The sequence below is a fragment of the Aspergillus alliaceus genome, assembly GCF_009176365.1.
Source record: "Aspergillus alliaceus strain CBS 536.65 unplaced genomic scaffold BDW43scaffold_12, whole genome shotgun sequence".
Taxonomy (NCBI): Eukaryota; Fungi; Ascomycota; class Eurotiomycetes; order Eurotiales; family Aspergillaceae; genus Aspergillus; species Aspergillus alliaceus.
Genome location: NW_022474695.1, coordinates 1 through 257,571, shown reverse-complemented (window position 1 = coordinate 257,571; position 257,571 = coordinate 1). Strand labels below are relative to the sequence as shown.

Sequence of the window (257,571 nt, the reverse complement as noted above, 5' to 3'; positions counted from 1 at the left end):
GTCTACTTTGTGTATGAGATCCTTTTATGCCTGGGGAGAAAGCCTGAACATGGCTGACGATAACCCGATGACCATAGGTACGAGAAGGTGAAGCCTCCGACTCCCACTGCTTCACAATATTCCATCGTCGGATATGCGACAACCTATCGCTGGTGGTTCTATCAGAGTGATACTTCGGAGAAAACCACGTTCAAGAATGATCCATTCCCAGGACCCGAAATCAGGCCTGCACAGCTACCATCACGGTTACGGATTGCCCAATTCCTCATCCTCCCCCCCCACCAGGGCTCGGGTCATGGTACCCATCTATACACAACCATCCATACTGCATGCTTCAACGACCCGACAATTGTCGAATTGACAGTTGAAGACCCTAACGAAGCGTTCGATGCGCTCCGCGATACCGCAGACTTCCACATTTTGCGCCCAGAATTCCTGAAACACAACGTGAATATCGACCCCGATCCCTACGAAGGGCTTTCTAAAAAACAACGACCCCGTCGCGTCCCAACATCCGCACTCATCCCCACAAAGCTTCTCCATGACATCCGCGCCTCTCATAAAATTGCCTCAACGCAGTTTGCTCATGTCTTGGAAATGTTTCTTTTGGGCGAGATCCCAACCAAATATCGTCATGCTGGTGGCGCAAATATGTCCCGCCTATTGATCAAGAAATATAATGCAGAAGACCCCAATGAACGACGGTACTACTGGTGGCGCATGCTAGTCAAGCAGCGTCTCTTCAAGCGCTCTCGGGATATTCTCATCCAGCTAGAGATGAGTGACCGCATTGAAAAGCTGGAGGAGACGGTGACCAACGTAGAGGAAGGCTACGAAGCGCTAATCAAAGTCTTCACTGCCCGAGAAGAGGCTTTGCTGGCCAAACAAAGTGAATCTGGTGAATTATCTGAAACTGCAGTTCTAGAAGACTCAGGCACAAGTTCTAGTGATGCTTCCGCCAGGGATCAGCGCGTTAAGAGGAAGTTCACGGTAGAGGATGATGACGAGGAAGAGGATGAACTGGAAGCTGCCAAGCGCCCAAAGGTCTAATTTATGATTTGTGTTCTCCTTTTAGGCTTCCAGAGTCGGCGAACTTGGTTCAATCTATACACAGGAAGATTCAACAAATGTAATATCAGCGCTCATGAGTCATCAAATCCATGCCGTCATTTGTATATCGTTTCTACGCATGAATCGAATCACTCATGGTAGCTGGGCACGGCAGTATCTGTAATTTCCAACGTATCTATAGTAGCAGACGAAGTAGTATCCAGATTCGTCAGACTTGTAGTTCCTATCGATGTAACTGTCGAGAGACTGGCGTTCGATGAGGCTATCGAATTTGGCGGTTTGCTTCTTACATCGAGATATTCGGCGACATTAGGACCCACATCTTTCCTAGAGGGATACGACTCTTCCAAGGTACCGTTTGGCTGTCGAACAAGTTCATCGACGTACTCAAATGCCCGTCTGAGGTCTTGTATTTCAGCCTGCATGGCCCCAGAGTTGAGAGATGGGTTAGTCACAGCCTCAGTCTGCAGGATCTGCTCCGGTTTTCGAATGGGCGGTAAGTCATGGTCAAGCGGGGCGATCTGTTCGGGTTCCTGGGTTCCTCTTTCCCACCACTCTTGCCATCTAAACCGCCGAGCTGCAGATCTATAGGCGAGCTGAGCTCGTCGTTCTTCGCGCCGTGCGGCTCGATCTACTCGGCGTCGAAGGCAGTACATGGTATTGCGACATATTTTGAGGATCAGTGCAATTATAAGACACACAAGGATAATCACCGAGCAGGTCGTGGCGAATTCCTTGACGCTTAATTGGGGTGATATATCTTGCCCTGAGTAGGAGTAGATTGTTCAACAGTGCTCGAATCAGAAAAGCTTGACGATAATGTATTGCATGAATTTTCATGGAATATATCGCTCAATCCCATGGATGATTCTTCCTGCACTATTTTAATACACTCTTTGGCATTCTGCTACATGCCGAGTACCAGGTGCATGATGCATCTGGGAGTGATGCCGGGAAAGGCCCAAATCTGTATCTTACCCCGCGGATTGCGGCGGGGATATAAGTAAAAGAGGCCTTGAATTTGCACCCAAATGTGCTACAGTCTCCCCATTTTGGGTGAAAATCGGTGCAATCGTGCTGTAGTCTCGCGAATCCTCCGCTCTTCTCGCTTTATTACCTGTTGCAAAAGATGAGCTTTTCACTCCAGATCCTGTAGATGGGCCCAATGCCATTCGAGATATTTTCTGGATTGCCCCCCCCCCGCGCCCGGGATGACTAGCATCCGACTGGATTTCTAGACATTCAGACCCATCTAAGTTCATCCAATGATCTGCTAACGAACCATCAACCGACGAATTCCATGGTTGGGTACACAGACAAAGCATTCCTGGCGGTTCAGTCTGTGTAAACAAAACAGTAAACCCAAATTCGTCCTGGGCGTCGAATTCACTGACAGGGTCCATCAGGACTGTCAGAAGCTGACGAGTTAGCTCATTTAAGCGCTTTGCCATTTGACAGCTAGTATTCCATGGCTATCGCCAAGATATGATGGAATGATCCCGGAGCCATAACCATGGTGGTCATTCCAAGCGTGAGCTAACTCGTTTCCGTTGAGAAACAAGCCTGTCCCATCACAGGCTCTATCCCCTATATGGATGCTCAGCTCAAGCGGCTAAGGCCTCATCAGCCGAAAATAACACAGAGCACCATTCAAGTCAAAACCACTATTTCACGAAGTCAATTGTTCTCTCATAGCCACAATCTGAGCATAGCAATTGAAATCCCACTGCAGTATCTCCCTTATCTATGCAGGCGTTTAAGCAAGTCGGACATTATACGAATGTAAAGGCCAATGGCTTGAACTGACTTTGACGCAGTAGCGTATAGGTGGACATGCTTTTATAGAGAGCCGATGGGCTAGCAAAGATGAAATTAGAGGGTGAGACTAGAAGAAATGGTAACGCTAAGCTCGCTGGCCACCGCATGATAGTGGTGAACTACATGTATGCGACCCGAATTTGCACGATAAAGCTGAATGATTACTGTGGGACCTTATGGAGACACATTCCCCAGCTGGGATCCAACAGATAGATGAGCAAGCTGTCAAAAAGGTGAAAGCCCAGAACAGCCGGAACTCGGGGCTGATTACTGTCCAGGTTTATTCCCAGTAATCTGACTATTTAGTCAATACTAAACGGTTCTCGGACTTACTTTTATCCAGATCTCCAGGTAGCGATCACTGCCGCTGGAAGCTCGGGCGGAGCTCCTTGGTTATCATATTCAACAAATAGAGGGCCCGCTCCTCCCCAAACTCGTTTTTCCTTACGTTCCTCTGCTTCTATTCGGTGTCACTTTGTTAGCGCATACCTGATATCGCTAAGAACAACCCGTTTAAGCCCTCGCTCGCTGCACTTTCGGAGACCAACCAATCTTTTATATCGCTCCCACTGACCAATCATCTTGGAAATGGTATTTATTCACCATATCAAAGATGGCCAACTGCACTTTTAGATCAGTGATTACTGACGGCAAGTTACCCACAGTTGCCCCTCGGACTCCTCACGGCCGCTCAAGGCCATCCAATGCTCGTGGAACTCAAGAATGGCGAAACGTTGAACGGACATCTTGCCAATTGCGATAACTGGATGAACTTAATACTTAAAGAAGTCGTTCAGACTAGTCCAGAAGGCGATCGGTTCTTCCGGCTGCCCGAAGTCTATATCAGAGGAAACAATGTATGTTGCTTAGGCGCACATGGTCTGGCCGAGTACTAATGTGGGTTAGATCAAATACCTACGGATTCCCGAAGAGATCATAGAGATGGTCAAGGAACAGCAGCAAAATCAGCCCTCGAACCGCAATCGGGGTGGGCACTCTCACCGCGGTGACAGAGGTGATCGGGGTGGTCGTGGTGGACGTGGACGTAGTCGCGGTCGCGGTCGCGGCGGCAGCAACTGAAGATATGTCCAGGTCATGATTACAAGAGATGCGAGATAAAGATAGATACCCCCGAGGTGAAGGTGTAGGTAATTTATGAGGTCCGTTGGGCGGATTAGTTGAGCATGATCCTGGCGTATCTGGCTCTGTTTTCTTTTCTTTTTTTTAATCCAATGGGGATTGTGCCATAAGAACCACTGTTTTTATTTCCCTTCTTGAATAGCCTTCTTATTTAGAATCTGGATAATAAAATCTTGTAAAAGTACTGTGCTAATCAGGGCCGCACATCTATGATTACTGCGTCTAGTAAAACTGCCCTGGATAATCACGTGATGATATGGATATTTTGACAAGCGGAATTCAGATGGGACGGCCGGCATCTCTGGTTTCCCAGAAGGTCGACATGCCGAGGCAGGCCCTTATTGTAGATGGACTCTGGTATTGCCTCTGTCCATCATTCAGCCTCAATACCATCAAACGCCCTGGTATCCCCCTCATAAGGGGGAAGCGAGCTCCCAAACCCAGGCAGTTTTCGGCATTAACTCACCCATTGTCAACATCTCGAAAATACTTCAGCAGCACTCGTATTCGGAAAGCCGGTGAACATGGGTCGACTGTCGGTGATGAAGTGCATGAGGTGGGAGGTAGCCAATTCATAATCGATCAGAAAGCTCCCTGGGAACTAGATGAGAGTCAGAACCCCGGGCATGATGTCGACGCATCACCGACAGAGAGCAACCCTGGCGCAGAGTCTACACGCAAGCGCCCGCCCGGAGTTCCCAAGACGCTCGAACATAAGTCAACATCTCATCTGGAGCAAAAGCTTCAAGAGCTAACTACCACCACCCCAAGGATCTTAAATACGAGCCAGATACTGCGCATTCTGGTCAGAGATCGCCATACACGTCCTGAGATACGACACTATAGGGCATTAATACGCGCCAACTCAGATGCTGAGCGTGGGTCGCCAGAAGTCGTTCGGCAATTACTAGCTGAAATGGAGGCGAATAGCTTAACGTTGGATTCTGGCACGTTGCACACCGCATTACAGGTACTGCGACCGCCTTGCTCTAGGCTTCACGGGAAGTTTTAGCTAATGAGTTCTCCCATCGATAGGCTCTTGCGGTTCATCCTGATTATATACTACGTCAGGAGATTGTGCGCACTCTTCGAGACCGATGGCTTCCTTTAAGTCCTGACGGTTGGCATTATGTCGTGGCTGGCCTTGTGAGGGAACATCAGTTTGAATTGGCACTGGATCATATCGCGCACATGGAGAGGAAAGACGTTCCGGTTGAGGGCTGGCTACACAGCATGCTCATTTACTACCTCTGCGAATTTGAAGAGTTCGACGAGGTGGCACGGTTAATGCGTTCGCGGCTTGGCCAGGGGTATGATATGACGACAGACCTATGGCTTTACGTACTCGATGTGGCGAGTGCCGCCGTTCACCACGAAGCCACACGTTTTGTGTGGAATCAGATGGTTGAGCTGAGATACATGTACCCGCCATATGGTGTCTGCGGAAATGTGTTGACGGTAGCGTCCCGCACTGGGGATACAGAGCTTGCTGCGTCTGTCGCCCGCTTTTTAACTGAGACTGATGTACCCCTCGGTTTGGAAGATTACGAAAAGATTACTGAGACCTACGTGATGTCTGGTGATCTTTACGCTGGGTTCGAAGTCCTTTGCGAAATGCACAAAGTGGGGATTGCGTTGGAATCAAGTTCAACAGCCGCCATATTGACTTACATGATTCAATCAAGGACCAACCCGCGGGATGCCTGGTCAATTCTCAAGCAACTAAAGTCTCTGAAATATGAAATTCCCCTTCGTTGTGCACTTGTCGTTATTGAGATGTGTGAGCACGAGGCTATTAACGACCCCTTCGTGGTAGATGAGGGGGTGGCACTCTACAAGGAGCTCTATGCGTTGTGCTCGGAAAAGGCGGATGTCTCAGTTTACAACTCCCTTATTGGTATGTGTCGCCGGGCTAAAAATACCGATGCTGGCATGTTCATCGTAAAAGAGATGGCCACGCTTGGCGTGGTGCCGAATGCCACGACATTCGAACATCTCATCATCATGTGTTTGGATGCTGGGAATTTCGAATCGGCGTACATGTACTTCCAGGATTTGCTTGCACGAGATGCATCCCCCAGCGAGGATGCACGAGCTGAGATTCGGGACCTGTGTACCGGTTCGAGCGACCAGTACGCTGTTCAATTGAAGTACCATCCACAGATCAGGGATGCGCTAGTCCGCAGGCAGGTAGATGACTTGGATCCCACACATGAGCGTGCTGGGCTCATCAAGAAGGTGCCGTCTGACGCACCCCCCGAATACGCCAATCGTTTCAGACCTGGGGGACGGAGATCTTTTACCAAAGAGGAGCGACGGGCCGAAAGCAAGGAGAAGCGAAAGCAGAAGAGAAGACGGTTGGCGATCGCAAGGGCTCGAGAGGAGGACGGATGGGAAGACTACGAGCCAGGTGGACTCATCCCTGAGGATCAAATCAAGGCCGATGCAAAATCGCCATCCTGTTGAACTGGGGTTGCTATATTGTACAGTATATCGTTCCCCATTGTAAATTAGTGCCTAGCGATACCTTTCAAAATCATCCGGAATGATGCCAGATCGGAGAATTGATGTCAATGACCACCTGACGTTTTAGCAGCTGTAGGCTAATTAGGTATTAAATGGATGTACTAACAGTTCGAACAACCCTCAGATGCAGCGGAAATCAAACGCTGCGGAGTAACAGTGCCACATCTCTATACGGGGGTTTTTATTTTAATGTGTTTTTTTTCCCATTTTTTTCCCATTTTTTTTTTCCCTTCTTTTTTCCTCTCGACTCATCCTACCGAAAGAGTTCACACTGAGACCCCGAATGCAACACCAAGGCTATTCTCAAACCACCGGCGGGTTTATTTTACCTCGGAGCCAATGTTAGTGAGTCCCCACTGTCAACAACTATGGTGGGAACAGTTCCATGCATGATAAGTCCCCGTGATTTGCTATCCCTTACAGTACCGATACAATGGAGTTCGTGGTTCGTTCTATAAATAAGCGATGAATACTAGTATAGAGATTGGGATCGTCCGCCGCGAGATAGCCAGTAAGTACTGTCTACTGCACGGACAGCAGAGGATAAGTCCCTGTATAATCCGACTTATTATAGATATAGTATGTACAATATTGACATAAATCTCATTATGATTATCTATCGCTATTATTAGTCGGGCCTGCACTCCCACCCCTAGTTTGGAGCAATGTTACATCCATGACGAAGGGATGATGTTCTTTTCTCTTCGAGATGGAAGGTTGAGAAACAATGCGGTGTTTTCTCCTTCTCTGAATGGAGCAGTCCGGCTAACTCTTCCACAGATTCCTGTGATCGACAGGATGCTGGCAGGTTGATGGTTCTGTAGCCGAAATGCTGCTCCACAGCCAGTCGGGTCGTCGCTTTCCTTTCTCGTCTTTGGATCGCCACAGGAATGGCTGCTTCCCTTCCTCCCACCCCCCTGGACCTCTCCATTCACGGACATTTACTATAAAGCATAGCGACCCTCTGAAGTGGTGAATGGTTTTTGACTCTACACCCCCTACTTCATCTTACAACCTTCAATTGTCGATACTCAATATAAAAACCTCAGTCACTCTCCCCTCTGTCTCCCGCATACCAGGACCCCTGTATACATCAAACCCAAGCATAAAGGCCTCCTACCCTCTTTTTTTCCATCATGCAACTCTCTTCGGCCGTCGCGGTTGTTCTCTCCGCCCTCAGCTTTGCCTCCGCTATTCCTCTCCACCGCCTCAGTACCAGCCCTGCCCTGTCCTGGCAGGTTGCCGACTTCAACGCCGGCTGCTCCCCAGGCGGGTGCGTCTATAACTTCAACATCACGGGTGTCGCCAGCCAGAACACTCCCGGATTCCATACTCATTGTACCGGCACCAGTGTCCAAAAGGACTTCGCCTTCTGCGATGACAAGCACGTCAAGGCCAAGGTGGTTTCTCAACTGTACCCCGTGTGGACGGTCCATGTACAACATGCTTGGTTCCACGGTGAGGCCGAATTCTATGCGGCCGGTCATGCCAACGTCACATCCACTCAGAAGAACTTCACGATTCCCGTCACCGAGGTCTATGGAGTCGCCTGAATCCGGTTTTTATGAAGAGATCAGCAGCACAGGTTGGGCCGCGCGAGTGCTCGAGAAAGGGGGCGACGATCATTATTTCAATCCGCTACGGTCTACGGGCTTCGTAACAAAGAGAATGCCAGAAACGAGTACAGAAGTGCGCCGACAAGGTGAAACGATGCTACAGAAACATGTTTGAAACAAAAAGGAAGGGTCAAAAGGAAAATAGCCTCTTATGAGGCAAGTGATATGGAGCCTCTTTGTATCATATGCATTGACTCGGAGGACATATGAAAGGGTACTATTATACTAATGTTAATGTCTGGTCTACTATGACGGTCACTCGTTTATGAAATGTTTATAATTTATATGTAACGACAAACGTTTATCTGATTAAGATAAAAGATTTAAAAGTCTGTTTTGATTCCCTGCAACTTTGAATTTCTTTTTTTTTTTTTTTTTTTTTTTGGAGAAGGTGCCGCATTTTGTGAAGAGGAAAGATGGGGAGCTGATGCTTTTTGCGGGACTGTGGGATTGTGTTTCTTACGAAGGTGAGATCTTCTTTTTTTTTTTTTTTTTTTTTTTGGTTCGTCCCGTGGCTGTGACATCATAAATCTCCCCGCCCAACAACAAAAAGGAATAAATCTTGTATCTCTTCTACATTCAAGGAGAGCGGAAGCAAGTCATGTTTCCAACTATCCTTTGGCCACCTTAACATTTTCGCAAAGAGCTGGATATTTATTCAAGTGTCCGTGCCCATAGCGTGCAGTCATTCTCCCCACGGAGTCCCTGAGCTTATTTATCGGCGATTATCTGAAATCTTGGCATATTCCTTCACAGCGGGTCTTGTGCAAATGGTCGGGAGCTTGTCGCCCTCCATTTGCATTCATTCTCTCCCAGTCCTGCAATTTAGCGCGAGGAGCTACACTTTACTGCATACCCCTTGCTTTCTCGCCTGTTGACTGGGTACCGATGGTAAGATCACTTTGTCCGGATAGATTCCCTCATTCCAATATCGTCCTGTGCCGAGACTGACACAGGGCGCTTGGCTCTTCGTCCTCTGCAGGCGTCGATCTTACGGCAAATCGTTGCTGGGCCAAGGTTACAGCACCCAGAGGCAGGGCTGGATCTATGCTATGTCACCGATAATCGTGGGTCTTCCAGTGTGCCTCCGCTATCACGGTACTTCCTAACCCCGAATCAGCGCTAACAGCCTTTTTCTTCTTTGTTGTCATGCAGTCATTGCAACGTCCGGGCCGTCCCCTAGCTACCCGAAACGTGCCTACAGGAATCCGCTCGATGACTTAGTAAAATATCTGGACTCCAAACATGGCGAGGACTGGTGTATTTTCGAGTTCCGTGCCGAGGGAACAGGGTACCCGGATGACGCAGTCTACGGGCGGATACATCATTACCCGTTCCCAGATCACCATCCCCCGCCATTTGCGCTTATCCCCGCAATGATGGGGTCTATGCATAACTGGCTACATGGGTTGGATGGCAAGGGCGAAGCGCAAAAGAAACGGAAGAGAGTTGCGGTGGTCCATTGCAAAGCTGGCAAAGGACGAAGTGGAACAGTCGCTTGCAGCTATTTGATGTCGCATGAAGGATGGAAGAAAGAGGACGCTTTGCAACGCTTTACCGAGCGGAGGATGCGGTCTGGGTTTGGCCCCGGGGTGAGTATCCCGAGCCAGCTGCGTTGGGTAGGGTATGTCGACCGGTGGGCGAACCAAATGGCCAAAACGTATACCGAGCGGCCGGTGGAGATCCTCGAGCTGCATGTCTGGGGCCTGAAAGATGGCGTCAAGGTTGCAGTGGAGGGGTTTGTCGACGAAGGCAAGAAGATTCAGAGCTTCCACCTGTTCAACCGCAGTGAGCGCTCCGTTGTGGACGATGGGAAGGTAAAGCCTTCGTCGTCGCTGAAGAAGGATAAGAATGGTAGTGGCCGAAAAAGCGGTATCAAGGAGGCCTTCTCACCCGTAGCAGAATCGTCCAGCTCATCTAGCTCGAGCTCATCCGATGAGGATTCAAGGATCCAAAGCGGCACGTCTGCCGTCCTCTTTCGGCCCAGCAAGCCCCTCATCATCCCTACCTCCGATATCAACATTGATTTTGAACGGAGAAGCAAGGCCTACAAGGATTGGGCAATGGTGACGTCCATCGCGCATATATGGTTCAACGCTTTCTTCGAAGGCGGCGACAAGCAAGATTCAGGTGTCTTCGAAGCGGAATGGGATAACCTGGACGGAATAAAAGGCACCTCCAGGAAAGGGGTCCGGGCCCTCGACCGACTCAAAGTAGTATGGAGATACCCACCTTCCTCGCAAACCGGGACAACCGCGCCAGACAAGTTAGAAACGGCCGCCACGCCGGGCAAAACCATCACCGAGCCCAAACCCGGCGAACCCATCTCCGAAAGCCATCCAGCTGACTGGCGGGGCCAAGATCCAGTAGAGCAGCTCGCTGCACCAGATCAGGAGAACATTCCAATACGGGCTCACAGGAGCCTAGAAGACCAAAAGGAAAGCAAGGAGCCCACGTCTGAATCAGATAGCCCGATCGTCACCGGCCTCACCACCGCCGCCAGCAGTGCAGCAGCGGCTGCTGCATCTTCGGTGCAGATGCTAGGCAAGGAACTAGGGCTCAGGAGGCAAACGGATGAGAGCAAAGATGTCAGTCTTGCTGAAAGCGACGATAATGACTCGGTGCTAGGTCACCGGAAACACGATAATGATGCAGAGCAAAGACAGGCGTTGAACAGAGTAGAAAGTGAAGACTTCGAAGGCGTCCAGTCATACTTTGGGAATGGCGATCAAAAAGATTTGAGCTCTCCGAAGAACACTAAGCTTAATGCTCTATGTAAATAGCATGTGGATGGCGAACACTTTGGGATATATTAATCTTGCAGGCATATATGTCCATGTACATACATACAGCATACCCATACAAAATCCGCGCCATATTAGAAAACATGGAGCCTCACCAAATCCCATAAAAATTAGATATTTACATAAGGAATATTCTAATACTACTTATATTTGTGGTAACGTATTAGTTGGGGGAGCAGGATCGTCGTCTCAAAGAGGCACAAACCCTTCCATCCATCGTCGAGCCTCTTCTTCCTCGCGCCGCAGTCGGTCAGATTTCTTGCGCTCATAAACGGCCCGGACCACGCGTTTCACTTGTTCCTCGCCTTGAGCAAAATTGGCTTTGGCAAGGCCGACGACAGAGTCGATTTGTTCGGGGCTGTACACGAAGTTCCATGTGGAGAGAAAGTCGTCAACATCCGGATTAATGGAGCCAGGATGCGGTGTCAGGGGCTTTGCTGGATCGGAGACCTTGGCAGAAGACTTTGTCTCTGACTGTTGAGCCGGGGGGCAGGGTTTAGATAGCGACGAACTGGAAGGCAATTCTGGGGCAGAGGGGTTTGGAAGCAGAGGGAAATACACGACGGCGATACCTGCGTCAGGGCGCATTAGGTGGAAATCGGACTCCGAATGGTCCTTGTGTCTGGGTTGGAAAAGACGCTTTGATGGAGGTGGTTCTTCACCGGAAACTTTCTCTTGGGTGGTTCCGACCCAGACGTTGCAGTAATCTAGATCTGTGTCTTGGTCGCTGAGACTCTCGTTGCAGTTTGTTGTTGGGTCCTGTCCATTGCTCCTAGTGTTCTTATCGTTGTCTTGGGCTTCCCGTATCTTTGCATTGAGCGCGTCCTCGGTGATGTTTTGGGCCTCGCGGAGCTTTTCCTCTGTTTCCTTCACCTTCGTCCCCACTTTCGGCCAACCAGCTCCAATTGGCCAACCTTTGACACCTCGTTGTCGTGCGTACCCATCGACAACGGAAAGCCAGTTTTCTTGTTTTATGTCGGCTGAAGCGTCAAAAGCAACAACGATGTCCACGTCTCTGCCGGGTCGGAGTAGTGGGTAAATGGGTAGATTATTGCTCATTCCCGCATCCATTAACCGCAGATGTGAACTGTGGAAAATCGACTCCGGACAAGATGGCGGCAAAATATCCTTCATGCCTAGTACATAGTTCGGTATAGTAGCAGGGTCGATCGGGTGGACTCGGACTAAGTCTTTTCTCTTCCCTTCGATCAGAGAGTCTATGCCCCCAAAACCGGCGATGCCTCGTACCAGGGGCCGTACCTCCTTGTAATAATGAGATAGGGTCGCGCAGAAAGCACTCCCCCAAACTCCCATGAGACCCGGGACACGTAGTTCAGGGATTGGATAGTGTCCCTTTGGGATTTGGTTGACTCCTTCATTGAAATGTCTTCCTAGAGCCCATGTGGGTATACCCGCACCGAGCTCCTCGCAGAAAAATTCATATGGCGTGAACTCAAACCACTGGAACCATGCTTCATCCTGAGACTCTTTTATCAGCATCTCTGGCGTCGGTTGCTTCTTTTGGCGGCCTTCTTCGTCGCTCTCAAGGACCGGGATCTCATGTCGGACGGCGGTGTAGATAGGCAGTGGATGAGCCCCATTTGCAAGGTTGAATCTCTGGTTGGACAGCTTGAGATCTCGATCCGAGACTCCAAGCTCTCCTTTTGGTACAAGCAGTCTCGCAGCTAACAACATCCCGTATATGTCTACCAAACCGAAATCCGCACCAGGGTCGCCTTTCAACTTCTCAACCAACCCACTGAGGAGGTATTTGTTGGTAGGGGCGGTTGTCAATGCATTGAGAGCCTTTGGTGGGAAGGCTATATGTACACCTAGCCGGTGTTTTAGATGATCCATCAATTTTTGAAAGTTGCACCCGGTAATGGATGAATGATACAGGGTCTGCAACCAGCAACTGCCACTGACACCGGCGGTGTAAGTCACACAGTCCCACAAGCCGGCCTCCTGAGCGGCCAAGTATGACCCAGTCCCAGCGACAAGCGCCCGCAGACCACCTCCCGAACCGCACATTGCAATGATAGGGACGTCATCGGGATGTATGTCCTCTTCAGGTATGCCCAGATAGGATGCAAGTGCTCTCACCCCGTGCTCCCGTCTTTTCCGCCTGAACTCCAATTCCTCTCTGCATAGGTCATTTCCCACCCGAACTCTTGCATTTTGCAATATTTCTGGGTTGATATCCGGATCATGGGCCTCCTTCCAGATATCATCCGCAAGGGAACCGGGGGCCATTGAGAGCTCACGCTGGAGCTTTTGGACTGTCGCTGGAAGCAACCGAGCCCAGTCTGGCATGATGTAATTTTTCAAGCTGTCAATCTCGATCCAATCAGTCGAACCCACCGTTTGCTTTACTCCGTCGAACTTCTGTAATATGTTCGTCCATATTGAGCCTGGTTCGCTATGGTCTCCGGAGCTTGATGTCCCATTGCTCCCCTGCAAGCTCACAGATGGTGATCTTCCAGATCGTCTCTGTGCATGGTAGTTTGTAGACGTGGAAAACTGAGCTGATTGATCGGATTGTAGTACAGCATGTTTGTAGTACTGGGTCTGGCCACTAGTAGAATAAAGCGCCCCACTGCCCAATGCAATTAAAATAGCCGGAGGGACGGTCCAGCGAAGACGCAATGCCTTCGTAGCAACCATGTTGTGACGGGAACTGCACAGGAGGGAGGGGAAGTACAGGGCCAACATCCGACATTTAAGGCCATGGCGAGTGGGCCAGACCGACGACGATCCCATTTGTAGCTTTTCTTCTCCAACTTTTCCCGACCCTGCAGGAATGACATCACATCACGTGTATTATTCGGGACAATAGACGGACCGGATGCCTACCGCTTTGATGCTAGCGGTTGACTGCGGAGTGGGAAAGGCAACCTATTGAAATGCCGCGGTTGGTCTGGGGTGAACAAAGCTCCAATAAATTAATTATGCGTGCTCCATGAGGCCAGCTGCCTCGTCGGCCAGCTGTTCATTTTCTTGCAACAGCTCTTACTTCGGCTCCGACCAGAAAGACATGACGTATTTGGGATAGAAGCGCGCGAGTGAAATCGTTATCTTTTCAAGTTCTTGATTGTCTCATATCATTGAGAGACCTGCCGACCATGGTTGCTCCAAGGAATACTGCTTACGCGGAGGAGAGCGCGGAAGTGGAGGTGTTGTATGCCAATCTTGAGAAACTTAAGCTTCTCACCAGGGGAATCCAAGGTTCCCTCGTCCGGCTGGAAACCGGGGGGAACGTCGTGAAACACGCCATTGGGCCCATCTACAGTAATACCCAATCACTGCAAATCACCAACAGCAACATTGATAAGGTCAATGATGCCATTGATCGCCTGCGTCAACCCCTCGAAGCAAAGAATCGGGAGGAAGATATCATTCGTTCTGGGTAAGCGAATTTCTTGTTGATGTCGTTGAAGTGGATAACCTAGCTAACACATTTGAAGCCCGCAAAATGTCGAGTTGTCGCAGTATTTGGCGGCCATAAAACGTGTAGAAAAGGCGCTCGTCGATTTAAATTCTACAAACTTAAGATCGAACCAGAAAGCCATTTCTGATTTCAACACTTTAATGAACACCGGAGCCGTTCGCCTTCAAGACTTGTTACGAAGCAAGTTGAGCGACCACGTCAACCCTATCGAGCCATTGCATTATTTGACGAAAGGTGCGGTTGGAACGCTACGTATGGCCTTGCCTTTGAAGTAACGGCACTAATCAATCTATATAGAGCTATCGTTTCCGTCAATCCCGGAAGAAACCGTTGCAGAGTTGGGACCTATATGTGCCGCAATCAATTCCGCAGCAACCCACAGCCCTCAACGTGGCGACGGTGGAAATGCTGCCCTTAATATATATGCTGACATCCGAGGACCATATATCTCTTCCAGCTTGCAAAATCTTGCCACTGCATCTCTGAATACCGTGAAAAGGAGGGCTAATGATGGCCCTTATAAACAAGGCACCAACGGTATTGGCATTTACTCGAATGCTTTGGAAAATTTCATATACATCGAACACGATATCATCTCACGAATCTTTACAGGAGACCAGCAGGGGATGGCTCTACAAGCAACATGCCAGTCGGCTTTAGCTGAATACTCGAAGACCCTGCGTGAGCTCAATCAGTATATCAGAGCCAATCTCATGACAGATTGCTTTTTGGCTTTCGAAATCATTGAGATTGTCACAGCAATGTCTTACCGTGTTGATTCAAAGACAGGGGAGCTCAAGAGCATGTTCATAGAAGCTCTAAGGCCTGTTCGTGAAACCGCAAAGTCCTCCCTCTCGGAATTGCTGGAAGAGACAAAACGGAAAGCTGCATCCATCCAAGTGCTTCCACCGGATGGGGGGTCTGTGCCTCTTGTCAACGAGGTCATGAGCTCTTTGGTCACGTTGACTGGATATTCTGGACCATTGGCATCTATCCTAACCTCCTTAGGAGACGGCAACTGGCGCTCTGCTTCAAATGCGTCGGGTTCTGCTCCTTTGGATGTCAACCCAGATAGTTCCACACTTCTATCGCACTTTATTCTCGATATGATTGAGGCCCTTATGATAGCGCTGGAGTCTCGGGGCCGGGCATTCCATCGCACCAAAGCTGTCCAGGGCGTCTTCCTATCGAATGTCTTTTGCAATGTCGACCGCTCTATCCGGTCGAGCGCCGAGCTAGCACGGTACCTAGGCTCTCCCGACAGCATCGCACGGGTAGACACCTTTCGCAAACGCGCCACCTCGACCTATCTGGACGCTTGGAAGGAAACTTCACAGTATCTACTCGATGTACAGTATACATCTCGGGGTGCTGGGGGGTCGACTCGTCCCGCATCTGGGGGTGTTGTTGATTCTAGCGCCATAGTCAAATCTCTTTCATCGAAAGATAAGGACGCCATCAAAGATAAGTTCAAGGCGTTCAATACAAGCTTCGATGAACTGGTTTCTCGTCACAAGGGTCTGTATATGGAGCGAGAAGTGCGAAATGTCCTGACGCGCGAGGTGCAAGCTGTGCTTGAGCCTTTATATGCACGATTCTGGGACCGCTACCATGAAATTGATAAGGGCAGAGGCAAGTACGTCAAGTATGACAAGGGAAGCCTTTCTGCACAGCTCGCTGCATCGGGATAAGTCTGCATGGGTTCAGTCCCATATTTTACTAGTTAGCATTTTTTGACGGGTGTGATTGTTTCGAATGCACAGCGCTCAATTTCCGGACGCTGTGATTATCATATATGATCTATTACTATTTTATAATGTTATACCTTAATCCTTACCCATATCTATCATGTGATGATAGCCCCTCCGGATTTAACTCATAACGTGACTGATAAGCGGAGCCCCGCTAAGTCTGGGCCACCGCAAGCAAAATTTCCGTTGATCACGCACACACTCCCTCCCCCTCGATATCTTTTTCCCTCTCTTCTTGCCTCTCAATTCCTTGTGGAAGTGCTTCAATTCATTTCTAGCAAGATGTCTTCAAGTAACGATGTTTACCAGACCCCTCTCAACTCGCGTTATGCGAGTAAGTGCCCCGCAATATGCTCCAATGCCCGCGGTTTGTACTAATACTGCGGGGTTTGTAGGCAATGAGATGAAGTATCTCTTCTCCCCGAGAAATCGGTTCTCTACATGGAGGCAACTATGGCTGTGGCTTGCGGAGTCTGAGAAAGGTATATATTGTTTGCATAGCTTAGTCACCAGAGAACGCCTCGTGACTAACGGCCACAGAACTCGGCCTCTCTATCTCCGACGAGGCCATTGAGCAGATGAAGGCCCACCTTACCATCCAAGATGAGGAGTTCATGGTTGCTGCTGAGGAGGAGAAGCGCCGTCGACACGATGTCATGGCCCACGTTCATGCTTTTGGCCAGGTCGCACCCGCCGCCGCCGGTATCATCCACTGGGGTGCCACCTCGTGCTACTGCACGGACAATGCGGATCTTATCTTCCTCCGCGATGGTCTCGATATCCTCATTCCCAAGCTTGCCGTCGTGATTGACAAGCTGTCTCAGTTCGCTCAGCAGTACAAGGACTTGCCTTGTCTCGGTTTCACCCACGGCCAGCCCGCCCAGCTTGTTACTGTCGGAAAGAGAGCTTGCCTCTGGATTCAGGACTTGCTAATGGATCTGAGGAACTTGGAAAGGGCACGCGATGACCTGCGCTTCCGTGGAGTCAAGGGCACCACCGGTACTCAGGCTTCTTTCCTCCAGATCTTCGACGGAGACCACTCTAAGGTCGAGCAACTGGACGAGCTTGTCACCAAGAAGGCCGGTTTCGACTCTGCATTCATCATTTCCAGTCAGACCTACTCGCGAAAGATCGACGTTGATGTCGGCAATGCACTGGGATCCTTCGGATCCACCTGTGAGCGCATTGGCATTGATATCCGCCATTTGGCTATGCTTAAGGAGGTTGAGGAGCCTTTCGAGAAGGACCAGATTGGCAGCAGCGCGATGGTTAGTAATTATACATAGTTACAGAGAGCGCTTCTTTTTATCTGACCGGATCCGGGATCACACAGGCTTACAAGCGTAACCCCATGCGGTCTGAGCGTTTGTGCTCGCTCGGAAGACACCTTCAGAACCTCCCCAAGGATGCGTTGGACACCTACTCCGCGCAGTGGTTTGAGCGTTCTCTGGTAGGGATCGATATTGAACTTTTTTCTTCCGAGATATATTAACAACCACAGGATGACAGTGCCATTCGTCGTATCAGCATTCCTGAGCTCTATCTCTCTGCTGACGCCTGTCTCATTCTCCTGAGTAAGTATACGCCAAAGTCGCCTCTACACAGTTGACTAACTCCCTGGAAGACAACGTTACTTCCGGTTTTGTTGTTTACCCCGAAGTCATCAAGCGCCGTGTAAACGACGAGCTCCCCTTCATGGCCACGTAAGCTCCCCTTCAACTCATCAAAAATAAAATCACCCACTAACTAGATGGCTAGTGAGAACGTAAGCTATTCCCGCGATAACACGATTTTAACGGATAAACATATTAATGAACCCAGATCATCATGGCCTGCGTGAAGAAGGGACTTTCCCGCCAGGACGCCCACGAGGAGATCCGTAAGAAACCCCTCATGAACGAAAACATAATATATACCCCTTCTCATGTCTAACTACTCCATCACAGGCGTTCTCTCCCACCAAGCAGCAGACAACGTCAAGAAGCAGGGCAAAGACAACGACCTTCTCGACCGTATTCGCCGCACCGCATTCTTCAACCCCATCCTGCCCGAACTTGACGCCCTCCTCGACCCCAGCACCTTCGTCGGCCGTGCTCCCCAGCAAGTCGAGAAGTTCACCTCCACTGAGGTTAAGAAGGTCCTCGAACCATATGCATCCTACATCGCCAAGGCCGAGACCTCTGCGCTAAGCGTTTAAAGTTGCATATTATGCAAACGCACATACACATACATACATAGCTTTTCCTCAAAGTGCAGGCCAGACTCGAAAGGGGGGAAGGATAAGTTACCTGTATTCGGTATACATCCCCTTCCTAAGGAATGTGAAAAGGCATGAATGGATAGGAACTCTCTATCTCATGGATCACCCGAAAACATAAAGAGTCAATTTCACGTTGCGCAAAAGTTTTCTTTTTCCCTAAAAAGGAACTCCAATTATGTATATAGTAATTGATGACTGAGACGTTTCTTGTGCTCTTCTCTCTCCTTCTCTCCTTCTGTTATGGCGGACTATCACCTACTCTACCTAGGTTTCTATCTATAGTACTTGTAATATAATATAATACCGTATCTCTTTAACTCTGCTTAGTTCAAAAAATTTGCATTTACACTAAACTCACTACTGTTTGTGTTAGATTAGGGCTATCACCAAACGGTCATCGTCCCTGTACAGAAGTACCTTCGATCCACCAACTAATAGTAAGACCGTAAGACACAGCAGGTTCCACTATTCGTGTTAACTCCAGAGTAAAACATATCACACAGTCCGTTCACACCATGACCCCGCCGTCCCACTCTAATAATGAGGGGTACCTGTGAGGTCAGACAAAAAAATAATAATAAATAAAAACAAAAGATACATGTGGATTGTATTACAAGTACAAATATATTAAGGAATACCATTTCAAACGTGTAAGATACAAATTAGTAATATACACATCAGCGAGAGGGAAAATCAGAAACGGAAATCGCACAATGATTGGTATCTTAAAAATGGACTGGGATGCTTCAAATATGAGAGTGTGGGTCCAGCTCCTGCTCTTCTAGATCGCTCCTTCTTTTTGAACTTTTGAACGTACTATACAGGATGTTGGGAATCAAAAGAGAAAAGTAGCACTGCAATGCAACAAAAGCATGCAGAAATGGAAAAAAAAATTTGTCGTTCAATGCGTCAATCTCGTGTAAGATAAGTCTATGTAGGCTGTGAAGAATAACTCAGCAAATTTTTCATGAGTAAGAGAAGGAGAAAAAAAAGGAAACAAAGAAAGAAAGGAGGAAGAATTTTCGCATTTATTGCAACAATGAAAGAAAAAGCCATTGCATACCTCACCACATCCTACCCAAAACATAGTCAACCCTAACGGTCATGTATCTTAAGCATGCCATCTAGTATGCGGTATTACATCCATGCTGCTATGACCCAGCTTTGAATTGTCCCGCGGCCTAGAGCATTGATAACCAGTTGATAACCTAAGAAGAGCCACTGTGTTAAGACAGGCATTTGATTTTGTAAAAGATAGAGAACTCACCATCATCGCCTGGATCAATGCCACCTTCTCACCATCGTGCATACCATCCCGGCTATCTGCTTGCAAAGTCGCGTTGTACATCCCCAAGGCTTCCATACCTCTAGCTCGCGCGGCTTCAGATGTGTCCAACGCGTACTGCCAACTACTCGCGTGAACGTTGTTTTCAGAGGGTTTCTGGTGGCCTGGAGCTGTTGGGCCTATCCAGAGGAAAGGCGTATCATGCTTGCTAGATTTGGCCAGTGCTAGCCATTCATCCATGCTATTTCCGGCAATCGTCAGTGAGTAGGAGGTCGAAAGGGAGAGACTCTGGATCACCGGAACAGGTTTTCCCCGGCCACTCCCTCGGCTGATGAGACGTCGGAATCTTTCATGGGCACTCTTCAAGGCAGGTGAGCTCGTTGCCGTCACGAAAGCGTGGGAAGTAGCTACATAACAGACCTTATTAGTACTTCGGACCTAAAGAGGTCAGGAGATCATCAAAGGGTAGTATGCTCACAGACTGAACAGGCATTTGGACCTGCGGGTGCTTTTCTGCCGTTCTGCTTCTCTACCTGGTCGCTAGAGGTAACCCTCAACGGCAGGCAAGAGGCGCTGGTAAACTGTGAGCCGCATCTGCATTTTTCAAGTTGCTCATTAGTCAATTCGGACTCTCTCATGGCACCAGTCGCCAGATTCCCTCGAAGAAGGATATTGAACCCTGCGTATACATCGGCGAGAGTTTCGTCGCCAACGAAAACAAGTGCGTCGAACTTTTGCAGGATGTCACAAATTTCAGAGTTGGTATACCAGCGATAGAAGCAACCTTGATGACCAGCGTCAGTCAACACCTTTAAAATAACGAAGAGGGAACAAGGAGCGAGAACTGATGAGACTTGGGGCTTCTCAGGGGCATCAACAGGTCACAGTCAACATCTCACTCACCTTTAGAAGTATACGCCTCGTCAAAACCATGTCGGCCGCCGTTACTCATCGCCGTTAGCAAGGAATCACGGGTTTGACAGTACGAATGGCTTGATACCCCCTGATCACCGATTTTAGGGGGCTCATAGAGAGCAAAGGACGATATACCACACTCCTGGTGTCCAACATACTGCTCCAGGAAACTGCTGGCAAGATGTGTCAGTTTGATTCTACATTCACGTCACGGTCCCCACAACTCCAGGGGCGTCGAACTCACTCCTGAGAGGCACTGGTGGTGATCGCTTCGGGTTGCGTACGGGTGAAGGGAAGATAGAAGATATCCCGGATGAGCCAGACGATGTAGAAGACACCCAGGACCCAAAGTGACGCCATCAGCTTGTAAGTCGAAGAGCGCCAGGTAACTCTGCGAACCAGCCTGCGTCCGTTGGGGCCTTCAATCGGACCGCGGCGCTGTGGCCGATTACTCTGCTGCATTGTGGTAAAGGAATATGCAAAGGCTTCGTTCGCCGACGACGAGGCTATTGGTTCACTATGAGAAGCACGGCGACGAGACATAGCTGGCATGTTTACATGCACCTGAGGTCGGGGGTAAAGGAGTAGTAGGGGGGGGTGGACAGTGCGGAAGTATGAGTGAGAAGGATGGTGTAGTCTTTAGAAGTGATGCATCTGTTCAGGAGTAGGTCTTTCTTAGTGGCAAAAAAGAATTAGGAATACAAGAGAGAAGGAAAAGGGGAACAAGAGGGAGTAGTTTAGCGTCAGAGAGGAGGAGGGGTGTAATTGTTGTAGTGAATAGTTAGTTGTGAAAGGAAGTTGCTGAGAGAGGGGCACTTTCAATAAGGAAGTCGTGCGTTCAGCTTCCTCTGCTATTTCCCAATTGGGAATTTTCGTGGTCTTCAAATTTATCCTTTTTTTTTCTTTGCGCTCCTTCAACACCTCTCCTTTCTCCGGCTTCTCCAAAATTGGTGTATTTGAATAATTTTGGTTCTTGTTCCTCGATTGTTAAGTCCACCTTTTTAAATCATCGCTTTTTTTTTTCTTTTCCAACGATCCTGGAAGATGAAGAAACCGTTGATTATGATTCCCCCAGCCACGCCACGACAATACAAGACGATACCAAAATCCACTACCAGGGAAAGAAAAAAAAAAGAAGGAAAGAGAAGAAAAAAAGAAAGAGGGTAAAAAAAAAAAAGGAAAAGAAAAAAGAGAAGAGACAAAAAAGGCCAGAGGGATAGTGAGAGGGGCGGTTCAGTAAGTGAGGGCCAGTAACGGGTAGAAAAAGGGCATACAACCAGCATGAGGGCGAAAAAGGTAATCTCCATGGAGTTGTTGCGGATCCTCTCTCTTTTTGCCTCATTCCCTCAGTCCAATATGATTATTATTTTTAATTTTATTTTTCATTTTTTTTTGTGTAGTAGTATTATCCTAGGCCATCGGCTGGTCCTCTAATATTTAATTAAAGACTACTGCACTACCTTCGAGAAAAACAACAGCGGAATTAAAATTCGACCTGGAAGAAACAGAAATTTTGAAAAGTGAAATATGAATTCTTTTTGTGTGTCTATTATGTTGGAGAAGCCAAGAATAAGAAGCAAAAAAAAGAATTTCTAGAATTTCACACAACAAAAAGTTTGGGGTTACCAGTAGTTTTGCATCATCATTGATTCATTCATTCAATCATTCGGCCGATTTTTTTTGGAAAACAATTTAATCCACACGACAGGGTACATCTGTACTAATACAAAGAAAGGAAAAAGAAAACATCGACTCGGAAGTATTGGTTCAGCCAACTGTCGTGCGGATCACAGTCTTTTAGTGGGCCATTGACATGACAAGTTGGATGATCTATATCTTTAGTACTTCCGTAACCCTTTTTTTCTGTTTCCGGCATGCTTTAAGCCAAGCCACATGAGAAGGGAAAAACAAAAAAAAAAAGAGAGGACAAACTGCAAGTCTTTTCAACATCCAATTCTAGTGATTGAACAGTGCTGCCCTAAGCGGGTTGCCGGCGGTGATCGTCGTGGAAATACTTCCAGCGACTGTTCTTGACAGGCGCCCGCTAAGACCAACTAGGGCTGGCTTTCCACCTCATTCTCCACACCCTCAAATTACAGTTACAGTGTGCTTAACAGCGTTGCCTTCCTATTGGCTGTCTCTTCTTGTAGGGACTCCATTTCATGAAAGAACAACTTGAACCTCCAGTTCCGACTGACAGGTCGGAATGCAGAATCTGACGCTGTTTTGCGCAAAACTTCCCACCCAATGGGCCGTCACGTGAGCAATCGTTCGTCAGCTCCCCCAGGTCCAGAGTCGCTGCATCGAAGGCAGAATAGAAACCATCTAGATCATGAAAGCGGTGTGAGCCACGATCTGTGAGCCATGATGCTATCGTGGTTAACATCTCACGAAACAGCAGACAAGGCTACGAATAAGATCCCTCCCCCAGCACCCGTCCAATTTTTCGGTGTGATGACATTACTACTGCCAGGACAGGACAATGCCACCAGGTGGCAATCCCCATCGACTCGGCTTTTGGATGAATAGACTCACTATTGCTACCCTCAAACTATATTGGTCGCTTTATCAGTACTAGCTCTCCTCAAATAGAACCGGTCAACGTAATTTGGCGTAATGTAAGCTGGTCCCTGAGAGAGCAATGCCTCCAATATACTATTGACACACTATCCTTTCTTCAATCGTCATTTCCAAATATAGAAGTATCAATTTTCCTTTTTTTTTTTTTTTTTTTAGATTGTTCTCCTACCTCGCAGCGTGAAGTTCCCAATCGAGTGAGTTGTTGTTCAAGGTACGAAACGTTTACTTCATGGGAAGATATTTGTACCAGTCACAGTATAGACAGTATAGACTAGGTTACTGAAGATATAGTCGACAAGAGACACCATGGCGTTGGGCTTCTAGAAGCTAGGCCCCTATAGCATGGTTTCGTCTACCCCGTATTTGTAAAGGCAGTCGATGACGATCGCTCGAATTTATTTTTATTTTTTTTATAGTTATATATGTATCAACTCTCTTCGAACCACCATTAAAGATTAGGTTTTAATCTCACCGTGGTTGTGTCACGGGACATGCAGGTGACAAAGAGTCAGTCAGTGCCATTAGTACGATCGACTTGTCTCACTACGGACTCTCTCCCGAAAGGCAGATCTGTCAATGCCATTCATTGGGTCTTTCGAACCCAAACGGCAATTTCTTGGCTTGTCACACCCTAAGAAATTTGAGTATAAGCTGAAAGCATATTGTGTTCCATGCGGAAAGAATGAGGATCCGTTCGTAACTATTTACCACCCTCTCTAGAATCCTTGAAAGTAAAAGCCCCCTCCCTCCAGAGGACAAGGCATTTGTCTCTAGAACACATATCCAACAAACATGTGACAATCACTCTAGACACAACCACCAATCCGGGAGCTTTGATACAACCTGATCTGGGTTCTTTGCGACCCGCGGATAGGAGAAACCCTAAAAACTCATCCCGCTGACGAAGACTTGTCTCAAGAGGGTCAGGATTCAATTCTATGATTTCCTTTCGTATTTCCGGGGAAAGATCCAGACTGGTCGGAGCACTTGGGAGTAGAAGTCGAATGATTTTCGGGCGAAGGGGAAAAACTCGGGACCAATTTTCACATTCTCATCGGCAATACTAGTTGGGCGATAAGCATCAGACAGTCCGATCTGGGGTTGAGTAACCCAAAAAAAGATTGGGGAAACACTATTATCCCGGTTACTCGGTTTCAAGCCCAGTTTAAGGCGCCCAAAACAAGGGAATTCATTTTTTGTACTGGTGAAAGAAGTAGAAAAGGGCCATTGTATTTTTGGCGGTGCTTTGAGGGTTGATGGCCTGAGGATCGGACGATATTGGTTGTCCCTCGGCCATGCACGGGAGCCCCCCACACGTGACCCCCCCCCCCCGGGAAAGACAGTCTCCGCAACAGCCAAAAGAGTCATTCATCAGCTCCTCCACTTTTTCTTCGTCTACGCTTCATTTACGCCGGGTCCTTGAGAGAATATATATCCGGGGAAATCGAAGCTCATTCCCATATGGATTGCTGAAATTTTGTTCAATCCACTTTCTACATCCTACATCTTTCTCTTTGCCGCTTGTTATCGGTCCCCTCTGCGCCTACTCCACCTGCTCCCGAGTCGTCTGTACTCCGCCATCCGTGAGCGGAGGACTCTACCTCGGTAGTAGTCATCCTGACTTCAAACGCCTCCTATCTTACAGCTTCTAGCGCCCAGCATTGTCAGCTTCACACTATACTATCCACCAAACTTATCTTTGCTACGTAATAAGGAGATTATAGAAGTTACTTTCTCGGGCCGTCTGGCCTGATTAGCTCCAAACACCATGTGGAAGCCGTCGGAGAGGCTGATGGAGACCATCAGACATTATGCCAGCTTCCCCGCCACTGGTGTCTCCCTTCGGCAGATGGTCCAATTTGGAGACAGACCTTCGACTGGTGTGTCCATCCTTCCCCGTTTGGAATCTATTGATCTCATAACAACGACTGGTGGGCATGCGCTGATCTCACGATCGTGATTTAAAGTAGGAACTCTGTTTCGCGCCTCGCAATTCCTTTCCGAGGAGCTCCCTATTCGTCTCGCACACCGTGTCCAAGATCTTGGAGAGCTCCCCGATGGACTTAGTGAAATGCCCTCTATCAAGAAGGTCCAGGACTGGTACGCACAATCGTTCGAGGTATGACTCACCACCAACTTCGTTCCCTAGCCAAGACTGCCCCGATCCTAGACAAGCCCCCTCGTTGTTCTTCATATCTAATATCAAATAAAGGAAATCATCAATCTGCCTCGACCGACTCTCACGCAAGAAGTGAAATCCCGGCTGCTACGTCCAGGGAGGATCAACGGTGGTGCTTCAAAAATTCTCTCTGAAACCACACAGAACCCAAGTATCAGGGAAGGGCAATATAGATCCTCTCCCTCCTCGGCATCAAATCACAATGGTAATGGAAAAGCTGCAGCTGCGGCGGCTCGAAGATATTTTGTCCCTTCCGATGAGCAGGGAAATTGGCCACCGGAGTTGAATGACTACAACGAGCGCTTCGCAAAGACCCTCCAGCAGATCAAACGGCGACATGATAGTGTTGTAACCACAGTGGCTCAAGGCATCCTAGAATGGAAGCGGAAACGTCAAAGGTTACAGATTGACTCGACTGTGCAGTCCTTCCTCGATCGGTTTTACATGTCTCGGATTGGTATACGTATGTTAATTGGCCAGCATATAGCTCTCACGGAGCAAACGCACGTTCGCCATCCAAACTACGTTGGTATTATCTGTACGAAGACAAACGTTCGAGAGGTCGCCCTAGAAGCTATTGATAACGCCCGTTTTGTATGCGAGGATTATTATGGTCTTTTTGAAGCTCCGAAGGTCCAGCTTGTCTGTAAAGATGACCTGAACTTTATGTACGTCCCGGGTCACTTATCTCACATGCTCTTCGAAACCTTGAAAAACTCCCTGCGTGCGGTGGTGGAGACCCATGGAGCAGACAAGGAAGCTTTTCCGGTCACTAAGGTCATAATTGCCGAAGGCAAGGAAGATATTACTATCAAAGTGTCTGATGAGGGCGGTGGCATTCCTCGTTCTGCGATCCCCCTGGTTTGGACATACATGTACACTACGGTGGAGCAAACTCCCAATTTGGATCCTGATTTTGACAAAAGCGACTTCAAAGCCCCTATGGCCGGCTTCGGTTACGGGTTGCCTATCAGTCGTCTGTATGCTCGGTACTTTGGTGGGGACTTGAAGTTAATCAGCATGGAAGGGTAAGTAATTTTCCACTTTTTTCTTTTGCCAGTGTTTGCGCTTTTTTCCCGCAAAGTCTGACTTCCTTAGATATGGCACGGATGTTTACCTTCATCTGAATCGACTATCCTCGAGCTCGGAACCCCTGCAATGACAATTACCAGTCATGAGGGATGGTCGTGTCCGGTTCTCTACTTCCCATAGACTTCATCCTTTCTATTCAGAGCCGGATCCACCACTGTCCCAAGGATTGACGCTGATGAACATTCAAGCCGTACGAGCACGTATGCAAAACAGGGAAGTTTCTGAGCGTAAGCAAGTTGGCGATGTCGAGAGCCGGCTCAACGCTGAAAAGCCTGGGAACTAAGGCGATCGCTTGCTAATAAACATGTTGGGGGTGCAGATGCTCCCACCCGAATGCACACTTGTGGCCAAATGGCCGCTGACGGGGAGCTGTATCGATGAGTCGGGCACGTCGAGTGTTGAAACCACCGACTACTACTCGTTGCTTTGTCACACATGTGTAGACAAAAGCGTGTTCTTTGTTTCAAGTAAATTTGACCAATCCTGCCTGAATTCAGGTACATTTGATGGCCGTTGAAGTCTATTCATGATAAAATAAAGGCAGAGATGGTATGGTCTATGATACCCTTGGGTACGATTCTGGAAGCAAATCGGATAGGTGGCTCTGGTGATCTACACTTGTATAGAGAGTAGAACCTACATTTTTCTTTTTCCCTTTTCTTTTGGTTTTTCTTTTCCCGCTCATTTCCTTGAGTTTAGCTATGTTGTTGTCTGTCTTTTTTGTATAGTAGATTATGGGACGATCAGGATATCTTACGGATGGGACGGCCTTAGGGATATATACATGAGCCCATTGTGAATATTCATTTCTTTCAATCATCCATACAAAATAAATGCATAAATCTAGGAAACAATGTCCATCGATAACTTAGAGAAGAAAGAGAAAGAGAGAACAAAGAGAACAAAGATCAAGACGACGAAACCCCAAACTCATCCTCCCTCTCAGCCCCACTCCATCTTCTTCTCCTCTCCCTCTCTCTCAAATGCTGGCCCCGACCCGCCGAGCCAGATCCAGATCCAGATCCAGCGGCCGCCTTCCCCTTACCTCTCGCCCGATCTGGCGTCGACAACCGCCCCTTATTCTTCGACGAAGAAGCAGGCGATGAGAACGCAGACGCGGATCCTCCAGCGTCGGTGGGCCGCCTCCAACCATCATCATCCGTTTCGTGAACGTCAACAACACTCCGATGAACAACTAAGGCCGAATTACTCGATGGAGATGGAGAGGACTGGTTCTGGACGATAAAAATGTCCGAGCGGATAGAGGCCGCTACCTCGGGGTCTTCGGGCGCAATAAGTTTGGACAAGAAGCGGCGACGGGCTTGGGGAAGAGTCTACTTTTGCCATCAGAATTTATTTGAACAGGGAAGGACATGGGTGTAGGGCGAGAACCCCAGCGCTGATGGCGATGGTTGAACTGAGCGAATGAGGGTACGATGAATGAATGAACGGAATGGAATGGAATGGAATGAGGAGCACTTACCTCCTGCGCGGCCAATGCTTGCACGGTGAGAAGTTCCCGGTCCATCAGGACACAAAGCGCAGCGTGTCTTTCTTCGCGGAGACGGCTGCGCACTTTCTTTTCTTGTTCGATGGTTGTGTGGTAGTTTGAGAGGCCGCGCATGCGGTTCATCTCTGGGTCGTATCCTGTTGGTGTCAGCTGCTTGTGTTCTTCAATACTAGATGTTGATGTGTCGGGACGGGCTTTAGGAGATGGTGACGAGGATGCTGCGTAAGAGGTTAAGTCAGTAGATGAGGGACATACCGAGACCGATCCCGGGTGGATGAGTTTGCCGTCCGGAATAATCGACGTTCATGTCGTCGTCTTCACTTTCGTCGTCGATCACAATCGGATTGCGGCTGTGAGGACCTGGAGCTGGGACGTTGCGGTTGTACATGTTGACGATCAATGTGAAGTAAAGGGGGTTCTCTATTCTGGCACGGTTGAGAGCGAGTAGTGCAACGTCGACGGACGCAATATTGGACAGTAAATCCGAGTGGGGCGTACGCCAATGGAAGAATGCCCCAGATATAATTTTCACAAGGAAATGACCCAGTTGCGATCACTAGGGACAATAAGCAAAATAGGAGCTGTCCGAGACAAGTACTCATGCAATGCGGAGGCTGGCTTCGACTGTACGCCTTGTTTAGTTTGAGCTACAGACGAGTTACGCGCTACTCACGGTATACAATTGGCGAGTTGGAGACTGTGTTCTAGCCGTGAACCTGAAGTGGGGGGAAATTCGATCGTTTATGGGAGAATAAAAAGAAAGAAAGCAAGAGAGCAACCCTGTCCAGCAGGGGAGTCGAGGTAATGTCAGGCTGATCGTCAAAATAGGGAAGAGGAAGTAGTTTGAGCCTTGATAGAGCACAACTGATAAGATGGAGGTGCACATGTGATGCCCAGGTGGCTTAGTCATAACCAATCAACATGGTCTATAAATTGTACAGATCTGAATTCAATATTATGCCTCTATATTCATAACCAATGCGAGATGAGGGCTACCCTCAACATAAATATCGTTCTCAAATGCGAAGCGCCTCCTTGCGCCTCGAACCTTCATACATATCACACCCTCGTTTCGTTGGAAAGAAGACGGTCCATGATTCGTCGGACAGCGTGTTCTATCATAAAATATGATAAGCGCAATGAGTGGAGCGCTTGGAAGAAGTTCTGCGGGAGAAAAGAGCGAACAAAAAAGGGGAAATGAGAAAGGTATACAGGAGAAATATGACAGAGCAACAAATGCGCATGTAAATGCCAGCATAACAAACAGAGTGAAGAAAGACAACATGGAAAAGAAGCCCAGCATACAACCATCGGACAGAGCTGGATGCGTACGCAGATGCGACTAGTCCTAGGTCGGCCAGCTCTTAACAGAATGAAAATCATGATAACCACCGAACGCCAAAGCACAATGCCGCTAAAACGACTCGTGAGGACCCAAAGACGCCGTTTAGCAAAGAGGGATATAAGTGAGCGAAGTAGTATCAATCGCAACCGCAGTGATGATACAGGGATGGTACACAAGGGGCTCGCAGTGTAACCAGAGGTCTCGAAAAGGTATCGGACGGAAGACTCGGAGAGAGATGCAATAGCTGGGAGAGCGAAACTGGTGCGACACTCAACATTCATTCATGAATGTGTTTTTCGGCCAATCATATCCAGCATCAGTCCTTCCAATCGTCAGTTAATATCATCCTTTTTTTTTGGAACACTGGTCGGCTTACCATGTAGTTTTGTTGAAATTATTGTACGCCTTAGGGTGTTTCGCGATGTACTCCGTTGTTTCATACCCTGGTGGGTCACAGGTAAGGCTCCTGTTGTCTGGATCCTGATAAATGCGGAGATAATCAATGCGCATGTATCCGGGCAAGAATTTCTTGATAATGTCATCGACTGGAGCGAAACTGTATGCCATACCCAAATTCATAATGATAGACAATGGCTCCATAGGAATCATCCGCTGGCCAACGTTGCCGTTGGGCCCAAGGGCTCTGCCGTCGAGAGTCCACGTTTTGTCCTGGCCGACAAACCAGGTGATATTGCCCACAGCTCCTGGTGTGTACTCGAAGGCATAAACCTGGTACTCTGTGCCGTTGTACCAGTTATTGTTGAGGTTTGTGAGGCCAGACATTGCCTGCTGATATGGGCCACCTCGATAGGCGTTGACTTCCGTAATTGCCGGGTTGTACACAGCTGCGTAATCTGCCAAACCATTAACAAGGCCAAACTTTGGAAAGTCTATCCATTTTGGGCACGTACCGTAATCAGGCATATACCAGATATCGAATGGGGCCATCTGCAAACTTTGAGAAACCGACCCTACCATCTTTTCCGAATCACCGTTCAGAGCAGCAACACTGGCTTCAATCACATCGATTTCCGGAGCACTTCTAGATTTTCCAGGGCTAGGGTGCTCTGCACCATCGCAGGAACACGCAGGCAAGCGCATTCCGGGTAGCCAGCTCAGACCATCTGTGGAACTTTGGTTTGGCGTGATTCCCGCATCACAACCATCATAGTAGCTATACGGCCACATCCCCTCCGTAGTGGCAGCATATCCCGGTCGTCCTAGATTACCCATTGCCCAGAATCCTGGCCAGAACCCGGAGACTTCCCCATTTCCTGGTAAGGATATACTAGCTTCCAGACGACCACCAGTGAAGCATAATTTATTCCAACTCTGAAGCATGCCGGATCGATACTTCAATTCGTGATTTGGAAATGCATCAAACCGGAGCTCCAATACCCCGTCTTTTGTCGTAACCGCATCAGGGTCATACCACTATAAAGTGGGTCAGCTAGAGACAAACTTTCGAAAGTCATCGATGGTGGACAAACCTCAAGATCCTGAGTCACGCCGTACCAGATATCGACGGCCTGATAAAAAGGGTCGTCACCATCATAGAACGTCCGCCCGGGCTTATTGAACTCGTCAGAAAACTATAATAATCAGCGATCAGGACCCAAGAAGCTCGTCCAAGTATCCAAACTAACCACCAGCTCCCATTCCTTGCCATCGCTCGTCTTCTTCTTCTTTGCGGAGGCCGGCGTATCCGGGTCAATCAACCCGGTCCGTAAATTCGAAAGTATGGGGCGGTCTCCAACATCAAGACACAGCGTGTCCCCAGCTTCACAGACGGAGCCAGACTTTTCCAATCCCCGGACAGCGGTTCTAGCAATAGTTAGTCGTCAGACCCCAAAGATGACCGAAGAAGGGTATACGTCATACAAAACAGGGTAACCGATGAACAACATCAAGAGGCCAAGTATCATTAAGACCAAACCCCCGCCATTGATGATGCCTCGCCGATTCCAGATGTCACAGTCACGTTCTTTGTCCTCTGGACTAGGGTTGTGCAGATAATCGTCCTTTTCTACATCCTCCGGGAATAGGAGCAGGCCTTCCGACGGCATGATGTTGAACTTCTCCGTTACCGTTTGTGTATTCACATCGTTCTCATCAACCTCCCCCTGCGACAGAGATCTCATGTCCTCGTAGCGGGGATAGAAGTATCCTCTACTGTCGCCCCCAGCCTCCGAGCTCCAGCTGGTCCGCCTTGACGATTGCGCTGACATATCCGGTGATTGATATGGCTCATATGGTTCTCGGTGTCTCTGGGGTCGTGGCGGTAATAAGAACTCGGTCGACTCCTGAGGGGTTGGCGAACCAAGCCCGGTCTGCATGGTTTGGAATGTCCCTGTGGACGGTGAATTCGGCACGCCTGGCGTCAAGGCGCGTCCAATGGCTCCCTGGTTAGAGACCGGTGTAAAAGTCTCCTCTGAATCACTGAACGGATCATGTTGGCCAGAATTGAGTCGAATATGAGGCGTTTCTCGAGCCGATTGGCCGATGGGGTCGTCCGACATCTTGCAATGAGGTGCTATAGATTATGTGATGGGTGATCTATAGGCGTTGTTGTTGTCGTTGATCTTGTTGCCCACGCGAGTTATGCCAGGGGGACGGGAAACCAACAAAGATTCCCTTCTCAGAAAGTCGACAGTTTCGCACTGCTTCGTCGCCCTTGGTATCGACAATGTATCGCACTGACGTGATCCTTCAGTCCTCGTTATACAAGCGATTAAACAACTACAGTCAGAAATTCCATCCAGATGAGCAGCAGTGCTTTGATCGTGTTAAACAATAAATCGACACCGATTGTCGGTAATGAGTGACTCTGAGACAAGAGCGTAAATGAGCGACAAGGAACGCGCGCTATGGGTATCAAAAGACAAACAAGACTACGAACGAATGGACGGGACAATAGACCCGGATGCGCAATTGTCTCAGGCGGATCGGTACACGACGAATGAATCAACGGTAAAGATCAGAAAGCATAAGAGAGGGTATGTATGTGTTGTTGGAGTAAAAGACACGGCAAGGGCGACAGGTCGGATTGGCGTTGAGACTGGGAGAAGAGGGGAAAGGGAAGAGGGAGAGGAAGAGGAAGAGGTAAAAGGAAACAAAGAAAAAGCAAAAGCGGGCGAGATGGAATGAAGATCAGGATGCCACAAAGAACGACAGTCAAGGAAAAGGAGTGGATAGTTGTCAATGCCAATCCCTGTTTGGCTTGTTCCTACATAGCATGGCAAAGCTTTTTCGTTTTTTATTTATTTATTTTTTTGGTGAAATTATCCTTTTCTATTTATCCTTCCCTTCCCTCTTTGTCTACTACTATACCAGTTAATTACGCAGGCCACCATAATAATAATAATAATAATAATAATAATAATAGGCACCTGTTAAGGCTGTGCCAGAGAAGAGAATAACAAATAAGAATGAGGAGAGTAATCGGTGAACAGTAATGAAACCATCCAAACAAAGCAGGAATCGGCATGAGAGAAAGATACCACCGACGGTCCTGTTGTTATCAAAGAGCTAAGAATGCTTTTTAAATAGTCTCCCCCCGGGGATCATTGGCCACTAGGACCCCTGCAGGTGGGGATCATCGCCATTTTTTGTGGACGATTCGCAGCCTAGAATAATGATTAAGAAGGTGGCCCGGTGGCGTAACGCTGGAAAAAAAAAGTGAGAAAAAAGAAAAAGAGAAAAAAGAGGATAAAAACTTCGACTCCTGCAGGTACCTGTTCGTAGTATGGTTTTGGGGGCCTAGAACTTACTCCCCTGATTAGTTTTTTCTCTTCGATTTGGGGTTTGTTTTTCGATTTTGATTATTATTGCTTTTCCCTTTTCGCTCTAGAACCCCTGGAGTTCGGAATATTTTCATGGATTCCCCCCCCTCCAAACCGAAACATCCACCAAGCGAGTTTCAGGAATGCTCAAGAAGAATCCCGTTGCTACTTCGGACTGTCCCAGCAAGAAAGTGTTCCATGGAATCTAAGATCGTTGCAAAGTGGACCCGAAACAAACCCTAAGGCTCGGCAACTAAGCGTTATTCGATGATTTAGCGCCTTGTTGAAGCCTTTAGAGCAGGGTTCATCACTCGGGTGGGTTCCGTATTGGTATGGTAATGGTATCGAGAAAAGAAGCAGGCAGGTTCCATGAACAATGAACCTGGGCCTCTTTTAGTTACCTAGTGCTACATACATATCTCATTGATCAAATGAACTCTACAGCTGATAATACTATATTTCATCTTGTCTGGAAGGATAATCGCAAAGATTCCCACGCCCAGAGCTCCCCTGAATTTTCTTTCCCCTCCAGAAGAACCTGCCCCTAGGCTCCAACTCATATCTATCCGCTGATCTTTTGGGAACCATTGAAAATTAAGTAAAGAAAATCCTGGAAAAAAAAATACCACCTCCGATGACTGCCTCACACGGGAAAATAGGCGAAGCTCCTGCCTATACATATCGTTCCCGAACACGCGTCCTTGCCGTTAGCCTTGGGGGCTCTGATAGATCAGATCTACGATAACGACAGAGCACGAAGCTATCGTCATCGCAACAGCAAGGCTGTGTACAAGGCAAAGAGAGAAGGTAGTGAGGCTGAATAGGAGACTCATCTCATATTTTATGGGGTACATAGCCGGTTTGACTTGGTAGAGGAATCTTGAAACCCTGTGTTTACCCTTTCCCCTCATTCCGCCAGACAAAGGCACCCCATACCAACATTCCGCGATCCCAGATGGTCTTCTAACACCCCGCTGGGACCCTCAAAATTAACCGGAACATGAAATTCCCAAATCCTCCTTCCTTGGTACCGTTGATGGACTTGAAGAACCCTCCTACCTGTAAGGTACTGTAGCGATCGCTCATCCTTTCATGATCATCAGCAGATCACCCGAGATGCGTTCGATGTCAGTTACATCATATAGTGTACATCTTTGACAAGAGTCTGTCATATAATCACCTGTGAGCTGCAAATAAGCTATACGCCCGTATCAGCTTCCATGATCATTGATGTCCCGAACTCTTCGTGCAACGGCCGAGATGCGTCCATCCCAAGGAACCCATCCGATCCAATCACCTTCCCCAACCATTCGGGCATCGAAATCCTTTCCAGTAATGATTCGCCTTGATGACGGATCAACAAGGCTTGGCCTTTTGATGTATGTATATATATCTACATACAAAAACATCACCAGTTTCCCCCGCTTCCCCTCTTGTATATATACATGCATACATGGTTATGAGAGGTACCGATGCAATACCTTAGCGCCAACCGTTTACCCTGGTAATGTATTCGGACAACCCTAATTTACTTAGTCCAGCAGGGACGCGTGTTAAACCCATCCATCCCGAGACATGCCCCATTCAATGGGCTTTTTGATAGCCGGACAAAAATAACAGCATTTTCCCGGTGGGGCCATTCATTGTTGAATTCCTTCACCAACTGAGACATGTTGCGTTAGTATCTCGTGGGGGAATAAAAATTGTAATTCACTATGCAATTGTACTACAGTCAAGAAGGAAGGTGAAAATTAATTGGAAACTCAACCCAAAAAAGAAAGAAAAAAAAGAAAAATATGGATCAAATCAGATGATAGAATGATTCCTTTCCCTCTTCAGACCGCCCCTTGCTCATTAGCATCCTCTTATTTTATTTGGTTTATTTTAAAATTTTTTTAAAAAAAAAATTATTTTACTTCTGGGCTTTTTCCTCTTTCCCATCAATTTCGGACTCTTTGTGCGACACAAACACGGACAGAATTTAGATGCCTAGATGTCTTATCTTATGCAATACATACAATCCCTTATTCCTCTCGAAACAAATATATGTATAACTTATAACAAAAATTCCTGCGCAAACCAACACTTAGTACATTATAATTATAATACATACCCTGAACTCCACACTGGGGTACAGACATAGGTATGCGATGTCCGCTGGACTCCCTTTTTCAGGGTTCCTCAACACTCTCCAAACCACAGTTCATCCCATACTCGACCTGTGGTTGCATGCATGTCACCCACCTGCGTCAAACACAAAGCTGCAGGACTTATAGGACCACATTGCGTAGTCAGATGATATCAACCTGCATACAGTAAGTAATTGGTGTATGTACCTTCTAGGGTGTTACAATCTGTATCTACCTCTACTTCTTGTTCTTTTTCTTTACGTTTTGGTGGGGCCTCATGAATCCTCTGCTTTATATTTATTTTTTTTAACGTTCTGAGACATTGGTACTGTTTGGACCACGAGGCTATCTTGACTGTTTAGGTGGCTTTGAACACAGTATCCTTGAGGTATTTATTCTTTGATTAGTGGATATATTTATAATGGAATGATCATACAGAAAGAAAGATATTTTCGTCAGTTTGTGGATCGCTATTTCTCCCATGTCCTCTAGCTCAGTTACGCAAACTGGATAGCTTTATATATATACCAACGAACGAACGTGAGTGTCTACTCATAAGCTAAAACAGAGTAGAGTAGATAGTTACTTGCTCATAGCACCCTATCTACCAAGTATAACATCGCCTCGCTATCCCCGTCTAACTTTGAAGAGGTAGATAGGATATAGGTTCCTCCCGAATGCCTGAAATATTGGGAGTTTGACTTTTGCTACAGCAAGAGCATCCAAATAAGTAACCATACAGTTTGATTCACACCCATAAGTCCAAACCACACCAGTTCCCTTATTACACGCATAAATATCCCATTATCCCAGTGAAAGAGCTTAGCGAAGAAAATAAATATTAAACAAGCCTCAAAGAAAAAGAGAAAAGCATCGCCCTCACCACCAAAATAACACCATTAAGTCTCAACAGCCTTCGCCCTCAACCCCACAAGCAACGAATTCTCAGCATCCACCGCAAGAATCCAATACTCGACCCTCGACGACCCAACCCCAACCCGATACACCTTCACATCCACAGCAGACTCATCACCCCCGGAGGCCTCCGACGCCGCAGCGCGAACAGCCCGCATTGCAGACGGGTACTGGTTCCTCGGGTCAAAGTGCGACGGCGACAAGCTCGTAATCGACTCAGAGAGATCGGCATTCGGCGAGATAAGGCTCGACAGATGTGCTGCGTGGTAGGAGATTGTTAGCATAAGCTCTTTTTTGAAAAGGTAAAGATTGTCCTGGTGTAGGGGGACCAATCACGTACAAGGATCAGGGAAGATTCCCCTAGAAGCACCGTCCCATCGCAGTGCGACCGGTTCGAACGGTTCATCGGTTTCGGAGACGTAGTAGGCGTCGACCGATGTCAGTGGAGCAGGGATGTGAACGCCCATTTCGACGGTTTCGGTGCGGACGGCGGATGAGGAACCCTGCGATTGTTGGGCTCGCGCAGTATCGAGATCCGCGTTGGCTTTGCCCAGGAAGGACATGTAAGCGTCGTCGGACATTGTGCGCGAGATGGTAGTTGGAAGAGGGGTAGTAGATGTTGAGATAGAAATGCCGTCGCGTGTTCGGCTATGACTCACAAAGAGTGTCTTGTGAGGATAATGGATTTGGCGGGAGGACTGGGGATGATTTCGAATGATCGAAGGACGAAAGGGAATGTTGAGGATCTTTGGCGACGAGGTTGAAGTTGAGGCCCAACTCCAGATGCGATCAATGACGCAATGCCCTCGGCAGCTCAGTGACATCGGTTTTGGGAAGGGTTTGCCACCGCAGATGGTATTCGAAGGATGAAGATACAGAGAAGGGGGCCACAATTGGTAGATTTCGAGAGAAAGGAGTGGTGCTAGATTATAGATAAAAAATAAACCTCACCACCGACTTGGTGTGATTGGAGCTTTTTATTTTCTTAAGTGGTTCAAAGCGTTCTTCCCGTCGCACAAACTGCACAAACCGAGAATTTCCCACATTTCAAATAAATTATACACTACAAGATCGGCTTAAGAGACATGGACATTCCTACATGGGCGTTTTGCCGGTTCAATTCATTGTTTCTGGGGTCTTGAATGTCATGAAATTGCCTTGCAGCTACGTAAACCTAACAGAAAGAAAAAGGACTATCTCCAGTCGCACAGTAGACTTGGAAGGTATTCGCTTTTTTATTGAAAAAATAAATAATTTGCACTACACCGTATCATATCCATAAACACCTTAAGCAGAAGTAACGAGGTCCTTCTTGAGGGTACCCAAGAAAGCGCGCTTCTCCTCGGGGGTCTGGAAGGCACCGTGACCGAACTCGGAAGAGGTATCGATCCACTTGAGCTCGACCTTCTCGGTGGCCCTGCGGCTGGTCTGGGGGTAGAGGGTCTTACGCAGGGTCATGACACGCTTCTTGACACCAGGGATGGAGCCCTTGAGCATGACGAAGTCGTTCTTAACCTCACCGTAGCGGACGAAGCCACCCATGCTGCAGGAACAATCAGTTACTGGATCACTAAAGGGGATAGATGCTCTTGTCGCCGGGGTAACTTACGGAGTGATCTGCTTCTTGGAGATATCGAACTCGGTGGAGGCGTTGGCCTCGTCAGTGCCCTTGCCGATACGGAAGACCTTGTGGTTGCAGGAGGTACGGTGGTGGTAACCCATCTGACCAGCACGGGCAACAGTCCACTGGACATGGTTGGGATGCCAGGCACCGATACAAGCGACCTTACGCAGACCCTTGTGAGTCTTACGGGGAAGCTTCTTGGTACCCCAACGGCTGGTGACACCCTGGAAACCATGACCCTTGGTGACAGCAATGACATCGATCATCTCGTCCTTCTCGAAGACGCTGTCGATCTCAATGGGCTTCTCGAAGAGGTTGCGGGCGAAGTCAACCTTGTCGGCAACGGAGCCACCGTTGACCTGGATCTCCATAAGGTGGGCCTTCTTCTGCTTGAGAGGGGTCTTGCGGATCTGGGTGTGGGCGAGCACACGGACGACAGTGCAGTACTTCTTGATGCGCTCCATCTCGCGGGTGATGGAGGCGCCGCTCTCCTCAGCATGCTGCTTGGCGTACTTGGTGAAGGCCTTCTTCTTGCTCTTGTACCAGTTCTTGTAGAAGCGGCGCTTGACCTCGTCGCTCAAGTGCTCAGCCCAGACGGTGGTGAGAGAGCGGAGACCACGGGGAGTCTCAATGTAACCGACGACACCGACAGCGACAAGCTAAAGAATTGTAAGTACATCAAGTACATCAAAAATACCCACATACTCGGGTCAAGAAAAGATATCTTCATGGGTAGATGAAACGTACGGGAGGAGTCTCGACGATGGTAACAGCCTCGACAATCTCCTTCTTGTGCATCTTGGCACCGGGTCTGTCAAGGTCACGGACAACAGTGGTCATACCGGCCTTGTAGCCCATGGAGGCCGTCAGGTGGACGGGCTTCTTGGGGTCATCCTTGGGGAAGCTGCCGTGGTCTTAGTATCCTGTCTTCACATATCCCATTTGAACATGAAAATTTTTATCCTAAACTGACCTCTTGACCTTTCCACGGTGTCTGGCAGCGCGCTTGCGGGGCAGGTAGGCAAGAGAGCCTGTAAAAACCTGTGTCAGTAGGACGCACACAAAACACACCCACGACCTCAAGATTCGAAGCCGTCCGAGCGAAAAACAGAGATTGACGAACCGTGCCGAGGCGCTTCGTACTTCCGGTGACTCCTGTTGTAGAAATAAAATCAGCGATTTGATACATTGTCAGTCATGATAGCCATGCGCCAGCGAGGAGACTCACATCTTGACCCTGTTGTCGTTAGTCGTCGAAGTGGTGAGTGACAATGTCTATCTTTGAAATTGGCCGCAAACTCATATTTTGCACCGCTTAACGAGTGTGGGCTGACCTAAGCGATGTCTCCGCTAAGCCCACTCCGGTTAGAGCTTCTTAGGAGGGTAAGCGACCACCCGTGAGTGTTTCTCGCCTGAGGCATCAACCTATGTCGGGAACTATCCCTTTTCGAGTAACCGCCGTTGGCGCCCCGGACCACAGCGTTTCGTGTCTTTCAGCGAAAGCCCTACCAGTGCTTCAACGGTACTACTTTAGAAGTTGTACATCTGCTTCCGGCTTTGTCAACACGGGCTGACGGTTGCACGGACAGATTCGTATCACACCACAACATATCTTTTGCGGTCTTACTCATGACTATGATAGCCACTGTCTTACCAAAGTGCCTTGCTTAATTGACCAAGTTTGCCATTTTTGTAGTTACTACCTTCAATCATTCATAGTTAAAAAGACTAAGACAGGAGATGAGAACGGATGGGTTGTCGCACGGTACACAAATGTAACAAAACAGGGACCTTAAAAATGAAAAAAAAAAGTGCAATAGATACAAAAGCGCAAGTTAAGAAACCTGCACCGCCTTCCTATTGTGCCGATCGGACTCATACAATACAGACCAAATGGCTAAGACAGCAGACGATTGTGAACACCACCAGGATATGGTGAGCCCAAAAGAGGGAGAACAGAAAAGAAAGAGGAAAAGAAAAGAAGAAGAAGAAGTCGAAGAAGTATATAAAGGGAAAGAAAGCAGAAGTAAACGAAGGCAACAGGGAAGTCTCATGCTTGATAACTTCGTATGAGCTTTTAAATCAGGCTCAATCCATAGGCAACATGGTAGTTTCATCACTGGAAATAGCACGAACACCATTCAATGAAGGAATATATTAGGCAGTAGACTCCAGTTTCGTTTGAGAAGTCTGACTGCCATTGGCATTATTAGGATTGACTGACCCACTGGTAGAAGGGCTGCCCTTTACAGCAGCACTGGTCCTTTTCTCGTCATCGCCGTCGTCATCGTAGTTCTCATCCACGTCCATCTTACGTGCAGCGGGCTCATGTGCAGGCGCTTGCTCGCCGCGCGCAGGTTCCTCTTTAACTTGTACAGGGGCGGAGGGTCCAGGCTGAGGTCCGTTGGCAGCGGGAGCAACACTCTCAGCCATTGGTGGAAGGCCAGAGCCAGAGGCATGCTGGGGCATGTGCTGAATGGATGGCAGTGTTGGAGGGTGATGGGCGGCCTCGGAGGGATGATAGCTTTCATTGATACGACGTTGGTCCTCCCGTCGAGCCTCAGACGAGCTACGGCGCTGCATCTCGCCAGGGGAAGGCATGCGGTTTGGGGGAGTGACACGGCGAGAAATCTGTTCGTCGAGGCGGGCACGACTTTCTTCATTTGCAATCTTCTTCACGGGGGCGGAGTCTGATTCCCACTCGCGACCACGCTTCATTGCGGAGGCGGGACGGTCTTCACGTTCGCGGGCAGCGGCCTCGGCAGCGGTGATGGCAGAGGGAGGTGGGGGTGCACCACCTGCAATTCCAGTGCTGCTAGATCCCTGTACCGGCACGCTAGGCCCATGATGATATTGCTGGTGTGGGTATGTGGACCCAGGGGACGAGGGGCGCTCATCACGGATGGGCCGGATCTCTGCCGGTGGGGTGAATGGTCGATGATAAGGAGGCAGAGGGCCGCCAGGAGTGGGAGCACCATTAGGCGCACCAGCAGCAGGAGGAGGTCCTGTGGGAGCGGGAGGTAACTGTCCTCGAGTACCAGAGGGGAAACCACCAGGACCGCTAGGGGCGCGTTCGTGAGATGGCGCAGGCGGGTTCGCAAGCTGAGGAAGTGCATGCGCAGGGGCGTAGACACCCGGACCGGTGAGTGCAGTCTTGGGAGACCGGGCCGTGGTTGGCTGAGTACGGAGGGCCTCGGGGAAGCCCCTTCCTGGCTCCTGACGTGGGCTGGGTTGCTGCAAGGCTGCAGGCGCTCGAACTGCATCACGGTGGTCGAACCCATTAGCAGCCTGGGCCTGAGCCTGGGACTGGAGTTCGTTGATGCCACGATTCCAATCAGCGATCTGCCTTGGAGGAGCAGGAGGCTGGGGAGGAGGGCCTCCAGTCGGTGCTGGCGCTCCCCATTGAGGAGCCGGGGGGCCACCGACGCCAGCGGGCTGGTAAGCCTGGGGATGAACATCCTGAGGTTGAGGAGCCGGAGCATTGTTCTGAGTGCTGCCCGACAATTGACTCTGAAGAAGCTGCAGACGTGCTTTGATGTGGACATTAGTTGGGTCCAAATCGGCAGCACGACCATACGCATCAAGAGCATCCGCAATTTGGTTGTTGCAAGACTCGTACTGTGTAGAAGGTTAGGTTTGTTCATTGGTGGATTCTCAGATACCGTTGAGCTTACCAAAGTTCCCAAGTCATACCAAACCTCCGAGATGTAAGGATTCAAGCGAATAGCACGCGAGTAGGCATCCAACGCATCACGGTACTGATTGATTTGGTAATAAAGCACACCAATTGAACACCAGAAAGTTGGGTTCCGACCATCCCGATAGACAGCCTGTTGATAAGCTTCATATGCCTTAGGATACTTGGCTTGCGACATGTAGCATCGACCAAGTAGGTACCAACTCTGCGCGTCGCTGTTATCTAATGCAAAGATATACCATTAGACTCAATCATTTCCGCTTCCAACCAAACCAAAAGAACCTACCTGCGCTAACCGATTTCTCGAGGTACTCAATTGCCTTTTCTTGGCTGGCATAGCTGTTGCTCTGTTGGTGATACAGCCACCCAAGCTGCTGTAGGACCTTTGCGTGATTGGGATCACGGTCGAGAACACGTCTATAAGCTTGTTGCGCAGAATCAAACTGTAACAGAGTCAGTACCGAGACGTCTTTTACTCGTAACGGGTTCGAGGAGCTTACGTCTTTCTGTTGCTCGTGGACGTGGCCGATTTGGAACCAAATGTCTTCCTCCGTGAGAGGCCTGGGAGGGTCGGTGACGATATATTTGAAGCACTTAAAATTAAGAATCAGTGAACCGGTGCATTGCCATTTCTCATCGCATCAATTCTCACCTCCAAACTCTGACTGAACTTCTGCTGCTGCTTGTAAATAATTCCCAATCTAAAGTAGATCTCATTGGCCTTCTCGAAATCGGGAGCCATTCTCATAACCTGAGAGAAGGCTTCTTCGGCGTGATCAAGAGAGCCATAACGATCGTAAAGGATACCGATGCCATACCACAACTTAGGTTCCTGAAGACACGCTAGGTTAGGTTTCGAGTCATACTGTGACGAACTAGAAATGCATACCTTAGGGTCACGCAGATGATAGAGCGCTTGTTGGTAAGAGGTATATGCCTCTTGCAAGTTGTCCATCATGAGATGGCAATGTCCTGAGCCTTTAGCAAGTGATCCATGACAAGTATAGTAGTAAGGACATACCCAAGCTTCCCCATGTTTCCCCACTGGCCGGATCCAGCTTCAGAATATTTTGAAGATATTCAATCGCCTTCGGAAATTGTTCCTTGGTACGTAGGATACATGATATCGCGTTCATGGCAGGGATCGACCATTGATTGTGTCGCAAGGCCTGTTCGTATGCATTCATTGCACCTTCAAGGTCACCCATCAACTCGGTCAGGCCACCTAAATGAAAAAGGAAACGCTGTTAGCATACGTCGCGCGATGCACATAAGCCTAGCAAGCTGTATGCGCATTGCCGTCACGTACCAATTTGAAGCCAAACCTGTTCGTTTAGCGCAGCAATTTTTTGGGCAGTGCTCATGGGAGGACCCTTCTGGCCTTGCGACTGCAAAGGGATGTGACCATTGACTTGCGGATGGGCGGCAAGATGACCATGGTGAGGAGTGACGCCTCCCGTGGGTGACGGCTGAGTGTGAGCCATAGCGAAGGCGAACAATTAACGAAATCGCACCGTGGCCGTGATTCGTGACGGTACAAATTCGGATCCCATAAAACTCGCGACACAAATGATGCAGTCCGAGTCCGTGTGACCCACGCAACGCAACCACGATATTAGATTTGGCGCGGACCAAGACCCAAGCAAATCTTACACGCACGACGTTCTTGGTTTCAAGGTGAAACTGCGCTGGCAATACTGTCAAGTGAGAAAAGCCTTGGCGCTTCAATCAGAAGAGTTGAGCAATTTCCGTTCACGCGCTTCTCTAAGAGTGAAGCTGATGTGTGGAGGACGGAAGCGCCAAGGACTGCGCACCGTCAATCGAGCTAAAATAACGCTAGAGGACCAGCACTGTGCAAAAGAAAGCTGTGTGAAAGTGATGCGAAGGTGGTTATGAAAAGGGGGAGGGTCTCGGCAAAGCAATATAGGCACTATGGGTAACAGCCCAATAGCCGAGAAAGGGAGGGTGGGTAACGGAAGAGGAGAAGAAAGAATTGAAGAGCAAATTGAGGTAGCGAAACAACTGGGGAACCAGGGAAAGCCACCGGCAAGGAAAAGCGAAGAAAAAGGAAAAGGAAAGGAAAGAAGCCGAGGAAAGCAAGAGAGGAAGAGGAGGAAGAGGAGAGAGAGAAAGGTCGAGGGGCTGGTGGTAGAGGGTGAAATTTGCCAAGCGGCGCTAGTGGTTGTGCAGCTCTTCGAGCAGTCAGCGAAAGCAAAGGAAAGCACGGAAAAAGGTGAGATGGCGGTCGTCCGGCGCCAAGCCGAAGACAGACAGCTTACGACCAGGAACGGTCTAGTGAGTGGGGACAATCTGGAGTCGTGTCCGCGGGTATTTACAGTTAATATTTTCCGGGCACCGGAATCTCAGGTGAGTGTCAATTGAATGCAGGAGCAAAGTACAACAGGGTACAGGGAAGATCATCTCCCATTATTGATAAGACTAGATCCCGGTCGAGTCCATACACGACCGAATATTTCTCTCTCTCTCTCTCTCTCTCTCTGGTACCCAACAACAATCAGGGGATTTATTTATATTCTCTTTCTTTTCCATTTCTTTTTTTGGATGTCTATCTTGTATAACCTCGATGTCGTCACTACCTGAATGTGGTGGTGGCTTTAGTTTTTTAGAACAACTCTATCTTTGGAATTCTAGCAGAAATGAGCTTTTTTTTAGCATAAAAGAGAGGAGGCTCACGCTGGCGGGCGGGGCGAAAATGTGATAATAGAGGCTAGTACAGAAAATAGTAACAAATTAGGATTATTCAAAATTAGCAGAATTAAGAGAGACTAAAATATTAACTGTAGGAAAACGGAGTAGGTAAGTACCATTCTAAGCGGGTTAAACAGAATTTTCTTTTCTCTCTTTTTTTTTTTCTTTTTAGTTCCAATCCAATGGAGTCGAACCGTCCCGAAACAGGGCAGTGTCTGACGAGGATGCAAGCGCCGGAGCCAGAAAAGCAACTCCAGGGATGCAGGACGTAAGTCTAGTAGCACGAACCCCCGGTTGTGACTCGCCGAAAGGCTGCGGGTGGACCATGGAACATGGACCCACTGACCCTCTCTTCCCCGTGCCATTAGTATTTTTATTTTTCTTAAAGAAAAAATTAAATAAAATCCTGCATTATTTACGAAAGAGCCACCAATAATTTCTGACTACTCAAGTGGGTCTCTAACCGACATAGATGACTGGCGTTTGGTCATAAGCTCAACCACCTAAGCTCCCGGCAGCCTAGTTAGGCATGAGGTATACTCCACTTGGGCCACCTGCAATATGTTGCAGTGGCCCCCAATAATCCCAGAAACTGGCTTGCCTCCTCCCGTACTAACCTTCTACATCTTAGACCGTGCCGGACAATACGCACATATGGAGAAGGACCCTCTGCGGCCCATTCTCCAATCCCCATGCTTCCAAACTTCAAGCGAGTAACAACTGTCGGATCTCTATACCAATATCCGGGTCCAACCCCTCCCCTCCTCCACCCTCCTTCTTCAACGTCTTTCCTTCCCCCTCCCTTCCCCATCTGACATTGGCATACGAACGTCAACCTGGCTTACATATTCCCGCTGACGGGTAGCACTTGAGGTGAACGGCCGATGCTAGCTTGCAGAGGATTGCATATGGTGTTAATATGGCTTTTTGTTTGCCATCTAACTCTCCTTCCCCCCTACCCCCTTTCTAGTTTGGTAAATTCGGGCAGTTTTCCAAAGAAGTCACTAGGTCCAATTGTATGGAATTAATAGTTGTATTCCATGTTTGGCAGCAGGTCCACATATCGACGTAGTGGTTTGAAACCGTAGTAACGACGTGAAGGCGGCTACGAGGAAAAATACCACCTAATCTTGCTCAGCTGTTTCTGGACTTTGTTTGCCTCTTCCGTCATTGATTGCTCAGAAGGCTACTGCGGCAACAACTGCTTACTTAAGGGCTGAGTCACCTGAATGAACAACGCATTTGCAAAAAAAAAAAAGGAAAAAGCAAAAGAAAGAAAGAAAGCCACCAGCCACTCTGGCAGCCACAGATTCCTTGATGTGGGGCTTTCCGATGTTGATCCGTCGGCTTTTCAGTTGATCTTGATAATTTGATACATCACCTGAGTGGGCCGATCGTTTCTTTTTTCTTTTCCTTTCTTAATATTTTTTGTGATTAACACCCCCTTCCGTAACAATGAATAATAGACCGTTCTAAAGATGCCCGCCTACCGCTAGCCCACATATCCATACTATTTCCCCCATTCCTTCGCTTATTGTTGTGTGCCCACCGGAGGGACCCTAACTTTGAACTTTCTAACGCGGGAATCCCAACAAACTTTAGGTGGGCCACCCGACATCCTTAACCCTTTCCCTTGTTAGGGGAAAGTGGTGCCCTAGCATACGTCTGCTCCGTCGTTCACGCTCCCCTATGTAGAATATCTTGGTACTCCATTTCTCGGCTCCGAGTCTCAGCCCTGACGCGCCGAACGATGAGCACCATCCATGGGAGATCAGAACAGCGATTATGATCGACTCCACCAATATGATACATGTTACATAGTGCATACTGCTATATACCTGTATGTATACACTACGTAGCACGACACATCTAAACAGCGTAACATAAGCTAAGGTTAACATTCTACTCCGGACTCGTGGGAATGCCACCATTCCTGGACTGTGTGTACTAAAGTCACGTGATGGAGATCCTTCAATGCGGCAGAGGCGGGTGACAGGTCGCGGCAAGGAGAGAGCGATGCTTACTTAGAATCATACTTGTTTGATGATATATTAATTCTGTATTCAATGTCATATTCTCAATCATGCAAATCAAGCTACCCCGACAGTCACAGCCTAGAGTGGTGTCGATCTCTATTTTAGTCAAGACTAGTGGTCTCTATTCAAAACCATCATAGCGCCGTTTAAGCCAAAAGGTTGTTTATTCTTTAATTTTCGTAGCGAAGGATAGCGCTAGTCTCATATCACTTAGTCAGCTGTAGACGATATCGATTGAGAATGGAAAAGGTTGGACGTATTACTCAAAAGAAATATCCTTGATGTCCCGTTAATGTTAGCATTTAACGGGAGAACTATCCTATCCGCCTTGGGTTGAAATATAGTATGTATAATTAACGGAGGCGCCCCCTCAGACCGAAGTTTCCAAGTACCTACTTTTCTCCCCCTAATGGTGATTTATTGTCTCCATTCAAGCGCGTACCGAGCCAAGGCCAACATAGCCGCCCATCTGAAACAAAGATTCCTAAAAAAGAGCACTCCGTACGGTACCTCCATCACAACAGCCCTTGAGTCAGTTAACTGCTGTTTAAATACATACAAGAATGACGATCAGTGACAAGTACTTTGTAGCCGGTTGCACTCGGAAACTGGTGGATCAACCTGAGCACACACACCCTCTTTCTTCCATTACGAATTGAACTAATCAACAGGGGTGCACAATGAACATCCCCTAGTCTAACCCCAACAATCTTTAAGCTTTGCCAACTGCAGCATGAGAATAACCCCGCCGGCAAGGATGTAGTGGCCATCCCTGCTTTTCTGGACAACCATTTGCTGCAATGCAATGCATGCATGTATGGAAATAGATGGTCCACCTTGTCACTCAGGCAAAGCTGACAGAAATGCTCTGATTGCTGATATATATGCGAGCGCACAGACAAGAGCAAGGCCGGCGTTTATTAATATGACGCTATAGTTAACCCCCAAAAGCAATTTTGTTCTTTATGAAAAAATATATTGAAAAATGAAAATAAGAGAAAGAAAAGGGAAACAAAAACAAAAGCAAAGAGTCCCTAAACCCACCTGTCATCTTCTTCCCCCATTTCCCTATCTTACTACGTTACACCACAGCATGCAGTTCACCCTTTATGGTTCTTTCCTGCTGCCTGGCCTGCGTGGTGCATTGAAAGGTGTTGTTGATAACACCGAGGGTTCCCTGTGGGTACTGTATGTACATACATACATACATACGCCACTAGAATCTCCACCGTTGCACATATTTATTATTTCATCATCTATCTTCGGTTCGTGGCTATTGACAGTTGCTATGGTATGACCGTTTTTTTCTTTTTCTTTTCCCCCTTTTTATTTGTTTGCTTCCCGTGAATACCGGTCGGGTCGGTCCTTGCTTATCCTACACTTTTTCGGGTACTCCACAATCGAAGTTAATCTAGGGTGTGGTATTCAATTAATAGTAAGCCTCCTTGTGAGCTTGGACGTTAGGCAGTTGATTGGTATGTTGTACATGGTACTTTTACTTTATCTTCTTCTTCCTCCCCCCCTTTCCTCGTTGATCAACTCTTATTCAGGGAGATGAATATCTCCCTTCTAACGGTTGACATACAAATATGTCCAGTAAAGGTTAACCCTGTAACGTACGCAACATACAACAAAGCCATTAGTAGAATTGGTTAGAATTATAGAGAACGACCAGTTCCCCCGGTACCGCCACAAGGGAGAGGAATTCCGCAGGATTTACGAACCAGGCCGGAGTGGAATGTTCGATTCCAAGAATCCAGGGTACACTTGCTAGCATTCCAGCCCTACAGTTATTATAGAATAGTCATCGTAGATCTCGAAAAGGGGGCATTTGAGCTTGGGATCGCGGGTCAATACTTTCTACATAATAATTGATAGTTGGTTAACTGGTACAAAGCTAAGCATTGACTATAATCTATCTAGTTTTAGGAAGGGAACACTGTATGGCCGTAAGGTCGGTGGCTCGTGAGGCATCAACGTGCGATACACTAGTGTCAATATATTTGGGACAAGTGATATTTTTGTGTAGTAGCTACAAAAGCGTTGGTACATATCAGAGGTTATCGGGACCGGGCTTGCGTAGGATACGGGTTGACGCCAATCGCGAGAAGTACTTCATTCTGTGCGGATGGGACCAAGGGTCTCTAGTCACTGCTCCTAGCTTCGAGTAGAATCATGTCATCAATATAGGGAAAAAAAACCCCCATGCGGATATTGTCGGAAAGACTGCGTTCCTACAGGTCTTCTAGGGAGTTAACAAGCCAACCATAGGAGCCATGGATTCAATAATCGAAGGAGGTACCCCCGAAAAGGGACATATAGGCAGACTACCTGTGCGTAGAAAAGGGAAACCCCCGAGATGCTCAACGCCAGACCCATAACCGCACCAGGAACTATCGTACCGTAAGTACATGTCCTTTCCCCATCATGACGACAAAATCAGACCCCCGGGAATGCTACATGACTCTACGTCCCACCAATCCATCAGCCTCATACCAGCCCCTGCGTAAGATCATGAATAAAAACCAGCGCAATGAACCTATATCCTATCCAATTGAAAAATCGCCAGTCAAAAGGAGGGCACAATAAAGCTTATCGAATCAATAGTCCCCCGCCAACTACCCCAGAAAAAGAAGCAGTAGTAAAAAAGGGAAGGAAAAAAGAGGGAATGATGACATCTGCGGTATCACATTCTGTCAGAACCAAAGCCCTACTGCTGGCTCGGTGTCTCCTGTTGGAACTTTTTTTTTTTCCTTCTACTCTTTCTTTTCTTGTTTCTCTTGAGCCGATGGGTCCATATTCATTCTCTGATGCAGGGGACCGCATACATATGTGTTATCGGCTCCACTGCCTCCTTGCATGTGGACTGGGCATTCGTGGTATGTATGTGGATAAACATAGTACAGAGTTGCGCAATGACAACATACGTACATGATTCAGGCCAAGATAAGGTGTTTGAAGCTGGGGATAGTGGCGATTGTCCCTTGAAGGAAATTTGAGTGATAATCTTTATTCGACGGCTTGCGTTGTATACGGAAAATTGTGTCTATATGTGCATATCTATATAGTACATAAGGCATATATAGTACATGCATATATACGTGAGTGAGCGAGGATATTTATAGATCATAGATGGGATCTTGCTTCAATGTAGGGGTAAATACGCATGTTTAGCATTTGATGTTGCTACCGGCGGAATAACCTCGGTCCTGATGGTCCCTCCGCAATCTGGCCTCATATGCAGCAGATCTAGAGGACAATTAGACTTGAGTGTTTATCCTGCCTTGTGGGTCGACATCTGCGTCGGGGAGGTGTAACATCGAAATAAATATTATTCATAGAATTGAATATCTAGTGTAATCGCGGGTAAGGTTGATAGGGGAGGGGAGATTGAAGAAATGACAAGAGTCTGCGGAGAGTACTGAATAGGAGAAGTAGGGGAGTAGCAGCAGTAGTAATCCTTAGATAAAGGTTGTTTAAGGCTGAGACAGCGGTCCAACCCTTGGTTTTCGCACGGTGGGGAAGGTTCGATTAGCAGAGCGGTAAGGCCGCTCAATTTCATGTGCTTCTCTCGGCTAACCGGCACCGTGGAACGAAGTCTGACAATCCATTGGGATGATCGCTAATGTCCACCAAAAGTGGTTGAATATAATTAAAGTTAGACAAGTGGACACTCAGCGAGGGTTTTGCACAACACATGACCGACGGGCGGTTATTCTAGGGAATTTAATGTGTCTTCTTCACTTCCTCAGAAGACATAGCGCCCAATAACAGAGATCGGAAATCTGGTTGTCATCGCTCTCATGGCTTCTCCGATACCGCTACAGTTACAATATATATATATACACTGGAGATCATCATGACTGGTTGGGCATTCATTTGACCCAGAGTCTATCGGCGCCAAGGCTGACGGAAACATGTATTGTGCCGACTATAATATAAGGTGGGCTGACGGCGTTGTTTTGGTAGCATATGATGAACTGTGCGCATTAACTGTCACCGAGATATATTGATCTGGTTAGTATAGTTATGCATGGGTGGATTGCATATCTTTTCATCTCGTCTTCCACTCACACATGGTGTGGAACGAAAGCCTTTCATATACCCCTCGTCATACAGGCAATTATTGGAGACCATACTGCCAAGCTAGGAGTACGTATGCTCCGTGGTACACACCCATAGGTAATAACATTATGGATGAATTCAGGGCGGCCACACCCGCTTCCCCAGACCTTACTCCGCTTCAGCCACGGCAGGCAACCGGCGGCGGCTATGACAAATGACATGCTGTCTCTGGCCAAGAGGAAGAGATTGTCTGGGGTTCCTCTCGGCATCACGGCCAAGGCGCCTGGAACTGCCGCGAGATATTAACGAGCCAACGGTAATCGCTGCCCAGAGGGAGAGCCTCGTAACAGTAAAAGGACGAGCCTGTCTCATCATGAGATTAGAATTCTATGCCGCACCACGCCACATGTCATATGTGTTCGAGCCGTGGGGAGATCCAAGGGAGATCTGGTCGGATACTACTGCATAGGATCGACACTTTTTCGGGCAAGCTGACGAGAAGTAGACTCATATAGAAGGACAGCTTGCAGGAGAGCCCCAGTGGAGGCCTCAGGGAGTAGACATGGTATTACTGAACCGTCGTTTGGCCAGTCGATCGACCGCAGTAGTTTTGGCGATCTCGGGGCTGGCCACGTCGAACAATCTGAAACAAAGAAATACTTCTGGCAAAATGTCTGGGTTGCCTAATTTATTCTATCCTCTCGTCTACTGCACCCCTTCGGACACGACGACGCCCACTGCAGAAATCAGCGCGTTGGCATGGTAGGGGGGAAACGATTGCCAATCTCTCGGCGAATCTGGGCAAATTTGCTCGGCGTGTGTTTGGGGGGTTCGTTCATCGGGATTCATGAAACCTGACCCCGTATCTGAGGCTTTCATTGATTCCTGCGAGCTTTGGGGCTTATCTTTGATAGGGGTTGGTTCATTCACTACTACACAATAGCGAGAGAAACTTAGCTAAGAAGCCATGTCTATAGAAGGAGGAGATGACCAACGATTCACAATCGATTTGCAAGTTGCAACAAGGAAATGAAACCAAGTCTGGGATAAAAAAAACCGCCAACCGGACTAGGGTGTGTGTAATGGTGCATACACCGGTACGCCGACTAGACCAGCCCAAGATCTGGTGGTAATACCGCCAAGCCGCTCATCCACCTCCGAACGCGGATCATAGACACATGCAACCAATGAACACTTCCCAAGTCCCCGTAGAAATCCCCGCAGAGGTCTTGGCATCTTGGCGGAGTGGCCAGGAAAGGGAAAGTGCCAATACTGCAATGACCACCTATTCCCGTTATGACTCCGTGTGGGTTACGGTATTGAATTCCTCCTTGAAGAAACACAGCATCTTCTTCCCTTTTGCCAACACAAGTCGTTATGGCGCGGGTCTTCTTTCAGCCCCCTCCGAGGATCCTTCCTCTATGGTTTCCTTCCCCCCGATTGAAGAATAACTAGATGCTGGCGAGAACATCTTTCCCATCTCGCCGATCTTCTTTCTCTTTTTTTCCCCTCCCTTCTTACTACCTCTCGAAAAATACAAAAGCCAAAGTAAAGTGATAATCCATTGACGTCGTCCAGCGCCAAGGGCTCGGCATCTGGGCGTCTTGGCGGCAAAGAAAAGCAGGAGAGTCTTTCCGCTGCATTGAACCCTGCCTTTTTTTTCTTGCCCTTGTCTTGGGCTTCCGCTCTGTCCTACGGCTAGTCGCCCATGGCATTATTATAAGTCTCCCCTTCTTCCGCTCCTCTTTCCGTCTCCTCTCCTATCCCTCTCCGTTCCACCAGCTGAATTCCCTTCTGCTTCTGCCTCGGTCCTCTATCTATATCCCCCACCTTACTGTGGGATCGTCAGTTGCCTGTCCAGAAAGTATGCCCCTTGCGCTGTGAGCCATGCGGTGAGCGTAACTTTGTCGCTCTGTGTACGATTTTGTACCACTCTGTGTCGCATTTCTGAAGGGGGGCGACCAAACGCTATCACGCCCTTGATTTCTCCACCGACTCTCCCATCTCCCCTTCCTATCATCCGCCCACACCATGAGGCAGCAGGAGATGTCCCATTCTCCTGCTTACTACCAGGAACATGACCAGCGCATGACGGCATATCTCCACGACTCGACCCCTACTCCTGCCGCAGCGCATCTTTCCCCGGAACCCTCATTATTACCTAACCGCCTCTGTGAAAACGGGCATGATTCCCGTTCATCGGAACGCAATTCGGCTGGAGGCACGAGTCCTAACGCCCATCCTTCCGATTCTTGGGATCGCTCTTACTCTCGGCACCCTTTTCGACATTCCCACCAGCCCCAGAAGCCTCCACCCCGTCAGACCCAAGTGGAGTCAATCTACTCGAATTCTGAGGGGTCGGTGGTGGCTCCGATGACGTTCGTATCCTCGCCCTACCCGGACAACAGTTCCATGTTGACACAGACTTCGTGTAGTGGTGGAGGGGCTCGCAAAGAAGAGCGTGTCCGGGGGAGTTGGACGGATCATTCGTCATATATGTCGAGCGACAATCACCATCTTGGCGCAGCTCGCCTTCAGAAACGGGCGATCCATACTGAAGAACCCTTGGCAGATGACAGTCAAGATGCCCTCCTGATGCTAGTAAGCATTAGCCTTGCATATCCTCTTCATTTGCGTTTGTCTCTAGCTAACCACCTGGCTCCCGTAGTTTCGATTGTCCCTTCCAGTCCCCGTATTCTCCTTTGGCGCGTCTTTGTATACCGTCTTCGGGTTGCTCCTCGTGCTCCTCGTCTCACCTTTTCGCATATGTCCCTGCATCCCATACTTTCGGTCCACGTCATTCCGTGAACAGCTATGTCATCTGTTGGTGCCTCAACTGCATATCCATGAGCGACTAGTTCGTTTGCGAGGGGCGTCGCGATCGTCCCCGGCCCAGTCGGTATACAATGACGCGGATGATCCATCCGTTCCGGACCTGAACGAGCACTATTCCATTATGGGCTTGATCTTGGTCCTATTGCTCTCGTCTCTTCTTTCCATTGCCTTTCTCCTCCTCGTCTGGACTGCAGCCTTTTTCTGGGTCTTTGCCATGGTTCTTGGCAATCCCGATGGTACTGAGCGCAAAGATGACGGCCGTGCTGCAGTGCTCGGTGTCTGTCGATGGTGGCATATATGGCTGCGCAAGGTCAGAAAACGGTCTCACCAATAGCCTATCCGCAGATGATCCTTACCGCCTTTTCCATCTTTCCTCCGTTCTCTGTTATTAAGCGTGAACCCGTCTTGGCTGTTTGACTCTTTTTCGATGTTGCCATGATACCAATGTGTGGAATGACTTCAGAAGGGCTTTTTCTATCTTTTTTATGTTACCCATTATTGATCTGATTGATATACTTCATGTGTATAGGAGTTTGGTTGGTCGCATTGGCGCCGGGAGCGGTTTTTTCGTCTTCTACATTATTATCCTTGTTGTTCTCTTTATTTTATCTTATTATTTTTGTCTGATATCCAATGTGCGCGGTGAAAGAACGGAAGACGGCTCCTGGTTCACAGCGCCTCAACTAATATGCAGGCCAACAGGGATCATCATCAAATCACGAATCAGGAAATTCCTGTGTACTGTACTACTACTACTACTACTACTACTACTACTTCTTCTTCTTCCTTAGTGCCTTTTCCATGAATTGATACCCGGGCTGGCCTCATACATTTTTGACTGTATCTTTTTCATCTCTCTCCGTACCCGTATTTTCGTTGGAATAGTCTGGAGTATTTGTTTCTGTCTATCTCTCCAACTCATATACATATGGAGAGTACAGTACTATACTCAAGACCCATCTACTCGAATCACCTCTACTGTTGACCCCCACTCCAGCCACCATACTAAATCCCACAGCATACAATGAACATGCAATCAAAAGGATCAAATCATATTGAAGCAGCTTCGAGGGTATAAAGATACCTATGTAAGTAGTCACATGAAACAAAAAAAAGGAGGAAAATATCAATCAATAAGATAAGTTTTCACTACAAAAGATCCACCATGCACACCGATTTTTCAAAGTGCAAAACTGTGCCGCACAGAATATGATCACTTAAATCCAATTTTGTCCTGTCATGCTTCAAAAGAACAAGAGAGAAAATGTAACTATAAGTAAGGGACTTGATCATTTTCCTATTTCATCAACATCAATTCATACAGGTGATTTTTTTCTTTGAATTGGTAGATAGGAAAGAGAAGGATGGATGGGAGTAAGTTAATGAGTAAAAAAGGAGGAGAAGAAGGTAAAGCAAGTTTAGTTTATCTCCTCTTGCCGAAGCGTCCGCCGCGGATGTTCTTTCGCTTTTGAATCCGTCCATCGCTGGGTCCGTGGGTCTTGGGCATTCCGAGACCGCGACGAGTGGGTTGTTGTTTGGGGCCTCCCTTCTTTGAGGAAGCGGGTTCGTCGCCTTCGTCCACGTCCATGTCGTCTTCGCCCTTAGACTTGGACTTCTGGGCCTGCGCCATCTTGAACTTGCCGCGCTGGCCGCGACGGACGGCGTCGGGTCCGCTGACAGCTGCGACGTAGGCGTTGACGGCGCTGTCACCGGCCTGGGCGTTGGCGTCGAGGCCGCCAGACATCTCGACGTCGTTGTTGTCATCGCCCAAGAGGAGACGGCCGTCTTCGTCGACCTTAGCGGAGTGCTTGCGTCGGGATCCGGGGCCAGTGTTGAGGAAGCGGACGCTGGGTTTGGTGGTGGAGATGCTGGCCAGGGCGTCAGGGGCAAGAAGATCAAGTGGGTTGTCCTCAGGGGACATCTCGCGGATGTACTGTTCGCTTTGCTTGTTGTTGTTGGACTTCTTACCCTTACGGCCACCCTTGTTGATAACGTGAGTGTCGCCATGCTCGTCGACATCGAGCTCGCTTGCATCGTCGTCGGAGTCTGACAAGTCGGAATCGTAGACGGCTCTGTCGAAGGCATTGCCACCGTAAGACTGGACCTTCGCGTTCTTATTATCGGCGGCTTCTTCTTCGTCCTCGTCCTCGTCACCCTTCTCACCCTGCTTCTTCTTCTTGCGACGCTCACGCTGCTTCCGGATGTTCACGACGAGCTTCCGGTCGGCTTCGCCAACAAGTTCTTCAATCGGGGCGGCGCCGAAGCGGCGGATCAGGCGATCCAGGATACCTTTGACCTTGCTGCGGAGACGGCCCTTGTGCTCCTTGCTCCATACCATGAGATTTGGTACCATAGAATTGAGGCGTGTGCGGAGAACATCATCGGGAAGCACGACAACAGCAACCTTGACAAAGCCTAGCACAGATCGGACAATCTCGCGGTTGTTGCTGGTGAGGAACAGCTCGACGGTCTGCACCAGGTCAGAGCGTACAGCGGGTTGAACTTGAGCGTGGAAGTCGAAAAACAGGCGAGACAAGGCTGTCACGGAGGCAGCAACCATGTGTGGTGAGCTACCAGCCAGACCGGCAGACACCATAGTGAAGAATTCTTCCATGGTGGCAGGAGCATCTGGAGCATTGTTGGGCATGTGAGGTACCAGCGAATTGCGGATCTTGGTTCCAGCTGGATTAAGCTCCGAGTCGGTAGTTCTCTTCGCAAGGTGGATGAGTAGATCGAATGAAGCAGTTCTAGCCTTCTCATTACTCTCCTTGCAGCCTAGGACAACCTCAGAAAGGATAGAAGGGATGAAGTGCAAGTCGGAGGTCGGTAGGTACGTGACGAGCTCGTCAATAGCGAGCATACGGTCGCGGCGAGCAGAGGCTGGCGTCTTATCCACCGTGGAAAGGATAAGTGCTTGGAGTTCGGAGCTCCGTTCACGAAGCGCAGCTGCACCAGTCTCAGTGGTAGCCAGGCGGGGGATCAACTTGTACGCCTTCTTGATCAGCTGTTGATCACCAGTATGTCCATTCAGGACAGCCGAAGCCATGGCAAACAAGCTCGAAAAACTAGAGCGAGGTAGATAAATTGACATGGCGATGACCAAATCGATCAAGGTATGGGAAGTCGGCGGCATCTTGTCACCCGAGCCACCCTGCTGGTGGCCTTGCTTTTCTGCAGCCTCCTTCTCCGCAGCTACCGACGACTCGAGCATAGAGGTGACACGTGTAAAGGTATCGTTGAGCTCCTACAGGAGAATAATCAGTATGAAGCGCTAGAGCAGTAGGGAAAAGTTGATTGACTGACCTTCTCAGGGGTGATACTCAGGTAAGCATTAATACACTGCAAAATGTAGCCTCTGTAGTGTGGGAGGGTCTGACTGTACACATTGAAGAGCACAGCCAACAAGTTACTGGAAAAGCCAGCAAGATGAGCGATGTTCTTTGCTGCATCCTTCTTGGTGATCCTCCGCTGGAGAACCAAATCATCGCCCTCGGTTTCGAGAGACAGAATGGCCTGGTTAGACTCGACCAGATTCTGTAAGGCCTTGCAAATGTCTACACGCAAATCAGTTTGCTTGTAGAGCACGTTAGAGAGGAGCTCGGCGAAGGTCTGGTCGAAAGACTCGACCAGGTCCAAAGGCAGCTCGCAGTATCCAGGAAGAATAGACCAAGTCTGCTGAACAAGCGTCTCGAAAATTTTGGTTTCCACGGCCTTCTCTGCGGCAGTGAAGTCCATCACCTTCTGGAACAAGGCTTCGCTTAGAGGGACGAGCTCGGAACGGAAATGAGCAAGGTTGGTATTGGTGACATGGTCTCGAAGCACAGGAAGGAACCAAACACGGCCGGGTTGGCCGGCTTTCTGCTCAATGATATTCAGAGGTAGAATCTCAAGGACCGTTGCAGGGCCCATGGCTTCAATCGCGCTACCGAGAACTTGATCGGCCTCCTTCTTGCCGTGAAAAGATTCATTACTCCGGAGCTCTCCCACAGTCTTCACAATGTCATCCAAAAACGGGCTGGACCGCCACTTGAAACTATCGAACATTGCCGAGCAGACGTTGAACACCTCAATCCATGCAGCTTGGTACTTCAAAGAAAGTAGATTTGTCGCGGCCTTAGCCAACTTCTCGAGCGTTTTCTCGTCGTAAACCGATGGTTCAATAATCACACTATTGGGGATACAGTTGGCCATGAACGAAACTAGACACTCCGATGCCGAAATCCGAATATTCTTCGATGGGGACGCCAAGTAGCTGGAGATCATGTCGAACAACGCGGGCAATTTCTCAAAAGTATCCTCGGGACTGATCTGAGCAGACACATCGTAACCGCGGGACAAAACAGCAATCCATGGGGGAAGCAACTGCGAGTCGTTCTGTGCAGGCTTCAACTCGGAAATCGCATCAAGAAGACGGGGAAGCTTTGACGACGAGAACTCATCGGCCATGCTGGAGAAAATGACCTCAAACACCTCAAATGCACCCATCGTGATATACTCGTTGCTTGACCGAGAAGCATTCATTAACAACTCGCATAGAGGCTCAATCTTCTTGCTCGGCCAACCTCCCGACGCGGTCGCGACCGTCTTTACCAGCTGAAGAGAGTGAATGACTAACGGATCCTGATTATGGGAGTGAGGATCGTTACGGCCCCGCTTCTGTTTGGCTGCTGTGGCGATACTGTCACCCAATGTGCGCAGGGCGGATTCCGCACACATATCTGCAGCTGGGTGATCAAGCGACGGACTGGGAGGAGGGTTCTTCAGAACCTTGATCAAAGCGTCCTGGGCCCTCTTGCGTACCTTGGGGCGGTGATCAACGGACAAACTCAGCAATCCCGCGGTGGCCCGTCGCGGGCTGATCTGAGTGTGGGGGAGATTCCATGCTGCGGCATCCTGGGCGATAAGTAGCGATTCAAGGCAGCCGATCGACGGTCTGAGCAATGGAGCTTCGGATTCAGGCAAAGAGAGCGCGGGAGCAAGACTGGTAAGGATCTGGGAGAACTTGGAACGGAGAATTGGAGCGGGGGCATAGGCGGTCGTGATGTCAAGAAGGTAGACCACGGAGGTCGCTAGGTCTTTGTTGACGATGCCTTGTTCGGCCGAAATCGACTGAGATAGTAGAGCAAGTAGTGCTGCGAAGTAAGCTGTAGGGGAAAAGTCTGCGTTTTGATCTCGGAGCGTGTCTTCCACTGCAGAAAGTACCACAGCCGTCTCGTTGAAAGTTAGCAATAGGATTCGCGGCCGAGAAAATGGTGGAGCGGGACTTACATGGTGCTGATTCTGCAATTTGGGAGACTTGATCTTCTCGAGCTTCTCCGCCAGGGTCGCCATGATGGGCGGATCGACCGACAGGCAGTAGAGAAGTCGTTTTCGAAAGGGAACGACTTGTACGGTGAGGTTGAAGAAAAGTGGTTGGTGAAAGCGGAGACTTTTTTTTCTGAGTGGTGAATGATTTTTGCGGTAAAGTAAAAAAAAAAAATTAAGAAAAAAAAGGTACGGGGATTCTTGGCGGGCCCTATCAATAGCTATCGATAACACCAACCACCCTCTATGAAAAACAATATTGAAAAGAGATTACTCTACTCTATTCTTGGAGTTTCTCGATAGTGATCACTCACAAGACTCGTTTTCATGGTATCCTAAGAGTACGGGGTCAGGCACAACACTGCATCATGCCTGGACCACCAGAGTCCTTATAAAACATGGAAGAAAAGGAGAAGAAAAGCGTAATGAGACATCGAAATCGTCAAACATGGCCGCCATCATCTATTCGTTTGGCCAGAATCCAGCCTGTATCTCGTTCTCGCAAACTCCCCCGCCATACCAACCATATTTAGTCTAACGGTTCTAGTGATTGCGTCAACTCCATGACAGATCACTTCCTATGTGTTAGTCAAGACAGTCGCTACATCCACTGCACCCTTTGTCAAGCCGCCATGCGGCCATGAGCCAAGAATAACAATGGCCTGGCTTCTGCGACGATGCTGCAAGGCATTTCTCTTTGAGCCTCGACGTATCAATTAATCAACTTGGAGACACTTGTGCCCTATTCTCCTTCATGGGCAAACAGCGTCTCGTTCCGTATTCGTCCCAGCATTTTGGAGGCATCGTAGACAGGAATCAGCAGACAAAACCCCCGGAGCTAGCCTAGAACAGGATCTCTCCGCTATGTTCAGGCTCGAAACCGAGACCCTGTAGCTTGCCCTGAGATTTCTTATCCCTATTCTTGCGCTGACTGTCTTCTTTCTTTTTCATTTCAAAAACTTCCTCGAATGGAGCCTTTTGCACGTGTGGTGGGATATCGTCTTCCTTATCAAGGTCCTAGAGTGCGGCGCAACAATTATTGTCAGCATAATCTCCAATGCACGGTAAAAAGGTACAAAAGACGGCAATAGGAAGAGAGACAGAGAGGGATAGAGACGGATCTCTGGAGCCCGTACAATTTCACCAAGAAGCAACACATTCTCTCCTCGAACCAAGAAAATACCCCGCGGGATCTCAGCGTAGAGATTTCCAGCGTACAGTCGCTCAATAGTATCTTGGAGGACAAGGTTTGCTGCGGCAATTCCAAGTTAGGGCGTGTTAGATAATTGATCATATCTGAGTCGATATAATTATCCCATACCGAATTGATCCCAAGTTCTCAGTACTCCGATTAATTTCCTTCCATCACGTAGCACTAGAACGAGTTTCTCTAATCTCATGGTTAATCTGATGCCCAGGCCAGATACATTCGCCATCGAATCAACGGCGAAATAAAAAAAGAACGAGCAGACATACTATCTGTCAAATCCAGCAACTGAGCAGCGGTGGTGAACATTTGCGGCGGTAACTGCGGGGGGCCTTGCGACATCGGTCCCAGCATATTATTTTGCGGTGGGAACCCTGGCGGAGCATTTCCTTGCTGGTGACCACCAGAGTGGTCGTTAATCGAGAGGCGTTCCATAACTCCTGTGACACGAGCCTATATGGAGATCCGTGATGAAAGGGTGGGGGAAGTTGGCAATTCCGTCGTCAATTGCGGTGCGACAGGGCTCGGAAACGTGATGTTGATGATATAGTCTCAATGATTATATGTCAGTGATAAAAATCGCATTCTGCGATGGCGACCAACGGAAGGATTCGAGGTGTGAATTATGCTGTAAGCAACCCAGCGCTGAGTTTATTCGATGTGGTGGGATTGAATGATTGAATATGGATGCTGGAACCGGGTGTTTGTCCTGTTTGTCAAGTCCCGCCGGATGGGAGGTTTACTTGTTATGACACAATTAAACGGGGTCCGTGTTTACTCCATAGCCCTAGTCTATATCAAGAGACAATATATTGCTGTTTTGTTTCGGTACTTACATGGTTTGGAACTGTAGTAGTACTGTATAGCTTGATATTACTAAGGACAAGTCCCGGGTCCAGGAGTCTATCTGTCCCCAATCCATAGACATTTGAAATATTAGGACCATGATCTTATGATCTCCAAAACTTCAGATAACTGTTTTAGAATATAGCAGTGGCCTGACTGTCACAGTCCTCATGCTCTGGAAGACTTAAATCTTCACGTTTGATGGTAAGGCAGCACTCACAGTACTTCTCTGGAGCCATTCCCAACAAATTCAATCTATCAACAACTTCAGTCTGAGAAGACCATATCTTCAATAAGCTTTCATCCATTTCGAGCCTGTTATCAGCTGGCTCAATTCCTCTTACCGTGAATGAATGAGACTCGGAATTGTCGAACCTCTTTGTTCGGTGATTAGATCATATTCCATAAATATTGGCAAGGGCTTAAAGTGCAGCCGTATTGACGTAGCGATAGTTACTCGCCTTCAACATACGTGAGACTTTTCTGTTCCTTTTGTTGTCTGTCTTGGGTCTCTAGATTCGTATCCGATGATCAAGAAGTATATCATTTTACTGTAGATCATGACGTTGAAGGACAGGAAGATCAGTCCCCGCTGGTCACAATGCACGAGGTCAAATAGAAAGCACTTGCAGCATACCTCATATGCATTGAGTATGAAGGAAGTTGTACCTAATCCTCGATATTAGAGGTGTACTTTTGTCCTTACCAGCAGTGTACGAGTCATGCGGGGAAATGCAATGTATCGAAAGTAGACTCGCCTAATGTCCCCCATTCTGCAAAAAGAGAGTGTGGGGGGTATGCTTCAGCGTATAGATAGCACTCTTCAAAGAATTCGTTGAGTTCTTACAAATATGACTACCCTAGCCCCGAAGATCCAAGTATCTAAAATCGCCCTAGGAAATCAAGAAAGACAGAAAACAATCGCTTTAATCGGCTTTTCGCTTTTCACTAGATAAGATAATTCATAACACATTGTAGAAGAGATAATACATGATCTGTCGTGGGACATTGGGTCTGCTCGTTAATACCTCGTCTTTTGACCATCAGTATCAGAAGTTGTTTACAGGAACACAGAAAGGTTCAAATGAAAAAGATATCAGCTGACAGATCCCACGGAACATTCTGAGTCGGTTTCATCATAGAGAAAGTGGAAAGGTCCCATAGTGAGACAGACCATCATTTCATGAAATCATGCCACACAGTCATGGCCCGTTAAAATGGACACGACATCATCCAACGCTGACCCCTCGGCGCTGTCCTCGCATTCTTTGTTCTCGCCGTCGACTATACGGAGCACAATATGGCTCATCTGATGAACCTATGTTTGCCCTAACGGGTTCTTGTGATCGATGATACGCAGGGCTGGACGGCGGCGGCGGCAGCTGCATCACTTTGAACTGGTCAACACTGATGATGCGCAAGCGGTAAAGATACTGCATCAGCTCAAAATCCGGTCGGCTTCCGGCTAGAGTCTGGCCCTGCTGATAGTGTGCTACATCGACGTGGTCGAGCATACGATCCCATCCTTTCTGTTCGGGAGTGTCGCTGAACCGCTCGCCTGGACATAGGGGACATCGGGCTGTTTGCGGGGGTTCGTGCGTGCGGAAGTGACTCAGGATATGGGTCTTCCATTGCTCGACATCGTCGAACGTGTTGTGGCAATCTAAGATATAAAACAGACAGATATATGAGTGATGATATTGACGAGCGGGCCGGGGTGACGGGACGACGAGAGCGCCCGTTCCATCGTCTTCCAGGATCTCATGACCGGCGAGACCCTCCGCCCATCTCGTGTCCAGGGAAACGCTTGATGACGAGGATGATGCGGATGCAGCGTCGCTCGATAAAGACGGAACGGCCGTGGAGGACGGCATCGTTTCGGCGACAGTTTCACTTCCACCACTACAAACACCCCTCGTACTTGATACGTCTGCGGCCAGACGTAAGCCGCCTGGCTCGGAAGAGAACAATGAGCTCTGACGATCAACGGCACCAGGCGAACACCTTGATACGACACGATCAGAAAAAGGAACGGAACGATCCTGTTCCCACATGCTTAGTCTTGTGAGCAGCGAGTGAGAAAGCAGCAGCATCGGTCATTAATTTAGTAGTTTTGCAACCGCACTACCAAACCCCATGCATCAAAGCGGGGCAACAGAAATTGAAAGGAAAGGGTTGGTGGGGGAAAGAGGCCATCATATTACCTTTTATTCTAGGCCATGATAGACAAACATACCCTCTGTGCTACCGGTTTATTTGATGTGGTGGAGAAGTTGTGATTTGGTCTAAATCTCATATGAGGGAGAATCTGGTGGGGGTTTGGATAACAGCCAGATGCTTGCTTTTTGTCTATCATGACAAATTTATTAACTTGTCAGTTTTCTACTCTTATCATCTTTCAACACTTGGCTGGAGCCACGTCCACGGTTGAGAGAACGCCCTTGAAACAACAATGGCAATGATTAGGGTGTTCAAAGGGCGCTAGCTAATATTCGCTTTGCCTCTTTTTTACTTTTGCTTTTCCTGTCCGGACCTTCTTAGGCGTGCTCTTTTCCGATGGACTGGTCCATTACTTACATTGCATGTCGCCTGACCATAAAGTATCATTCGTCAATGAATCTATCGCAGTGAATTGGGTTTCAGATCAACAGTCAGTGTAATGACTGTCTTGGACAAAGAATTTAGGTAAAGTGATGGGAGAGGCAATCATCCAACATCAGTCACTTCTATAATGCTATCTTTCAGTGGTGGATTGAAACTTTTATTTATTGTTTGGAGAACCCTCTCGTCCTGCTCGAGGTCTAGATCGAAGCGAAAATGGACATGATCGAAATGAAATGTATATCAGCAATTATCGGAGGACTCAGCCTCGGAGAGGAGAAGACAAAGTAAACAGTAGCTGTAGAGCAAGATCCTCTTGGGATGATGAAGCAAATCAGGTTTATAGGATAAGAAAGGTATTTTTCAAGACTGGGAGCAAAAGGGGAGAATGAAACAAGAAAAGTCACAGGATATCCCACCCGTCTATCAGCAAGGACGCCTCGCAAAATGTACTCAAACAAAGTAGACAAAAAGGAAAAGCCAGTCACCCTACACCAATGATGCCCATGAACCACACATTTTAAATGCACACAAAGTCTATTCGTTTCGTAGCGCGTTTGGCAGTCACAAAAGTTTTGTTGAGCCAAGGAATTTTATACATTGAAATGATTTCGCAGCGATGGTCGGCTAGAAACGTTCTGCCAGATCGCCACCTGCGACGGAATTATTCGTTGACGAAGTGACAGACGTAAATCCGGCGGCAGGGTTAAGCATATCCTGCACAGCGACCTTGGGAACCTGAGGAACAGGCAGTTTGCGTTGGGTTCCATCGGGTCTTGACATGATATCGCTGATAGTGGGACCGACGTGGGACTGGCTAGGACTGTAGTAGTTAGGGCCATCCGGTTGAGGCTCCATTGGAGCAAGAGCAGGTGTATGATGGAGTGATAGATGGCGAATTGAAGGAAGATGAAGTTCACTGGCTCCCAGTGGTCTCAAACGTGGCGAATGAGCGGGAGTTGCTAAGGGAGTGTGATCTGGGGTAGGGGAGAGAGAATCGTGGGAGAAAGTGGGAGAGGACGGAGCAGTCGAGTTCGGCGAGTTCGGCCTCGAGCGTTTGACGCGATGATGGTAGCCATCCTCGTCCTCGTGGGAGTGAGAACGGCTCATGCTGTGTGAAATAGCGTATGCGGAAAGAGAAGGCAAGCCTCGGCCGGAGTGGTGACGCGAGCTAAATAGATGGTTGCGTGGACCAGCGTGGAATCCAAAATGTTCATCACGCTCAACCTGAGATGCAGCCGTAGCAAGTAGGTTGATGTCCATTCCCGATGAGGCCCGCTCGCTGTTACGAGCGTAAGGTCCCAAGTTTGACCGCATATGACCAGCGTAGTTCGAGAAGGAGTGAGGGGGAGAGATATCCGGAGATCCAACTTGAGAGACAGGCGCGGAGCGGGTCATAGGCTTGTTTGGGGGAGGCATCATCGAGCCCGTGGTGTTAACCATTGGATTTTCTTGACCGGCAGCGGCAGCGGCAGCGGCAGCGGCCAGGTGCTGCGCCTTATTACTCCGTCTGGAGTTGGGGTTGTTGTGGATTCTCGAGTGGCGTGTCAGCTCATCAGAGCGACTGAATCGTTTTGTGCAGCCAGGGAACTGGCAGGCGTGCGGTTTTTCACCTGTATGTGTACGAATATGTCTGGTCTGGTGCTCCAGACGATGGAAGGCGCGGTCACAGAGGGGACACTTGTATGGTCGGGGGAGATCCTGGCGCGCTTCTTCCGTTGCAGGACGAGCACCCTTCATAAGGGGCGGCAGGAGGCTAACGGAGGAAGCCATGGTAGATTTGGACGGAGTACTAGACGGGGTAGAGGGACCTTTGGGACTGTCCACTGTCGTGGAAGGTGCAGATCCAATCTCGTTATTCTGAGGGTTAAGTAGATTTGTAAAATCCACTGAGGAAGCCGGCGGTGTCATGTGAAGCTCGTCCTAACCCAGCACCGAGGAGCGCAGCCGAAGGCGTGGACGGAGCCTGGAATTTAAAGAGCTCAGGAGGGCTGAAGAGCCGAGGCGAACTAGGATTCGTCGTAACAGGGGTAGGTAAATCGGAGAGTCGATCACCACCCGACGACACGGAGACTTGGTCTTGGCAAGAACTAATCGATGGAAGACCACAACGAGTATGTATCACAGGCCTTGCGAATCGTAGGTGGGATGATACGCGATGTAACCAATTTCAGGGAAGAAAGACTTTCCTAATGGAAGAACAATGTATGGAATGTGATAGGTAGGTGATAGGATAGGGGCTATCCGGAATTGGTATTGGCAATATAAGCAGGTGACCCGAGATAGATGTAGTCAAGCAATAAACTCTCGAAGGGGAGAGAGGGGAGAAGAAGAGGAATCTGGAGAATCGATCTGGGGATAGGAGAATATAAAGGAAAAACGGAAGAGGAACAGTGAGGAATGGAGGGGAAGAAGAGAGAAATGGAGCTTCGGGGGAGGGGAGAAAAGACAGGGCGAAGGTGGTAGAGGGGGGTTATCGGAATCGGAGACCTTGAAAAAAAAAAAAAAAGTGGGTGAAAAAAATTAAAATAAAAATAAAAATATTAAAATAAAAAAAACTATGTGCTAGTTGTATGTGTGGGGAGAAATATCGGGGGGGCAAAAAAAAAAGAAAAAGAAAAAGAAAAAAGAATAAAGAAAATTTTTTTTTTGGAAAAATTGGAAAAATTGAAAAAAAGAACGTGCTCAGTCCAGATCGGCTGCTTTGCTTGGAGATACACTGGATTACGGTGGGTGGGGAACACCATAATTATTTTATTATTGATTTATTCAATGGCATTTATTTCCCCTTATGCTTTTTAGCTTTCTTATCTCGATTTCCTACTAGTACTATTGTTGCATCACGAAAGACTATATTAGAAGTGCCCATGCATTTGTTGCCTAGAGAAGGCGTTTCGGGGCTTCTTCCGTGTCGTTCTTCGACCACGCACAGTGAGCAAAAGAAATCCCCCGCTACTACCAACAATTAATTATTTAGATTTATAAAAAAAAAGGTCCTGCCCGGGTTCGAACCGGGGTTACTGGAAGATTTCGAATCTGAGTCAACTGAAGAATTTGTTGTTAGTCTAAATCTAATTGGTTGTCGGAACGGAAGAACATACAATCCAGTGTGATGACCTCTACACTACAGAACCGAATCCGTTGCGAATTTGAAACTATTTTAAATTAGTAGCCTACTTTTGTATTGCCTTTCCGGTACTACCTACAGATGAGCAAGGACCTTCAAAAAAGATTGAGAGTTATTTTAATTTAAAAAGGGTTGACTGAAGTCTGAAGAAAAGTGATTGTTTAAAAAATATATATATATAAAAAAGGCAATGTGGGGCGAACTAGGGCCGATACGGATTTAGGGAGTAGACACTGGAACTGAAGAAGTGGCTGTGTGATCTGGAGAAGTGCGTGCGTGCCCCGTATTGCTGAAATGTACGGTAAAGTAGTAAGAAACGAGCAGGCCGTAACGGGACTCCCGGGCCGGCTATCGCGGATGATGGGGGAGAATGCTCCGTTGACCAAGCGCGGTGGAGGGAATTGCGGAATGAAATTGAATAATGAGAAATACGATAGCTTCACTATTCCCCATGTGATGAAGTAAAGTACCTTTTGTCATATGAGTCTACCACACTGATCGGAGGTATTCCCAAAGGGATTGACACTAAACCAATCCAGTAATAAAAATAAATAAAAGGATAAATTAAATTCATTTAAATATGGAAACTTCACAAGAACACAAAACAGAACAATAAAAAAAAGGGAAAAAAGGGGGACAAGACGGGGCACAATGATAACATTTGGAGTGATGATAATGGAATGAGGTGATGACGCCTTTCCGAGGAATGCTGGGTGTGCATTTTTTGGTCTGCCCCAGCATGTCTGGGGCATACCTGGGGAAAGGCTGTTCGATAGAACATCAAAACTGTCGGTCCAGACCAGTTGATCGACCATTCCACATGAATGGTTGGATACTAAGTTAAGTCAATATTTGCAGGGAGGTACAAGATTGTCGAATGAAAGGATTTCCATTGTCGCGGGTGTGATGGATTCAGCCGATCATAGGCGCTGATGATATCAAAAAGCTCTAACAAGATGCGCGGTGTCCCAAGTCATACGATGGGCGAGATCCAATACTTCATCATTCATCATCGGTCCAGACGGCCTGATGAGGCTGTTGGCGCAACCACTGGCTGAACTGGAGTCCACGAAAATTAGCCGGGATGATGCCCCGGGGTGGGTAATGTAATGAACAATTGTGAAAGCAGCATATCGGTGTGTCATGAGTCACGACGGAGAATCTTTGAGGACCGCTGCCCTACTTTCGAGGAAATCACGAACCAAGGTTAGGGCAAAGATCAGTCCTTGCCCAGGCAATTGGCAATTCAAGTCATTTTTTGTCTTGGAAGAGTCGATCCATCATGTTGCGCCCGAAAAAGGTTTTGCCCGGTGTTCCCAATTAGGAAACATGATGTGATCGCTGACAGGAAAAGTAAAGTAAAGTAAGCCTCAGTCAGCCATAAGGCGCCAAATACTTGAGTCTAGGTAGGCGGACTAGACCCTACGTTCCAGTTCCTTTTTTCTCTAATTAGCCGGAGTCGTGACGTCTCTGCAGACAACCCATCGGGTCAAAATAACCGTTACATAACACTGCTGATAATTCTGTCAGCCTTTCCAACTAATATTAGAGTTCCTATCTCCTAAAGAGCTGTCTGTCTTCCACGTTTCATAAGCCAAGCAACAACCCGAAGGAACAAAGAAAAGTCAAGAAGAGAAAGGAGAATTAATTATTCATTATCCGGGAAATGAACTCCGCCATCCCCAGATCCACTGCTCGGAATGATTTCCCCAGATGGTGAGGTTCCTCTATTTTCTTAATGACTAGCATATCCATTGTTGATAAGGGGGTTATGGACTTCATCACTGGCTACAGTATTATTTTTTTTACTCGCCACTAGACTATTGTCTCAATTTGGAGATACTAGAACAACCTCAGCACGGTCATGGTTCTTCTTCCGATGAACCTGGGGAACCTGAGAAGCCAAGACCCCCAAAGCCAAGCCCACTCTGGATAAAGAAAGATACGGTGTCCGGCAACGCAACTCCAACTAGTCTGACTGCAGGTTGAATTGTAGGGCGCCGCCACAAATATCATTATTCTAGGCACCATGATACCATTATTAATGTTTAAAGTATATTAATTACTATAGAGATTACGTATGAGGACTTTTAGCGTGTCTGGGGAAGCATGGCCGGGGATTCTTTGTGTCTGTGTTCATTCTGGCCTTTAGCTTTCAACAATGAACGTCATAATGTAAGGGTTATTCTTCTGTAGCGAGGGTCCAGAAGGTTGACAAAAAAAAGAAACGCAATTTAGCAGTTAATAGGAGTCCGACAAAATGGACAACATGCACGAAGCCGTCTCAAGTCACTTTCTAGTGGTCGATCACTAAGTTTCACCCCGCGCTGGCAAGGGGGCTTTCCCCTTGTAAAGTAAACAAGGCAATTTTATCAAATAGAGACTGCTAAACATTGATGATAATCATTATCATTTATGTATAATATTTTCACATGGTACATGAAAGGAATGTTCTGATTTGGCCGGATTCTCCTCGGGCGTACACAGTACTACACAATGTCGACTACAGCAGATGCGTAATCAACTCCCACTATCCTGGCCCATTATGCGTCCATATCCAAGAGTAGAGCTCTGATGTTATCATGGAAATGTCCCTAAGCGGGGAAAGCAACGGGCGCCTCCACCCGTCCACCGAGAGATATCACGGGATGCTCTTTACATTTCCGATAGGATAAAGTCGGCTGTTGAGTTTCTGCGATCAGCAGATGTTACATTGTGACCCTGATAGGAGTTCGCTCCCTCTATGGCCCAGAGGTTCCTGGGACTAAGGAAGCGTCGTGACGAGATTCTCATAGATTAAAAAGGAGGGGATGGGTAGCTAATAAGATCTCCCAGATAAGGGTGTCAAAAGTACCCTTGACTTGGGAATACGAGTAATTTGAAAGGGTGTAGGAAGGTGTACGCACATACAGCAACAGGTGGACATTCACCTGGTGGCTGCACATGACATACCAACATAAACTTGGCCAATATTCTTGGGGGGGGGGGGAATAATAATTATATTTTTGGTTGGTATTGATCACCCTTATCTTTCTTTCCCTTGTTTTCTGAGTGAACAAGTTCAGTATACTTCTCTGTATCTTGAAGCCACCTGGGAATGATATTCTAGCACCTGATACCGATCCGGGTGCCGAAAATTCCCAGCGCTCTATTTGCACAGGGGCTCTCAATATCACCCCACCATCGGTGACTCGCAAGGTTGGGGAATGGTGGAACAAATGGGGTACACAGTGGAGTTGACACGCAGGTACCAGTACCCAGTACGTAATAGTGCTTTCATCACTTTAATAAGGTCAACACGTAAGTGACTTGGGGTTTCATGTAAACACATGTATTGTCTCGCAAGTCTCACAAGTGTCAGAGGTGTTGGCAGGCTCACATATTTTCTTTTTTTTTTCCCGCGTTTTGCCGAACAATTGCTTTTGCATAGCCACGAGTTGATTTCGGTCACTTTCACTATGGTTAGTTATTATTGATAATTTCATTACCAATGAGTTTAGTAAAATATGGAAAGGTTAGCTAACAAGCCATGACGCGCTGGCTACTAATACTTGGGGTCGCTCGGACGAGGGCTGGGGCAGCAGCTGTCACGAGCTTCAGAGACGGCTACTGACTGGTGGCCAAGTCGGTGTCGGTAGAATCCAAGCCGGTGAGCCGATTCCATCTACTAATCAGACAAAAGTTGATACCTTGGGGGTACGGCGTACAAGCCCCCATCTTCACGATCTTAGACAGTGAGAGACTGGTGGCGGAAGTCTTAGACAAAGAATTGCTTGGGAAAAGAAAGAAAGAAAATCAGATCCACTAGGGGAAGCCTCCTCACGTCGCATATGCACAGTACTCCGGTACCCTAACATGTTATCGAGAAGATCACAGAGCAGATTGGAAAATGTTTATGATCCTTTTTAGATCATTGATTCTCTTTTTCTACACGTTAGAAATGACCTTCTTCTTTCGTCTTCCTTGTAACCGCTAGGAACTGGGCGGGAAGTTCTTCTGACGATGATCTTCCCCGCGATGATCACTGGTGGTGATCTACACACAGATTTATGGTCACCCCCATTTTAAACGATCGCCCGGTCTTAGGGTTATGGAATCGGTATCGTTTTCGCATTCTAGTATTTACTCCCGCTTCACACCGAACCCTATCCCACATTGATTGCCAAGCAGTGATGGCCCCATATCTTGGAAGTGCGGGATGAGAAGATTGTCGCCAATATATCTGCAAGTTGCCTACCGGTGGGAGCTGAACAATTAGATTAAAATCTTTCTCCCTGCATCCATATTGATGATCATTTAGGCGCCAAGTTCTCACTGGAAGCCGACTATCGGTGGGTCATTACTACAACCTCACAGGTTTATTCCCTCGTCTCTCATCAGGCGATTTTTCTACCCCACCCTGAGATAAGAGAATCCTTCCTCGGTACCACCGTTGTTTACGTATGTACAAGCCACTATCAGTCAAAAGGAAGACACTAACCCATATCGGGGACCAATCTGCGGAGCATATGTCGAGCACATCATCCCGGGGAGGAGGGCTTCGATCAGCCTCGATCCATTAAGTTTTTTCTAAATGCGCCCAATAAGAATAATAATAACCTCATATATTAAGAGGCCAACATCGCTGGGGTATTTAAATACTCTTCTTTCAGACCTCCGACCTCGAAGTAGGGCTGTATCGATCTAATGGATGTGCAACACATCCCGCGGTGACTAAAGACGTTGATCCAGTCCAGACCAAATGTCGCAGAAATCACCCCATGTCTATGAACAAGCAACTAGGATATAGCGTATGCACAGCTGAGGGGAACTGGAGATCATTTCATTGACCAACCGCTTCGTCGGTGTGTGGGGGTTGGAAAAAAAAGAACGAAAAAGAAAAAGAAAAAAGATTTTCCGACATTATACGTGTCGGTGTCTCTGTTCTCTTCTCATTCTTTTCTTTCGTTTTCTTTTCTTTTCTGATTGAGTTTTCTTCTTCAACCACCACAATGTTCCAATTACGAGATATAATCTGACGCTGAAATTGGGTAACATAAATTTGCTATGCTCCTTGCACGGGCGCTCAGCTCTCTCGCTTACTTCTAGATAAATCTCCACCTAGAAAGGCAGAGATAGGCGGTCTTAGTGACGATCGTTGAGGTTACTCTAGTTTGGGCAAATCTGAAGAAGCAATTCCATTCAGCTTTGGATGGACATTTTCTTAAAGCAGAATGTGGTAATGCTATGATACCAACATTACCCCGGAAGGATTTAGAACGAATATAATTTTTTGAGTCTGGGGGTGATTAAAAAGAAATTATTTTTCTTTTCTTTTTCTATGTTTTGGCGCCTTAGCCTCTGTTTAACCCCACACTGCGGTCTTGCAGTTGCATTAGGAATTGACTGAGGTTACACAAGAATTCGACAGCAACTTCATGGAGAACCTCCCGCCCTGGTCATGGTGGTTGTGCGATTGAGTGTTACGATAATCTTTTGCCAAGAATAAATCTAAGGAGTATCATGACGTGCTAGATGGAGAACAATTGACAATGCTACCTCATATATCAAAGCCTTGTTTTTGTTTCCTATACGCCAGACCCATCAATAATTGCGTTTGGTTACGGACATGTACATACGCGTGACTGGTGGAAGCACTGCTACTAAGCATATATCAAGCGCTTACTTAACCCTCAAATGGGGAAATCCGTCACGCAACATCCCGTTACAACCTCAATCTAGCATATTGCGACTCCTTGATCGCCGTTTATAAGCGCCAATGACCAGGGTAACATGATGGGTGCTTGGCGAATATGTGCGGGGATGAAATCCGGGGAAGTAGTATATCACATAGACACTTGGGGACCAGATACGACCCTAAAAGCGTGCGACTAGGGATTTGTATGCAGGGAATGCTTATCCATCGAGCATTGTTGGTTCTGCGGCCGTAGAGGCCATTGAACTTTCGAATCCCTCAGATAGGGCGTTGCGAAATATAGTATTACCCACGTATTATTGATGCATGCAACGCTGTAACGGATTGCAGTCATGCAAACACCACGACCGGCCCGGTGGTAATCCCACGCACCAACAGCCCCCCACAGGGCGCCAAGGCTATCGATCTGGGGGCCCACAAGCTTCTGGAAGGAGATTTCAGCCAGTCATCTTCTACAAACCGTATCACGCTGATATCACCAATTCCCAGGCTCACAGCCACCGCCCCCAGGTTATGCGGGGCCGCTCTTCCGAAATCCGGACACTGCTGTTGTTTCGTTACACTTTCGTGAGTTCCCTGGAACAACCAGTCCGGCCATTTGACGTCGTCATTGGTGGAATTCTGCATATCGTGTTCCTTATCAGCGACGGACTTTTCCCTTGATTAGAAGAGCTTCAAGTTCAGGCTAAGTTGGATGATACCTTATCCATTATCTGGGGATGAGAGATACGGAGTACGATGATCCTAAGTGGGTAAGGTAACCCCAAAGGTCCTTGATTTTACCTCCGTACCTTACCTAAGTAGTATAGTCCAAAAAATACCATCCTGAATTGATGGAAAAGGGAGTGAGAGGGAAATCACCGAAGTTTTCCCACTTATTGGTGCCTACAATAGCCGGAGCCTGCTGGCACAGCTTTGATAATTTTCTTTCTCTCCTGACTATTGATTATTAATTTTTTTCATTATTTTTTTCTCCTACCCCTAGATTTTTAACGGTTACTCCGAATTATGGCAATTGTTGCTGATGTCTGGGGGAGGCTTGGCGTCCACCTCCGTTGGCCGATGACACGTCGCCTGAAGAGAAGGAAGGTAAAGCGATCAGGACGGTACTAATCACTAGCACTCCGTATTTGGATAGTACTATCGCCAAATTCTACACCATAGATACCATGTGCCTTATCTCCGCGTTTTCACACTTCACAGGAGAGGGCTTTTGTGTTTTTTTTTTTTTTTTTTTTTTATTGTCACGGGTGACACTGACAAGTGCTAATTAAACACATGTTTTTAGCAAGGTACTAGCGTCACTAGAGTCAAAGCTTGGGGGAAATGGAATGGAGAATGCGAACGAAAGCATGGAGCTTCCCCTGAATCCTGGTCCAATTTTCTCCATGTTCTAACGATTTAAAAAGGGGGGAGGAGGGATGTTAATCTATTGGGTAGGTCTGTATCTCTCCTTTTGATTTGTATGATACCTGAGCTTCTCCAGAGTCCATTCAGGTACACACGTAGCTAGTGTGAGATAGCTCGTGATAGCAATGCCAATCACATGTTGGAATCACAATATCTGGAGTTTTGTTTATCCTTTTTCTTTTGTATTTTTAATCATCCCGGTAGACGACCTAATTGTAGGTCTACATTCCGTATTTATTTTCTAGAGATTATCTTTAAAAATTTTTTTTTTTTTTGGTACGGTGATTGGGGATATGTCGTGGAGTTTAGGTAACTTTTCCTGTTAGACGCCCTGAATTAGGTACCATTCGATATTTGATACCTATCGAACAGTTGTATCGTACACTGTGGCACAGTAAGTAAAGGTGTTATGTTCTGACCGCTATAGCGGGGCAATAAGCCAAGGGGGGTAAACAAGTGAAGAAATAATAATAATCATAATAAAATTCAAATAGAAAGGGACCACAATCACGCCGCCGGAAGATGGCCGGATTGCGTCATGAAAAATGATTTGCAGCTAATTCAGGAGTCGAGACGATGGGCCTGCTTTAGTGGCGCGCACTGCCGTCTTTCTAGATGACAATCTCCCGTCCGGAGAGGTGGTTGGATAAGCTGATTGGATCTCTCCCTCATAGCCTTCGGTACTAGTAGAACTTCAGATCAAGAAACGCAGAGGAGCTATCCAGCAATAGGATAGTGGTATGGGGTTTTACAATTGTCATGCAATGTTTGGATAATTACTAGTTGATTAGATATGCCACGTAGTAAGTAAAAGAATTTCCTAATGAAAAAAAAAGTTGACCATTAGTGAATTGGAAAAAAGAGAGTGATCTGAAACTGGAAGAAGCGAAAAAAAAGAGTTGGCAGTCCAGAACTCTTCTCTCACGAACAAAAGCCGGAGGCAAAAAATACTACCTGCAAGAGTGATACGGTCCATCGGATGATTTCGGGGGAATGCCGGACTATCTTCCCTCTGGGGCGGTCTTGCGAAAGGAGTTTTATCAGCGGATTGCGGAGAAATTCCTTACCTAAGGGCCTTAATGGACCGCCAGAGAGTGTCACTAAGAGTTTTCCCCTCCTCTCCAGACCCCAAATGGTTCCTCGGTGAAGTTTCTTTCCCCTCATCGTCGTCTCTTCCACACTAGTACAGTAGGTGCTCCGTGTCAGAAAAAAATTTTTCTCTACCCGTCCCCATCACTCCATACTGAATGGACTCCGGGCGTAAGGCTTACTATTCACCCACTGAGGCAATTTTTCCTCGGCATCCCCGAACCGAGTCAATTCCTCTTGTTAGCCCTCTGCCGAGTCTATCCCGAATCCCGTGGTGGCCTGAGACCGATTGACTGGAGCCCTTCCTTTTCAAGGCTTGCCCTGAGATTTGCCCAGTGGTTGGGTTTTCTCTTTTGGGTAATGTTGTAACTTTTTTTCCTTTCCTTTTCTATTCTATTACGATATCGATTATCAATCAGTGAGGCTGTCAACATTATGCTATTGTCCCTCGGCATTTCACCATGGATACTATCCGACTTTTGATGGGTACCAAAGTTTTTTATTTTGCGAAGCCTGATTTTTTCTTTGCTTTGCTTCTCTACGGAGTCCCGTTTCAACTTTCTTCTTGAGGACTGGTTAACGTTGGTTATAGCGGTGAGCCTGTGAAGGTGGGATGGGGAGAAAAAATTTTTTGGCTCCCTTGACGCTAGAAAATGTTGATTTATGGTTATCTCCATTTAGCGTTTCTTTTTCTTTTTTTTCCACCCTCTTTCTAGACCCATCGGATCTAATAGTTGGGGTAAATCTATACCAAGACCTGACTGATCCATGTCTATTAGGGCTCAAAGAGGCCTTTTCAATCACATGTCTTGATCGAAGCACGTGAAGGGGAATACCCTTAACAGCTCTGCTTGTAGTAGTCAAGTTTTTGCCTTATGCTACCCCTCGGCATTGACAAGAACTTGTGATAGAAAGAACTCTAGTGTGCCGAGTGTTCAGTATTCATTGCTTTTAGATTCTCATTGGCATAACTACGACTGCTCCGCTTGTTGTTTACGTCCTGACACCTCTCCCCATACATGCTGGCTATGTATTGTCAGTGTCTGGTAAGTAAAGCGGATTTTATACTGTGATTATACAGTTATACAATACTTTTGAAATTATCGATGAGTAGAGGCCACATACCTATCTATCACGGTAGCGTTCCATGTGCCTTTGTATATATATTCTGAAGCAACTCATATGCAATACAACCAGCCATATATCCAACCCGCGTGGATTGAAGTTATGGAACAAGTTGACCTGCATTATGCTAGTATGTGCTCTATTTTAGTTATTCAAATACCACTCATTTTTGTATAGTATCATGGTAGGAAAGACGGTGAGCTATTAGCTTCCCTGATGACTATGTGGTTGGTAATCGCGTGACCCGCTGATCCAGAAAAAGGGTATCATTCCTCCAGATATTATATAGCTGTTGTCGCTCAGACAACTACCAAATGACTAGATACTTCCAAGGTTGTTTATGCCTAACATGGATCCCTCAGTATTTCATACTTAATCGTCCAACTTCGATGTTGTTTGATGCGCACGACTTCCCAGTTAATGCGCAGCATCCTTTGAGTGCCTTGAGGATATGGCCGCACTCATGCGCCGGGCCGATCAACTATAGCAAAGAACCACAGAGTTTAGAGCTGTTTCCCACAAAATCATCCTGACTGCTGTGTACGACTATATACTCGGTAATATTGCCGAATGCAGAAATGATGTCGTCGCGCTTCTACGATTCTGCCGCGTCTGCCCGCTTTCCCGATAGCCTCCAAAGTTTCTTTTTCATGCTTTGCTTATAGCCTACAATGACCGTCTCTCGGATACTGCTTAGCTCTACCGACAATTGTGGCTAGGATTTCCTGATTGAACTTGCCATTCTTTCACGGGCCCTCAATCGGCCCGGCTATCTTTTATCTCCCTTGTCCGCTCTTGTGTCCTCAGCTGTCATCATGGCTCCCCCGCGACAGCGTGCGACTGCCGTTCAAGACGACTCTCGATCCGAAGGCTCTAGTACTGCAAGAGAGCATAAGTCTGGTACTGGAAAGGGTCGCAAAGCGACCAATAGTTCCGCGGTGGTAAATACTGTCGCGAATGTCAAGATTTCTGCCAATGTCGCCAATGTCACTAGTGCCCCCATGGGGAATGGCGACCAGCCGGACAATCAGCCCAAGGTAAGTTGCTTTCAGCTAAAACACTTCGAGTAATTGCTGCCTACATCAGCACTACTTTGTAAACCGACTCTACAATCTTTTCTTGCCAACATTGACTTTTTCTCCCGCAGATCCATTGGTCCGAGATGCCCCTCGAATTCCTCCACTCCTACCGACATGCCTATAAAATATCTTCACCCAGCGCCTTTCCCACCGAATACTCCCAGCTCCTCCTCTCCAAAGGAATTGGCCTCCTATCCCCAACCTCTATCGCTGCCCAACGGGCCCATCTCCGTCAAAACCAGGACACGAACGGATCTCACAGCAACACCAAGAAAGCCCACCGCCCCCACATCACAAGCCCCAATGGCACCACCACCAGAAATGGCCTACCTGGACATAATTCCAAACATGCAGGCACAAGTGACGGAAAGAATGCCCTAAACCACATTATCGGACAAGACCGTGTGAGCAAGAACCAGCTTGCGCTCACCATTCGCAAACATTTCAATAGTGCCGGCCTTGCGGAGCAAGAAGCTATTGCCCGATTTCTGTACAAAGTTCGAGAAGAAGGAAGAGGCAGACAATTCCGCCTAAGATTTCAACCTTAAAAACATCTGCTTGCGGCTTTGCCTTTTATCGGTTGTGACATCGGCGCTTCGGGATTTTTTCTTTGCTTTTTCTTCATACATCCGGGGCCCGACTCTTGGCTCTTTTTATTTCCTTCCCTCGTTTCCTACGTCACTACCTATGTACAATACACCACGGTTTCGGAAGCATTTCTGCCAGAATTGGTCTTCTTTATTTTGTACTAAACCCCTCCTCACATGATACCCACTGGCGCAGACTGCTTGCTTTGTTTTTTACTCTTTATCTTTCTTTCCTTGTCTTTGATACAAAGATACACTGTACTATTGATCCCCAAACCCTGTGGAAAAGGATACGGCCACAAAGCCTGTCTGATAAGTATTATACCTTCGATTGGCAGATTTTCGCTCGGGTCTAATGGTTCGGTCTATGTTTCTTCTTGGATGTTGGGATACTCTCCCTTTCTTGGCTCTAGGTCCCTTATTCACTACGTCATGTATAATACTGGAGTTATGGGATCCACTGTACTTTTGTCTTGGTTGGTCCGACTTGCCTTTCTGGGTCGAGATATAATAGAGGAATTTCTCGCTGCATTTGGGTAATATTGCTTCAAATGAGTGCATAATTGCATTTAATTTATCAGAACTTATGTATATACAAACATACATTGGGCTTCGAGACAACTAGATCTTGCTGGACAAGAATACTGCAAGGATGACTGAACATAACGTGAATAAATAGCATTAGCGCATATAATCAGTGAAGGAGTAGACGTAACGCCTGAATGCAAATGTTCAGTCCATAAGTCTATCATACTTCATAATTCCATCGCCGCATGGCACCCATTATTTCCATGCGTTGAGACCAGCCCAAGGATCAGCTGAGGAGGGTGCGGGCTGGTTTTGCGACTGTGATGATTGCGACTGTGCTTTGTGATGCTGGCTCGAGCCGTGCGGTCGGGTTTGAGCGTACCCACCAGGACCAGACGGAAAGGGTCCCGTGGATGAAGGATACGTAGCTTGCTGGGGACGCGGTGGCGGGGGAGGAGGGACGTATCCCTGGGGCATAAATTGAGAGGGAGCGGTGGGTGGGGTTGGATTAGAGTAGCCGCTGTACGGGGTAGGTGTTGACGAGAAGTATTGCTGAGTGGGAGGGGGAGAGGCGGATGCGGGAAATGGATAAGCCATGGGATTGTAGCTCTCAGTTAACGGCGCTGCTGCGCCCTGTTGGAAGGGCTGCCCCGGTACGTACGATGCGCCTGTCCCTGGGCTCATGTATTGGCTATAAGGTGCTGGAGAATGAGAGAGGGGGACACCATGTGACTGTCCTGCGACGGGAGGATAACGCGGTGACATCTTTGGGGAAGATATCCCAGGACCCGGATAGCCGGGTGTCTGGACGGGAGGTGGAGGAGACTTGACCTTTGAGGGAACCCCCGAAGATGAGGAGGAAGGAGACGGCTTAGGCTCTGTAGAGAGACGCTCCATCAACTGCCTAAGTTTTTCCCGTTCGCGGTCCTCCTGTTCTGACGCATTGGTCGCCTTCTCGCGTTCAATCTGGCCTAGAAGTTGGGCGCCTTCAGACCTCCGATTGTTGATGAAAGTCTCCACATTCTTCTTCAGACTTTCTACCGTCTCACTCATTTCAGTGTAGAAGGTCTGCGCTTGCCTGATGCCTGATAGCAGACCGTTGAACGAGTCGTATACCTTTTTGTATCGTGCCATGACCGCATTTCTTTGACGGTTTATGCTTTCATATTTCGACTGCTCGGCTCGCACTCGCTTGTCCTGCAGCAAGTCGCCATAAATTTTAGTGAGCTCCTTCATTAGCGAGGCTTGTTTATGGTTGGCTTGAAGCAGTCGGTTTTGATGAGGACGGAACTTTTCCAATTCTGCTTCAAAAAGCTGCGCCTCCTGCCCAGCAATGGACTTTTTGTTCAGTATCAGTACGTTTGATATGTCATCATTGTGAACCTGGTAGCATTAAGTCAGCCTGAGCGAAGGTTGAATAGTCTGGGCATATGCATACCTTCTCTTTGAGGTCCTTTAGAACCTGGGACCGTTCTCGTTTGAGCAGATTCAATTTCTTCAGAATCGACTCAACCATGGCAATCTGTTCTGCTACCGTGCGACTCCCCTCGTCGTAAACATCGTCTATCAGGCTTCCTTCCGAAGTTGGTGCGTAGGGGCTACCGTGGCCATTCTTGCCTTTGCCAAACTTAGACCCAGCCTTGATCATGGCCCGCTGAAACAGTACATCGGCCTCATCTGTTTCTCCCGCAGACCGCATCTCGTCAAAGTCTGCCTCGTATTGTCGGAATGTAGAGAGAAGCTGGGAGTCGCTAGCACTGGCTTCATTGATGGTGTCACGGTATGTCCGTACATCACCACGTAGCGTTGTATTGAGTCTTGCGCTAGGCTGCTGACTCCAGTCCGGCCCGTACTTAGAGCGCATCTTTTCACATACACTTTCCTCCAGATCAAGCTGCTTAGAGCACTGCTCTAGCTGAGCTAGCACTTCTGATTTGCGCTCTTGCAAACTGTCAAAGGCTTTAGTGAAAGACTGATGTCCTGCAAGTTCTTGACACCATCGTCGGAACTCATCATCAACCACCATTTCCTGGTCCATACCGCCCTTGAGGACGTTCAAGCTTCCAGGTAATTTCAGGTAATCTAAACTCGCGGCCATTTCACCATTCGCGGTTTCGACTTTCTCTGTTTCCGCCCGAATCAACTTAGCCTTCTCCTCATCATAGAGGCTGGCTGTTTCCGTAACAGACATAGGTACGAGTTTCTGGAAGATATCCGGTCCGATGATACGCTGGATATCCTGGCCCTGATAGAGTTCGCTGACTGGAATAGCTTTTGCTGCAGGCAGCTTTGCAACAGCAGACAGGCCAGCTTCGTTCGGGACCGGTTGGTGGTATATAAAATCGTTGTCTTTGGAAAATGTCAAGAGCTTGGCCTGGACAGTTGCAAGGTGATATTTGATGATATCCAATAGATTGGACCCAGACTCGGCGCTCAGGTTTGAATTGGGAGGTACGGATGATGGGAACGACTTGGCCCACCCCAATGCAGCGGTTGAGTTCTTCTCAGCTAACTGAAGCCTAGCAATGGCCACACCATGCGATCCACTCTCACTGTCAGCCAAGGCTTGATAATAAGACGCCACCGAGGTCATATGTGCCGCTTTGGCTTGAACCACTATCACCCAGACCTTCTCAAAGACACCCTTGGCATACTCTTGCATCCCCTCCACTGCCTGTGAGTATAGATAGGCTGCTTGGCTGGCGAGTTTTGCAAGAAACCCAGCCTTCTTATCGTCAGCCACTTGTTTCTCGAGGAAGACTTCTTGACCCTGACCCAGGGTGACATTGATTAAAGTCTTGACAGTCTCCCTGTTCAGGTCGGTCGACGGCGCGTGTAGAAAGTTCTCATTGATATAGGTGAACATTCCCGCCGCTGCCTGGAAGGAGTGGTAGGCAGTTTTCAAGCCCGCATCCTCTGCGCGGTTCTGATCCGCAGCATGACAGGATAGAACAGCAGATATATTGAAAATTATCGAGGCCTTCTCGAAGGCTAGGGAGTACTGAGAGGTGGGTTTATGTGTGAAAGCGTCGTACCTGTGACGAGACCATAGATGTCAGGAGGCCGAGGTAACAAGAAGAAAGGGGAGATCAGAAAGTCCAAACACATACCAAGTGAAGGATATTTTGATGTGATTCTCATCGACAGGAAACCTGAGATCTAAGAGCTCTAGCTGTCCATAATACCGATACAGCAAGTCGCGCCCTGTCGCGCTGTCTTTCCCCGCGCCCCTCATATCCTGTCGCAAGCGGTTGAGCGTTGCGCATTCTTGGCCGTACCTTTCCGGGTCTTCACCATAGCTTTGGCGGATGTAGTCTTTGAGAGGCCGGATCCAATCAATTTCGTTGGTCTGCTTCAGCGGACATGAGATCATCGGTGACTGAACCATCGTGTAGGTCGGAAGGAGCGGGGAGCTCCCATCCAAACACGGAGAAAAAGCAATAGAGGCGATCCGGAGGAATAAAGGCGAGGAAGGAGCTGGGTGGGCTTGCGCGGTGGAAGACGGAGGGGAGGATTATCGGTAATGGAGAGCTGTGGGGTAAAGCAGGCAAGAAGTCAACAAGGTTAGCGGTACGTACTAGCTGAGGGTCGTTAGCCAAGAGTAGTGGGGACACTGGGGATAAAGGTAGGTGATCCGGACCCAGGTGATAATTAGAAATGTAGCAGATGCAAAGGACTTGAGATAAGTGGTTGTAGCTGACAGAAAGGTTGGAAGGTTTAATTTACAAGTTCATGACGCTGTGGCCCATTCGACTCCTCAGGCGCCAACATGGCTGAATAACCGGCCCCCGTGTGGCATCGTATGTGTCTATGCCTGATTTCGCTGGCACACATTTCAAGTACCTGTATATATAAAAGAAAGTGGAGATGTCTTCGTCCGTCAGGTCTAATTATACATACATACACAGTCCCAGCCTCTCTATTGACACACAACCGCTTTTGAAACGGTTGAAAGGAACGCATACACAAAAACATCCTAACTCTCGTAAATGGCAAACCCCTAATCTCGCCGGCGCTATGATATTTCCCAAAACAAATACGTGGTGAAAACATGATCCTGAAGAAGTGCATTGAAGCTTTAAATATAAATGTGTCACTGGACCTCCTTTCAGTTCGACTTCTTTTCGCCGTCGTTCTTTTTGGTGTCGCCTGATTCCTTCTTGCTCGATTCTTCCGAGTTCTCGCAATTATTCACGAGTCTGTGCCAGGCGGACTTGAGGAAACCTTCATTTTTGGGGTTTCCGGCGGAAGTATCCGTTCCAGATGGTGGGCTGTAATCTCGTCAGTACTAGTAGCAAGCAACACTATTCAACATCACGCAACTTACCCGTCCTTGTCAATATTCATGACACGCTTGGCCGTCTTGTCACCCATCTCATCCGCAAGGACTTCAAGGATAGTCCGCTGATTGCCTGTTAAGTACTTCGGCATGGCAACCTTGAATTCGACCTTCAGGTCGCCGGTAGGGCTGAAGCGACTCGAACGAGCACTGAGCTTTTTCATACCCATTCCGGACAGCGTAACCTTATCGCCGGTACCAGTACCCGTGGCAACCTTGATCTTAACCTCTCCGTCTAGGGTTGGCACGGTGACTTCACCACCCAGGAGGGCAGTCGTGAGGGGGATCTGAGCCGTATAGAGAATATCAGAACCGGAACGGCTGAATCGTTGGTCAGGAGCGACCCGAATGGATACGTAAAGGTCGCCTCGTTGCGTGCGAGATCCAGGAGCGGCAGAGGTTCCGGTGGGTGGTGCATCTCCCTCATTGCTTACTCGCAAGCGCATGCCATCCTCTACACCACCTGGAATGTCAACCTGGACAGTTTTCTTGTCCCTAACCACGCCATTGCCATTGCACGGGCCACACTCCGAGCCCCTCGGCACAGTAAGACCTGCACCCCCACAGGCATCACAAGTGGCTGCCACCTGGAAGCCTCCCTGCATGAAATGCACCCGAGTACCAGAGCCATTGCATTGACGGCACTGAGTACGCTTTGCGCCTTTCTTCAAACCGTCACCGTTACATGTACCACATGGAGTCAGGGGCGTGATGACTATGTCTTTCGTTGTACCCTTTGCGGCTTCCATAAAAGAGATGTTGGTCTGGACCTCAATATCTTCGCCTACTAGAATCTCTTGGAACGGGCCCCGCCGTCCTCGACCGGAACGACGTGCGCCACCTGTGAAAGCGCCGAAGAGATCTTCAAAATTGATATCTGCTGAAAAGCCGCCAGGGAAGCCACCGCCAAAGCCAGCACCAAAGCCGTGGAAGCCACCGGCGCCAGCAAACGGATTACCACCGGCTGCGTTGGGATCGAAACCACCGTTCTGGTCGAACGCTGCCGAACCAAACCGGTCATAATTTTCACGCTTCTTGGGATCGGAAAGTAACTCGTAAGCTGTCTGAGCCTCGGCGAACTTTTCCTTGGCATTCGGTTCCTTGTTCGTGTCCGGGTGGTATTTCTTTGCCATTCCATAGTACGCCTTCTTGATGTCGCCCGCGGACGCATTTTTTTCCACACCTAGGACTTTGTATGGGTCGGCAATAGCGGAAAGGGGGGCACTAGTATGAAATATCTATACATGCCAGAAGCGAGGTCAGCCATAGCTGGGGACGGGCATGTTTTCGAGATAACTCACCCTTGACGAGGGAAACACAGATTGCTTCTTATTGGATCCACCGCATCGCACCCGTTTATCAGTTGAAGAGGTTGGTGAGACATGGTAGGCCCGCGTCTGAGCCGATGGTCGAACGCTGGTTGCTGGGCTCTTTGAGTATTGTCGCGAAGTCCGGAGTAAACGGGCGGGAAGAGCCGCGGCCTTTGGCATTGCGGCAGAAGTAGCGCTCATGTTGTAAAATGAATGTGCACCAACCCAACGAACGGAGTGAAGCAGAATGGAGAAGGGATCTTTTGAAATCAATGGTGTTGATTTCGAAAAATCCGAGCACGTCCAATGACCGTTTTAAGCCGAGTTTTGCCGCCTCCTGATATGGAGAAACTTAGAAGCTTCGAGTCGTTCCGCTCGAAAAAGTTTCCCGACCGGAGAAACGATGTACCGGGTCGATGATGATGAAAGGCTTCTTGCTTCAGTAATCAATCACTCTACCTCCCAATTAGTTGCTGTCCGACGCTTGCTCCTAAAGCCTCTCCTTTCCCTTCCTCTTACTTATCTCCCTGTGAGGGCTCTTACAATTTTTTTTATCTTCTGTACTTATATAATTTTTTTCCTCCCTAATTCTTCCCTCCTACATATTCGCAGCTACATTATAGCATGCTCCGCGGCCAGGCCCTCCCCTGGAGAGCTGCGCTCCACCAGACACCGCGTCCATTAATTGTTCGGCCTTTGCTCGCATCTCCGAGATACAATGCTAGTGCTCGGTCGATTCTAATCTCCTCGCGCCTCTCCCGCTCTCTCCCTCCCTCTCGTACCTTCTCTTCAAGCTCCATTCGGCGAAGAGAGAAACCCCCACCCGGAGACGAAAAGGAAGCTTCGGATCAGAAAGAGCAGAAGGAAAAGAACGAAGAGAAGGATATTGACCGTACTACTGAGCCTCGACGAAGAGTAGTTGATCAGTCAGGGAAGCATGGCTCCTCAACAGAATCCGGAGCTCCGACAGTGGGATCTACAAAACGGAGAGAGAAACAGGCCGCGGACAAAGAACAGCAGGCATTGGAGGATGAAAAGAAGGACAATAACGTAGCTGAAGGCAGAGGTAACTCCAACGAGTCACCGTCTCCTATTCCTGTCAATGGCGGCTCGTCGGATTCCAAGCCTAGTGGCGCAAACAACGGAGGTAATGAAGATGGGGGGAAGAAGGGTAAGAAGGGCTCTGGTGAAAAGGCTTTGCAAAAGCCTTCCGTTCCAGACATATACCCCCAGGTTATGGCCATCCCCATCGCGAAGCGCCCGCTATTCCCGGGATTTTACAAAGCTATCACTATCCGAGACCCGAACGTGGCAATGGCTATTCAGGACATGATGAAGCGAGGACAGCCTTATGTCGGAGCTTTCTTATTCAAGGATGAGAACGCTGATGGCGACGTAATCGAAAATCTTGACGACGTGTACGACGTTGGGGTGTTCGCTCAGATTACCGCTGCCTATCCCCTTCGTGGAGAATCTAGTGGTGTGACAGCTGTGCTTTATCCTCATCGCCGCATCAAGGTCTCCTCCCTGTTGCCACCAAACGACTCGACAAAGTCTCCAGCAGCGGAAGATAAGCCAGTCGAAAAGCGGGGGGATGTTGTAGCCAGCTTTGAAGAGGGGACTCAAGAACTCGCACCCAAGGATCACTACGAACCTACATCATTCTTACGGAAGTATCCAGTCAGCTTGGTCAATGTAGAGAACCTGGCAGAAGAGCCTTATGATAAGAAGAGCGCCCTTATTCGTGCAGTGACAAGTGAGATTGTCAATGTCTGCAAGGAAATTGCTGGTCTGAATCCCCTTTTCCGTGACCAAATTTCTGCATTTTACACCGATCAGTTCCCTGGAAACTTGAGCGATGAGCCAGCTAAATTGGCCGATTTTGCAGCTGCTGTTTCTGCGGGCGAACTGCATGAGATGCAAGAGGTCCTTGAGATAATGAACATTGAGGAGAGACTTCCCAAGGCATTGGTTGTACTGAAGAAGGAGTTAATGAACGCGCAACTTCAGTCGAAGATTTCAAAGGATGTGGAGGCTAAAATCCAGAAGCGACAGCGCGAGTACTGGTTAATGGAGCAGATGAAGGGTATTAAGAGGGAGTTGGGTATTGAATCCGATGGTAAGGATAAGCTTGTTGAAAAATTTAAAGAGAAAGCGGAGAAGCTTGCCATGCCAGAGGCTGTTAAGAAAGTATTCGACGAGGAAATCAATAAATTGGCGCACTTGGAACCAGCTGCTTCCGAATTCAACGTCACTCGCAACTATCTCGACTGGTTGACTCAGATTCCTTGGGGCCAGAAGAGCGTCGAGAACTTCGGTATTCAGCACGCCACAAGTGTTCTGGATGAAGATCACTATGGCTTGAAGGATGTTAAGGACCGTATTCTTGAGTTCATCGCTGTCGGAAAGCTTCGCGGGACAGTGGAAGGAAAGATTCTCTGCCTTGTGGGACCGCCCGGTGTTGGAAAGACCAGTATTGGAAAGTCAATTGCCCGGGCTCTGAACAGGCAATACTACCGCTTTTCTGTTGGAGGCTTGACAGATGTTGCAGAAATCAAGGGTCATCGCAGGACCTATGTTGGTGCCCTCCCCGGACGCATCATCCAAGCTCTCAAGAAGTGTCAGACGGAAAACCCTCTGATTTTGATTGACGAAATAGACAAGATTGGACGTGGCCACCAAGGAGACCCATCTTCTGCACTCCTCGAACTTCTCGACCCAGAACAGAACTCCTCCTTTTTGGACCACTACATGGATGTTCCTGTGGACTTGTCTAAGGTTCTCTTTGTTTGCACGGCTAATGTCACCGATACAATTCCCCGTCCTTTACTGGATCGAATGGAGCTTATTGAGCTTTCGGGATATGTTGCGGATGAGAAGATGGCTATCGCTCAGCGCTACCTTGCTCCTGCTGCTAGGGAATTGACGGGCCTGAAGGAAGTCGACGTAACCCTGAAAGAGGAAGCTATTGAGGAGCTCATCAAGTCTTACTGCCGTGAAAGTGGTGTCCGGAACCTCAAGAAGCAAATTGAGAAAGTTTATCGAAAGGCCGCGTTCAAGATCGTCCGTGATCTTGGAGAGGACGTGCTCGCTGAGGACAAGGCTCTTACCGATGAGGGAAAGGCTGCACAAGAGGAGTCGAAGAAAGAAGGCGAGTCTGGTGACTCTATTCACTCCTCTGCCGAAGCAACAACTGAAACACCTCGTGTTGCTCTGAAAGTTCCTGAGAGTGTGCAGCTTAGCATCGGCAAGGACAGCTTGACCGACTACGTTGGACCTCCGGTTTTCACCTCTGACAGACTGTATGAGACCTTCCCAGCCGGTGTTACAATGGGCCTTGCTTGGACTAGCATGGGAGGCGCTGCTTTGTATGTCGAATCGATCTTGGAGAACGCTCTGACTCCCGAGTCCCGACCGGGTATCGAGATTACCGGCAACCTGCAAAATGTGATGAAAGAATCTTCCCAAATTGCGTACTCCTTTGCCAAGTCGGTGCTGGCTAAGCAGTTCCCCGAGAACAAATTCTTTGAGAAGGCAAGGCTTCACATGCATTGTCCGGAGGGTGCTGTACCGAAGGATGGTAAGTTGTTTCTTTGCGTGGCTTCCCATAGCTGTGGCTAATAGAATTAGGTCCGTCTGCTGGTATTACAATGGCATCATCTTTGCTATCCTTAGCGCTGGACCATTCTCTTGCCCCAACAATTGCCATGACTGGAGAACTGACGGTGACTGGCAAAGTCTTGCGTATCGGTGGTTTGCGTGAGAAGACCGTTGCTGCTCGTCGTGCTGGTGCCACGAATATCATCTTCCCTGCGGACAATATGTCAGATTGGCTGGAGCTACCTGAGGTGAGTAATTGGTCCTTGTGTTTTGATCTTTTATTCGCGATCTAACAATCTTCCCTAGAACATCAAAGAAGGCATCGAAGGCCATCCTGTGGGCTGGTATTCGGAGGTGTTTGACTTACTTTTTACCGGTCTAGACAAGAACGCAGCCAACCACGTCTGGCAGAAGCAGCTCGCGAAGACGTCCGAAGACAAGTCGACTAAAGACCATGAGGACGATGACTGAGTTGGTTCGCCGGCGCTCTTTATCTACTTTGGTATATACTACGCTTGTCATGGCACCTTGCTGTTTTATTTCTGGTCACGTATAGGCGTTGTATCGCGGAATGCATGGTCGGAGTTCTCGTTCCTTTTGCTTTGGTTTTGATTTATTGATGTATCATTGAAAGGTTTGTAGTTGAACTGTGTTGGGTCTTAGCCTTGGATGCGATAGAAGCGATTTCCTCGGGTATAAAATCGGGTGAAACGGCTATGATAAAGTCCGCACAACGACCACTCACTCCACTCTGATTGAGGTGAATTGGATGCCATCATCTCTTGTATGTATTTTTTATGTATACATATTTTTGTATATATATATATCTCATTTATGATGTATGGCAGTCATATTAAACATCTAATGAGATAGAGAAACGATGGTATGGATTTGTTAGTACAGTACACACATAGCAGACGTGACCTCTATATTTGCCGTCTTTTAACACCCTTTGAGTACTCTATAAATGTTTTGAGATCTGACTCTACGAGCTGCAAGCAAATACCTATAATCTTCCGCCCAAAGGGTACAAGATCAGAGGTACGTGGATTCCCACGACAAAGCCGGACATCCGGAATCTATCATAGGGCTGTACTAGAAACAACTGCTAGCGACACGGCCAATTGACGATGCAAATCTACTAGCACCCTTTCTCTAACATAAACTACAGTAAGGATACAGTAGGGTACGCCTTGGAAGTTGGGCCTTGACCCCGACAACGACGTGTCCAAACCTTAGCATACAATGAATCTTCCAGACCATGGAACAGACAACAGCCCTGTCATTTCTTGGAAACGGGTCTGCCGGGTTCCATAAGACGCTCATCCGAGTTGGACAGCCAGGTCAGTAACCGCCATCTATAGGTTACGGGGGTAGAAATCCCATGCGTATCTGGCGCTAACCACTGTTGTGACAGCGGACCAAATCTCAATGTTTCGGAGGCCGTGTACGGATTATCCTGCTACTCGACAGCTAAAGGGGGTTGTTTCTCGACCGGGAAGCCATTGGGTGGCCCCCAAACGGCCAAATTGGTTGCCATCTGGCGCTGGGTTTTGTACCTGATCGAATGATTGCTAACCTTGCAAGGGGGGGAGAATACGGGCGGGGGCTTGTTGGTGATACTGGATGTGTTACGGAGGGCTAGCTACCTTGTTCTAAAATCCAGGGCTAAAGGCTTGGTTCGGTTACTTTTGACATTGGGTATCCGGTATGGTTTGGGTGATGTCGATGGTTGTACGGAATTCAAGAGGTATTCGATGTGGTATAGGATTGTGGTGGTAGGGGTCTTTGGGTTTTGATGGCTGATAAGAGCATATTGAGGTCGCCTCTGGGGGTTTGATGTGAGTTTTGAATGATAGATTCTGATATACATGAAAGTTATCTGCATATCTGTACAGGGTTCCGGGAGAGAAAGGTACGGTTACAGAGCTTTGTCTTACGTTTGCTGTGTATGCTGCTTAGAATGTGAAGACATTTGGACAGATGTGGAGGGTCAGAAGGCACATATTGCTTTTTGCATGTACTACCGAGAACGCATAGTAGATCCCAAGGTGTCTGCATGGCAGTCTAATCTCAGAGGCGGGCATCTAATTCGATGAACTAGAAAGGGGCTTACTTAATTCGCCAGTCATTATAGTCTCTGCTTTGCCACCTCATGTGCTCGGAGAATTTCTAGTGGAGTCGAGACAACAATCTTGCATCTACTGTAGGCTATGTTGGATAGTTTCCAGCTGCACCTCCCGACCTGATAGGTATCCAGACCGCTTGCTGGTGGTACAAAAAGTCCCCAATACGTTGGTATTTGGACCAAGGAACAACACTGATAGCGTATAGGGGTCTCTGTATCACCAGGAATGTTGATGGATATGATGGCACTTTCAAAAGATCTTTTTCATTATGACGCAGACGTAAGGTGGCGGTCCACGCAGGAGATAACATCTGGCATAATGCAGTTGTATGATTGAATGGCTCGATTTGCTTTCACTGCTAGTTAGCTTTTCGATGCCCCAACATTGATTATCGGCATGATGTGAACCGAGCCGCGTATTGTCAAATGAAATGTTGTTATGACATCATTCTAAACTTGTGTGGCGTAATGCTGGTACCTGAGACGAAGCATCGATTGGAAATAAACGTGTTTTGGGTGATCAAGGGATAGACGTTCCCAAGACCATTCCAGGTGCAATAACGTGGGCTTTGAAGATCGTATACAAGACGGTTTGGTTCCGCTACCCACTTCTCTTTGATATGGGACTAAAAGTGGCAAATCCCACTTAGATTTGCTCTTGAAGTTGGCCATGTTCTACCAGACTCCACGCTCTGTGGAATTGAGTCTGAGTTGCGGTTAGTGTCGGGCGTCCATTGCCTTACAGTTCAGATCAGAAGATACCTAGGTACAGTATATAATGCCATGTCAGGTGACAGCCTCCAGTGACTAGAACAGGAAAGGAAGTTGGCTCCATTTGAACTCGACGTTACGGTTGAACAGGATTTAGTAGACAACCGTCTGGAGCTGGGTGACGAATCAACATCTGGGGCTTATCTTTCGAACAACATTCTCGAGGACACGTTCGAAGGTGCCGACAACTGGATGAAGGCTGATGATGCCATGCCAATGCAGGTGTCCCAAAGAAGAACGTGGGCTGGGGGGATCCTCAATTCTCCGCGAGGCATCTTTAACTGTCTGTTCTCCATGATCAGATTTCTGTCCGCGTCAGGACTGTTCATCCTGTCAGATTATTCCCGGATGTCTTCTGAAGAAGTGAGTGTCGACTATGAGAATGCATTGCATTGCAGCTTTGCTACCCATAGGCGTCCATTGCAGTCGTGCAAAGTGTCCCAAGGCTTGTTTGATTAATATCAATTCTCGTAAGCGGGATGCGATAGAACCTGGAAAGAGAGGAAACAGGTATGAAACGTGACATCGTTCATGCAACAGTTGTCCGGTATCTCTCGGGAGGAACGTGACCTCCAATTATAAGGGTCCTCTTCTGGAGACTGGTGGTCGAGTGAGGTAGCAGGAAGGTGATTGGATGCATTGCGGGGGGTTGAGTTGTTCTACGGGAGCATCACTTTGAAAAAAAAACAAATATGCTGAGACAGACTACCACGATTTGCTACGGACTACTTACTCAATACTAGTTCATAGTCTATGTACAGTAATATGCTTTTGGCAGGTTAAATGTTTTAATCGTAGAGTGCTTGATATGTGGGACTCACCAGATGAGATGTAGAGGGAGTAAGTAATATGGGGTGAGAACTTATTCTATCTGACAGCGTGGCCCGGCTAAATATCTCTCCATATTGGCGGTTAGAGCGACACGCCCGGCTAGTGGGATGTATGTATGCATTGTAGTATTCATCGTCCAGAGCAGGCGAGAATAATCAAACACAGATGAAGCCCATCGCATTGACGAAGACCATTGGCGCCACCTCATAAAAGAAAGCTATGGGTGGACCGCACATTTGGTGAGCAGGAACAGGACTTCGAGAAGAGCCTGGGCTGTGCATCTGCAGTAGTGGGATTGCGTTGATTTGATTGATATTATAGTTATGGTTATTCCTATAAATCGACGTGCTAATTTAGTAGGGTTATCGGGGTTTTTTAGTGTTAACTAACGTGACCATATGCATAGGATCTAGTGAATATGCTAAAATGTCCAAGGGTGGAACAGAAACTATACTGAGGTCTTTTGATAGGGCTGACATTACCGAAAGTGGTAGTCGTCGTGTACCCTAACCCCAGAGTTATGGTCGAAATGATGATATGATAGATAGAGTCTTTTGAGCCGCCATGTCAGATCGATGTGAGTCCTTTTAATATCATGACGTATTAGGAATAGGAATGAAATACTCCCTCGTAGTAATCAACACTCTCGTACCCTGAATATAGCGGTCAATATTATGGTCTCATGCTTGCCAACCGATGACTGGGATGGTTCAGGCACTGTCAGGCCGCAGTGCATCTCCACTTTGGTCTTGTCTCTCATTAGAGGCTTCATGGATTCGATCGGAAAGTAAGGGGATTTGATTTGTGCATGAGATTTCTTCCACAGAGTTTCCATTGGGTATTCTAACTGTGATTCCCTCCTCTCTCCCACCCCCCTTTTTTTGGTAGTAGTAGATGGTTTGTTGTTGGCAATTCCTCTTGTTGCGGTGTTGGTGGGCGGTGAAGTAAGTATTGGAATCCGTTAGGTACCGATTCCAATACATGGTATCAAAAAGCAAAAGCATGGCACTTAAACAAATTAAATGCACCGTTTAAAACCTCCAACAACTTCAAAACAACCCAAACCCAACCACCACTCTAAGCCTTGCAGCTGGGCAACACTCAACTCTGTCGATCAATTGATGACTTACTTTGTTCCCATCTCCTCATCTCCCCCTCTTGTCTGTCTGTTCTGTATCTACCTACTATCTATTTATCAATAAATCAATCAATCAATTACTCTCTCATCTATACTCCCCAATGAACATCTTATCATTGTTACTGTCCTGATCAGTGACCCCGACGTGCGACCAGTGGGACTCTGAGACCAAATCCTGGACAACAATAACAACCTAAAGTCACTCACCGACTTCTGGAGAAAGACGCTCTGATTTACATTTCTTTTTCTTATTTTATCTCGTTTTTATTTTTCACTTTTACGGACTACTCTATTTTTATAATCATTTTCCACTCCCCCTTCGTTCCATACTCTCTTTTTTCTTGGTTTTCCAATTAGGCCGTGTCAATTCGAGCCGCCCCTTTAATAAGATTTTTTTCCCTCTTCCCCTTAGTCCAAGCGAAACAATCCCACACTACTGACTCAAGAGTGAATCCGTCTCAACTCTTATGGACATCGCCGTTTTAGCCACCGGGGTGTCTTACTCAGTCCTTGCACGACCTCAAACCAGCCATCGTGCCGTGCCGTATGGCCATCTCTATCGCCGACAGTTCTTGTAGCCCGACTAGGTCCTTGGGTCTTTTACTGGATCCAGAGAAGACTGACCATCCTCGTCCCAAACAGAGCATGTGGCATCGCTTTGGTTTGCGCAGATGGCTGGGCCGTGATGATCGGGACTCTACCTCTCAGTCCACTGCGGGGGGCGCTTCTTTCCCCAGTCATCACAAAAATAACGCCAATGAGTCTAGTAATGCCAACTCCGGCAACTCCAAACCTCATGATAACCTCACTCGCAAACTCTCGAGAAAGGTCGGTGTCGGTCTTCCCAGGTCCACCACGTTTAAGAGGCAGAATTCCGAGCGTCGTGATAATCTAGCACCCCTTGAGCCAGAGCCCCGTCGTGCCGCTTCCGCCGACCGTCCTCGCACACTGAGCGCCCAGCGGACCAGGAGCCGGTCTCCACCGCCCGCCGTCGACCCCAGATTGTCCGCACCCGAGGTTTCCTGGCACGACCCAGATGAGACCACGGTTGAAGAGCCCCCGGAAGCGAATGAGGACAGCGATCTCCGCTCCGAATGGGACCCCTATCCTGGCGTGGCGGAAGCACCCGAGGAGCCGCCCGAAGATATACTCGAGATGGAGCTGGAAAAACGATGGATTTTGAATTTGAGCATGCACTTCCGAGACCGGTCCGAGCGTGAAAAATTTTTCGTCACATATGCAGAAGCCCCCAATCGATGGCGAAGGGTTACCATCTCTTGCGATTACCGGGGCGCCCTTCCCGATTCGCTTGAGCAAGATCTAAAGGAACTGCGCTACCAACGAGACAAATGCGCCCGGATTTATGAATCAATCCGCGAGTCACTTTTCGAAATCCAATTCTATGACACGGTAACGAATCTGAAATTGGAAACCCGGGATGGCCGCTTGCACGTCCATGTAACCGAAGACGTTAACGAAATCATCCCATATCCCCCTGTCTCCTGTATTGGCCACTTGCCAGAGGCTCGACTCATTCGCGAAGATCAATTGCACTTCGAGGCGCACTTGTCGGGATTTGTGTATAACGTACGGTTGGATGGAAAACCTTATATTAAAAAGGAGATCCCCGGGCCCGACACGGTGGATGAGTTTTTATATGAGATCAACGCGCTTCATGCATTGCAAGGCATCCCGAACGTCGTTCAGGTAGAAGGGGTTGTTGTCGATTACGACGAAGCAGTAGTCAAGGGTCTGCTCCTCAGCTTTGCTGAGAAAGGAGCATTAGTCGACATTCTGTACGAGCACCGAGGGACAATCTCATGGGAACGCCGGGAGCGCTGGGCTAGGCAGATTGTCCGAGGTCTGTGTGAAATCCACGAAGCTGGCTATGTGCAGGGTGATTTTACCTTGTCTAATATCGTGGTGGATGCCAATGACGATGCCCAGATTATTGATATCAATCGACGGGGCTGCCCCGTGGGGTGGGAGCCCCCCGAGATTGCCGCGAAGATTGAAAGCAATCAGCGTATTTCCATGTATATCGGAGTCAAGACAGATATTTACCAGCTAGGAATGACGCTATGGGCGCTGGCAATGGAAGAAGATGAGCCCGAACGGCAACCACGCCCGTTACTACTGGGCCCGGACGTGGACATTCCGGATTATTATCGAAGTCTCGTGGCTGTGTGCTTGAGTTCAAGGCCTCGGGACCGGCTATCAGCCAAGGAGCTTCTGAGTTTCTTTCCCCGCGAGTCTGCGCTAACGGAGCAGCCGCCTCCCTTGATGTATCCGCGACATGGGATAGGGCTGTACAATGGCGCTCTGCCATTATATAATCACCGAGTCATTGCGGCTCCAGGAGCATTTTTAAATCACCATGCTGGGCCAGTAGATAGCACAGGGTTGCATCTCAGTGTCCCATTATCGCCGGACGACGGATACGCCCAGCAATGTCTTGATTCCAATCCACCACTTACAGGGTTTGAGGAGGAAGAATTACGAGGCAGGGCAAGGGAAAGACGAGATAGCAAACCCTTAATACCCAGCATTGGATTGGGGTCACACAGCTTGGGAAACCATATAGATTTAATGCCATCTGCCGCTTCAGTATCGTTTCAGAGGAGTTTGGAGGGCCACCAGCTAGCTCAAGAAAGCGAAGAAAGCGAGTTTGATCTAGACGCGGGTCTTGATCCTCACTATCGGGACCTCTCTTTAAATCGAGCAGCAAGCTTATTGCCATTGGAGGCCGACACTTTATCTGGGTCACTTGCAGGCATTGGCAGTCATCCAGCCTGCTTCTTTAGATCAAGCTCCGCAAAACAGTTGTCGCCGGACTCTGCGAATTGCGGAGAATCCCCTCTGTCTGCGGCGACCCAATCTACCGATCCGTATGCAGGAACTGTGCCAGACTTAGGCCATGCAATGATCCGCGATCAAGACTGGTCTAGTCAGATGCCTTCACGCTCGGTGTCCTCCCTCTTACATTCTATACTACCTATCAATCCTGCCCTTGGCTTGTCAGAACCCAAAATGATGGAGGGAAATCCGGAGCGCTTTTCTCCATTAACTGTTCGGTCAGCACTAGGATACCCTCGGCAGGTTCTCCAGAATACGCCTTACCTGAGCGACTCGCACCTACCCATAAACCCAGCATTTACAGACAAAACCCTTAACCCTATATGACGGGGCAATTAACGTCACTTTAGGGTGAATTTTGTGATACACAAAAAGAACGCCCGCTTCTTACGACAGAATCAGGTTGCTATTGTGATTTGTGGTCCCGAGTATGGGGCTGAGCAGTGCGCGATACCCATTTTTCTAGCTGTACAGATACCTATTTGGCGTGGCTTGTTGATTTCATGATTTGAAACTGCAAGACAGCGAGCATTACGGCGAAACTGGAGTTAGCATTTGGTTTTGGGGTTTTTTTATTCTTTTTCAGCTTCGTTCTCTTGTCTTTGCTATAAAATTCTCGGGTCGAACCCACTTCATCTTTCTTGAAAAGCAATATCTTATTTCTCTTTTTCCTCACAAATGATTTGATGACATACACTTGGTTGGATTCCTCGTTATTGAAAGATGTTTATGTATATTGATTGATGCCGATAAATTTTCATGGCCGTGGCTGTATTAATTCAATAAAGATTTGGTATGTTCATTTCTCGGATTAGATATTCTAAAGCTGGCAGCTTTTACTGATGCATTCATTCAACTCGGTAGAGGTAGCTGTACCAAAAAGGAAGTGCTATATGAGACTATTCGACTCTTTCTCATTCACCATGACTTCGTTGATTCAGATCATCATCACCGTAACCTAGAGCCCCAGCACTCTATATCATGCAATTCACTTCGCCATATCCAACCTTGTATTCTATTCTTGCGCATATACTACTCAACTCCTCCCTAAAAACGCCTCGAAGCTCTTCTGCCACGGCTGAGCGTCCGGTCCAATTCCCCGGCCAATAAGAACAATCTTACATTGCTTCGGACCTTCATCAGACGAAGTTGGCTCGGCATCCCGAATTTCGAATACGTCTCGAACAGCCTGAATGATCCTGCTGGATCCGTCCTCGGTGATCAATACGCCTTTTAGGCGGTGAATATCAAAATCAGAGGGATGAGGCTGAGACTGTATTCCAGACTGGACAGGTGGGAGATCAGCATCCCAAAGAACGGAGCGGAGCCATGCGTCTACGCGGGGAATCTTCTCAGACGAGATGGGAGGTGTCGTTATTGCTATTGTAGAGATGGCCTGGTATAGCCGGTTAGTTTCTCGGTAAACGACTAGATCGAGAACGACTTACCGGATCAATATGGCTATGTCCCTTCTCCCCGAAATCCAGACTAGCCAAGTGATCGTAGGCATGTAGATCCAATACAACCCCTTCAATCTGTGGTGTCTGGCTGTGATCCGTTACATGGATCTTGGCGACACTGTTAATGGCCTGCACTCGTTCTTGGACTCTCTTGAGTTCCTCCGATGTGACGAGATCAGCCTTATTCAGGATAATCACATCCGCATGTGATATCTGCATGTGAGCCATGGATAGTACGGGACCTGAATGAGTATGACCATGGTCCTGTTCCTTTTCGTGGTTGGGCACTGTTTCCTCGGGGGTTGGCTCATCTAGGAGATGCAGGATATTCTTTGCATCGACAAGTGTGACGATTCCATCTAGATAGATCGAACTGCCGAGGTTATCATCGACCCAGAATACGGGTGCGATATTGCCTGGGTCTGCGAGACCTGTTGTTTCTAGTAGAATGTAGTCAAAGGTTCCCCGGCGTTCCATGAGAGATTCGATGGCCATTACGCCAGAGTCTCTGTTTAATTTGGTCAGCCATGAAAGGGCACAGATTACGACATGTACTCACTTGACAGAACAGCAGATGCAGCCATTTCCAACTTCCATCCACTCGGTGACTTCTTGACCATCTTGGTTGACCGTCAAAGGCTTTTCGATGTCCGTGGCTTAATCATGAATTAGTTTGGGCACTAGATTTCCTGCGGTTTACAGTGTGTCCATTCTATATGACTTACAGTCTCCAAATTCTACAATAAATACTCTTTAGTGATGGTCACATGACAGATCTCGAGAACGAACCATTCATTATCACGGCGATCTTCTTGCCATGCTTTTCAGTGAGAATGTAATTTAACAAAGTCGTCTTTCCTGCGCCAAGGTACCCTTAACATACTGTCAGCCCGGAGTCCTCAGAGGGACATACAAAATATCATACCGGTTACAAGCGTGATAGGCACCCGACTTTCTGACGGTGCATTCGTGGCTATGGCGTTCGCCGCATCTTGAGTTTCCACGTTCGGAAGCTGAGAGACATCAACCAGCGCTGGAGGAGCTTCGTCGTCGTCTATATCTGCCATAGTGAAGAAAACAAAGCGTACCACGAGAGTATGGAGAGTACAGTAGAGGATATGATGGACGGAATGACGTTACCCAGAGGGGGTTAGCTAGGGCTTAGGGCACTACCAGTCATGAGCTCCGCGGTAACCTCTCCGTCCCATCGCCTCCTTCCAGAAGCTCCGCTTGGCCTAAGCGCCGCCTCCGTCTCCTTTAATGGCTTGCTTTTCTTTCCCTCATTTCTATCTTCTTTTCTTTTTTTTTTTTTTATTCACTCTCTTATTCTAAACTGTGATTTGTCCAGACATGGCCGCTGCGGGAGCTTCTCAGGCTAGCTCCCCGCGCCTACCCAGTCCTCCTCCGTTTACAGAAGTTCAGATCGGTCCCAAATCGCCATCGGTCGGCGAGTCGTTTGGTAAAGATGCAGAACAGCTGCTGGGAGCTTCCCATGGAGCCGATGAAGGGTCAACTCGGAGAATCCGGCCTGGGACCAAGTCTGTAGACATGGCAGTTGGTCCTCCATTGGTCCCTCTCTCCCAGGTATGTAAACAAAGAAGCTCGCGCCGCATCTCGGCTGACTAGGACCTTCCCAACAGCTCGATTCTTCCTTTCAGCTTCAAGAGCACCTCAAGGCGCTTTATAACCACTACACCAGACCTGAAGGGTCTAACACTGTAGTCCCGATCAATCGGGACGTTGCCATTCAGCTTGCAGAGCCCCCGGAGGGCGTTGACCGGTCGCTTTGGCTCTATGAACTTTGCCGCTTCCTGACGATGAAAGTTAACAATCTGATCATTGCATTCTTCGCCGAAAATCCTCCTTGCTCCGCACAGACATGTCCAGAGATGAGAGCATCGGAATGGCAGTATCTCTGTGCCGTTCACGATCCGCCGAAATCGTGCTGCGCGATCGATTATTCCTGCCACACCCTGGACTGGGCCACCAACATACTCACATCACCTAAGTACTTCCCTAGTCGTCTTACACTAGGCTCGGAGGCAGGTGGTGGCCCACAGGCGAGTATGAGACATTTGACCAACATCTTCCGTCGGCTCTATCGTATCTTCGCGCATGCGTGGTTCCAGCATCGGGAAGTGTTTTGGCAAGTTGAAGGTCACGATGGGCTGTATATCTTTTTCAAGGCGGTCTGTGATCTATACAGCCTGATACCCGAAGACAATTACACTGTTCCGGCTGAGGCGGAGGGCGCCGATCCCGTTCAACCGGCACAGGAGCAAATGGACGATCGCCGAATAACAATACTGCGAAAGGATAGCGGGAGCTCCTTGGTCGCGGCAATTGAGGAGCCACCGTCGGCAACCACTCGCCGCCACAAGAATACACCGTCAACGAGTTCTCGAGTTTCAACTGTCCGCGATGTGACGACTATCAGCGAAAGCGCCGAAGACGACGAGCAGCATTCCAAGCAACAAGAAACCGAAAAGCCAGTAGAACCGGCACAGAAGAAACCAGAACCACAACCTACTACAGAAGCTGTCAGTGAGAATCCTGAGGTGTCTACTGAACAGAATCCGGTCGATAGCGCCGAGTCACAAGTCACTGTTGCAGAAGTGCAAGAAGAAGAGGAGATGGGGGGGATGGTTCCCCAGGCAATCGAAGAACATCCTGAGAAAATCGAACCGGAGGAATCCAAGCCAGGCCCCGTGGGAGATATTGCACAAAGAGATGAGCCCGAAATAACCTCGCCCGGAGAGGCACCAAAATCGGTACCAGAGACTAAGCAGACAAACGAGCAGGAAGCCGAACCAGTATCCGAGCCGGCGAAAGAAACGTGAATTTTACATTCAACAGAGCCCCATGTTTTATTCCCTTCTGATGCCACGCCATGTGTCTATACTACGATTGTAATATGTCTTGCATCATATATCATGCCTCGCATTTACGACTTTATTCTTTCTTTCACTGACAAACTGAACGAGGGAGGTCGCTGATGTGTAATATATGATTTCGCGTATCTGAGTGATTAATGATACCCATTGCCTATATACTGGATTCGTAGCTGCTCGTAAGCCAAAAGTGTTCCGTGCTGTGCACTATAAATTTATTTATTGTTCGGATTTAATCTGTGGAGTCAACAATGACGCCGCCTCCAACTCCGACAATTCAAATACCCCAACTTTCTCCATAACCACAATTCGTCTCTCAGAACAAAACCCTTCAGCAAGAAGATCTACCTTTACATGCCCACCGAAAACCCCAGTTCCACCATGGCCCTCGCCCTCAAAGGGCCGATCCATTTCGGTCCATTCGTTGTCACATCCCAGGTAAGTCGTTAACTTCTGCCCTTTTCCTCCGCACCGACACTGCCATACACTCCTCCAAATCTCCCAAACATAATAACCCATAAATAAATTGTCAAAAAAAAAAAATACAGGTCTTCCATATAACCCCCCTCTCCTTCGCCCTCGTCAACCTCAAACCCATCTTGCCAGGCCACGTCCTCATCTCCCCGCGCCGCGTCGTCCCCCGCGTCTCAGACCTTACCCCCTCCGAAACAACCGATCTCTTCCTGGCCGTCCGCCGCGTAGGACGAATGGTCGAGCGCGTCTATGGCGCAAGTAGTTTGAACATTGCGGTGCAGGACGGGGTAGAGGCGGGACAGAGCGTGCCACATGTGCATGCTCATATCATTCCGAGGAAGAAGGCGGATCTGGATGCGAAGGGAGGTACAGATGCGGTTTATGATATGCTAGATGGGGAGGAGGGGGATTTGGGGGCACATTATCGGCTGCGGGATGGTGGGAGGAGGACGAGGTTTCCTGCGGTTGATAATGAGGAGAGGAGGCCGAGGGGTTTGAAGGAGATGGAGGATGAAGCGAGAATGTTGGCTAAGGAGATGGAGATGGAGCCAGTTGATTGACTGATTCCTGTTGTTTATGTATAGGGTTTGTAGAGTGATAGATGGGTTGACTCATTTGTTTATGCCTTGTTTTCGATACCTTTTTCTTTTTTTGCGGATTCTATCCTGGTTAGTGATTGACTCTTTACACTTTCCACTTGCAATGTGTATGTGACAAGACTCATCGATCGCCCGATGGTATCTATCTAGAGTATTCATGGGTCCAAACGCCTCCACCTGTCTAGTGGTATGTATGCAGCATGATAATAAGAGAAGAGAAACGAAACAAGAAAGAAAACAGATAACTCATTAGGCACCAACGCCATTAAACATAACCGGAAAGAATATCACCCTTATCCAATAATCCATGCTCTCATGCCTGTGTAGCCTTCTTCTTCCAGAAAGCCTCCCGCTCCTGCATCACTGTCGCCGCCCATTCCTTGATCTCAGGCAACTGAACGCGGCTAGCGACATGGCAGAACTCAGACAAATCAAGTTCGTGCGTACGCTCATATTCGAGCATCTGCAGAAGAAGCTCCATCTTATCGATATCGTGCACGTACTTGGCTTCTAGTGTCTCGTTGTCCTCGTACTCCTGGAACACCTTCAGAATTTCATCTCCAGTCAACATTCCACCGGGCACGCCTCCCAGCAGGTTCTTGGAGATGTAATTCATCACGTCAGCCTCACGACGGGCCTTCTCCTCCTTGTTCACGTTGTCCACCGGGGTAATGTCGCCTACGAGCGACTCTGCCATGTCGTGAATGAGGGCCATCTTCATGCAATGGGGCAGGTTCAGTCGCAGGGCGAGCGAAGGTGGGGCGAGCATTGTCATCACCGACATACGATACATATGGTCCGAAATAGATTCCCCTGTTGTGATGCCGAAGCGGCGCCAACCTTCCCGCTTGGTCGTTTTAAGCCTCTCGAGTAGGTGAAAGAAAGGGATAGGAGAAGCAGAGTTCTCCTCCGGGGGATTGGGTAGGGTCGCCAATACTGGTTCATCTTATCAGCTTCTGTTTATGGTTCCTGGGCATCATTGCAGAAATCCTCTTACCGGACTTGGTTGTCCAGAGAGGGTTGGACGGCGTTTCAGAGCCCATTTTGGGTTTTTTATTTTCACGGTATTAGAAGATAACAGATATAATCTCAACGCACGACAATAGAGAGGAGAAGGGTCTAATATGCTTAAACGAAAGTCTGACAGCGAGAGTTGGGGGGAAAGGAAAGCTGAGGAGCAAAAAACTGAGGGGAGATTCTGCGGGGACAAAGAGAGAAAGAAGAAGGCGGTCAGTTCGACCTGATAAACAAAGAATGAATTAAATAAAGGGCACATGATTGGCACTACGTCGTCCCCGCAAAACACTTCGATCTTCTACCTTCTCCCCACTGCTATTCCAGATCAGTTCTAGCATCTATGACCCGCCCCTGGTAAAACATCATTGTCTATGGCACGACTGTCAGCGCAGCTTGAGGATCGCTGGTATACCCCCCTGTTTCTGATTGACCATGTTTGGGGGACGGCTGCTGACCACTTCAGTGTCTCGCAACCATGCAGTCATCCAGGCCTCCATCTCGGCCCAAAATGTCGGACTGGACTCCGCAACCTCCCTTAGCTGTCTTCGTTCGCAACCTCCAGCTGTTGCAACTAGACTATCATGATGACTGGCCAGGCATCACAGTCCGCTCCTTATCTCCCTCATCGCAGAACCAGCGTCAACGCGTCAAGGCCGTCGAATGGGCACTATATCGATTAGTGGCACTTTGGGACCCGGAAACCGCTCGAGATGTATGTGCACTATCAACCTCGCGTGTGTGACATCTCGACTGACAGACATCGCTAGAAACTACGGCCTTTCTTTCCTCCGTTAGAACCATTACAGTCGGTCAATCTACGCGCCGCCCTATTTCGTGTGTTATCCGAATTGAAGAAGAATGGAGACCTAGGAAAAGAGACTATCTTGCGCAAGTCAATGCTTGATGATTGTAAAGGGGAGAAATTTGATGAGCTTCTGGCGATATTCTCTACCGCCGTCCTACGTAAAGCTCTGGCCGCATCGACGGACGATGGTCTTGGGACCCCGGCTGTCAAGCTTTCAATGGCCCCAGGATTGACACAGCAAGAGTATCAATGCATGATTCCCCTCATTCTTGCTCATCGAGTCTCCCTGAAGGAGGTAGGGGAGCGTCGCAGTCGAATTCAGGACACGCACGAGAGTTTCTCGCAGTTGTTGGATCACAAAAAGAACCAACTAGAGCTTCGGTCTAAAGAAAATCGTCCTAAGATCAGCGGCGAGGCGGACTTTAATCAATTAAGCCGGGAAATCAAGGCTAACTGGACGGGCAATGCGGAATGGCCCGACACTCTGCTATATGGGGGTGCTCACAGTAGCAGTGATGCCTTTCTAGAATTACCGTTCTCAACGGCGTGGTCCAAGGCAAAGGCGTCGACGGTAGAGGATCTTAAGACAAGCTCAGCTCCAGATCTGTTGATCGACTTGGAGTCCCGCATCTTGAGACAGCGTGCCCGCTTGCAGAGATGGCACCAGTATCGCAGTTCAATGCAAAGACATGAGCGTGCAGAATCGGCGAACTCGATAAAGGGTCCCTCCCTATCATTCCGGGACCATCAGGCACTTACTATCGCCAGCATCTCCAAGGCGGTTCGACAACCAGTAGAACGCGTTGCTCCCAAGGCAGATGATCGCACCCTCCTATTCTCTTTGACTGAAGCACTTGCTCGAATCGAAGGCTCCCACCGCTCAGCTTCACGAGCCACTCCACTACATGCGCCCGTAGTTGGCATGGACCGCCGTAATCTTGAGCCTGAATCAACGTCTTCGAGTGACACGTCATCTCCTCTAGTGACCCAACAAGATACTTGTGTCAAAAGCACTCCTTCGGGCGGTACATCTGAAGCAGGCGATGATATATGTCGATCTAGCTCTCCCTCAGTGCAAATCACTTCTGATCTGGAGTTCAAACCCACTCAGCGGAAGGAACGCAGCACATACGACCTGATTGAACGAACACGGAAATCCATGTCCTTAGTTCCTCCTCCTTCAAGTAACCCGCGGCCTAGAGACAGTCTGCGGCCTCGTCGTCCGCGGCCCTCCTTCCCAGTGAACCAATTCGAACTAGATGAGAGACAAACCCCTGAAATCAGCAGAGCATCCACACCGCGTGATGAGCTGTTCGAAGAAGAGGCTGACTACGCCAGTGTTTTCAAGTCCCGCCCACGAGTCGCACATAGTCCCATCACCTCACCAGCAGTGCATGTAAGCGCTGTTGAAGACTTCGATCTCAGCATGGACATGGATTCTAGATTGGAGATGAGCGGGGATTTGGGCTTGGATTCGCCCTCGATCAAGCGGCGCGATGCTCAAAGAATTCATAGAACATAATAACCATATAGAGAGTATACCCTTATAACCTAGCTAGCTTGTTAAACTAACCCTATAATACACTTACACCGATCCTAATTACGCCAGTAATTAATCATTGACTCTACCAATATCCCGGATGTTATTACCCCTACCTCGAATCCATTTCCGTCCCTGTTCTACCATAACGTCGGTATTACATAGCTACAAGTTTGTTTGCTGAGACAGCATCAAGATACATATATGATGCAATGCATGGAAAATCAAAACCAGAATTATTGACCCTTCCGCGTCACATTCCGAGTACGTCTACGCGTCGTCGGAGGTGCATACTCAGGCTCAGAATCAGAAACCTGCTCGTCAGACGCCGATACCTGCGGCGGAGAAGAAAGTTCCTGAACAGAACTCATATCCGGAATTTCTTCCCCCACAATTTCCTGCTCATCTGGTTCATTAACAGGCCTAGGAACAGACCGAGAAGGCTGATGACTCTCGACAATCAGACCTCCATCGTCTCCGTCGTGTTCGCCAGGGAGGAGGAACCCTCCGCCACGGTCAACAGGGTCTTCATCCTCCGACGGTTCATGGACATACGGTTCAGGAACAGGAGGACAGGCCTGCTGTTGTCCCGATCTACGGCTTGTGAATGGGTTATGCACGTCACGTTCGTGGTCAAGGGATGATTGACCGTATTCCTCACGGACACGCTCAGCGATACGCAAGCCGAAGAGAAATTTCCGCCAGGTTTGGAGAATCCGAGCCTCGGCTTTGCGGCGCTCTTTTTCTCTCTTTTCTGCAGCGTCGGCGCGCCAGGCGTCCTTGACCAAGTCTTCATTTTCGGCTGCTACGACGACGCCTTCGATGACGGGGACGGCCATTTTGGAGCCGAATTCGAACCCGGTGACGGCTTCGGCGTAGTCGATGCCTAGCTTTTTGCAAATACGCACGGTGCCGGGGTAGGGGATGTGCGCGGCACCTCGGGGGACCATGCTCGGGACAAAGCAATCGATGTTGCCGTAGTCGTTTTTGGGTATGACGCCGTTGTGGATGGGTGGCGGGATGATGTATTCGGTTTGGTATTTGGCGTAGAGGCCCTGTTTGGGCTTCTCGCCCGTTTCTCGCTCCAGCTCGTCGACTTCGCGTTTGCGGAGGAGGGTTACTGCGCGGATGGGTACACGTTTCAGTGGTGCTTCGCCCTTCTTGATCTGTCGGCCTTCCTTGTGCCAGCTTTCGGCGGACAGGCATTTAAGGACATCTGATCGCCGGTAGACCTTCTCTTCTTTGGCTTTGTTTCCTTTTCCTGTTACGAAAGTGCGGACATGCTGCGATCCTGGTTTTAGGGCTTCTTCTCGGCGGAGGAACCGTTCCAGAACAAACTCGGTTGAAGCCCGGAGGCTTTGTAGTGTGTCACGTTCCTTGACAGCCTTTTTCTCCGGTTGATTCGGTACTAAGTCATTCTCCTCGTAGTCATCGACCGCCGTCCGGTCTTTTGCTGGACGCTCATAGATTCGCAGGATAACACGGAACCAGTTGTACTCGTAAAACTTTCCCCTGCGACCCGGCACGGGGATCTTCTCGACTGGCATTCGATAGCCCTTCGTCTTGCCAGGCCAGGTGCGCCGACGGAGATACCTTGTGGTGACATCTTTTGCGGTTTTGTCGGACGAGAAAGCTACCACATAGCATATCACTTGTTTGGCTCTTTCAGCCTTGGCCCCTCGGGGCTCAAATGCAACCTGGAGTTCTGGTGTTGTCGCCACAGCATTCGGGAGCACCAACGGGTCGACGGGGATGATCTGGTGGGTAATAGGAGACACAACTTCTGTCCAATAGATCGGAAACGGGAGATCCTTGTCATATTTCTTAAGATTGTTTGGACGCTTGAGAGTGTCTTGGTCCGAGTCACTGTCTTCTGAATCTACGTCCATAGCATCCTCCGCTTCCCCGGTCTCGGTTTGGACTTCTGCCTCAACTTTGGCTTTCTGCGTGGATGTCTCCGCCTTGGTCCAACCGAACCCTAAAGGCTGAAGACTGGCAACGAGTCGAGCTTCAATTGCGAGAGCGCGGAGCAGCGCCGTGAACAGCTGGGCACCCAAGTCGCGAGACCCTTCCATACGCTCTGCAGCCTGTCGAAACTCGTCCACGCCACACACTCTCTCCCCAAATCTTTCAGGATCATGCTCCTCCTTGTTAAAAGCTGAGATCTGGGCCTCTAGGTGGGACATGGGCCGATATCCATGCTTTCGTAGCCCGGGTGCAGTGATCTTAAACTGCTTCTTCCAAAACGCGGCCAAAACCTTGAGCAACGTGATAATCGGATCTCCTCGACTCATATCCGGCTGACCAGGTTCCATCCGCGACGAACCCTCGCCCCAGTCCCTTTCTGGTTTGCGACGTTGTTTACCCTTCTTCTTCTTCTCCTTGGTAGTGTCTTCCGGAGCCTTTTCGGGAAGCTCAAGACCAGAAGAGACCTTCCATTTTTTAACCTCTTTATGAAGGGCATCCGGTAGCTTGCGGCGTAATGTCTCATGGACCTGGGAATCGTTCGCCCAGGCATTCCGAAGAGCGTTGTGGTAGAGTAAAAACTGGACATGGAGGCAGTGGCTATGAATCCGAATTTGGCGTTCGATTTTAGACGGAGCTTTCTTTCCATCAATAATATCAGACAGGTGTACCTCATTTTGGTCGAGAGTCAACTCAAGATCTTGGACGTGGGCGGGTGTCATCGAAGGAGTGATCGCTGTGGCGCTGGTAGCCTTCGATTCCATTGCATCCTCCCAATCCACCTCATCATCATCTGATCCTGATTCGTCGCCGGCCTCATCCTTGGTTTCCTGAGCCTGAGGTGTGCTTTCGCTAGGAACATCACTTAATGGGGAATCAGATTCGTCATCGAGGGCAGCGATGTCGACACTGGGAATAGCTGTCGCATTGTGACGTTTAGCACTAGGCGGTTCCGCAGAGGAGAGACGCTTGCGAGGGACGAATGGGGGCATGCGAAGGAGTCCAAAGGAGATTAATTAAAGAGAGTAAAAGAGAGAATCTGTAATGAAGGAGCGAGCGAGGAGAAAAGGTGCAAGATTAGATTGACGGAGGTTGTCAATTCAATTATAACGATCAGTAATGTAATAAATGTCAGCCGAGGTTTTAAATAAATCTAGAATGGCTGGATATATTTCCCCGCCTTCTTTTATTCACACACTCGCTCTTTCCCTTTCTTTCCTTTTGATAACTCGTCTATAGTCTTCAAAGTTATTTTCACTTCTTTGTCTTTTCAATCAGGATTCCATTAATTTCCATCCCTTTCGTACAGTTGTAGCCAATATGGAAGCCGTCAAGCGTTTCTTCTCGTCCCCGCGCTTCGCTGTCGCCGGCGCAAGCAATGACACTAACAAGTTCGGTTACAAAAGTAGGGATATTGACCCCCCTCTGCTCCCCCCAAAAGATTTCAATCGATCACTAAGTAACGATACTCTGATTAATTCAGTCCTCGCGTGGTACCACCAACACTCCCTACCAGTCACCCCCCTCAATCCTCGCACCCCGCAGATCCAACTGCCCTCTCGTGTCTACGATACGGTCGCATCGCCCGGTGCCTTAACTACTCCTGCGCAGACATCCTTATCGGTTGTGACCCCACCTGCGGTGACCCTGCCGTTGCTGCAGGAGGCCCATTCAGTGGGGATTCCAGCCGTATGGTTGCAACCCGGAACGTTTGATGATGCGGTCCTGAACTTCGCTCACAAACACTTTTCGGCGGTGATAGCTGGCGATGGCGGAGCAGGAGGTGAAGGTTGGTGTGTCTTGGTGGACGGCGAAGAAGGACTGGAGGCTGCAGGAGTGCAATGGACAAGTCAGAAGCTGTGAAGTCTTCGGAGAAATAAATGCCCAAGGGGTCGGTGGTTTGCGTATGACAGCAGAGTACCGAAAACCAGTTACCCTTAACGATATGTATATAGACTAGGGGTGAGTCAATACACTGGAGTGGGATAATATAGAGAGTAAGCTCTCAAGCATAAAGTCTTAGTATAGATTAGTGGTGGAGAGAGACCTCAGTATTGAGATTGGAGACCATTAAATACATCAGACAATGTATCTGAATCATAGCCACAAAATGCTGGCTTACCTTGCAGCTATAATGATTTTCCTGTACGTTAACATGATGAACTACATTTAGTTGCCTTTTTAGTAGAAGTGCCTATACTCATCAATAGACCAATAAGGATTGGGAAAGGTCACATAGTGGACAATGCTCATTGGGCGTAATGTATGAATAAAGCCATGTCAGAATCAATCAATCAATCAATCAATCAATCAATAATTAATGATTTCATGATTAAATAAAAATAAGGCAAGGTTGTTTGCTTGTGGTGACGAAAGAATTTAACAGGTTTATTATATTTTGGAAAAGGGAAAAGGAAAGCGAACTAATTAATCCCCGCCTCCCGTATTTTTGGTCTTTTTTATTGATTCCATTCATTTAATTTACTAAATAATAATAATAAACCTTTCACTCACCTGAGCTTACTTCTTTCTCTTCCTCCCTCCTCGACCATTCCTTCTCTACATTCAAACATCATTGAAAAGAAAAAAAATTTTACACAATTTTTCCTTGAAAAGAAGGGGAAAAGAGATGCCCACCAGTTCCTTCATCCTCGACTCACCTATCCCTCCCCAACTTGACCTTGCTGGTGCTCCCTCACAGCTCTTCCTGCCCCCGAATCCCTCCGCCTCGTCGGCCCTTTTTCGCTCCATCGCTATCCCCAGTCGCAAGAGAGCGCGGGGAGTGGAGTCGGACCATCGATCATGGCTCGATTCTCCAACCAGTCCCACCTCCTTCGTTTCACCCGATGATCGCCTCGTCGGGGTAGACGACGTCTCCGCCGAGCATGACTACCGACCCAGTCGTTATCGAGACCTACCGCTGAAGCTCCCCCTCGATTCCAGCATAGAATCATTCAGTGATGCATCCGGGGCTCGTCGCAAACGCAGTCGTCGAGATCCATCATCAGTTGTGGCACCATCCCCGTCGGGACCGGAGGATGAAAAACTCGCCCAGAACAACGGCAATGATCTGCAGCCTGCGCCCGTGCGCTGGAGTCGCGCGGTGATGGATGCAGTCGGCAAGGTCTGGGACTTTTGCTGGTCGGGCGCATTCCGGGGGTTCTATGCCGGTGGTGGTCGCGGGTATTCGATGACCGCTGGCGATCCGTCGGTGTCGCTGGGTCCTGACGATCACTTGTGGCAGCAGCCCACGACAGAAAAACACGATCTCACTTCGGCGCCTTCCGGTGCTCATGATTGGAATGAGTCGGCTCCCCTATCGAGCGAGCACCCTGATGACGACCTGCATCACAACTGGGTTGTGGTGGGCCGCGATGAATATGGATTTGAGGCTAGTCCGTCGACCCGGAAGAGAATCCATCGTAGGACGTCTTCGTATGGTCATTTGCGTCGGCGGCAGCCGGTGAAGAGGTCCTTTGTGTCGCATCCCTCGTCGATGTCGGCTAAGTCGCACTTCTCTACGCCGGCTAAGCCACGAGAGAGTCCCGTGTCGGTGGAGACACAACGTTACATGGCCCAGATGCGGCGGATGGAGCAGGAGGAAGATGCTAGTCTGGCTCGGTTGAATCGGCAGTTGCAGGCGATGATCAAGGAGGGGAAGCAGGCATTGGGAACCAGAGTGGAGGTGGACGACTTTATGGAGGATTAGGATCTGTGTTTTTACGTTAATTTTTTCTCGCCCAGGGATACCCCACACAATCGTTTAATGTTTGTTATTTTGGGGACCGATCCGCCGTCTCTCGTTACCGATGGCACGGTGATGGTCTCTATTCGACGAGGACTCGACCTGTTACGATACGATGCAATGTTGTTATTATAGTGATGCTAGCCATATCCATGAATTACGAGAGCATGAAGAATGACAGACATTATCTTGACCACGCCTGGATGTTATATTATGGTATCTCCTGTACCAGTATATGAAAGTTGGAGAGAGGGCGAAAGGGACAAAAACTACTAATTACAATAAGCATCAATATTTCTAGTTACCCTGCTTCGCATCCTTCACGCCTTGAGCATCCTTAGCCCCCTTAGTATCCTTAGCCCCCTTCTTCAAGTCTTCGGGCTTGAGTGGAAGATTGATCCCGTCGGCCACACTCTTCAACATCCCCGAGGCGCCCCCGGATTTCATAATACCATCGAGAAGGGTAGCACCTTCAAAACGTCGCACTATTTCGTTCGGCTGAGCCTATGTTCTGTCAACTACCCAACTTTCAAAGTCCACGGATGATAAGGGCTCTTCGGATAAGGAAGAGAGACAAGGGGGAAGAGAGAAAACATACTGGAGTAGGCATAGCCATCGAAGCTGCGAGGAACAGAGGAAGAGCCGTGACTGAGAGCTTCATTCTGGACAAATATGTTCAAATAGACTAGAATACCAATTAGTGAAATTTTTGTCAGAGTGCTGAATATGAGGGATTACACACGTGCGGTAACTAGGGAAATTGATCAATTAGGGATACAAGAGATACAGGGAATTGAGAGGGCAGGCGGCGGCCGACTTGGTATTTGCTGTTCATATAACTGCTTGTAGCTAGGGACATTTCATCCCTTCATTCCTTGTTTACGTCTCACATTATTTTGGTTTATCTTTATTTCAGGGCGTGAGGCACGCTATCACGGTGCATTATCTATTATTAACAATTTACTGGACTTGTCCCTCCTCACTCTCCCTTCTGGGACTTTATTCTACATTGTAGATTTAAGTTTTGGAATAAGGCGCTTAGGGTGGTGTAAAATCGATTGAAGAGTAGGGCTTCTACAATGGTGCGACGCCATGAGTGGTGATTGATCACGGCGGGGCCAAGTTATAAACCCGGATGTGGTATTGAATTAAATTGCATTTTCCATGGTCCATGGATCGAATAGGAGATATTGATCTAGATAGATGGCTCAAGAAGAGACAAAAAATTTAGAAGATATCTTTTATTCTTCGAAGGTCCTGCCCGGGTTCGAACCGGGGTTACTGGAAGACTTGAATCGAATCAAAATCCAGTGTGATAACCTCTACACTACAGAACCGATTTGTGTGGAGTTAATGAGTTAAAGTGCATTTATATATCATAAAAGCCATCTAGTATGTGGACTATAATTCTAGAATTATTCTGTAGAGAAGGGACCAAAAATCAGACCTTAGGCTATAATTTTTTGTTTCTTCAATGAAATAGCTAATTAAGATGAAAATTCTAGATAGTAAGAGTATCTTGTAACGCAATCGGTAAGCGAGCGGCCCACGCAACCGAGCGGCTCAACACGATCGTTTTCTACGCCCCTAGTTTTTTGAAGCTATTCAACCACCAGCCATATCAATAAAAATGGCTCAATCATCAAAATCACAGGTAGAACGGGAAGGCAGAGTCTTGTTAGCAATATCAACTATTAAGAATGATTAAGTTGATAATATTCGTGAAGCAGCTCGTCTTTTTAACATACCTCGTACTACACTTCGAAGGCGACTAGCAGGGAATACCTTCGATCAGATTTAAGCGCAAATGGTAATGGGCCAGCATATGTACAAGAAATGGCCAATGTCCTGCTTTCAGACCGAGATACTACCTCTCCCCCTACTATTGTAGGAGAGAAATGGGTATATAACTTTACAAGCGTACACTTGAGTTATAGACATGCTTTGCATGTCGCTATAAATATCAACGTGGCTAAATTAGAGGATCCTAAGGTTTATGTGCCTGGTTTGAGCAGGTACATGGGGTTATTCAAAAGAATGGTATAGCCTCGTCTGATATCTATAACTTCGGGTAAACGGGGTCAATGGGCTTAATAGCTCCTGCTAAGGTAGTTACTAGGTCTGATACGCCAGGCAAGCCATTTTTATTGCAGCCAGGGCATCGGGAATGGGTTACCTCCCTGCATTATTTATAAAGGCAAGGCGCATATAGTGGCCTGGTACAAGAATCTGAAGCTGCCACCTGATTGGAGGATTGGACTGAGTCCTAATGGCTAGACAAGCAATGATATCGGCCTACGCTGGCTGCAGAATCATTTTATACCTGCTACCACGGGCCGATCTGTAGGAAAATATCGTTTGCTTGTTCTAGATAGCCACCAAAGTCATCTAACACCTCAATTTGATCAGATCTGCTCATAGAATGATATTATGCTAATCTGTATGCTAGATCACGCTTCTCTTAAGCTCCAACCGCTTGATTTTGCTTGCTTTAGACCTCTAAAACAAGCATATGGAAGCCTAGTTGAATCAAAAATGCGCTGTGGATTTGATCATATCGATAATAATAATTTTTTGGACGTCTACCCTGAGGTCCGTACGCAGGCCTTTACCAGTACCAATATCTATAGTGCTTTTAGAGTAACCGGCCTAGTTCCTCTGAATCCTGAGCGCGTTCTTTCTCACCTGGCGATACAACTGCATACATCTACACTCCCAGGCAGTAGGCCAAACAGCCAAGGCAGTTCAGCACCTAAAATACCTTATACAGTTAAGCAATTGAAGAAGTCGGAATCTATACAGAAAAAGCTACTCGAAAATCGATCTCAGAGTCCTGATTCGCGTACCAAAAGCAGACTAGGTCAATTAGTCAAAGGTGCTGGACGAGCTCCGAATGATTTGATAATTTTAAAGCATCAAATTGAGCAATATCAGGTTACACATGAAAAGCAGCTCAGAAAGCAGAAGCGCTCTACTAAGCACATTGCTTTCGAAGCAGGCATATCAGTATCCGAGGCCCGAATCCTTATAGAGCGCAGAAAACAGGAAGATGAGGCTAAACAGGCAGATAGGGCTTTACCTACTGAATCACGCCCTAAGCGCGCTCCTCGGTATTGGGCCGCTCGTTTGCGTGGTCACTTACTGATTACGTTGTACTGTTACGATAACTGGGTTCGCCATTATTGGCTAGGAAGCAGGTTAAAGCTGATTGGCTAATCTCAACGGAACCAGCATCGCCAGCAAAAAAAAGCTTGGCATCAAGATCCACAGCACTAGAGAATTCTTTGCAGTGGATAACCAACCGAATTCTCAATATCGACAACAAACGGATGATGATCGCAAGCAAAAATCAAAAGAGATGACCGACGCAGGATTCGAACCTGCAATCTCTTGATCCGTAGTCAAGCGCCTTACCATTGGGCCAGCCGGCCAATTGTTGAAGTGCAGTTTTGTTCATAGCAATATGATCATAAGCTCCAATGTCGAGGTTACAGAGTTGGAAGTAGCTATCTCCCTCACTCACAAAATAACCTAATCGTCTAGGAGATAGTACTAGAAGGGCTCTTAGATATTAGTAATCCTCGTAGAAAATGTAGCTCTTCTGTGTTATAGGTTGAGGTAATAAAGACCAAAACTTTAGCATAATGACAAGATACGGGATGCTACCTGTTGATATATATAGTGGGAGGATAGCGATTGGCAGTCCATGCTGAGCAACCACGAGGTAAAACAAATGTAATAGGTGATGGTAATGTATGTTAAATTATGTTGAAACCCATAAGCCACTTCACCACCGCTACCAACTCATCGTTAGCCTAGTGAAAGGGGGCCTGTAGGACCTCGAGGACCATCATATTTTCTCTAAACCTTTCTAAAATGTATAGTGTGGAAGCTACCACATCATTGCTACAGCTCGTACCAGTACTGTTCAACAAAACATCCTCAAAATAACAACCTCCTGGACAACACCCAGAATCCATTTGACATCCACCAGTGCTCCCACGTCAAGATTTGTGTAGCCAGTGAGCAGCAGAAGCTGGTCAACAATATAAACCCAGAACAGAACAGCAGGTAGGTAGAGTGATTCCGAGGAGACACCAGTAATGTGACAAAGATATCTACTATTCAGGGCAGAAGACCTGTCAACTAGGTTAGGATACACAGGCTAAATGAGATAGAGGGATCAAAGGCAGACAGTAGATACTATAGGGACAGGAGACTGATTCTTGACCTCCCAATCCTACTAACAGTCCATCATCTTATAGCTGAAGGCTCCACGCCCAAAGGATCCAGAATCCCCATAGGAAACCTGACCATTGTATGGCCTGATATTCCTCATCAATGGCTCATCAGGGGCCAATTTGTCCGTGCACCTAGGTCAAGGCATACTTTACGGTCATCGGGCCGAATCGCTATCCAATCCGTGATCCAATGGACATTGCTCGTACGATAAGAGTAGACATTAGATCTGGTGACCCAAACAACACCCATGGAAAAGCCATGTACGGCTAGCAATGGCCATAATTCAATTCTTTATTCCTCAGTGTTTACCATACAGACTCGAATAGACCCTAGACACTTTCTGTAGCCCGGCGGTGCAATTCCCGACGCAACTCCCTAGCTAGAGAAACGATGCATCCGAACAGGCTAGAATAGGCACCTGATAGCACACTGCAACTCTCGTCTACTCAGACTCTAAAAGCTAACACTGCCTTATGACTATGCTAACATGCGTTCTGATACGTACATAAGCGCCCAGGACTGCAGCGGCTCACGAGATCGACAGAAAAGCGTCCTCTTCTTCTCCCCCAGCATAGCCTCAGCCAGTACACGTCCTTCCTCGAAGACACCACTTCTGTCGACCCAGGACAGCTTGAACTACCAGACACAAATAGGCTCATGCGAACATGAGAGTTTCCCGCCTCCTATATCCATCCTCCTCCACGGCCGAGGGAGCGACGGCCCTGAATTTTGCCGAGGAGCTTTTTTCTTCCGTGACCTCCAAGAGTAAAAATCTTCCCAATGCTCTTCCGACCTGGCGCTGAGTATTCCCCTCCTTGCGCGGCCGCTTGTCAACACGCTTCCAGGAAGAAATGTTTTCCTGGTTCGATGCATGCATGTTTTCTGATATTCAAGAACGTCAGGAACTGCAAGTTGAAGGGCTAAGGGAGTCTGTTCTAATATCCTCGATACCCTTGAAGAGGAGATAGAATTACTCGACGAAAAAGCTAGCCACGTCTATCTTGGAGGAAATCAGCCAGGGCATGGAGACTGCCCTGTGGACTCTCCTATGCGCAAGGGGAAGAATCAATCAGCGTCTCGGCGGTGTTTTGGATTCTGTGGCTGGCTACCCTTCGCTCATGAGATGGACGAGTTGATTCAGCAATCGGGTGGTACATCTAGTGGATCGGACAAAATCTAAATACAGCGGCTGATATGCGACTTCTGTATCGAGTCGATTGGAATCCCCCGAGCATCTGAGTCAACGGACAGTCAGGGTGGATCTTTACCTCTTTCAGCCACACCTGTCTTGTTGAGGCACGGGACGGACGATGACTTGGGAGCCTGTGGAGTTGAGGAGGCAAAAACGTTGCCAGTTATCAAGGGGCTTACAGGGAATGTTGAGTGAAAAGAGCATGCTAGGGCAGAGGGGGATGGACATTAGGTTAAGGAGCCGGAGGGATTCGATGCCATTTCGGAGATTTTAGAAGGAGGGTCTCAGGCCGCCTAAATTAACGCCCGTGGCTTTATAGAATTTTAAGCCGTACGCTGGTAAAGGAGGGTTAGCAGTATCACAATCTGCGAGTAAAGGCACCAGAATATATCAACTGCTTCGTGTTTAAGGAGCAAACAGGCCCGCCTCTTATAGGTGAATTTAATAACCAGCACATCACCAGTCGAGACAACGAGATATAGCGCACGGTGACGTCCCAATCAACCCTACGTAAACCATAGAAGATTAGGTTTCGTGCCGTATCCTTTCTGATTCAAGGGCTCGTCAATACGAGCTCTTGTGGCCCCTTAATAAACCGCGAGCCATCACGCGTCTGGACATTCTACATTCTTCGCCTCTTTCTGACAACCGTCGGCATTGCAAGTATGAGACAGGCTGAGCTCACACCTGAAATTATTACCGATATCCTCGTACCATTTACCAATATTGGATTATTATAACCTCAAACTCGCCGGGTGTTAATACATCAGACCTCGCTCGACAAACGTCCCGCCGTCTATCTCGCGGCGCGTATCTAAGCGCCCTGTCTGCAGAGGATGCCCAACACAGAGGCTCTACTAAACCCCGCGATGAGGGGGAGATTATGATTCAACAAAGATAGTATACTCTGCGATAAAGGCCAGTGTATTACCATAGAGAACAATATAAGGGAGGCGCCATAGCGATATGGCAGGCTGAGATAGTATGTTGAGCGCTGTTGGCCCTTAGGCCAGGAGATCCGGAAATGTTTGCGCTGGGTGGCGTAGTCATCGTACTCAGCAGCGATCAACATGCAGACTATAAGGCTGTTACAGAGAAAATAGAGCATAGAAAGTACTATCTGGGCAGTATTGCCGAGCAATACAAGGGAGATTATGGTGTCTGAAATATTGGGAGCCAAGATCATAGTCTGTCCGCTGGCCTTGCCGAACCCAAAACACCATGCTCCTGGGATACATGATCATCGCGTTTGTAGTCCAAGCGACCTTTCCCAAGTCAGCCTCACGTACTAGTAGTAATCAAACAACCAAGGGAAAAGCCAATAGGGTGAAAAGTGCAGCAGTCAGGACTCAGAGCGTGCAAAGCGATGCACCAAACCCAAACAAAACAGAGAAGCACGGGATCAAGAAACCGATGTAAAATCGAAAGGCGGCGAGCAAATCAGAGCAAAATTGACAACAGACACCTATGGCCGAAGCCGCTACTCACGTCGTTTCCTCATTCGTTTCAGGGCATTATGCCAACTAAAGCCCTGTAAACCTTAACGAGCATGCGCTAGACTCACTCCTCGCTTACATATGTGGTCTGCCATTGGTAGGGGCCTACGAGTTCTTACCTTTACCCCATGCTTCCTCCTGTGCACTCTGGTATTGTGTCTGCCCTGGTAGGTATCACGTATACACTATTTTCCGTATTGAAAAGGCTCGATTAAAAACACGGGATTGAAGATATATATCTCCATTCCACAATCTGTACAGGATCATGTACCCCAGACAGACCATAGGCGTGATCGCCCCAGCAGAATCACCTAAATAACCGGGCTGATCCTGCGTTCGCTCTAGTCTCGCGGTGCCGAAGGCATTTTCGGATTGTGATCCCTACGCAATTGACTGACTGGCCGGTAGAAAAACAAAAGTCTTTAGAGAACAAAATCACGTAGCTAAAAAGATGTTATACCAGATGGCCCAAGATCCCCGACACGGACGTTTTCTAAGTCCAGCAATGGATGGCCGAGATGATATTCGCCACATCCGAGGCAGTAGGGATCGTGGCTGGGCTTTTTTCTTCGTCATTATCCGAGTAGCTGATCTAGACGAACGGACTATTGGGCATGTTAGTGTCAAAGTCTTGGATCAAGGCCCCCTCCGTCGCGTTCGTAATCCACCCCGAGGTTTGGGGGCAGGGCTATGTAGCAGAGGCAAGTACGGCAGCAGCGGAGGCATGGTGGGAGATTCGGAGGCCACCATGCAGACGCTGTTCGCAGCGTACTACACGGCTAATGGGGGAGTTTCCAGGTATTGACAAAAGATGGTCTCCAAGTGTATACTGGGGTTTCGATGGAGGGTGACGTAGTAGCATTTCTTGAACTCGAGGTGCCTGTAGAATTTTGGTCTGTACAAACTCAATGACATTGATCGCAACTAATGTAATGCATGGTCCTTATATAGAGTTAACCGTCCTAGCCGTGATCCCAGAACATTAGTAAGGGGGCGCTACGCTTTGCTGTATCATTAGGCAGTTTTATAACATTATAACAAATTGAGCAGTTAGGAGTTAGGTAGCATCCCTGCAATATACAATACATGTGTGGTATGTAAAGTATGACTGAGACCACCCTTACGTCATATAATATAGTCAAAGACAAGAGCATGATAGGATTGATTGCTAATGTTAAGCAGCACTATATACATCATTATAAATACATATACATATGTATTAGACTGTTATGGGACTGACTTACAGGCAGCCCTAAATCATGGGATTCTCTGCCTAAGGCATTAATGCCAAGCCTTTACCACACAAATATTTCGCACGACGCGTTATTCTTGGCAACTAGCTATTTCTTCTTGTTCAATAAATAGGCGCGCTTAGGTTGGAACAGCTTATTCGTCCCGTAATATACATAGGCCAATGTCAGGAAGTTTATCTACCAGTTTCCCAGAACTAGCCCTATTACTCCGTGGAACCTACTTCTATATGGTAAATAGAAGAAGAAAAAGACAAAAAGACAAAAAGAAAATGAACGGAATATTAGGGTAATGCATCATGGGATGGATTGTTTGTAATACTTGCAAAAAACTGACAAGAGTGGGATTCGAACCCACGCGTCTTGCGACACGCGAAAACACCCTAGTTGGTCTAGGACAAGCTATAATACTTGAGTCGCGCACCTTAACCACTCGGTCATCTTGCCGTTCTCTTATCAAAAGGGAGCTATTGTTGAAATAATATAAGAGTTGGAGTTTGGCCAAGTTTTAAAACAACACTGGGTAACACTTTCTTTTTGGCTATAAGTGTTGTAAACAGCTAGTGTACATTTGAACTGCTGTTCCTTTCTGCCTTTGAGCATCAATATGATGGGTTAACGTTTCTCCCGCGTTGTAGCTTATGTGATTTTTGGGACAGACACAAGAAGCGGGAGGAAGATTCCATTATCTGACAGACAAGTCTAGCCTGTTCCGCTGTTTTTGCCGATAACTACTGGCAGTCTGTCTATCTTAAAAGTATCTAGCCGAGCATAGGAACATTCAAAACTTAATCATCATAGTAAGCAATATTATGCTTACTATCTCCCAATGGCCGTAGAGAAATAAACCACATGAGACCGCAGAAGTTGCGAGATGCTTCTGACTTTCGAGTGTGAGAGCATATCCGATGAGCTTTGATACTTAATTTGCCCCCTAAATACCTGTAAGATAGTGCCGAATTAGTTTTCAGTTACGAGCTATCTATCTGTCAAGGGTATCTACTATTCAGGGTAGAGAACCTGTCAACTAGGTAAGGGTACGTAGGCTAAAAGAAAGAAAGAGGTCAAAGGCAGGCAGTAGATACTATTCAGACAGGAGACTGATCCTTGATCTCCTACTACTGCTAACTGTAAAGGATTACACCTGGGATTAGCAATTCGATACGTAGGATCTTTCCACTAGGTAAAATGATCCACTATGATCAACTCCGATCGGAGTTGATTTCCCAGGCGCGGTATATATAGTATCGTAACTTGCTTTCAAGGCCTTAAGCCTAAGGCTTACCCGTGACACTAACGATCCGCTAATTTATAGCTGAAGGCTCCATGCCTAAAGGATTCAGAATCCCCCTTGAACCCAATCTGTCGTGTGGCCTGATATTCCTCATCGGTGGCCGATTGTCTATGCACCTGGGTCAGGGTATCCTGTACGGTCATCAGGCCGAATCGCTATTCGATCTGTGACACTATTCTCTAACGCTGTTCTCTTGCACATAAAGAGTATTAGAGGCTTTTTCTTCCATGATTACAAGGACTTATAATATCCTCTGATGAGATCTTATAAATAGACCTGCATTGATACTGATGTAGATGTAAGTGACTCTGGCTGAACCAAAGAGTTAATTAGGTAGCCTATCACGAAGAGACTAAGCTAAAGAGAGGAAAAGAAAAGAAAACATGAAGCTATTGTGTTGTGTTACCCTTATAGACAAAGGGTCACATGACTACCACTCACTTCACTATCCATGACAGTAGACAGCTTTCTAGTACCTAGCCCTTGATAGCACCCACAACTAGCAGTTTTTCTAATGGCCTATTATTGCTTTCTTACCTTTTCCTCTGTCTCTTCCCTTAGCAAAAACCTTAACTCAGCGAGCTCAGACGCTTCGCTACTGAAGAGCACTTCAAATCCATAGTATACTGCTGACTAAATCTCTTTACGTCAAGAGCAGTAACATCTTTTATATTTGATAATTATTTCTAATGCGAGTGACTAGTGTCTTGAATAGAGGTTTAGGCAATCAGTGAAGTGAGCAGTAGTCATGTGACCCTTTGTCTATAAGGGCAACACAACACAATAAGCTTCATGTTTTCTTTTCTTTTCCTCTCCTTAGCTTAGTCTCTTCGTGATAGGCTACCTAATCAACTATTGATTCAGCCAGAGTCCCTTACAACTAGTACCACTGTGTAAGGATAGTATAGTTGTTCCCTTTATTTCGTTTGTTTCTCTCTATTGAATATGTCTGAAATTACCTAGTATCGCAGGCAGCTGACATATGCCTAGTGAATAGGAGCTTTGTAGATTCAAAGAACTTTTACACATACTTAAAGTAGTTAGTAGATTTAACCTTTTGGTATTGTTATGGGGCTGACTTACAGGCAGCCCTATAACATGGGAATCTCTGCCTAAGGCATCGCGGCCAAGCCTTTACCACACAAATATTTCGTACAATGTGTCATTTCTGTCAATGAGCTATTTCTTCTTGTTCAATAGGCACGCTTAGGTCAGAACAATCCATTCGTCCCGTAACAAGTATTAATCTAAATAACTAGAAGAACAAAGAGACTATCTTGATTAGGATCTATAGATAATATTACAGATTTAGTCCAGGAGAAGTTTAAAGTGCCAGGCAGCAGCTGGCTGGGAACCGGGAAGGCCAAGCGCGGGTCAATTGCCACGCACGCTCCTGGGACGGGAGCACGCGGGAACATCAGAATGCAGCCAATGAGAGTGCCCGGATACCGAGTCTACGTAGACTCAACCCAGTACTAGGGTATAGGGCTAACACAATTGTGGCTTCATCAGACTTACTATATCACGCTCTCCTCAGCCAATATCACCACATACGACCATAGGGTGTGGAAAACAGGGCTTCCCGTCCGCTCAGCCGTACTTAAGCCACACGCCGGCCGGTTAGTAGTTGGGTGGGTGACCACCAGCGAATCCCGGCTGTTGTATGTTTTTACATCTCTAATATCTTGGACCGTGGAATAAAATTATATGGCAACTGTGGTGGGTAATGACTTCCTGGCCTATATAGTAAGCCTTCTTCCGTTACAAGGCAATGATCTCTTTGGGATGCGGATTCAACCGCAATGCCTTTTGCACAATCACTATGCCGGTCACTGTGATCACCCGGGACAACACGGGGAGATGTGTTTCGGGTACCTGCCACCCGCTGGGTCTAGGTTAGGGCTGGGTTACAACAACCAGGTAAACTGGTAGGTTGTGCCACTCTAATAGTTACCTAGACATTATATAATGGTATCTATCTAGCACAATAGTATTTATATCTCTAGACCAGTATCATTAACCTCTTCATCATCCATCATTATTTCTTCTGCCCATACAATAGCCTTAGCATTGTTGGCATGGTCTTAGTAGATAGCTTGAATACAGATTTTACCAGTAGTCTCATATATCTTATCCCATTTCCGCGCAAGGTGTTTGGGGCCCAGTTCCTCCCGGAGATACTCGCGAGCTGCCTGGTTGGCCTCTTTGATACTGGTCTTGGTTTTAACCAGAGAGGGATAGCACTCCGCCACAAGGGATCTAATGGTATAATTTGCATGGATCTCCGCCTTTACCTGATACTAATTTACTTGAATAACATGATCAGGTTCTCCGTGGCGGAGTTTAATTACAGTAGACATAGGACCCATAGTTTGGACAATCAACCACTTGATCAGAATGGAGTGAATATACCAGATACATGGTCTCTATTCAGGTGAATTGGCTTCCTGAAACTTCTTGAAAATGTCAAGTGGAGGGCGTTCCTCATCACGATCAAGTCAGTCAAGAGACACGTAATCCAAAGCCTCTATAACCTGCCCTTTTTTAGCCTAGCTCGCTCCGTGGGTGATGTGTCATCCAGTCATTGCAAAAAGGCATATTCCAGCACCAAAACACGGGCGTAATGGTCAACAGCCTCATGTTTCTGTGGAAAATCCAACATATCTTGTAGTTGGGCTACCTGCCAGCGTGGCTGATCGTCCAGCACTTCGGTCTGAATCAGCACGGCTAACCACCAGACCAGGGGATTAGTCTGAGGGTTGCCTGGATATCGGTGATCACCCGAATCAGGAATCCTTTGATAGCATGTCAAAGTGCGGTCTGGGAACGTCCAGACTCCGCGTAGTCATGGATGGTATCGATGCCGTCCTTAAGCGGCCATGGTAACCGAAGCCTTTTCGTAATCGGGCCACATATAGAAGCGCTCCTATTCCCACCTAGAGAGGCCTCCTTGATAGTTCTCTAGGATTAACGAATCTATCGTTTTCTGATCATAATACCCATTTTGATTATGATGTAATCTACACCCTCGTCGACTTTATATATTTAGTATCTCTGTATGATGAGAGCCCACGGAGATATACCGGTACATGGACTCTCTATACAACCCCATCCACGCAAACCACGCATGCTCTGGATTCTACAGTCCTATCCAGGGAAGACACTTGAACGCTGAACCGCTTGTAGACAAAATCCATTCGTAGGGTTCACGAGTCTCCTTCACAAAGGAAGCCATCCAAAAGCCCTTTCAGTATTTGGGACTAGGGGATTCCTTATTACCTCGGTTCTGCACAACGATTATATGATCATCTTTACTCGCTGACGGAGCAGTTGATCAATGGTGTGAGGCTATAAGCTCAAAAGGCAAATTCTTCAGATGCAGTGACGACCTTCGCTACTGGCGAAATAGATAGAAAGGTGGTATTCACCCCCACGTTGAAATTATACTTCGATAGAGGGTGTCGTTTAGGAGCTAATAGTACGGATGGCGAGGCCGATGACATTAACGAAATTATGGATACCACCGATACTACTGATGCGGATGATACTACAGGATATTGCTACGATAGACCAATAAAATAATGGCGCCTGAACCAGCAGACTTTCGCACAACATGCCGTACTTACCACTTAGTCAACGGCGAGATATCATACTCGATCCATACTGTTACGGTAACATCATATATAGATGGTGGTCAGTCGTATTGAACAAAAAGCCCGGTATTTTGGTCTTTTTAGCTTAGTGGTTCAGCCTAATCTCGCTATGTCTATAATATATACATACTCATTGCCTTAGCAATTATACTCGGGGTATTGTATATTCGTTGACCATCATCCAGTGTGTTCAATTATTGAGCGCTGCAGGTGCTGAGCACCCACTGTCAAGATGGGAGTTGAAGTCTTACGGATGAAGTGATGGCTGATATCGAAGCCCTTTTAGGTGGTTATTGAGGGATATCTCAGAATATTTGGGTCATCGACTTTGAGTATGTTACTCTTGAGTAAAGGGATGTCCGCAATACCGCTTCAATTCGCTATCGGGAAACTAGATGGCAAATTACTGCTTGCACAAAACGTTAGCTATGACTTATCTCTTGAGGAGTTCCTCGTCAAGTTGGCTACTTGGGAACATGTGGATAGGCATGTACAAGTTCTATGACCCAAGAAGGATTTATATCATCTCGTGGTATAGCCCGCAAGACATGCAATGCTTCCAGAAGCTGCTCTCAGAGGGCTGTGATTTAATCGTCTCTAAGGAAAGCTATCATTTATGCCCAGATTTTTAAAATATTGACGTGGGGAGACTACTTAAGAATCTGGTTCCTAAAACTTGGCCCTCGATATCCCTGTTTGCTGTTTAGGGAAGTCTTCTTGTAAGTTGCGGAAGGGTCAGTAATGTCTATACTTATCACACTTGTCGCTTTTGATTTAGAAGATGTTACGGATATCATAAGGGACATTTGTATAATATCTAAGAAGGATACCAAATATCTCCGAGTCACCGCGGAAAATAGACCTAAAAAGAGTATGCTGTCTTCTTTATTGCCGTATTGTCAATACCTGTGTATATATAACTAGGGGTTTGTTGGATCTTAGCATTGCTATCCTTGACAAGCTCTTCGACAAGGAATAAACCTAGATTAGGTGGAAAGTGAAAGACATAGAAATAAATATTTCCCTCTTCCTTCCAAAAAAAAAATAAAAGTTTATTCCCAAACATAATAAGCGGAGAGAGCACGAAAGGGAAAGGGAAAGGCAAAAAAAGTATGACAAGAGTGGGATTCGAACCCACGCGTCTTGCGACACGCGAAGACACCCTAGTTGGTCTAGGACAAGTTAGAACACTTGAGTCGCGCACCTTAACCACTCGGTCATCTTGCCGTTTTTGTATAGTGATATTTGTAATAATAAAATATAAAAGAGTTGGACTTCACAAGTCCTAACACCACACCAGCGGATAACATGGATATGGGCTCTTGACTTGGTTAGCGCTAGTTTGAACTGCTGTTAGTTTGTGACAGACACAAGACGCAGACCGTTTTTCTGCGGACCTACTTCAACCTCTCCCAAGAGTACATCGGTGAGGACCATTAGACAGCTAAAATTCCTTGCGCAAGAAACATTTCTAGAAAACATATTATTACTTCCTAACTCTAGGGTCGTCACTATGAAATCCCTCGCAAATATGATCTTGTGTTCTGAGAATCAACCACCTAGTATTGATACCTGAAGACCCTGTCGTATGTCGTTGTACCTGTACTGGCGTATTCCACCATCGGACATATAGTTCTAGGTACGGCTGTTTTCGCTAGATAATTAATTGCTGGCAGATTCTTAAACTATCTATCTGAGCATAGTTCTGGAACATTTGAATATGCGTACTATATTTTAATGGCCGTGAAAATAAGCCTCATGAGACCGTAGAAGTTGCGATACGCTTCTAACTCTCCCCAGCTCTTGGACTATAATTTTTGAGAGAGCATATAATTTCTTTGCCCCGTAAATATATACCTATAAGATAGTGCCGTATTGGTTACTAATTACAAGCCACCTATCCTCCAGTATTGTCCTCTTCCACAAATAGAGTGCTCTGTGGTTGAGTTTTGAGGGTCCTCATCTTCCATGGTCAGAAACGCTTACTTTATCTCCCGATCAAATAACTAGTATATTATGGACAAGCTTATTAAACTACTGATAAAATTGTTCTTGACAGCACGGACGATTTTGTGTGGCACTAACGGAGTATAGAAGAAGCTTGTGCGTAAGAGGTTTGTTGGAGCTCGTGAGCCTCGACAAGTTCTTTGACAAGCTTTGATTCAGCCTGAACACATTCATTCCCTAAGAGGATCAGGGAGAGGAAGAGCAAAAATAGATGACAAGAGTGGGATTTGAACCCACGCCTCTCTCGAGAACCGAAGTGACACCTCGTATGAGGCAAGATATTAATATCTTGACTCGGTCGCCTTAGACCGCTCGGCCATCTTGCCATATTATGTAATATGTTTTGGAATAATTGATCACACAACCCAAGCAGTTAAAGTCTTGTCCTAGCCAATCAGGCCTAACATCATATAGATGGAATACTAGTACAAAGTTTTGTGATATGTCAGGGACATATGGTTAGGCACAAAGTAGCTATGACCTGATGATAAGTTGATTCTTGGTTCATGGTACAGGGGAAGTAGCTGCGGATGAAGGACTCTTCTACGTAATGATCCTCTAAACCCAGGCAGGCCCTTTGACCTTATAAACTCTCATTTCAGCAGCACCCTACCTTGGTCTGGTTCCAATTTCTAGTTTATTAGAACAAGGAGGGGCTTGGACACCTAATACCGAACTCACACACGCTGAAAAGATACGGAATTAGTTGGGAACTAATTTTGCGTGAGTCATGATGTCCGTCTTCCTAAATACATAGCGGGACAGAGTACAGGCGGTGCCTAATCTGGATAGAAAGGCTTTGCATATACAATACTTCTCTCCGTATGTGTGTCTATCATATAGAGAGCTCTCGTAAAATGCACCCAAATGTGATAATCTAAATTAAGTATATGGAAATCAAACGAACCAGCTGTCAAATGGCTACCGATACCCGGACTCCTTTCCGATCTGTTGCAGAATATCAAGGAGAGCGAGCCTCGTCAATGAGTAACCTCGTGAGGATGAACTCTACTCCCTTGTTAAAGGGAGAAGGCCGGATATTATGTGATTGCATGAGGCTCTTTCGCTCAGTGATGGCCCTATCTTTATCTTTTGCTTCTAGTATTTATTCCTATCTTTCAATAAGTTACCCGACAATTGCCTTTGTAACCATGATAGCTCATATCTCTAGTGTTTGGCCTAGACACTGTCTCAGAGAACCGATACTTAAATAACAATAGCTTCCTACCAAGGTATTTAGCATAAATCTAGCCGTAGTGGCTGGGAGAAATCCATTACTTCTAGCATAGCCTCGACCGACGAGGTGACGCGGACAGGATAAAATCCCCGAGCCATTACGCACTATAGTAGCAGGATAATCTTGGTAGTGGAGACCGACTGGCAGGACACATTGCATCGGATCTTCCTGCATGTCTCTAAGGCGATAAGTTGTACATACCGGGTGGAACGCATGAAATACCTGCCGCGCATACAAGGAAGGAGAGAGGGATGAAACCGGTTCCCTGTTTGAAAGACCGATATGATATTCATTAGTTCTGTACGCTGGCCCACAATAAATCAAATTGATATGTAGCTCCTTATATCCCTTCCCAGCCATTGCGGAGTATGGGAAAACCCATAGTCCAGCCACCCACGTAATTCTACGCAGATGGTATGTCATATCCATATTTGCCAAGAAGATGTCATCAGAGTTTAAAATGTCGGGCGAAGTATAAGCTTACTCTGGACTGTAAGAGGCTGATGAGAGCTTGTATGGACGACCTGATGGTAGATGGCGGTATACCGTAGTTTGTAATCGAGTCAGCGGCTTAACGCGTGTGCGGGGTTCGGAATAGGAAGGCTGTCCACATTCCAGCAGGACAACTGAGGCTATTGGGATCTGCATTGTTATTGGATCCACTATGCATTGGACACTGAAGACTTTTGTACCTGTTCTCTATTGTAGTACTACTCACTAGTAATACTATGCCATACAGTCGGGTCCAAGATAGTGATATAATATAAAAGTTGCGCTTTGAAATAGGATATGGTGAGCAACAATTATTTATCCATAGATTAACGCCAGAAAAAAAAAACCCCAATTCGCTCAGTCGCTCATGATCCGTCATCAACGTATGGGAGTCCAGCCAAAGTCAATAGAAAGCATAAAATGATCCAGCATATCGCTAATCACAGAATGGGTCTATGTCATGTCACATCAATATGAACGCAAATTATATGCAAAAAATCGTATGGTAGGAGTCGAAATACCCGGAGCCAAGCTGAAAAAGAAAGAATAGGTCAGGTCATCTTCGGCATGAAATTCGGGTTAGTCCGGATGCTCTCCCCGTATCTCAGTAAGTAGAATGATGTCGGTGCAAAAGTAAGTGCAATGAAACCGAGGAGGCTGTTTCCCCAGCCTAGACCGAGGGTGTCGTACAACGGTGTACCCGCTAATGGGACAATAGCACCAAAAATGCACCGCAAAGCTAGCTCGGCGGAGACGGCACTGGCAGCGTAGAGCGTATATGAATCAACAAGATATACCTGGGTAACGAGGTGCACGTAGTAGATCCCTACTCCAATGAAGAAGGTTCCACAAATAGGAACAATCCAATGAAGCTCATATTCTGCGGACCAGCCGTACCAAAACAAGCCGATTGGCACTAGGAAGCACCCAAGAACAAGGGGTGGAAGACGATGCTCTGGCTTCATCTTGCCATGGACCTTCTCCTGTTTTTTGACATGCCGATCAGAGTAATAGCCAACAGTGATTTGTCCAACGCAAAAACCCATACCAAGGCCTAGATAGCTTAGGCCGGCTTGGCCTGGGGTAAAACCGTAGACATTTTCGAAGACGTCCGTAAAGGTAGTGAAGAGAATGTACATGTAGCTGTAAGTGACAGCGCTGTAGAGAGAAACAATCATGACAATAGGTGACAGAAAGAGGAATTTGATCGGTCGTGTCAGCGAAGCAACAAGCATTTGACCGGCTGTTTGTTCCGAGTCAAACTTGGTGCGGTAATAGTGTCCAGTAGTCTTTTGGAGACTTATAGCTTTGCGTCGTAGTATCGTTGGCGCATAGGTCTCGCGAAGTAACACCAGCGATGCGATCACAATGATCCCTCCCTATCGAGCGTTAGAGTTTGAGCATAGAAGGATAGGAATAATAACTAACCAGTATTGCTTCAAGCCAGACAGTCCACCGCCAGCCAATGTTTTGTACCATGTAACCTCCAAAAATAGGACCTTGACTCTGTTAGTGTATGTGATTGATATGAGGAGATAAACTTTCGAGGAGCTCACCAATTACAAAGCCCTGTTAAAATCATGATTAGCAACGTCGGAAAGAGGCTGAGTAGGTAATCAGATATACATACAAGCAAGGGGCCTACAGTCCATATTGTCATTGCAGTTCCACGCCTCTCCATGGGCATCATGTCAGCGACAAAGCCTCCTCCGACCGTTACTGGTACCGAGCTAGCAATTCCCATTACTAGCCGAGAAACAATGAGCATGGAGATATTGATGCTAGATGCGCAGACTATTGCCGCAATCATGAAGAGGATATTCGCTGCGTGGGTGACCGGTAACCTTCCGCTCATTTCAGTGATTGGCGTAAGCATAAGAGGCCCCAATGCGGAGCCCATCACGTAGACAGATATCATGAGAGATGCAATGGAAGAGTTGTCCGTGTGGAACTCCTTGAGGACTTCCGGGACGCCGGGAGCAAAAATGGTAGATACCATAGAGCTAAAAGCTATTAGCATATCAATCACTGGAGTGTAAAATTCATTAGAATTAATCATACACATTGAGACTGCTGAATGATATCAGGCCAATAGTGAGCCATTTGCGAGCATCAGCCCAGTTCATGGGGTTCTGAGGATCATCGGGGCCATCCCAGTGGACGACATTGTCATCCTCATCATGGGATTGCTCACCAGCCTCAACGTCGCAACTCACAACTCTCACACGGGAATTTTCTTTTTCGACAAAGGTACCCAGACACTCTAGGCTAGATTCAGGGCTAGGTTCGACAGAGCTGTTAAGGTCTCTGGAAAGTTGCATCGCCATGACAATTGTGAAGGAGATGAGGATTGTAAGACCTAGAACGACGGAATTGATGAATCGATCTTGACATGCGGGCCATCGTGGTCTTCTAAATAGCTAGGGTGGATATCATCAGATGCAATACTGGAGGCACTACATCGGACATTATCACGATGACGGTAGAGAACGCGCGTCCATACAGTCGGACAATTGTTGGTATGCTGGACCCTTGCTATCCAGCAGCCGGACTTCAATGCTCTCTACTGTAACGTATGGGTCGAAACACCTGGCCCAAGACCCATAGTGGGTACAATTAAAAATATCAGGCGCACCCACGGGTAGGAACCTAGCAAAAGGGGTGGCGTTCCCACTGGAGACCCTTACATGGATCAGCTCTATCCCAGGTCTGCTTCAGACAATGCCAATTAGCTTTGCTTATCAACCAGTGATCTACATAGGTTATCCTTGGGACACATAATGCTCCCCACTTGATGTATTACAGCGCCCGGGAAACTAAGTACCCCTTTCGAGATATCTTGTTGTTTCTTAGCTGCCAAGGCATGTGGACTGTTACAAACAAGTTGTGGTTTTATGGTGTCAGCCCCTTGGATTTGCTCGCAACAAATGTTGACTTGGTTTAAGTGGAGGATAAAGCATGAAGCCAACTTGGGGTTTCTAGATATCACAAGGGAAACATGAACCCTCTTTGGAATTTGAATCCATGTCAGAGGAATCTGCTTGATGGATCAGTTTGTTGATCAGCATTTTTTAGGGTCCCCCTCCTTTGAGGTGTTCATAGTAGGAGTCACCGCTATAGAGTTGGGGATGACCCATCATGTGGAGATAGACTGGGGCTGGAATGGTCTGTCTGCAATGTGTTCTGTGCAAGAACCGCCTCAAGAGTTCGATTCTTAATTAAATTCCTGCAGAAAATTTTGAAATTCCCAAGACCAGGATCGATGGCGTGCTGGTTGCTGCGATGTGATATTGAGACGAAGAGATATGTAGATCTATGCTCGACTAAAGCGGTAAGGATCCGAAAACGGGAGATCCTCAGGCTCCCCCTCTGATGCCCTACCCGAGGTCAATCCCGGTCGCAGCTTTCCCGATTTCTTTTGTTTTCCTTTTCATCCTTTTCATTGACGGAATCACCGGTTTTTCCTCCGAACAGCATGGCGTTGTAAAAAAAAATTGACACATATCAAATTGCCTATAGCGCCTGCTGCGGATTCTAGATTTGACACATGAAGATGATCTTCTAAATAATTACTAACAGATTAGCCAATAAATGAGTTGGATCTGCAGGAGAATCTACCTCAAATCATGGCCATCTGGGAAGCTTAACCAACCATTAAGCTCTGGTGGATAACCGAATCTTCGAGGCCGCTTGGCTGTTCCATGGGACTTCGTGCGGGCTCTCAAAAGTGCTCATAAAAAAGTCTGGTTCCCGGAGATGTACCCACCTACAATGGAATCTCACCACGGTTGATCTACTATCGGTCTTAGAGAGCTTCTCCTACCCCGGGCTACTATTAGAAACAGAGACCTCCACATGATGAGACTGACCGCCGAAATATGGCCAACAGGGGTTCGGAATCGCCCACATGTTTCGGTTAAACTGATCGGATGTTCAAAACAACCTCGAAAGCTCAACGGGATTTTTTTACCTAAAAGAGAAGGCGATCTACAGTATAGATTATCGCTCTATATGCTTGACTCTTCCCAAAACTCCACCCACCTACTTGAGAGAACACATAGGTATGAGAACTGAAGAATTTCCCAACTCCTTGTCTTTTTTCTTCCAATTGCCGATGTCGGCTGCAAATATCGTCTTCCCGTTCTTCTGAACACATGGAAGACGAAGAATCCGAGCGCGTCTCTAACCTGCGGCATGACCAGCATATACTGCTCGCAGTCATTAGAACCTTTCGACCGAGTTTGCCTGTTGGTTTTGGTTTCCAAACTTGGCTTTTAGGAAAGCGGACACAAATGAGTCCTTGATGTCATGATCAGCGCAGCATTGCAGAAATCCTTTGGGGTATTGCGTCTCAGTAAACGAAAAGGTTGTTTTTGGTGAAATAGCTCCCTACGATCTCTTGTTGGCATCGAGGCATTTCAGTACATTAATTTGATCCTCATAAAAGGCGAGACCTATGACTACAACACTCCCTGGGCAGTTAGTCTGGAGAGCATAGTAATCCCAATTATAAGCTAAGTTACTATTAGTAATTGGGTTTGGCTTTCATCCAAAAGGTCGACTTAAATTTATTTCTCCCAACATTATTATTCCGATAGAAGTGGCGGAGTATTTAGTAATGATACTCACATAAATACTTCCGCGAGTCCACCAACTCTCTTCTTGTACCTTACCATACAAACTTGTACTCTTAATCAGCATCTCCCACTCCTTTCCTCCTGCATAATATGCTCTGATCTGCTCACAAACCCCCCAGATCCTTCTGCGGTTTACAAGTTCAAGAATATAATCAGTTGTTCCTTCCTTATACTGCGCCTTCTGAAAGAATTCCGGCATTATATGTAAGGTTCGAGATACTGATTCTTCGGAGTGACATAGGGCATCATCCTGGAGCTCCCAGAGCCAGAGCATATTGTTTTTAACACTTGCTTCATGAGGTTGCTGGGAAGCACGGTGGCATTCATCGATGGAGACGCAGCCTCGAGGGTAAGTATAGAGGTCGTGGGAATGCGTTTAAGAATTTCCAATCGAATTTTGGGAGGGAGTTCGCTGAATATATCCCGTCCGATATCCGTACAACCGTCCGAAGAACTAGAGATTCCTTTGTCCGAATCCCCCCGAATAAAGTCGAGGTATGCATCTAATTCGGGTATTCTAATAGGGTTCATTACTAAAACCTAAACCGTTGTATGTTCAATGTAAGCAAGAAATTTCCCAACAGGATGCAAAATTTTGGCAAGATGGTAACATACTTTGTCGCCTCTTCTGCATTTCCATGGTTTTGCCTGAGGTTGGACTGGGCTTGCCATAGTCCAGTCTTAACCTGACATCTGAGTTAGATTTACAATACAAGTCCAAGTCCTCAAGGATACTGCACAACCACTCCCGATCGAGAGTTGTGTGTCCGTCTTGATTGATGCACCTCATGAGTATGTCCTGGTAGCAGGCCCAATGGATAGGCCAAGAAACCGGCTTATGAAAAAATCCCTGATCGTGGTATCTACGACCAATTAGCCCAGTGGCCGAAAAGAGGAGAATCACACACACACACACACACACAAAAAGATTAGTTCCTGTAGGACCAGATGTTCTGGGAAGAGGATTTATATCATCTATACAAGAACAGCGACACAGGTCCAACAAAAGATGTAACCAGGAAGACTAACTATCCTCCCCAGGAGAAACATATATGCAATCCTGGGATATAACCACTAGTTTTATGAGCGCGTCGATAGTATGAGTGAGATGTCTTACATGGCGAAGCACATGGCCCACGCCCGAAAAGTAATATCTAAAACCCCCAGATATACTTGGAACCTAATTGATGGCCAATAAGGAACAACGAGGAGGCTATAGACCTTTCTGGATACACGTACCAATCGATACCCACGACATGGAGCTGGGTCAGCCATCGCCGTCTTTAAGGACCTCCATGCTGTAGCTTCTGTATCCTTTCCCTCCGGATCCACGTTTATAGAGGTAGTGGAGAACACCGAGCATCAGAGGGCACAGTACACATCGTTCTTCCCGTTATTGGACATTTGGTTGGAGGCAAAGTACTTATTAAATTTCTCGGCATCAATTCTAGGGGTAGAAATTTCCACGCTTAACTAGAACCCGACCTTGCGGGTGTGGGGCTATTAGGTTTCTTTCTTTCAATCACTCAGAGCAATAAATGTCCGCTAAGCTGACTACACTTTGCGCAAGAAGTCAACTATAAAATACATAGACTTCTTGGAGAGTATCTCCGTCTCAGCGCTGGCCCCTAGCTTGGCCAGTAAGGCCCAACGGGCTTTCCAGCTCAATGGGAATCCAAATACTCTAGATTTTATGTTTTATTTGGAATTTTTTCTAGTTCCCTATGATACATATATACTCAACGATGAATCAATATAATAAAAATTCTAGATATGCCATATTACTATTTGACTGAAAACAATAGTTCTATTTTATTATTGTTTTTTAATAAACCCAAAAATTTCTAAATAGGACTATTCTTGTGCGTATGTATGGATCTTGAGGGAAAGCCATGGCATTTTGATATCGCTAAGCTATAATTACACTAAGTATGATGGTGTAAGTACGTAGTTCCTGCATTAGTTAACAGTCCTTAAGGAGAACTACTGTAATATTGCGTCTCTTTTAACTATCACAACTTATAATAGATTTTAACAGGAGTTTTGCGATAGCTATGCTGCGTAGCTATTGATCGTAGGACTCATTTCGACACTGGGAAAGTGGTGGCATGCGGCTTTTTTCTACCCTCGCACGACAGCAAAGTTATGAACTTTTTACAAGCGCCGCAGTTAAAGGGATTCGGGATTGGAAGGAGGGCTTAACTAAACGTTAGACCAAAAATTTATCTCATGGTCTTGAGGGTGGCCTTATGAAAACGGCTCAACAGGGCCTATCAAAATGTACGGTAGACTAAATCGAGTACTTATAACACAATATTAGCCTAATAGTTTTCCTGTAACTTTTTGGCTATAGTTTTTGAAATATATTGCCAAAAGATAGCCTTTCCTAAAGCAGTAGAGTGTCTATTCAACTAACCTTATGATTTGAAAAAAAGTGTCCAAGAGTACGAGGACACTAGTTTTGACACAAACTATGCCCCTGATCCACTTTCCAGAAGTATTTAAGACCTACAATAGCATAGCCAGAGTCCTATTTGATCGTTCAGTCTCTCCCTACCCTTCTTCATTGTTACTACAGCTTTAATCTTCAAAGTTACCCCAAACCTTCTTCTAGTACACCTTCCAGTACACATATTGACATATACGGCGCTTCAGGATGCTGTTATTCAATTGGCTCTTCAAGTCATCCAAAGAGACTTCTGCTCCTAAAGCCCATAAGCCGATCTGGGATCCGCAAACCCTGACCATGCAGCAACCAGCTTCTCCCCAAGTCCCTACTGACCGCGCTGGGATGGAACAATCGGTATGGATAAGCGTCCCTCGTTCAACGCGCAATGGAAATTATCCCACAAAGCTAACATCTGCATCAGAACGTACACGAAAATACGGAAGTTAGTTTACGAGGCGGCGGTGGCGGTAGTGTCTGCTGTGGAGTGTATGATCTCCCCTGAGGCCGTATCACTAGGGCTTCATGAACTGACCTTTTTAGTTGTGCTGGTCTGCTATGCTTCGAATGTTGTTGCTCCTCCGAGTAGTCTCCCCTATTCAAAAATGTGCTTCGGCGTGTATGTGTGTCATACGAGTTTTAAATTAATGGGGTCTCTCTTCGTGGATGTCGATAACCTTTAAAGGATATCGAAAAATCCTACATAGTTTACTACAAACATATCTATAGATTAAGTATTCCTATAGAAAGGGATTCCGCTGCACAGTTTGGACCTTAGCTTCCCACTGGTATCTCATGCGAATCTCTTGCAATGCAAAGATGTATCCTTTTCTGTCGGTGAATTACCGTATCGTACTATTCAAGTTGTTGAGAATATTGACATTTTTATGAATGAACCGTCGAATAGAATGCTATTATGTTTGAGTCACGAAGTGCTAGTGACTCCCGAAGACGCCCACAGGAATGATTTTGTCCACTGCCGGCATTCTAGAAGTTCGGTCTGACCGTGGTAGTTGTTGCAGATCATTAATTAGGTGGGTCAGCAATTAGGGCTATTATACCCATACCGGTGATAAATGGATTCATGATACGAACGCGAACTTCCCTTTATGACTAGTTACCCTAATTGGTGTCGTCTAATAATATCGGTTTGGATAGCTATAGGTGGGGATATGGACAGAAAAGAAATCCAACCCAATCCCGGATTTCTCCCTTGACTACCATTTTTTGCAACTGATTGATCCGTACTTCGTACCGTATTCATTCTTACCAGGGCTGAAGGCCTATAGTGATCATACATATACCGTAAGGCGCTGGAACAAGAACCCATGGCATTCAATACTAGGTTAAACCGGGATTCGTGAATCAATTAACTATACAAGCACATGCACTCTAATTCTCATAGTCTAACCCAGACTCCTTGCGAATCGCCCCATATACACCTGCAATATCCCCCTTCACACCCTTCTCCTTCTTCACCTCCTGCAAATATGCATCAGTAACCTCCACACTCCTCAACCGCACCCCCGCCCCCTGAGCAATGCTACTAGCATGTCCCAGATCTTTCCTAGCCAGATCAACTGCAAATAACGGCTCATCACGCTTATAGTAGTCGCCCTCAACCATCCGATCCGTGTATTTCGCAAACGGTCCAGGAAGCCACGTATGGATCCACTTTTGGTAATTGTCGGCGCCGAGACCGCATTTCTCCGCGAGTACGAGACCCTCCGCGAGGGTCTCAACGGTGTTAAGGATGAAGATGTTACCCAAGATCTTGAGCTGGGAGGCACGGCCGACATCGTCGCCGGGCAAGGGGAGAATAGCTTTTGCCGTGACGCCCTCAAAGAAGGGTTTGAGGCGGTCAATCGCCTCTTGCTGTCCGGCGGGGACGACGATCATTTGGCCTGCGTCGGCCATGTTGGGGGCGCCAAAGACGGGGCATGCGACGAAGGTTGCGCCGCGTTCGAGGAGGGTGGCGTGGGCGCGGCGGGAGGTGTCTGGGTGGACGGTGGAGCAGTCGACGACGATCTTGGAGGTTAGGTCAAGAGATGGATTGGCGGTGATGGTGTTGATGATTTGGTCGAGGGCTTGGTCATCACCGACGCAGATGAAGGCGATCGTGGCTTGATGCACGGCTTCAGGGATGGTGGTTGCAACGGTGGCCTTGTTGGAGCCAATTGAATCTGCGAATGCGGTGGCTTTGGATGTTGTGCGGTTGTAGAGGGTTATAGGGGAGGATTGGGGGCCTTTCAGGGCGATGTTGCGGCTCATACCCTAGGTCGGAAGATGTTAGTGTTTGGGGAGAGATATGGATATATAGATTCGGGTTTGCTTACCCGGCCGATGTTACCCAGGCCAAGCCATGCTACTCTTTCTGAAGACATTGTGTTGAGATGGGATTCCTACCGTGTTCTCAAGGAGGAAGTAAGGGTTGTAGAAATGTCAATTGGGATGTTTAGGGAGATAATTATTTATAGAGTGATAGGTATAACAATAGAAATGCGTCATGCGGGGCATTTCGGAGCCCAACCCGGAGCTGGACTCGGGGCGGGTACGGGTCGGGATCGGGTCGGGTTTGCAGGGACCCGATCAACTCTATTCGGGGCTCGATATGATATTACATTCCCTTCCTAAAAACTTAATCGGAGTGGGACTCGGAGTTAATCTTCGATATTTGTCCAAATAAGTTGAGAATGCTGACTCAGGATGGAGTTATTTTCAAAGAAATGCGATATGTCCGCTCTTGAAGCGAGCTCTGTACTGAGTAACATATCACCAATCATCAAAGCTTCCACCGAACGCGACAATTCCGTTGTCCAATTGACCCCAAGCTTTCGCCGATAAAGACAACAAAATGAGTCGACCGACCCTATCATGATTCATGATGCTTACGCTCAATTATTCACCGGTGCATTTTTCTGTTACAACGGCTCCGCGAGCAAAGAAACGATCTTCTCGTATGCAATGACCCGTCCTTCTTTTGGTCCCAATTGAGATGCAATATTCTTGGCCCTATCCTTCATCGCCGCGCTATGGGCACTGACCAGCACTCGAATCAATGCCCGTCCCAGTTCAGGTCCATTGACGGCTGGCGCAGTTTTGCGACTTCCCCAAACCCCAATTCCTAGCCATTCTGCGCGCCAGGCGAAATCGTAGGTGTCAAACCAGAGGGGAAGTATGACTTGCGGCACGCCAGCCCTAAAACAAATTAAGCCGTTAGAAGACCATTCAACTTTCAAGAGTTGAAAGCTGTATAAACTGACTGTATGGCTTCGTGAAAAGAATTGGATCCCCCATGATGGACCATACATTGTACATGGCCACTCAGGAGAATGCAGATAGGTTCCGCCTCCAACCACGGCTCGACGCGCACTCGGCCCTCTGCGATGGCGGTACGAAGATTGTCGGGTAAAATAGTCTCCTCAGCGACTGTTCCGCCGCTTCGCTTGATCTTCCATAAAATTTGTATGTCCGGCCTCTTATCTAGGAGTATGCGGAACCCGTCCATGAGCTCTCTCAAATCATCGACCATATACATTACATGCGACCCCAGGTTTACCAAGACTGTTGGCCGTCGTTCGAGCCAGGACGCTAGTTCTGGATCTTCTTTAGCAATCGGGGCACAGGGGCGCAGAATTGGTCCGCACAGGGTGAAGTTATCGGGAAAATAGCAAGGAAATTCGATCTCCCGTCTGGCTGGAAGGAGGGCTATAGTCTTATCTGTCTCATTGAACTGGTGAAGAGCCTGTGAGGGTGTTGGACCCGGCAGCCCATGAACATTGCGGTATGCCTGAAGTTCTCTGGCCCGTGGATTATTCGATGTGACCGAGAACATCTGGAGAGCAAGATAAGCATTCGGAAGGATCAGATACCACGGTAAAGGATAAGGATAGCCGGAACATATGCTAAATCGTTAGGCAAGGCCTATAGAGTGAGTATATGGGGAAGATAGAATGGATCTCTCACACTGGATACTTCCACAGACCCGCCAACCGTGGCTGAACCAACAGTTCCTTGAATGTGTTTGGACTCAATGCAACATAACGCTGCCCCAGCATGCGACACGCTTCCACTGCCTGCAAAAAGATCGGATCAAGCACGACAATGGCCGGTTGGACTGCCTGGATGAGGGTAACACAGTCTTGGTAAATTTCCAAATACTGAGGGCCATCCCACGGAGCTGTTAAGCTGGGGAAGATGTTCTTGAAGGCTCTCAGGGCTCCTTGGAATCCGATGTCATGTGTGCGGAATGATTCTGTGGCCATATTGAGCGCTGAAAGGGTCTGTACCATGGGTGTTCCGGTGATCGGATGGAAAGTCGCAGTGTTTGTCGCTGGTGCCAGGGTCGCAGCACGAGCATTGAGATGGGAGACCGCGGGCTCCAACTGAGCGAAGGAACCGATGTGGACGTCGTAAGAAGAGCGAATAATAAACTCATGGGCAACAGCTAAGGGGAGAGTTGCCTGGCCCAGCTCGCTAAAGGTGAGGAAGAGAATAGTTGATCGAGTCATCGCATTCCGCTATAGTCTGTACTATGGGCAAGAAATAAAAAGATTCGTGATGCAGACAGTTGAAGAAATGTTACATACAATAAAATACGTGAGAAATAAAATCGGTACGAGGACAAGAAAGACGCAAGAGGGATGGATATCAGTGTTGTAAATTGAGAGGGAGATAAGTAAAACATAAAGAGATTTCTCAATATAAGAACGGCCTGTTAACCTGTTGTGTAAGTAAGCCAGTCAATGGTTTCTAAGACTAGATATAAACGTCTTGCTGGCCCTATAGTAAGTCATTTCACTACTGTATTCACGATTATTGCCAAGGGCAAGGGGTGAAGATCCCTCTATATTGAGTGAAATTATTAACGTTATATCTAGTTTTATCTATTAACTCCATCAACGTTCGTACTTGCGGTGTCTTCTGCTACTAGAGGAGAATGTCTTGTGTGGTCCCCCCTATGTAGGGCAGGTTAGGAGTAGTACTACCTGTTCCACCTCCCCGCCCGTATCCTGTCACCAATCATAGGTTTAACCTGACGTGCATGACCATATCTCAGCGCCACGAAAGGTGTCGGGTAGTATTTCGCAGGATTATTCGGCGAATATACCGTGAGATATTGTTGGTCTGGTGCCTGGAAGAATCAAGCGATACACTGGTTCAATTAAGGGGCATCTGAAACCTCCAAAAGGCGATCCTTGCTGTTTCACCTAGTCCTTTCGTCCTCGGCCACTAATAGCAGAATTACGGGTATTGATACGATCAATATCGTAAGGATTTTCTTCATATTGTGTCGCTGTGCGACCGAGAGACCGTCCGGACTTTCTGGATACCCGAGACCTTTGTCGATCCAGTGCGACTTGGGACGGCACTGTGCAACTTCTATCGGAATCGTCACTGTCACTACTCATAGAGATAGACTCGGCTTTCTCAGCTGAAGTCACTTTCTCTTGAGCTGGTTCTTCATGCGGAGGTTCATTCTGCTTGGCTGCGAGACGTTGCATGAATGCTTCGGCCTCAGCAGCGAACACGCAACGCTTACGGATCTGGGCTCCATACAGATAAAATAGGATGGGGAATGGCACACAGGCAACCGACAAGAAAGCCGGAATTGAAGATGCCCAATGAATCCCCAGGTTGCGATACATATAAGTGGTGAACAGAGGGAATGCGAAACCGAAGAGAGACCGAAGAGCTGAATTAGCTGCCAGCACCGATGCCGAATAGATCGTATAGGCGTCGATCAGATAGTTGAAGACACTGAGGAAAACTAAGACCAGTCCAAATCCAAACGGCACGCCTGCAGCGACCGGCACCATCCAGTGGATGGTTGGAGAATTGGTCCATGCGAACCAGAAAAGGCCAATTGGCAAGGCGATGCCTCCAACAATGCTTGGAGGTAAGCGAACCTCAGGTGCAAGGCGACCCGTGGTTTGCTCACACAATTTAGCATACCGGAAATTATCAGGAAAGGTGCAAGCGACTGCAATGATCATCCCTACTAGAATGCCCATGAACGCTAAGCCTCCAATACCCTCACTCCAGCCGCGGACTTGCTGGAAGACAATCGGATAGGCTGCAAACAACATGTACAGCGTTCCGTATATGATAGCCATATAGATACAGAACAAAAGCACAATGGGTTCTTTGAAAAGCAGAAGCCAGGGGCGTGAGAGAGCTGTAGTCAATGTCTTTGTCAATGTTGCCTTGCCTCGTTCGATATCCAATTTGCTGCGGTAGATATGGCCACTCAATTCAGAAAGTTTTTCGGCTCGACGCCGCAGAAGGACTGGAGCATACGTTTCTGGTAGTAATACACACATGGACAGCCAGATAACACCTGCCAGTGCCGCGAGGAAACCTTCCACCCAGCGCCAGCCCGCAGCAGAACCAAGGAAACCTCCTATTACTGGACCAAAGGTAGGGCCGCAGAGTGGTGCAGCAGCAAAGAGACTTATCGCAATACCGCGCTTAGCAGCCGGAAACATATCCGCAATAGTACCTCCTGCATTTCCAAAAGGCGATGACCCGAAGAAACCAGCCAGAAAACGGAGAATCACGAGGGTTTGGATATTCTGAGAGCCAGCAGCCCCCGCATTGAAAGCAGTCAGGAGGAAGAATGTGCCAGTAAAGATATGCCGACGGCCGAATGTCTCACTCATTGGGGCCCATATCAATGGCCCAAAGGCGAAACCCAAGACAAAGAGGGAGATACCGAGAATAGCAATTTCCTCTTCGCAGTTAAAGTCTTTTACAATTTGGCCCATTCCTCCGGAATATGCAGAGGAAACCAATGCAACTGTGAGAGTGACAAAAGATACCAAGACTGTATAGGACCATTTTCTAACCTCGCTAAAGTTCATCGGGTTGCGCGGGTCATTAGGAATCCAAGTGACAGCATAAGGGTCATCTTCGGTCCCTGACCCTATGTAGGGATAATTGACCACCTCGGGCGTAACAACCTTTTGATCAAGGACTAAACGCCAGTAAGGTATCTTGGAGGGTTGAGGCGCCTCGCTGCCCCCGGCCAAACCGGTCATGCCCGTTGTTCTGATACTAGATATGGCTGTCAGACTGCTCTATAAGACATACATGTGTTATGGGATCGACATCTTTATCATGGACCCACCTGATGTTTATTCTGTAGGAAACTTTACGAGACAGTAGTATCACTGTCAACTGCGTTGTGCTTCGCAGATTCCTAAAAATTTGGTTGAGAGGCGTAGATCATGAGATCTCGACGTCATGGGCGATGCAAATATCTAAGAAAGAGAAAAAAAAATATGGTAACAATGCACAATAGCTAATCCCAAACCATTAAGGCATAAAAAGGTGTTTAGAAATAGAAAAGAAAAATCCTTCCTAGTAAACCGAGAAATGCCTCGGTTAGATACTAGGATACAAAATATATAGACTTACATATCAACAACGAATCATATTCCTAATATTCGTGAAATAGTGGGTTTCATTACTAACAGGGACATTGATCCATTTCGCCCTTTAATGTTCAAATATGCAAATATCTAAACATTCGAGAAGACTAGCATAAATCACCCGTTAGCTTTTCATACTTGAGCCATTAGCCAAGAGAATGTTTCTCTTTCAATTCTCGAAGTGCAAAAAAAGGCAACGAATGATTAGCGACCGCCACAGACTTCAGCCCGACGCACTATTGGCGACAAGCTTGCTTGGCCAAGTGGAGTCTAGTAACGAGCTTTATCAGACATTTATAAACTGAATACTCTTGTAACCCGAATATCTTGAACTTTTGAACATATGCATGGAAGACACATAGGATCAGTATTTGCATACGTTTCCTTGTTCTTTCAGGGATAATTCTTTACCTTTGGTCAACTCCATACTCCATACTCCATACTGCCTTTGATAGCAGTGTGTGGATTACAAATGGGTCGGTTTTCCGTGCCGACAAAGCGGATCCGAGCGGTGGATTTCCAAATTTATAGAATAGGCGAGAAGAAAATAAAATCGCCCCCGGAAGAAGATGCCGAATGGCTTGTCAGGCAATAATCATAATCTTCAAGGTAGTATCCGATGTGGACCCGGATTATTGCATGTCGTTGCCTTGGTATCGTTATCTGGGCTATCGTGAGCCAGATATGCCCTTGTAAATAGTCAAATTATTTGAATCCGGGGTTTGCTTACATAGTGGCCATGTCATAGCTTTATCATTTCAAACGGTGATAAGAGATCCCAAGAAGTGCGGAGTCTATTGCAAAGGGAACACAGCTCGGATTTGCTTGGTATTTGCACCTTGTTTAAAAGGATCGTAGTATATAAGTGTTGTCTAGATGTATGTTCATACATGACTTAGGTCGGCTGCCAGAAACTCACTCATGATGAGGTCCCAATTGCCTCCTTGGCAGTGAATGCAAATGGTGAGGCCTAGGGCCCTCGGGTGAAAGTCCCTATACATTAAACTGACACTTGCTATTAAATTTAGAAAACCAAGTGCTATGTATATATATTACATAGGATCTAAAGCAATATACACTCATGACAAAAAGCCCTGAGACTGGTTACAATCTATCCAAGACTCCGAGTAAAGATCACAGCCCTAGGGTAATTCTGTTGTTCCAACGATTTCTCCATTGTGATAAGAAGCCGAGTAGTTCTTATGTATAACTCTAGAACAAGAATGTTTAGATCTGAGGCAGTTTTGGCGAATGCAGATAGACGTACCTTCGATCGCCAATTCATAGCTAGTAGTTTGTTCCTCATCGCGATGGATAAGGACAGGAAGATGCCTGTTGAGAAATCCTCTTGCTTTGACTCGTACTTTCAGCCCAACATTCTTGCTCTGACCCATCCAAAGCATATGATAGGGGGCCTCGCCGCCCGAAGACGAGTCGACATCAGCGGATCCCCCCATTGTTGGAGAGGAATTTAACGATTGAACCGAATATTTCGCTTGCTTCCTCAACCAGTCTCTGAACAACCTAATTACACCGTCTTCGACCGTCACTGCACTCAGAAGAAGATTGCTCCCCGGCATCACTTTTACGATATTCACAACCACGCATAGCTGAGAGAAATCCTCAAACTCCTCTAAGTAGATAGGACGTTTCACAACTAAATCATCGGGTTGCTCCCCATCATCTTTGAAAACAATCAACATTGTTCTGCACGGTTCATTTTCTGTGGGATATCTAAATGACCTACCTGATGACGGGACAAGCCTGGCCCCACTCGACCTCTCCTCTACTGTCACTTCAGGGCGGAATTTAGAATAAAGAGAGCCGAGCTTTCCCAGCTGCTGTGCCGTATCAACATTCTCGTACAATGAGCCCTTTCCTTCATGCCGGTTACTCAGGCCATCGGTACCGAGGTATTTACAAAATACGTGAGGCTCGATCAACTTTGAGCTTGGATGGAAACATTCGAGAATAAGCTTATATTCGTTCAGAGATGCAGAGACTAGAAGTCGGTAGTGTAGGATCCGCAATATCAAAGCGTGAAAGCGATGTGACACGGTGGTCAAGGGAAGAAGGGAGTTGGTTGGAAAGGGAGATAGAATCTGTACGAACACCTAAATGCCATTGCGGCAAGACTTAGCCTTAAAAGCTGGAAAGGAAGACGATGTCAGCCCCTTTCATACCTCATTTGGGAGGGAATAGAGGTGGAGCCTCGAGACATTCATCTTTTGCCACCAATTCGTGGAGATCAGGAAGGACTACACAGCTAGTGTGTCCTGTATGTAGGTCCTGCGATATGTCGCAAGAAGAGGTAAGGGTGATTTACTAAGAGGCTTCAACACAAACTGTCAATATAATTCTTAGAATGCAGGTGACGTGAGTTAGGAGGAAATTCCTCATGATATTGCTGATAAGGTACGTAGATAAGAGTCCACCAGTTGCCAGTTGCCCCTCAAATCTAACCGGGACCGTAGCAAAGTCATTACTAATAGGTGATCCCGCGCAAAGTGCTTTATTACTATACTGCTGATCCGCCTGGATTAACAAGATAACGAAAAAATCTATTAATATTAACATGTGAGATATAGGCTAAAAAGAAGAGGTCGTGCCCGGATTCGAACCGGGGTTGTCGGAAGATAAACACTTTTATATATTCAGTTATTAGTTAACTGATTAACAAATATGACTTCAAAATCCGAAGGGATAACCACTACCCCACACAACCGTGAGAATGAGAAAATTTATTCCTTATTCTGTCTCTGACCCAACTGTTCCAAGTCATCGGTATATTCCCCACTCCTCCAATAACACAACATAATTGGGGGAGACATGATCAAGTTATCCATCAAATGTCATATATCTAATGGAAATCCTGGGGTTTAAAAAGCAGTCATGTATATTCTGTCCAATTAAAAAGGCGGATTAGATATATCTAGGATTATCCCAATCCAAAAGGTTGATAACCTGAATAAAAGAAGCCCCATCCTTCTTGAGGCAGCCATATATCTGATTTGTGGAAGATAGTTAATAATCAAAATAATGCCCTTATCAAGTAGGTATACCGCACAGGTGGGTACGGCTGGGTACCTAGAAGTCAACGAAGTGTATCGAAAGTCGCTGGATGGCATCATGGTAGCTCACTTCCTTTTGAATCTCTTGAATGTATCAGAGATTCTATAGGAATGAGGGAGGGGGGGGGGTTATTCGATTAGGTGGACAGTGCGCATTAGTGGCCGGGATTTATGTTTCTACATAAGGTGTCGGGTATATTATATGTACACCGGGCCGATTCTCTATCGGATCCTTCACGTTGACTCAGGCCTCTCGGGCAGCCGGTGAGAAGCCCGGGTTAGCCAAGACAAAACGGTTAATAGTTATTTCATTTGCGACAGACTACGTCACTATGGACGGGAAGAAAATATTGGAGATTTATAGTACTCCGTACAGCGTCCCCACTGCGCATAGATAAGTAACCAATCTCATTCCCTGCGGATAATAGATATGTGTAAGTCACCACTGCAAATACCCGTAGCTGCCATCGTTCCTGCATGGAGAGATGGCAGCGAGGCGATATAGACGGTCTGAACCTCTAGGATAAGAGAAGATGTAGTACATAATCCACAATCAATCCCAGAGGATGGCACTGCGATTAAGGATGAGCGAGTTCTCAGGAACGGTGCTGTTATTTACCCGACTGCAATTGTGTTCTCCCCGGTAGTGCGTTCGGTACCGAAAGGGTTCCTTTTTTAATTTTCCGGAGACCCCGCGAAGCATGCCATGTGCCCCGCCACGCCGTCGCTTCAGCGTCACTTACTTTTCTCACCTGCCTCTTTCTTCCCCTCTTTCTCCGCTTCTCTTCACGAAATTAATCCTCCATCCGAATCGCATAGAAGACGCGCCTTAGGATTTATCGACAACCATGACCGAAAATGTGCTCAATGATATCTCCCACCGGAGGTATAATCCACTCCGGGGTTCTTCCATCTTAGTCTCCCCCCATAGAACTAAGCGTCCTTGGCAGTAAGTTTTGAACAATGTTTTCCTCAAAATAAGGAGATATGGATCAATGCTCCAGAAAGCTGAATCTTTACTGTAAACAGAGGACAACAAGAGAGCCCTTCTAAGACAACTTTGCCCACCTATGACCCTGCTTGCTATCTGTGCCCAGGCAACAAACGTGCGCAGGGAGATGCAAACCCTAAGTACGAAAAGACTTTCGTTTTCGTCAACGATTACAGCGCCGTCAAGGAGGAGCAAGCACCATATAGTCCGGACAATGCAGATAGTGTGTTCCTACATAACCCGCTCCAGGTGTCGTAATTTAAATGTCAATGCGCTAACGTATATGCGTTCCGTCTTTCAGGTCTAGAATCTTTCTTCCTTAAGGCAGAGCCTGTTACTGGCAAATGCTACGTGCTCACCTTTTCCGCAGCCCATAACCTCACACTGGCAGATCTGTCTCCGGCTGAAATTACTCCCGTCATCGACGCCTGGACCAAGCTGTACAGCTCGCATCTGTCGCCGAAGTCACCATTGGCTGCTCTCGCCCCTGCGACCACCCTCCCTCCGAACTCCTCAACCGCTGATCTGGCCAAGCCCAAAGAACAATATCGGTATATGCAGATCTTTGAGAACAAGGGCGCAGCCATGGGATGCTCGAACCCTCATCCCCATGGGCAGGTCTGGACCACCAGTTCGCTACCCGAGGAACCAGCGATGGAGTTGGAACAGCTCAAGAAATACCGCAAAGAGCACGGGGGCAAGCATATGTTGGAGGATTACGCGGCTCTTGAAAGCCAAAAGAAGGAACGTGTGGTGTTCGAGAACGGAGCATTCCTAGTTGTCTGCCCCTGGTGGGGTGTCTGGCCGTTCGAGACGATGATTGTCAGCAAGCAACATAAGCGCGCGCTTGTTGACCTGAACGCTAACGAGAAGACACAATTGGCTGAGGCCATCGCAGAGGTCACCAGGCGGTATGACAACTTGTTCGAGACACATTTCCCATACAGTATGGGTATCCATCAAGCTCCACTCGACGGGACTGAAGAGGAGATTGAGTCTTCGTATCTGCACTTGCACTTTTACCCTCCTTTGCTGCGTAGTGCAACTGTGCGGAAGTTTTTGGTTGGGTAAGTCATGGCTCCTACGTATGGCCTGTCCGTAAATGCTGATTAGTTTCTAGTTATGAAATGATGGGCGAGCCCCAACGAGACATCACCCCGGAGCAAGCGGCGGCAAGATTAAGAAATTGCGGAGGAGAGCTGTATAGGAAGAAGCTCGATAGCTAAGAGATGTCACGGATTGGGTAGGGTAGAACGATTTCGTATCTTGAATGAGTAACAATGCACAGCAACACCTTTTGTCAGCCGTGGGTATCCATGATTTTTCGCCTCCATAACACCAGGGCTGTCGGTAAGCTTCATGTGACCGACTAAGAGCTCAAGAAGGGGTAAGAAGAGAAAAGAAGTACATCGAGAGATTAGATAATGTGTCGCGTTTAGAAGAACAAGAAAGCTAGGCGGCAAGATAGTTTTCCCTCTGTGTCAACATCCAAGCCAGGGTCGAGGAGGCGACAATCAGAGGGCTCACGAACCGCCCCTTGAGTTGGGCACTACCAAAACCCAGCCACTCGCCAACAAAGTGCACCAAGGCAATGCCGAAAGTCCATATAGCAAGGTCATATGCCACAGGAGTTGTGATGTTGTAAGCTGCGTACATTCGGATCACTGCGGAGAGGAAAGTCCAGGTGCCAAAGGTTCGAGAGGATAAAGGGTTGGTTAACGGGCGACCATCAGCGGACCGTCCATTGTAGAGCTCCGCAGCGTAGGAATCTGACCGATACGCTTGAATACTGTTTGCTGAAGAGACGACAGAGACCTAGGAGGCGTACAAACTCAGCATGATGTCCGGGGTGGATGTAGGAATCATATGTTGAGGACGTACCAGGAAGAGCCACTTGGGTAGGAAACCCTCAAAGGGAGGCAAGTAAGACAGAATAGCGGCCATCGTCTACGTTAAGCAGTGCGAAGACGAAGAACTGAATCGATTGACCTTTGGTGGGTTGGATGATGTTAGAAACCTTTGGGGGAAAAGGAGCACAAGTAATGGTTGGGGACCGAGGTTCTTTTCTTGGCACAACAACACTTTACTCCGATCTCCGTGAATTTCTTAAAACCAACCCTTCCTCCCATTGTTGGATCCCAATTCATCCGAACTGAAGGGGAAAAGAAAAAGGTGTCAAACATGGACTTCCTGTCGAAACATATGTCCTGTCTGTCTAATCTAGAGCTTAATCTGGCTCCGGGATGGCAGACTGTTGGCGCGTATTTCCTTCTCGCAGCTGGAAGTTTGTTCGTGGCTTCTAGGGCTTTGACTTTTGTTAGAGTCATCCTTAGTCTGTTTGTTCTTCCTGGAAAATCGGTAAGTCGATCTCATAGCCTTGGATGGATGGTCGTAGAATATTGACTTACAATGTGCCAGCTTCGCTCTTTCGGTCCCAAAGGCAGCTGGGCCGTGGTTACAGGTGCTTCTGATGGATTGGGCAAGGAGTTCTCTTTCCAGCTTGCTCGTGCTGGGTTTAACATCGTCCTCGTCTCTCGGACTGCCCCCAAGCTGACTACACTGTCCAACGAAATCACGTCTAAGTACTCCGTTCAGACCAAGACCCTAGCTATGGACTTTGCACGCAACGAAGATAGCGACTACGAGAAGCTGAAATCCCTAGTGGATGGGTTGGACGTGGCTATTTTGGTGAACAATGTTGGAAAGAGCCACGACATTCCCACTCCGTTCGCATTGACTTCCCAGGATGAGATGACGGACATCATAACTATCAACTGCATGGGCACCCTGCGTGCTACTCAGTTGATCATTCCAGGAATGATGCAGCGCAAGCGGGGTTTGATCCTAACCATGGGATCCTTCGGTGGTCTTCTTCCATCCCCTCTTCTTGCGACCTACTCTGGTAGCAAGGCCTTCCTGCAGCAGTGGTCGACGGCCCTTGGTTCGGAGCTTGAGCAGCACGGTATCACCGTTGAACTCGTGCAGGCATACCTCATTACTTCTGCTATGTCGAAGATTCGCCGGGCCAGCGCTACAATCCCGGATCCCCGCTCGTTCGTCAAATCAGTGCTGTCCAAGATTGGCCGTAATGGGGGATCTCCGTTCTATGCTTACAGCTCATCACCCTACTGGAGCCATGGATTGATGGCCTACTTCTTAACCTGTGTTACTGGAACCATGGGCAAGTTCGTTGCTAACCAGAATCGTGGTATGCATGAGTCAATTCGCAAGCGTGCTTTGCGCAAGGCTGAGCGCGAGAAGGCGAAGAAGAGCTCTTAATCGAGGGCGTTGCGTTGTGCTTGCATGTCGGTATCGCAAAAGGTTGCATGATAATTTGTGATTAATTTTGCAGGGGGTCGCATGATGATATGATGGATCTGGATGTCTACTGGGATAGTCCGTTGTTGAACGAGATTGGACGCTATAATGATTGTTGGCGGGAGGGCGTTGTTAAAAAATTTTTTTAAGTATGGGAGTAGAAGGGCAATATGCGCTAGAAATACAACCCCTTTCTATGGGGCGATTAATGATCTTAGTGTGCAATTTTAGGTGTCGATACGCTAGATCTCGCCGTCAGTCAATCCCTCACACTGCAGAAGATAATGTCGCATACCTTCAGTATCTTAGTAAATGGACACTTTTCTATCCATGCCTCCTTTCGAGACAGCCAGATGAGGAGTGGATAAAGGGATAGCCACTGATATACTTTGCAAGCTTAGAAAGTATCCCAAGATGAGATATGCTTGGGTCTCCCTGTTGTAGCTAGCTTGATCTATGTATCCTTTTGTCCTGGTAGCGATCTTCCATGTTAACCTAAACAAATTTTACTAATCTATCCAACCTCCACAGAATCCGTCAAGTACATGCAGTCTACCACCATAGCCCATGAGAGAGGCATGCGAGGATACAGGTGAGGGTGTCCTTGCCAAACTTCACCTTCTCTAAAGATCAGCCCTCAACCTAAGCATCTACAAGCATATCTAGATAGTATTATACTGATCTAACCTATTAAGGTAGGAACACTGGTTTCCAGGCTCGGAATAATGGTCCCTGAGCATGGGAGATATGTCTGAGTCGTGGGTATTTGACGTGAAAAAGTTCTCAACTTCACATTCCAAGCTTATCGCCTATAATGAGCTTTGACAAAGTCATCGACTGCGCTACAGCCTCAATATCAAATTCGAGAATATTCTAAATAACGCAGTCGCCATTATGGAAAGATTCGGACTTGATGTCCGAGGCTATCTGGAATAATGGCCAGATGCTTAATAGCGGTGGCTTGAGAAGTGAGTACTTTTCGCGAATCTCAAATACATTATGTTCGGGCATCATCGGTGGAGAGAAAGATCATAGACTCGACGTTCCATTCAATCCGGAGAAGTGGATACAATCACCATGTCAAAAGCTTCAGATCTAGGCTTTGGCAGGTCAAAACTAGGGGAAAATGTCGTACGATATTCTTAACCAACATTTATCGGCTTGTCTTGAAGGTCGGTATATCAGAGCAAGTTAAGCTAAGTACCCCGATAAAGATATCGACAGGTAAACCCACTATCTCGCCAATCAGACGCCAGCGATAAGTCTCCAGGTGTAGCTGGTGTGGAGCTAGTCACCGATTACTGTATAGGGCTATAGTCTCACTCTCGGTGAATGTGTTCGTACTTCGCCGCCATGTCTTTCTCCAGGGACAGATTCTGGAGTACCACGTGTGGCAGGGACTAGAGTTCTGGAGATTTGACGCCAGATACTGGAGATCTGGAGTCTGGAGAAGCGCGGGATATCTTAAATGACATGGAGTAGCGATGCTGGGGAAGTCTGCAACCCTAAGAGTTGGCGTATAGCTTAATTTGCTATATTCTTTATACTTCAAATTTACAGGCAATCACCTACTGCTCCTTCGTCTGTAACGCAAAAGCATTATTAATAGCCGAGGAATAAAGCTGTTTGTTCTTTGAACAGCTCTGTTTTGCCTATAATGGTGCTATAGTACTGTCTGATATCGTCTGACATCACGGACCGCATATTCAGGGTACACCACAATTACAATCTGTCTAGAAAAATGTTTTTCATCCTCTACCACGGGAAGTAGCATGCAATACGTCTTATGACGCAGGCCGAGTTATCTACGAAACATATTTGCCATCCCGAGAGACCGGTCAACAGTAGAATTTGCCGTGCCATGACTCGCTCAGGAACATCGGTCGGTTTCCATGGGTATCGCCGCCGAGCAAGAAAGCACGTCCCGGTTTTCGATCTACTGATGATAGGGGTCATCATTATAGACAAGGAAAGCGAAAAGAAGCAAAAGACAAGCAAATAAGTTAGAGAGACAAGAAGCCATGCTAACACATGATGTAGGTTGCATGATGGTTTCCGTAGTTGTCACACCACCGTGAGTCGATGCCTAGAGGCCTGATTTTACTAAACACCCTACACAGCAACCACATCTGTTGATCTGCATGCAGATTTTTCCCGGCTAGACCCAATCCATCAAGGCTTCCTTCCATACGGCATGCCGAAGGGTGCAATGTAGGCCCCTAATTCCGTGGTTTCACCGGAGTCCGAAATGGTCAAGTCTGGTCGAATTTGCTCGGCAAGGCTCCGAGCGGGGCCTCAAAGAGAATAGGAAACCTCAGCCGTGGATTTTTGAGACTTTAGCTGAACCATTATACTGAAGCATGCACCTTTCAACGATGGTTGGATGGGAATCTGACGGTGGGCCCGACGCTAAGGTACATTAATGCGACAATCCACCGCTCGAGCGAAATTTTCTCCCAAGTTAGCGCGAGACTATTCCGTATGTGACGTCGAGCTGACCGAATCGGCACACCGAGTCACCAGACGATGCCGAGACTCTCGGGGGACCGATAGGTTCGGAATGTTTCTAATGACACAGAACGGAAGACATGCAATGGACATTGTTGTTGGCTATCATAATCAGACAATGTCATTGTTTCTTTTACTTTAGATCAAAATCGTAACCTTTCTAAATAGTATTTTCCAACCAAGCCTGGTTAGTAGTACAGAGGTTGGATGTTGCATGTGTTCATCGTTATCGGGATCCTCTGCTTCAGTCTCTCTACCCGGCTCGGGATCGCCAGCAGAATTTTTTCTTCACTAGAGGTGGATCCGGTTAGATCTTGGTACTGACTCGGAACCAGAAAAGTTTACTCATAGGTACGTACTCGGTGCATTCAGGGAGCTAAAATTAAAATTTCAGGAAATGAAAAACAAAATTTTTCTTTTTTCCCTTAAAACAACTCTGTTGAGAAAGGAGTCAAGGGATGTAGTGGATCGCTCGATGAAAATGTCCGTAAAATCTCCTGTACAGCAAACTAAGAGAGTAATTGGGAGCGTGCATATAAAAATATGTAGCAAATGGATTAAGCATTTGTAAACATAGCCATTGTCTCGTGTTCGCCTGTCAGTTAGCAAGAGTATGTAGTGAATCCTGATAGCAACAGTAGGAGAATAATCAATTGTCTTCCAATAATAGGAATTAAGTAATAAAAATGCAGAAAAGAGCGAAAACCCCGACCATCATGAGACGCACATGACATCCCCGTGACTGGGTTTGGAGGGATCCAGACTCCAAGACTCTCACGATGGGTAACGAACCTCAACCCATCCTTGCCAATACTCTCTTTTCGTCGTCTCCAGGCACATCTCCACTGTCTCCCCACCGCAAGACTCTCTGTCGAAGCATCCAAGAACACACTCCGCCCCCTAGCATCCGACTATCCTTCCTAGTTCGGTCCTTGGGATCTGGGCCCCCGTTTTTCCTTGCCATGGTCCCTACCCCGAGGATGGGGTGCCGCCAATCCCTAGGATGGAGGCGACGTTTTGTCTTGCCGACGGATGGGCCATTCGAGTAAAACCTTTCATTTCACTCAATCTATTTTTTTATTTTTATTATTACGCGCACTAATAATGTCACGATGCCGTTCTTTAACTTCCGAGCCTGTGTTATATATCTCCGCGTCTCCCACGTTTCCTCCCCGGGTTTCTTCCTCTTCTCATACCATACCTTAACACATCACGTCAATCACTTCTGAGGATTCAATCCCTCGTGAATCCATCCCTCACCATGGGTGTCTCCAATCTGATGGCCCGGTTCAAACCCCAGGCCGAACAACCTGAACACCAGGAGCATTCCGATACTCCTACTCCCGTCAGAGCCGACTCGAATCTGGAGAAGGACAATGTTATGCTCGACGACAGCCCCGTCCAGTATCTGACATGGCGATCCTTCGTCCTTGGTATCGTTGCCTCTATGGGTGGTTTCATCTTCGGTTACTCAACTGGTTTGTCAAATTTCATGTCGATGATGTATTACGCTCCTTTGCTGACTTTTCCCTCAGGTCAAATTGCTGGCTTTACCACTATGCATGACTTTAAGATTCGTTTCGCGGAACGTCACGCTGATGGAACATACGCGTTCAGCAATGTTCGCAATGGTTTGATCGTCGGCCTGGTAAGTTAACGACACCGGTACACATGACCAGCCATGTAAGGAGAAAACTAACATTTCTATAGTTGTCCATCGGTACTATGATTGGCGCCTTGGTCGCTGCTCCTATCGCCGACCGCATGGGCCGCAAGTTTTCTCTCTCTTTCTGGTCGGTGGTCCATATCGTTGGTATCATCGTTCAGATTTCGACCACCGACAAGTGGTACCAGGTTGCAATGGGCCGTTGGGTAGCCGGTTTGGGTGTTGGCGCTCTGTCCAGCGTTGTCCCTATGTACCAGAGTGAATCTGCCCCCCGTCAAGTCCGTGGTGCCATGGTCAGTGCCTTCCAGTTGTTCGTGGCCTTTGGCATTTTCATCTCTTATCTTGTCAACTTTGGTACCGAATCCATCAACGGTACCGGTTCCTGGCGTATCACCATGGGTATCGGTTTTGCCTGGCCCTTGATTCTGGGTGTTGGTACCTTGTTCCTCCCTGAGTCTCCCCGTTATGCCTACCGCAAGGGTCGTGTCGAGGAAGCCCGTGATGTTATGTGCAAGCTTTACGGCGTTGGGCCCAACCACCGGTGTATCGCACAGGAGATGAAGGATATGAAGGACAAGCTCGACGAAGAGAAGGCTGCCGGACAGGCTGGCCTCTTCGAGGTCTTCACTGGCCCCCGTATGTTTTATCGTGTCATGCTTGGAATTGTTCTGCAGTCCCTGCAGCAGCTCACTGGAGCCAACTTCCTCTTCTACTACGGTAACACGGTCTTCAACTCTACTGGTCTGGACAATAGCTACGTAACCCAAATTATTCTGGGTGCTGTCAACTTCGGCATGACTCTTCCTGGTCTTTATGTTGTGGAGCACTATGGTCGTCGTAACAGTCTGATGGTCGGTGCCGGCTGGATGTTCATCTGCTTCATGATCTGGGCCTCTATCGGTCACTTCGCCCTGGATTTGGAGAACCCTCCCAACACTCCCAAGTCCGGTACTGCCATGATTGTCTTCACCTGCTTCTTCATCGTCGGTTTCGCCACCACCTGGGGTCCTATTGTGTGGGCTATCTGTGGTGAGATGTATCCTGCCCGCTACCGTGCCGTCTGCATTGGTCTTGCCACCGCCGCCAACTGGACCTGGAACTTCTTGATCTCCTTCTTCACCCCATTCATCTCCAGCGCCATCGACTTTGCCTACGGCTACGTCTTCGCAGGCTGCTGTTTGGCCGCCGTCTTTATCGTCTTCTTCTTCGTCAACGAGACCCAGGGTCGTACCTTGGAAGAAGTCGACACCATGTACGTCCTCCATGTCAAGCCCTGGAAGAGTTCCAGCTGGGTGCCCCCGGAGGGCATCGTCCGCGATCTCCACGGACCTCCCGCTTCTCCCAAGCAGGAGGGCCAGGCCGAGCACAGCGAGCCTGCTACTGAGATCCGCGAGTAAACGGTATCACGTCTGAATCAGATACGGCTGTCTACGCATTGATACAACGCTATTGTGTCCCCCCGTCCCCTGTACCCTTTTAATGTTTGTTGTTTTGGGCGCAACTATTCTCCTTTTGATATACCGATGTGAATGCATGCATGCATGAGTACATATGTTGAGGGGCCATGACTATGGCATGATTTGGATCTAAGGAACCTTTTACCGGCGTTTTGGGTGGGTAAATCAGCAAAGCAAAACACTACGAGCTTATGCAGTTAAAGAGAAATAAAAATAATATATACTATGAATAGAATATCCTGGCCTTCTTCCTGTAAAGGATAAGATCAAGTGAAAAAGACCACATGGTGTAAGAGACCAACGTCCTTGACAAACGATGCTTAAGTGTATGGTGGTTTAGTATGTATATCGTGAGGTCAGTTGGCCAGTTGGTACCTTGATGTACCAAGAAGATGCCCATATTTAAAAGCACTAAATATAGCAGACTGCTAAGGAGTGCTCAAGATGGCAAGTAAATCAAAACAAGAATAATCAAATTTTCTTTCTATCTTCGTCCTCATGTTCATCAGAATATTCAAATCAATCAAGCCGATAAATGGTGATTCGGTTGGGCCTGAACAACCTCAGGTATTTACGCAGCAGTATAATTCATCCAGAGACCATCGACTGCAACAAACAATCAAACATATGAAATAACCCCCGACGCCCTGTTTTTTGACACCCAGTTCATGACATATAGAAGATGAGATATATTAAAGGGTGGCGAAACTGTCTCACCGTGCACTCCACACTCGAAGACAAAGCCTTTACCGACGTTGAGTCTTGCCGATGGTACGTTTGCCAGTGTACTAGGGGACGAAAAGTTAGCATACGTAAAAACAGGTGGAAAGGGTGGTAAGATGACATACCAAGTGCTTGGGCAGAGATGCAGTAGTGTGGCGATCAGCTTCTCCCTGTCTTGCCATCCGGTTCATCTTCTTCTGACCCAGCTTGGATAGACGCTCGGCCTTGCTGCGTGCCGTATCACTGGTAACACCGTCTAGTAGACGGTTGGTTGCTGCTTGGCTGCGAGCACGGCCCTTGGCCTTGGCAATAGCCTGGCGAGGATCGGACATGTCGACATCCATGGCATCATCGCCATCAGCGTCGCGAGTACTGGCACGCCCGCGGGCTTGGCTCTTGGAGCGGGCACGAGACGAGGCAGCATCGACATCGTAGCCGGCCTCTTCGAGAGCGTTCTCCATCTGCGACAGTGTCTTGGCCTTGGCGCTGCGAGGGATAGCAGCGCGGTTCTTCAGAGACTTGCGCATCTTAGCCTCGTTGCGCATCAAAGCCCGCTTTTCGCGAATGAGGTCTGCCTTCATGCGGGTGTCTGCATCTTCAGCATCTTCAACGCTCTCATCAGAATCATAATAACCGTCGGCTTCCAGTTTCTCTTCCTCCTCCTCCAAAGTAGCCAATTTCGCCTCAATATCGGGATCTACGAAATCGTAAACGTTCTTGCCGTTCCACACTTCAGGAATCTTATCGTGCTTCCATTCATCGTCGGCCAAGTCGTAGGTCTTCTTGAGATCAATGTTGTAGACACCAGCACCACCATTCTCCTCCTCGATGTCCCTCTCCAACCTTTTCCGGTTGGGATCGTCCTTGTCATACTTCTGGAGTGACTTGACGGCCTCAGGAATGAAGGTTTCACGCTGGACACCACCCATGGGCTTTGCAACATGGATACGGGCCAGGACGTCACCTAGTCGTCCACCAGGGGTACCGGAGCTGTTTGTTCCAGACTTAAGTTTCTGCGCCACTCTCTCGGCCAGGAGCTTATCGCAAGCGGCGTTCTTCACGTTAGTCACGCCTTCAGTAGTAGTGCAAGACAACTGCAGCATTTCCACATCTCCAGACTTGAGAATTGTTTGGAGCTCCTGCTGGTACTCGGGCTCCAAATCCTCGGGGCGCCTGACATCAATCTTGTTGACTACAAGGAAGACAATCTTGTTGGCGAACAGCGGGCGGATGCTGTGGAACAGCTTGATTTGGTCGGCGACGGAGTAGCCGCACTGCTCGGAGAGATCCATAAAGTACATGACCGCGGACCGGAGATGGGCGATGGCGGTAATGGATTGCATCTCGATCGTGTTCATCTCCTCCAGGGGATGGTCTAGGATTCCGGGGGTATCAATGGCCTGGAATCGCAAGTACTTGTAGTCAAAATGACCGACGAACAAACTCTTAGTCGTGAAAGCATATGGTTGAACGTCGACATCAGCACGTGTGATGCTGCGCAAAAAGCTGGACTTTCCGACGTTGGGGTACCCGCAAATTAGAAGAGTCCGGGTGTTGGGGTCGATAGACGGCAAACGGCCCAAATGCTGACGGACCTGCTCCAGGTAGACCAGGGGGTCTTTGAGGCGTCGGCAAATGGTGGCCATCCGACCGAGGGCCGCGCGCTTAAGCTGCTTGCACTGGAACAGAGACTGGGCGTATTTGATGAGACGGACATAATCGCGGGAGACGGTTTCGATCAGATGTTTAGCGGTAGAAACCTGACCCAGAGCGATTCTGAAGTGGTCGGCATCGTAAAGTGTGTTCATCAAATCCTTGTCTAGTGTCTGTTAGAACGTCGCACCAAGAAATAGCTGATATTCAGGTGAATGAACATACGGAAAGGATGAATATCCTGCAATCTGGGGAATCCGTCCAAGATAGCTTGGAACTTCTCGCAGAATGTCTCTTGAGTATATTTGACCTTTCGGGTATAGAAGCCTAACCAGCGGGGGCAAAAATTCGTATCAGTAAAAATCCGAAATTTTTCGTTTCGCTATTTCGGATCACATAACGGATGTTCCGACGTTGGCCTCCGGGGAAATTTCTATAATACCTCTGATACGACTGATATTGAAACCGGCACGAATCTGAGTCGGCAATTGTCTCTGCGTACGGCTGAGGACAATATCCAAAAACTCCTGGTGCGTGGGCACAGGGGCGATCTGGTTCAGCGGTGAAAAAAAGAATCTCATTAGTTTGAACTGTTCTAGAGGCCGGTGGCAGCATTTCAAGCGCAACAAAAAAGACTTACATCCTTCCAAGTGGTCTTCATGATGGGCAATCTGAGAAGTACTGAAGAAGACTCTCAAGAATATCCCCAAAGGTGATGTGATAAGATTTTGAGTGAACGAAAAAGGAAAAAAAAAATATTCCGGGCGGTCGGCGCAAAGTTTTGGCGGGCGGTGAAGAATCGTAATGTGGGGAACAGTTTTCCCTCCTTTGGCGAGACTTATTTACTACTATTATTATTCTTATACCATCACTACTGCTGCGCCTATTACTCATTCTAGATTATCTTACTTGACTCCTCATTTGATCTGATCTGCTCTCTATCATGATCATGTACATTGAACTACCGCGGGACTATGATACACAAATATTCCTGCCCTGACCTGAAACTAACCGCCTATTCATGGTCATCATCAGCATGGGGTATCTGTCCCAGAACCATCGTAGCCCAGACAAACTCCGTTGCTTTTCTCTTGAACCCACCATGTAAAGACCAAACCCAGTGTTTCAACATAACATGCGTCAAATGTCGCGTGGGAATTGTGAGGAAATGACAAAAGGGGAAAATAAGAAAGAATAATGAAAAGGAAAGAAAAGAAGTCATAGAAAGGAAGATACGCGAGGTAAGAGGAAAAGGCGCAGATTTCTTCGCAGCCGTTAAGAACATTCTATAGAATTTCACTCTGCGATGAAATCCAACACCTAGAATCGGTCAGCTACAAGCTGCAGGGACGGAAGTGACTTCACTCACCAGATTTGTCCAACCGCCGCTGCCAAACTTACACTTGCTGGGACCACGGTTTTCGAATCCAAACGATTCATAAAATGGCACCAGATGATCGTGGGCGATGAGAGAAAGGCGTTCGGCAATCTGGGCTTCCCTAATCCTTTGGATGTACGACTTCATCAACGTGCTGGCTACCTGCTTGCCCTGGTGTTCCGGCGAGACAGCCAGAGAGTGGATAGCAATCGTGCCGCCGTATTCATCATGGCCAACAGTCTCTCCGTTTTCCACAGTCATGCGCTCGGTTTCCCAGTTCGCGGGGAGCTGCATAGATTTATCGGTCACAAACGGAGTCGAGGTACGAGTTGCGACGATGTGTCCAACCAACGTCGGGCGAGGCTTTGGCTGGTCCTCTCCTAGAATAGGGAGCGTGAAGAGGCCTAAACAAAGTTCGGGGCATCGGTTCAGGCGATATACAAACTTTGATACAAAGTCAGCCAAGCGACGTTCTCCGCTCATTTTGAGTTTTTTTCTCTTTTCTTTCTTTCTTTCTTCTTTTTTTTTCATAGGGGAAACCATGTCCATACCTTCTCTCGGGTACAACGCTCCTGTTCGGGAAACGCGTTCTCCACATTGACACAGTCGTCCACGTTCGACACGGTCAAAACCTGTACAAAAGGGTGCAACTCGTCCAGCTTCGTGCGTTGATGCACAGGTGGGCGGCGGAACCAATAAGGATATTCGTTGATATCGTCATGGTCAACGGCAACGTAGTCATCTTCGACCTCTTCTTCGTCATCATCATCCATATCCTCCATGGAAATCCCGTTGGCCATTGAAAATTCTCCACGAGCGCTCAGACGTGAGAGGTCATCCCCTGTCGCAGGCAAGGAGAAACCTTCCACATTTGATAACGGCTTGAACCCATTTATGGGCTGGTCCGTAGCAGACTTATCAGCGGTATAGTCGGACATGATCTGTCGATTTTCACGAGGTCGCAAAGCCGGTAGGGGTATCCTTAGAAGTCCGAAGGGTAAATCGGAAGAAAATTAGCAAATGCGAAAGTAGGAAAAAATGTATTGAGAGAGTGTGCGTAAAAAGTCAAAAAGTTCCAGGCAGACAGGGATTACTGAAAGCGCAGGATTGTGGAAGGGATTAGCTGGAGGGGACCCTAGGAAGGATGAAAAAGAGTCGAATCGAGGGGCGTGAATCCTCGGAAAATGGTGGGGATCGAAAATTAGCTCTGATGCGGACGGGCGATAAGACTCGGGTTGCAGTTCCAGAAGCTTAGGGCCGGATCGCAAGACGCAAGCCACTAGTTGGGACCTGAATGAAGGAGGTTGTGTTAAATTAGGAACCGGAAGGTGTTGCCAGCCAGGACTTCTAGAATGCACGCAAGGGAATGTGAGTGGATTGTCGTGTGCCAAAGGATGGAGACTTACTTTTTGTCTAAGAGGCGTTTGGTTGCCACTCACACTGAGGCAAATGAAGGACCACAAGTGGAAGTGTTCCCCAGGGACTGTGTGATTGGTTATTTCTCTTCACTGGGTTTTGATAACTGGGACAAATTTTTTCCTCTTCTTTTTCTTTTTCTTTTATTATATTATATTATTTTTTTTGGACCTTTCTCTTGGAGCGAAAGAGAACCAAAAAATGGGGGGATGGGATAGTCAAAAGATAAAGGAAGACCAAAATGAACGCTGAAAGGAATATGGATGCTCCTGAAGGATCTGATACACATACTGTACACTTACAGACCTTGAAGATTTAAAGATCGACCTCCCCCCTGCAGGTCGTCCGTGATTCCAGTACTAAAATTGAGATTATTTGATCTTATCCCCAGGAACTTAATTTATTCCTCTCCTCCGGTGAAGTAAGATTGCCGAATCCAAGCGCGCGGGGTATTCATTTAGTTCTTTAATCGTGCCACCGATAATGCAAGTCATTCTGTAATCGATGTATTTTAACTAGGCGTAACATTGACGGGTGGGTAAGTCGGGGCATGATATGGAGAATTTGATCGTTTCTGCCCCGTACCTGGATTAAACGGGTCCGGGAGGTTCTTACTAGTCCGTAATATAAATGTGATACGATATGGTCTTTTTGTCACACTATGCTTCAAACAAGGACATGTAACACGTGCTGTAACATTGGAGGCGAGCAAGGATCATGTGAGGGGCCGCCCATCACGATATTTACTTTGATGTACAAGACAACTGAACCTACCTCCAATGCCTCAAGACTCTAGTAACTAAGTTACACAAGATGCTCAAATGTCTACTCTACTACCTCACAACTGATAGGTGATAATCTGCGTTCTCGGAGATATGTCCGTGTCTCATATCATGACACCATACTGGCTGCTTGTTGATTGGTCTCTCCACACCTAAATACATGCAGTGGTGGCCAGCTGAACATGTGAGGGGTTCTTTGGAACACACATCATCCTGTTTAGTCCGTATTTACTCCTTTACAAACTAGACAAGCATAAACCAGCTACTCGCAACTATGACTGACGCGTTTCCTGTCAACAATGGTATGACTTCATTCTGGCGCACCGAGCCCCATTACCTCGATAGCCATCGCTCAACAGAGACATTGCCCGATACAAGTGACGTTGTTGTCATTGGAGCTGGATATGCAGGCGTATCGACTGCCTACCACTGTATGCGTCTCAGTCAATCCTCTCCAACTGAGAAACCTTCGATTGTAATCTTGGAAGCCCGCCAGGCCTGCTCTGGGGCTACGGGTCGCAATGGTAAGAAGCAACAGCCAAGACTTTACATGTACATAATTTCCAAGGGGCTGACTATGACTCCTCATCTCCCTAGGTGGGCATCTGAAACCTGATGTATACTACCAGATTAGTAGCTTGGCAGGTGAATATGGGGTGGAGGCAGCAGAAGAAGTGGCTGCTTTTGAGTTGGCTCATTTCTCAGCGGTCCGGTCTTGTGTAGAAGAGGAAAAGATCGATTGTGACCTAGACTTCAACAACGTCATTGATGTGCAATTTGATGATCGCCATTGTGCCAAAATCAAGGCGGGATACGAGTCTCTTCTTTCCCAAGGCGCTGTTACACCAAAACAGGCTGATTTTTATCCGAAAGAGGCGGCAGAAGCTGTGAGTACTGCTCTAGCCCTTGCAGATTGCTCTCCATTCTCACCGCTTACATAGGTGTCTGGCGTGAAAAATGCCTGCGGTTGCTTCTGCTCTCGCACAGGGCGATTTTGGCCGTATAAGTTCATTACACAGCTATTAGAGCGAGCTATCGCGGCTGGCGTCAATCTCCAGACACACACACCCGTACTTGGGATATCTGAAACTCCTGATGCCAATGGGCGATGGAATGTTGATACTAGTCGTGGTTCTATTGGAGCAAAATATGTTATTTTTTGCAGTAATGCATATACGTCTGCCATCGCGCCCGAATACAAAGGCAAGATTGTTCCCGTACGAGGAGTCTGTAGTCGAATTGTGGTACCCTACCCACCGAAAGACCCACTGGATTGCTCTTACACGTTCAGCTTCAATGCTTGGGATTATGACTACCTAATCCCCCGACCGGATGGCAGCATTGTCGTTGGTGGAGGAAAGTCTACGTTCTTTCATGACTCCAATGAGTGGTACAATAACACGGATGACAGCAAGTTGATACAGTCAGCTGCCCGCTACTTTGACAATTACATGCAACGACACTTCCACGGCTGGGAGGACACAGGGGCATATACGGACCGAGTTTGGACGGGAAGTGCGTCTCCGAACATATTCGTTCTGTGATTTTGTAGAATGGCTAATACTGACTCTTCGTACCTAGTAATGGGTTACAGCACCGACTCCCTGCCGCATGTCGGACAGATCCCCAACAAGCCTCGCCAGTTGATAATTGCTGGCTTCAACGGTCATGGTATGCCACAGGTCTTCCTTTCAGCACGCGCAATTGCACAAATGGTTATCAGTGGAGCTACGTACGAGCAGACGAATTTACCACGGCTGTTCAGGACAACACAAGAACGGCTAGAGAGCCAAGAGAACCACATCTTGGAACACATGAAATCTGTCTGAAGAAGAAGAAGAAGAAGAAGCAATCGATTACGTACATGAATGGGGCTTTAATTGAATCTACATGCTGCAAGGTTCCAAGTCTGCTATCCAATGTTGAGGTTTCCATATGGCTATACACTCATCTTCGGTCAGCGTTACTCTCTGCCGACCAACCTGAGTGACTATAATCAATGAACCAGGATTCAGACATTCCTCCAGAGTACAATGAATGTATACTTCCAGTGAGAAGAAACCCACTGCTATGAGTTGTTCACTGTGGAGCTGTTTTTTATCAATCTCCGAACAGCGGGCGTTATCGGCTCCAATCAGAAGCCGAGAACGGAATGCGTCATTATCCGCATCGTCTCATTTTTGTTTTCTTCTTCGAAGGACTCCCCCTCACTCCCCTTTGCTTTCCTCCTGCTGAGCGATCTCTTTTCTTAAGTCTCCTCCTTCACTACCTCCTATGTATTCATTCTCGAAATCGGGGTTTTTCACACTTGACGGAAATGAAACATGAGTTCTAGGGCACTGACTTGGCCGCGGACTGCGAAGTCCTCCCTACTGAGAGTGAGCATCGAACTCCCCCTCTCCTTCTCTCTTTGCCATTAATCTCTGATTGACCTCTTCGACCCGTAGCAGCAACAAGCTTCTCCCTTCGGTGGTCAGCCAACCCTAGGAGCTTCCCCTCACCGGTCCTTTTCCTCCTCCGCCTATCGGCCGATCAACCAAAGTGCCGAGTTTTCATCGAGTAGCAAAAGCTATGACCGACTAGGTCGTCGGGCCAAGGAAAAGTTATTGGATCGTGTATGATGGTCGCCCAATACCAATACATACAGGATATGCTCACTGACCACTTCAATGGTATATACGACTATAGGAATTTTTCCTCAGCCTGCTGAACTCCGCATCTACTAAACGAGAGGCCAAATCGTATCTGGCTCGCCTAAAAGCACAACACTCCCCGAAAGCGGAGGAGAAGCCGACTCCTCATAATTCGAAAGATATAGTTACACAATCCTTACCATCGGGTGTCAATCTGGGAACTTTCTATGGAGCCTCGAGGTCTGTCTATGATAGCCCGGTCTTCAGGCATGACTCAACGCCTCCCCCGCCACCCTTGAACCTCCCAGAGGAACGACTTCATTTATCCCTGATTAAACTCAGGACACCGCAGCTACTTGATGACTCTATAATTGATGGAGTGGCTAAAACCTTGTCCCAGCTTAATCGCCTAGGGATGGCTTGCTGTGTTGTGGTTGACCCAGGAACTGTGGACAATGCGAATGCCTTACGTAGGGTCGCTGCAGAACAAGCCGAACGTATCTCAATGGCAGTAGATGCACAGCCAGACTCAAAGTGTGCTCATTTGGACTCAGTCCTGTCCTTGTCTCCGGCGCATCCAGAATCTCCCGCTGTCCTGTCCAGAAAGGCTCTCCTCAACCCGCTACGCGACGGCCAGATTGTGATACTTGCGCCCATCGCCTACACAGAAGATGTTCCGAAGGCTGTCACTATATCTGCAAATGACGCCATTCTAGCTCTTACGAAAGAGCTTGCAGGCCTAGCGATACGTCCTGACCCCGATGAAGACCCTTGGCTCACAGCCCAGAAAGTCGCGAAGCTGCAGAAAGAGGTCTCGCTGGATCGAGTGATTCTACTGGACCCTATTGGAGGAATTCCTTCCTTCCGAGGACCGCAGACATCCCACGTTTTCATCAACATGGAGCAAGAATTTGATGATATCAAGAATGAGTTGCTTCACGTGCAGTCTGGAGAAGCTTATAGGGCAACCGCACCCAAACCGGACGATAATTCCCTTAATGGTCATTTTGAGGGCCATGTGGACAATCTACAGCTGTCCCAGAAGGCGCTTGCCATGCTCCCATCGACGTCCTCCGGGATTATTACCTCTCCATTAGAAGTCTCCAATTCAGCTAGGACACCCCAGGCTAACCCCTCAGATGTATCTGCAGTGGGGACTCGACGACAGCGAAACCCACTCATTCATAACCTACTCACGGACAAGCCATTGCTTTCTTCGTCGCTTCCTGTGAGCAGACGGGAGGCGATGAACCGCAGACGAGGCTCTATCAATGCGCCCAGCTCTCACACGACTTTTGTCAAGCGGGGCATGCCTCTCACAATGATTCCTAATCCACGAGTTGAGGTGTGGACGGCGCAGAATAGGCCACGGCTAAAGCTGGATGATCCAAGCATCGACCTGCCGCGACTAGTCCATCTGATCGAAGACTCATTCAACCGCAAACTGGATGTGCAAGACTATCTCGATCGAGTTAACGATCGCTTGGCGGGACTCATCATTGCGGGAGAGTACGAAGGTGGCGCTATTCTGACCTGGGAGCTGCCCCCGGGCGTTGAAGACGATAGCAGCGCGGCCAGTGAAGCTCGGATGGTTCCGTACCTAGACAAGTTTGCCGTCTTGAAACGCAGTCAGGGTGCCGGTGGCGTGGCCGATATTGTGTTCAATGCTATGGTCCGCTCCTGCTTCCCCAATGGAGTGTGCTGGCGCAGTCGCAAGGACAATCCGGTGAACAAATGGTACTTTGAGCGATCTACGGGGACGTGGAAGCTATCTGACACCAACTGGACAATGTTCTGGACAACTCCAGGATTGGCGGAGAATTCACAAAAGTTCAATGATTATGAGCAAGTGTGTCGAAGCATCCAGCCCAGCTGGGCGGATGACACAGGAGTTGTGGATTGAGGAACGTATGAGCCTTTCAGGCTTTTTTTGTGATTTATTTGGGAAATGGTAGTAGTACATAATGTCATGAATGTATATAGATCGCGCTAGTGATTTGGAAGTATAAATCCCATAGACAGTTACATACATCCACTCTCACCGCCTTCGGTCTATCCTCCAAACTGCCGTTGCGATTCTCCCTTCTTATCTCTGCCGAGGAACTATGCATTTCCAGGATGACTAGGAGTCAATGACATGATGCCCATCTGCATCGAGTGCTCGTACCCTGTGTCGCATTTGTACAGCACTTACAGTCGTGCCGATGATCGGTCGTTAGGCAAAGGTGTGCGTCTGACACAATGTCCACGCTGCCAGCGATTCGCGGATAAGTATGTGGAATATGATTTCGTCGTGATCTTCATTGATCTCGTCTTGATCAAGCCGCAGGTATGCACATTGGGGCGACACTTTGGCTGCGGACACTATGCTGATCATGAAAGGTCTATCGCCATCTCCTTTTTAACAGACTGGGGGGGGGCAACAACCAATTTGATGTACGATATCTCTTTCTCACTCTCACTTTCCTTTAAAATGCCCGCTTTACCGTATTGACTGATTTCGTGTTCTCTAGCGTTCCATCATTCGTTTAGGAGTCCTTCTCCTTTTGTTTGACGTCTATCTAACCTGGACACGCATTGAGAAGTCCCCGTCATTGGCCACCACCTTCCTCTCTCGCGCGCCTATTGTTGTACAATACTTCTTTTTCCTGGGTCTAAATGCGCTTGCGACTCTTGCTCATCATGTCACTATCCGCCTCCTAGCTTCCATTCTTGCCCCAACGCCTCGCGGCTTGAAGCAAAGTGGCAGCAACTCGACTACTAGCACAACAGACAGCCTCCTCTCTACCCCCTCCACTCCTGTACATCCCTCTCCTCCATCGCGAGGCACATATGCACAGTCGCAACTATCTCCCACAATAGCCACCATGTTGAGCCCGCCCAGGCTCAGTCGGCAAGGCTCTTATGAAATATCATCCTCGAGTGGGAACTTCTCGACCGCAAACAATTGTGGAAGTGATAACTCTATCATTCCTCCTGCTCCCCATAGCTCAATTCCACCGCCGCCTTTGCGCCGTGCCTCTACAGCCCCAATCCAAAGCATCCAGCCTCTACCTCCTCCGTCCCCCGCCAGCCCTACCGCCATCAGCACGGCTCTCCTCGTCAGCAGCTGTGCCAAACTCTTCCCGATACTCCTCGTCATCTGGGGCCCAGACGGCAGCGGCGGCGTATCTGAGACGCCGGCCAGCAGCAGCGCAGGAATAAGCCGAGTAACACCGGCCAACCTCTCACAGCACGCATTGAACTGTATAACCCCCGCGGCGACCACTACAGCAAGCTCAACAGGCATGGCGGGACTCCCATCAGCGAGTTCGTCCACTCTTCTAGAAAGCTTGATCCAGATGATGCCGCAGTCGGCACCTACCAATTACCTGGCGAATCTTATTGAGCTGACAGGTTCGCTTTTCTCGTTGGGAGCAGCGGATACACATCTAGTTCTTCTGAGCAACATCGAATCCCTGTATATCCTCTTGGGATGCGGGTACCTCCGCGCCGTGACACTGGCAGTTGCCGGGCTGATGGCTCGGTGGACAATTCAAAGGGTCATCCTAGGAGCAATAGGAGTCGACTAATATACGACGGATACGTACTAGAGATAGGAAAAAAGAGAAAGAAAATGAAATGAACCTTCATACTTCCCATGAGAATTTATGAATCACCGCTGAGAAAACGTCAATGCAGAAACCAATAAAGTAGTATCAAGCATACACATAATACCTATACAGATACCCTCAACCCATGTGTCCCTTTCCACCTTTTTCTATCCTAATCCAATCTAACACCCTCCCCAAAACCACAAGAGAATCACTGCGGTACCCGATCAGGTCTAATATCCGATCTCTTCGGCGAAATAAGCGGATGCCACTGCGCCAAAAACGTAATCGCTGCACCACAGAGCTAATTAGCACGACCATTCACTCTTCACCCCGGGAGGAGAATGAACAAGAAAAGAACATACCCCACATCAGATAACAAGACGCAAACGACAAAATAAGCGTACTCCGCCAGAGCCTAGCACGAAACCGTTAATGTCCCGATCCCACATAATGCACAAGGGCCGGGGGGGGGGGGGGGGGGGGGGGTAAGGAAATGTACGTTTGATTATCGCCCTTGGGGCTGAAGATCCACGCTACCACGGATGCAATAACGATGATGATTAAACCGATGATCAGACTCCAGCTTTAGTTTATTGTTAGTCTTCTTTTGTTGAATGGTGTGAGGAGGGTATAAAGGGTGAGTATAGATGGACGTACCCGGACGCCATTTTGGTTCCTAGGTTTATATGAGTCGAAATGGATACGTCGCTAGGTAGGATGTCAATGCACTCGGACACAGGGACCAGCCGGTGTGTCTTTGGTTTTTGCTTGGTTCTTGGTTCGGATTGAGAATGTGATGGGTGTGTTTTGGATCCGCTCGCGACGTAAAGGTATCGCTAGTATCTCCACGGCGTTTGCGGGAGGACGGGGTCGTTTGGCTTTCAGGTAAGTCGGGCTTGGCGCGGATTGAGAAGCGTGATTGTCGTTGAGTTGGGGAGAATGTAGCGGGTAGTGGGAGGATTGTTGTCTGTTGGACTCCGCGGGATAAAGGTATGGGATGTTGGAGCTCTAGGCTGGGGAGCTTATGGGCGGTGTTTCGGGGGGCCTGAGGCAGTGTGCGTGGGTGGGTGGTAGGCGGTGATAGGTTGCAGAATGCACCCAAGGGTGTCTTGCGCAATATTATATATGACCTGGAAGCAGGTTTACTGGCATTTTCGACCGAGAGTTGGTGTAGCCGTTGAATTTCCTTTCTATTCACAGTTTCACTGAAGACCATTTATGCCTTCATTGAAAGGCAAAGGTCAAGTGAAAGGCGTGAATTACGGTCTACTAACCAACTTTACGCATCAATGGAGTCATCACTAACCCTACATCTCCATAAATTGGGGAAGACAAAACATCTTTACAGTGCATTAGGGGTAGTTCACAACGCATTCCGACGGTTAAAGAAAACTGGTCAGCAACAGAACGTAACGAAATAAAAGAGGATCGATTCAGGAGATTGTTCTAAGCCCCCTCACGGCTCTTGCGGTAGCTAGCCTGCAATCCAAGTTAATCAAACGCACCACTAAAAAGATGTGGCAGATCATACCTCTTGTTCGACCTGCAAACCGTCAACCACAGGAGCCAGCTCGCTGAGGATTTCATATGCCCGCTTGTGGAACTCAAGCTGGGCGGCAATCAAGTCCGCCAAGTTTCTGAGGGGCTCAGGAGTGTCCAGGACCTTGGTAGATGGTTAGCCAACATTACCTCGCACCATAAGCGGATCCGGCAACTTACATTCTTCATAACGCTTACAGCCTCCTCGGTCTGTCCGACGAATTCATCCTCGGCCTGCTCGATCTCGGCACGGGCTTCCTCGCTCAGGTTATCCAGATCACCCCTAGCGGCCGCCTTCTTGCTGGCCTTGACTGAGTCCAGCATAAGACGGGCGTTCTCGACGTTTCTGCGCGCCTTGGCCGCAAACATTAAGTTTGTGTTGAGGGTCGTGTTCCAACCAGCGAGAAAGCGCGACTGGATCTGCGCATCCTGCGACAAACGGGCCTCGCCTACTTTCTCCGAGGCCAGCGCATACTTCTCCAAAGCAGTAGCCAGAGGATCCTCATTGTTAGAGTTCTGCGCCAGAGTCTGGGATCCGGACAGAGAGGCGCGAGCAATAGCATGGTTGAACGTCTTCGGCTGGGGCTTGGCTGAAGGAGGGGCAGTCAGGGCGGCCTGTGCCTCCGCGGGGGAGGAGGCTTGGGACAAGAGCTGGACCTTTTCACTGATAGTCCGGCTCATGTCGTTGAATGACTCGCGGATGTTGGGTGGGTAGTCGTAGGCCTCGTTAGAGTACTGGGAACTGTATGAAACCGATGAGCGATCATGTGGGAACAAGCATGTCTGCTCGTGGACTGTAGAGCCTATCACGTACGTCACCTGAAGGAGCTTCTGATGGACCAACTTGAGAGCGTCCACGCGCTTCTCAAGCTCAAGGTATTCATCTGGAAGTTGAGTCTTGTCATCTGCTTGACCTAGCTGTTCCTTGATCATCTGCTGCGTGCGCGCAGCAAAGGGCGAAAAGCTCGCACTACCCGCAAAAGTAATATAAGATTAGAAACATGTCAGCAAAGAGAACCTTGGACGGTTAGGGCTATTACTAGAAAAAAGGATAACAGAGGGATTGGTTGGGTGTAGAAGAATAGCAGCCTCGGAAGTCATTTCATCTCACCTCAGGTTCTTTCCGAACGCCTGAAACTTGTCCATACTGCAGATTAAGACAATCCGACGGGAAAAGATGATATTGGGGAAGAAAGACGCAGGAGGAATAGATTAGACCTTAGGCAGAAAGCGAGGTTTTTGTTTGGTTTTACGAATGGTGGCAGATCGCGCGGAGTCGAGGCCACATGTAAGCTCACCGCCTTAGATTAATTCTAGCGCACTGCCACGTTTTAGAATAGATTACATTGGCAACTAAGTGTATGTGGACTAACGATGTTATATGTATGCCATTCTGGTAACGCAGCACGTCCCCGAAACTGACCTGCACCCGGAAAAAAATGACAACAACAAAAAAAAAAATAAAAATAAAATAAAAATAAAAAGGAAAGGTAAAAAACGGAAGAGACATGAAAAGAAAAGGCACACACATATAGGTCATTATTATCATCAAGTACCATACCCAAAAGCCAAGGAATATCCTGAGAACCCCTGAACACCCCTAAATCATAACCAAATTGGCATTGTATCATACAGAGGAATCATTGTTGAACGTCTAAATCAATGAATCGTAACGCATGATAATTATCGATAAGTCATCATGAAAAAGTGTAGCGGATCGATTAGGTCAGGGTTGCCATCATCGCACGGAGGATCCGAGGATTGGGACCTAGAGCCGGACCACTCAGAATTCAACTCTATGCTTTCTTGAGACAAGACACAAACGTACCTTTGCGATCTCTTTTCGTCTCAATAACCTCTTCGTAATCGCCATCGGTTAGGAGCTCCGTTCTCCGAGCGACCTCACCGCTTCTTCGTCCCAGGGGCGAATATTGGCGGATTTCCTCATCACTGTCTCGAGGGCGGACCACAATGAGTTGGCCCGCGTGAGCGCTGCTGGACTCACCGTAGGGCTCGACCATGCGCACCGGTGAGGATAGACCACGGCGGCGACCGTGGACCGAAATCGACCGCGTACGGGAGACAGCTCTCGTCACTTTCCGCTCCGAGAGGTCGTATTGGCGCGTTCGTGACCGGTGCCGTGAGGGCGATGGCTCAACAATCAGGGTGTTGTAACTTGTCCTGGGTGAATAGGCCTCCATGGCGACTCGCTCCACTGTTCTGTCTTTTGTCTTTTCCCGTACAGGGGACGGCGAAGTGTGTATGATCCGAGCTAGGAGACGGTTAGTTTATATGATTTCTAGATCATGGGCACGTGGTCACTTGCTTTCGGTCCGGCGCTTGATCGTGCGACTTCGACTGATCACTTCGTCGATTTGGTCCTTGGAAAGTGCAAGCTGAATAATGACCATGTCACCCTGTCGCGAGTCAGTCAACGTCGAAGTGGATGCTCCACATCTGCTCCACCCTGGGACACGTACTTCTTCCTCATAAGGGTATCCAAGCTCATGAATTGCATGGGTATGAATTAACTTTCGGGGCACCCTGGTCTTGCCTTTACGAGGGTACGGTTTTTCGATTTCCACCTTCTCTTCAACTACCCGCTCGCGAAAACGACTGCCTGAGCGACGCGGATGCGCTGAAGCGCGGCCCCGCTCCCGGAAACCGCGATATTCCTCGTCACCGTAATAGTCAGGTTCCGCGATGCGGATCTCCTCGTAGTAGTCTGGTTCGCGGGAACGACGAAAGGACCGCCTTCGCGCAGGAGGTGGGCTGGGTGCCGCCTTGGGTGCGGCGGGGCGATAATAATATTCATCGAGTTTGCGCGAGGGGATCCGGTCGAAGGTATCTAAGGAAGACTGCCGTCGAAGTAGACGAGGACGGGGAGGAGGGCTGTCGGCGCGACGGTCATAGGCCACCAGCGGTCCCGACGGGTGGATGAGATGATCATCCTCGTACTGCCTACCCGGCCGGCGTGCAGGAGGACCATATCGGTCATGTTCCTGTAGGCGATGCTCGAAACGGTCTTCCTCTACCCGCCGGGGTCGGTCAAGAACTGGCGGGCGAGAATGATGGCGTCCCCGTCGCTCACGAGCAAAACGGTCGGGATCCCAGCGGTCAGGCTCTGTCTCCAGCACTCCAGTAGAGCGGCGAAATTCGTCGTAACGAGACATGTGCCAGGAATTATTAGGGGGTCCTATGATCAGGGGTGTATAGAAGAAGCGGTGTTGACAGTACGTAAGGTGACCTTTTGAGTGAATGCGAACCGTGGGTGACGACAGCGGCTGACACTGCGGGCCGCCGATGGCTGATGGCAGATGGCGGGGGGACTAATCAATGGAATGTAAGAGGAACCGTGGATAAGGATTAACGAAATAAGTCGGGAAAAGTAAGACTTGTGGAGACGACGATTCTTGAAAGGTGCACTGGAACTTGAAGAACGAGGGGGATTAGAGGGTTGCGAAGGAGGGTATAAATGATGGTTGCGAAAAGATATTACACAGGTTTTTTTAAATTTTTTTTTTTTAATAAAAAACCGCTGCCTGAGCAAATAATGTATGTAGTATTTTGGATAAATGACGTCCGAGGCGTCCAGTCTGTGGAGATACAGACACCGTACACTTCTAATACCGTATTCTTCCCCTCGTCCTATGGTGAAAGTCATGATTTCCAGTATGCACCCGGTCCCCGGTTATTCTTAGCCATTCGCCACGATGCTTCGCCTTCTTTACTCGTTGAGATGCTCCTGCCCAACCGTTGATGGCCAATGGCGACATGCCGTCCATCTTTGAAACCCCTTCAAACGCCAAGATAGCAGCAAAATCCAAAAGAATAAACCAGGGGGCCAGAACCTAATCCTAACTAACTAATCTAGGGTAGCGACCTGTAAGAAGTCGATGTGGCTACCCAATCCAGTGCATGTTCTAGCCTGCCAGTTTCAGCTTGACACTTGCCTGCACGGCTTGGGCATTACATTATCCACCGATGCGCTGTAGGCGAAAAAGCATTAGTCTACACAATCCGCTTGTCCCGACTGGGCGCCTTTGTCTGCTAGAAAAAAAGTGATACTGCTGATGCATATCAGTATGTGGATTCAATTCAGTGGTCCCAAATAGCCATGTCTAGAACGCAAAGTCCTCCATACGGTCGATAAATCCACACTGTAACGGAGAGGCTCCGGTTCCAAGACCTATCCTCCGCTATCCTGCAAGGGGATTGCCGATCCGCTGTCTTAGGTGTCCCTGCGGGTATGTCTATATATATGGTACCATCCCTACAGTTGACAGCTGTCAGGTCTTCCAGACTGGGATAGCAGCAGACAAAAGGCAAAGTTACAAGTGCAAAGCAGCGAATCATGAACAGTTTCATCGTATACGGAGTACTCATCCTAGACCTTCTGCAGGACAATGGCAGTCACGGTGGAGTCTCACGGAACCGTCTAGGGACACCTGCTTCTTCCACAGTAGATGTCTCTCTCAAGAGTCTCGTCAAAGAAACCTGAACTCATGAGAAGCTTACCGTCGTGCCCTGATGATTCCCTCCGAGAAACATACTGAACAACGGACGATATCTCACAAGTGCCATGCCATTTTGGTCACCGCGATGTGGATCAGGAAGGCATCAAACTTTCCGCTAATAGACCACATGCAGGATATTGCGCTACACCCGGTCGTCTATACCCAAGTTCACCATATCGTCCTCCAAGCTCAAAATCCCCATTGCATAGCGCGTATACGGAGGTCTGACTCTAACAAGCCGCCTTTCGATGTTGCCATTAGTCTGACCTTCCGCGGCCGACATCCAAGCTGGCTCCTGATGCCGAGCAGCTTCATTTGGTGGATGATACGGAGGACCACGCCCTTGCTTCGCGGCAACTCTCCATGCGCTCTCACATCCGCTAACTATGGCATCCGACGCTTTCCAACCCGTCAAACGGGATACACTGCGCAGTGTGGTGACAATCCATTCACGCTGTGCGGGGACCGTATATTGTACGGCAGAGAAGAAGATAGGCACGGTGATTTCGATCAGACAAGAGCCTAGGGTGGGGCTCAAACTTCCTGCTTCTAAATTAAACAGTTGTGGGTAGTAAATACCGGCCGCAATCTTTCCAACGGCTTGAGAAAAGTCCGTTGTGGTAGGTGCAGCTACGCCCGCAGCAACCATCATCGCAGGTGGCATAGACGGATGCAATCTGTGCAAAAGCATGCGTCCTGTGTAGTAATAACCCCATATTACTGCAATCGTATGCGTACGGTACTGAAGGGCGGGTCCAAATACAGTCGATATGGGAGGAGCACTATCAGGAGGTAGGGGCCTGAAGTAGGGCCCAAAAGCCTGAGCAAATGTCTCAAAGGCCGCTAGAATTCTCTCCCACTCCTGTTCAGCTTCATTGTATGATAAAGTTTCAAAGGCCTCATCATCTTGTCCGACAGAGCCAGCTTGAGTCGCGGCATGGACAAACGCTAAAGGCACTCGCTTGGATCCACTCGTTGGAACCATACCATACATGGGAGAAGCTTCTGGTTGTGATTCAGGACTACTCTGTGACTGGCGTGGCTCTGGTGATGTTCCCGATACCGACTTTTTCGACCCACCTCCAGACCGCGGACTAGGCCCAGCGCTTTTGGCACCGTGCGCCTGTGCTCCAGCAGGGACACCAGAAAAGGCAGGAGATGTGTTGGACGACGGGTTCGAAGGGGGCCTGGCCCGTGCATCCGGAGGGCCCTTAGCGAAACGGGCCATGAATTTGGAGAGCTCAGGGCCCGGCCTCCAATTTGACCCCGTTGCTGTTGTGGCCATCAATTTTCTTTTCCTATCCCGACGTCCAAAATCGGTCAGTCGGGCAAGTAGGAGCCACAAATGGTCTGCTGAGCCATATATGGCGTCCAATCTACCTAAGCCTGCTCGTGGAGGGCACTGACCCCATTGTGAACAGGGCATACTATTTTATCATGAGCTCACAAAATGTCAATCAAAGGTATGGGGCTCTACTAACAAAATCCCATTACCAGTAAGCATGCTCTGGAAAATGTCTTGCTTGAAATACCACCAATATAGGTCGCACTGAACCCGGAAATTTTCGATATCCTTTCGAGTGAAGTGCCTTTGATACGATCGCCTATCAAAGCCATCGTCAACTTTTCCAAAATCATCGTAGTTGACCCCACGGCCGACAATGGTACCTATGATCTCTTCATCGATACTATTTTCCTTTTCAGCAAAAGGGTCGTCCTCTGAAAATGCGTTACCATAGGAATGACCTCCAGCAAGCGGAAAGCCAAAGCTGCCTATTTCCTGTCGTTGAGCCCATACCCTGCGTCGATGGGAACGAAGATCCCGCGTTATGCTGGCGTAGTCAATCTCACGCACTAGATGAGCTGCTCCTGCAATATGATTGTTCCATTTTGATGGATCGGCCGCCATCACTTCGTAGTATCCTAATATCAGGGCCGCAGCTAAAGTACCGACTTGTTTACGTCTCATGGGGAGGCCTACTGCTACCCCAATTCTTTTCAGGGCGTAGTGATAATGCTTCATGGAAACTGTCGGCATCACTTGCTGCAAGAACGAAATGTGTAAGCTACTAAGCGCAAGGATAGCTTGAAGCAACGCCGGGTGCTCTAACGCCTTGAATGGCAATGTGTACGTCCATAGGCCTTGCTGTGCTGCTGAGACTGGGGCGCCGAACATAGTTGAAGGATCAATGGGGTGGCGCTCAAAGATCGACAGAGAAGGTCCTGTTGAATGAATAAAATGAAGGAATATCCGAGCGGTTTTGGGATTGTTCAAAGGAGAGGAACCAAGAGTGGGACGGTATGAGGCTAATATGTTAGGCTCGTTCAAGTAGGTTGTAAACGAGCGGAGTTGCCGTTCATCTCTATTAGCAGAAGTCATGATGAGACTTAACTGGTTGAAGTTCTGGGCAGAGGTCTGGTCTTCTGGTTCCTCGTCGGACTCAACATCATAGTAGTCATCGTCATCTTCATCCATATATGTCACCTGGGATGGAGATATCGAGGGATGAAACGGTACATATTGATGCAATAGCTGTTCTTCCCGAGAAGCGTTTGTAGTTCGTATCCCAGGGGGGGTTAGTACCTATTGAAGTGTTAACGCAGTGAAGGACAACCACGCAACGCATGCTTTGCTCCTTACCTGGGGTAAACTAGAGGCACTGCTGGAATCCATCGTAGTGTTTGTTAGCAATTGGGCCATGACAGGCAAGTGCGAGGGAGAGTTGCTTTCTTGGTTGTCAGGGATATGGTTTGGAATGGAGGAACAATGCATGTCATGGTGTATGTAGCCTTCTGTTATTTCTGGTTCCATGGTCTGCGATTGTGACGGCACCCATGAGGGGCGCCCAGAAGCTACAGAATATCCTGTAACCGAAGGCACCACAGTCTGCCTCGCGCCCAGGGTATAAGGCATTGGCACAGCATCAGATCGTTGGCTTTCCTGTGGCAGCGGAACACCGGTGGTCGGCGCAGGAACATGTCCCGTACTTGGAACTGGAACCGGTCTAGGGGCCAGAACTGGTTGGTGAGGACCCCCTGATTTCTCATGCGAGGATAAAGGAGCGTCACATCCGCTGGGAAATGCTACTGTCGTTGCACTGAATGCCTGCTGGAGATTCGAAAATCCGGGAATACCCAGAGGGTTCTTGAAGACTAAGCGCTGGGCATATCCTTTGCACTCGCGTTTCGATTTGATGCAATTCTTGCATATGGGCTTCTCTTCCCCGCATTTAATGCGGCGTTGCCGACAGGCTTTAACAATTAGTCATTGGAGTGTATCTTCGAGCAAATCCCGATGAGGAAGCAATCGTACTTAGACATCCTGTTTTGGTACGTCTCTTGGGAGCTTTCTGAGCAGACGCATCATCCGACGCAGCCTTCGCAACGTCTTGTTGAGCGACACCTAAAGTATTAGGATCTGGCGCTGGAGTTGTGGTACTGGCTAACGCTTCCTGCTGGAGTGGCTTGATAGAGTTCGCATTCACCATGGTCGTAGACAGAGCTCAGATGGAGGCTTGATTCCATACTCAAGAAGGAGTCGGGTCTTCAAACAGCCAGGGACAGAAGCACGGCGATCGGGAAAATCCAGCTAGCTTCGGGCCGGGTGCCAATGGAGGAGTGATGGAGAAGTCAGCGTTGAAGTAACTCATGGATCAGAGAATAAAGCCCCCGACTAGTCTAGTTCCAGGAGGGAAAAGGGCCTGAGGCAACGCTCATTGGCCTGAGGTACCGCATAAAGTTTCCCCGATCGACTTCCCAAGGTCGCCTTGACAAGTTGACACAGACTGGAGTTGGGGGTGGTGGCTCTTTTCTTTATTTACCTTTACACCATCTTTGCTACCTTAAACGCCTATGCTTTATAAATACTAGATTTATTACCCTAGTAGCACAAAAATATATGCCGTTCCCGTCTTCAAGGAAGTGTTCAATGCCGTTGCGCTTAAGACAAAGAATTTAAATGCCTCTCACTTGAGCAAATGCTGTCAGCTAGACTTTAGGTTTTAAGCTATAATAAAGATGTCTGTGGGTTCTTAAACAAACATGGGAGAGAATACGATCTACACCGGTAAGATCCACCGTACCTCTACTCCGAACCCTCGGGCAGGGGTGGGCAACGGTAAACCATTAAGGGAAGGATTTTTCTTTAGGTAGTAAGTAGTACTCCATACTGTGTGGCATAACTTTCTATAACTCAGATTAAGGGACAGAGAGGGTATATTGTAAAGGAGGAACAAAAGTAAAAAAAAAATTAATTAAATAAAATAAAAAGCACCTCGTATTTCACTCTGGACGAAGTATGATCAGCCACCTAATCATAGTAAGAAAAAAGCAAAACAAAGGGAGGTGAAGGAAAGACCTTTGTTCTTGTCCTTGTTCAACCTTCAAAAACTCAGATCAGCATGGTCGCCTTGACCGCCTTTCCTGGGGATGGCAGAAAGCAACAACCTGTCAGGAATTTTGATTTTTTGTCTCCGTCCCGCCTTTTACTGCCAGAAATTTTTGGAGCGGTTACTCCACATTGTGTCCAGTGAGCTCTGCAGCAGGATAATTGCAGAGGGAAATCCGATTCAATTGAAGCTATTTGGGTTAACGTAGTACCACTGAGAGCTCGATATCTTTTTGTTTCTTCCCACCCCAGCCATGTTCACCGTCCCAGGTTGGTCGGTTTCGGGCTCTGCTCTTAAAGCGCAGACCGAACAATCTCAGACTCAGCCTCAGCGGGCCAATGGAACCCCCAAACCCAAGGATAAGAACAACAAGCGCAAGCGCGATGATCATGTCACCAAGGCAAATGTCGGTGAGATGTATCGCCGGCATATCGAGGGCCAGACAGACAAGCCTAAACCTTGGAATAAGGGACTGAACAATTCTATAAAGCCCGAGAAAAAACAGAAGAAGGAACAGAATGTGCAAGGCAATGCTGAAAAACGCCCGTCAGTATCACAAGGAGAGGATGAATCCAAGCTGGATAAGCAGATGAAGCCCGATATTGGTGAAGGCAAGAAGGCGGATAAGAAACAGAAGAAGAACAAAAACAAGCAACAACAGCAGGAAACGCAGAATGGTACCACCGAGAAGACTACGAAGGAGGCTTCGGCAACCACTGAGTCCTTACTTCATGCTCCGCCTAAGACGGAGGCAATCCTTACCCCTCTTCAGCAAGCCATGCGCCAGAAGCTGATCTCCTCTCGTTTCCGCCACCTGAACGAAACCCTCTACACTACGCCGTCCAGCAAGGCTCTTGAGTTGTTTACTGCCAGTCCAGAACTGTTCGACGAATACCATGCTGGTTTTTCGCGTCAAGTGAAAGAATCCTGGCCTTTGAATCCCGTTGATGGTTATATCCAGACTATCCGTTCCAGAGCAAAGGTACCGGCTGCTCCTAGAAGGGGAGACAAAAACGACAGCAAGAGTCGCATCCCACTACCTCGGCGACCCAATGGAAACTGTACCATAGCCGATCTTGGCTGTGGTGACGCTCAACTTGCTCGTACACTCATCCCTTCGGCAAAGAAGCTCAAGTTGAACCTCCTCAGCTATGATTTGCATGCTCCTGAAGGCTCCCCTATCACCAAGGCAGACGTTTCAAACCTGCCAGTTGACGATGGAACCGTTGATGTGGCCATCTTCTGTCTCAGTCTCATGGGCACTAACTGGGTATCATTCGTGGAAGAAGCATGGCGGGTACTGCGTGGTGATGGCAAGGGTGAATGCTGGGTAAGCGAGGTTAAAAGCCGCTTTGGCAAAGTGGTACGCAAGAAGGCGCAGATTGGAGCTAGGAAACCAATGAGCAAGTCAGAGAAGAAGAAGCTGAAGAAGAAGCGCGGAGGGGATGACGCTGACTCTGATCTCGACGACGCGGAGGTCTACGCTGAAGATGCTCGTCCTACCGATGATGACGAAACAGATATTTCGGCCTTTATTGAAGTGTTTCGCACGAGAGGCTTCTTTCTCAAGCCGGAATCGGTGGACAAGTCGAACAAAATGTTTGTGAAGATGGTATTTGTAAAACAGGGTGCGCCGACCAAGGGCAAGCATGTCTCTGCTGTGGGTACCAAACCTGGGCCAGGCAAGAAGAGGTTCATCGAGAAACCAATCGATGCCGGCAACAGTATGTCCCCTGAGGAAGAAGCTGCTGTTTTGAAACCCTGTGTCTATAAGATTAGGTAGAAGGACAGGAAGTATGTATGGCAATTTGTATATTAAAACCATCCTTGAAGTCAACAGTGTCAGTGAGATCCGATCCGTTCGGAACAAAAATTACAAATCATTAGACAAATCTTTTTCTATTCGACTTTCAGAACTAATACCAGCCCACGTATGACAAGTATTCTCAATATAACGTATAGGCTCGTCACAATCATTGTGCATTATTTCCTCGCTCATTGATTCCCACCCAATGTTGCAACAGCCCGTCCCATCTCCTCATCGTTGTAGATACAGAAGCCCTTCTCCTTAGTCACACTGGCAAGCTGAACGTTTTTTGCGTCCAATTTCTCTTCCATGACCTGCTTCAGTGTCTTGAGCACCAGTGTCTCCGCTTCTTTTAGAGTGAGGGAGCGATGATATTCGTTCTGCAGTTCTGCTTGGGCACCCTCGCTTCCGGACCCAATAGCCTTCGCGTCGTATCGGTAGAATGTACCAGACGGCTCGGCATGGTATCTATCCAATTAGCTCATGGCTCTGGAGCCGGCCGATTCGAATTTAAAAGGTAGACGTACAGTTGAGGGCCGTCCTCATCGTAACCCGCAATCAACAGAGCGACGCCGAAGGGCCTGCTCATGACACTTTCTTCATCATCTCCGGTCTCTCCGAATCTCAAGGCTAAATCACAAATAGCCTGGGTGCAGCTCTCAACTCGCAGCGGCTCGGCATAGTGGAAGGCATGGTTTTGGCATTCGACGCGAGCATGCTCGACGAGGTTCCGGGCATCTGCCTGCAGGCCGGACATAGCGCAACCGATGTGCTGATCGATCTCGACAATTTTTTCGACGGAAGAGGCTTCAAGAAGGGTGGATGTGACACGCTTCTCGACGCCCAGGATGACACCTTCGTTGGTTGCTACCTGATATGGTGTCAGAACGGTGTGTTCGGTTGAATGGGTATAATATATAATCGCCAGATATGTAACCAATACACTGGCTGATTTAGATCATTTGGGAAGGTTGGAAACATACGCCGATCGCTGTCGAACCTAGTTTGATGGCTTCAAGAGAGTATTCGACCTGGAACAAGCGTCCTTCGGGGGAGAAGGTGCTGTAATGATTCCACCGTTAGAATCTAAAGAGCCCTATCCTTGAGAGGAGCTATGGAGGATGATCTCATACTTGATACCACGGTCTGTAGTCACAATTGTTAGATGGCCTGCATTGGAGGGGAGAGGTCTGACGGAGCTTACCATATTCCGATCGCGCGATGAACATCTTGGACTATTTCTGCAGTATGTCGTAAGATACAGTAAATATTGATGCACTGAGGGGGTATCCAAGGGGGTGAGAATGAGGAAGTAACTAGGTAAGAAAGGGAGAAAGGTGGTGTTGGGAGCTGTTCTTGGAAGCTCGGGCGAAGCTCCAGGTCTACGCAAGTCCGCTGAATGCCTGGCGGAGAGTCCGTGCTCGCCTCAGGCCAGTATCAGGCATCGCTACACTAGTCTCCCTTTGCTTACTGTAAACCGCGGGAACGTGACAGAGCAACAATATACTTCTGCATTTGATTCCTTGTTTGCTATTACTCCGGTTAATTGGTTTATCCCTTGCATTTCGTCCCAGTCTATGCATGGTCGACCATACCCTGTTTACCTCGCGGGACAATGTCCGTCAATGACCGTCGCGCCAGTTACATGAGCGCACCACGACCCCGCGTTTCCTCGAATCGCGTCGGTGATGCTGAACGAGCCGGTTTGCGCAGCGGTGCGTCCCCATTGCAATCGGAATATATAGACCACCGTGGAAGCACGTCGAGCCAGAAGAACAAAGTTCCTCGAGAACAACGAGACATGATGAGCGAAAAACGTACCGAACGAATGGCACCCCATTCTAAAGATAAAGTTCAAGTCCGCGCGAGGAACCCAGTCAAAGAGTCTTCCAACGCAGGAAATAGAGGAGATTGGGAAAGGTCACGATCAAGGAGGGTTACGCAGACTGAGGGTTCTAGTCCCAATATGCGAAAGAAAGATAAGGAACCGGTGGAATGTTTGTTACATTATTCCTGCACTAGGCTTCATTTGCTTAAGATGCTAACTGTGGTATCCTTTCAGCGCTATGGAATCCGCATGCCTCATTAATACCCCATTCGACAGCGCCATTGGCCACTCGCGTGTCGGTTCCTCCTCTTGCTTCAACCTTGCCCCAATCGCTTCATCCGACACCCCTTCGTGAACTTTCTGTCGATGCACAAGAGAGGGCCCTGCTGGAAGACCTGCTATTCGTGTTTATGGGGTTTGAAGGGCAGTACATCCATTATCACGGTGGATTCGATCCGTCCGTGGAGAAGGACCGCTTGACTGGTCCCGTATTTCAATTACCATCAGGCGTGGATCCAACTTTAAGGGACCTCACTCTGTCCATGTTGAAAATGGCGACTCATTACAGTGCTTTGGAGGCGTTTGTGGAAGTACAGAGCCGTGCCGAATATGGGGCAGTCAGCCATGCCTTATGCGCGGCAATCCGGAAGCTCTTGAAGGACTATCTCATCCTCGTTGCTCAGCTTGAGGGCCAAGTTGTGAACAATCCAAGCTTTACGCTACATCTTCTTCACTTACATACCATGCCGACAAGCCAGTGCTTAACCCAGCTATACTCATTGGGCCAGGAATTACTTCGGCGGAACGGACTTCTAGATCAAGATCTCGACGAATCTATCGATGATTTCGGTGATGTGGATAATATTCTCGAACAGCTCAAAGAGGGTGGTGATCTTGTCCCTGGGGCCATGTCTAGCAAGAAGCTCTGTAAAGGAGGCAACGTTATTCGGCTGCTAACTGAACGATTAGCAACCTTTTCTGGAGACCCGACCACGAAGATTCTCCTAGAAAAGTTGCTTCGTGAAGCTAGTCGACCTTATATGATCATGCTCAACGAGTGGCTCCATCATGGAGGCATCAAGGACCCTCACGCGGAGTTCCTCGTGAAAGAGCAGAAATGGATCAAACGTGAAAAGCTCGAGGAAGACTACACAGATGAATATTGGGAGAAACGCTATACGGTTCGCGAGAACGAAATTCCCCCACAGCTAGACAGCGTGCGAGACAAAGTTCTACTGGCCGGAAAGTACTTAAATGTGGTGCGTGAATGCGGTGGTGTTGATGTCAGCAAAGCAGTTAAGGATGTGCCAAAGACTCTTGATGATCCCCGCTTCCTAGAGAACGTCAATGCAGCCTACACCTATGCCAATGCCTCTTTATTGAACTTACTTTTAACGAAAAACTCTCTTACTACTCGCTTCCGCTCCCTCAAACATTACTTTTTCTTGGACCGGTCCGATTTTTTTTCCTATTTCCTTGAACTTGGTGCCTCGGAGCTTCGCAAGCCGGCCAAAAGTGTCAATGAGAATAAGCTGCAGTCATTACTTGATCTTGTTCTGCGTCAGCCGGGCAGCATAGCCGCACAAGATCCTTTTAAGGAAGACGTCAAAGTTCGAATGAACAAAATTGGTCTTACGAAATGGCTGATGCAGGTCGTAAGTGTCTCTGGGATTGATCAGGACAACCCTGAGGCAGCGATCGAGAAATATCAGGCGCCCCAAACGCAAGGTGGAGATGATGACAAGGATATAGTTGGATTCGACGCTCTCGAACTGGATTACTCTGTCCCTTTCCCCCTATCTTTAGTCATCAGTCGCAAGACAGTTCTGCGATATCAGCTCATCTTCCGTCATCTCCTAACACTCCGTCATCTGGAACATCTCCTAGTCACAGCCTGGCTAGACCAAAACAAGGTTCTTGGCTGGCGCCACAAATCCACAGACCGGAGGCTAGAGATGTGGAAACGACGAGCATGGAATTTACGCTCGAAGATGCTTGTGTTCGTTCAGCAGCTTCTCTATTTCTGTACGGCCGAAGTCATCGAGCCAAACTGGCAGAATCTCATGGATCGAGTTAACGGGACTGATGCGGATGGGTCTGAGGTGACCGTGAATGGCACAAAGCAAGTCAACCGGACTGTGGATGAATTGATGCAGGATCATGTGGATTTCTTGGATACATGTCTCAAGGAATGTATGCTGACACAGGCTAAATTGCTCAAGGTTTGTCAGGTTGTTTCAATACTACACCCATTGGTACTAATTACAGTCCAGATTCATTCTAAATTGATGACTTGCTGTACCATGTTCGCATCCTGGACTGCATCGCCTCTTGCTCGAGCGTTGGCAACGGCTGACCCAGACCTCACGGGGAACAAAGCCCTAAACCCGGATGGAAGGGGGTTTGACCCTACGCGGATTGGCAAGCTTGAGGACACACTAAAAAGATACGAAGATCATTTTAGTCGACATCTGCGTATCTTGATGGACAGGTTAGTCTTCGAAAAATCTCACGCCATGTTTTAAATGCTAACTCTGCGCTCTGCAGCCTGAATTATTTTGCTGCTACTGAAAGTGTTGTGCTCCTGAAACTTGCGCATGCCCTAAGCTCGATTAGCAGGGATGACTGAGACAGTTCCACACGCTTAGTTATCGAAGCCGATCTAATGATACGACTGGATTCCTGGGAAATGGTCGGGTACCAACCCAGTGACGACCGGGTTTACTGTGGTGGTCTTTGGAAATAGGCCCAACTTTAATGGAACACCTTGGTTCATCGCTACTTGGCCATCAAGGGTCTTCCTGAAAGGTGGAACAGACCTTACTGGGATGACACCACTAGCTGATAACCTCGAAATCAACCTGGCATTACAAGGAGGGGGCGTATTGGCTCTTTGGGACTAAATGGTTCATATTTTTTTAGCATGGAGGGAGAATTTGAGGCGATACCTTGTTATGGATTTTTAAATACCCCGGTGAGGATTATTGATCTGATTATATATGTTACGGGACAGTATTAAATGGATATACGGGAATCATGAATCAGTAAATAGAACCGGGGTTCGGAGTTGTCGGTATTCGACACCCTACCTGATAGGAGAGACGTATAGAGCCCCATTCATCAGCATTGAATGCATTCCGAACCCCGGTCAATCTAGTTTATAACTACTTTGCCCCTCTTCACATAGCAGCTTTTTCTTCTTTCTCTTTCCACCCATGCACAATCTGATATATCTTGTCAGTGTTTTAGTATCTTCGCGTAATGGGCCCAGAGGACAATTCTTGCGCACCAACCCCCAGTACATCATGCTCAATGCGAAAGAAAAAAGGAGAGACAAGATGCCGCGCACGAAGAAGAGAGCATAGAGTATCCCACCGGCTTCAAATTCGTTGTTGTACTCTTTGCCATGTGTGTGTCGTGTGTCGTTGATCCTCACAGGTTTGGTTCGTCTCTGTCTGTGAAGATTGCAATCGATCGTTCTTTGCTAAGAGAAATGACTAGGACTTCAGCACGATCGCAACAGCATTGCCGGCCATCACTACGCATTTCGGAACCATCGAGGATGTTGGTTGGTATTACTCGGCGTAGTTAGTATGCCTCGTTTTCTATGCAATCGATCTGTCGCTCTAACAGCCACAGTCGCTAGACCTCGTGCTCGTTCCAATTCATGTTCGGCAAGTTGTACCACCTTTTCTCGATTAAATACGTGTTCCTTGCCTCGGTGGCTACCTTCGAGATAGGGTCGTTGATCGCCGGCGCAGCACCTACATCTGCTGCGCTGGTTCTGGGACGAGCCGTGTCTGGGGTAGGCGGCGCGGGGATCATTTCAGGGCTCTTCACGTTCGTCTGCACTGAATTCTTGATTTGCTCAAGCTAACGTGTGCGGCTATAGTATGGTAGTGCAGAGCTTTCCGCTTCATCGGCGTCCTTTCTTTACTGGCATCGCGGTTGGGGTTGAAGGTGCGTCGGGAACTATCGCCCCGTTACTTGGAGGAGCTTTGACCGATTCTATCTCACGGAGATGGTGTTTCTATATCAATTTGCCCCTCGGGGGCTGGCCTTTCTCTTAATCTTGTTTTACTTCCAAGACCCTCAGAAGAATACTCGTGTGGATCTTCCATGGAGAGCAAAGCTTCGAGGGCTTGATCTCCTGGGAACGAGCGTATTTGTGCCCGCTATTACATCCCTATTATTGGCCCTTCAGTGGGGAGGCTCTAAATATGGATGGCGCAACGCACGGATTATTGTTCTCATCGCACTGACGGTCGTTCCTTTGGGAGCATTCATATGGAAGGAAAAGAAGAAGGGCGATAATGCACTGCTTCCCGGACGAATCATGCGGCGTTGCAGCTTACTCGCAGGTATGTGGTTCTCCTTCTGCAACAACTCCACGCTCTCTGTCTTCAAGTACTATGTAAGCTCATGACCCGCATCCCTGTCCCCCGCTCTGTTGGCTGAGAATCTCCCACTCTTAGATGCCAACTTATTTTCAGGTCGTTCGCGGCACATCCGCGACGGCATCAGGTGCGCTGAGCCTCCCCATCGCGATCGGCGTGCCTCTAGCCGTCTTCTGTGGAAGCTCGGCCACCAGTCTCCTGGGATACTATACCCCCTTCATGATCGTTACCGGGATACTGACGCTCATTGCGGCGGGCTTACTGACAACGTTGTCGGTGAAGCAGTCTCTAACCTCTTTCCTCTGCTACAAAGCTCTCCTAGGCATAAGAGCGGGTGTAGGTTTTCGAGGCCCCCAGGTCGCCGTGCAGACCGTTCTATCAGTCAAGGACTCCCCGATAGGCATTGCCATAATCATTTTCGCCCAGAACTTCGGCCCGGCCCTCTTCGTCTCTATCGCACAGACCGTTTTTACTGGACAACCGCTTGCTCGTGTGGGGTCAATCTTACCCAACCTAGACGCCTACCCGTTGTCGGCCATGGGAATGATTGATTTGGAGAAGTATGGTCCTCCCGCCGATATGGACCGGGTGATTGAGGGGTATGATAAGGCGTTGACGACGGCTTTCTTTCTCCCTGTTGGGTTGGCTTGTGTTAGCATGATTGGGGCCTGGGGATGGGGTGGAGGAGTGTAAAGCGAAAAGACGCTTGAAGCCATTCCTGGAGGCATTTGTTTGAAGGCAAGGCATTGTGTTAATGTAGATGTAAACTGTGTTGTGTCTAGGTAGAGAAAGACCTTGTCGTTTCATCCGGTCCGGTTACTCATGATATACTTGCATTAGACCCTCCCCTTCGAAAACCTCACAAACAGAACGGACCCCAGATAGCAGCATCGTGGATGCAGCAGGTATGCACGAACCAATAAAGAAGTCTCTGCTCTCCAAGAAAGCACAGTCAGAAACGGGTCGTGGGGGCCAAAGTGAAAGAAATCGACAAACATCCGCAAGTCACAGAACATCCTTCTAGACAAAACAAGCAAACCTTGCGACTTCGAGTCACAGTTCTTAAGCACGTCAATTATTAGTAGAACTCCATAGCTTCCCACAACTACAGCTGACAAGCACGTCACTCAGGCATTCCCCTTAGGCCCAGAACATACCCCGAAAACAACAGTCCCCAAGTAGAGCATCGTCATTGGATGGCTCGTACTCTCACATATCGGTGGTGCCACCAATCATCACCCCGGGATCGGAATCCCCCGGTAGATCTTGTTTTACCTACCACAATCCTACCTCCATGAATAGATAAATAAAGCCCCGTGGACACTGTCCAGGACCCATGAAATATTCTCTCAACTCACCCACCCTCAACTTCTATATGATAAATGATGGCATCCATACTCGAGATAGTGTCAACCTTTCTCTCCTCCCATGTCTCGCACTTGCGCGCGCAGCACTTGTCCAACCATGCCCGGGTTGCGATTTCTGCTCTATCAGCTACTATTTTAGCCGTTTCCCTTCCCCGAGTCTATCGCAACTATCGTACGTTCATGTCCTATGGGCCCGGAGGGGTACCGTATAATATCATCGGCTGGTTCGTGGCCAGTGTGATTCTTCCTCCGTTGGCTAGAGAGATGTTCTCGACGGAGGTTTATAATAAAAAGATTGCTGCAGGGGAGACGACGAGTTATCTTAGCGATGAGTCGGTCAGGGCACGGAAGAGGGATGGTCGACCGGAGCTTGGACCGCATGTTTCGCCGCAGAGACAGCTCACGGAATTTCCCTCAGAGGAGATTAAAGAGGTGAGTCTTTTGTTTACATTGATGATTCATACGTATACATGATTCGGCTTGGTGTGGTTTAGGTTGGGCTGGGTTCCTTCCGCGATAGACTCGATAAGAACACAGCGGGTCAACTTATACTGATCTGAGTCAAAGAAATTAAACCAAGAATTCTACGCCTTCGCAAACCGCAACGGACACCTCACCAGATTCTCCGTGTCAAATCTTGAACTCCACGCCGATGCTCTCTTCCTCGCTGATGGCCTTGTGCCGTCGCCCGTGGCACAGAAGATGAAAGGCGAGATTGCGCATATCCACCGGTTGAAGGATTTTTCGCTGCATCTGACCTTGGCGCCTGCGGATTGTATGATCACTCTCCCCGTTGCTGTGCTTTTCAAATTGATAAGAAGACACTATATGCTTTATATGAAGATGAGGATGAAGACGAAGCTAACCAGTGGTAACCATTGATAGGTAAGAAAGTGATTGAGGCTGGTTGGGGACAGCGGCATAAATTATCTGGGGTTCAGGCACCGAGGGCGCTTTTTGGGGGCAGAATTATCTCGCTCCCGCCAGAGTATGTCTTTATTTATGCCCCGCGCACCGAACAAGAGGTTGCGTTTGTCATGGAGATTCTGGTTGCTAGTGTGAAGTATATGACCGGCTCGGTGGAGGTCAGATGAAATATGGATGAAAGTGGACACTTTAGTGTACTAGTTGTGTACATTATAATTATAACGTGTTACGAAATCAACGAAATCCTCTCTCTTTTTAAATTACCTGGTATCATCAAATTATTTACTCCGTATAGTTCTTTGTGATTGCGCCGTGGACCGGGGCGCACAGACCGATCCAGAAATGGCCGGGGTTGGATCGGACCAAGTAAAAAAAACATCAAAGAAAAAAAGAACGAAGGCGGAAAAGAGCAAAAAGGATAATCGATTAAAAATGACGACAGATGTGCAACGTAATGATAAACAAACTCCATCGAGTGTAGTACTACTTACGATGTGGGTGGATATTATTATTTAGTACACCCACACTAGCGGGCCTAACCGCTGTAGTCTCCGGCGCTGCGCACTGCTTTCCCGAAGCTGAACCGTGGTTCTGGGATCGCGGTCATTATGCCTGTCCAGTATCGACCCTGTGCTTAATCCTGTTATCGAGAGACCCGACAGCTTGGGTGCTCGTCTGACTTTGGTCCTGCATGGATTCCCGGACTGCATGCCTAGCGATCAAATCAGAGGCGCTCGTTCTGCCCAACGCAACGTTCTCGTCAAAATCTACTAAATGGTCGAAGGAAGAGCAACGCTCGACCGAGGCGAAGCTGATTTGCCCATTAAATTTCCATTCTCCCTGTCTCTCCGTTAGTGGCCCTTCGCTGAACGTAACCATTGAACCTAATCACAAGAGTGAGAATGTGAATCGTAGATCTTCTGCGAAGCCAGAGTCCCCTCTCTAGTCCTCGTATTCTTGTCTTTCTGGTCAAAAATGGCATGTTTTCGTACTCCACAGTTTTTCAGGCCTCCGACGCCCCGACTCATCAATTGCATATCCTATCTCCTAAGAGAGGACTCCCTGCGACCTAGAGATCACTGGCCCACCCGCCAAGCGCCGTCGCTTGTCAGATATAAGCTGCTATTCTCAATTGGGGCTGTGACCCATCTCGTGGGCGTTTTAGTGTCATTTGTTTCAAGCTCTTAGCACGATTGGCGACACAAAAAAAAATACAAAAAGCAAAAAAGGAGCGGTGAAAAAGTGGCGCGAATTGTCACGGAACGGAAAAAAGATAAAAAAAATTAAGAACCAGGAATATAGTTCGGAGGATTGGGTAGATTGTCAGTTAGAGATGGTAGATATAATTCTCCATTTGCCTTGTTCGCTAAGCTGCGCTCACAAGCCATTTTTGAGGATTTCCCCCACTTTATTCGAATATCCATCCCGTCATTTGTAATACTAGTAAACCTTTAGGTTGTTCTGAAATTGGAATAGTCACGATTATAACGGGTGGCTTTTCGGGCACAATTGTCACCGAGTGGAAAGTCAACGGCTATGTCATCGAGTGTCCTTTCCCTAGAGACGAGCGTCTAACGCGGTATGAAGGCACGAATCAGCGTACCTGACCTTCAGCCAATTCCTTGGTACATCCGCGACCCTAGGCTGCTTGTATCTGCAGGGTAACCGCCGGGGAATTATTCTTGTGCTGTAACTTCTTGCCGCAAGAGCCCCAATTGCGATTGATTCTGCTGGTGTGGCCAGCCCAGTGGTATTACATCATGACTTTCCCACCCCCACTATGAATGCCTACACTGCGATTCCTAATTTTTTCGCAGGCCCGGTGTTGTGTGGCCATGCAGAGATTAGGGCTGTGATGATCTGAATAGCCGCAAGAGGGTTTTCAAAAATAAAACAGTGGTAGGAGACGACACGTGAGCCCTGTCCTAACAGGCAAAGCCTCCCCCTCCCTCACAATTCTTGGTCCCCACCGACAACACGGGGATCCTTAGTGTCCAACATGATGAGGGAGCGGAAGAGAAACCGGAAGATTGTGCGACGCAATGGCTTGCTCCCAAAGATATTAAGTGAAGCCCAAGACGTGGTTCTCAAGGGGTAGTAGTAACTTTAGCCCTCCTAGGCTACTCTGCGTCGGCATGGGTGGCCCCTCCGGAAGAACGACCAACCCCTCCCTTCCCTGCAAATTGGTGGATGTAATCCATGAAAATTACCCCAAGGTAGACGTATTTCTTTCTATAATCGTTGTCAAAAGAGGAAGCGTAGTAGTTCGAAAGGGTGGTCTGCCATTGACCCAATTTTGCCTCTTTGAAGGGGTGTTTGAGAACGCCTCTACCAATGATTTGCTGAGTTCTTCCCAAAAGCAAGACAGACGCCTAGGACTGGCTTGGACGGATTTTCCTTTACCGGCCGTACATTTTAGTACGAAGACTGAGTCCCGCATAGCTCGGACTGCTTCGCCAATAGCCCATGGAGTGCAATATAGTAATTTTCTTTTCGTGCCCAGCGGTACATTTCTCGTCGAATATTCTTCGTGCCCCGTCGATCGCTTCAACAAATAGACTTCCCCCTTCCCACAACATAGCCTATCACCCACTCCCACGATAGAGGTGTCCCGAGAGATGAGAATTCTTAGCTACCCCTGACTCGATTCGTTAACCCACCAAAAGCCAGTCCCTGGGTGAAGGGACAGGACCACAATGACGTACTGAAGCCCCGTCGCTAAACCGTGGATAGACCATGAGCACTGACATCCTGGCTTGTTAAGGAGCCCTGACTCGCAAACGGAAGCGTTGGACGACGAGTACCTCGACACTGTAACCATCCAAGGTCGCGAATTTCAGAAGTTCTCGATCGACCATCAGATATTCTTCGAGCCGGTAGATGAAGTAAGATCAGAAAAGTCTGGAAGTCGGACTAAGCTGACCGCTGTCCACCGCCAGGAAGAGGCAGAACGACTCGAGCTCCAGCACCAGGTTTTCAGCAAAGTTTTTGACAACCGACTAATTTTCCCGCCTATCCCGCGGCCTCGAAAAGTCCTCGATTGTGGCTATGGGACTGCTTCGTGGGCTATCGAGGCTGCGGAGCGCCACCCGGAATGCGAGGTACGTAGTGCAGAAGGTTTGGCCGTCCCAGGCACAGACCAGCTGATCACATCGATTGAAGGTAATCGGTCTGGATATATTCCCATATATGAACCCAGATGAGATACCGGAGAATCTATGGCTACAGGTGAGTTGATCATCTCGCAACTTTGGCAGCTTCACTATGCATAACTGTGCCCCTATTCAACACGCTCGCTGCTCACGATCCCGCTCCACTGCGACCTCCTTGCGCCGATTCTAACAGAGATCATTTCTGAATGGGAGCCCAAGAATTCCGAGAAACGTTTCGCTAACGTATCTATATCGCCATATAGGTCGATGATCTGAACCGCCCGTTCACTTTCCCTCCGAACCACTTCGACCTCGTCCACTCAAGGCTGCTCGCAACAGGTATCAACCGAGACCGCTGGCCATCCTATATTCGAGACATTAAAAGGTCTGGTCCCTGAACACAAGCTCTATGATCCAATACGATGTCCCGTCGAAAGCGTTAGACTAATCTTCCGCTCCCACAGAGTCTTAAAGCCAGGAGGTTGGGTGCAGTTAGTCGAAATATACTTCAATGTCCAGTCAGACAACGGTTCGATTACCGAGCAGCATGCATTGAGGCGATGGAGCACGCAATTGATGGGCTCCTTGGAGGGAGTGAAGGATCTTCGAGTGGGGACGAGATTGAGGAATCTTTTGACAGCCGCGGGGCTGACGGAGGTCGACGCTCGAATGATTCCACTTCCCCTGTCTGCATGGTCAACAGGTAAAGTGTATACGTGTCATAGGGATGGAAAGGTTTCTTAACACTAGATAGACCCAAGGATGCGAGACATAGGCGCCATGAATATCGAAAACGTTAAAAAGCTGCTTCCCGCGCTGGGACTTTATCCATTTACGCAGCACCTGCGGATGCCCCCACAGCAGTTTGCGGAGCTGATAGCGCAAGCACAGGAGGAAGCCGACACCCCTAGTCTTAAGGCCTATTTCCCTTTGTAAGTCCGCTCCTCAAGCGCTCCGTGCCATTGTTCTAATGACCCAGGTATGTTTGCATTGGAAGGAAACCCCAGTGAATGCAGTTGAAGGGATGGGTGTGGTATTCAATACGCAATCTTCTTCCCACGGTAGGCAGAGAGGTGCAGTGTCTGAATCGACAAAGACTGCTGTCCTAACTGACCCAGTGCAACCATACTGTTCGACCTTCAGATTAGATACCTTGCTATTTGGACAAATAGAGTTCGAAAGCAACTAAACATTGGTTAGTTCCACGGAATTTGTTTAAATTTCTTCCTTCGCTCCTAGAAGCTGTTGCTCAGATGATGTTACATACGGCAACCACTTCGCTTGACTGAACCGTCCACAAGCAACATTGTAGTTCTCAAAACTCGCACATGACTCCATGTGGAAATGTCCGATGAAAAGGGTTTCTCGCACATAACGAAAATCTACGGGAAAGATGGGGGACAGCAGTGAGTTCGGGTTCGGAGGTGGCACACTAGGGGATGTTTATGGAACCAGATCATTCGAGCTGCCTCGCTAATATGCACTATGAGTCCTGCAGCCTGCAGCCTAGATAGGCCGGACAAAAGGGCACCTGACATATCCGGATGGATTTCCACTGAAGCAGAGAAGATCGTGTTGACAAACGGACACTTGTTTCCTTTGCCAATAGGCTTTGCGTGAACGGCTATCTGCGTTTCTAGGAGGTGACGGAACCGTCGTCGGTTTGATCTCTTATCGACCAAGGAGGGGCCACTGTGGGTTTGCAACTGTCTAGTGCGGAACGTGAGTGTTGAAACAGGGACTGTTGTCCAGAAACACCCTCGAGGTTACACACCAGTGAAACGAGGAAATCGAGGAAAACCGGTGCGCCTGGGCATCATCTTGAGGTGTCTGATGATCTTATCGCCCATACGAGGGGTAGGGGGAGAAACCACGCTAGGTTCAGTGGAAGCTCCAACGGAGTGGGTTCCGCAGCGTGAAGCTGAAGTGATTACCTCTGGAGAAGGGAGAAGGGGAGAAAAGGAAGGGGAAGACGGTGTAAAGACTTGGATTCCTGAAAGGCCCCGGTCTCGGGTAGGGTACCGAACTGACGGGTCGTCTCTGAACCTTAAGCAGGAACAAGAAAATTACTTGCCAGAACCCTTTCAATCCTCCTCGATGGAACTAACCGTCCCCTGTCTCACCAAGCAGAATCATGTCTATATAGTCTTTTCCCATTGCTTTGATTTAATAAGATAGGTTTTTAGTGATACTTGGTCTGGATCATTGCAAAATACTGCAAGCATTCTGCTCGGTAGGGTTCACCTTTCCAGTCTCAGTCCCCAAGATTTAAAGGTTGCTATCAGCAGTGGCCACCCCATGAAACTCTAAGGATCATGACATGTAGAGGCGATTTGTTGGACCAATACAAAGAGAGACAATTTCAAGATATGCTACGATCATGTCCCTATGATACGAAGAGTCATTTGTTGAACTTTTGGTTGGTTTACCATCATTCTGATGGAAAGTCTCCTACAATAGACCGTGTGGGGCATATGGAGCTGCGGGCCTCTTCTGTAATTTCCCAGGTAACCTTCTCTGTCTTTCTCTTTGGACAGTGGGAAAAAAAAATTGATGAATTCGTAAAGGGTTATTACTGTTGAAGCTAGTGCCCACAAACAAACGGTCAAGTCGGCTCGGGTTTAAAAAAAATTCACTGGGTTATCTCGACCGCCCCGGCCGACGTGGCCTGGAATAACTTGTCCCGTGTACCAAATTGCCAGAAGAAAGACCCGACGCCACGGACGTGGAATGCTCAAAAGGGGCTCAGGCCTTTTCTGACATACGCAAGCTGCATCTGATCGATCAATTTACTCCCAGCTGGGAAGGACACTTCTGAAGGCAACACTGTACCGATATGGCAATTCGAGTAGCTCTGCGGTATTTAAAACTATCGCGAATTGTGGAATGGGACCCGCTGATAGACCGAGGATTGGCCAACCAGACGCCCAACTGCTGAAGCAGCACCTTGAGGCTCATCCGCGTAGACGCCATAACCATTGAACCTGGCGCTTGTGCGTCTGAGGCGCATATTTGGCGGCCTCAGTCGCCAGGCGCGCTAAAGTCCCGAAGCGGTAAGCCTCCGCGCGGATCAGAAAAAAGTTGGCCGCCAAGTTAGAAAGAATAATCCATACCACTTTAAACAAAAAAGTTGTGCAAATCAGTCTCCCAAAATGCCATCCACATATAAGAAGGATAAGCCGTGGGATACGGATGATATTGATAAGTGGAAGGTTTGTCTTTGTCGCACCCCCCAGCGACATGCACACTTCATGCACACTTCGTCTTCTAACCCACCATCTTCGACCAGGTCGAGCCCTTCAAAGCCGATGATAATGTCGCCGGTAGTTTTGCCGAGGAATCCTCCTTCGCCACGCTTTTCCCCAAGTATCGCGAAGTTTACCTGAAGGAGGCATGGCCCGTTGTGACAAGGGCTCTGGAAAAGCAGGGAATCGCTTGTACCCTGGATTTGGTTGAGGGTAGCATGACTGTGAAAACCACCCGGAAGACTTTTGACCCGGCAGCAATTCTCAAAGCTCGTGATCTTATCAAGTTGCTTTCCAGAAGTGTGCCTGTACAACAGGTGGGTTGATTGTCTGCCTTACCAACTTCATCCCTTTTCTCATTCGCTTACCGTATCTTGACGACAGGCATTGAAGATCCTCGAGGATGACGTCGCTTGCGATATTATCAAAATTCGGAATCAAGTTCGGAATAAAGAACGCTTTGTGAAACGTCGCCAACGTATTCTGGGGCCGCAAGGTTCGACACTCAAGGCCCTCGAACTCTTGACCGGTACATATATCCTCGTGCAAGGAAACACCGTCTCCGCCATGGGCCCTTATAAAGGTCTTAAAGAAGTGCGCAAGGTTGTGAATGACTGCATGGCCAATATCCACCCCATCTACCACATCAAGGAGCTCATGATCAAGCGTGAACTGGCCAAGGACCCTTCTCTCGCCAATGAATCCTGGGATCGATTCCTGCCAAACTTCAAGAAGCGCACACTGTCGAAGCGTCACACACCGTTCAAGGTCACCGACAAGTCCAAGAAGGTGTACACTCCCTTCCCACCCGCCCCGGAGAAGAGCAAGATGGACTTGCAGATCGAGTCCGGCGAGTACTTCCTGTCCAAGGAAGCCAAGGACCGTGCACAGAAGGAAGAAATTATGGAGAAGCAGCGTGTGAAGCGCGAAGAAAAGATGAAGGAGCGTGCCAAGGCCTTCGTACCTCCCGAAGAGCTAGAGAGTACCAAGAAGGAAAAGAAGGACAAAAAGGAGAAAAAGAAGCGGAAGCGCGACTCGGAGGCGGAGGCGGACGTCGATGGCTCCGAAAAGAAAGAGAAGAAAAAGAAGAAGAAGAGCAAATCAAAGGAGAACACCTCCTCAGATGGAGAGTCGTAGATTGCTTGTTGATAGTTATGTGCTTCTTATGTTGCTTTCATTACTTTCATGCTCTCCGTCAGGTATTGATCCTTTATGTTCACTTTCCCAAGATACGGCGCTTAGGCATAGCATGGGCTGGAGTTTATTTTCACTCTTCTATATCCAAGAGCTTTGTCTATATCTAAAAGCTTTGGAAGAAAAAAAGTCATATATCCCTGTCTTCTCTTCTACTGCAGTTTGCTTTCCTACATCTATAGCTTAGCGTGACTCTAGAATAGGGTCTCACGACGTAAACCAGCAATCTAACATCTTGGTCGCCTTACTGTCAACCTTATTACTTGAATATCAGTTTTCCATAATAACTGTACATTTCATTTCAATTAGGGCTATCCAGTGCATCCACGTAGGTTCTGAACATCACCAAGAGGATAAAACAACATATTAAAACACCTTGCCACTGTGGTTATTTACCACCTTTACTAGATATACGATATACTCACTTTTTCCACCCACCCTTCCCAAATCAGCCCCATCCTTCCTAACTTGCCAACAAGAAAATGGACATGAAATTCAAGTATACTACTCATATCTCCAAGCCCTCCAACCAATTTAACCTATAATCCCACAATATCAACATTCGATAACACCTCAAGCCGACTCCTCCCCCCTGGCAACCAACAAGACCCCCAAAACCACCAAAACATCTAACCCCTCAACAACTCCTTCAAAGCCTCTACCTCCGCCTCTTTCCTCGCCAACCGAAGCCTGAGTTCATTCCGCTCGCGCTCCATGTCCCTCAAAGCACACTCAAGCTCAGCAATGCGGTCGCGTCCTTTTTGACGATACCTCCGCGAGGCCATAGTATTACGCCGTCGCTTGCTGACGGTCATTTCGTCCTCGTTGTTTGAGACCGGTTCGCTAGTCTCAACTTTTCCCTCTGAATTGCCGGCGCAGGATACACTGGAGGGTAATATCTGTGGGGTCTCGGCTGAGGAGTCTTGATGGTGTATTGGTTCCGTCGTGTTGGTATTCGGAGATATAGTTGCATTATAGATTGGGTTGTCGATTTGTCGCTGGGATACATTACGGGGCAGGAAGTCTAGGGGAAGTTTGTTATCGTTGTGGATGGCGTGGTATCCTGGTGACGGTGAGTGACTAGTATGGGTTTGATTGTAGGAATGGATAGTGATTTTTATACCATTGAATACAGCCTCCTGCAATGATATATCTAGAGGATTGAGTGGTCTCGATGGGAAGATGTCCTCTTCTCGAGATAAACCAGCTGCGAAGGGAGAGGGAATAGGTTGGTTTGGCGGTTGTGATAGCGGATTAGCAGACAGCAGGAGATCAGGTTGGACTTGGGCGTCAACAGAACACTGCTCAGGCTGGTGTCCTATCGTGCTATCATTCCAGGCAAATGCTGGTGTTAAAAGCGTTTCCCCCGACTCCCAGAGAGATTCACCAGGGGGGAACAGGCTCCTTCTGCTGTTGTGGTCGGAAGCAAGCCATGATGGCTGCAATGGACTCGGGTGGTCGTTCTCCGACCCTAGGCTCAAGGTTCAAAGCCTCTCCTACGCGGTGGAGAGGCGGGTTTCAGCTGCGTCGACGGTGTGGATGTGTGTACACGGCTTGCCTCAATAGCTCACTTAGCGAGGAGCTTTATGAAAAGCGAGTAAAAACTGTGGTAGGAGGACTTTTGCTCTTTTATATATGTTAGTGGGTTTTGTGGACCACACACTTCCCGGATATCTAAGTTTTAGCTTGTATTGTTTTAGGTGAATACAGCTAATAGAGAGCCAGGCGGGTTTGCTGTCTGATCATTGTTGTATTTTGGATGTGCAATCTGGCTTAGGATTGGAGGGGTGTGTGGTCTTTTGGTTGTATCTACGCTTGCCAGGCTTAGCTACTTCAATGGCTTCTTTTTAACTAGTAAGGAGGAAGAATGAGGACACACTGGCGAGCCAATTATCTAAGGGGTTGAACGCGAAGTGTATACAACTACAGTGGAGTCTGGTTTGAAAATTTAGCCCTATAAAATTTATTAACGGGAGTGAACCGCACATAAAGAAAACCAAGAAACTTCCCCTCTGAAGCCTGAACAGACAATATGTCTCAGAGATATATCTATGTGGATTCATTCTATGTCAGTACAAATCATGGGGGCCAGCCCTTGGGGAAATATCACAATGAGTCATTCTGATTCATATTACTTCATAGGACAAGGTACCCGCATGAACTAGTGGAGAAACGAGATAAACTACCTGTTAGAACGGTTATTTGGCATTAGTGACCATGAACCTCGGTCGATCATCCCACTCAAGGTATACCGTAAACAATTCTTATGGTGGATCATCTAAGCTGATAGCCCAACATTCTGAGAATTATTCCCAGTTTGCCTTATAAATATATATAAAACACCCCTCCCACAACTATATCCATAAACTTCTCGACATACACAATTCACAAATTATCCGACCCTACCCTATCTTTATCCTGCAGAAACAACTCCTGCTCTCGTCGACTCTTCTTCAGATCCAACCAAATTGCCAAAACGGCAAAGCTGGCTGCACTCAGCCCAGAAAGAAAGTAGAAAGGCGTCGAGGCGTTTCCGGATGGCGACGCATCGATAATAGCACTTGAAACAAGGGGCCCAATGAAAGACGATGTCTTTCCAACAATGCTGAACAAACTGAAGAAAAGAAAATCATGGCCTCGGGGTGCAACCTCTGAGATCATGATCTGCGAGTAACTATACCAGGGACAGACGAATAGACCGTAGTATACTTGGTAAAGCTATTGCACGTACGATTAGTATTTGACCGAGTTTCCACACAGTTGTGCGTAACATACCCAGAATTCCCAACCATTGTGGAACCCAAATTTCTGCGTCCAGATGCCTATCATGCCCCAACCGTCGAGCAAGATTATCGCGACGGCAATCGCGTTGAACATGGTTTTGGTATCGAGTTTAAAGCGTTGCTGGATGGACCAGAAGCCGTAGATGCCAACAGCCTGTTGTTCCAAGGAGGTTAGAGATATGTGCAGGATGTAGAGTTCGTTGGTGTACCGACCTGAGCTGCGATACCGGCAATAAGGAGATACGTTATTTGGAGGGTGTTGTAAGATACCACACTGTTCTGCAGCGTTGCTATCACAGTCACAGTTGTGTTCAACGAGTCGCCCAGGAGGAAATACCCTGGAATTCCAGTGGTCAACCTTGACACATCCAAAAAACCATGAATCGACTGGGTGATGCCAATTGTCTAACTTACCAATAAGGTAAAGCAAGCTCTGCTTCAACCTCCATATCTGCCTGGCAGCATAATAAAGCTGCCACAAACCCGCCAAGAAGATATTCCTTCCCTTAGGGTCCTGCCCCGGCCGACGCTTTTCGAGAAAGAACCAAGGCAACGAGACAAGCAGCCACACACCACTCGCAAACGCGATAAGAACACTCAAGCCCCAATTATTATTTTCGTCACTGGCATTGACACGCAATCTAAACATAATACCAACAATAATAGCAAGGATGATAATCTCCGCAACGGACTGGATATAGAAAGCAATGTTCGCCAGTTTACTCCGTTCCATCGTATCAGCATAATCGTATTCTTCCCGGGATATGATTCCCGCAGTGTACGCATCAGCTTTGGCTTTCATTTCGGGCGTATTGCGCGCCAGACCTGGGAATGCGGCGAGCCAGAAGGTCAGAGTAGTCTGATAGGCGATTAATCCGACGATGTACAACCCCACGCCGATATGCCATTTGTCTGCCGTATGGACGCCCAGCCAGCCGAAGCCAATTGCGTATGCGATTATCGAAAGGGTAATCAAGATGCTGGGGCGCCATGTGCCGAAGTCGGCGAAACTGCCGATGACTAGGAAGATTACCACTTGGATGGCGAAGGAAATTCCGTTGCTGAGGAGTACGATGCTTTCAACAGAGCGCTGGTGCCCTATGAAATAGAGCGTTCCGTAATCGCCAGCGGCTTGGGAGAGGAGGTTTTGGAAGGCAGTAGGGCCGAAGTCTGAGGGTTGCCCGTCAATTAGTAAGTTTGCCCTGACTTGAGAATTGAATGGAGCCCTACTGAATAAAGATAATCCATTGTTTCCAATATAATAACTAGTTGGATTGTCTCGCTTAGTAAATTCTCAGTTCACGTAATGTTGTGACTGACGCACGCATAGTAAGCCCATGTCTCCCATTTGGTGGTACAGTATCTCTCATCAAACTGATCGGGTGCAGTTGGTTGCTCTAGATCCTTGTCAGGGTCTGATTCCTGAGCGATTTGCTCTACAGGCTTTCCATCATCTGCGTTGGTATTAGAATCCTGTGGAGGGGCTGCCATAGTGCAGCTGTAGCTGAGATTGAAATCTTCCTTGGCAAGCCTGCTTCGAGAGATTAGGACACGCAACCTTCTTATACGAGATGCGAGAGAGATAAACCCCGCGCCTTACGATTCGGTAGACTGATATGATACCAAGATATACGACGAATAGAAGGGAGAGAATCGAAGGCCGTGTTCATACATTGGTCAATTAACCACTTAGCTTCATGCCGATCTCTGGGCCCTAATTCGAATCTGTTCTTGCGAGCCTTCCGAATGCAGCCATTGAGAAAGCATTGATTGCATTTGGAAGATAATGAATTAAATTCAAATAAATACGAAAAAAAAAATAAAAAAATAAACTAGAGTAAAATAAATAACAAACATGAATTAATTGAAAGTGGCTGGTAGATTTAATCAACTGCCGGAAGTTTACTGGGTAAAAGAAACCTTGGAAATTATCTTGATTCATTATAAGCCGATAAATTGAAGGGTCTAGCGTCTTGGCAAGTTTGTATACTTTCTATACATAATATTATCTTAATATCTCTCCATCACAATTTAGCCTGTCCACCCTCTATCGAAGTCCAGCTCCGCTCGTCGAGTTTCTCGTATTTCTTACCGTTCAGCCAATACAACTTATCGCCTTTCCAGTCCGCTCGTGGATCCCACCCCTTCTTCGTCAAGTCGCCTTTGGCTTGCTTGAAAGTGACACCAGTCGCAACTCTATTCAGATTAAAAAAAAAGGTAAGTCAGCGCATGAATTCTCATAGGTAGGGCATGCCATGGGTATTTGTCTCACTTCTCAGTGATGCGGACAAGGCGGGGTAAAGCGTATGACGGCACACCCTTTTTCTTAAGCTCGCGGTACAAGTTGGACATGAATTCGGCCTCCACTGCTGCAGAAGATTCTTCAAGTGTGATACCTGCAGCACCGGCTTGTCCATCGTATCTGATAGAACAGCATGTCAGTATATAGAATAATATCACAAGCAACACGTATCGAGAACACACCCTTGTAGCTTTACGCCGTAAACGACGGCATCATGGACGGAAGGAATTCGGCAGATATGGTCTCTGACTTCTCCTGCACTAACGTTCTCGCCTTTCCAGCGGAAAGTATCGCCAACCCGGTCCTGAAACTTGACCCAGCCATCTCCATCCTGGACCACAAGGTCACCGCTACGCTGGAAAATATCACCTTTCTGGAACACATCCCGGAGCAACTTCTTTTCGGTGGCTTCCTCGTTGTGGAGATATTCAGTGAGCAACCCGCGGGTCCGGACTCGTCCAATCGCCTCTCCCTCCTCGCCTAGCTTGGCTTTCACGCAGAAGCCTGTCTTTGCATCCCGGTACGGCATCTCAGTTTCGGTATCGTACTTCACAATGAATATGTCATCTTCAAGATATCGCCTGATGGGGCCCGAAAAGCCACATTTTCCTGCACCCCAAGCCCCGACCCCGAAGTTGTCGAATTTCGCCACACCCTCGGTGGACCGGTAGAACTCACGGATTTCAGGGACCCCAAACCTTTGGCGGAAACGCTCCCAGATCTCCCCACGTAGTCCGTTGCCACTAGCCACGATGCAGGGGTGGTCTTGGTCAAAGGGCGAAGGAGGTGTAGACAGGAGATACCTGCACAGCTCACCGATGTACAAGATACGGGTGGCTCTCGAATCATGGACATCCTTCCAGAACTGCGAAGCCGAGAACTTGCGGCGCAGACATAAGGTGCTTGCGGTTCCAACGGAGTAGCACAAGCCCGTGAAGAAAGCGGTGCCATGGAAAAGAGGAAGGGAGGAATATGTGCGCAGTGGGAAGTACTTCGAAGGATTATTCACGTCAACCGTCAGTGGATTAGATGTTACGAGGGTCATCATATTTCGGATTGCACATGCTTTAGGTTTCCCCGTGGTTCCAGATGTGTAAATCAGAGCGACCAGATCGCTGGGCGACCTTTTAGCAGGAGGCAAGCCAAGAGGAGAGTACTTTTGCAACTGTACTGCTGTGATAACTTCTGTGGACCCCGAAGACACGCCGTCGAAGGACGATAGGCTCAGCGCAACATGGGGCAAATCAGAACAAACAAATTCTGATAAGTCAGGAGATGAGATGATAAGCTTGGCACCAGAAACATTCAGACAGTGGATGAATGTGTCGTCTATGTACGCCTGTATTAGTATATGTTCGAGTTGCATAGAAATAGCCCCTGAGTATTACCTCGGAGATTCGTATTTAGAAGCGCAGCAACAGCACCCAACTTAGAGATTGCATATATTGTCACCACCATCTCTAAGGAATTAGTAGTAAAGACACCCACAAAATCGCCCGGATAAATATTTCTTTCATGGAGTACTGCAGCAAATCGATCCACAACTATACAAATGTAAGTTAACGCAACGAGCTGCGCTGTGACGAAGAATCATTTGTGAGACAACAGTGATACGTACGGTCCTTCAGTTCACTATATGTCCATGTCTCGTTCTCAAACCAGAGTGCTTCTGCCGGGCCATGACCATCAGCTTCAATGACTCTTTCAAGCATCTTATAGATTGTTGTTGTATCCCCTAGCTGCGCAATTCTTTGGCCAAGGCGTTTCGTCCAAGACCGATCATTGTATATTGTCGACAGATCAGTAGAAATTGAAAGTTTGGCATTGAGATAAGCCGCCGCAGTTACTGCGAGGGCTGAAGCCATCGCCATGGTCGGCATGCTAATATCTGAGAAGAGATCCATTTGGATGTGAGGATTTTAGAGGAGGGTAGGGAATAATATACGTCTGGGGTGTCTTGTTGCTTTTGTATGCTGCAATTGCGGCGATCAATTCAGAGCAGTCACACAAGGGTTAAACAAAGACAGTGAGCTCGCCTTGACCCCAGGTATATAAGGTCGCCAAGGCTAGCCGCAGCACGATTAGAGAGAAGTATGAATATAGGAACTAATAGCTGTGTAGCTAGGGCCGAGTCGGAATTTAGAGACGGGAGCTGAGAATGCCGGCCATGGTGCAGATCGACTATCCGGGGTTCAGGGGTCTGTTCTGCATGACAGCCAAGCGGCAATCAGAGGAGTACTGCCATCCGATAGATCGTTATATCCAGATTGAGGGGGGTACCAGACGTCAGGACCGCCAATTGTAATGCAGTTCTGTCGATTCCAGCCAATAGGGTAGTATACTAGTACTGCCAAATAGGAAGAAGACGAAATCGGGAGAAATTGACTGGTACTGTGATGGTTCCTCAGGCACCAATACAATGGCTCATGCATGTATTGCCCGTAGCAGGATTCACATCACGATAAATCAACTTTGAACGAAGCCTAATAGTAGTGACAAAGATTCGCAGTTCCAATGAACTTTTCCCCATATTGTACGACTGATCCACAATAGACTTTCTTATCAATATCTGCACAGATTACAGAGCTAAATTGGAAGCCAATCATGGCGATTTCACTGAAGTTGGATCTGACCGACAGCCGAGGCCACCCAGTCTTACCGTATCTTACACTCACAATACAGCTCAACGGCAAGTCCACTCGGCTCTGGACAGCTTCTGGCTCTCAATTAACTGCTTCCCAACTTTCGGCTCGGTATCGTAATCCGTTCTCCCCGGACTCAGGAACCGCGGCTGATCAATACTTTTGGGTTTGCTCCAGGTTGTTATAATATTTGCAAAGTGCGCATCATTGCAGGGGAGTTAGTGACTTTCTATTCTTTCCAAAACGAAGTGTATAGGGGAGACGCCTGTAAAATAAATACACAGATCAAGCTTCAAAAACATGTCTTCACCTCAGCAACGATTATCCTCTATTGCAAACCAGCTCTCAGGTTCTGGCTCCGCATCCGCAAGGCAAAAGCTTTTGGCGAAAAACCCAGACGATGTGGTATGTCTCGCATGCTCGAGCATTATTATATACGTGGGATGCAATGGGAGATTGACCATGTGCAATAATAGGTCATTACACTCGCCGTACGGACCCCTCTAACGAAAGCTAGAAAGGGTGGTTTGAAAGATACAACCTTGGACGAACTTCTTATCTCGCTGTTGACGGTAAGACGCTATCCTGGTTAGGTTAGGTGCTTTCATAACTGACAAGTCAATCAGAGTGTCCGGGAGCGTTCCAACCTCGATCCCAATCTTGTCGAAGATGTTTGTGTCGGCAATGTACTTGCCCCCGGCCAGGCTTACATCGCCCGTTCTGCTGTTCTGGCAGCAGGATTCCCCGTCACCGCTGCTGCATCAGTTGCCAACCGGTTCTGCTCTTCTGGATTGCTGGCGATCCAGAACATTGCCAACCAGATCATTGCCGGTTCGATCGACGTCGGCATTGCTGTGGGAGCGGAGAGCATGAGCACTAACCCCGACAACGGCGCACCGGAATTGTCCGATAAAATTACGACACATCCAATTGCCTCACAAAATAAGCAGCCCATGGGCCAGACTTCCGAGAATGTAGCAACTCAATTTGGCATTAGTCGCGAAAGGCATGACCAGTTTGCAGCCAAGAGCTACCAGAAAGCGGAGCGTGCCCAGAAGGCTGGCTGGTTTGCTGATGAAATAGTTCCCGTCCAAACTACGGTCAAGGATCCAAAGACTGGCGAGGTGAAGAACGTTGTGGTTGATCAAGACGATGGTATTCGGTACGGCACCACTGCCGATTCACTTGGCAAGATCCGTTCAGCTTTCCCTCAGTGGAAGCCCAGTGCCACAACGGGTGGTAATGCTAGTCAAATCACCGACGGCGCCGCAGCACTTGTCCTCATGAAGCGTTCTCGCGCTCAAGAAATAGGCCAGCCCATTCTGGGGAAGTTCTGCGGGGCCACTGTCGCTGGCTTAGAACCTCGAATCATGGGGATTGGCCCCTCCATCGCCATTCCTAAGATCCTCTCAAAGTTCAGCTTAACTAAGGATGATATTGATATCTTCGAGATCAATGAAGCCTTTGCATCCATGGTAGGTCGAGCTCGGTTCTCTTCTGCTCTACCCTACCCCGGGCATTCTGAAAAAGACAAGGCATTAACGTATGCCTAGGGCACTTACTGTGTTCAAAAACTTGACCTCGATGAATCCAAGGTGAACCCTCGGGGTGGTGCAATGTAAGCAAAGCAGCTAGATGGAAAGCTGTTTGAGTTTCACTCACTGACCGTTATAGTGCATTCGGCCATCCGCTGGGATGTACAGGAGCACGGCAAGTTGTTACTGCTCTCTCTGAGTTACGGAGACAGAACAAGAGAGTAGCAGTCACCTCTATGTGCGTCGGAACTGTGAGTTCGCCCCTTGAATTTAAACACTTTCGGAGTGCCCCAACTCTATCTCAAGCTAACTGATTTGCTTTCTTAGGGCATGGGCATGGCTGGGATTTTCGTTTCCGAGGCTTGAAGTTAGACTCTCTAGCTCCATACTGAGAGGGCTGGTTAGGAAATTTGAAATATTCCGCAAATATGCTGTACCTCAACCATCCTGACTATAATACCGAGTATACAGCTTGCATAATAGACTCGATCAAGTCGATGATTGATACCGAGCCGTACAAGTTCCGGAACTACCAGTGGAACAAATATAGTGGAGAAACTGGAAGGTAACATCATACAAACTCCTTAAATAGTGGAAGACATAGCATTGGATGATCTTAATCCAGTCAAGAGTTCTGTGATAAAGGAAAAAAAGTATACTGGATTAGTACTAACTTGAGCAGAAACTGTTCTGTACAATGCCGCAGCTGAAGACGATCAGCCCCCATATACATACAAGATTTAGAGGTCTTACTAATACATCCTCATCCTGACAGCCCCAAGGGTGTTTATCGAGGTTGTATATAGGAGTAAATCAACGTAGGGGTAGAAAAGTTCCAGCCCTTTGCCATACACGAAATACACGCTTCTCTACCTGTCTAAAAGAAAAAACAAAACGGTAGTCCTGTAATAGGCAATATATAATACAACGAAACCGTTGTATTATAGGAATTAAGCGGCCCCAATGGGCTTGTTTCGAATAAACAATGCGTATGAACATTGGAATTCTACTTGGATTGATGATACATATGCAAGTAAGCGATAGCAGAAAGACATGAAGACACCCGGACTTAACACATAGAACAGCTGTATCCAGCGGATAGCCCGAAACGCCGTACGAAATATGGCGGATTGAATTGGAAGAATCATGAATAATGCGCTTGGAAAGAAAGAACGAGACAACAAGTCATTTATGTACCACATGACGAGACTCGTAATCAAGGGTATGGAGGGTTCAACTTGGACTGAGCAAGTGGACATCCAGGTGGGGGTTGTACGTAATGCCAACCTCTTAGAATGGGCCCTTGAATTCAATGTTGCGGGCATCAAGGCAAGTAATACGCCTGTCATCATTGGTGTAGACATCTGCGTGTACAGTGTACTTGCCCTATGCGAAAATGATTGTATTAGTAGATATCTTGGCTAATGCCTGGGGTACTCAATGGCAAGTCACACGCGAGCTGAAACTGGGGCAAAACTCACGGGAGGGATCTGCTTCGGCAAGTCGACCTGCTTGGTCAAGGTCATTTCACCTTTCTCCAGAGGACACTTAAGATCAACATTAACGATCTGTTCGCAAAGATCGGCAGTTTGCCTGATAAGAGTGATCAAGCCATATTTGACTTCTAGAAGGACATATGCGCCCTGCTCGATCCTCTCATGGAAGGTACCCTTAGCCTCGATGACGAGCGTTTTGCCACTATATCCCAATCAGCTGTTATATTCTAGGGTTACTAAGGTGTGCGGGACGCCTGTATATGCTTTCCCACATGTGCTGTTCATTCAGACGTACGGAAGAGGAGGGTTGGGTGATAGATTCACCGACTGAATATCTAGAATGTTGTCGGATGGATCCGTACAATACTCTAGAGGATTATCTCCTCCAACAGATTGGGCTTGAACCTGGATAGGGGACTGAGACGACCGAAAGATGTCGAGGCTTCGAGCTGTAGTTGAAATGGGGGCAAGGAAGACGAGAAGCGTAGCGGCAGCTGATAAGAGCTTCATGATTGCGAGGGCTTAGCAAACTGCGGAGAATCGAACCGCGTAAAGAAAATATGGCAAATTCAGAGAGTCAAAGCAGACTGTATGGAAGCTGTCGTACTAAGTATACTTGTAAGTACTATATTTGGGAAGTGGAAGGGGTAGCTGGAGAGGAGAAGCGGTGTCATGGGAACACTGGAGATTGGAAAGCAATGACGAATGGACGAATGGTAGAGCGCACGTGACACCCGCAGGAGTTCACCTCTCTGATTGGCGCATCGTCATCTAAGTTTCTACCAAATGACGGTAAAATCTCCCGAAATCCATTTTACAGAAGGTTTTTTCAAGATGTGATGACTTCGGAGTTTTACGCAGTTACTCATCTTTTACGAGTATCTAAGTCTCATGGATCCAAAACATGATTTCGTCCGCACTTAAGGTTATGGAGCCCGAACCGACGCCTATCGTGGAGATTGACCCACCTTCACAGGTTTCTCTACAAATGTTGGGTGATTGAATGCCCATGATATCAGCCTTCCTCTATAAAAGCAAAAACATTTCCATATCACTCACTAAAACTGTGTACCGCCGCCCTCTACCAAGATGGCTAGACGTAGTCCGGGGATGTCAAACTCCCCGGCCGCCTTTTCAAGTACCGGCTCCCGACATATGTTCATTGACTCTTTCTTACGTGTACGAAGGCGATACGGCTCAGCTTATGGAGCTTATCAGACAAAGCATTTACCGATACACACATGATATTCTACGTATGCGTCCCTGTCCTTGGCCATCGTGGATCTCATAAGCCCATCCATGCACTCCGCGCTATATCGATAGCTGGCGCTTTGCCGGATCAAATTCGCAGGCTCCTCAATCTTCAAAGAGGGGATGAGATGAGAATCTCTCTTTTTTACTGGCTGGAAAAACACCAACTATGCCACTGGGATTATGGTTTCAAATACTGTTATTGTTCCTGTCAACTTGTCCCTTACCAACCATAACCTGTCATTCACAAATTATTTACGAGATACCACAAAATAAAACTTCTTCTGCGAGAAAGTCACTCCGACTGGGTTATCAGATTGAAGCCCATTCTGTACCATATAAAGAACGGTAAGCATCTAAGAGTTCTACATGCGTAACTCTTGAATAAACTGGGTATCATCCCTTTGCACACATCCATTATGCCACAACCACTTAGAACTTGACCACACGATGAGATCAGAGAAAACGGAAAATGAGGCACCCCGTATCTATTCTCCAAACAACCGTCGCACCCGCTTGAGAACGCTATCCTTCTCGGGGTCGTATGGGTGGTCCTTGCTTGGGATTTCTAGAACGGCAGGGAATGCGTCGGCGAAGGAATCAACACTGTGTCGGATGCGCTCTGCAATCTATTCCCATCGGTTAGCATGACTATGAATGACGATGAACAAAAACAGAGCATCTTAATCTAAAACATTTGGAGCCTTAGAATAACATACGTGTTGATTGATGAGGACAATAGCAATGTCTTTTCTTTCTTGAGTAAAGTTTTGGAACGCTTTTTCGATCGTAGACGTTTCGGTCTTGGAATCTACCACGAGAAAATTCCGTTGGGAGTCGGGGGGATCTGTGACATGCTGAATTTAAAGGGCCGATTAGCTCAGGGTCACCGACTGTAGCTGTCGAGGTACCTACACCGACACCTGCGAGAAGAAGTCCCGTTACCGAGCTAAAGAGAGGGATTAGCAAAATCCTTCCCCTGAAATAAGTCCATGGGCTGCGAATTACTCTTCATCTCCGATAACGGCAAGAAACTGCCGGTCCTGTTTTGGGTCAGCTGTCTGTCTGGTGCCAGTAAGAGGGGAGATGGTTGGTGTACCTTATATGCCACGGCCGAGGCCGCCATTGCGAGGGATATGAAGGGCCCGAGAAGGAAACGCCTTGGAGGTAAATGTGATCTACAAAGCAAATAACAGTAGGACAAGGGTGACAGTGTCCCCGGAGAGTCTCGACTTCCCGTAACTCGATCGGACAGTCGTCATAAGTGGCCCCGACGCTGCTTACCTAAGCGCGCTTTTTATCCTTGTGTTTTGTATGTTTACACAAGTGGGACCGAAAACTTGCCTCAACTTGGCGTTTTGTCTTGCCAAAGGTATGTCCATGTTGTTCACTACCATCTGCCTTTTGGCATTAGTTCCTAGGCTAATACCTGCCCGCTTTGTAGTTTTTCGCGCTACCTTCATAGCTTTACCGGCGTCACAATGCCCCGGCTCATACGCCGTCGACCATTGGTAGAGCGTATCAAATCATATCTGAACCCGTTAGACTTCCTCCTATGGTTGTCGGAAGAGATTGATGCAAATGACTGGGATCAGTTCGAAAAGGATTGGGCGCTGCCTTTGGGTGTGGCTCTGAACGTGGTCTTCTTGATCGCAAGAGCCAACTCTCGTCCCAGTGGTAGTAGAGCCATCGATGATGTCTTCGGCGATGATGGAGGAGCTCCTTGGCTTAGCTGGCTTGTAGGTGGCTCTCCTTTTCTCATCTAACACCGTCTTTTTCTACTATGACATGGGCGTGGTCCGACGCTAACAAGCACCATCGTTACAGACTTCCTTCATCGTTCATCTACTCGTCGGTTTTACCGGGTTTAATGCGTTTTATACATTTTACCGCAAACGACACTATCGCATGTTTGAAGCATCGATCGATCGGGCACCTGCCACACCATCAGCTCACCGTGTACGAGTTGACTCAACACCGGCCTCGCCATTGCGATACTTGACCAATGTGGTTTCAGGGTCGGCACGATCAAGAGCGCACCCCGATGCGCAGCGCGATGTGTGGGAGCTTGCAGTCTGGGATCCGTTACCGATATGTCTTCGGTTGTTTTGCCTTTTCAGCCCTGGACATGTACTGGTCTACTGGCTCTTCCTGCCTACACAATTATCAGATCCGCGACCAAGTGTTACCATAGTGACAACGATCTTCCTGACGACCCTGCTATCAGTGCAGATGACCTTTTTATCCTCATCCTTTACGCAGCAGGCAAAGGATTCCGCTCTTGTCCATAAGGAGGTGTTGAAGGAGTACGACACGAAATATGTGCATCCTCGAACTCAACCTCTAATGAGAGATGTTGGAACTCAGTTCCACAACGCAGACGCTACTCAGTCCGGCTCTGAATCAAAATCTAATAAAGTTGATACTTATACTCCTACCTTCGTCATTCAGCGGGGATTTAAGACCAGTCCGAACCCGAACTACCTTAAACACGTTGATCCGGATGGCATGTCTTCCGGACGTCAATCCCTAGCCGGAACCCCTTCTGGCCCTTCTCAGTACCGAGGCCCACTGCAAACACCAAGTCATTTACGGGATGCTTCTCCTATCGTTCGAGGGCCCATCTCGTCAATTCGCCAGCCACAGTTTCGTCAAACCCCTACTGCCACGGGGGACGGCGGGAGTCTTGGTATTTACTCGCATGCTAATTCTCCGTTGAGGAAATCAGCCTCAACAAACTTTGAGCGTCGCCTTCAAAATACTGGGGATTTCTTCTATAGAGAGCGAGGTGCAAGTCCGATGAAGAAGCCATCTAGTCCGCTCAAAAGGAGCAATGTTCCTGGCGACGCAAATCCCATGGCGTCAAGCCCGGGACGGAGTCACCTCGAGTCACGCCGGCAAACAGGGAGGTTCTAGACAATGTCATGTGCTGTTTCCAGTGAAAAGGGGAACAGTATGATTGGCAATCCGATGCACCACGCATTCCTCGGATTTCTTATACCGTTCACACACATATAGTCTTGTGGACAAGTCTTATCTAAGCATATGGGAGGGGAGTCTGGGAGTTCTAGGTCTTTTTATCGCCTTAGAGGTTTTTTTCCTATTGTGATTAGGGGGTATAACGTCCACTCATATCAGCTCGGGAATGCAGGTCGATAATGGACGCGGGCCAGCCACTGTAATATATGTTCCGTGCCGCATTGTTGCGACCTGTGGGAGATTTAAATGACCCACAACATCAAATTAAGAAGCCAAAATATGTTCCAGTCTTTTCACTCCTGCTAAGATTACCTGTTTGCTCCTGCTTGGGACGTGCCCAGATGGGCATGGGCATCGTTACTTCCCATTCATGATCCACAAACGTGAACCAAATTGAAAGGCACTTGCCAACTAGCGTGCAACTACCATGCCAAATAGCGTCACAGGCTAGACCACACATTCCATGTTGGGCCATTCTCGTTTGTTGTTGCATTCCTTAGAGTGGTGAGAGCTGGGTTCCTCAGCATTCCAATCGTATCATTACGCACGTCATCCCTTTGCAACTTGGAATCAGCCTGCAGAGCAAATGTTCTCTCGAAATCTTCTTTCATATGTTCTGTCGTGTTTCGATGAGTCTTCAGTTCCATCGCCGCACGGCAAACGCCCTCGAAGGCGTAGTGATCATACAATCCTCTCTCGAAAACGAGCAACAACTCGATTCTCTTCTGGGAAGGAATGGTTCAGACGAAGGGCTGAACCTGGCCTAAGTGTCGAAGCCTCCAGCCTTCCCCATCGGACGAAAATGGAGGAATACATGCATTTGCCAAATGGACACTTGCTCAACCTTGAACCCCGAGCTCGAAATGGCGGACGTCCCACTCTCATTAACGAAGGCGCGGAAAACGACCAAAATGAAGCATATACTACGGGCTTGGACCAAAAGCCGGCTGGATTGAAGGGAGGCTCCCCCAAAACACCGCCTCAGAGTCTCTTGCGAAGAGGTAGGCCCACCAAGCTTCCCAAGCCAAGAGTGTTTGCGGATAGGGCTAGGGACCAAAAGAAGGAAGAGTCTGTCACGCCCAGGATAAAGGAGCAGAAGGTCAACACGCACGTCCAGAATAGACAGTCCCCGGGTGCCGCAAACCGTGAATCACCAAAGGCGACGGACAAAGACCGTGAGCAATATTGGCGAAAGGTCCGAGAGAAGTTCGACAAGGACTCGCCTACCTCAACGCGGAGTAAAGACAAGCAGAAGGACTATTATCAGGAAGCTTACCGAAAAATTCGGTCTTTGGCTAGCACGCCCAAACACGAAATTGCCAAACATAAGCTAAAAGTCGCGAGCCCAACTACTCGTGATGCAAGACTATCTGGGCAAGGTGCCAAGGCCAGCACCAAAACTGCGGGCCCTAGCGTCGATAGTCAAGGCAGCCCTGCGTCTAAATCCCGGAGCCATTCCGCAAGTCAGATTGCTTCTCGCTCGACCAAGGATAGACAGGCAGCCCAAGAGACCCGTGAAATAGCGCTTCAGGGGTCTCCAGAGAAGATATATAGTACGACTGACTCGTCCATTCATTCACACCCGTCTATATCGCCGGTGTCAGGCCCCAGTAGCTCGATGACTGAGTGGGAGGATAGATTTGTCGTTAATATGCCCTCAGCGAGAGATCCAAATCCGCCAACGATGAGCGTGGAGCAGATTATGGAGTTCCAGAAGAGTATTGAGAAAGTGCATAAAGAAGGCGAGACGATGCTTGATCCAGATACCCTACCAAGTCCGCGTACTACGACGCCTGAAGATAAGCCGAATCCTCCAGAACACGAACGAAAACAGCTGGGCACCCTTGATGGCCAAGATTCACGCTCGACAGAGGTAGATGATCAAGCGCCGACATATGGTCATAATCGCTATTACTCGCCTGACGAGATCGGAAAGCAGCGCTTCAGCACTATATGGGAGGAATCTCCATCAAAACCAAAACAGAAGGCGCCCGAGCCGAATCCGGACGGCTCTTTTTTAGGGTGCAGGGAAATCAATGGCCCAAACGACAAAAACCCCGACGAGATCCTATTTTTCTCGACGGCCAACGAGCGCCCAAGAGTAGTAGATGTCTCGGTACCAATGGCCAAAGCGAAGGAGTGGAAGAAACTCGCAACGCCGAGTCACCCGGCGACACCAGCATTGGAGGAAAAGACTGTCGTTCAAGAAGAATGGAAACCAATTTCTCAGAATTTGAAGCATGCCCAATGCTCCAAGCAGTCGCCGAAGACGATGTGTCGCGAGACCACATGCACGCACCAGGAAAAACCAGAGATGTCTGCGCGTATTTCAGGCAAAGAGAACACACGCCACGCTGCCAGCACAACGAGAATCCCGGACCAGAGAAAGAACCAGGGGGACGATGTATTCATTATCACACCCACTATCACACGCACTATGGTGACTATGGCGGATACGAGAAGCGCTACATCGACGCAAACACGAATACAGCAGCCCACGTCTCGAGTGGCAGGCGAGACAGTCAAGGATGCGAGGGTGAAGCCACAGATGAGCTCTTCACCATCAGGGTTACGACGAGCGACCCAAAATTCGTGGGAGAGATCACACGTAACTTATACAGTACCTTCAAGAGGCACTCCCATCACAAGCACCCCCGTGGTACAGCAAACTCGAGCAGAGCTGGAACACTTGGGCGTAGAGAGGCGCCGAGCTATACGTGGGTACATCCGTATGCCAGGCATGGTAAAATCGCGCACAGAAAATCTCGGTCAACGCACACATAATTCTGCTTCATCACACGTGTGTGTTGCACCGCCGAGCAACGAGAACCAACCCCCTGCCAGGAGTGTTTCGGACTCGTCTCAATTCTTTCCATCCTCGGCCCAGGATATTTCTCCCGCCAGTTCGCTCACCAGGGATCAACGAAATCAAAAAGCACCACCGCAGACCGCTAGAATTGTTGAAGTGGCCGAATTGGATGGCCTTCAAGTTGATGATCCTAAAGAAGAGAGTAGGACAGATCACAAGGAAGACCACAGGTCGAGCGACAAGTGCACACCAAGAGAGCATGCTCGTCTGAAAGTCACCGACCTACATGCTGGTCTGCAAGCTAGTGTCGTACAGCCGGATTACCGGGGTGTATTGAATTCGGTGACTATGAGTTTATTGATGGACATCTTCGTTCTGTCGGCTGCACAGGCACAAGGACTTTTTGCTCAAATAATGGACAACAGGCATTCGAGGACAGACTTGTTCAGGGTTGCCTTGAACTGTGTCCTGAACATGGCTGAGCATTGCTTACATGTTTTCAGGAACCTGCTCCATGCTTGCTCCGTTTACACTACAACAGGGGCCTGGCCTAGGCCAAGCGAGAAGGATTTTGCTCGCTTGCTGACCGATCTTTATCAAGCCACGATTTACCTTGCTGCTCTTGGTTTCATCATGATGCTTGTAGGTCGGGCGCTTGGGTATGTGGTTTTGATTGGAAGCTGGATTGTGTGGTTCATAAGGCCTATCGGGTGGCTTTTAGGCGCTCTGGGAAGAGTTCTACTGGGCATGACGAGCTGACATCATTGATACTTTCCTTGTTCTTGTTCTTTTCATTACTTGAGTGGCAGGATCCTCGTCTCATGTATTATTCTTATGTTTAACATCCTTCTGGGGACGCCAGTTATTGTTACGACCCGCTATGCAATACAAGGCATTCTTCCGTATCGTCGCGTGCCATTATCCCTCCCATTCTTGACTGGTAGGAAGAGCGTATAACCTTGAGAAGAATGGAAGACAAGAGACGTCCATCATTAAATTGAGATTGAAATTTTTTAATTTTCTTTTGTCTATACGATGTCTTGGAGCTTCTATTCAAGACTCGAGTAAATAGATTCCGTTGAATTATATCAAACACTTCATGAAGAAACTCCGTATCCCGTGTTGAAAAGGATCGCCTTTTTTGTTTCTCATGAACCCAACTCCGGTGTCATCCATAGTGTTGAATTATCGTAAGGTCTCCCGTTTTATGTAGCCCTGCTCTTAGTTGAAGAAAAATGAAAAGAAAGGAGAAAGAAAAGCGAGATACAGAGCTGAGATAGGGATGTGTAAAGTAAAAGAGAAGAGAGCTTTGGACTCTATCGGAGACTGGTGATTATCATGTTGAATATTGAGATTCTCGCGCTCGATGAGAAATGAAAATAATCGGGTGGGGTATAAGGTTGAATGTTAAAAGCCATGTTGAAATTAAGTAACGCTCAAGAAGAAATCGTTGAGAGGTCTTCAATTCATATCGCCGTAAAAAACAGTTGGGCCTTGGGGAGTGTTGTTGTGTACCCCAGGCTGGTATCGTTGAGATGTAGATGTTGAATTAAGAAGTTGTAGTAAATCGTTGAAGAAATGCTAGGAAAGTTACCGTACAGGCAAGGGCCTGCTGGAATTTTGTTTATGACGTGGGAGTTAATTCTTTACGGCGATCTCGGTCGCGTCGGCCGTTCCGTTTTCTTGGGATTTCGAGTCGATATTTGCGGTGACTTCGACGTCGAAATCTCTTACATGCAGATCCTTGAACAGTTCAAAGAGAACGCTGGTATTGTGGAAGTCGTTGTTGACTGGACATCAAAGGTTAGTAAGGTAGAAATGCGTTAGCTAGTGGCGCCACTCACCAATATTTACAAGGTACCAATTGTCCACGAGACCTTGAATCAACTTCCTGCTGGGGCTTGTAGCATCATGACACTTAGCCCAATCTTCACCTAAACGGTATGCCTCGTCCTTCCAGGCTAAGAAACTGATCGTTTCTACGATAGTGGGTTGGACAACCTCTCTTCCTGCGAAGATACCCCAGGTCAAAGCGTTGGGGCTATCACGAGTGTTGGTCCGCAGTTCACCAGACTTTGAGATAGCATGGTAGGTGAGGTCTTCATTACTTTCGATGCGCGCAATCAGTTCATCAAGTAAGTACGGAGGAACCAAGAGTTCAAGGTATGCCTTCTGGTAGACGAAGCCGTTCTTCGGACCCCATCCGTACACAGGGTGGGACGACCTGGCTCCATTGACAGCCGGCTGTGAGTTGATAGTGAGGAGACCTCGGTTATTGAGCTCGATCAAGTTGGCCTTAATAGAGTTCGCTTCGGAGCTGATGGGCGTGTCGCTCCAGGGCAACCGATTCAGCTGGCCCTCCAAGTAACGGACGAAGATATGCGAAAGGTCCCGAATGGACTTCGGCTCACCCCACAGCTGAATATTCTGTTCATTTGTGCCCTTGAGGCCTATGCCATAAGAGTCAAGCTCACCAAAGGCGGGAGATCTGGAATCGGTCCAGCGACCGTTCGGGAACTCGTCCCATGTCTGCGTGCGTGCGATGTAAGAAGAGTTCCGGTTCCTCCAGAAGATCGGGCGAACATCCTCCGCCCTGCGGTTAAGGCCAAGCGAGGGCCGCCAGGGCAAGGGTCGCTGGATGGGTGTCTCCTCAGAGGGCATAAGTTTCAACTCTTCGAGAACCAGCTGTGTTGCTTGGGCGAGGTTCATTGTGTAACTAATAATGGTTATAAGCTTTTATTTTGCAGTAGGGGAAGAGGATTCCAACTTACAAATGCAGATGGTTGAGGCCAGCTGCCAGAAGCCTCCTGCACATATCTGCGATCAGAACCTTTCCAATCTCCTTGACAGCTGCATCGTCATTCTTCACGGGCTCCAGAGCCTCGAGCCAATCTTCTGGGATATGGATCTTCGTCCAGTTTGCTCGTCTGATAAAGGCGGAATAAGTTTGAATAGGCATGATACCAGGAATGATAGGCACGTTGATTCCCTTGGCACGACACTTCTTTACCCAGGCGATGAATATATCCGTATCGTAGAACATCTGTGTGACAATAAATGTACTTCCTGCATCGACCTTTTCCTTCAAATGATCGATCAAGAGATCCACATCTGGGTTGTCGTCCGCACCTTCTGGGTATCCACCCACACCAATGTCAAAATGGTTTCCATACTTGTCCCGAATGTACTTGACCAAATCCTTTGCATAGCGAAATCCTCCATCAGCAGCTTCCCATTTCTCTTTCTCACGAGGCGGGTCACCACGAAGGGCCAAGATATTGGTGCAGCCCGACTTGTAGGCGGCCTGTAGGGCGGCATCTACCTTTTCCGTCGGCATGTCTGTACAGGTCAAATGCATGCAGGTCTCCAGCCCGTACACCGATTGGGCCACATTAACCATTTCACAAGTCAAGTCTGACAACCGCCCTCCGGCGCCCCATGTGATATCAATGAAGGACGGACCTAGTGCGTGCATTCGGTCCATTCTGTCATACAGGTTTTGCACACCTTGCGCGGTTTTCGGAGGGAAGAACTCAAATGAGATACCGACTCTTTCAGCGGCCTCATTTTGGGCCAGCTTATCTTTGATATGCATAGTGTGTTGTTAGACTAAATAACATATGGAAGTTAGCGGATACATTCCGAGTAAATGTAGTACAACACCGACTTGGCTGTACGGTTTAAGGATCTGGACTTACAGCGATGAGAGTGCGCTTGTACGAAAAATGAAAACCAAACTATCCAGGCTTAAAAGTTGTCTTAACCACTGTTTAATTCGTTCCTGGTCTTGAGGTCACCGGCCCTGCCAGGAAATGCAATGTTAATAACTCCAACGAAAAAAATTCGTTCGACAAGCAGATGAAAAAGAATTGAAAGAAGAAAGCCTTCGCAAGATCAGGTTTCAGAGAAGAAAAGAGAACAACGTTAAAAAAGAAGAAAAATCCGGCTTTACGTGAAAGCAAGGGGAGGGTTAGATAACCTATCGTTGACTACGTAAAAGAAGGCCGGACTTCGGAGGTTGACGAGCGGCACGTGTCCCACCCCCAATGAGTCAGTTTGACGAACCCCAACAGTGTTTAAGGTATCTCAGTGCCCCGTTTATGGGAAGCGATGATATATAGGGACACTAGTTTGCCCAGAAACGCCTGAATAAGGTAGATTGGGCGGTAAGTAGAGTGGGAGGAAGTTGGGGAAGGAGTAAGAGAAGGTAAAAGAGTCCAGAGCTAAGACGATACGTCGGTCCGATCCACGGGCTCCCCCAACACCCCTCATTCCTGCGCGATTGGCCTAAGGCCTCCGCCCACCTTGCCCCTCCTTTAAAAATTGCCTAAAAGAAAAAGATAAAAAAAAAAAAAAAGAAAGAGAGGACCCCATCAGCCGTTCTTCCCCCAGACCAGACACATCTCACCTCAAGAATTACTACTACTATTACTGCAACACCTACTCTTTTTTATTGGTCAACCAATTGAGGCATTCAAATTACTAGCCTTGTTCCATTACAACTCGAGATCTATCATTAAATAAAGTAAAAAGAAAGGAACAATGTCCGCCGCTACCATTCCTCCTCCCGCCGCCGAGCAAGACTACAAGGAGACTTTGCTTCCCTTGTTGATGAAGAACAATGTTCTCTCATTTGGTTCCTTTGTCCTTAAGTCTGGTCGGGAATCTCCATACTTCTTCACCTCTTCCCTCCTCCATACCGCGCCCCTACTCCGTGCCACCTCCGCGGCCTATGCCAGCGTCTTGTCTACCCCGCCATTTGTGACCGCTAAAGCCGACGGTACTACGACTCCTAACTTCGATATCATCTTCGGCCCTGCGTATAAGGGCATCCCGGTCTGCGCCTCCGTCTTGAACGAATTGGCCGTGCGGGACTCTCTCTCCGCCTCTGCTCAGGGAACTTGGGACAACGTCAGCTACTCGTTCAACCGCAAAGAAGCCAAGGACCACGGCGAAGGTGGAAACATTGTCGGTGCTCCGCTCAAGGGCAAGCGTGTGGTTATTGTCGACGACGTCATCACCGCTGGAACCGCCCTCCGCGAGGCAGTGAGCATCATTCAGAAGGAAGGCGGAATTGTTACAGGCGTCGTTGTCCTGCTAGATCGTGAGGAAAGGGTCAGCGACGCCGAGCCGAAGAGCGCTATCGGTGTTGCACAGAGGTCTCTTGGTGGAGACATTCCCATTCGTGCCGTGATCGGTCTTCACGATTTGATCGAGAAGCTGGGTGATAAGATCGGAGAGTCCGAGATTCAGCGTTTAAAGGACTACCGTGCTCGCTACGGAGCGGAGTAAATCCGGTGCTCTAGCAGTATAAGATAAAAATAGACGACGAAATGATTATAAATGTCTCGTAAATACACCGCTTTGGGGCTCATCCTTTGCCGGTTCTCTAATGTATTCTAAAGCCTGGTCAAGAGAGATGTCCATTGCGTTCTTGTCTTCTTTGGGTTTTCCTTCTAGCTGATGCAATAATGTTGGTTTATAATTTGACCTGGTTTATGTACTATGTTCATGTATGTACGATTATTTATGATGGATGTGTCAAAATGGAACTTGTCATGTGTATTTTTGTTTATATATATCTTGGGAAACGTCTCGGCTTTCCAAGCGAGATTTTGTCAATATAGAGCAGATCATAGTCTTGGAGCTGAGATTGGACACTTCTGTTTAGACCTAGAAGAGACCAGATTTATTGGTAGACAATGCGTAGTAAAGAAATAGATATAATGATTTCGGTGGAAACGTCTACATATAACTTGAATATTCTTCTACGTTTGCAAAAGAATATATAGTTGGTTTAATGTAATCAAACTAATATAAAGGAGTATATATACAATAGAGCAAAGAGACTTTTTGCAATAAAAGATACATGATACTCCAATGAAAGAAGATGTTATCATGTTATCACTTATATGATAGAAGATAGTTGTGTTACCCTCATCAACCTCTCACCGAAATTAGGCACGCCCTTCTTCCCTTTACTGTCAACAACGAGGGCGAAGACAACACCTAAAGGGATCGATTCCCAATTCAAATGTCAGTTTTGTGGCTCGTAAGTATCTATGCGACTACTGGCTATGCACCATTGTTGTTACTACCCTCTTTTAAATAACTCTAACTGGACTCTCCTCCCTATACAATTGCGGGTTCCTAATATTTAACCTATTCAAGAATTTAGATATACTATACCTCTTTAGTCTTACTGGATAATCTAGAGCTTATCATTATGGCATAGGGTGAAGACCATTGGAGGTTTTCTCCGCTGACTTCTGTCTCGAGTGGAACGGACTCTTTCCAGAAGACTGTCTTTGCACCTATCTCCAAGGATACACGACTACTCGGACACCGAAGGAGTCCGAAAATCTCCGTGCAAATGATGGCAGGAGTAATCTTCCCGTAATTCATGTTAAAGGGAGAGATAGGTATCAAAGGCTTCACCGAGACTTACTATTTTGTTTGTGTGCGGAGTCTCGATCCCACGGAGCCACGGATGAGATACGGACAAAACAGTCTTGCTGGGTGACTTGCATTCCCCGTACCGATTGCATAGCTTGACACTACAGGAACTGGGCTTGCGATTTCAAGGAACCACTCTCGCAGATACCAGCCATTTAAGCTCTAGCATGGGCAGACGAGCTCTGCTGTAACATTACAGTGCGCGAGTTGATTGCATGCAGACACGGATAAACTTCTTTGTAGCAGGCAACAGTGGCATATAAACAGATCAACATCCTTGATCCATACAAGTAAGGAATCAGAGCAACCAAGGTGTTTGCTACCGTCATAGCATATGTGGTGCCATTCTGAAAATCCGCCTCAGAAAGACATGTCTGTGGCGAGGTGAAGTCAGCTAAGGATTACATTCCCGTCTTGTACAGACCCCGAGAAAGGCAGGCCATCAAGGGCAGACGGTAGAGTCGGTGAACGATGAGAGGGAGGTCCTGCCACTCATTTTGGTGTTAATGAATGCCGAAAGTGGATACAATGTTGGACGTTTACTTGATTTCCAACAGTTGTCGGACTCGGCCAGCGCGCTTATAACTGCTATCACAAAGTTTCACCGGTAACAGAGCGTGTCAGGAAGGTAAGTATTCTCAGAAGGGTTACTAAAGTTGACATGTATTGCTCACTGCTGCGCCGAGTAGAACGAGTCAAATTCGCCAAGGCCTGCAATATCGATGTATATGATATGTATGGTGACTCCAACGCGGTCTTCCATGTGCCTATAGGACTTACTGGCACCTGCACGATGGATAAGCTAGTCATTTTTGGAAGATTAAAAAGCGGAGGTGAAGCATGCGGTTGAGATGTAATATTTGCAATGGTCTAAAAAGGTTCGGTTTACGACGCACCGATTATGCACAGGGAGGCTCGGTGAATGTTGCCTCCCTGTTTGTTACACGGATATGTCAGCTCAAGGCAGACGTTTTTCCCTTTCAGGCCAGACGTAAATCTGAGATGGCCACACCGCTTTGGTCCCTTGTTTATCATTAGTAGTACTTCTGATATCATACCGAGACTCGCTTGCGACGAATTTAGTAGACTGTTGTAAGGACGTGGGACAAATCCGATGTTGGGTATTACCGCTCCTTTCATTCTATTCAATCCTATCGCAACAGTTGTGCTGTCCGGTAGTCATTGTGTACTGTACCTCCATACGAGGCGAAATTATCTCAGAACTCGAACTGCGCCAGGTAAGCCGAGAAAGGGCAATGCCGTACAGAGTGGAGCCATGAAACGAATAGGCTTCATCATACATAGGAGCTCTTTGCCATTGTTGGACAATGCATGGTCGGGTATAATGTTCCGGGAGAGAGGAGGGAACAAGGTTTTGAGCTACTTCAAATCGATGTAACACATCAGATAGCCCAGTCTGGTTACTTATATAGATATACGCTCTAGATTCGCGTCGGCTTTTCCGGAGTGGTTGATCGCCTCAGATAATGATGCTAAGGCCGATATTGGAAGTTGTCGCTGATTAGCAATCATTAGAGCAACGCCGTATAGATTAGGGTTGTGCTTCGGCTGACGGAGAAACTCTTCAAGAATTATTTTTTTCTCTTTTACCATATGCGTCTTATATACATATCTAGATGTAGGAGCTTGGAGGCCGAGCACGGACTATATAGGTGGACCAAGCCGATGTGTTGTTAATCATGTTTATGCTCCTTGGGGACAGTTTACCGAGATCCTGGCAGCGATCATCCAAGGGTTCCCCCTCGTTAAGGCGGTCTGTAGTGGGCCCCTTCTCCCCCTACCCACAACGAGATCCGGGGGCCACACGAATCGGGCGCTACCGGTCTGCCCAGGTCTTCCCCCACTCAGCTTTGAACTCCCTACGCATCCATGTCTATGTTTTGTTACTAGTTAGTCATTAGTCTAATAGTATATAACAGAGTAGGTAGCTAGTCGGTCTCCGATAAGGAATAGTCAATAGTCACCATCAAGGCCCACGGCGTTCTGCTCCGCAAGCTTATCCGGAGGTACAGCTAGTTTATGCATTCTATATGTCATTCGATGTGACAGTTGTTCCAACGCTTTGGTATATTCTAATGTGTATGTACCTATGATAAATACTAACAGACTACTGGGATAGTTCTTCCACCCGTGCCTCCTCCAGCAAGGGATCAACCCTCAGGATAATAGTTTCAAATCACTCTGCCGTTTCGATACATGGTATCATTCGGGAATATCGCCAGGATGAGTTGTTGTGTTTCTTGCGACAAGTCGGAGCTCTGGAGAACGGACCTATTAGGAAAGCCGAGCCTATTAAATTCAACTGTTATGACTAGTAATTAGCTTCGGTCAACATATGTTCCGTATTATTATTTTTTATTTACTCAGTAATATCCGGTTGAACTCAAATTTTGAGATCAATTTGCAGGGAAATTTCCAACGAAGAATAAAATTAATCCACGTCACCATCGACTCCTTCTATCTAGTTCTATTAACCTCTCCCAAGCCATGAGCCTTTGCGTCAAAAAGACTAATCCACCAATCCGTAAGATGTTCCTGGGGTATGACCGACCAATTGCCTGGTAAGTTAGGTAGCTTTGTCCCCTTGCATCTGATAGAATCTCAAACAAGCCTAGAAAGGGTAAAGCGTCGACAGGTATCAAGAGGTTTATGAGAAACTGGTAGACCAGCCAGCCATCGATTGCAACTTATTAACTTTACGATACTAATCGCAGATATAAAAGTATCTTCGCTTCTATTATCTCAAAACCACTAAAGCAAGGAGACGCATAATAGAATAATATTAATAAAAGAGTTTCAATCTGGATCCGTCCCAAACGCCTTACAAACGCCCACTTCTGTAATATGAATATGTATAATTATTTACGCTATCTCTGTACGCTGTCACGTTTTGCTTTTCTTTTCTTTCTTATTTTAGGTTATAGAAAAAAGAACTTATCAAGCGTTCGGCAGCCGACTAGAAATGCGCGGACAACCTCACTGCAGATTATGGTCAACCTCAGCAAATCGAGCCTAAGCATAATCATCCCCCAACAATTCGAACATAGATCAGCTGGAGCGATAAGCAAAATGGAATTCCAGCACTGAGCTCCTTGCCCTAAATGATACTGGGAATAAAGAGATAAATGAACAATTTATGGGTGAAATGCACGTTGACTAAGCAGAAGAAACGATATGAGGTGTCATAATGCCACTGCCATAATTGGTATTGTAAAGATAAGTGCTCTCTTATTATCCCGATCATCCCGGTGAAAAATAACAAATATTGTGACATCATGTCCGTGTCCTCGGTTCCACATGGCATATCAATACTACGACTACTGATAGTAATATGGAGTAATATTAGTTTGATATCTATCGTCTATTATCAGACTAGACTGTTGTAGAACTATGAAAGCTCCAATAGCAGATGCCGATACCTGACTTATTCACTTATCAGTGCCAAAGGCCGGTTAAATATGCTGCAGGTCCAGTATCTTCAGCGTAATGGATAGAACCTGTCCACTAGAATAAAGTAAACAAGGGTATCAGCAGGAAGCCGTTACGTCGATAAGTTTTGAATGGGCAGAGTCCCATGTAATAGGAGCGTTATGGCGGTTTATTATTTTGACTCTTTACTTTTTCTTTTTCTCGGGGCACCTCGTGGAATATCCTTCTGTCAGGTGGCCATGTAGAACTTGGACAAGAATTCAATGTTTACAACCAAAAACTCCCAACGTATGAGTTGTGTAAAGATAACCTGACTCAAGAGTAGGGGTCTAAAGAAGCTATTCAAGCTCGCCATGGTATAGCCTAATGATAACGTTTGTAAGCCAACAGGTAGGTTATGCATACAACCTCACATTGAGTGTGAGTACCACGTATCTATCAAGTACATACTTTACCGGAAATTGAGCGGCATATGCTATCCATCACACTATTTAATTATGCATAAAATCTCGCATATGCTTTTCTAATTTGGAAAAGGCAAAGTATCGGTAAGTATCATATCTGAGGCTGTTTGGGGCATCTCAGAATGAGGAAATTGGCTGATAACATTCAACGTGAGCCTTTTGATATATCAGATAAGTGGGGATGGAATAGGTGAGGACCACCACTAGGGGTACCCGATCAAAATGACACCAAATAACCCGGACCCACTCGTACTGTAAATAGTATTGCGTTAGAAGCATGCAAGAGGAAGAGTATAGCTGCATGCTATGCTATCCTCCTTCGGTACAATCGTTCGCCCCTCCCAAACTTCCTTTGAGCGCAATAGCCTTACTGAGTCTACCATCTCGGTCAGCGAATGATTGAGTCCCGAGCGATCATGGATAGGGGTGGCTGATCTTGAAAGGGAGGGCCTTAAGCTCCACTGTACACGCGCAAGTGTCTCCATATACCTGTTTGTCTATTCATCTCGCAGGCCGGCAAACTAGATGTCTTGTCCTCGTTCTTTTTTTACGTTTTTCTTTACTTTTCTATATTTTCAATTTTTTTTGGAGAAAAAAAACAATGAAAGAAAGAACGAAACTCTGTTTGAGCTGTAGTATCATGAACTGGCAGTGTAAGATCGTCGGTTACTTTTCTTGTTCATGCTGATATCGATTCCTTGTTGACCCTTCTACCTGTCTGTATAACAGAGTTAATGCTGCCCATTTCTAATCAGCAACTCTGGTTCCATTATCTGCAAGATCTCGGACAAAATTCCTCGCACATATACTTTTATTATATTCCCCCCCCTTTTATTTCCTCTTTCTCCTACTGCTCCATTTCTCACTGCCACTTCACTGCCGCCACCGATCTTCTTCCGGCCCCCTCCTCTCCCTCCCCGGTAGCCTGTTACCTATCAGACTCCCTCGACGGACTTTCCTCTCAGGTGTCAAGACACATAAAGAGGGAAGAGAGAGGCTACATCTAGTTTGGGAGAAACTCGCCCTCAAAACCTCTTATCCACCCACCCTTTTATACATCCTTCTACCTTTCCAGCCTTCATTAGTCTTCTTTGAGCACATGTCGGCTGTGTAAAGAAGACGTTGCTAAGCGGCTTATTTGAGTGACCGTCGGCAATGAAGTGGGGATTCACTGGTTCGCTGCTTGCGTTGCTCGCAGCAACAGCAACAGGCTGGCCCTATGATGAATCCCTGGTCGACTATAACTTGAATGCGAACAAAGATACTACCAATCCGGCGGAGTATACTCATGCAGAATGGAAAGACCATAAGTATCATCCTTCTCCGAAAACTTGGCGTTTCCCTTTCTATACCCTGTTTATTGACCGATTTGTTAATGGTGACCCCACCAACGATAACATCAACGGGTCTCTCTTTGAGCATGACCTCAACTCGAATCAAATGCGTCACGGTGGTGATGCGGTTGGTTTGGTCGATACACTGGACTATCTACAGGGGATGGGTATTAAGGTTTGCTCTTAGCTTGCTCTTGGTGCACGGCTTGTTGCTTACTGAGCTATTCAGGGAATCTATTTGGCAGGTACTGTGTTAATGAACCAACCATGGGGCTCAGACGGTTACTCAATTTTGGATACCACTTTGCTTGATCAACATTTTGGCACTATTCAAATATGGAGAGATGCGATTACCGAAATACACAAACGAGGGATGTATGTCCTATTTGACAACACTATTGCAACGTAAGACGCCCTTTTCGCCCGAGTTGCACATTTTCATGCTAACGCAAAACCAGCATGGGCGACTTGATCGGGTTTGAAGGATATTTAAATACTACTACACCATTTTCAGTCAAAGAACATAAGGCGCTGTGGAAAAGCAATCGTGAATATGTCGACTTCCGTTTTCACAACGATTACAATTCCACATGCGAGTACCCCCGGTTCTGGAATGAGACTGGTTGGCCCGTCGACCAAGATGTCAAAGACCAGCTGGTTGGATGTTACAATAGCGATTTCGACCAGTACGGTGATAGAGAAGCTTTCGGTGTCTATCCAGACTGGCAGCGTCAGTTGGCAAAATTCGCTTCAGTTCAGGATCGTCTACGTGAATGGCATCCTAGTGTCAAAGAGAGAATTATTCGGCACTCCTGCATGATTATAAAGGCCCTTGATATTGATGGATTTCGATATGATAAAGCAACGCAAGCTACAGTGGATGCTCTCGGCGACATGTCCCAAGCTTACAGAGAATGTGCTCGCAGCGTTGGCAAGAATAACTTCTTTATCCCTGGAGAAATCACCGGTGGAAATAACTTCGGTTCTATCTACCTTGGGCGCGGAAGACAGCCAAATCAATACCCTGATTCGTCCCTGGCTTCGATGAACATGACAAACAGTTCAGACCATCAATATTTCTTGCGTGAGGACGGTCTACAAGCGTTGGATTCGGCTGCTTTCCACTACTCGGTGTATCGTACCCTCACCCGATTCCTCGGGATGGATGGTAATCTGGCTGCGGGCTATGACACACCGTTGGACTGGACCGACACCTGGAATATTATGGTAATGACCAACGACATGATCAATGCCAATACCGGCAAGTTTGACCCCCGCCATATGTATGGTGCTACAAACCAGGATGTCTTCCGTTGGCCTGCTATCGAGCTCGGAATTGAAAGACAGCTCATGGGTCACTTCATCACAACGCTGCATCTACCCGGTATTCCAATTTTACTATGGGGTGAGGAGCAAGCCTTCTATATACTAGACTCCACTGCAGATAACTATATCTATGGCCGTCAAGCAATGTCTCCCTCCACTGCATGGAAAACGCATGGTTGTTACGCCCTTGGTTCGTCACAGTATTACAACTGGCCTATCAGCACAGGTAGGGAAGGGTGCCATGATGAGGCTGTTACTTATGATCACCGGGATCCCTCTCATCCTGTCCGCAACATCATCAAGCATATGTTCCAGATGCGACAGGACTTCCCTGTTCTAAATGACGGATACTCAGTTGTAAAGTTGTCAAAACAGACCCATGAAATTCAATATCCTGGTTCAAATGGTACAGCAACAGAAATCGGCATATGGTCAGTTCTGCGTGATCGAGTCGCAAACGTCCAAGACCTAGGCGATAACGGTGACAACGAACCTGTGTGGCTGGTATATCAAAACGATAATAAGACTGTGGAATACAAATTCGATTGTGGAAGCAATGACTCCGCCTTGATTTCTCCGTTCATCACAGGTACTACCGTTGTTAACCTCTTCTATCCTCATGATGAACACGAACTGAAGGATGGCCCAAAATCGCTTCATCTCAACGGCACCAACACCACGAATGGTTGTTTGGATAGTTTACAGCTGAAGCCCTTTGAGTTCAGGGCTTACGTTCCAAAAGCGAACTTTGTCAAGCCTCGTCCTATGATCACTCAATTCGAGCCTGGCCATGATGTGCCTCAACTTTCCAAAGTCGGCCCTAACGATTCAGAAGACATCGACGTCAGCATTTACTTTTCTACGAAGATGGATTGTGACAAGCTGACGAAGTCCATTTCATTTCAGTCCAGTACTGAAGCTGGCAAGACACCTTCCATCAGCAACAGCAGTGTCAGCTGCAAGGATGTCAAGGGAGATGACCCGAAGTGGACTGGCCAAATCCCAAACGCTTGGGTCTGGACGGCAAAGTTGACTGGCGTATATAACGGCATCCATCGGTTGACTGTTAAGAATGCTACTAGTTCCGATGGGCATAGTTCTACCCAGGCAGTGGACCATTTTTTGATCCGAGTGGGCCAAAGCGATAATCCAATGGTGTTCACCTCTGCCAACTACTCTACCTCCTTGCTTAACCAACATGGCAATGGGACCCTTTACATCCAGCACCGTGCAGCAGGGGCAAATAAATACCGCTACTCAACAAACTGGGGCTCCTCGTTTTCAGACTGGAAAGACTACCATGGAGGAAGCGATACCATTGAAGAACTGCCTTGGAGTGGGACGGACAAACAAAAGTGGCAAGGAAAGCACGTACGAGTCGAATATTGGAACAAATTGTCTGGCAGCAGTGACTATGCCCAAGAAGGCGATTTTGGATACGACCGGCCACGACGTTTTCCCCATCTCTTCTTCAATGGGCCCTTCAATCAGTATGGTTATGATGCCGGCCTGGACAACGTTGTGAAGCTGGATAGTGATGGCATTTGGAAGTTCAGACTCATGGCGGAATTTCCCGTACAAGGACAGTTTAATGTTTGGGGAATGAACCCAGACGGTCGACCTGATCAGAGCTACGTGCTTGGTGATATAGACAATGATGGTGTCTTGGACCGTATGCCTCCTTCCTCGCTTAGTTCCACGGTAGTGAACATCACAGATATCCCCCCATCTCCATATGTTGCGTGGAATCTTGGTGTTGATGATGGAACTTTGCGGGTTCATCTTCTGCCGACGGGCTCCAGGGCAATCCAGATAGCTGTTTACTTCCTCCTCTGGTTTGTTCCAATTGTCACAGCTATCGCTTGTGTGTATGCCTTTGTGAAATCTTTCTACCAAGTCAAGTTCAACCAAGTCGGAGTCAGTGAAAAGAAAACAATTCTTCCACTGGTACTTAGAAGAAAACTTAACCCAAACGGAACCGGGGCATCAATCAATCCCTTCATGCGACTTGCGAATAAATCTGGATTCTTACAGAGCACGTCTGCTTTTGGAACAGCAGCTTCGCGAAGACGAACGACCTTGATTGCTACCATGGAATATGATATTGAGGACTGGGCCATCAAGATTAAAATTGGCGGTCTAGGTGTTATGGCTCAGTTGATGGGTAAACATCTAGGGCAGCAGGATTTGGTCTGGGTTGTTCCATGCGTAGGCGGAGTTGACTACCCTGTAGATCAGCCGGCCGAACCTATGTTTGTGATAGTGCTTGGGAACTCCTACGAGGTCAAGGTACAATACCACAGGCTAAAGAACATTACATATGTTCTTCTTGACGCCCCTGTTTTTCGCCAACAGACAAAGGGCGAGCCTTACCCTGCTCGTATGGATGATCTGGACAGTGCAATCTATTACTCTGCTTGGAATCAATGCATTGCAGAGACGATCAGGCGATTCTCCATTGATCTTTATCACATTAACGACTACCATGGATCTATTGCTCCTCTTTATCTTTTGCCTCAAACTGTTCCCGTGTGCCTATCGCTTCACAATGCCGAGTTTCAAGGACTGTGGCCCATGCGCACCCAGAAGGAGAGGGATGAAGTCTGTTCTGTTTTCAACCTTGATCTCGATACCGCAAGGCGCTACGTCCAATTCGGTGAAGTCTTCAATATGCTTCATGCCGGGGCAAGCTACCTCCGTGTGCATCAGCAAGGATTCGGTGCAGTGGGTGTTTCTAGGAAATATGGCAAACGTTCCTATGCCCGCTACCCTATCTTTTGGGGTCTGAAAAAGGTCGGCAACCTACCAAACCCAGACCCTTCGGATACTGGTGAATGGAATAAAGAACTGCCAAAGGATAGTGAAATTCAGGTTGACCCGAGCTACGAGGCAAGCAGAGGAGAGCTCAAACGTCAAGCGCAGGAATGGGCGGGCTTGGAGCAGAACCCTGATGCCGATTTACTGGTATTCGTTGGAAGATGGTCTATGCAAAAGGGCATTGACCTTATTGCTGATGTGATGCCTGCTGTTTTGGAGGGTCGTCCCAATGTCCAGCTTATATGTGTTGGTCCAGTAATTGACCTTTATGGTAAGTTTGCTGCACTGAAGCTTGATCGTATGATGAGGCTATATCCCGGGCGTGTCTTTTCAAAGCCCGAGTTTACTGCACTTCCACCATTCATTTTTTCTGGTGCTGAGTTCGCCCTTATCCCATCTCGTGATGAACCTTTTGGTCTTGTTGCCGTTGAATTTGGCCGTAAAGGTGCCCTTGGAATTGGCGCTCGTGTTGGTGGCCTCGGTCAGATGCCAGGTTGGTGGTACAACATTGAATCCACGACAACATCCCACCTCTTGCATCAGTTCAAGCTTGCTATTGAAAGCGCCTTGAATTCCAAGACTCAAGTTCGTGCAAAGATGCGTGCGCGGTCTGCAAAGCAACGTTTTCCCGTTGCCCAATGGGTCGAAGATCTAGAAATCCTGCAGTCCACTGCGATGCGGATCCACAGCAAGGGACAGACAAAGTCAAACAGTCAGCCTCTCACGCCTTCTGGCTATACCACCCCAAGTGGGATGATAACTCCCAATGGGATGATGACGCCTCCTATTGCATCACCTGGGACCATGACTCCAACAGGGATGCAGACACCTCCAATTGCCCACTCACGAGAAGGAAGCTATATAAATATCAGCGCCAATCGTGATAGCGCTTATGGACCCCAACAGCGCAATACCATCATTTACAGTGATTTAAGTCCTAATGGCAATGAGCAACCCAGGTCAGGACTTAGTAGACAACTATCACTTGGTGTCCGGGCTGGACCAGGTCATCTTGTGCGCCGTGGCCGCCGTCGACTTAGAAGAAGCAGCCATATGAGCAATGAGGAGAGTGGTACAGCTTCTATGACAGAAGAAAGCAGTGATGATGATTTGTTTCCCAGCTACTATGGAGAAGAAGAATACACTCTCACACCAGAGCAAGTAGAAGAGGGGCAGCGAGTAGAGACTGCTCAACAGCGAAATGCTCAGAGGCCGCTTGCATCCCCCACCAACTCAGACATTGAAGATGGGATCACACCGTCTGCAAGACCACCTTGGGCTCAGCCTGGAAATCGACTTAGTAGCGCATCTGTTCTCTCCGTCGATTCTATTGTTGGTGAGAAGAAAGATTACAAGTTGCAGAAGGTTGATCCATTTTTTACCGACAGCACTGGCGAATACTACCGGGCGTTTGACCAGAAGCTCGAGAAGCTTAATGGATCTAACTCTGAATCCCAGCTTTGTATAGAGGAGTATCTTATCAAGAGTGAAAAGAGATGGTTTGATAAGTTTAGAGATGCAAGGTTGGGACGCAATCAATCTCCTGCTTCTTCTATCTTCCAGACCAAGGTCGAAAACAACACGCCTATGAGCTCAATCTCTCACGAGGACATGGGTTCGCATGAGAGTGGTAGCGACCCACGCACGGAAAAGGACGAATTCCGTCTGGGACATGATTATATTCCCCCATCAGGCTTAAAGAAATGGATGCAAGTTCGAGTCCGCGGCTGGCCTGTATATTCGCTTTTCTTGGGCCTAGGTCAGATCATTGCAGCCAACTCATACCAGATTACGCTGCTTGCTGGTGAAAATGGCCAGACAGCGGAGAAGCTTTATGGTATCGCGACAGTCTATTGTGTTACCTCTATTATCTGGTGGTTTTTCTTCCGCTTCTTCAAATCGGTGTTCGTTCTTTCTCTTCCTTGGTTCTTATACGGCCTATCATTTGTCATTATTGGAGTAGCGCACTTTGAAACCAACAGTTTTGCTCGAGGATGGATCCAGAATGTTGGAAGTGGTGTCTATGCCGCTGCTTCATCTAGTGGATCACTATTCTTCGCTCTCAATTTCGGTGATGAAAATGGTGTTCAGGTTAAAGACTGGGTTTACCGCGCATGTCTGATTCAAGGTTCTCAGCAAGCATACATCATTGGGCTTTGGTATTGGGGAACAACGATTTCTAGGGCTGTTGCCGATGGTGTTACCGATGTCAACGGCGGCATTATTAACTCCTGGAAAATGACGTATGCTGTCCCTTTCATACTATGAGGCAATTGCTAACAGCCTATTCTAGTGCAATCTGCATGCCGATCGCTGCATTCCTTTGGGCCATAGGCCTGATAGTCTTCTTCGGTCTACCGAATTACTACCGTCAGTCACCAGGGAAAGTTCCGTCATTCTATCAATCTGTCTTCCGACGTAAGATCGTTCTTTGGAACTTTGTAGTGGTCATCCTGCAAAACTTCTTCCTCAGTGCACCTTATGGACGGAATTGGGCCTGTAAGTGCACCATACTCATTTCCCCCAAGCAACTGCTCACATCTTGTGTCCCACGCAGTCCTTTGGAGTTCAAATCACGCCAAAGCCTGGCAAGTCGGTATCCTTGTGGTTGTCTTCTTCGGTGCTGTCTGGGTAGCAATATTGTGCCTCTTTGGGTACCTTTCCAAGCGCCATAGCTGGATCCTACCTGTATTCGCATGTGGTCTGGGAGCTCCACGCTGGGCTCAGATATGGTGGGGTGTCTCAGGGATGGGCCTGTTCCTTCCCTGGGCAGGCAGTTCTGTTAGCGGAGCACTCGCGTCACGAAGTCTATGGCTCTGGCTCGGTATCCTAGACGCCTTACAAGGCCTCGGCTTCGGTATGATCTTGCTCCAGACCCTGACTCGAGTACACATCTGCTTCACTCTGCTTGCATCTCAAGTGTTGGGTTCGATCGCAACGATCGTCGCCAGAGCATGTGCTCCCAACAAGATTGGCCCTGGACCGATCTCGCCGGATGTTACTGCCGGCGGCAGTTCTGTCGCAAACGCTTGGTTTTGGATTGCCCTGTTCTTCCAGCTGTTGATCTGGTAAGTAACCCGTCTCTGCCGATTATTGCGTCTATACCAGCGAGTCGCTAACAAATCCCTCAGTGCCGGATTCTTACTATTCTTCCGGAAAGAGCAACTCACGAAGCCCTAATGCGTAGCTGCGAAGTCAATATTCAGCTACCTCCAGCTCCCGTCCACCCTCCAGCTCTTCATACACGCATACGCGGCAATCAAGTATGCATTCATCTCTGTGCAGGAGGCCATGATACGGGTTCAAAAATCTGGATTACTCAATCCACGCAAATAGACTACCTGCAACCAAGAAAAAACAGAAAGAGACAAAAAAAGGGACACAACAGCGACACAAAGCGGGAATAAATAGAAGCAAGAGGAGGAACGCACACGAACTGAAAGGGATTCTTCTTGTACATTAATTTTATGTCTGACGTCCGATATGGAGGATTTGCTTCTTTTTATTTTTTTTGCTTTCATAATTCTTCCAACATCCGCCCAGAGATAACAGGCGGAGGGAGAGGAGGAACGATCTCACTGCATATTTACGAGATACGGTGCTTTAATGGGTTTTTTATTGATGACGAATCGGATGTCGTTACGCTCCTTTTTTATCAAAACATGGATGGTTGAAGATTTGACAGTGATGTTGGTTTTGAGATGTCTTATGTTTCTCATTTTCTTTTCGCTCTTTATGAATTTGATGTTGGGTTGGCTGGGTAATTTTGGTTTTTTGTTTGGTTTTATCCCCTTGGGTATGATTTCGCAGTGTTTTGGTGGTAGAGGATTTATGATAATAATACTGGACAATGGATTGAGATGAACCTATTAAATAGTATATATAGTATTTGTTGTAAAGCTAGGATACTTTAGCTATCTGGCTTTTCAGGTATAAATAATCATTCTAGTCCGAAACCCGAAATTCCTAATATTTGCTCGCCAATTACCAAAAATCGATATTGTATAGTTGCATAAACGTCATGTCGTACCAGAAATGAAAGAGAACGGAAACGCTAGTGACACTGAGACTTTATTTTACCACTCCAAAGGCTCGGTCTTGACGTCTCCCCGGTTAGTCTTGGGGACAGGGGCGGCCTGGACCATGGTAGCGCCACGGTTTCCACGTTTCAGATAACCGCTTCCATCGAGCCAGGGGGTGTCGAGAGTGCGCTTAGTCTCGAAGGTGCGGATCTTATCCTCCATCTGGAGGGTAAGACCAATGTCATCCAGACCGTTGATCAGGCAGTGCTTGCGGAAAGCGTCCACATCGAAGCCGGCGAGCTTGTTGCCCTCAGCATCCTTGATTTCCTGGTTGATTAGGTCAACTTCGACTTCGCGGCCCGCGCTGGCCTCTACGGCGATCTTTTGGAGAGTGGCTTCATCGGAGACCACGACGGGAAGCATGCCGTTCTTGAAGGTGTTGTTGTAGAAGATGTCCGCAAATGAGGGGGCAATGATACACTTGATGCCGAAGTCGAGGAGTGCCCAGGGTGCGTGCTCACGAGAGCTACCGCAGCCGAAGTTGGGGCCGGTGACGACCAGGATCTTGGAGTTGCGGTAGATGCCCTGGTTCAGGACGAACTCAGGGTCCTCCTGGCCGTCCTTGTAGCGCAGCTCGTAGAAAAGAGCGCTACCAAGACCAGTACGCTTGATGGTCTTCAGGAATTGCTTAGGAATGATGGCGTCGGTGTCGACGTTAGAGCGATTCATTGGGGCGGCAACGCCCTTGAGGGTGGTAAACTTGGGGAGGCCAGCGCTCGATCCGCTAGAGGTGTTAGTATGAGGTTCGTTGTCGGCAGGCTGATCCAAAATCCGGTCGAACTCTTCCTCTGTATCGACGTCTTCCGTCTCAGGCTGGACATCAACCCTGGGTTGCACCTTGCCCAAGACGGGGCTGGCAACAACATGTTCGCGGACATCCGCAAGCTTTCCAACGATACCAGCAGCCGCAGCCATGGCAGGGGACATCAGGTGTGTACGTCCCTGAGCACCCTGGCGACCTTCGAAGTTACGGTTCGAAGTACTAGCACAGCGCTCCTTCGGCGAGAGAATATCGGGGTTCATACCCAGACACATAGAGCAACCAGCTTCCCTCCACTCGAAGCCAGCATCAGTGAAGATCTTGTCGAGGCCCTCTGCCTCGGCCTGCTGCTTCACAAGACCCGACCCAGGAACAACCATGGCGCGCTTAACATTGGAGGCGATCTTCTTACCCCTGACGACCTTCGCAGCAGCCCGCAGATCCTCAATACGGGCGTTCGTACAAGATCCGATAAAGACCTTGTCGATCTGGACATCCTTCATGGGAGTACCAGCCTGAAGGCCCATGTACTCCAGTGCGCGCTTGCAAGCAAGTTTGCGGCCCTCGTCCTCAAAGTCATCAGGTCCTGGAACAACCCCAGTGATAGGGACGACATCCTGTGGAGAAGTACCCCAGGAAATAGTCGGGATGATGTCTTTGCCATCGAGTAAGACCGTCTTATCGTAAAAAGCGCCTTCATCGGACGCCAGACTAGACCAGTAGCTGACGGCCTTTTTCCATTCGGCACTGTCGTACTTGGGGGCGAGCGGACGACCCTTGAGATAGTCGAACGTGGTCTGGTCGGGGGCAATCATGCCAGCACGAGCACCAGCCTCGATAGACATATTACACATCGACATACGAGCCTCCATACTCAAGCCGCGAATAACAGAACCGCAGAATTCGATAACAGCACCGGTACCGCCAGCAGTTCCAATAACACCAATGATGTGAAGGACGACATCCTTGCTAGTAACACCGGGGGGGAGCTCTCCATCGACTTGAATACGCATGTTCTTGCTTCTGCGAGTGATGAGGGTCTGGGTGGCGAGGACGTGCTCGACTTCACTTGTACCGATACCGAAAGCGAGGGCACCAAAGGCACCGTGTGTCGAAGTATGGCTGTCACCGCAAACAACGGTTGTTCCGGGAAGTGTAAAACCCTGCTCTGGGCCAATGATATGGACGATGCCCTGGCGTTTATCTCCCATGCCGAAATATGTGAGACCGAAATCTTTTACGTTCTCTTCCAATGTGGTACATTGCAGTCGCGAGTCGTTCTCTTCGATGAATTCGTCCACATTCTTGAAGTTTTTCCGAGAGGATGTTGGGATGTTCTATGGCCACATTAGTTACCCTGTTATAGAGACAAAGACAACTTTCGGGAAATCAACGACATACGTGATCGACAGTGACAAGAGTGCAGTCCGGCCGGCGGACCTTCCGACCAGCATTTTTGAGACCCTCGAAGGCTTGCTATACAGTTGTTAAATCGCTGCGAGCACGTCATACGAAAATAACTATGGATTGTTTGATCCGATTCAGGTGGCACGGCGCTACTTACTGGTGAAGTAACTTCGTGGACAAGGTGCCTGTCTGCAGAACAATGTCAGAATATAAGGCCAGAGAATAAATGAAACAGAATTAATGATAGAACATACCGATATACAGCAAGATAGTTCCATCTTCTTGCTCATTGACAATATGCGCATTAACTACCTTGTCATACAAGGTTCTCGGTTTCTTATCGGCAGAAGGCATGAGGGGCAAATGGTGAGGGATATGAGAGGGAAAAAAATAGGAATAAGCAATCTGGACACAGACCCGAAATTGTCGTGTGTCTTCACTAAGAAGAAGGGGTTTGAATGGAACCAATCTGGGGAAACTGAATAAGTACAGCGATGTCCTGGAGCATTTTAACCTCGATGTGGCCGCGATGTCGCTGCGAGACCCTCGAGGGGCTGCCCCGATCTCGGCTGGTCAGCGGCCAATATCCGGGTGGCAATTGGCTGATTTTGCTGCCCCACTAGAGCTGGAGCTCCGACGCCGGCGCCAGCGCGCTTAGCTGCGGCCAAGATCACAGGTCCTGACAAACATTTGGGAAGTGATTGCTTGAATTTTGAGACAACCGTTACACTGAGTCACTTAAACTCGCATGATATAGCATGGATATTGACGGTCGCCTGATCCGAGGCCCATTATTCTTTGTTTAAAAAAAAAGAAAACCACTTGAGCTCAGAGATGCAACATACTATGTTGTGATAATTACTCTCTTAGTCAACTATATGCTCTGAACTGGGACGATATATACACGTTCAATCAATCAAAACACATCGATCGTAATTATCTCCATCATTGTGGAATGATGGGCTTTGAGGCCGGTACAAAGGCCAGCGGTGCGTTTGCGCCCAGCAATCCACTGGCTCGGCCCGCCACCTTGGGGTCGGGTCCAATGAAGTTGTTCGGGAACCCGACATCCAAAGGTCGAACGCTCTCGAGATATTCAATTTGTTCCGGTGTCAACTTGATCTTCAAGGCTTGGATATTGTCATGCAGATGCTCCACCTTTCTACCACCAACCAATGGGAACACGTTGGGCGTCTTCTGCATGACATAGGCCACAGCAATGGCCGTTACTGACTCAATGCCATGTTCCGAAGCAACCTTAGCCAATGCTTCACTCATCTTCATTTCATCCTCGGTCTGCTGGCCTGTACCAATCATGCTTCGCAGTCCTTCACCTTTTTGCTTCCGCTCCTCGAGTGCCTTCTTGGTCTGGAACTTGCCACCGCCGAGAACATCCCAAGGTGCCAAAGCCATTCCGAAATGCCGTGCCATGGGTATAATCTCCCGTTCGAAGTCGCGGAGCAACACATTCCACCGACCCTGGTAGACACTGAAGGGAGTCTTACCATGAGCTCGAGCGTAGGTATTGGCGGCGCTGACGACCCATGCAGGAGAATCCGAAATTCCTAGGTAGAGCACTTTGCCCTGCTCCACCAGGATGTGAAGGCTGTCCATGATTTCCTCAATTGAGGTCGTGTGATCCCACCAGTGAAGGTACAAGATGTCAATCCAGTCGGTCTGGAGCTTCTGTAACGAGTCGCGCACGCTCAGGTGTAGACTGCGGCGGTGGTTTCCACAGTGGTTTGGTGCTTTCCCCTTTCCAAGTGCATGCGCCTTGTAATCTGTAGTGAACTTGGTCGCAATGACAAGTTGGTCGCGATTCTTGCGGGAAGCCATCCATTCACCCAACCAGGTTTCTGATTGCTCGTTTTGGTAGTTGTTGGCAGTGTCAATGAAGTTGCCGCCGGCTTCAACAAAGGCATCCAGCAGTTTGAATGAAGACTCTTTATCCATGGACCCCATGAACTTGGACCATGAATCTCCAATTGACATAGCGCCCAGCTGGAGCGGCGATACGCGGATCCCCGCGGTCGAAGAGAGGATGCGGTACCGACCCAGCTCAGTGGGTGGTTCTGGTGCAGGTGCAAAGATCTCCGACATGGTGAGCTCGATTATGTATGATACGACGTCCGAAGAATATCAGTTGAACAATGAGTAGTAAGGCACAAGAGTGATACCCCCAGACTTTAGTACTGGCTATGACCCAATTTATATGCTGAAGCTACCTAAGGGTGTTCACTATTTCCGAAGTGGCCAAGACAGCTACTCGCAACCGTGATCTCATCATGGAAACTGATATACCAGTCACTGCTTGAGGATAATTGAAGTTGATCCCCACCATGGTTGAATATGCACCCTGATGACAATGGAGATCGGAATTAACATAATGTCAGCACCGATCGATCGACCCAGAAGAATTCCGAATTGACTCAACGGGTCTTCCTGGAGTTAAGCCGGAGTTAACTTAAATAATCCGCTAGCATAAGCATCCCCGTGAAGATTATCCTCATTCTCTAAGATCCACTTGAGACACAGGTCATGTTCCGCTAATCAAAGAACGTAGCCTGAATTAATCATATCAGTAGAAACATTTCAGATAGGCATTCTGCACTAGTCCCTTCGACCGAGGTTCCACTGCACTACGGAGTCGTTCTGTCGGAACGCAGCTTACAATTGCTGAATATATAATTACTGCTTTCTTATATGGGCGAAAGTATAGATAGTGTAAACTGATAAATTATGAGTTTTATATATAAAAGAATTGAGCTTTGAGTGTCCCTATTGTCTGCCTCTCCGTTCGCCCTTTTCATATAATAATCAGCATATTTTAAAATTCGCAGTAGTTTCTCTTAATATCCTAAGGATATCACTCTTCAATGCCTCTCCTAACCTCCATCTTAGTAGAGAAGAGGACTAAGGTAGTGAATTCAAAGTTAAGTAGCGTTTACGTGAGTTATATAAGACCTAGGACACCAGTTCTTTCAACTGTCTCGTAATGTCTACCTTTGGGTATGATGTCATAGCCAAGGTCACAGAACTACAAAATTATTGTCCATAGAAGTACAAATACAGTTTCTTTTCATTTCTCTCTTCGTCCAAAGAATGATGTATACAAGCAATCAAACAGCAGCTGTAAAGCCGGATGAACAACACTTCTTTGACGGTACAAGGATAACTTGAAGAAAAACCGAGAGCTATCAATCGAAAATAAAGTCCACAAAACTACCAGTATTAAAGGTCTATGAATCGAAAAGTAAGAACTTGAACAAGGTCACCACTATCCATCATAAGGGTCTCGCATCTGACCATCTCATACTGATCGGTCTCATAGCACCGGAGTTGCTCTTCATCCTCAGAGCTGACCTCGTATGCCCATCCACTGACAACAGCCGAGGATGGTCCATCGATTAGAGCTTTATATTTTCCCACTACATTGTGACTTTACCGTCTTTGACGGTGGCCTTATGTAGACCTGGTAGTTCCTGGCGAGAGAGTTCTGTGCGAGAAACTCAGGGTCGGATAGTGTTCCATAGAAGAAGTACAAAACTGGGTACTAGTTTTGAGCAAGAGAGAATAGATGATCGGTATTATGAACTCCATGGCGGGGGAGCGTATGATCAACATCAGAATCAAGGCATGGCGCTATGCTATAATTCGAAAGTTGTTTGTTTGCCATATTGAGTCGGATAAAGGCTGGTGTGAAGTTGGAAAGTGTTGAGAGTATCGCTAGTCTTGTAGTACCTTGATAAGGTAGAAGTGGGCTTCACCAAGTTTCCCTACCCCCATTTTAAGAAGGGCCGGTTCCGGAAGCCCTGCAAGTTCTTGGATTCCGAGGGACTGCATAGTAACCCATCAAGCTTGACTAGATACGTTGTTGTGTTGTCACGTTTCTGTGCCTTAAGTTGGGTAGACGGTTTGTGGTAGATGATCTGCCCATCCTCAACAGCGGCACTGTCCTCCTCCTCAGCCTCGATAGCCAAACTCCCTGGTTCAGCAAGAAGTTCCATTTCACAAATAAGAGGAAGGAACACGATACTCTTTGTTATGCGTCTCTGTTATGCAATTAAGAGACCAGCAGGATAGTGCTAGAAGATGTTAATATTGGCAAAGTGTCGTAATAACTACGTGGGTGATACACGAGTCATCGCATGTAGTTCCGTTATAGTGATAACTTTCTGATATAATTTCATGCCATGGTAATAGAGCATAAAATGGCACGTAATGTTCACTATATGCTGAATATCTTGGTAATTTACAAGACGTCTTAGCGTTTTCAAATCTTGTTAGTGAAAGGGAACTTATACAACCCTTGAAAACCTTTGTATGGGCTTGTCTATATAAAGGGCCTCACCTATTCCCTTAGATAGTCCTAGTTGATTACTAAGCCAGTTAAAATTTAATTGTTTCCAGGTGGCGGGCCAATAGAAAATAATATGTAAGATCAACTGGAAGCTTGTTCTGCGCGTCGGCGTTTCGGTCATGTTAATAGATAAATGACGGTACGTAGTTAGCTAACAGTGGCCCATGATTATATGACCGATTGGTAGAGACCCAAATTAAGCTAAAGAAGAAAAGTAAAAAGGAAACAGTAAGAAAGAAATTCTATTACTATCTCTATATAGTCTAATAAAGTTTCTCAGCTATGGTTGTAGCCCAAAAGTCCGGTTATCTTCTCGAAATACTAACAATGCTAGGCGATGCCGCACGACTAAACCAAGGGTTCCACAAACGATTTGAACAGCGACCATGTTCCATGCCAGCTGGTTCTCTTTCATTGGCCCCATCCATACCAGCCATAGATTAAGAATAGTCAAGTTACTTGACTCCACGATCTGGCCCTGCTCATTCTTGGTAACACGCACCAGTCGCAGCCGATGCAAAACCTCCAAGCAAGTGGCAACCAGAGGAGAAGGCGGCACAGACCACTCCGTTACAGAGGCGTCAAGGAGTCCGGTCACGGCATTGAACTTGGGCAATCTGTGTCGAGGACAAGGGATCAATTTAAAAAGTTGTGGGGTCGAGTACAGAAAATTGAAAATCTGCGGAATAAAAAGCAGCAGCAACGTTTTACTGAAATGACCCAGAATACCAACGACGGCGAATACCATCCCAGCAAAGTAGCAGTAGGTGTCCCCAACGAATACCTTCGAGGGGTACCAGTTGTGCAGCAACAGTGCCAATGATACCCCAACAAATGGAAGAAGGAAGTAAAGGGAGAAGAGATGCGAGTCGGTGGCGGGATGGGGGTATGGCGTGATGGGCGCGAGGTACAACACATCATTTGCTATGAGTAAAGTTGCGATCACGAGAGACTGGGCAACCTCAACGCCGTTGATCCCTGCCAACATGTTGATGGAATTGGGACAGAAAATAGCCACCGCAGCCATATATACGTAATAAAGCCATCCGAGGTCGACGAATGAGCCCAAGTATGGCTGCAAGGGCACCGGAACGACAACCTGTGTGACACCAAAGTCCACAAAGTAAACTATAAGCATTGGGATAGCGCCAAAAGCCGGTATGAGAACTTTGTGTCTCCATCGGATATCAAGAAGATCATCACCTAGTCCAAGGATGACAATACATTGTAGGGAAAGGAGCCCAGAGAGATAGGACGCAAGCTGCAGTTCTCGTCAATAAAGTGATTGCAAGTGAATATGACACGAGATTCACAGACCCTTCCGTGAGGAAATCGGTGGAGCATCCGACCAGTTTCAACGTGATGGACTTCAAGAACGACATCTCGATTGCCTCCGCCCGAAGTAGCTGCCACAATATCCTTGTAAAAGGCAAAAGGAATAAAGAAGATAAGCGCCAGCAGATACACCACAGCGCAAACGGCTCCCATTGTCTCTGGTCTATCACCGGAGGCCGTCAGTTTCGAAGAATCTCATAATTGCGCTTCGTAGTTATTCTACAGCAAACTTCATTTAAGATTGTACGTACATTTCAGGTCTCTTTGGTTTCGCCATATCCCTTCCTTTCAACCCTGCTTTCATGAAGACAGGCCCCAGCCATCTGATCAGACTGTATGCAACTGCAAATACTATGCCACTGAAGGCAATCGATGCCACCAAAGGCGCGCCTCCATCTTGGAAGGTGTTGAGTAGGATGCCAGCACAGGTGCCCACTAGCATCAAGAGACGCCATGTCTCATGACGAGAAAGAGAGCTAGAATTCATTATGAATGACGGAGTTTGAGCATTGCTCCCTGATCTCCTTAGGCCTTCCTCACTATTGAGAGATATCCTGAAAGGCAACAGGAAAGAATTACTTCCAGATCTTGTATAGAGGAGATCCATGAAAGCAACCTGGCTTCAAGGCTATAGAGGATACCATTCTGCCTGACAGATCTGACCGCCTATACGAGGCGGTAGGTCAGAAAGCTGTCAAGATCGTCAACGAAAGTTTCCCCGAAAAGGATAGGATGTCGCGTAGCTTACGTAATGCTCCTATGATCGACCCGCTGCTGCTTCACATGCACAGCTTTTGTCTGGTCCCATACATGGATGGAAGCGTCGTCATTCTTCTGGCACGTACGCAACTAGTCGGCCCTTAATTAAGTGCGTGTATTGCCTCCGTGTGGTGGCTGATGCTAGATTTCTGATTGGTGATACTGAGCCGGGCCGAGATGTCGTCTGGATTTGCCGATTTTGACGCCGGTCATCGTGACTTGATAACTGTCACTAAATTCAATTTCTATGGTAATCGCATTGTGACAGCTTCTTCCGACCATCGTATGAAGGTATGGGATCAGAAAGACGGAGAATGGCAATTAACAGACACCTGGCGTGCTCATGATGCTGAAATCCGTGACGTAAGCAAAACAATCTTCCATCATCCATTTGACCCTGTAGGCTGTACTATCTATAACTGTATACTGACAGTCTTCCCCAGGCAACTTGGAACGGTCCGTTCACCGGTCAGCACATAGGCAGTGTTGGTGAGGACATGAAATGCAAGATATGGCAAGAAGATGTCACTCAACCCCCCAACTCTGGCCGACGCTTCCGGTCCATCTTTCGCATGACCGCACCACACCGACATCCGTTCGTCTCAATTGACTTCCGTAACATTGACCTTGAGACATGGCTCGCTGTCATCACACGAGATGGGTTCCTGTTAGTTATGGAGCCCGTAAGTCCAGATACACTCGCGGATTGGCAAACTCTTGACCAGTTTCGCGTTTGCACTGCACCCCAGAGAGGAGAGGAAACAAGCTTCAAGGTGCAATTCCACCACGACCCTACCGACATCACTCACTCAGTTTTGCCATCTTCGGATCGCAAAAGCCTTTCACTAGTTGTGGCTGCTATGGATAGTGTGAAAGTGTATCGCACTGATGCCAATCGACGCTTCTATCACGCAATCGAGCTGTCGGGCCATGTAGGCCTCGTCAGAGATATCTCATGGGCCAATGGCTCTGTTCGAGGTTATGATTTGATTGCTAGTGGTTGTAAGGATGGCATCATCCGAATTTTCGAGGTTTACACTTCTGCCGCGGATAGTGAGGCCACTAATTCGAACGGTGAGCATTCGCGACCTTCCTCACATTCATCTTCAATCCGTGCAACAACACAATCCGGAATAGGATCTGCCCTTGCTAGTCGCACTCCGGTGTCTATCAACAGCCGCTTAGCAACAGGGAATACTCAATTCAAGCATACTTATAAGGAAGTAGCGTGTATCGACAGCAAGCATCTAGACGTTTGGCAAGTGGGCTTTTCGTACGCTGGTTAGTATTACCTATGTTGAGTTTTCGATACCTATCCAAGTTCTCACTGAACCTGCATAGGGGATTGTCTTATTTCCTCTGGCGACGACGGCACTGTGCGATTCTGGAAGAAATCCCTATCAGGCGAATGGCTGGAATATGCCGAAGCTGATATGGCATGTTGATAATGACATGACTACGTCACGACCTTATATTGACCACTTATGCATGAGGTTCGATTGTCAGAATTACCTCTCTTGCGACTTTCTTCTCCATTCTCTAGATATGCCACGTTTATGAAGCCCACAAGACACTTATCTTGCTTGCTTGCTATGGCATTCCTACAGTTTGGTTGAAGACGCATGGTAGACCCTCTATTTGTTCCTATTTATTGTCCTATTTCCTATTGTTGTGTTTACTAGACAGCGATACCCATACATGTCTGGCTTATAATACTGTGTAGGCGGTTTTGCTCTTCTCCTTTTTCTGTCTCCTTTTTTTGGCCTCTATTAAGTATTAGTTGAATCGACTTTTTTTCACTCTTTTCTTTTCACGTTCTTAATTGCCGCTGCCAGTGACAGCCTTCATTCCTTCCCTGTTAGTCAAATCGACGAGAGAACCACGCGCACGGCCATCTAGGGTACCATCAAGGAAGTGGCAACCTTCAATCCGAATGCAACACATACTCATTACCATAGCTATGTGTATCCTCAAAAAGGGTGTGATCATTTTGCGGTGTGTCAATACTTTCAGGCTCGGCGCATTGTTCACTTACCCAGCCCGTTAAATACCATTTCTATCTTTGCACAATGTCCATAGGACCTACTCTTGGGACTGGGCTGTTTATCGGTTCTGGCCAGGCGCTAGCTACTGGTGGTCCAGCCTCATTGCTTGGATCCTATATATTCATATCCATATTGATATACTGCATATCAACGGCCGTCGCAGAGATCGCGGCCCACTTCCCCTCCAAACATGGCACCATACTCAGTCACACTTATAATTATGCCTCGTCCCACTTAGGCTTCTCCCTTGGGTACCTACGCTGGTATTCTATAGCCACGTTGGTCCCTTTTGAGATCACCAATGCGATGGTCAACCTTGGCCTGTGGGATCCCGGAGCGAGAGTTGCAATACGAATCAGCATTGTCACTGCTGTGATATTCGGCTTCAACATGTTACCAGAAAAGGCGTTCAAAAGGTCGGAGACCGCATTTACGGCTGTGAAACTCATTACAACTGTCGGGCTGATAATCGTTTCGATTTATCTTGCTATTCGGGGCGCCTCTGAGTCTTCTGAACGGGGCTTTCAATACTGGAACGAACCCGGCGCTATGAATGAGTATCTTGTGGACGGCCATTTGGGCCGGCTTTTGGGGTTGCTGCAGTGCATTCTTTACAGCACTATTTCCTTCATCTTCGGTCCTGAACTGATTGTTCAACGAGCAGAACAATTAGATCCTGAGTCGGCCCCAAGTATTTTGAGCGTGACGCGAATTGATTGCATTCATCTTTTCACACTTTATATTCTAAGTTCACTAGCCATTACTGTGGCTAGTCCCTCGGACGAGCCCTTGTTGACAAATCATGGCATCGGTGCTGGATTGTCTCCATACATCGTGGGCATTAGAAGGTCCGGAATTCCTATTCTGCCCACCATTGCAACCGCGCTCATATTTTTGTCATCTGTGGCATCTGGACGCTCGTTTCTTTATATCTCGTCTCGTACCTTGTGCGCCCTAGCTGAGACTGGACATGGTCCTGAGTTGTTCAAGGTACGCAACAGTTACGGTGTGCCATATATCTCTGTGATCATATCGGCGCTGTTCTCGGGGATTGCATATCTATCCTTGGCACTGTCTGCATCAGTCGTCTTTAATCTGCTAATGTATTTTATCACCACATCCGGCTACATTTCATGGCTGTTCTCGTGTGTTATCTACTTTCAGTTCCGCCGGACAACTGCAGCACAAGGGTTTACACCAGCGAACCAGGCTCGTATCCAACCATACGGGTCATATTTTGCTGTTGCAGTCTGTACACTTCTTTCCCTGGCCAACACCTTAACCATAGCAGCGCCGTCGTGGGTAGTTGCAAGGAACTCTATTCCTGCATATATTTCCCTGTCTATGTTTATTATCCATTACTTTGGACACTTGATAGCGTCTACAATTACACGGCGACACCTACAACTCGAGAACAGAGACCAGGAACATGGTGGTATACTTGAAAAGCGCTCTATAGGGCTTCAGAGTTGACAGAGTAAGGGGCGGTGGTAGAAGGACCTTGAATGTATCGTGTTGCCGCGGTCATCTGGAAAGTTTTCACTCTTAGTCCTGGAAAAGTTCCCTATGATTCAACTTAGGTCTAACTTAACGCTCTACCTAATGATGTATCATCATTGCTATTGTTATTGTTGTCCGATTTCCGTAGGCTAGTCGGGATCCGACCCATGGTATACTATTTTGCTCTGTGTGGAGCGTCGGATAAAGAGCGATGGTATGATGGAAATAATATTTATAATAGTGAGAAATCAGAGCGATATTAATTAAAACAAAAATCAAGGATGTATAGTGGGAGGCAATGTATGCCTGAGGTTATGATGGATGGAAAATGTCTCCCCAGGCACCCAGGCACCTCACGGGCCTCTGCTTTGCCACCGACGAAGTTGGCAGCCCTCCTAACATAATTAATTCAGGGCGCTAAAAGGCCACTCTTACTCCCGTCCACTAGACGGAAAACATTTATTTTTTTTTTTCTTTTTTCTTTTCCAGCATGGTTCGGGTTACGATCAATGTTTCCCCTTTGCTCTTTTCATCCTCATCCGCTTCGGGTTGAACCATTTTTTTCTTGACAAAATCCCGTAGTTAGTTCTACCTAATAACTAGGCCTCCGTCCTCCCCTCTGCCTCTCTCTCTCTTTTTCTCTATCCCAGGGTTTCGATGTGCTTTTGGTCTAATGTCCTGATCAGATCATGTTATCCTTTACGCGATCCTGACACATGGTCCAGATGACTTTAACTACCTTTCCTTCGCTCCAGTTCCCCCCCTCTTTCTCACAACGTCCCATACGGCTACTAACCTCCTGATGGTCCGCCATTCATCCAGACAAGAATGACCACCACCCTTTTCCTCTTGTCTTCCTTATCGCAACCACCAAACACCCTTCCTCTGTCTTTCTTCCAACTGCTCTTCCTATTAAATTATTTTCTGAAGAGTTAATACTTAGGCTATTCTCGTATTTCATTATACGAGGACCCTAGCATCATCTCATTACCCAGTTCCGCTCTCCCTCTTCATAGCGGTGACAAGCATCAGATTCTGGACAAATACTACCCTTGGTCTTGCCCTTTTTCATATGATATTATTTTTTCTCTGCTCTTCTTTCGCTCCCCCCCCCCTTTTTTTTTTCTCTATCTTTTTTCTACCGCTCTAACTCGCAGGACTATAGTCGCCGCGCCCCCTGTGTGCCTGTGGCTTTGCTATAAGATTGGGACTACCCACTAAATTTGCCGCAAGTGTTGATCTGGCCTTCTACAGCCTTGAACGGGCGAGCTCCTCTCATGTCTTGCTCATACTTGACTTTTGCTCTTGAGCTAACTGTGTCCTTGCAACTAACCTTTCGTTGTCCACTTTCTCCGAGAGCTCTGGTTCTTTCTATCTTGACGTTACCCTTCCTGGCAAGCAAAACTTACAATGTTCTTTTTTAACCCACAGGCGGGCAAAGATTTTGCCTAATGTCTTCGTGTAAAGGCGAAGCAATGACTTTGTCTTTTCCTCCTTGTGTCTGCTTTACTCTACCTATTACCGAACTTGAAGAACCCTGGGGCTATCGTCGCTACGGACCCAACATATCGACCTTGCTGTGTTGATGATCTTCATACTTGTCACTCTGCGTTCCCCCAACTATGCCCGAAATGGGTCTTGGCAGTTACCTTTCCCTTTTGGGACTAACAGCAACTCCCTGCCGAAAACAGATAGGTGGGGATTGCACCCTTCAATCCCCAGGCAGCACTGTTGGTCAACCTAGCCTGACTTCTCAGGCCGTCCAAGGTCTGGGTTCTCTGCCCTCGACCCAAAGATTGGCGTGGCTTCGTTTCCGGCCGACCTCGAAAGCCACCTTTCCTTTTGTTCTCCTGGACCTTTCCATCGCTCTCCCCCCTCCCTTACGATCTGGCTCGCAATTCGTTCCCCGAACGGACAGATTCTCTCGCGCTCATCCGATCGTTTTCCCAACTTCCCACTAAACCCCCCTCTCTTTTTTTTTTTTTTTTTTTTTTTTATGCTCTTCTTCTATCTATGGATCCCTCCCAAAGCAAGAATATAAAGAAAAATTTAATTCCCTAAGATCAACAGTTGCTTTCCTGCCGAGCGAGAGTGGGTGGGAAAAAAAATTCCACGCTTTTCCTCTTTTACTCTGGGTCTTGGGACGCGCCGCTTGAATGGCCCATCCGTGGCTTTAGCCTCTCTCACGACTCCCTCCCTCTCTTCTTCCCTCCTCTCGTCCTCCCTCTTGTTCTCAACCTCTGCTCTCCTTCATTGGTCTTTCCCTTGTCTATCCTACACTTTCATCTTCCTTACTTCTTCTACTGTTTCTACGTTCTCATCTCTCGCTTACTTCTTTTCCCTTCTCGTCTCCCTTGACTTTATCCTTCTTAGGGTGGAATCTCCTCGTTTCAACCTTACAGCTTTTTCGTCTCACCTCGCCTCACCGTCGCCATCGGTCTTTCTCCATGCGATTCGTGGCCCGTCCGCCTCTTTACGTCCATCGGTTTCCGATTCTCGATACCTTTCTTCTTGCTCACGGTCGCACGCGCCACCGAGGCAGACGATTTTGCTAAGACTTCGATCATCGTTCACCCCTTTTACTTCTCTTGATTCGATTTTTCTTCAACGAACGACGTGTTTTGTCAGCCACCAACCGACTGTGCCAGTCTAGATACCCACTTCTGTACCTGGACTCGCCTGAATTATCTCCCATCAACTTGTACTGCAACGTTCCTTAGTCTTGTTCTTTTAGAGTGGCCATTTCGTGCGTGGATCTTTAGTGTCTCGGACGTATCACCGCCTAATATAACGAGCTGTATAAGGAGGCGATCGTCGATTGGAAACAAGTGACATGCGTGCTTTCCTTTGACGGATTATCCGCAAACCTTCCTTCCAACTGAAACCAACTGCGCGCTCATCGTTCACCCTGAGAGGAGGTATCCTGTCAGATTATGACAGATACCTCCCCTGTCGTCATCACGCATCCAGCCACGGAGCCTTACCCGGTCACCGTCCCTTTGAACTCGCCTGCCGTCAACGGCGCCGTTTCCGACTCCGCCGTCCCCGAAGAGGAGCCGTATACCATCAAATGCATCTGTGCATTCGAAGATGACGATGGGAACACGGTCTTCTGCGAAGGGTGTGAGACGTGGCAACATATTGAGTGCTACTATCATGGTCGGGACGTACCAGAGGTCCACAATTGCGTCGATTGTGAACCCCGACCTTTGGATGGTAGACGTGCCACCGAGCGGCAGAGACGTCTCAGGGAACAGAGCGATGGCGGTGACCGGAAAGCAAAACGTTCAGGCACAAAGGGTCAGAAGAAGAAGACTCGAGATGGTGAACAAGTAAACGGAATTCACAATCGATCAGAGTCAAACGCTCGTGACCAGCCCCCAGCAAAGAAGGCCAAAACAAACCATCGAGCTTCTGGGTCCATCAGCTCCTTGTCAGGTATGCCGTCTCTTCCTCCAGATTCGCGTAAACGCACTGCAACATCGTTGAGCCCCACAAAGCCATCGGGCCCTTTTATACCTCTGTATTCGAACGAATTTCTGCATCTATATGACCACGACAGCCATCATGTCAATACCGATAGTAACCTTTTTGTCAATCTTCAACTTGCCGGGCATTTGGCAACGTGGGTCAACGAACCAGGCGCACTTGCCCGCGCCTCAAACGGACGTTCTGCGCAGGATGTTTTCACCTGGTCGGGCGCAGCACTTGATCGGGGCCACTGGCCCTCTCTTACAACTGAGACCATCACAGATACTAGCATCGATGTTGATGGAATTCACCCATCCTGGAAGATTCTTAAGACACGGGATCCAGTCGGAAAGGACGCAATCGTAGGAGAGATCACTGGCAAAATTGGGCCCCTTCGAGAATACTCCAATGATATCAGTAATCGGTGGCAGGAACTTCGACATCCAGAGCCTTTCGTTTTCTTCCACCCTCAACTGCCGCTCTACATCGATAGTCGCCATGAGGGGAACATACTCCGCTATGTACGACGGTCCTGCCGTCCTAACGTCACCATCAGAACTTTCATCACGAATGAAGTGGAGTATCATTTCTGCTTTGTTGCTAAAGAAGACATAGCGGCGGATTCAGAGATCACCGCTATGTGGTACCTAGACCCTCAACTATTCGACTCGACCAATGGTATCGTCAAGCAGGAGTTTGGTGACAACGCACAGGATGTAGCGGCCATGTGCATCAGCAATGTACTATCCCACTTTGGCGGCTGTGCTTGCGTCCCGCCACCGAACTGTCTGCTGGCTAATGTGGATCGCCGTAGACATCCAAAAGCATCTGATGCCAGTTCCAAGCAAGTGAGTTTGAAGCGGAAGAAAACCAAGAGCAAATCGAACATCTCCCCACCAGCATCCAACAGCCGTGCTGGCAGTGAGGCCACCAAAAACCTGGAAGAGGACGATCAAGCGGACACCCGTTCTACATCGGGTTCTACCCGAGGTCAGACCCGTAGCCGCGATCTGACACCTACATTACAAACCCCTACTGAAGGACCCGTATATGGAGAATCCGAGCTCTCGGCCCGAGATAAACGGAAGATTGCCGCAGTAGAAAAGAAATTCCAGCAATTGGAACATGATCAGCAAGCTTCCCACCGAAGAAAGAAGCGAGCCAGCGGACAGTCCACACAAACGACACCAGTGATCGGAAGTAGTTCAGCGCAAGCCGGCTATTTCACACACCTAAGCGGCCGTGATCGCCAGTCACACTCGCCTTCATCGGCTACCTCCCCGGCATCTTTACCTGGGGTACGTCATGGTTCTCCACGGAAAGTATCAGATTCTGGGAGTCCCTCGCTGCGGTCTCAACTCGGGCGTCAGCGGTATGTGGATTCAGCGACTCAGACGGAACCTGATATTAGTGATAGCCCCTCGTCTAATCCACCATCTCGTCGACCCAATTTTGTCCCATTCACCCAGCGGCTGCTGAAGCGATGTTATGCGGACCGTATTCGACTAGAACAAATCAGTCAGCAGCTTCCTGTGTCGCCTTGTTCGCAGTCGAACTTTGTCGCACACCTAATTTCTCCCGCGTCAAGTCCGCGCGCAGGACCACCCACAGTAACAACACCGAGCGTCTCGTGTGACCGGGATGACGTGGAAATGAAAGAGTCGGTTTCTCCAATGGGTACATCACCTGGTTGGCAACAAGAGTCCTCGCCGCTGTCAGGGCGAGGCTCTATCAAACCATCACTACCGCCACCGTGGCCATCCACGGCTGCTCATAACACTCGAATACCGGGCAGCAAAGTAAACAATTATCGTGTCGACCTTCGTGTTCCACTGCCTCCTTCCAACAGTCCGGGATCGGCCGCTCCGGCTGTAAATTCATCCCCATCTACCTCCGACGCGACCGTCCCAGGGTCTAGCTTGACTGCACCTAGTCCGGTGAAGAAGAAGCTTAGCTTAGGAGATTATCTCATACGGAGAGGAACCCTCACTACTCCCACATCCGAAAAACCTCCGGCTCAGACTACTTCGATGCCCCCGCCGAAGTCTCCCACAGAACAACCCCATGTGAGTCGCGAGTTGCCTGCGGCTGGTGACCACCATGCTGCACAAGACAAGATCGAGGGAGAAGGCGGGAGTATCAAGACCTCAGATGGTCCAATGAAAGATGTCCCTGGGTCAACTCAGGCTTCCCAACTATCATCGCTTACTTGAACTGTCCGCTTACCCCCTCATCCAAACTGCCACATAAGGGTGGTGGCGTTATGCACTGTGGGCAGCGTGTTATTCTTATATGTTACTTGAGTTTGTAAAAGATGGGATTTGGCGTTTAGCCGTGGATGTGTTTCCTTTTGGAGTTATCTTTTTTCTTTCGTGAATTGTGAAGGCGTATCAGGCGTGTGGATGGAAAGGTTGGAGTACATGGGAAATACTCTGGGATATGAATAGGCAAAGGGTATGTATGGTTTCAAGGTCGACGACCACTGGTCACTTATGTGCAGCATCTGCTTCACGATTGTCTGTATTAGCTGTGTTCACTGTGTTCACTGTGTTTTTATACCTATTTTCTCTCGTATTATTTATTATAGCACGCCCTGTTTTGTTGTCAGGGATGCGCGGTCTTAATGGAACCGAGCCGATCAAATGACGAGCCAGAAAAAAAATTAAACAATACCACGTTTTGATCTTCACTTCTCCTGTATGGATTGCCTGTAGAAAGCCATATCAGGAGTTGATACTCGAAGGAGTGGGGAAAGGATCCTTTGCGGGGTAAGTCCAAGTCGCATTCTGTATAAATACTCGGTCATTGAAATCCTACTACTGCTTCCTTTATCAACAACAGTCACTTGAACCAAATGGAGTCGCGACCAACTCCTCGAGTACGTCCTCCACGGGAAGGCAGTCATCATGTCTCCAGCTTTGAACTTGAACGGCCATCCTTACCCCCAACAGATGGAGGAAGAGACGCTTGGTTGATACTAGCCTCATGCTGTCTAATACAGTTGCCAGTCTGGGGTACAGCCACTTCCCCCGCTGAGAAGATTCTGACTCGCAGGTTGACACCCACCCACTAGGTTTTTCCCTTGTCTATGGGATCTTTCAGGAGTACTATACCTCCCACAATGTCCTTCAAGGAAGTAAAGGGGATTTAGCAGTAGTGGGAACAACTTCTACTGTAACATCTCCCGATTCAAATATGGGTTTAGCGTGGTGAGAATGTACACTGACAATGAATTCCGCTGTCCAGGGAATCCTCTATCTTCTCTCCCCGGTGACTTTTACGCTTCTCACTCGTTATCCCTACTTACAGAAGTATTGTGCTTCTGTTGGTCTCATACTCAGTGTCTCTGGGTCTCTGCTTTCCTCTTTTTCGGTAAAAGTCTGGCACTTGATTGTCACTCAGGGTGTTCTATGTGCCGTTGGAAATGGTCTGGTCTTCAGCCCGACAACCCTCTACCTTGATCAATGGTTTGTTCGTCGTAAAGGTCTTGCGTATGGGATTATGTGGGCTGCCAAAAGCATCTGCGGTGTGGTGCTTCCCTTTGTGGCCAGCGCCTGTCTTGAACGGTTCGGAGCCAGTACTACCTTGAGAGCTTGGACGATCACTACGGTCAGTGCTCTCTCACAAGACTTGTCAACACCCACCTCGAGTGAAATTTAAATATACTCGTCCTACTAGATAGCATTATCTGCACCGGTATAGCTGACTGTTCCCAGCTCCTCTCCACTCTGGCAGCTTTGCCATTTGTAAAGCCTCGGACCCCGCCCTCGCCCTCGACTTCCGCTCAACGTTTAGATTTAACATTCTTAAAGCTAGTCACTTTCTGGATGCTACAACTAGGGAATGTTATCCAGAGCTTTGGCTACTTTTTGCCTACGACCTATTTGCCATCCTACTCGACCACCGTGGCGGGTTTATCCAACACTACAGGCACGCTTTTAGTGGCTCTCTTCAATGCGACTTCCGTGGTGGGTGGAATTGTTTTGGGCGCACTTTGTGATCGCTTTGCCGTTACCAACATCATACTTCTCTCATCCGTAGGTTCGGCGCTCTCAGTCTTACTGTTCTGGGGGCTTTCAACGTCGGCCTCGTTATCTTATCCAGAAGCTGCGATTGGCCTTCTCACCACTTTCTCCATAACATACGGTTTCTTTGCTGGTGGGTTCAGTTCCACTTGGTCGGGTGTATTGACACAGATCAAGCAGGAGATGCCAACCTTAGAGACTGGGTTGGTGTTTGGATTATTGGCAGGGGGCAGAGGCGTGGGGAATGTAATTAGTGGACCGTTGAGTACTGCTTTAATGGAGAAAGGATCACTTGGCGGGAGTGGCACTGGGTATAGCACGGAATATGGGGCGTTGATCTTGTTCACTGGCATTACTGCCATTCTTGGGGCGTGGAGTTGGATATGGCGTTACCTGAGTGTCTGTTAGATGAGTGAAACATACAAGTGAGTCACGTGCACTCTCCATTTCTTGCGGACTGGTGGTCCATCACCACTCCCGAACTTCGGCAAGCTCAACAAACACCTTTTTCCTCATTCAGGCTCGACTCCCTCTCATAAAAGGATCGCTTGGAGTGGTGGTAGTAGTCGTGTGCCTGTTAAATCAGCCATCATCATGGCAAGCGATCCAACCCTCCAAGATCCCCTTCTTGCTCTTCGCCGCGCCATTGCCGCGGGTAGTCTTCCCACGCCGACGACCTCCTCCGACCCCTCAGACCAGAATGCCACCGACGACTTAGCTAGAGCCACATACCTTTTCTTTCAGAATCCCTCGCCACAGACTATCCCGCTGAATACATCGACACGTTTCTTCTCGACCGCTTCCGACTCCGCTGTCGACCTGCGGAGTATCTTCTTCGCTTGGCAGAAGAAAGATGTCGCGATTCCTGACTACATCGCCTCCGCGCAGGAATTGAATGAATCGCTAAAGCAGAAGGAGCGTAAGGAAGGAGAAGAGGAAGAGAAAGTGCAAAACCTGGTTTTCGTCGAGCGCTTAGACCTCATCACCTGGCTCGAAGGCGCCTCGGATGAAAGCGAATATATTAAACCCTTAGAGGGTGCTGCTGCTGCTGCCGCCTCCGCGGCAGATCAAGCTCAAGCCTCAGCCAACATTGCTTCTGGTGCTGCTGGAGGTGTTTCCGCAATTCCAAGCGGTGCACCTGGTGCCGCCGTGCCCGCTGGCGGGGCTCAGCAAGGAAAGGCTACGAAGGTCGTTGATCCCAGGTTACAGGAAATCTACAACGGCGAGCGCAAGACGGGTGATCGGAATAGCGTTTTACGGGGAATCAAACCAACGGTAAGTTGAGCCTGGGCATGCAGGGGTGCCTCCGTAACTCTAGTCACCCAACCAGTCACTAATGGCATTTTCGTACAGGACTTCTCTCATGTTCGCAAAACAGCGGAAGCGTTCCTTGGTCGTAACCGCTCACGAACAGGCCAATACCCCCCGGGCGCAAAGCCTGGAAGCAAGCCGCAGTCTATAGTACCGGCGCCATCTGCCGGTCTTCCCCAGCCCCGTAAAGGCAGCTCCAAAACGCAGGATCCGATCATTCTACTTTCACCATCAGCATCGTCTCTCATCCGCATGTCAAATGTACGGTCGTTCCTTCAAGACGGTGTCTTTGTGCCTCCCGACCACCCCACCCTCTCCATGCCCAGTTCCAACATTTTGTACATCAACCGCCCGTTGCGCATACTTTCTGATTCATCCAATCCAACATCCCGAGCTATCGGCTCTCAGGGTACAACCAGAAAACCAACCCGGTTCATCCTTGTCGACAGCACAGCCAATTTCAGACCAGACTACTGGAACAGACTCGTTGCTGTCTTCACCACCGGCCAAACCTGGCAGTTCAAGTCCTACAAGTGGTCCTCTCCTCCAGAACTATTTAAGCATGCTTCCGGCATCCACGTCGGCTGGCGTGGCGAAGAGGTTCCGCGCGAAGTCCGCGGATGGGGCCGTGGAGTCCAAAGCTTTTCCGTCGAGCGATGGGATGAAAAAGGCGGCGTCCATGGCGCAGGCCGGTGGCGAGATCGGGAGGTAGTTGAGGGCATTTGGACTGCGATCGAAGAGGGTATGAAGCTAAGAGGCTGGGGATCCAAATAATCTCCTTTTCTCAACCCAATGTTCACTTCATGAACAAATTCCCGCCGCGTTCACACGTCTTTGCGTTTCCATCGCCTTCATCCCAATTTCATCTCCGATGGCTCGCTCAAGGCTGGATTGACCCAATTACATGCCGTAAACTCTCGATATTATCGGTCGCCACTATTAGGATACGGAGTACTTCACAAGGGCACCAGAAACGGTATCACGGTCATGCCTTCCTCTCAACCCTTTGATGGGTCGAAGCACCCTTTCTTTCTACGTCAAATCTTTCAGTTGGTCCGTCCTGTTTCCATAGAATCCTATTTTGTTACTGGGCCTGTCTCCTTTTTGGTAAAACGATCGATGAGCTAGTTGTGTGGTCACTCCCAAACTTTTCTTTTTTATATTACGTTCGAACTTGTGGATGAATGGAGGCGTGCCAGGAGTTTCTACTAAAGCTTTGTTATTTACCATCATGATACTAAATACCATGCGCGGATGATCTTGTCCCGCTAATAAATCTTAACTTGATACCACTTGTATTCTTATTTGGTTGGCGCTTTTCTACATTCATAGGTGGCTTTGTTTAGCACGTGGTCGCCATGTGGTTTTTAGGGCCACCATGTGTACAAAAACTACACTTCACGTGATATAAGTGAAATCATTAGAGTATTGGCATGTATTGTTTATCTGTTTATTAGTTTTTTTATTTGATTCTTTTTTTCCTTTCTCTGCATAACTTGAGTGATGAGCCATATAACTCTGACATAAAGTGTAGGAATGACAAATGAGAAGCCATATTCGCTGAATCCTTGAAAATGCAATCAATACGCAGAACAATGCTGAATGCCGAAGGTATGACAGCATATACATCAACTCTTGAACAAGCATTATGCACGTCGAGGGAGGAAAGAAAGAGAGATACTAGACAATATAGTAGGAGTGTAAGAAAAAGAAGAGAAAAAGGTAACAGATCTCTAAGGCCACGCGTGTATGCCAAAAACCAAACAAACAGGGTAGAAGAAAAACATAAAGAAACGCCTCTCTAATGCTGGTAAACTTTCGTGTTTCAGCCTCCACCGATATCTCCACACATGGAATCACGAGTCAAAAGAAAAGAACATGGAAAATCGAGTAGATATAAATATGGGGAAGACCATCAACGCGGGTCATCTCTATCACATGATCCATCGAGATCGTAACATCTTTCATGGGTCGTGATAACTTTGATTACAAAAGAAAATCATGCCAACGTAGAACGGCTCGAAGTTGTGTATCGGGTTCTGGTGAATAGAGGATAAAGGCAGTAACCAGATAAGTGTTTGTGTCGGCGTAATGGACGAGCGAAGAAACTGCCGCGGCGACGTTCTGAGTTTTGATGTTGTCGGAGTGTCGTGAACCGGAGTCATACGTACGATCGAACTCTTCGGCTGTGGAACGCCAGGTTCGGCCCTTCCCCTGCGTTCTGTACCACCACAGGGAAAAGTATTTTCGGCTCAAAATCATGATTGTAAATCAACCGCAGGTACACGGTTTAAGTCTGATGTCATGACCGAGCCGAGCGACTCATCGAGCGTTCCGGAACTTGAGCTGGGGTAGGCGAATAAGACCTCGTAACCCCGATCAAGTCTACGTCGTGCTCCTGGAGAACATGAGCGTACTTAGGGTCGCGCAAAAACTTCGGGACAGAATCCTATGATAGGTTAGAGATCAAAACGCAGAACTTTCCAGGTGTCGGGAGGTAACTCACACTTGACATCAGTTTGAAAACAGAAGTCTGCGCCATCTCGAATAAGTGCACGACTTCCTGAAGACTCTTGAACATTGATTCGTCATCGCCTACAGCCTTGGTCATGCGACTGGCCAAACTGTTGCGCAATGCGTGGTCAATGTTAAGCTCACAAGGAGATCCGGGGGCCAAGAAGGCATTATAAAGACCTTGGGAAACGTCAGTAATGGTTGCACTGAAAATGAGATGAAAAACGAAAGCTTACCATATGCTGCAGCCAGAGTCTCACGAACAGAATCAGGCTTCTTGAACGTGCCCACCTTCTCCGCCTTGTGATAAGTTGCAGTAAACTCTGACACATCCAGGTAGAAGGACAAGTTCTCTTCACACAGAGAATAGCGGAGGAATTCACGGAAGAGAAGTCGCAGAGCAGGATCATGGAGAATGTGATTCAATCGGGCATTGTTCGAATCCTTTGGAATACCGCGGCTATCGTAGGCCGTAGTGTCACGAGACTTGTCCCGTGCTATCCATCCACAAACCCGTTGGCCTCGTTCCGTGATTCCATAGATTGCGTTCTTGGATGGCTGGAATCCAACTATCGAGTTGTCCGGCAGAGGTATCATCTTATCTTCCTGTAACATTGTGATCAATCCATATTTGACAAACAGTTCGGCAATGAGAACAGTTTCCCGGCGTTCAATAGTAGTCGAACAATCCATCAACCAATCCACCGCGACCTTTCCAGTAAATGTGTTGGCAACAATCTTTTCGTTGATTTTACGCTCCTTGGCCATCTTAACCCCAACTAGACCATTCGAATAATCGCTCAGCGAATCCGAGTCCGAGGTGGAAATACTGCTTTTGACATTCGGCCCATCCTGGCCAGCAAACCGGCGAAATATAACTTCGATAGTGGCTCGGTCATGCGATAACTTATCGGTTTCAGAATCGCGCTCCAGATTGACAAGCTGCATTGTATTGCGAGGAGATTCCAACACATCGATCACATGGCGTGCAGTAATCCCATTTCTCTGACAAAACCTTTGCAAAATATTGATTCCTTTGGGAGTAAGTTGATATAAAGCACCCTTCAGCGGGAAAAATTGGGAAGCTTTGCCGTCAACAGATTCGATGAACCGAGCGTCAACAAACCGTTGACATACTGAGCGAGCCATTTCCTTAGCCATGGAGAAAGTAGTTGTCGTTGTGGTCGTAACGATCCGAGACGGATCCTTAGGGTCTGGCATGCGGTTCGACTGGGAAAACTTAAGGGACCCAAGATTGTTGATTGCTTCTTCAGATGTGAACGAGTGGTCATATCTCGTAAATCGTACGCGATGCGAATCTAGCTTTAGGCTGACCATCAGGGTGGAGAACAAATCCATAAAATCCTGCAAAGTCAGTACCGTTGATAATACTCCATATTCAGGCGCTTTGGCCTATTCGGCAAAAAAAAAACAACGCCGTATTTTGAGGGACCCTACCTTTGTAAAAGGACGATCATCTTCGGTCATACGCAATAGCCTCGACGATGTTTGATGCATTTTTGACGGGATTATAGCTTGCGTCTGTTGTCCTACCAAAGATGGAACGTGTTGAAGGGTCTGGCGGCGCCTTTCGACTTGTTCGGCCACAGCCGGGGAAAACGGGTTGGCGGAGGACTCAATAGGCGCGTTGCTCAATTGCTCGCTGCTAGTACTGCTGTCGGATAATGGCGGAGTCAACGGCGAAACTCCTGAAGCTTCACTGACGCTGACTTGGGAAGGCTTGCGCGAATGCTTCGACAAGCTTCCGGACGAGGCTGAAGAGCGTAGGGTAGCGTTTGCAGTACCTCCAATGGCCGAAAGGTTGGCAAGAGCGTTCGAAGTCTTCTCACGAGCTAGAGCAGCGAAAGAACGGCGATTGCGTCGCGAGATCGAACCAATTACGGAGCCAGTGAAACTGGTAGTGCTCGTGAAGGTAGCAGTTCTGGTCGTGGGGGGTGCGACAGCCGCGGGGGTAGCGGAGTTGAGAGGACAAGAGGGAGTAGAAGAAGAGAAGTCGTCCGGGGAGGTAGAGACCGGCACAGGTACAGTAGAGAGAGAAGATTGGGTAGGAAGACGGTGGTGAGAATGACGAAGATGTGAAGAGGGAGGAGATCCTTGGTCGAGGGGAATGGAAGATATGGTTGGCATTGAATAGTGCGAACCAGATAAGTGGGAGCAAGAGGGGGGAGGGTTTGTATGTAAGTATGTATGTATGTAAAGAAAAAAA

At 47.9% G+C, this 257,571-nt stretch overlaps 83 protein-coding genes and 7 non-coding genes across 90 annotated transcripts in view; 40 read left to right on the top strand and 50 right to left on the bottom strand.

Moving 5' to 3' along the window:
- Positions 1 to 1,125, top strand: part of hat1 (histone acetyltransferase catalytic subunit HAT1) — a 1,880-nt gene extending 755 nt beyond the window's left edge. Inside the window, exons 3-4 of the mRNA XM_032049206.1 lie at positions 1 to 11; positions 78 to 1,125. The exon at positions 1 to 11 is cut by the window's left edge and continues 254 nt beyond it. Of these exons, the coding sequence (XP_031902229.1) occupies positions 1 to 11; positions 78 to 1,050 (984 nt within the window). The 3' untranslated portion in view covers positions 1,051 to 1,125. The remainder of the gene's footprint in view (positions 12 to 77) is intronic.
- BDW43DRAFT_32115 (uncharacterized protein) lies at positions 1,125 to 1,886 on the bottom strand. Its single transcript, XM_032049274.1, has one exon. The coding sequence runs from the start codon at positions 1,725 to 1,727 to the stop codon at positions 1,200 to 1,202; it is 528 nt and encodes a 175-aa protein (XP_031902228.1). The 5' UTR covers positions 1,728 to 1,886; the 3' UTR covers positions 1,125 to 1,199.
- Positions 1,887 to 2,730, bottom strand: BDW43DRAFT_32093 (uncharacterized protein). Its single transcript, XM_032049208.1, has one exon. It carries the CDS (start codon positions 2,520 to 2,522, stop codon positions 2,046 to 2,048), a length of 477 nt encoding a protein of 158 aa, XP_031902227.1. The 5' UTR covers positions 2,523 to 2,730; the 3' UTR covers positions 1,887 to 2,045.
- A 567-nt stretch (positions 2,731 to 3,297) lies between these two features.
- BDW43DRAFT_270026 (U6 snRNA-associated Sm-like protein LSm4) lies at positions 3,298 to 4,241 on the top strand. The gene is made up of 3 exons (XM_032041299.1): positions 3,298 to 3,480; positions 3,555 to 3,746; positions 3,796 to 4,241. Exons 1-3 carry the CDS (start codon positions 3,478 to 3,480, stop codon positions 3,967 to 3,969), a joined length of 369 nt encoding a protein of 122 aa, XP_031902226.1. The 5' UTR covers positions 3,298 to 3,477; the 3' UTR covers positions 3,970 to 4,241.
- A 99-nt stretch (positions 4,242 to 4,340) lies between these two features.
- On the top strand, positions 4,341 to 6,591 carry BDW43DRAFT_270025 (pentatricopeptide repeat protein). Its single transcript, XM_032041298.1, has 2 exons — positions 4,341 to 4,999; positions 5,065 to 6,591. The coding sequence occupies exons 1-2, from the start codon at positions 4,352 to 4,354 to the stop codon at positions 6,493 to 6,495; spliced, it is 2,079 nt and encodes a 692-aa protein (XP_031902225.1). The 5' UTR covers positions 4,341 to 4,351; the 3' UTR covers positions 6,496 to 6,591.
- A 1,100-nt stretch (positions 6,592 to 7,691) lies between these two features.
- Positions 7,692 to 8,108, top strand: BDW43DRAFT_298916 (uncharacterized protein; the record flags this gene model as incomplete). The annotated part of the gene is made up of 1 exon (XM_032044639.1): positions 7,692 to 8,108. The coding sequence occupies one exon, from the start codon at positions 7,692 to 7,694 to the stop codon at positions 8,106 to 8,108; it is 417 nt and encodes a 138-aa protein (XP_031902224.1).
- A 656-nt stretch (positions 8,109 to 8,764) lies between these two features.
- Positions 8,765 to 11,059, top strand: BDW43DRAFT_32067 (putative phosphatidylinositol-3,4,5-trisphosphate 3-phosphatase). Its single transcript, XM_032049129.1, has 3 exons — positions 8,765 to 9,062; positions 9,154 to 9,238; positions 9,327 to 11,059. Exons 1-3 carry the CDS (start codon positions 9,060 to 9,062, stop codon positions 10,952 to 10,954), a joined length of 1,716 nt encoding a protein of 571 aa, XP_031902223.1. The 5' UTR covers positions 8,765 to 9,059; the 3' UTR covers positions 10,955 to 11,059.
- A 105-nt stretch (positions 11,060 to 11,164) lies between these two features.
- On the bottom strand, positions 11,165 to 13,639 carry BDW43DRAFT_309254 (putative phospholipase A2 (PlaA); the record flags this gene model as incomplete). The annotated part of the gene is made up of 1 exon (XM_032046672.1): positions 11,165 to 13,639. One exon carries the CDS (start codon positions 13,637 to 13,639, stop codon positions 11,165 to 11,167), a length of 2,475 nt encoding a protein of 824 aa, XP_031902222.1.
- A 458-nt stretch (positions 13,640 to 14,097) lies between these two features.
- BDW43DRAFT_298913 (Cullin repeat-like-containing domain protein) lies at positions 14,098 to 18,371 on the top strand (the record flags this gene model as incomplete). The annotated part of the gene is made up of 11 exons (XM_032044638.1): positions 14,098 to 14,381; positions 14,440 to 14,657; positions 14,721 to 16,063; positions 16,319 to 16,458; positions 16,601 to 16,656; positions 16,715 to 17,442; positions 17,508 to 17,624; positions 17,676 to 17,748; positions 17,799 to 17,848; positions 17,996 to 18,053; positions 18,121 to 18,371. The coding sequence occupies 11 exons, from the start codon at positions 14,098 to 14,100 to the stop codon at positions 18,369 to 18,371; spliced, it is 3,318 nt and encodes a 1,105-aa protein (XP_031902221.1).
- Positions 18,372 to 19,615: 1,244 nt separating this feature from the next.
- Positions 19,616 to 21,186, bottom strand: BDW43DRAFT_298912 (uncharacterized protein; the record flags this gene model as incomplete). The annotated part of the gene is made up of 5 exons (XM_032044637.1): positions 19,616 to 19,642; positions 19,702 to 20,126; positions 20,198 to 20,503; positions 20,623 to 20,804; positions 20,879 to 21,186. The coding sequence occupies 5 exons, from the start codon at positions 21,184 to 21,186 to the stop codon at positions 19,616 to 19,618; spliced, it is 1,248 nt and encodes a 415-aa protein (XP_031902220.1).
- Positions 21,187 to 24,546: 3,360 nt separating this feature from the next.
- BDW43DRAFT_270000 (PDK/BCKDK family protein kinase) lies at positions 24,547 to 26,485 on the top strand. Its single transcript, XM_032041297.1, has 3 exons — positions 24,547 to 25,094; positions 25,182 to 25,333; positions 25,427 to 26,485. The coding sequence occupies exons 1-3, from the start codon at positions 24,983 to 24,985 to the stop codon at positions 26,423 to 26,425; spliced, it is 1,263 nt and encodes a 420-aa protein (XP_031902219.1). The 5' UTR covers positions 24,547 to 24,982; the 3' UTR covers positions 26,426 to 26,485.
- A 705-nt stretch (positions 26,486 to 27,190) lies between these two features.
- On the bottom strand, positions 27,191 to 28,821 carry BDW43DRAFT_31909 (uncharacterized protein). The gene is made up of 4 exons (XM_032048835.1): positions 28,669 to 28,821; positions 28,251 to 28,619; positions 27,969 to 28,120; positions 27,191 to 27,819 (listed from the first exon to the last, which is right to left on the bottom strand). The coding sequence occupies exons 2-4, from the start codon at positions 28,381 to 28,383 to the stop codon at positions 27,394 to 27,396; spliced, it is 711 nt and encodes a 236-aa protein (XP_031902218.1). The 5' UTR covers positions 28,384 to 28,619; positions 28,669 to 28,821; the 3' UTR covers positions 27,191 to 27,393.
- Position 28,822: 1 nt separating this feature from the next.
- BDW43DRAFT_31786 (uncharacterized protein) lies at positions 28,823 to 29,505 on the bottom strand. The gene has a single exon (XM_032048599.1). It carries the CDS (start codon positions 29,296 to 29,298, stop codon positions 28,951 to 28,953), a length of 348 nt encoding a protein of 115 aa, XP_031902217.1. The 5' UTR covers positions 29,299 to 29,505; the 3' UTR covers positions 28,823 to 28,950.
- BDW43DRAFT_31771 (SKN1/KRE6 family beta-glucan synthesis-associated protein) lies at positions 29,455 to 32,135 on the bottom strand. The gene is made up of 6 exons (XM_032048569.1): positions 31,222 to 32,135; positions 30,987 to 31,164; positions 30,831 to 30,932; positions 30,252 to 30,774; positions 29,717 to 30,194; positions 29,455 to 29,662 (listed from the first exon to the last, which is right to left on the bottom strand). Exons 1-6 carry the CDS (start codon positions 31,857 to 31,859, stop codon positions 29,611 to 29,613), a joined length of 1,971 nt encoding a protein of 656 aa, XP_031902216.1. The 5' UTR covers positions 31,860 to 32,135; the 3' UTR covers positions 29,455 to 29,610.
- Positions 32,136 to 34,823: 2,688 nt separating this feature from the next.
- BDW43DRAFT_269966 (uncharacterized protein) lies at positions 34,824 to 35,750 on the top strand. Its single transcript, XM_032041296.1, has one exon. The coding sequence runs from the start codon at positions 35,268 to 35,270 to the stop codon at positions 35,439 to 35,441; it is 174 nt and encodes a 57-aa protein (XP_031902215.1). The 5' UTR covers positions 34,824 to 35,267; the 3' UTR covers positions 35,442 to 35,750.
- A 400-nt stretch (positions 35,751 to 36,150) lies between these two features.
- On the bottom strand, positions 36,151 to 36,747 carry BDW43DRAFT_298908 (uncharacterized protein; the record flags this gene model as incomplete). The annotated part of the gene is made up of 2 exons (XM_032044636.1): positions 36,151 to 36,425; positions 36,507 to 36,747. The coding sequence occupies 2 exons, from the start codon at positions 36,745 to 36,747 to the stop codon at positions 36,151 to 36,153; spliced, it is 516 nt and encodes a 171-aa protein (XP_031902214.1).
- A 546-nt stretch (positions 36,748 to 37,293) lies between these two features.
- On the bottom strand, positions 37,294 to 39,116 carry rpL3 (60S ribosomal protein uL3). The gene is made up of 6 exons (XM_032041295.1): positions 39,019 to 39,116; positions 38,914 to 38,945; positions 38,764 to 38,821; positions 38,538 to 38,694; positions 37,776 to 38,449; positions 37,294 to 37,709 (listed from the first exon to the last, which is right to left on the bottom strand). Coding segments are annotated over exons 1-6 (1,179 nt in total). The 5' UTR covers positions 39,021 to 39,116; the 3' UTR covers positions 37,294 to 37,453.
- An 831-nt stretch (positions 39,117 to 39,947) lies between these two features.
- On the bottom strand, positions 39,948 to 42,971 carry cyc8 (putative transcriptional corepressor Cyc8; the record flags this gene model as incomplete). Its single annotated transcript, XM_032044635.1, has 8 exons — positions 39,948 to 41,408; positions 41,465 to 41,709; positions 41,774 to 41,930; positions 41,988 to 42,080; positions 42,140 to 42,319; positions 42,377 to 42,459; positions 42,509 to 42,712; positions 42,797 to 42,971. 8 exons carry the CDS (start codon positions 42,969 to 42,971, stop codon positions 39,948 to 39,950), a joined length of 2,598 nt encoding a protein of 865 aa, XP_031902212.1.
- Positions 42,972 to 43,159: 188 nt separating this feature from the next.
- On the top strand, positions 43,160 to 43,995 carry BDW43DRAFT_31687 (uncharacterized protein). The gene has a single exon (XM_032048404.1). It carries the CDS (start codon positions 43,420 to 43,422, stop codon positions 43,867 to 43,869), a length of 450 nt encoding a protein of 149 aa, XP_031902211.1. The 5' UTR covers positions 43,160 to 43,419; the 3' UTR covers positions 43,870 to 43,995.
- Positions 43,996 to 45,680: 1,685 nt separating this feature from the next.
- BDW43DRAFT_269949 (uncharacterized protein) lies at positions 45,681 to 46,227 on the bottom strand. Its single transcript, XM_032041294.1, has one exon. It carries the CDS (start codon positions 46,125 to 46,127, stop codon positions 45,795 to 45,797), a length of 333 nt encoding a protein of 110 aa, XP_031902210.1. The 5' UTR covers positions 46,128 to 46,227; the 3' UTR covers positions 45,681 to 45,794.
- A 640-nt stretch (positions 46,228 to 46,867) lies between these two features.
- BDW43DRAFT_269948 (uncharacterized protein) lies at positions 46,868 to 48,013 on the top strand. The gene has a single exon (XM_032041293.1). The coding sequence runs from the start codon at positions 47,218 to 47,220 to the stop codon at positions 47,527 to 47,529; it is 312 nt and encodes a 103-aa protein (XP_031902209.1). The 5' UTR covers positions 46,868 to 47,217; the 3' UTR covers positions 47,530 to 48,013.
- Positions 48,014 to 51,931: 3,918 nt separating this feature from the next.
- BDW43DRAFT_318303 (uncharacterized protein) lies at positions 51,932 to 53,466 on the top strand (the record flags this gene model as incomplete). Its single annotated transcript, XM_032048683.1, has 2 exons — positions 51,932 to 52,898; positions 52,966 to 53,466. Exons 1-2 carry the CDS (start codon positions 52,329 to 52,331, stop codon positions 53,464 to 53,466), a joined length of 1,071 nt encoding a protein of 356 aa, XP_031902208.1. The 5' UTR covers positions 51,932 to 52,328.
- A 454-nt stretch (positions 53,467 to 53,920) lies between these two features.
- BDW43DRAFT_269940 (mRNA-binding protein RRP12) lies at positions 53,921 to 58,609 on the bottom strand. The gene is made up of 3 exons (XM_032041292.1): positions 58,401 to 58,609; positions 56,436 to 58,343; positions 53,921 to 56,376 (listed from the first exon to the last, which is right to left on the bottom strand). Exons 1-3 carry the CDS (start codon positions 58,461 to 58,463, stop codon positions 54,556 to 54,558), a joined length of 3,792 nt encoding a protein of 1,263 aa, XP_031902207.1. The 5' UTR covers positions 58,464 to 58,609; the 3' UTR covers positions 53,921 to 54,555.
- Positions 58,610 to 58,728: 119 nt separating this feature from the next.
- BDW43DRAFT_269938 (U6 snRNA-associated Sm-like protein LSm1) lies at positions 58,729 to 60,348 on the bottom strand. The gene is made up of 4 exons (XM_032041291.1): positions 59,913 to 60,348; positions 59,758 to 59,826; positions 59,573 to 59,688; positions 58,729 to 59,453 (listed from the first exon to the last, which is right to left on the bottom strand). Exons 1-4 carry the CDS (start codon positions 60,076 to 60,078, stop codon positions 59,280 to 59,282), a joined length of 525 nt encoding a protein of 174 aa, XP_031902206.1. The 5' UTR covers positions 60,079 to 60,348; the 3' UTR covers positions 58,729 to 59,279.
- Positions 60,349 to 61,718: 1,370 nt separating this feature from the next.
- BDW43DRAFT_298902 (uncharacterized protein) lies at positions 61,719 to 62,543 on the bottom strand (the record flags this gene model as incomplete). The annotated part of the gene is made up of 1 exon (XM_032044634.1): positions 61,719 to 62,543. The coding sequence occupies one exon, from the start codon at positions 62,541 to 62,543 to the stop codon at positions 61,719 to 61,721; it is 825 nt and encodes a 274-aa protein (XP_031902205.1).
- Positions 62,544 to 63,599: 1,056 nt separating this feature from the next.
- Positions 63,600 to 65,165, bottom strand: BDW43DRAFT_31322 (uncharacterized protein). Its single transcript, XM_032047545.1, has one exon. It carries the CDS (start codon positions 64,999 to 65,001, stop codon positions 63,718 to 63,720), a length of 1,284 nt encoding a protein of 427 aa, XP_031902204.1. The 5' UTR covers positions 65,002 to 65,165; the 3' UTR covers positions 63,600 to 63,717.
- Positions 65,166 to 66,081: 916 nt separating this feature from the next.
- On the bottom strand, positions 66,082 to 66,224 carry BDW43DRAFT_t79. Its single transcript has one exon. It is a non-coding gene; the product is annotated as a tRNA-Tyr (tRNA).
- A 5,863-nt stretch (positions 66,225 to 72,087) lies between these two features.
- BDW43DRAFT_309239 (uncharacterized protein) lies at positions 72,088 to 72,539 on the bottom strand (the record flags this gene model as incomplete). The annotated part of the gene is made up of 2 exons (XM_032046671.1): positions 72,088 to 72,336; positions 72,408 to 72,539. The coding sequence occupies 2 exons, from the start codon at positions 72,537 to 72,539 to the stop codon at positions 72,088 to 72,090; spliced, it is 381 nt and encodes a 126-aa protein (XP_031902203.1).
- A 3,812-nt stretch (positions 72,540 to 76,351) lies between these two features.
- On the top strand, positions 76,352 to 77,163 carry BDW43DRAFT_298900 (uncharacterized protein; the record flags this gene model as incomplete). The annotated part of the gene is made up of 2 exons (XM_032044633.1): positions 76,352 to 76,573; positions 76,684 to 77,163. 2 exons carry the CDS (start codon positions 76,352 to 76,354, stop codon positions 77,161 to 77,163), a joined length of 702 nt encoding a protein of 233 aa, XP_031902202.1.
- An 822-nt stretch (positions 77,164 to 77,985) lies between these two features.
- bro1 (putative signal transduction protein BroA) lies at positions 77,986 to 81,118 on the bottom strand (the record flags this gene model as incomplete). The annotated part of the gene is made up of 3 exons (XM_032046670.1): positions 77,986 to 79,113; positions 79,169 to 80,765; positions 80,841 to 81,118. 3 exons carry the CDS (start codon positions 81,116 to 81,118, stop codon positions 77,986 to 77,988), a joined length of 3,003 nt encoding a protein of 1,000 aa, XP_031902201.1.
- Positions 81,119 to 81,807: 689 nt separating this feature from the next.
- Positions 81,808 to 83,766, bottom strand: BDW43DRAFT_31131 (putative mitochondrial DnaJ chaperone (Mdj1)). Its single transcript, XM_032047163.1, has 3 exons — positions 83,371 to 83,766; positions 82,058 to 83,307; positions 81,808 to 82,001 (listed from the first exon to the last, which is right to left on the bottom strand). Exons 1-3 carry the CDS (start codon positions 83,578 to 83,580, stop codon positions 81,839 to 81,841), a joined length of 1,623 nt encoding a protein of 540 aa, XP_031902200.1. The 5' UTR covers positions 83,581 to 83,766; the 3' UTR covers positions 81,808 to 81,838.
- A 237-nt stretch (positions 83,767 to 84,003) lies between these two features.
- Positions 84,004 to 87,450, top strand: BDW43DRAFT_298898 (endopeptidase La; the record flags this gene model as incomplete). The annotated part of the gene is made up of 4 exons (XM_032044632.1): positions 84,004 to 84,157; positions 84,191 to 86,959; positions 87,010 to 87,227; positions 87,286 to 87,450. The coding sequence occupies 4 exons, from the start codon at positions 84,004 to 84,006 to the stop codon at positions 87,448 to 87,450; spliced, it is 3,306 nt and encodes a 1,101-aa protein (XP_031902199.1).
- Positions 87,451 to 92,492: 5,042 nt separating this feature from the next.
- On the top strand, positions 92,493 to 95,030 carry BDW43DRAFT_298897 (uncharacterized protein; the record flags this gene model as incomplete). Its single annotated transcript, XM_032044631.1, has 1 exon — positions 92,493 to 95,030. The coding sequence occupies one exon, from the start codon at positions 92,493 to 92,495 to the stop codon at positions 95,028 to 95,030; it is 2,538 nt and encodes an 845-aa protein (XP_031902198.1).
- Positions 95,031 to 95,515: 485 nt separating this feature from the next.
- BDW43DRAFT_31043 (CobW family GTP-binding protein) lies at positions 95,516 to 97,299 on the bottom strand. Its single transcript, XM_032046936.1, has 6 exons — positions 97,089 to 97,299; positions 96,953 to 97,036; positions 96,889 to 96,900; positions 96,723 to 96,819; positions 96,152 to 96,671; positions 95,516 to 96,099 (listed from the first exon to the last, which is right to left on the bottom strand). The coding sequence occupies exons 1-6, from the start codon at positions 97,228 to 97,230 to the stop codon at positions 95,740 to 95,742; spliced, it is 1,215 nt and encodes a 404-aa protein (XP_031902197.1). The 5' UTR covers positions 97,231 to 97,299; the 3' UTR covers positions 95,516 to 95,739.
- Positions 97,300 to 97,471: 172 nt separating this feature from the next.
- Positions 97,472 to 99,218, top strand: BDW43DRAFT_269896 (Mob1 family protein). Its single transcript, XM_032041290.1, has 2 exons — positions 97,472 to 97,747; positions 97,804 to 99,218. Exons 1-2 carry the CDS (start codon positions 97,514 to 97,516, stop codon positions 99,001 to 99,003), a joined length of 1,434 nt encoding a protein of 477 aa, XP_031902196.1. The 5' UTR covers positions 97,472 to 97,513; the 3' UTR covers positions 99,004 to 99,218.
- A 40-nt stretch (positions 99,219 to 99,258) lies between these two features.
- On the top strand, positions 99,259 to 100,264 carry BDW43DRAFT_31029 (HIT family protein). The gene is made up of 2 exons (XM_032046894.1): positions 99,259 to 99,492; positions 99,603 to 100,264. The coding sequence occupies exons 1-2, from the start codon at positions 99,409 to 99,411 to the stop codon at positions 100,086 to 100,088; spliced, it is 570 nt and encodes a 189-aa protein (XP_031902195.1). The 5' UTR covers positions 99,259 to 99,408; the 3' UTR covers positions 100,089 to 100,264.
- On the bottom strand, positions 100,265 to 101,323 carry BDW43DRAFT_31025 (HD domain-containing protein). Its single transcript, XM_032046882.1, has 2 exons — positions 101,125 to 101,323; positions 100,265 to 101,063 (listed from the first exon to the last, which is right to left on the bottom strand). Exons 1-2 carry the CDS (start codon positions 101,168 to 101,170, stop codon positions 100,441 to 100,443), a joined length of 669 nt encoding a protein of 222 aa, XP_031902194.1. The 5' UTR covers positions 101,171 to 101,323; the 3' UTR covers positions 100,265 to 100,440.
- Positions 101,324 to 101,444: 121 nt separating this feature from the next.
- BDW43DRAFT_31018 (uncharacterized protein) lies at positions 101,445 to 103,598 on the top strand. Its single transcript, XM_032046866.1, has 3 exons — positions 101,445 to 101,550; positions 101,608 to 101,856; positions 101,912 to 103,598. Exons 2-3 carry the CDS (start codon positions 101,620 to 101,622, stop codon positions 103,469 to 103,471), a joined length of 1,797 nt encoding a protein of 598 aa, XP_031902193.1. The 5' UTR covers positions 101,445 to 101,550; positions 101,608 to 101,619; the 3' UTR covers positions 103,472 to 103,598.
- Positions 103,599 to 106,537, bottom strand: BDW43DRAFT_31019 (Rad4 family protein). Its single transcript, XM_032046870.1, has one exon. The coding sequence runs from the start codon at positions 106,444 to 106,446 to the stop codon at positions 103,726 to 103,728; it is 2,721 nt and encodes a 906-aa protein (XP_031902192.1). The 5' UTR covers positions 106,447 to 106,537; the 3' UTR covers positions 103,599 to 103,725.
- A 237-nt stretch (positions 106,538 to 106,774) lies between these two features.
- BDW43DRAFT_298890 (CoA-binding protein) lies at positions 106,775 to 109,163 on the top strand (the record flags this gene model as incomplete). Its single annotated transcript, XM_032044630.1, has 3 exons — positions 106,775 to 106,859; positions 106,938 to 107,313; positions 108,071 to 109,163. The coding sequence occupies 3 exons, from the start codon at positions 106,775 to 106,777 to the stop codon at positions 109,161 to 109,163; spliced, it is 1,554 nt and encodes a 517-aa protein (XP_031902191.1).
- Positions 109,164 to 109,329: 166 nt separating this feature from the next.
- On the bottom strand, positions 109,330 to 110,006 carry BDW43DRAFT_31002 (uncharacterized protein). The gene is made up of 3 exons (XM_032046818.1): positions 109,942 to 110,006; positions 109,798 to 109,884; positions 109,330 to 109,703 (listed from the first exon to the last, which is right to left on the bottom strand). The coding sequence occupies exons 2-3, from the start codon at positions 109,858 to 109,860 to the stop codon at positions 109,497 to 109,499; spliced, it is 270 nt and encodes an 89-aa protein (XP_031902190.1). The 5' UTR covers positions 109,861 to 109,884; positions 109,942 to 110,006; the 3' UTR covers positions 109,330 to 109,496.
- A 445-nt stretch (positions 110,007 to 110,451) lies between these two features.
- On the bottom strand, positions 110,452 to 110,536 carry BDW43DRAFT_t78. The gene has a single exon. It is a non-coding gene; the product is annotated as a tRNA-Gln (tRNA).
- A 2,022-nt stretch (positions 110,537 to 112,558) lies between these two features.
- Positions 112,559 to 112,630, bottom strand: BDW43DRAFT_t77. Its single transcript has one exon. It is a non-coding gene; the product is annotated as a tRNA-Arg (tRNA).
- Positions 112,631 to 117,712: 5,082 nt separating this feature from the next.
- Positions 117,713 to 117,826, bottom strand: BDW43DRAFT_t76. Its single transcript has one exon. It is a non-coding gene; the product is annotated as a tRNA-Leu (tRNA).
- A 5,613-nt stretch (positions 117,827 to 123,439) lies between these two features.
- Positions 123,440 to 123,553, bottom strand: BDW43DRAFT_t75. The gene has a single exon. It is a non-coding gene; the product is annotated as a tRNA-Leu (tRNA).
- Positions 123,554 to 124,545: 992 nt separating this feature from the next.
- BDW43DRAFT_t74 lies at positions 124,546 to 124,659 on the bottom strand. Its single transcript has one exon. It is a non-coding gene; the product is annotated as a tRNA-Leu (tRNA).
- Positions 124,660 to 126,613: 1,954 nt separating this feature from the next.
- BDW43DRAFT_309223 (MFS transporter) lies at positions 126,614 to 128,389 on the bottom strand (the record flags this gene model as incomplete). The annotated part of the gene is made up of 5 exons (XM_032046669.1): positions 126,614 to 127,441; positions 127,491 to 127,561; positions 127,619 to 127,631; positions 127,693 to 128,065; positions 128,124 to 128,389. 5 exons carry the CDS (start codon positions 128,387 to 128,389, stop codon positions 126,614 to 126,616), a joined length of 1,551 nt encoding a protein of 516 aa, XP_031902189.1.
- A 4,966-nt stretch (positions 128,390 to 133,355) lies between these two features.
- Positions 133,356 to 133,650, top strand: BDW43DRAFT_309222 (uncharacterized protein; the record flags this gene model as incomplete). Its single annotated transcript, XM_032046668.1, has 2 exons — positions 133,356 to 133,502; positions 133,570 to 133,650. The coding sequence occupies 2 exons, from the start codon at positions 133,356 to 133,358 to the stop codon at positions 133,648 to 133,650; spliced, it is 228 nt and encodes a 75-aa protein (XP_031902188.1).
- Positions 133,651 to 134,056: 406 nt separating this feature from the next.
- On the bottom strand, positions 134,057 to 135,586 carry BDW43DRAFT_269882 (NAD(P)-dependent oxidoreductase). The gene is made up of 2 exons (XM_032041289.1): positions 135,482 to 135,586; positions 134,057 to 135,419 (listed from the first exon to the last, which is right to left on the bottom strand). The coding sequence occupies exons 1-2, from the start codon at positions 135,527 to 135,529 to the stop codon at positions 134,538 to 134,540; spliced, it is 930 nt and encodes a 309-aa protein (XP_031902187.1). The 5' UTR covers positions 135,530 to 135,586; the 3' UTR covers positions 134,057 to 134,537.
- An 883-nt stretch (positions 135,587 to 136,469) lies between these two features.
- On the bottom strand, positions 136,470 to 140,499 carry BDW43DRAFT_318281 (MFS transporter; the record flags this gene model as incomplete). Its single annotated transcript, XM_032048682.1, has 2 exons — positions 138,406 to 140,499; positions 136,470 to 136,621 (listed from the first exon to the last, which is right to left on the bottom strand). Exons 1-2 carry the CDS (start codon positions 140,183 to 140,185, stop codon positions 136,470 to 136,472), a joined length of 1,932 nt encoding a protein of 643 aa, XP_031902186.1. The 5' UTR covers positions 140,186 to 140,499.
- Positions 140,500 to 141,581: 1,082 nt separating this feature from the next.
- BDW43DRAFT_30930 (F-box protein) lies at positions 141,582 to 142,971 on the bottom strand. Its single transcript, XM_032046677.1, has 4 exons — positions 142,762 to 142,971; positions 142,326 to 142,692; positions 141,846 to 142,262; positions 141,582 to 141,790 (listed from the first exon to the last, which is right to left on the bottom strand). Exons 1-4 carry the CDS (start codon positions 142,801 to 142,803, stop codon positions 141,690 to 141,692), a joined length of 927 nt encoding a protein of 308 aa, XP_031902185.1. The 5' UTR covers positions 142,804 to 142,971; the 3' UTR covers positions 141,582 to 141,689.
- Positions 142,972 to 143,178: 207 nt separating this feature from the next.
- Positions 143,179 to 143,303, bottom strand: BDW43DRAFT_t73. The gene has a single exon. It is a non-coding gene; the product is annotated as a tRNA-Gln (tRNA).
- Positions 143,304 to 144,497: 1,194 nt separating this feature from the next.
- On the top strand, positions 144,498 to 145,979 carry BDW43DRAFT_318277 (UDP-glucose:hexose-1-phosphate uridylyltransferase; the record flags this gene model as incomplete). The annotated part of the gene is made up of 4 exons (XM_032048681.1): positions 144,498 to 144,598; positions 144,679 to 144,863; positions 144,942 to 145,707; positions 145,761 to 145,979. The coding sequence occupies 4 exons, from the start codon at positions 144,498 to 144,500 to the stop codon at positions 145,864 to 145,866; spliced, it is 1,158 nt and encodes a 385-aa protein (XP_031902184.1). The 3' UTR covers positions 145,867 to 145,979.
- On the bottom strand, positions 145,831 to 146,650 carry BDW43DRAFT_30901 (Erg28 family protein). The gene is made up of 3 exons (XM_032046619.1): positions 146,522 to 146,650; positions 146,049 to 146,455; positions 145,831 to 145,905 (listed from the first exon to the last, which is right to left on the bottom strand). Exons 1-2 carry the CDS (start codon positions 146,582 to 146,584, stop codon positions 146,093 to 146,095), a joined length of 426 nt encoding a protein of 141 aa, XP_031902183.1. The 5' UTR covers positions 146,585 to 146,650; the 3' UTR covers positions 145,831 to 145,905; positions 146,049 to 146,092.
- A 12-nt stretch (positions 146,651 to 146,662) lies between these two features.
- Positions 146,663 to 148,299, top strand: BDW43DRAFT_269867 (ketoreductase). The gene is made up of 2 exons (XM_032041288.1): positions 146,663 to 146,998; positions 147,059 to 148,299. The coding sequence occupies exons 1-2, from the start codon at positions 146,822 to 146,824 to the stop codon at positions 147,917 to 147,919; spliced, it is 1,038 nt and encodes a 345-aa protein (XP_031902182.1). The 5' UTR covers positions 146,663 to 146,821; the 3' UTR covers positions 147,920 to 148,299.
- Positions 148,300 to 151,284: 2,985 nt separating this feature from the next.
- Positions 151,285 to 153,794, top strand: BDW43DRAFT_269864 (sugar porter family MFS transporter). Its single transcript, XM_032041287.1, has 3 exons — positions 151,285 to 151,944; positions 152,002 to 152,114; positions 152,177 to 153,794. Exons 1-3 carry the CDS (start codon positions 151,728 to 151,730, stop codon positions 153,527 to 153,529), a joined length of 1,683 nt encoding a protein of 560 aa, XP_031902181.1. The 5' UTR covers positions 151,285 to 151,727; the 3' UTR covers positions 153,530 to 153,794.
- A 48-nt stretch (positions 153,795 to 153,842) lies between these two features.
- Positions 153,843 to 156,710, bottom strand: BDW43DRAFT_269860 (putative GTPase NOG1). The gene is made up of 5 exons (XM_032041286.1): positions 156,606 to 156,710; positions 156,408 to 156,516; positions 156,191 to 156,292; positions 154,438 to 156,131; positions 153,843 to 154,377 (listed from the first exon to the last, which is right to left on the bottom strand). Exons 1-5 carry the CDS (start codon positions 156,624 to 156,626, stop codon positions 154,336 to 154,338), a joined length of 1,968 nt encoding a protein of 655 aa, XP_031902180.1. The 5' UTR covers positions 156,627 to 156,710; the 3' UTR covers positions 153,843 to 154,335.
- Positions 156,711 to 156,846: 136 nt separating this feature from the next.
- On the bottom strand, positions 156,847 to 158,726 carry BDW43DRAFT_269859 (polyamine acetyltransferase). Its single transcript, XM_032041285.1, has 3 exons — positions 157,895 to 158,726; positions 157,335 to 157,787; positions 156,847 to 157,285 (listed from the first exon to the last, which is right to left on the bottom strand). Exons 1-3 carry the CDS (start codon positions 158,279 to 158,281, stop codon positions 157,262 to 157,264), a joined length of 864 nt encoding a protein of 287 aa, XP_031902179.1. The 5' UTR covers positions 158,282 to 158,726; the 3' UTR covers positions 156,847 to 157,261.
- A 1,089-nt stretch (positions 158,727 to 159,815) lies between these two features.
- On the top strand, positions 159,816 to 161,370 carry BDW43DRAFT_309211 (NAD(P)/FAD-dependent oxidoreductase; the record flags this gene model as incomplete). The annotated part of the gene is made up of 4 exons (XM_032046667.1): positions 159,816 to 160,065; positions 160,139 to 160,428; positions 160,483 to 161,056; positions 161,123 to 161,370. 4 exons carry the CDS (start codon positions 159,816 to 159,818, stop codon positions 161,368 to 161,370), a joined length of 1,362 nt encoding a protein of 453 aa, XP_031902178.1.
- A 495-nt stretch (positions 161,371 to 161,865) lies between these two features.
- BDW43DRAFT_298879 (uncharacterized protein) lies at positions 161,866 to 166,004 on the top strand (the record flags this gene model as incomplete). The annotated part of the gene is made up of 6 exons (XM_032044629.1): positions 161,866 to 161,919; positions 161,992 to 162,156; positions 162,230 to 164,023; positions 164,557 to 164,610; positions 164,688 to 165,275; positions 165,975 to 166,004. 6 exons carry the CDS (start codon positions 161,866 to 161,868, stop codon positions 166,002 to 166,004), a joined length of 2,685 nt encoding a protein of 894 aa, XP_031902177.1.
- Positions 166,005 to 166,237: 233 nt separating this feature from the next.
- On the bottom strand, positions 166,238 to 167,271 carry BDW43DRAFT_30728 (uncharacterized protein). Its single transcript, XM_032046216.1, has one exon. It carries the CDS (start codon positions 166,984 to 166,986, stop codon positions 166,453 to 166,455), a length of 534 nt encoding a protein of 177 aa, XP_031902176.1. The 5' UTR covers positions 166,987 to 167,271; the 3' UTR covers positions 166,238 to 166,452.
- Positions 167,217 to 170,482, bottom strand: BDW43DRAFT_298878 (BAR domain-containing protein; the record flags this gene model as incomplete). The annotated part of the gene is made up of 8 exons (XM_032044628.1): positions 167,217 to 167,249; positions 167,302 to 167,433; positions 167,490 to 168,051; positions 168,124 to 168,279; positions 168,421 to 168,456; positions 169,134 to 169,581; positions 169,636 to 169,726; positions 169,790 to 170,482. The coding sequence occupies 8 exons, from the start codon at positions 170,480 to 170,482 to the stop codon at positions 167,217 to 167,219; spliced, it is 2,151 nt and encodes a 716-aa protein (XP_031902175.1).
- A 1,486-nt stretch (positions 170,483 to 171,968) lies between these two features.
- Positions 171,969 to 175,314, bottom strand: BDW43DRAFT_309205 (putative C6 finger domain protein; the record flags this gene model as incomplete). The annotated part of the gene is made up of 4 exons (XM_032046666.1): positions 171,969 to 173,253; positions 173,308 to 174,410; positions 174,468 to 175,078; positions 175,140 to 175,314. 4 exons carry the CDS (start codon positions 175,312 to 175,314, stop codon positions 171,969 to 171,971), a joined length of 3,174 nt encoding a protein of 1,057 aa, XP_031902174.1.
- Positions 175,315 to 176,333: 1,019 nt separating this feature from the next.
- Positions 176,334 to 178,250, top strand: BDW43DRAFT_30606 (25S rRNA (adenine645-N1)-methyltransferase). The gene has a single exon (XM_032045939.1). It carries the CDS (start codon positions 176,468 to 176,470, stop codon positions 177,995 to 177,997), a length of 1,530 nt encoding a protein of 509 aa, XP_031902173.1. The 5' UTR covers positions 176,334 to 176,467; the 3' UTR covers positions 177,998 to 178,250.
- pup2 (proteasome core particle subunit alpha 5) lies at positions 178,060 to 179,408 on the bottom strand. The gene is made up of 5 exons (XM_032041284.1): positions 179,226 to 179,408; positions 179,155 to 179,167; positions 179,005 to 179,083; positions 178,549 to 178,892; positions 178,060 to 178,489 (listed from the first exon to the last, which is right to left on the bottom strand). Exons 1-5 carry the CDS (start codon positions 179,248 to 179,250, stop codon positions 178,210 to 178,212), a joined length of 741 nt encoding a protein of 246 aa, XP_031902172.1. The 5' UTR covers positions 179,251 to 179,408; the 3' UTR covers positions 178,060 to 178,209.
- Positions 179,409 to 179,556: 148 nt separating this feature from the next.
- BDW43DRAFT_30573 (gamma-tubulin-complex subunit SPC97) lies at positions 179,557 to 182,881 on the top strand. The gene is made up of 3 exons (XM_032045859.1): positions 179,557 to 180,018; positions 180,084 to 182,340; positions 182,397 to 182,881. The coding sequence occupies exons 1-3, from the start codon at positions 179,637 to 179,639 to the stop codon at positions 182,476 to 182,478; spliced, it is 2,721 nt and encodes a 906-aa protein (XP_031902171.1). The 5' UTR covers positions 179,557 to 179,636; the 3' UTR covers positions 182,479 to 182,881.
- A 635-nt stretch (positions 182,882 to 183,516) lies between these two features.
- On the top strand, positions 183,517 to 184,939 carry BDW43DRAFT_309201 (major facilitator superfamily domain-containing protein; the record flags this gene model as incomplete). Its single annotated transcript, XM_032046665.1, has 4 exons — positions 183,517 to 183,689; positions 183,742 to 183,809; positions 183,938 to 184,263; positions 184,325 to 184,939. The coding sequence occupies 4 exons, from the start codon at positions 183,517 to 183,519 to the stop codon at positions 184,937 to 184,939; spliced, it is 1,182 nt and encodes a 393-aa protein (XP_031902170.1).
- A 623-nt stretch (positions 184,940 to 185,562) lies between these two features.
- BDW43DRAFT_269826 (uncharacterized protein) lies at positions 185,563 to 186,800 on the top strand. Its single transcript, XM_032041283.1, has 3 exons — positions 185,563 to 186,045; positions 186,181 to 186,388; positions 186,499 to 186,800. The coding sequence occupies exons 1-3, from the start codon at positions 185,629 to 185,631 to the stop codon at positions 186,705 to 186,707; spliced, it is 834 nt and encodes a 277-aa protein (XP_031902169.1). The 5' UTR covers positions 185,563 to 185,628; the 3' UTR covers positions 186,708 to 186,800.
- Positions 186,801 to 189,236: 2,436 nt separating this feature from the next.
- Positions 189,237 to 190,628, top strand: BDW43DRAFT_309199 (class I SAM-dependent methyltransferase; the record flags this gene model as incomplete). The annotated part of the gene is made up of 7 exons (XM_032046664.1): positions 189,237 to 189,241; positions 189,305 to 189,425; positions 189,480 to 189,641; positions 189,703 to 189,768; positions 189,956 to 190,077; positions 190,157 to 190,395; positions 190,447 to 190,628. 7 exons carry the CDS (start codon positions 189,237 to 189,239, stop codon positions 190,626 to 190,628), a joined length of 897 nt encoding a protein of 298 aa, XP_031902168.1.
- A 2,180-nt stretch (positions 190,629 to 192,808) lies between these two features.
- BDW43DRAFT_269822 (KRR1 small subunit processome component) lies at positions 192,809 to 194,411 on the top strand. The gene is made up of 3 exons (XM_032041282.1): positions 192,809 to 192,904; positions 192,982 to 193,254; positions 193,322 to 194,411. The coding sequence occupies exons 1-3, from the start codon at positions 192,845 to 192,847 to the stop codon at positions 194,072 to 194,074; spliced, it is 1,086 nt and encodes a 361-aa protein (XP_031902167.1). The 5' UTR covers positions 192,809 to 192,844; the 3' UTR covers positions 194,075 to 194,411.
- A 259-nt stretch (positions 194,412 to 194,670) lies between these two features.
- Positions 194,671 to 195,586, bottom strand: BDW43DRAFT_269818 (uncharacterized protein). The gene has a single exon (XM_032041281.1). It carries the CDS (start codon positions 194,944 to 194,946, stop codon positions 194,761 to 194,763), a length of 186 nt encoding a protein of 61 aa, XP_031902166.1. The 5' UTR covers positions 194,947 to 195,586; the 3' UTR covers positions 194,671 to 194,760.
- Positions 195,587 to 196,415: 829 nt separating this feature from the next.
- BDW43DRAFT_269817 (MFS transporter) lies at positions 196,416 to 198,734 on the bottom strand. Its single transcript, XM_032041280.1, has 6 exons — positions 198,239 to 198,734; positions 198,145 to 198,179; positions 197,329 to 198,084; positions 197,128 to 197,252; positions 196,907 to 197,068; positions 196,416 to 196,849 (listed from the first exon to the last, which is right to left on the bottom strand). Exons 1-6 carry the CDS (start codon positions 198,403 to 198,405, stop codon positions 196,517 to 196,519), a joined length of 1,578 nt encoding a protein of 525 aa, XP_031902165.1. The 5' UTR covers positions 198,406 to 198,734; the 3' UTR covers positions 196,416 to 196,516.
- A 187-nt stretch (positions 198,735 to 198,921) lies between these two features.
- On the bottom strand, positions 198,922 to 201,766 carry BDW43DRAFT_269811 (putative bifunctional fatty acid transporter/acyl-CoA synthetase (FAT1)). Its single transcript, XM_032041279.1, has 5 exons — positions 200,835 to 201,766; positions 200,605 to 200,760; positions 199,399 to 200,545; positions 199,187 to 199,336; positions 198,922 to 199,110 (listed from the first exon to the last, which is right to left on the bottom strand). The coding sequence occupies exons 1-5, from the start codon at positions 201,118 to 201,120 to the stop codon at positions 198,939 to 198,941; spliced, it is 1,911 nt and encodes a 636-aa protein (XP_031902164.1). The 5' UTR covers positions 201,121 to 201,766; the 3' UTR covers positions 198,922 to 198,938.
- BDW43DRAFT_30295 (putative peroxisomal 3-ketoacyl-coA thiolase (Kat1)) lies at positions 201,640 to 204,051 on the top strand. The gene is made up of 6 exons (XM_032045334.1): positions 201,640 to 202,263; positions 202,335 to 202,430; positions 202,485 to 203,333; positions 203,412 to 203,476; positions 203,533 to 203,644; positions 203,721 to 204,051. The coding sequence occupies exons 1-6, from the start codon at positions 202,159 to 202,161 to the stop codon at positions 203,757 to 203,759; spliced, it is 1,266 nt and encodes a 421-aa protein (XP_031902163.1). The 5' UTR covers positions 201,640 to 202,158; the 3' UTR covers positions 203,760 to 204,051.
- A 632-nt stretch (positions 204,052 to 204,683) lies between these two features.
- BDW43DRAFT_309193 (ML domain-containing protein) lies at positions 204,684 to 205,399 on the bottom strand (the record flags this gene model as incomplete). Its single annotated transcript, XM_032046663.1, has 3 exons — positions 204,684 to 204,779; positions 204,875 to 205,091; positions 205,185 to 205,399. The coding sequence occupies 3 exons, from the start codon at positions 205,397 to 205,399 to the stop codon at positions 204,684 to 204,686; spliced, it is 528 nt and encodes a 175-aa protein (XP_031902162.1).
- A 1,005-nt stretch (positions 205,400 to 206,404) lies between these two features.
- BDW43DRAFT_30237 (H(+)-transporting V1 sector ATPase subunit F) lies at positions 206,405 to 207,386 on the bottom strand. The gene is made up of 5 exons (XM_032045227.1): positions 207,240 to 207,386; positions 207,149 to 207,183; positions 207,056 to 207,089; positions 206,860 to 206,997; positions 206,405 to 206,769 (listed from the first exon to the last, which is right to left on the bottom strand). Exons 1-5 carry the CDS (start codon positions 207,264 to 207,266, stop codon positions 206,629 to 206,631), a joined length of 375 nt encoding a protein of 124 aa, XP_031902161.1. The 5' UTR covers positions 207,267 to 207,386; the 3' UTR covers positions 206,405 to 206,628.
- Positions 207,387 to 207,483: 97 nt separating this feature from the next.
- Positions 207,484 to 209,191, top strand: BDW43DRAFT_30258 (Nur1/Mug154 family protein). The gene is made up of 3 exons (XM_032045268.1): positions 207,484 to 207,512; positions 207,585 to 207,879; positions 207,968 to 209,191. The coding sequence occupies exons 2-3, from the start codon at positions 207,622 to 207,624 to the stop codon at positions 209,054 to 209,056; spliced, it is 1,347 nt and encodes a 448-aa protein (XP_031902160.1). The 5' UTR covers positions 207,484 to 207,512; positions 207,585 to 207,621; the 3' UTR covers positions 209,057 to 209,191.
- Positions 209,192 to 211,037: 1,846 nt separating this feature from the next.
- Positions 211,038 to 212,714, top strand: BDW43DRAFT_269796 (putative NTP binding protein). The gene has a single exon (XM_032041278.1). The coding sequence runs from the start codon at positions 211,242 to 211,244 to the stop codon at positions 212,685 to 212,687; it is 1,446 nt and encodes a 481-aa protein (XP_031902159.1). The 5' UTR covers positions 211,038 to 211,241; the 3' UTR covers positions 212,688 to 212,714.
- A 569-nt stretch (positions 212,715 to 213,283) lies between these two features.
- On the bottom strand, positions 213,284 to 215,808 carry BDW43DRAFT_30191 (methylenetetrahydrofolate reductase (NAD(P)H) MET13). The gene is made up of 4 exons (XM_032045142.1): positions 215,627 to 215,808; positions 214,700 to 215,537; positions 213,773 to 214,644; positions 213,284 to 213,718 (listed from the first exon to the last, which is right to left on the bottom strand). The coding sequence occupies exons 2-4, from the start codon at positions 215,521 to 215,523 to the stop codon at positions 213,567 to 213,569; spliced, it is 1,848 nt and encodes a 615-aa protein (XP_031902158.1). The 5' UTR covers positions 215,524 to 215,537; positions 215,627 to 215,808; the 3' UTR covers positions 213,284 to 213,566.
- Positions 215,809 to 216,293: 485 nt separating this feature from the next.
- Positions 216,294 to 217,420, top strand: BDW43DRAFT_269791 (orotate phosphoribosyltransferase). Its single transcript, XM_032041277.1, has one exon. The coding sequence runs from the start codon at positions 216,471 to 216,473 to the stop codon at positions 217,218 to 217,220; it is 750 nt and encodes a 249-aa protein (XP_031902157.1). The 5' UTR covers positions 216,294 to 216,470; the 3' UTR covers positions 217,221 to 217,420.
- A 5,949-nt stretch (positions 217,421 to 223,369) lies between these two features.
- ags2 (alpha-1,3-glucan synthase Ags2) lies at positions 223,370 to 231,212 on the top strand. Its single transcript, XM_032048680.1, has 12 exons — positions 223,370 to 223,807; positions 223,862 to 224,037; positions 224,091 to 224,187; positions 224,230 to 224,289; positions 224,320 to 224,323; positions 224,354 to 224,395; positions 224,426 to 224,663; positions 224,694 to 225,148; positions 225,185 to 230,018; positions 230,069 to 230,274; positions 230,333 to 230,843; positions 230,907 to 231,212. Exons 1-12 carry the CDS (start codon positions 223,454 to 223,456, stop codon positions 230,953 to 230,955), a joined length of 7,026 nt encoding a protein of 2,341 aa, XP_031902156.1. The 5' UTR covers positions 223,370 to 223,453; the 3' UTR covers positions 230,956 to 231,212.
- Positions 231,213 to 231,636: 424 nt separating this feature from the next.
- luA (3-isopropylmalate dehydratase LEU1) lies at positions 231,637 to 234,726 on the bottom strand. The gene is made up of 4 exons (XM_032041276.1): positions 234,279 to 234,726; positions 234,182 to 234,213; positions 234,019 to 234,093; positions 231,637 to 233,954 (listed from the first exon to the last, which is right to left on the bottom strand). The coding sequence occupies exons 1-4, from the start codon at positions 234,376 to 234,378 to the stop codon at positions 231,852 to 231,854; spliced, it is 2,310 nt and encodes a 769-aa protein (XP_031902155.1). The 5' UTR covers positions 234,379 to 234,726; the 3' UTR covers positions 231,637 to 231,851.
- Positions 234,727 to 234,853: 127 nt separating this feature from the next.
- Positions 234,854 to 236,635, bottom strand: BDW43DRAFT_269782 (aldo/keto reductase). Its single transcript, XM_032041275.1, has one exon. The coding sequence runs from the start codon at positions 236,122 to 236,124 to the stop codon at positions 234,970 to 234,972; it is 1,155 nt and encodes a 384-aa protein (XP_031902154.1). The 5' UTR covers positions 236,125 to 236,635; the 3' UTR covers positions 234,854 to 234,969.
- Positions 236,636 to 238,664: 2,029 nt separating this feature from the next.
- Positions 238,665 to 240,206, bottom strand: BDW43DRAFT_298856 (UDP-N-acetylglucosamine--dolichyl-phosphate N-acetylglucosaminephosphotransferase; the record flags this gene model as incomplete). Its single annotated transcript, XM_032044627.1, has 3 exons — positions 238,665 to 239,645; positions 239,702 to 239,882; positions 239,971 to 240,206. 3 exons carry the CDS (start codon positions 240,204 to 240,206, stop codon positions 238,665 to 238,667), a joined length of 1,398 nt encoding a protein of 465 aa, XP_031902153.1.
- A 277-nt stretch (positions 240,207 to 240,483) lies between these two features.
- BDW43DRAFT_269779 (putative nuclear pore protein (SEH1)) lies at positions 240,484 to 242,306 on the top strand. The gene is made up of 3 exons (XM_032041274.1): positions 240,484 to 240,841; positions 240,922 to 241,759; positions 241,820 to 242,306. Exons 1-3 carry the CDS (start codon positions 240,656 to 240,658, stop codon positions 241,921 to 241,923), a joined length of 1,128 nt encoding a protein of 375 aa, XP_031902152.1. The 5' UTR covers positions 240,484 to 240,655; the 3' UTR covers positions 241,924 to 242,306.
- A 241-nt stretch (positions 242,307 to 242,547) lies between these two features.
- Positions 242,548 to 243,996, top strand: BDW43DRAFT_309182 (putative proline permease; the record flags this gene model as incomplete). Its single annotated transcript, XM_032046662.1, has 1 exon — positions 242,548 to 243,996. One exon carries the CDS (start codon positions 242,548 to 242,550, stop codon positions 243,994 to 243,996), a length of 1,449 nt encoding a protein of 482 aa, XP_031902151.1.
- A 2,777-nt stretch (positions 243,997 to 246,773) lies between these two features.
- On the top strand, positions 246,774 to 249,829 carry BDW43DRAFT_29985 (putative PHD finger and SET domain protein). Its single transcript, XM_032044792.1, has one exon. The coding sequence runs from the start codon at positions 246,957 to 246,959 to the stop codon at positions 249,705 to 249,707; it is 2,751 nt and encodes a 916-aa protein (XP_031902150.1). The 5' UTR covers positions 246,774 to 246,956; the 3' UTR covers positions 249,708 to 249,829.
- A 404-nt stretch (positions 249,830 to 250,233) lies between these two features.
- On the top strand, positions 250,234 to 252,020 carry BDW43DRAFT_29998 (putative MFS monocarboxylate transporter). The gene is made up of 4 exons (XM_032044825.1): positions 250,234 to 250,508; positions 250,568 to 250,668; positions 250,741 to 251,103; positions 251,211 to 252,020. Exons 1-4 carry the CDS (start codon positions 250,349 to 250,351, stop codon positions 251,925 to 251,927), a joined length of 1,341 nt encoding a protein of 446 aa, XP_031902149.1. The 5' UTR covers positions 250,234 to 250,348; the 3' UTR covers positions 251,928 to 252,020.
- Positions 252,021 to 253,733, top strand: BDW43DRAFT_29988 (CDC73 C-terminal domain-containing protein). Its single transcript, XM_032044800.1, has 2 exons — positions 252,021 to 252,794; positions 252,873 to 253,733. Exons 1-2 carry the CDS (start codon positions 252,114 to 252,116, stop codon positions 253,602 to 253,604), a joined length of 1,413 nt encoding a protein of 470 aa, XP_031902148.1. The 5' UTR covers positions 252,021 to 252,113; the 3' UTR covers positions 253,605 to 253,733.
- Positions 253,734 to 255,132: 1,399 nt separating this feature from the next.
- flbA (developmental regulator FlbA) lies at positions 255,133 to 257,492 on the bottom strand (the record flags this gene model as incomplete). Its single annotated transcript, XM_032046661.1, has 4 exons — positions 255,133 to 255,279; positions 255,337 to 255,524; positions 255,581 to 256,709; positions 256,803 to 257,492. 4 exons carry the CDS (start codon positions 257,490 to 257,492, stop codon positions 255,133 to 255,135), a joined length of 2,154 nt encoding a protein of 717 aa, XP_031902147.1.
- Between the last annotated feature and the right edge of the window lie 79 nt (positions 257,493 to 257,571).

Bases quoted from the DNA above. Each gene is read 5' to 3' on its own strand.
- BDW43DRAFT_31131 (XM_032047163.1), bottom strand. From the start codon at position 83,580: ATGAGCGCTACTTCTGCCGCAATGCCAAAGGCCGCGGCTCTTCCCGCC. The intron at 83,308-83,370 runs GTGAGTTATCTC...TGGCATGTATAG, and splicing joins CTGTGTTTCCCTCGTCAAGG to ATATTTCATACTAGTGCCCC. The intron at 82,002-82,057 runs GTAAGTTGCGTG...ACGAGATTACAG, and splicing joins ATGAATATTGACAAGGACGG to CCCACCATCTGGAACGGATA.
- BDW43DRAFT_269811 (XM_032041279.1), bottom strand. From the start codon at position 201,120: ATGGATCTCTTCTCAGATATTAGCATGCCGACCATGGCGATGGCTTCA. The intron at 200,761-200,834 runs GTACGTATCACT...ACATTTGTATAG, and splicing joins ATATAGTGAACTGAAGGACC to TTGTGGATCGATTTGCTGCA. The intron at 200,546-200,604 runs GTAATACTCAGG...AGGCGTACATAG, and splicing joins TCTAAATACGAATCTCCGAG to ACGACACATTCATCCACTGT.
- BDW43DRAFT_269882 (XM_032041289.1), bottom strand. From the start codon at position 135,529: ATGTCTTCAGAAAGAGTAGCATGGCTTGGCCTGGGTAACATCGGCCGG. The intron at 135,420-135,481 runs GTAAGCAAACCC...CTTCCGACCTAG, and splicing joins GCCTGGGTAACATCGGCCGG to GGTATGAGCCGCAACATCGC.
- BDW43DRAFT_29985 (XM_032044792.1), top strand. From the start codon at position 246,957: ATGACAGATACCTCCCCTGTCGTCATCACGCATCCAGCCACGGAGCCT.
- BDW43DRAFT_269864 (XM_032041287.1), top strand. From the start codon at position 151,728: ATGGGTGTCTCCAATCTGATGGCCCGGTTCAAACCCCAGGCCGAACAA. The intron at 151,945-152,001 runs GTTTGTCAAATT...CTTTTCCCTCAG, and splicing joins CATCTTCGGTTACTCAACTG to GTCAAATTGCTGGCTTTACC. The intron at 152,115-152,176 runs GTAAGTTAACGA...ACATTTCTATAG, and splicing joins ATGGTTTGATCGTCGGCCTG to TTGTCCATCGGTACTATGAT.
- BDW43DRAFT_269938 (XM_032041291.1), bottom strand. From the start codon at position 60,078: ATGGAACGCCTCTCGATTAACGACCACTCTGGTGGTCACCAGCAAGGA. The intron at 59,827-59,912 runs GTATGTCTGCTC...CCATGAGATTAG, and splicing joins GTTGCTGGATTTGACAGATA to AGAAACTCGTTCTAGTGCTA. The intron at 59,689-59,757 runs GTATGGGATAAT...GAATTGCCGCAG, and splicing joins GAGAACTTGGGATCAATTCG to CAAACCTTGTCCTCCAAGAT.
- BDW43DRAFT_269817 (XM_032041280.1), bottom strand. From the start codon at position 198,405: ATGGCAGCCCCTCCACAGGATTCTAATACCAACGCAGATGATGGAAAG. The intron at 197,069-197,127 runs GTCGGTACACCA...TTGGAACAACAG, and splicing joins TTGCCGGTATCGCAGCTCAG to GCTGTTGGCATCTACGGCTT. The intron at 196,850-196,906 runs GTATGTTACGCA...TACGTGCAATAG, and splicing joins ACAATGGTTGGGAATTCTGG to CTTTACCAAGTATACTACGG.
- pup2 (XM_032041284.1), bottom strand. From the start codon at position 179,250: ATGTTCATCGCGCGATCGGAATATG. The intron at 178,893-179,004 runs GTATGTTTCCAA...ACACCATATCAG, and splicing joins TAGGTTCGACAGCGATCGGC to GTAGCAACCAACGAAGGTGT. The intron at 178,490-178,548 runs GTACGTCTACCT...CTAATTGGATAG, and splicing joins GATGAGGACGGCCCTCAACT to ATACCATGCCGAGCCGTCTG.
- BDW43DRAFT_31018 (XM_032046866.1), top strand. From the start codon at position 101,620: ATGCAGTCATCCAGGCCTCCATCTCGGCCCAAAATGTCGGACTGGACT. The intron at 101,857-101,911 runs GTATGTGCACTA...AGACATCGCTAG, and splicing joins ACCCGGAAACCGCTCGAGAT to AAACTACGGCCTTTCTTTCC.
- BDW43DRAFT_31025 (XM_032046882.1), bottom strand. From the start codon at position 101,170: ATGGGCTCTGAAACGCCGTCCAACCCTCTCTGGACAACCAAGTCCG. The intron at 101,064-101,124 runs GTAAGAGGATTT...AAGATGAACCAG, and splicing joins TCTCTGGACAACCAAGTCCG to TATTGGCGACCCTACCCAAT.
- BDW43DRAFT_269860 (XM_032041286.1), bottom strand. From the start codon at position 156,626: ATGAAGACCACTTGGAAGGAT. The intron at 156,517-156,605 runs GTAAGTCTTTTT...CCGCTGAACCAG, and splicing joins TGAAGACCACTTGGAAGGAT to ATCGCCCCTGTGCCCACGCA. The intron at 154,378-154,437 runs GTATGTCATCTT...TTCGTCCCCTAG, and splicing joins CATCTCTGCCCAAGCACTTG to TACACTGGCAAACGTACCAT.
- BDW43DRAFT_30237 (XM_032045227.1), bottom strand. From the start codon at position 207,266: ATGGCGGCCTCGGCCGTGGCATATAAG. The intron at 207,184-207,239 runs GTACACCAACCA...GACCCAAAACAG, and splicing joins CCTCGGCCGTGGCATATAAG to GACCGGCAGTTTCTTGCCGT. The intron at 206,998-207,055 runs GTAGGTACCTCG...CTTTAAATTCAG, and splicing joins TTCTTCTCGCAGGTGTCGGT to CATGTCACAGATCCCCCCGA.
- BDW43DRAFT_269859 (XM_032041285.1), bottom strand. From the start codon at position 158,281: ATGTCCGACTATACCGCTGATAAGTCTGCTACGGACCAGCCCATAAAT. The intron at 157,788-157,894 runs GTATGGACATGG...TTTGTATCAAAG, and splicing joins AGCGTTGTACCCGAGAGAAG to TTTGTATATCGCCTGAACCG. The intron at 157,286-157,334 runs GTGAGTGAAGTC...GACCGATTCTAG, and splicing joins GCGGCGGTTGGACAAATCTG to GTGTTGGATTTCATCGCAGA.
- BDW43DRAFT_269867 (XM_032041288.1), top strand. From the start codon at position 146,822: ATGGACTTCCTGTCGAAACATATGTCCTGTCTGTCTAATCTAGAGCTT. The intron at 146,999-147,058 runs GTAAGTCGATCT...ACAATGTGCCAG, and splicing joins TTGTTCTTCCTGGAAAATCG to CTTCGCTCTTTCGGTCCCAA.
- BDW43DRAFT_30191 (XM_032045142.1), bottom strand. From the start codon at position 215,523: ATGCATATCAAAGATAAGCTGGCCCAAAATGAGGCCGCTGAAAGAGTC. The intron at 214,645-214,699 runs GTAAGTTGGAAT...AACCATTATTAG, and splicing joins GGCCTCAACCATCTGCATTT to TTACACAATGAACCTCGCCC. The intron at 213,719-213,772 runs GTGAGTGGCGCC...TTTGATGTCCAG, and splicing joins TTGGTACCTTGTAAATATTG to TCAACAACGACTTCCACAAT.
- BDW43DRAFT_270026 (XM_032041299.1), top strand. The intron at 3,747-3,795 runs GTATGTTGCTTA...AATGTGGGTTAG, and splicing joins TCTATATCAGAGGAAACAAT to ATCAAATACCTACGGATTCC.
- BDW43DRAFT_31019 (XM_032046870.1), bottom strand. From the start codon at position 106,446: ATGCCCCCATTCGTCCCTCGCAAGCGTCTCTCCTCTGCGGAACCGCCT.
- BDW43DRAFT_30930 (XM_032046677.1), bottom strand. From the start codon at position 142,803: ATGAATGTCTCGAGGCTCCACCTCTATTCCCTCCCAAATGAG. The intron at 142,693-142,761 runs GTATGAAAGGGG...AATGGCATTTAG, and splicing joins TCTATTCCCTCCCAAATGAG to GTGTTCGTACAGATTCTATC. The intron at 141,791-141,845 runs GTACGTCTATCT...TTCTTGTTCTAG, and splicing joins CTATGAATTGGCGATCGAAG to AGTTATACATAAGAACTACT.
- BDW43DRAFT_31029 (XM_032046894.1), top strand. From the start codon at position 99,409: ATGCCCACCGAAAACCCCAGTTCCACCATGGCCCTCGCCCTCAAAGGG. The intron at 99,493-99,602 runs GTAAGTCGTTAA...AAAAAAATACAG, and splicing joins CATTCGTTGTCACATCCCAG to GTCTTCCATATAACCCCCCT.
- BDW43DRAFT_30573 (XM_032045859.1), top strand. From the start codon at position 179,637: ATGTCCGTCAATGACCGTCGCGCCAGTTACATGAGCGCACCACGACCC. The intron at 180,019-180,083 runs GTTTGTTACATT...GTATCCTTTCAG, and splicing joins AGATAAGGAACCGGTGGAAT to CGCTATGGAATCCGCATGCC. The intron at 182,341-182,396 runs GTTAGTCTTCGA...TGCGCTCTGCAG, and splicing joins CTGCGTATCTTGATGGACAG to CCTGAATTATTTTGCTGCTA.
- BDW43DRAFT_30901 (XM_032046619.1), bottom strand. From the start codon at position 146,584: ATGGCCGCTATTCTGTCTTACTTGCCTCCCTTTGAGGGTTTCCTACCC. The intron at 146,456-146,521 runs GTACGTCCTCAA...TACGCCTCCTAG, and splicing joins TACCCAAGTGGCTCTTCCTG to GTCTCTGTCGTCTCTTCAGC.
- BDW43DRAFT_30295 (XM_032045334.1), top strand. From the start codon at position 202,159: ATGTCTTCACCTCAGCAACGATTATCCTCTATTGCAAACCAGCTCTCA. The intron at 202,431-202,484 runs GTAAGACGCTAT...CAAGTCAATCAG, and splicing joins TTCTTATCTCGCTGTTGACG to AGTGTCCGGGAGCGTTCCAA. The intron at 203,334-203,411 runs GTAGGTCGAGCT...ACGTATGCCTAG, and splicing joins ATGAAGCCTTTGCATCCATG to GGCACTTACTGTGTTCAAAA.
- BDW43DRAFT_269948 (XM_032041293.1), top strand. From the start codon at position 47,218: ATGAAAATAAGAGAAAGAAAAGGGAAACAAAAACAAAAGCAAAGAGTC.
- BDW43DRAFT_31043 (XM_032046936.1), bottom strand. From the start codon at position 97,230: ATGGCAGATATAGACGACGACGAAGCTCCTCCAGCGCTGGTTGATGTC. The intron at 97,037-97,088 runs GTATGATATTTT...CAGTATGTTAAG, and splicing joins GCCTATCACGCTTGTAACCG to GGTACCTTGGCGCAGGAAAG. The intron at 96,672-96,722 runs GTGAGTACATGT...CAAATTAAACAG, and splicing joins TGCATCTGCTGTTCTGTCAA to AGACTCTGGCGTAATGGCCA.
- luA (XM_032041276.1), bottom strand. From the start codon at position 234,378: ATGCCTTCTGCCGATAAGAAACCGAGAACCTTGTATGACAAGGTAGTT. The intron at 234,094-234,181 runs GTAAGTAGCGCC...ACAACTGTATAG, and splicing joins TCCACGAAGTTACTTCACCA to CAAGCCTTCGAGGGTCTCAA. The intron at 233,955-234,018 runs GTATGTCGTTGA...ATGTGGCCATAG, and splicing joins CTCTTGTCACTGTCGATCAC to AACATCCCAACATCCTCTCG.
- BDW43DRAFT_269791 (XM_032041277.1), top strand. From the start codon at position 216,471: ATGTCCGCCGCTACCATTCCTCCTCCCGCCGCCGAGCAAGACTACAAG.
- BDW43DRAFT_30258 (XM_032045268.1), top strand. From the start codon at position 207,622: ATGCCCCGGCTCATACGCCGTCGACCATTGGTAGAGCGTATCAAATCA. The intron at 207,880-207,967 runs GTAGGTGGCTCT...CCATCGTTACAG, and splicing joins CTCCTTGGCTTAGCTGGCTT to ACTTCCTTCATCGTTCATCT.
- BDW43DRAFT_32093 (XM_032049208.1), bottom strand. From the start codon at position 2,522: ATGGCAAAGCGCTTAAATGAGCTAACTCGTCAGCTTCTGACAGTCCTG.
- BDW43DRAFT_270025 (XM_032041298.1), top strand. From the start codon at position 4,352: ATGCCGAGGCAGGCCCTTATTGTAGATGGACTCTGGTATTGCCTCTGT. The intron at 5,000-5,064 runs GTACTGCGACCG...TCCCATCGATAG, and splicing joins CGTTGCACACCGCATTACAG to GCTCTTGCGGTTCATCCTGA.
- ags2 (XM_032048680.1), top strand. From the start codon at position 223,454: ATGAAGTGGGGATTCACTGGTTCGCTGCTTGCGTTGCTCGCAGCAACA. The intron at 224,038-224,090 runs GTAAGACGCCCT...ACGCAAAACCAG, and splicing joins TTTGACAACACTATTGCAAC to CATGGGCGACTTGATCGGGT. The intron at 230,019-230,068 runs GTATGCTGTCCC...AGCCTATTCTAG, and splicing joins ATTAACTCCTGGAAAATGAC to TGCAATCTGCATGCCGATCG.
- BDW43DRAFT_32115 (XM_032049274.1), bottom strand. From the start codon at position 1,727: ATGTACTGCCTTCGACGCCGAGTAGATCGAGCCGCACGGCGCGAAGAA.
- BDW43DRAFT_269940 (XM_032041292.1), bottom strand. From the start codon at position 58,463: ATGGCGACCCTGGCGGAGAAGCTCGAGAAGATCAAGTCTCCCAAATTG. The intron at 58,344-58,400 runs GTAAGTCCCGCT...ACTTTCAACGAG, and splicing joins AATTGCAGAATCAGCACCAT to ACGGCTGTGGTACTTTCTGC. The intron at 56,377-56,435 runs GTCAGTCAATCA...ATTCTCCTGTAG, and splicing joins TGAGTATCACCCCTGAGAAG to GAGCTCAACGATACCTTTAC.
- rpL3 (XM_032041295.1), bottom strand. The intron at 38,450-38,537 runs GTACGTTTCATC...ACAATTCTTTAG, and splicing joins CCATCGTCGAGACTCCTCCC to CTTGTCGCTGTCGGTGTCGT. The intron at 37,710-37,775 runs GTAAGTTACCCC...TTGTTCCTGCAG, and splicing joins TCCAAGAAGCAGATCACTCC to CATGGGTGGCTTCGTCCGCT.
- BDW43DRAFT_270000 (XM_032041297.1), top strand. From the start codon at position 24,983: ATGTGGAAGCCGTCGGAGAGGCTGATGGAGACCATCAGACATTATGCC. The intron at 25,095-25,181 runs GTGTGTCCATCC...CGTGATTTAAAG, and splicing joins TGGAGACAGACCTTCGACTG to TAGGAACTCTGTTTCGCGCC. The intron at 25,334-25,426 runs GTATGACTCACC...TATCAAATAAAG, and splicing joins GGTACGCACAATCGTTCGAG to GAAATCATCAATCTGCCTCG.
- BDW43DRAFT_269966 (XM_032041296.1), top strand. From the start codon at position 35,268: ATGCGATGTCCGCTGGACTCCCTTTTTCAGGGTTCCTCAACACTCTCC.
- BDW43DRAFT_31322 (XM_032047545.1), bottom strand. From the start codon at position 65,001: ATGACACCGCCGGCTTCCTCAGTGGATTTTACAAATCTACTTAACCCT.
- BDW43DRAFT_31002 (XM_032046818.1), bottom strand. From the start codon at position 109,860: ATGAAGCTCTCAGTCACGGCTCTTCCTCTGTTCCTCGCAGCTTCGATG. The intron at 109,704-109,797 runs GTATGTTTTCTC...GACAGAACATAG, and splicing joins CGATGGCTATGCCTACTCCA to GCTCAGCCGAACGAAATAGT.
- BDW43DRAFT_269818 (XM_032041281.1), bottom strand. From the start codon at position 194,946: ATGACCGTCAGCAAGCGACGGCGTAATACTATGGCCTCGCGGAGGTAT.
- BDW43DRAFT_31786 (XM_032048599.1), bottom strand. From the start codon at position 29,298: ATGCTGGGCTTCTTTTCCATGTTGTCTTTCTTCACTCTGTTTGTTATG.
- BDW43DRAFT_32067 (XM_032049129.1), top strand. The intron at 9,239-9,326 runs GTGGGTCTTCCA...GTTGTCATGCAG, and splicing joins ATGCTATGTCACCGATAATC to TCATTGCAACGTCCGGGCCG.
- BDW43DRAFT_30606 (XM_032045939.1), top strand. From the start codon at position 176,468: ATGTTCACCGTCCCAGGTTGGTCGGTTTCGGGCTCTGCTCTTAAAGCG.
- BDW43DRAFT_269779 (XM_032041274.1), top strand. From the start codon at position 240,656: ATGTCGTCTGGATTTGCCGATTTTGACGCCGGTCATCGTGACTTGATA. The intron at 240,842-240,921 runs GTAAGCAAAACA...AGTCTTCCCCAG, and splicing joins ATGATGCTGAAATCCGTGAC to GCAACTTGGAACGGTCCGTT. The intron at 241,760-241,819 runs GTTAGTATTACC...GAACCTGCATAG, and splicing joins AGTGGGCTTTTCGTACGCTG to GGGATTGTCTTATTTCCTCT.
- BDW43DRAFT_269896 (XM_032041290.1), top strand. From the start codon at position 97,514: ATGGCCGCTGCGGGAGCTTCTCAGGCTAGCTCCCCGCGCCTACCCAGT. The intron at 97,748-97,803 runs GTATGTAAACAA...CCTTCCCAACAG, and splicing joins CATTGGTCCCTCTCTCCCAG to CTCGATTCTTCCTTTCAGCT.
- BDW43DRAFT_269822 (XM_032041282.1), top strand. From the start codon at position 192,845: ATGCCATCCACATATAAGAAGGATAAGCCGTGGGATACGGATGATATT. The intron at 192,905-192,981 runs GTTTGTCTTTGT...ATCTTCGACCAG, and splicing joins ATGATATTGATAAGTGGAAG to GTCGAGCCCTTCAAAGCCGA. The intron at 193,255-193,321 runs GTGGGTTGATTG...TCTTGACGACAG, and splicing joins GAAGTGTGCCTGTACAACAG to GCATTGAAGATCCTCGAGGA.
- BDW43DRAFT_269782 (XM_032041275.1), bottom strand. From the start codon at position 236,124: ATGTCGGAGATCTTTGCACCTGCACCAGAACCACCCACTGAGCTGGGT.
- BDW43DRAFT_31687 (XM_032048404.1), top strand. From the start codon at position 43,420: ATGGGTAACAGCCCAATAGCCGAGAAAGGGAGGGTGGGTAACGGAAGA.
- BDW43DRAFT_31909 (XM_032048835.1), bottom strand. From the start codon at position 28,383: ATGTACAACCGCAACGTCCCAGCTCCAGGTCCTCACAGCCGCAATCCG. The intron at 28,121-28,250 runs GTATGTCCCTCA...GATACGACCCAG, and splicing joins TCCACCCGGGATCGGTCTCG to AGATGAACCGCATGCGCGGC. The intron at 27,820-27,968 runs GTAAGTGCTCCT...TGGCAAAAGTAG, and splicing joins AAGCATTGGCCGCGCAGGAG to ACTCTTCCCCAAGCCCGTCG.
- BDW43DRAFT_29998 (XM_032044825.1), top strand. From the start codon at position 250,349: ATGGAGTCGCGACCAACTCCTCGAGTACGTCCTCCACGGGAAGGCAGT. The intron at 250,669-250,740 runs GTAACATCTCCC...TCCGCTGTCCAG, and splicing joins TAGTGGGAACAACTTCTACT to GGAATCCTCTATCTTCTCTC. The intron at 251,104-251,210 runs GTCAGTGCTCTC...GACTGTTCCCAG, and splicing joins GAGCTTGGACGATCACTACG to CTCCTCTCCACTCTGGCAGC.
- BDW43DRAFT_269796 (XM_032041278.1), top strand. From the start codon at position 211,242: ATGGCCAAAGCGAAGGAGTGGAAGAAACTCGCAACGCCGAGTCACCCG.
- BDW43DRAFT_269826 (XM_032041283.1), top strand. From the start codon at position 185,629: ATGATGGCATCCATACTCGAGATAGTGTCAACCTTTCTCTCCTCCCAT. The intron at 186,046-186,180 runs GTGAGTCTTTTG...TCTGAGTCAAAG, and splicing joins CCTCAGAGGAGATTAAAGAG to AAATTAAACCAAGAATTCTA. The intron at 186,389-186,498 runs GTATGATCACTC...AACCATTGATAG, and splicing joins GACCTTGGCGCCTGCGGATT to GTAAGAAAGTGATTGAGGCT.
- BDW43DRAFT_31771 (XM_032048569.1), bottom strand. From the start codon at position 31,859: ATGTCGGACGACCCCATCGGCCAATCGGCTCGAGAAACGCCTCATATT. The intron at 31,165-31,221 runs GTATGACGTATA...AACTATTGCTAG, and splicing joins TTCATCGGTTACCCTGTTTT to AACCGCTGTCCGGGGATTGG. The intron at 29,663-29,716 runs GTAAGCCGACCA...GACGATTGGAAG, and splicing joins AATTTCAACAAAACTACATG to GACTGATGCTGGATATGATT.
- BDW43DRAFT_29988 (XM_032044800.1), top strand. From the start codon at position 252,114: ATGGCAAGCGATCCAACCCTCCAAGATCCCCTTCTTGCTCTTCGCCGC. The intron at 252,795-252,872 runs GTAAGTTGAGCC...ATTTTCGTACAG, and splicing joins TACGGGGAATCAAACCAACG to GACTTCTCTCATGTTCGCAA.
- BDW43DRAFT_30728 (XM_032046216.1), bottom strand. From the start codon at position 166,986: ATGGTCTTCAGTGAAACTGTGAATAGAAAGGAAATTCAACGGCTACAC.
- BDW43DRAFT_269949 (XM_032041294.1), bottom strand. From the start codon at position 46,127: ATGGTGGCATTCCCACGAGTCCGGAGTAGAATGTTAACCTTAGCTTAT.